Source organism: Malaclemys terrapin, chromosome 22 (genome assembly GCF_027887155.1).
Source record: "Malaclemys terrapin pileata isolate rMalTer1 chromosome 22, rMalTer1.hap1, whole genome shotgun sequence".
NCBI classification, from domain to species: domain Eukaryota; kingdom Metazoa; phylum Chordata; order Testudines; family Emydidae; genus Malaclemys; species Malaclemys terrapin.
Window position 1 is genome coordinate 13,115,424 of NC_071526.1, and position 252,674 is coordinate 13,368,097.

Here is a 252,674-nt window from a genome sequence, read left to right on the forward strand (position 1 = left end):
CATCGAGTGAAACCCAGCTCTCTCCAGATGGCAGGAGTCTGGCTATGTGAGTGGGCATGTGTCTGCATCAGTCCATCAAACCCCAACACAGCTGCCCTTGTGGGGGGAGGAGGGGAGGGGCACACAGCAACAGGAAAATTCCCCTCCTGGCTAGAACAGAGCCCAGCTCCCTCCTCAGCTGGCCTTATTCCACCCACGTCCTGTCACACAGTCACAGCCATCTCTGGCCCCAGCACTCAGCTAAGGCCCGCTGTTCCCAGGCCTACCTGCTTCAGTATCTGCCTGGCTTTCTACCCGCCGGAGGCTGTATCACAGAGACCAAGTCATAGCCTGGGGCATTCTGTAGCCAGTACTGTTTACTGGGGTTTGTGTGACTGGCCCAGAGCAGGGTTTGAACCGGAGACCTTCAGCGCTAAAACCATGAGCCTCTCCTGCAAGACAGTGAAGGCCCAGAGCCTGAGGTGTTTAGGCACCTAACTCCTATTGAAAGAAATGGAAGCTCTATATCGACCCTGACAGCAGCTACTCCCCTCCAGCAGGGTAAAGATTGCCAAGCCCGTTTTTCTTTAACCTCTTGCCTTCTGGTGCTCTCCAACTTCCTGCATCCCTAGAGAAAGCGTTCCTCCCTTGGCTCCTCACCTCTGCTGGCCCAATCACCCAGACTATCCCAGACCCCTTTGCATCTGACTGTGGGTTTCCTCGTTTGCTCTGACCCCAAACCCTTGTACAAATCACAATGTTGGGTAGAGCTTTTAGCACAGATGCCTGTGCTACTTCACCCCACCTCCTTCCCGGCGGAGTTGTCCATCTGGGGCTCCCTTTCGTCTGCTTCTGTTAGAACCAGCTTCCTTTGGGACTGAGCATGCCCAGATGCCTGGGACAGGAGTTTGTCTCACACTGAGTCTTGGGGCTTGCAGTTTGGGGATGCCCTATTGGATGTCTTTGCTGGGTTCCCCAGATAGGCCTGAACTGGCCCGGAGGTTTGCCAGGAGCTCAGTGGTTCCCTTGCTAACCTCTTGTAGGGCTGGTTGGAGACGTGTTGTCCAGCCCTCCTGCTTTGTCTGTCCTAGGAGTCTCAGATTCTTTTTTTTTTTTAGAGCTCCCTTGTTACCCCAACACTCCTCCTCTCTCAGGCCCGGGAAAGCTGATCCCACAGAGAGCCGGTGTGGGGCGGAGGGAGCTCAGGGCCTGGTGAAGGAAAGGACAGCTGAGCAGGAGGCCCCATGGCATTCCAAGGGAAGTGTCTGGTGTCACTTTCCTTTCTGGGCAGTGGCAGCTGGGCTTTGCAGGGGGCGGGGAGGAATGTCAGCAAGGGTGGAGTCGTGCCCCCCACAGTGCCGCTTGCCCCTGGATGAGAGGAAATGCAGCTCAGGATAGAGACCAGCAGCTCTGGGTGCGACAGGGGGACCCTGCCAGCAAAAGAGGGAGGCAGAGACCGCCAAGCTTCCCTTCTCCACCTGGAAGGCAGAAGAGCCACCAGCACAATCTAGGCTCAGCAGTGTTGTTGAAAGCAGGTGTGTGAAGAGGCAGGGAGGTGAGTCTGGACTGGGAGCTCTGGGGTCTCCTTTCTCTCTGCTCTTTGCCTGCATACGCTTCCCACAACCGGGGGAAGGAGATGAATGGAGGAGCCCCAGGAGCCAGGGGGACCTCTCCTGTAATGTCCCATCTCTTCTTCTCTTGTACTGATGAGGTGTTGGGGCTAAAGGAGGGGGAGGGTTAGCTCAGTGGTTTGAGCATTGGCCTGCTAAACCCAGGGTTGTGAGATCAATCCTTGAGGGGGCATTTAGGGATCTGGAGCAAAAGTTTGTCTGGGGATTGGTCCTGCTTTGAGCAGGGGGTTGGACTAGATGACCTCCTGAGGTCCCTTCCAACCCTGATAGTCTATGAAAACACTGGGCCATGTTCAGGGCTGGGGTAACTCTACTGAAGTCATTCTAGTATAACAGGCCCGAGCTGGAACTGGCCTGGCCTCTCTGCCCAAGGAGCTCTGGCTGCATTAGACTCATCCCCATCCCCAAAGCCGGTGCCATAAACATAAAGGGAAATCCCCAGGCAGCTGAAATACCAGAGGAATAAAACCTCTTCCCCAGCATTTCACCTCCACTCCCAATGCCCCCTTGTAGAAGGGGGGGAAGGACCTCTGAGAGCAGTTCTTCTCCAAGGGCTTTGGAAGGGCAGAGATGTCTCCAGCAGCTGGTAGATCAGGGAGCAGCTGTCATGCAGGGACTCCTGGCCAGGCAGCCTGGGCTCTCTGAGTCCTCTAGCTGGAATGAATGAATGAATGAATGAATGAATGGGGACAGTTCTCTCTTGTCAGAGCTCTGTGGAAGCTCATTCTCTTCCAGAGCTAGGTCCTGGTAAGTGTTGATCAAAGCTATGTGCATGTGGATCCATGTGGTGTGTGTGTGTGTATTGTACAGGGTGTGTGGACGTAGGGTGTGTGTGTATACACCGGATGTGCCTGGAAGGGTGTTTATACAGGGTGTGCAAATGTAGGATTGTGGGGGAGGTGTATGTACATAGGATATATGTAGTGTGTAGTGTGGTGGGGGCAGGGTCTGGCTGGTGGGAGCACATGCGGAATAGAGGTGTGTGTGTGTGTGCAGGGTGGGTGTGGCATGCAGTGTGTGTGTGTGTGTGTGTGTGTGTGTAGGGATAGTGTGTGCACGGTGTGTAGTGTGCTGGTTGGGTGTCTGAGCAGAGTGTGCCTGGTGGCTGTGTGTGTGTGTGTGTGTGTGTGTGTGCAGGGTGGGTGTGGCATGCAGAGTGTGTGTGTGTGTGTGTAGGCTGTGGCTGTGCAGACAGTGGGGAGGATGGCTGAAGAGCGGTTCTTTCTTTCTCTGGGCTGTTTGAGTTGGACATTCTACTGAGTCTTTAGGATTAAGTATGACTGAAGGGGAAAAGGCCCAAGTATTTAATTCTCCCTGTGTCAGGCGCCTGTTAATTACTTCTGTTTCTCCTTCCAATTATCATAAAACTGCCAGGAGACGAGTGGGAAGTGCCAGTTGTGTGTATCAGTCCTGTTCACTCCATGGTAGAGGCAGCCTTCAAGTCTCGATTAATTGTGCCTCACTGCATTGTGAGACAGAGCTATCAGTCCTGGGGCTGCAGGCTCCTTGCTCAGTGGTTAGGGAAGGGAGACAGGAGGAGGTGGGGGCGACTGGGCCTGTTGCTGTGTGTTCAGAGCATCTTCTTTCTCTGCAATCTCCCGAGAACAATCGGTCGTGAATTCTCATAAGCCCCCGCAGGCTGAACTCAGCCTTCCCGCAGACGGGGAGGGAACATGTGTGTCTCTGGAAATCATGTTTGTGTCAGCAACCTCCCTGTGCCTGCGCCAGCCAATTGCATAGTTAAGACACGAAGCTAAACCCACTTTCCTTTCGCCAACGTCCCTCCAGGTTTGGTATTTTTCTCACTGGATTTCTGGAGCTGGATTTAGCGCTCACCAAAGTGAAGGGCTACCAGACCTGCGCTGGTTCTAGCCAGGGAGCGCGCAGCTGTTGTGCAAGACTCCTCCAAGTGCTCTGCTAACACAGCTTGGTCCTGACCTGCACGTCCTCCTGCTCTTCTAGTCTTGAACCTCCGACACGTGGCTTGGACAATGCCCCTAAGTCCCAGCCAGCAGCACCCTGTGATATTCCAGCCCCGGGCTCACACCCACAGCTCTGCCAATGCCCATGCATCCCAACCTGCCGCAGCGTCTGCTGTCCCTGTCACTTTGTTTTGTGATGCGGATAAATACCCAGGAGGATGGTTTAGGATGAGGCATTCACCCCCTTTGGGCTAATCAGGATTTGAACGTAGGATCCCAGTGATGAGCAGAGAGAACAGTAACTGTGCCATCTACATGCACTTCATCCATTTCTTTAATGCTCTGCGTGTGAGGCAGCCTGGGCCAAAAAGGCAAGGATCCTAATTGTCTTAGACCATAAAAATGATTTACTCTCGCTTTTTAATGTCATAATGAAGTGGCCTTGGCACTCAAGCGTGCCTGTGATGCTCCCAGCAGATACCGTGCAGCCCAGCCCCCTTGGAGGAGCTGGAGGGAGCAGATCTAGGCTCACCAGCTGCCCGGGGACCAGAGGGAGCCATGCTCTAGGGGACGGTCTGGGATGGCCCTGGTTTACAGAGGTGCTAAGCTCTTACAGCTCCCCACTGGAATTGTGGGTAGGCTGCACCTCTGTAAATCGGGTCCAATGACAAATTCCAGGGAGTTAGGTCTCCAATAGCTTCCACCACCCTTTGGGAGATGTGGTCCCCAAGAATGAGACTGAGAATCAGAAGATCTGGGATCAGGTCCCAGCTCTGCCATGCTGACTCAGGGCATGCCTTCAGACAAGTCATTGTGCCTTTCCATGCCTCAGTTTCCCCATTTGTACAAGGGGGACAATCTAACCCACCTCCAGGGGTGTTCTTGGGGCTGATCCATGGTGTCTGCAAAGCGCGTTAAGACCTTTGGGTGTAGTCTGAGGGAGAAGAACCAAGTATTATTCTTGGTCTCCTGCCCTGTCCTATACACACTCCCATGATTCCTAATGACACAGCCCAGAGCTGTCTGTGCCGTGACGGAGCTGTGGGTCAGCAGATCTGCTTGTTTCCTCTGGAGAAACCCACTGAGATCGATTACAGAATCAGTCCCAAAGGGAGAGGGTTCAGAAGGTTTCCATAAGGAGCTTCCCACACCCCCACAAAACAGGTGACATAGAAGAAGCATAAAGACCACCACGGTTCCCTTGTGATCCCCACACCAGTTGCTGAGAAATTCGTTCCTGCCCGTCAGTAAGTGATCCAGGACTTGGTGGGGTAGGGCAAGGGAAGGGGTGGAGAAAGCCCTGGAGTGGATCAAATTAATCCCTGACTTCAATTAATCACCTTCTGCCCTGAATTTACACCCCGGAGGGTTTCAGTGGAGTTACACCACAGATGAGTTTGACCTATTTTGGCCTCTCTGTTTCTTGATCACTGGGACAAAGGGTGTTCTGCTCCGCGGATCAGAGGCAACAGACTCCAATTGGGGACCAGCAGGGAAAGAGACATTTGACGGAGCCTTTGAGCAGCCAGGGAACAGCTTCTTGGGAGGTGTCTGCCAGACAGAGGGGAACCAGACAGACAGTGGTTGGGCCTTAGGGAGAGCAAATGGGTCATTTTTAACCACACGACAGCTGAGCTGGTTCTCACCAGAAGCCTTAGCAGCTGCCATCTGGAGTCCTTGTTGCCAGACCCACTCATCAGCTGCTCTGCCAGCTCCTCATCTCAGCCCCTTTGCAGCTCTCTGTTAACACAGCCAGGAAGGGCAGGGCTAGATCCCTCCATCTGCCTGAGAAGGCAGATCTGGGCTGCTACCATGTGCATGTGTTGCGAGTTTCCCGCAAACGCATCTGCCCGGAGGATCCCCATCTGTCTGCCTCTCGGAGACTATCCGTGGGAGCCCTGACATGAGCGCTTCTGCTGAGGGCCCCAGCTGTTTCTCCTGGCCGCCTGGCATGGGGCCGGGCTTTGGGCACTGGGCACACCTCCCCACAGAGCCCAGCTCACATACCTGAGGTCCCCAAACATCTACTCTTCTGGGCCACGCAGTTGGAAAGGCTGGACTCCTGATTGCCAAAACGGCCTATGAGACTCCGCTGTACCCTCATCGCTGGGGAATCTAGTAAACTCAGCACATAGACTATATGGCCAGATTCGCCAAGCTTCACTCTCACCGATTGGTGCTTAAGGCCCATATTCAGCAAGGCACTTAAGTCTGTGCCTATCTCTTAAGTGCCTGAACACTCTCATTGACTTCAGTGGGATTACCTGGGCACCTAAAGTTAAGCGCATGCTTAAATACCTTCCTGAACTGGGGCCTAAGGGAGGGCCCATGCTTTCAGTCCCATCCCTATGATCTCAGTGTGGCTTGCAGCGCTGTTACTGACCCTGTGCCTTTACACTATCATCCATGCAAAATGATGTGGATCACAAGGCAGAAGGAGCAGCCTGCGTTTACAAGGTAAGGCCCTTCTTTTGATGATGCAATTTGGGGTTGTTATTTTTCTCCTCCTGACCTGTGGCAATAAGTAGCCACAGCCCTTCCAAACCCCGATGCCAACCTGGCTTGAATCCTCATGAACTCACCTTTTGGAATAAGTCATCGGCCTTCCTGGTCCTACGCACTTGTGAATCTTCCATGCCTGGGTGTGCCTGACTGAGCCCTGCTCACTCGTCACTAGGTAAACACCAGAGTTCTAAGCTTCCATTCGGCTCAGCTGTCATATAAAAGCTTTGTCTGACAATCACAGGAATCCAAAAGATACATCTTGCAATTAATACTGGATTTACAATTCCACCTCAAGAGAGGCAGTGGGCGGGCCACTGAAGGGCTTCTGTCAGAAATATTGGACGTACATTGTGCTGGGTGACCTAAATTGGTTTTAAGTTTTAATTGTCAGCGCTAGTTGGGGGTGGTTTTAATTATGCTTTCAGTCTTTCCTATGACACATTGAAATGCGAGGTAGTAAGTGGCTTGGCTTCGGGCTACTTCTGGGATGGATAATGGAGCTGGGAGCATAAAGAGGTGATCACAAGTAGCACTGGTCTAGGCACTTTTTCTCTAGTCAGGCTGCTGTCCACATGAGCGAGATCTGGGGAGGTGCAAGATTATGAGGCTTACAAAGATCTCGGTAGAATTAGATTTAAATAAACGTGTAGTGTAATGAGTGTGTGTGTGTGTGTGTGTGTGTGTGTGTGTACACCACTAACCACGACTGGACAGATTCCAAACTGTGCAGCTGTGTGTCATAGGCTCTGCACTGCTAACAGAGTGTGGATGTTCTCCTTTAGCTTGTTTGGCAGGTGCCTGTCCTTTCAGTGCAGGGTGAAGGCATTGAGTACTAGTCCTAGCAATCGCCATCAAGTTCCCAGCAGTCGTGGTGCACAGCATCGTGACAATTCTGACATTCCTAAGCAGCTATGGATTTGTTGGGACGTATGTTTAATGTACCATCAGTGATCTTGTCGGGTGCCTTATCTCTAGCAGGGGCAAAGATTGGAGCAGGTGGAATTCAGAGGCCAGTGGTCCTACCAGGGTCACACTGTAATTAATCTATAAGGAGCAGGTAACCTTGGGAACCACTTTGTAATAAAAAATCTCTCTCTTAGAGACTGATCCTGCCAGGGGCTAAGTGCCCTCAACCCCTATTGACTTCAGTAGGGGTTGAAGCCCTCAGAGGCCCTTAAAGAGTAACAATGGACATATAGCACATCCAGACTGAGTGGAGCACCGTCAGAAATTGACCCTCAGGCATGTCTTACATTCATTCACTCTCTTCCGCCATCCCTTCCTTGCTTTCCTTAATGCCTTCTCTTTGTCTGGAGCACTGAACGTTTAATCTGTTATCAGCCAGGAGATGAAAGGCGTAATTGCAGCACAATCAGCCTCAGAGCTTCTGAAAGGCGCCGAGCACCTCTGCACAGCTGTGAATCAGACAGGAGTGTGTGCAGGGAGATACGTTTCCTTGCAGCGATTAAAGGCTCTTCTGGGATATGATCCTTCACAAACCTTCCAGGTGGAGAGAGACTCGCCCATGCAGAACCCAGCTCCCAAAGGAGGAGGGGGTGTGAGTGTTGCTGCTTGTCGGGGTACAGCGCTAGTGAATGAATGCAGACTCAAAGCTTGGAGTAGGCATTGGAAATAATCATTTAAAGTTGAGGAAGGATGGTCCGATGGCCTGGGATAGGAGATCTGGGTTTGTTTCCTGGCTCTGCCAGAGACTTTGTGCAAATCACTTAATCTCTCTGTGCTTTGGTTTCCCATCTGTAGGAAGGGGATAACTTTCCCTTTTCTCTCTGGAGACTGTAAGCTCTTTGAAGCAGGGACTGTCACTTACTAAGTGCACGTATAGTGTCGAGCATACTGTGCCCAATCTAGATGCTATTTCATTACAAATAACAAATACGAATCCAATACGGTGAATTGCAATACAGTGCTATTTGTAGCATCTTTCCCAGACATGTAGTCCCTAGTGCAATTCTCACCTCCAGTCTGAAAGGCTGCAGAGGGAGGAAAGCAGCAGAGACTGTGGCACACTTGCTTTCTTAGGGCCCAGTTTGCTTGTCACTGGGGAACTCCATTGCACGGGTGTAACTGAGAAGAGCTACTGGCCCATAACGTGAACTTTATCTAACAGAGAGGTCTAGACTGACAACTTGCCAGGAGCCTGAGAGCCACATTTAATTTGCAACAGTGTCAAGATATTGTAGTGACTGGTGCTATATATACCTACCTTAGACAGACAGATAGAAAGCCGCTGATTGCAGCTGTCCAGAGATGTGGTCCACAGAACCTGCAAGTCCCAGCATGCAGTGCAGTCTGGCTTCTGCCCAAGATGGAGCATTGCATGGTGGGACCTGTAGTCTCTGCAAGCTGCAACTCTGCACTGAAAATTAATCTGGCCAGAGGGCTACTTTGGGTAACTCCATAAGCAGCATTAGACCATGTGTTGACCACCCCACTTATAACCACTTGCCCACACAGGCATGACAACATTACGCTGGGGTCTGAAAGCCTGCAGGTCCACATGAATATGAACAGAACGTCTGCTCCTCTTTCTAGGATGCCTGCTGCTACAGGCTGTAAATCTTGTCTTCAACTGGGCTCAGCATATGAGATTAACAGAGTCTGAAGGATTCATTTTTGTCAACCTCCTGAGGTTGCTACAGTACCTGCCATAACTGCCAAGCGCTGGATCTGCCTATTCAATGACATATTGCTGACAGGCTCTATACAAGTTTGGAAAATTGCCTCTGCTCCCGTCAACTAGTTACCATAAATCAGAACGCTGCCAGCTTCATTAACCTAAATGCACATTTAATTCTAGTGTCGCATCTAATACTCGTAAGCTGTGAATTTAGAGCCCAGCTAATTGTATTGGCTAAATTAATCTTTGATAATAAAGTGTCACCACCACTGCGCACCAATCGTCACTAGGTGCTAGGGCATCTTATAGCTAACCATTGGGGGCACAGGAGCAAGCCAGAAAATCCCATTGCAACAACTTGTGCCACAATAGGCCAAATGCAATTCTGGTGTAACTCTGCTGGAGTCTGTGGAGTTTCACCAGGAATGGATTTGGAATTCATTATTGTTATTTGGGTTAGAGTAGTGCCCAGAGGCCTGAATCGAGATTGGGGCCCCATTGTGCTAGGTGCTGTACATACACAGAGTAAGAGACATCCCCTGCCCCAAAGGGCTTACTGTCTGAACAGGCAAGAAGACAAAGGGTGGGAGGAGCAACAGAGACACACAGAGAGGGAGTGACTTGCCCAAGTTCATGCAGCAGGTGAATGGCAGAGCTTGAAATAGAAGCTTCCTAGTCCGGTGCCCAGTCCACAGGACCATGGTACATGAAATAAATGATATGTGAAATGAAGCCCGCGAGAAGGACTGGCACAGTCATGCCAGTGTGTGTGTGGTGGTGGGGGGATGGTATCCATTTGATTTACTCAGCTCAGCTCCATAGCTGATTCTGCACCCAGCCATCTCCCCAGTACCCTCACAAACAATCCCCCAAAGCACAAGGAGAAGAGTACGTCGAGCTTACACGCCAGCTGGGAGCTGGCTAAACAATTCTACTTCTTCTGGCCAACAGGGGAGGGAAAGAAAGACCAGCTGGTCCATCTTCACTTGCAGTTCTCAGGTAGATGTTCCACTCCCCTGCTCTGGACCATGGCTTTAGGCATCTGCTGGGGGAAGGTTATGTTTACTTTACAGAGAGTTTGCTGGCGTTATTCTTGATTGTGCTGCAGGATTTTGCTACTGGGATGGCGAGAATAGTCATCATAAAGTTTTCATAAGCCCAGACATTTCTGGTAGAGTCACAGTTTTCTGGGCTAAATTCAGGTGGAGGGGACTCAGCAATTGATTATTTCCCTCATTACAAATTCGGATTGCACCAACTGTCCTCAGAAAAGGGGAAAAGACCAGGAAATAGTAGAGGTAAATCCATAATCATTCTTACTGCATTCCAAACCATAGGCAGGGGTCACCTTACCCACCTCTTAAATGCAACTACCCCTGGGATGAAACACTACATCTGCTTAACTAGGCACAGCAGTTTAAGATGGGAAATGGATATCCCACCTGAATGACACTGCAGGGGAAAGTTTAAGGAGACAGAAGGTAGTGACCCCAAACTGAATTTGGCCAGGACAGCAGGATTAACCCCCCTCTTCTTAGTTAGGACCTTGTTTTTTATATCTCATTAACTGAGGGACCTTGCCAAAGGCTTTCTGAAAGTCCACGTACACTGTATTCATTGGTTCACCCTTGTCCACATGCTTGTTGACCTCCTCAAAGAATTCTAATAGATTGGTGAGGTATGATTTCCCTGTACACAAGCCATGGGAACTTCTCCCCAACATACCATGTTCATCTATGTGTCTGGCCATTCTGTTCCTTATAGTTCCAACCAATTTGCCTGGTAATGAAGTTAGGCTGGTCTGTCATTGTCAGAATCCTCCAGAGGCTTTTTAAAAAAACCCTGTTCCATTAGCTACCCTCCAGTCCTCTGATTAAGCCACACACCACAGTTAGTAGCAGGAGCCTTCCGGAGAATTTTCCAGACCCTCTGAGCACTGACCTTTCTTGGACTGGAGCATCGCGCTGGGCCCCCAGCCCCAGAATTAGGTGCAGCCTGGGGAGGAGACTGGGAAGCAGCCAGCGCCGCGGGGTTAATCCCCGGGTTGTGCAGGGCTGTGATTACACAAGTGATTACTCCGGCTCGCTCCCATCGCATTGCCCTGCGGGGGGCCGGGCTGCGAGTCCGGGGGGCGGCGGGCTGCGAGCCCAAAGGGGGGCCGGGCTGCGAGCCGGGGGGGGGCGGCGGGCTGCGAGCCCAGAGGGGGGCCGGGCTGCGAGCCCGGGGGGTCGGGCTGCAAGCCCAGAGGGGGGCCGGGCTGCGAGCCTGGGGGACGGCGGGCTGCAAGCCCAGAGCGGGGCCAGGCTGCGAGCCCGGGGGACGGCGGGCTGCAAGCCCAGAGGGGGCCCGGGCTGCGAGCCTGGGGGACGGCGGGCTGCAAGCCCAGAGGGGGGCCGGGCTGCGAGCCGGGGGGGGCGGCGGGCTGCGAGCCCAGAGGGGGGCCGGGCTGCGAGCCCGGGGGGGCGGGCTGCAAGCCCAGAGGGGGGCCGGGCTGCGAGCCTGGGGGACGGCGGGCTGCAAGCCCAGAGCGGGGCCAGGCTGCGAGCCCGGGGGACGGCGGGCTGCAAGCCCAGAGGGGGGCCGGGCTGCGAGCCTGGGGAGGGCGGGCTGCGAGCCCAGAGGGGGGCCCGGGCTGCGAGCCCACGGGAGGCCGGGCTGCGAGCCCAGAGGGGGGCCCGGGCTGCGAGCCCACGGGAAGCCAGGCTGCGAGCCCACGGAGGGCCGGGCTGCGAGCTCGGGGGGGGGGCTCTTCATCTTTTGCCCAGGCTGTTTCTGGTTCCTGCCTCCGAGACTGGGGGGGGTGGGGGGGGCGGCTGCGGGGCAGGGGCAGCGGGTCCCCCGGAGCTGGCCGGGGGGTCCGAGCAGCGGCTGGGAGGGGCGGGCAGGTTGCTGATGACGCTCTGACGGGGCTGGGAGCGGGTTGGGGGGGGGGAGCCTTTTCCCATGAATGGAGCTGGCGGCCGGGGCACGTCCCCCCGCTGCAGCAGCGGCTCGCGGCGCGTAGCAGCCCCATGGAGCTCAGCCCCTCCGCTCTTCCCTCCCCGCAGCCCGGCCGCCGCCCCGCCGCCCTGCCCCGGGAGCCGGAGGGCAGGAGCCAGCCCTGAGCGGCGGAGCAGCGAGGCAGCCCCCTCCCGCCCCGGGCGGAGCGATGGATCGTGGAGCCGCAGCGCCGGGGAACTGTCCGCGGTCCTGAGATGCCCGCGCCGGGTCCCTGTCTGCGGGAAGAGGCGCTGGGCTCCCGCTGCCCCCCCTGAACCGGTGCGGCAGGGTCTGTCCCCCCTGCGCGGCCGCTGGAGCCCGGGGCCTGAGCCGTCGGCACAGGGATGCAGGATGCACCCGCTCTGGAGGATGGATCACTTTTTCATCTACATCAACGCAGCCCTGTTGTTTTATTTTAGCTATGCCAGCCTGTTCCTCGTGGAGGCAGGTAAGGAGCAGACAATACCTGGCGGGGAGTCTGGGGGGTTAGCGGGGCTCATCGGAGTCTCCTGCTTTTCTCTGTGCATGCTGGAAATTGCAAAGCCCCCGCGCCCTTTGTAAAGCTCTTCCCCCCCAAGCAGGTGTCATTTCCCGGCAGAGAGATGCTCGTAAACTTCCAGTGGGTGCTGGGTTCTCCAGGGTCCTCCTGGGCGTTAACACATTTGAGAGACACTGTGGTGCCGTGACTCACTGTCCTGGAATGGGAGTTGGGGACAGGTCCAGGTCACTGAAGTGTAACTTCACTGCTTTGCACACACAGCGCAGGCAAGCTAGCAACTCCTGGCCTTCTCCTGCCAACCTGGACAGAGAAAGTGGGGCCTGGGCGGGGGTGGGGGGAAGCGGGTTGGGGCTGGAGGGGAGGGGATGCTGGGTAGACTCACTAAAAAGATGATTTAATAATAACATAGGAGAAAATGAAGCCGTGTCCAGAGTCTGCAGGGGGTGTGTGTGGATCCTGTGTGCGAGGGCAGGAGGTATGCTGTGTGGGCTACTCTGAGCACTAGAGATCAAGGACTATATCTGTGTGAATGGGAAACAGTTTTCATTTATCACTGACTCTGACTTCTCCCCCGCCCCAGCCAAGTAAGGGCTGAGGGCTAGTGATTTTAGAGGCCCAACTTGTGACCCCATAAAGGAGCCTGGTTTTTAGTCACGTGCTGAACACCTGCCTTCTGAAAAGCAGGGCCCTTTAATGTGTCTCAAACTGGGCACCCAAAGTCACTAGTCTCTTGAAAATGTAGGTCAGAGTAATAACCATGTGGCATGAAGCAGTCATAAGAGAAGTGCAGAAAGTCGGACCCATTCTTTGGACACTCACTAGTGAGGACACTGCCACGGCGGAGAGTGTTATCTCCCCTAAGAAAGGTGCCTTCTCCAATTAACAGCCTGAACCACAACCGAAAAGGTAAAACCAGGTCCACCTTGTTCATGTCATGCTCTGTTAACTGTAGCTCCTTCCCCTCTACACCTACCAGCCTATTCAAGGAGCTCTGAAGACACCCCGGTTCCTGGAAGCCGTATGGGCTTTAAGAGAATGAGAAAAGCTGTTTTGGCTACTTGCTGCGGTACATTGTGCCTTGACCACATAATAACCAGGCCCCTATTATCTGAAGTGCTTTTAGTGGCTGTTTTCTTTGGGGTGTGGAGGAAGAAGCTTTCTGAAAGGAAGAGATCACCACATAATTAGTTCTAATTTTTTTAAAAGGGCTGATGTGTCCTCAGATATACCCCCCTTCTCTGCAGAGCTTTCTCTGTGTTTTCACCCCATAAACAGGCCTGTAGGTGTCATTTTGCTCTGGACCCTCATATGTACAGCCCACACACCACACAGTTACATTTTAAAAGAATCGTTACAAGTCCAGACACAATCAAAGGATTCTATTGACTCATACAAAGGACTGTCGCACTCACTCATTACATTGCAGGTAATATGGCATTGGCAAAACAGCTGCCTTGATTTACAAAATGCGGATTGCAAGAAGATCTTGCACTCCAGTATTCTGTACACATTTATTGGTGACGTCCAGTTCCAGGAAGTGAAAATTCCTGTATCCAATCCAGACTGGTTAGTGGCTGTAGTTCTGAGTGTCCTTGTCCTATTTGTGCTGGGACAGAAGTGACCTCAAAAATGTGCCTTTGGTTTTGATACAATTGTCCTTGGCCGTTGTTCATGTTGCCAGAAGACACTGAAATCCTGAAGTTACCACTTTGCAAATTAGAGGCTGAGAGACATGGTGGGATTTATTAAAAATATTCCTAAGAGAATGAAACAATGGGGAAAATACACACAGCACAATGAAGACATTTGCAATTGAAATATCCTTCCCAGTTTCTTGTAAACTGGGACAATCTCCTCTCCTTCTTCTTAGCCGAGAGCCACCTGAGTCAGCCAACTGGGAATAAACAAGGGGTTTTGTCCTGTCGTAATTTTTTTTGGCTTGTTTGTTTTAACTGTGTCTGTTGTTGTCATTGTTTTGTGTATTGTAAAGTGCCTAGGAGTCACTGGAAGAGGGGGTAGGTATATGAAGATAGCAGCATGATCTCGTGGTTAAAGCACAGACCAGGAAAGCAGGAGATCTGGGTTCTATTTTCAGCTTTCTGACCTTGAGCAACTAACTTCACCTCTGTGACATCTATTGATATGGCCCCTGTCCTCACAGTATCTGAGCCCTTCACAGACATTATTGGGTTTGTTCTCACACCATCCTCATTTTGCAGAAATGGAGCCGAGGCCACAAAGAGATGAAGAGATTTACCCAAGGTCACACAGAGAGTCTGTGACAGCTCGGAATTGAACCTCCGTTTCCCAAGCCATAACCACAAGATCATCCTTCCTCCCCAGCCTTGGCTTCTCCATCTGTAAAATGGAGATGATGATATTTCCTTGTCTCACAGGAGACTCCTAAAGATAAACATATTACTGTCTGCAAAGTGCTTTGAGATCCTCAGATGAAAGGTGTGAGAGAAAGGTAGAGGGTTCATATATTTATTAATGGGTTCGGAGTTTACTCGGTCAGGTGAGCCTATGGATTCTAACACTCCTCAGAAAATACATCCCCTGTGAAATCCTATGTGTTCTTCAGCAAAGAGAAAGAGGTGGGTGTGGGTGTGCATGCCTGTGTGAAAAAAGAGAGCCGTTTGTTAAATTACAGGGATTTTGTTTCTCTGAATTAGTATAAATACCTCACCCCCTCACATGGGCAGGAACTGGTTGGCACAATCCTTTGGGAATGGCTTCATGGCAATGCCAATTCCAGGCCCTGCCAATGGATGTGGACACAAAAGCAATCTGTCCTCAGGGTCCAGGTTCATGCAGACAATTTAAAAACACTCTTTCTTGGCAAAGGACTGGAGAGTAGTATTGCAAACATCCCCTGCTAATGTAGCAATCAAGCATAGTGTGTTATGGCCTGGGGCAGGGGCCCTGTAATGCACACATAGGTGTGTCTGTGTAGGGGGTTCTTTGCATGTGGCATTCTGCAAATCAGGTCTATTTTGTTGTATGATCAGAAAGCTACAGCAAGAGGAGAACTGCAGAGATGACTGGAAAAGAGGAATAGTATTGAAAGGAAAAGGTGGATGTGTAAAATAGTCTCTGAACTGTAATGCTGTTGGACAGCTGTCAGGTTCAGGCCAGCAATTGCATTAGCAAAGCCCTCCAACTAATTTCAATAGCTGTCTGCACAGGGGCATCACTGAGAAAATATTTAAGTCATTTAGTGGGTCTGAAATATGCTTTAGCTTCATAACAGCACTCAACTTTGAACCTGAATGGTCTGCTCTGGCTGGCCTGTTAGTCCCTGAGCTGCCATCGGCCCGTTCCTCATCACTCAGAGGTAATGAAAGAGGGAAGTGAGCTGTGCAGAACATGGAGTCATAGGGCTGCCATTATGGACTGCCGGAGCAACAGGGGGACGCTATGCAAAGATGATAAAAGACTTCAAAATAGGCCAAGGCCATTACAACTTCCCAGTGCAAACAGCTCTCCTGCCATCTGCTATACACAGTGCATTTCAAGTCCGGTTTATCCCTAGGAGGCAGAGGGGAAAGATACAGCACTTCCCAGAGGGCTACACAGAGCCACCCTGCAGTGTAACTAAGGGCCTGCTCCTACTGAAGTCAATAGCAAAACTTTCATTGACTTCAATGGGAGCTGGACAGGGCCCCAAGTCCTGTAAATTCAGGGCGTCAGGCTCTCTTTGCCATCCACTTCCCCTGTCAAAGAACATCTGGCTGGATTCTGGGCACTCTTCCTGCTTCAAGGCAGCTCAGTGTCCTCAACATCCCCAGACACTTTTAGCGTCCTTTAGCTATTCCTAAAAGCTTTTGTCTGCCCATGCAGCCCCACTGACTACAAGGGGGCAGAAGAGATGCAACTGAGGGCCGGTGTGGATCTTGGTAACCGGCCCCAATCCTGTGAGGTGCTGAGCACTCCGAACTCCCGCTGAAGCCAATGGGAGCCGAGGGCACGCAGCACCTTGCAGGGTCAGGCCCATTATCAGAACCTGAAGTGAGCAGTGAAAGGAGGAATGCACTAGAAAGCGGTTGGCAGTCTGACATGTCAGATTACAGATGGCAAAGCGACCCACCTGAGCCTGCCCCCATCTCATTGCTGCATTGGCGTTTCCTGGCCAACTGTTGGACTCCATAAGCACTCTATTGATTTCTACATTTGGCATGAATGAGATTTAATTGAAGTGCCGAGATTTCTAACCTCAGCCTCTAAGCAGGGAACATATTATCCGAAGCAGCCAAGGTTTTCATATGTTCCAAGCACCACCTCTTTCTGAGAACATACATGTGACAAATGGGGATTCATTCCACAGACGGACAGGCTCCGTTCACACCCATATTAACCCCTCTTACACACACACACACACACACACACACGATATCACTGCTTGCATAAGCACCTTCAATGGAGTTGCACCCACTTTGGTGCTGAATTTGACCCAGTACTTTTACTACTGGTTCAGGTTGTCAAGTAAAAACCTCCTATTTCATGAAGTACCCAGAAGCCAAATTAATGCCTGACACAAGAATAATTCAGTTAAAAGAATACATTTACTGAGAACTGAAGCATGCAAATTTTATATGCTTAGTGAAGCTCTGAGTGGCTGATAGAGGAACAAACCTGTTTCAGATCTATATAGAAAAGATCCCTATCATGCATCAGATACTGACATCAAGTAGCTGCAGAATAACCATTCATTGTGTAGGTACGAGGGGGGAGGGTCCCAGAGCTTGGGCTTCAGCTCAACCCCGAATGTCTACACTGCAATTTTATAGCCCTGCAGTCCAAGTCCCGTCAGCCCACATGGGCCAGCCGTGGGTGTTTAATTGCAGTATAGACATACCCTGTGTGGTCTTGGGCTAATCATTTAACCCGTGTCTTTATTTCTCCATCTGTCAAACCACAATCGTAAGTCTTACCTACTTCCCAGGGCTGGTTATTGTTCGTACAAGTGATTGGCCAACGGACTGTGCCATTTGCATAACTGCTCAGTGTTGTTGTGATGGAACACTGAATTGTGACGTCATGAAAATGTGCTGAAAAATGCCAGTTGGCTACTTCTTAGCAAATCAAAGCTGAAAGAATAGAAGCCAGAGGCAGAGAAATCCTATGACCGCCCCCCCCAGCCCCAGTCCACAGCTTTGAGGATCAGGGCAGCAATGTTCCCTACAATGCATCTTTTAGTGCCTTGTCCAGTTTAGCTGTAAATGTTAGTTGATTAGGTTAGTTCACTTACAGTGATCTGGGAATTACTATTATTTATTTATTTGGTTGTTTGTTATTTATGATTTGTATTGCAGTAGCACTTAGGAGCCCCGGGCATGGGCCAGGGCCCCATTGTGCTAGTTGCTGGACAAACTCATCTGTATAAGTACTGCATGTGGTGTCCATTTTAGGGCAATTCTGCATGGCTTGCTCACTCGGAACTACTACAAAAATCAAGTTAGGTGCGCAAGGAATGCAGGGTGGGGTCTTTCTTGGGAATTATGCAGATGCTTTGAGAGAATATACCACAAACGGACAACTTGAACCCTGAGGCTGAGGTTTTCAAAGCTGCCTAAGGAATCAGGATTTCCCATTCAAATGAATGAGACCGAATATCCAAATCCCCTAGGTATCTTTGAACACCTCAGCCTTGTAGTACTTCCATTCTTTGTTGTGCAGTAGCAGCACAGAGCGTTTGCTATGCTCGCCGGGTGATTTGTATCTTAAGTGCTAAGATACAAATCTTCTATCACAGGTATATTAAAAAACAAACCAACCAACCTAACTAGCTCTTATGGGGGCAAAAAAGTATGTGAAAGAAGCAACAGTAGCCAAACACTACATTAGAGCACAAGCTTTCATGTTTGTCATGTAAGTCTTTGCCCTTCTATAGTGGATTTCAAATAATCTTTAGGCACAACCCCCTTGGGAGGCCGGTGGATTATCCCCATTTTACAGATGGGGAAACAGAAGCACACAGAAGTTCACAGTCAGAATGTTCCGCAGGGCTCAGCATCCCCACAACTGGGGACAGATTTTCAGAAGAGCTCAGCATATTGGGTGCTGCTCTCTTTGGAAAAACCTGGCCATAAATGGCACAATGTGGGCTGCTGGGAGCTCTGCACAGCTAAAAATCTGGTCTTTATTCAGGTGCCTAAGGAGGAGCAGATCTCTTCTGAAAATCTGGATGCAAACATGGGTGCTGAGCATGTGAAACTCTAGCCCCACGTGGTTTGCCCCAGGACACCATTCTTCAGAGGCAGAGCTAGAATAGAATCCAGATCCTTTTTCTCACGGACTTGTATTCTATCGGGTAACTGTATTAGGCAACACTCCCTGCCTGTCAAATGCTCTTATTTTCAGCTGACAAATCTCCTGGATGCTGAGTTTCCTCTGCAGTGGCAGCTGGTCAGGGAGTTTACACAGGAAGGACAATGGTTTCTCTGGGCAAGGAATAAGAATGGGTGGAGGTTTTTTTCCTGGGTTAGAAAGGAGACCATTCTGATCCCATAAACCACTGCATGTGCTTTGGACTAGCACAGATGTAGACTGTGCAAATTAACCTCTTTTGCCAAATAGCACTGACCTTCTGGAACGGAGAGTTTGAATCATTTAATTGGAAGAAAACACCCAATTTAATATGAAAATGGTTAACGTGGCTGGTAAAAATCTGTCTGGGGATTGGTCCTGCTTTGAGCAGGGGGTTGGACTAGATGACCTCCTGAGGTCCCTTCCAACCCTGATATTCTATGACTCTACTACTAAAAAGGAAAAGGTCTTCAGAGCCAATAACCTGCATCCACCCCAAATAGAAGGACATCATAGACTCATAGAGTTAGAAGGGACAGTAATGGTTGGGTCATCTAGTCTAACCCCCTCACAAGATGCAGGATTTGTTGTGTCTAAACCCTCCAAGACAGATAGCTCCAGCCCCCTTTGGAAAATCTCCAGTGAAGGAGCTTCCACCACCTCCCGAGGCGTCTGTTCCACTGTCCTATTGTTCTTACAGTTAGGAAACTTTTCCTGAGATTTAATCTAAATCTGCTGTGCTGGGGTGGGCAAACTTTTTGGCCTAAGGGCCACATCTGGGTATGGAAATTGTATGGCAGGCCATGAATGCTCACGAAATTACTGAGGTGGGGGGAGGGGGACTCATGGGGTGTGGCATGAGGGGTGGGGCTCTACAGGGGCAGTACCGGGGACTCGTAGGGGCCCTACCAGCAGTGACATCAAGGCAGCCCTACCAGGCAGTGCCAAGGGTGGAGGCACCCTAGCTGGGATGGGTGCGGTCCCGGGCGGTTGAGAGTCTCGAGGGAGGGGGCCATAGGAGACTGGGAGGGTCTGGGCTGTGATGACAGGCTGATGAGGAATGAGGCGAGTCTCTCGGAGGAGCGGTGCCTCAGGAATTGGTCGATGAAGGAGCTCGCGGTTCCGATTAGGGGCTGTATCCTGCAATGCTGCTGGCCTTGATCGTTGGGTGGAGGTTGACGCAAGGATGGGGAAACAGGGGATTGGGAGCACTGCTGCGTAGGGGCGGGGTTCTGATCCCAGAAATAGCGCGGTGAAGTATGGGTAAGCGGTGCCGGTCGCGCCTGCACTGTTGGCTCTGCATGCGGGAAGATGGTGCTCCTCGAGGAACTGTGAGTTGGGGGCCGGGGAGTGCTGGGCAGGCGGAGCGGGGCAAGCCTCTGACCCCACTCCCCGGCAGCAGCTCGAGGGCCGGATTAAAAGATCTGACGGGCCAGACGCGGTTTGCGGGCCATAGGTTGCCCACCCCTGTGCTATTCTGTTGTTTGAACCCACTGCCTCTTCTCCTGCCCTCTGTTGCAAGAGAGAACAACTTTTCTCCATCTTTTTTATGGCAGCCATTCAAGTATTTGAAGACCGTTGTCATGTCCCCCCTTAATCTCCTCTTTTCCAAACTAAACGTACCCAGTTCCTTTAGCCTTTGCTCATATGGCTTGTGTTCCATCCCTCTGATCAGCTTTGTTGCTCGCCTCTGGATCCTTTCCAGTTTCTCTGCATCCTTTCTATACATTGGTGACCAAAATTGGACACAGTCCTCCAGCTGAGGCCTAACCTAATCAAAGAGGAGTTGCTGCAGGTTGGAGTCTAGTGAATCCGGGGCTGGCATCCAACTGCTAAAATATGGAAACTGACCCTGTGCATGTTATTAAAAAAGTGAGATATGGAGTTAATTAGAGACATGCTATTCCTTTCCAACCATGTAAATATTAAAGGGCAGTGGAGTCACTTGTGTATCAGTAAGGGCTGGTAATTCTACCACTATAATCAGCTTGTTCTGTATCAGTGTCTTGGCTCTTGTGATTATTTGTCCCCTGGTCTCTAAATGTAAAAGAGCAAGTAGTTTATTACACTCTCCAGCTTGCTAAGAACATTTCTCTCATGATACATAGCCGCAGACAGAGAGGGGCCATAAACCAGAACTTTTTACCCGAAACATGCTGAGTGTGTGGGCTCTGGATTAAATTGACCCCCGGATCTGGCCCTCGGATTGCAAAACTAAAACCCAGACCATCCCCATTGCTTTCCGTCTCTAGGATTTAATCAGGTTAAACAAATACTGGAGCATAACGATCTGAAACATTAGGCTAGGGCCCAATCCTTCAGTCATTATCAATGCTCACTTCAAAGAAGGATCTGCTTGATTGCACTCTGCAAGCCAGATGCTGGGGAAGAGTGTCTCCTGCGACTGAGCCACTCAGTTCAGGAGATTGGGGGGCATCAGGGACTGGGGGGGGTGTATGGCAGCCCTGCGGTGAGTTACTGCAGCTAAGAAGCTACTTTAACTTATACACCAGCTGAAGATCAGCTCTGCCAGCTCCTCCCACCAGCGCAGTTCTCATCTGGCCAGTTATGGCCAGAATCCAGCTCCTTTGTGCTGCCTGAATGGCACAAAATGACCTAGTCCTAACTGAGAATCTGGTCCAATGCCTTCACATATAATCACGGCTCCCCATGGAGTTGGTGAGGGGGGGCTGTGGAGTTTGGACCATGACTGTAGCATTTTGTCAGGGGGTGGGTGGTTTGCAGGAAATAACTGACTCCTTTCTAGCACTAAAGAATCACCAGTTGGGCTTTTTGTTCTTTGAAACTGTCTGATTTCATTTCTCTCATGTGACTCAGAGCCTGAATGGCTGTGGTGGACGGGTCCATGCTCCCTCCCACGCCCCTGCAGGCTTCCATCATTAAAACACTCGAGAAAGCTGAAGACTGCTTCAGCCCTTGCTAAATACCCCATAAAGTTGACAAGCAATTATACCTGCTGAAGAAAATCCCACTGTGAGAGCAAAGAAAGGGCTCTGAGATGGAACTAAAGCAATTCCTTTCACACACATCTCTCTGCTTTGGAGAGAAAGGACCCCCACTGCCCTCAAAGGGAGAGGGGGTGTGCTTCAGTGCCTTGGAGAGAACATTGTTCAGAAGATTTAACAACAGCTCCTTCCCCTGCAGGTCATGTTCTTATGCCACTTGCTTCTGCCGTAAAGGTCATGGCAGAGGGAACAAAAAGCCAGGGTGATTTAATCCTGACATTTACCGCTTCCCCTAGGAAAGGACATACAGCTGGTAGGTCCTGCTTGGGCTCAAGGATGCAATGAAGGGACCAGGTAGTGATGGGAAAGATTGATCCATTTCAGAGCCTTGGCTGTAGCTTAGGTTCCTGGCGCTCTTGCCGGAGGCCTAAATCTTTCACAGCAGTAAAGGAGCTGCCTGCCGAATAGGAACGAAGCAATTCAGAAATTACCCGTGGTCCCCGTGCAAGCCATGTTAGAGTGGGAAGAGAGTTCACTCTACTCCATCTGCTTTCACGTACAGTCACAGACCTGGTTGCAGCTTCGGAAGGAGCTGAGATCAAAGCAAACAGATTGCTTGGGAGGTTTCTCACCTTTGCACCCCAAACCAGGGGAGACTAAACTTAGAAAGGGGCACCAATACTGTACCCACCTTCTGAACAGATGACTCAGCCAGTGGAAGTGACCTCAAAGGATGTGATAGTACCACAGATCCTCACGTCCATTGTTTAATTACTTCTTCCTGCAGCTTGCATGGCAAGGGGACACGAAATTCGCTTGTACTCTCAACTGCACAGTAAAGGCTCACTGCTAAACAGGGGGCATTGCTAACTGCGAGTGGCTTCCAAAGAAAGATCTGCAACAGCAAGAGTTGTGGTTCAAGCAGAGGAGCCAGGAATTCCTGAGCAAAGTGAGCCCCTAACACTGACTCTCTTTGTGTCCTTGGGCACCTCATTTAATATCTGCCTCAGTTTGTCCATCTGTGCAATGGGAATGAAATACCTACATACTATCCAAGGAACAGTAAGGGACTGATTCGTTTATTAACTGTGTTGGGGCCTATTCCCTTCTTCGGGTGGATCCCATAGGAGCCGGTAAACAGTTTGAACCTGCCTTCCCTTAGAGAGGCTAGTACTGCACAGTGTGTGAACTCTTGGGAATTCACACCGCTTTTGTGACTCTTGTAGGAAGGCTAGGAATTCCCAAAAGCAGACATCCCTATTCCAAAAACTCCCGTTACAGAAAGCAAGTGTGAGCTTTAAGAAATGAACCCCTGTGTCTTCTGGCTAGAGCGCAATTCTTATTTTGTACATTTCTTACCCAGCATCTAAAGAGTCCAACATACCACATCTGATCTTTGGTCAAAAAGTGCTGGTGTCTCCCTTGCAAGGAAGCTAGTGGAAGGTCGGATTTTCAAAAGCAGCGTAGGAATGCAGCTACCATTGATTTACAGTGAGACTTGTGCTTCTAAGTCACTTGGGAACTGTTGGAAACCCCACTCTATGACTTTAGCAGCCAGGGCTCAAGTAGGGTGACCAGTTGTCCTGATTTTATAGAGACAGTCCTGATTTTGGGGTCTTTTTCTTATATAGGCTCCTATTACCCCCCACCCCTGTCCTGATTTTTCACATTTGCTGTCTGGTCACCCTAGGCTCAAGGAAATTTAGCAGGCATTAAGGAGGGGGTGACACTACAGAAAGCTGCCGTTGCATCGCAGTGCATGGGTTGAGATGGAATGGAAACTGATCGAAGCTGAAGACAAAGGGATCAGACTCTGAGGGGGAAATCCTTCAGGAACTTGTGCTGAAGTAGGCATAAGACATCTCCCCGCTTAGGGCAGAGAGAAGACAGAAGAGTGTCTGGGAGACCCGTAGCTGAGGCCAGGCCAGAAGTGGATACCTGATTGAGCTCTCAGCTTACATGGGCAGGCGGCAGCAGGCACAGGGCTTTGGGTGGGTCTGGTACCTTTCTTAAGCAACTATCCAGGGGACCAAGAAAAATCAGTTTGATAGAGCAGAACTACACTCACAGTATCCAAGGCTACTCTAGGCCAGACTCTAAAGGCAAGATGCTGGCTGACAAGGATGGTCTCTTGTATCGGCTCCACTGTATCATTTATAAATAGGGCATTAGGTTCAGTTAAAGTATTAGAGAGCCATAAGCTATTAAGTACAGATTATATACTTTATACTGTACCTAGCACTAAATATACATATTGTATAATATATAGAGATGACATTGAATATAGATCAGATATGCTAGATAGGAGGTATGAGGTAGGCATAAAGCAACAGAGGGTCCTGTGGCACCTTTGAGACTAACAGAAGTATAGGGAGCATACTTCATACTAACATACTTTGTTAGTCTCAAAGGTGCCACAAGACCCTCTGTTGCTTTTTACAGATTCAGACTAACACGGCTCCCCCTCTGATACGAGGTAGGCATAGTCAATCAGACATAGGTCAGGTACTATAATGGGTATACTGTACATAGGGTATTGAATATAGATCCGATAGTGATAATATATAGGGTATTAGGTATAGATCAGATATTGGATAGGCATAGGAGTACCTCTAGGTACAGATCCATAGATAGATATGAGCTAGTAGGCATAGGTTGGGTACCACTCTAGCACTGGGTATGGATTGGCAGGGTACTCTACATACTATTCATGGTGTAGTTTTTATTCAATCTCCCCAACGAATAGATGTGCTGGGTGATTATTGGTTGACACCAGCAAGGGCTGTGATATCAACCCCTGTGCAACAGCAACCTAACAGGCAGGTAGGGAGCTTCCCATCCTACAGGCCTCCTGCTCCTGACACCGGGAGCCGCTGGTGGTAAGATGAGAGGCCAGCGACAAATCAGTCCAAAGCCATAAATGTTTTCTCTCTCTTTAAAGAAAAAAAGCTGCTTAATAATCAACAGAGCATTTAATGAGAGGCAAAGAGCATATTCATGGTAATCTTCACGGCTTGTGCCTCCTTGCTGCGTGGAGAAGGCTATGCCCTGCGTTCTCCAAAAGGGCCCAGAATATGCAGGTGTGAGGTATGGCTATGACACACAGCGCCTGGGGGATGCAGGGCTAGGGTCCACCTTGTGAAAGCTCCCTGCTGGAAGAAACAAAAGAGTGATCATGGTTTGTTTCACAGCAGCCATTGCCTGTGAGAAACCGGCATGATTTTATTTTAACCAAACAAATGGGGCCGTGAGTTCCCCTGCACAAAAAGGAGAACAGCTTTTCATGTGCATGCATGTCGCTAACTCAAACTCCGCCAAACAGATGCTCTTTCAGTTTTGAGAGGAATTTGCTCCGGTGGGGTTATGGTCTATGAGTTGGAATGAAGTTAAATAGCTAAATCACAAACCCTGGAACATATGGTCTATTATTGACTAAAAGGCTGATGCAGCCCTCCCTAGTGCATCGGGAATTAATGTGCCTGGGGAGTGCTGGGTGACTGTTGCATGGAATGTTCCCCAGATATCCTGCCTGCATGTTGCAATCAGTTCAGACGAACATTACCCCCTCTGCCTCTGGGGTCACTTTCTGGTAACGGTTTGAGTTTTACTGACATAAGCATTGTCAGAAAGCAAAATTCAGAGCTGCACGCACGGTATCAGGGAATTCATCATTTAGATGTGTCCACCTAAGCATTTGTGCTGAAAATGCTCACACACAGCCACTCAGAGACCAGAAACTGGATCTCATCTATCTAATCACAACGCAACTGGAATTCCAAAGGAAGTGTGATCGACCCAGAGAGTAAGTTAGTTCACGGAATAAATCCAAACAGCAAATGGATTCCAGGGAGTCCCAATCTCATCCTGGATCTTCCAGGACCTTCGTTGCAAATTATTCACTCAGCTCTGTCCGTGGAGAACTTACTTGCCTCGCTTCACATTTCTGCAAATGCTGGGTCTAATTCTCCTCTCACATCACTCTTATCCTGGATTAACTCCATTGATTTCAGGCGTGCTTCCTGATTTACAGTGGGGTAAAAGGAGAACAGACTCGAGCCCATTGCGTTTGATTTTAGTGCATCTCCCTTTACCATCCGTCTCTTGGGGTTTCTATTGTGCAGCTGGAGGTAGTGAAGTATCCTTAATCCCCTTCCCCACCTGCTCTCTCTCCTGGTCTGTATTGTGACTCCTGCTTTATAGGCTCCCGTCTCTGTGGAAACATTCGGGCTGCAACCTTGCAGTGCACTTCACTATCACGTGTCAATCTCGCAGCCTTATTTAACCTACTAATGTTGAAGGTGTTTGCGCTCCTTCTCCGTATCTGCTGGCTCTTCCCACCTCCCCCACGTTTTATGTCATCAGAAAATTTAGGCATTTTTGATATTATCCTTTCCTCAAGGTCATTAATATCCCTGCTGGATTCAGATGCCAGTGTCGGTGCCGCCCACATATTCCTTCTCCCCATCCTGAATGCTCTTTTACCCACACACTCTGTTTCTCTGTAATTCGATTGTTTCAATAACCTTCCCAATCCCAGGCGGTATAAATCACCCCATGCTGTGGTAGCCTCTCTCAACAACATCTGGGAAAGCACAACGGGCAGGGATTTAGCTGCGTGGCTGTAGTTTAGAAGGGGGTAGACACCTCGCTCAAAGCACCATTACCATGCTGCAATCAGAGCCTGTTTTGTCTGCTGCACCCCCCTTGTCCCCACCTCTCAGCTCAGTCATAGTCTCAATACATTCTAGCACATTCATCAGGCATGACTCACAGACCTTCCCTGTATGAAGCTCTGCAAACTGCCCCTTACTAAAATAAGACCCTACTCTGATTTGCAATTGGGTTTTTAAAGGGGGTTTAAGTAATAGAGGAAAGGGCTGGACTGACATCCCTGGAGACCAAAGTCCTCTCTTGCTGCCTCAGCCGAGTCCAGAAGGGACTGGGCTAGGGGTGAGAAAGGAGCACTGGCCACTGGCCCATCCTGTCCTTGGCCGCTCTGATGAGGCTGCCAACCAGGGGCTCATTTACTGACCATAATGAAAGGGATTTTTGTTTGCTGCTGGGATCACAAATGCGTTTCACCTGGGCCACGGAACAGATGGCAACAATTTCTGATTGATGCTGACCTGATCGAATAAAGGATCTTCCCTCTGCAAACTCTTTGAGCCACCGATCATTAGTTACTGCTCCATTTCAAGCCCCTGCCCAGCCTTTTGTGAGATTCCAACAATCTGGGCCAGGGACTTTCTTATTTGCTTCCTGAAGGACTGTGGTCTGGAACCCATCCAGGCCCGATGCCTTGTCTAGACCCTCCCATTCCTAATTGCCTCGTTACTGATTCCTGGAGCTTTTGGAGCATGATCACACCCGCTGGCAATGGACGCTCCCAGGCTTGACAGACAGTGTTGTTTGGAAGGGGGCACAGGGTCATTGCTTTCCTGTTCGTTCGAAGCCAGAAGGGTTGGTTGGAAGTTCAGCCAGTCCCTCACTTTGAAGAGCTCTGATCAGTCAGCCTGTCAGCTGTCCGCTCATCAGCCTTACAAATGTGGCCATTTAAAATAAATAAATCATAGGAGACCTAACTTCTGCCCACCCTGGCCTTGTGGCACCACCAGGGGGCTTGTAAAGCATCAGCATTTCAAAGCAGCAGGGAAATAACAATAAAAGAAACATCCCCCTCTTCACTGCGTGTGGGTTTCAAATCCCCCAGGGCATTAACTAGGGCACCAGCACCACCCTCGGCGACATGCTGAGTACCCAGGCAGGGTGCTGTTTGCTTTTCACTCTCACTGCAGCCCGGGCAAGCTCTCACGGAGAAAGCAGGGGTGCGTGTGATAGACTAGATGAAGAGCGTGTGATGGCGTTGTGTGGCGTAAAAGCGTTATCAGCATGAGTTTGGGATGCAGTGTCTAAAGGGTTAAATATTTTACATGCAGGTTTAATGCCACTCTAAATCATCCAAGGGGGCTGGAGAATTTAACGGCCCCCAAAACCATGGTGTGTCTATGTCTCAAAGTTCCACACACCTGGAGCCACTACACAGGTGAAAGGCATCTGCAGCCCCCAAACTCCCCTAGCTGAGGGGCAGTGGCTGACCTGGGTTAAATCCTGTTTCCTCTTATTGCAGGAAACCATGTCTGATGCCCTACAGGAATCGACTGCTCCTCCTCTCTAGCTCCTTCCCTGTCTCCTGCCTGCATCAGTGACTTTGCCATAAAGCTTGTGTTTTGTCTCCTTGCAGACAGCCCATCCGCCCCAGTCAATGTCACAGTCAAACATCTGAAGGCCAACTCGGCTGTTGTGACCTGGGATGTTCTGGAGGATGAAGTTGTTATTGGATTTGCAATCTCCCAGCAGGTATCCTCACCATATGGCCCCCCTCCTCTCCACATGTGCTGGGTCCCCCTCAGCTCTACCCCACCTGCTTTGGGCCTTAGGAGCAGGGAAGAAAGGGCAAACTCTGGATTTATAATGGTGCAGCCCGGACTGCCTGCAGCTCTCACCAGGCTCTTGCAGAGCTCTGACACGGAATCAGCCTCTTCCTTCACCTTAACCCATTTCCATGGGTTTGGATTTAGGACATGCCCCAAATGTATAATCCTGGGGACAGAGAAGCGCTACACACTGACAGGGGAGTAGACAAGTTAGCATCAACCAGGGTGATTACCCCCAGGAACAGGGGTGACCGTGCAAAGCAACTCATGGTCTTCACAGCAAAGGGGCTGAGCGGGGGAACTGATCCATCAGCGAAATGCCCTTAGGGGATTCAGTGGTTCAGGAGACTGGAGAAGGGCTAGTTTGAAGGACTCCCCTATCCATCTCCACCTCATGCCCCACCCAGCTCTTAGTTACATCTCATGGCAGGGAAAGCAGTTATAGCTCTGCACACAAATTGGCTCAGGGCCTGAGGCTGCTCCCAGGCATGTCCCTGGGAGTTTTGCTGCTGACTTCAGTGAGAGAAGGAGCAGGCCAGAATGATTTAATATCTTCACGCTTCCAGGGCCCAAAGGTGACTAGGCAGAAAATGCAACCTGACAGGGCTAGCATCAGCCCCAAATGTCAGCAATAGCTCTGCCCAGTGGGTAAGTGCCGACAGGGCTAGAACAATGAGAAGCTTCTCCCTGGGGAAGATGAGAGCACATCTCTTTAAAGCCAGCACTGGGAGGTTGCCATTTCATTCATAGAGGATGAGATTCACCCGTGCGGAGGCCAGCACAAAACATCGGCACCACGACATCTCCGAGGAGCCGGGGACACTAGAAGCCTTGTGCTGGGCTCTGCACAGGATGGATTTCACCCAGAAGCTCCGGATGCTTTGAGTGGAATTTGTGGCTCCGGCTCCGATGTGACGTTGTACAAGCTCAAGCTAGTGAGCGAGCTCCTGGGAGATGGCGCGTGTTACCAGGTGATATGGGCCTTGCACGCCCGTGCCCTTAGGCTACGGATAAATACTAGAGCAATCCAGAGTCTGAACCATTCATCCAACTGGTTCTGAACCTCAGGGGAAATGGAACCAGCCCCCTCCACCAAGCCTTTACCAGGTCACCTGCTACAAGTACTGGGCCAGTATCAATCAGGAGTGTCTCCATTGAAGTCAGTGGAGTTACACTTGTGTCAGTGATGTCAGTGGGCGGAGGGCTGGGCCCATTGTTTCTGGCAAGTTGGATGAGCGAGTGGCTGTCACCTGCACCCGCTTGCATAAAAGCAGCTGTAGCTGCTCTCACTGCTTGAGAAGCCTGTGATCAGATTAGAGTCTTTCCTCCTACGCACGGGCTAGGGGGACTTTAAATGGCAGCACTAAGGTGCTGTCAGGGGCCCTGGGGAGCAGTGGAACGCGTCTATGTAGCAAGGCGTCCGTCACCTCTGAGCTCCTGTGCTTTCCTGCCTTGGGCTTGCAGAAGAAGGATGTGCGGATGCTGCGCTTTATCCAAGAGGTGAACACCACCACCCGCTCGTGCGCCCTCTGGGACCTGGAGGAGGACACCGAGTACATTGTGCACGTCCAGTCCATCAGCATCCAGGGCCAGAGTCCCGCCAGTGAACCCGTCCTCTTCAAGACCCCCAGGGAAGCCGAGAAGCTGGCTTCAAAGAATAAAGGCAAGTGTGGGCGAGTTCTTGCATGGCCCCAGGGGCTGCCCCAGAGGCAGGGCAGTGTTGCCTAGCAAAGTGGGAAACAGTGCCTGTTGCATTCAAAAATCAGACCAGCCGAGCTAAATGCAGGCAGGACTAAATTCGCTTGATGCAGTCCCATTGTAGTCAGTGGGATCAGACCCGTGTAACTACACACAGGACTGGGCATGGGGGATGTGCAGACGTAACACGTCGGCCAAGTGTGTAGTGTCCTGGGACGCTCTTAGCCTGCATGTTACACACAGGTTCTAGAATTCCTGTTTACATTCTCCATGGGTGTTTGTTACTGGCCCATAGAAACGTTTCTGAGACCCAGGCTAAGGCTCAGGCGTTGGGAGTTCTTGGATGGTGGAAATACTGTGACAAGACCTGATCTCTGGTAGGTTCAGCTCCCTGAGGCAAAAATAGAACGTCAGTGAAAAACACCAATACAGAGATGAGATCTCGGCCTAATCCTCAGCCGGTGAACGTTGGTGTGGCTCAGCTAACGTGGAGCTATGCCAGTTTTCACCAGTGGAGGACCTGACCCTCATTGTTTATTCAGACGCTGGGGAACAAACAAAAAAACGAACAATTCACGGGTGCCCGTGTTAGTGAAAGTGCCTGAAGATGACATGATGGGGTCAGCCGCAGAACTGCTCCTGGCCTCAACTGCCCCCTGAAGTCACTGGCAGCTTCTGCTGATCTCTCACTCTCTCCCCATGACTGGGGTGGGGTGTTCTAGAGGAAACTAACAAGGGTCAGATTGGAAACCGGGATGTAGCGGGAAAATCCTCCCTCTTTCATCCCACTGCCTCAGGCCATTCAGTCCCCTATACCTGAAAGGCCAAATTCTGAGGTGAGACTGAGCCTACGGGGAGTGATGGCAATGTTATACCTTCAGATGGCTCCCTAAATGTGCATGTTACACCAATTTATGTTCCTTCAGACTCAGCCCCTCCCACTGGTGTGCAATTCACCCCCCCTTTACATCACCTCTGAGTCAATGCACTGGGTCTACCTGAGTGTGAATGCATCTCAGAGAGGCTAAGCTGGTGTAACTCATGTCAAGAAGCCAGCAGTGAGGTGTGCAGCATGGAAAGCAACTGACAGGGCGGAATAAGGATGTGTAAATTAAAGGAGGCCGTCCCTACTTTCTTATTGCATCTTCCAGCTGCTGGGCAAGCAAGTTCCCTCAGCCTAGACTCCCTTAAACTCACACCAGTAAGTGGGATAAGCAGCACTAAGAGAGTTTAAATGAGTGTAGAGGAATCTAACACATACCAGCTACACATCTCAGACTGCAGTCTGAGACCATACTAGTGTCCAGACTGGGGTACTCCCTAATGGTAAGGACACAAGAATCCTTGCTGGTAATGTGACTTTTGTATATCACATTAACCACAGCAAGCCCAGCCTGTTTCAGTAAACTAATGCCTAGAACCCCAGCCGCTCGTGCTGCCAGCACCTGAATCTCCATTGCTCTTTCCTCAGGGGGCAGCTTAGAGGCAGAGGGAATGAGGACTGTTCTCAGGACTAGTGTCTGGCAGGAGCATGCCAATCAGCCTAGCAAATGAAGAGTGCCTGGGGAAATTCTTGGTCCGACTCTGCACGCAGTTTGGGACAGAACTCCTGGGGATCCATGCCAGGGATGCTGCAGCAGCATTAAGATGAGGCTGTGAGAGACTCACGAAACCTCCCTGCACTTGGATTCTAAGAGACACCAATGGATATCTGCTTTTTTAAAATCTGAAATGTTTCTGCCAAATCAGCTACTGCCAGTCAGGGAAGTGCTTTTTAATTTGTCCCTTCTGAGCAGACATCCAGCCAAAATCAGATGGTGCCAAGGCAAGTCAAAGAGATGTTCTGCAGCAGCAAGGCGCACTAATGAACAGGGGTCAGGGAGGAGCAGGAGTCCAGGTTATAAAGGGTTACTAGATGATTAGGTTAGGCCAGATTGTATTGCAGGGTTCTCATCCACGGTTCCTAGGATGCTGTGAGTTCTTGACTCTTTCTGCTGAAATGATTCGGAGCCTGTCAATAATGAATTGCTGTTCATCTGAAAACACTGAGAAGAGCATTGTCTGCTTCCCGGGAGATCTGAACTGCAATCTTCTTGGTCCTTCGAGGCCAGGGCTGTCCATTATGGCTTGTGAAGAGGTACTACTCATTCCTGCATCCCGCAGCTCTGCTGAAAAAGATTATGCCGACCCTGCATACTACAGGGCATAAATCCTGAGCTGGGCGGGCAGGAATTCTGCCCAGAATAGTGATGCGATGGCTAGAATACACAGTGTGGAGATACTCCAGTGATGGGTGCACAGAAAACTCCAACAGAGAGAGAAAGGAACGGGGATGCTAACAGCTGACTGAGGTGTGATGACTCTGAACAATTCATGCTACTTTTGAACCTTGTGCACTCACCGTCCAAGCTGGGGCACATAGTTCAACGGGTGTCCAGTGAGAGATTTTAATGTGGTCAGTTGGGGGTTTATATTTCCAAATCTTCCAAGGGGTTTTCAGAGCTGCAGCCACCCAGTTTTGCTCACTAAATATCGGTGAGTTTGGGGGGAGGGGAAGGAGCATGTGAAAGGAGCAGGCAGAGTCTGACTGAACTCACTGCACAAATGGAACTCATTGTCTCTCTCTCCCCTGTGCAGATGAGGTGACGATGAAGGAGATGGGGAAGAACCAGCAGCTGCGAGCTGGGGAAATTCTCATCATTGTCGTGGTGTTATTCATGTGGGCAGGTTGGTAGCAGTCCCTATGACGAAGGCATGTAATGTCCCAGAGTCATGTGTGTGGGTGTATGTGTGTGAGAATATACACCCATGATGGCCAGGAAGAGATATGCAGAGTAATCCCTACCCTGGCCCCCTGTATACAGCATTGCACATTTGGATATAAGTGCATTTCACCTTCCTCTGTAGCATCAGGTATTGGCGACTGCTGGAGGCAGGATACCGGACTGGCTGAAGTAGTCTCATTTAGTACAGCAGGAGGTAGTATAATGGATTTAATGAATCAATTGTCTGATCTGCTGAGGCAAATCCTACATTCTCAATCCTTCCAGAAAAAAAATTGATGGTAATCCCCTTAACCCCACACCAGAATCCAGCCCCTTCTGTTTCATTAACATAACGCAGCCCAATTGAAGTGTGCCACTGTCACTATATCTGGCCCATTACATGCCTGCAGGTCACACACAAGCCAATAATTCTTCTGAAGAGGTGTGGCAATATTCTAAAGACAAACATCACAAATCAAGAGTGAGTTACAGCCTCCTGTCTCACTCTCAAGCATCCGTCATTCTATATTTACTAAACCCCACGTTTGAGATCTAGTACAATGATTGAACTGTTAAAAGAACAAATGATCTGGAGCATTCAAACATAAAATATCAGGTCAGGAATGAACCTGAATCCTTTTAAAATCTGGTATAAGAATAAAAAGAATTGTTTACAGGGCAAATTTCCCACACATCTGAGAGCAAAACTGGTCAACTCTGTACTATTATCGATGAGGCTCTGGAAAGGATGAAGACTCTGTGAGCAACCAATCTGCAAAGGTCTATGAGTGGTATAGGATGAAACTGTACAAGGAAGTGCCCCAGTCTGAAGAATTTGTGTGTGGCTGTGTGTGTGTGTGAGAGAGAGAGAGAGTCACACTACAGCGCTCCAGTGACATCAGCCTAAATTAGATGATTTAATGGTCCCTTCTGGTCTTAAAACGTATGAACCCATGGGTGGGAGAGGCCAACGGCAAGGGAGGAAAATGGTAAATTTGTAGCAACGACAAGCGAGCTAAATGCCAAATGTAGCTGCTGAGTGCACAGCACTTTTTAAAGTCCAGCCACGTGTTTTACCTAAACGTGGACTTAGGAACCTAAACCCATTTTTGAAAATCGTGGCTTGATCCTCATGCAACCAAAAATCCCATTGATTCAATGGGAGCTTTGCTGCATCGGGGCTACAGGTTCGGGGCCCATCTGATTTAAACGGTAATACTGGAGGGTCAGACCCACAGCTGTGACTGAAGAGCGCTTGGTGCTGTGGCAGGATGGAGCAAAGATCCCCTCTGCACTTTTTCAATCCTGGAGCACTTTGCAGTAGGATTGCCCACGGGATTTCCTTAGACAATAGTGGCTTGGAAGGGGCCGCTAACAGGTGGGTCAATAAATCATAGAAGATTAGAGTTGGAAGAGACCTCAGGAGGTATCTAGTCCAACCCCCTGCTCAAAGCAGGACCAATCCCCAACTAAATCATCCCAGCCAGGGCTTTGTTAAGCGAGGCCTTAAAAACCTCTAAGGAAGGAGATTCCACCATCTCCCTAGGGAACCCATTCCAGTGCTTCACCACCCTCCTAGTGAAATAGTTTTCCCTAATATCCAACCCAGACCTCCCCCACTGCAACTTGAGACCATTGATCCTTGTTCTGTCATCTGCCACCACTGAGAACAGCTGAGCTCCATCCTCTTTGGAACCCCCTTTCAGGTAGTTGAAGGCTGCTATCAAATCCCCCCTCACTCTTCTCTTCTGCAGACTAAATACGCCCAGTTCCCTCATCCTCTCCTCATAAATCATGTGCCCCAGCCCCCTAATCATTTTCACTGCCCTCCGCTGGACTGTCTCCAATTTGTCCCCACCCTTCCTGTAGTGGAGGGCCCAAAACTGGATGCAATACTCTAGATGTGGCCTCACCAGTGCGAAATAGAGGGGAATAATCACTTCCCTCGATCTGCTGGCAATGCTCCTACTAATGCAGCCCAATATGCCGTTGGCCTTCTTGGCAACAAGTGCACACTCTTGACTCATATCCAGCTTCTCATCCACTGTAATCCTCAGGTCCTTTTCTGCAGAACTGCTGCTTAGCCAGTCGGTCCCCAGCCTGTAGCGTTGCATGGGATTCTTCCGTCCTAAGTGCACGACTCCACACTTGTCCTTGTTGAACCTCATCAGCTTTCTTTCGGCCAAATCCTCCAATTTGTCTAGGTCACTCTGGACCCTGTCCCTTCCCTCCAGCATATCTACCTCTCCCCCCAGCTTAGTGTCATCTGCAAACTCCACCCTGGCATCAAAATCCTTCCATACAATTTTAAAAAAGAAATAAACCACCCAGGGAGCTCAGGAAAGCAAAGAATTCCCCATGATGAGTTTGAGATCAGATCTTCTCCTGGTGTAAACTGGCATCACCCCTTTGAGCTACATCGGTTTATACCAGAGGAGGAGCAGGCCCATCTGTTTTAATCTAGCAAATGTATAAGGAGAGTGCACCCTTACTCCTTTGATCAGCCGCCAGCACTATGGCTTGCCCAGGTTGGGCTCAGGGTGCCATGAGTGAATGGAAAAGAAAGTTTGTGCTCGTTTGTTTTCTGTATAGAGAGCCAGCTTCCTCTGGCCTCCGTTCAGCAGCTGCTTCTGCTGCTGCTACAACATAAAACATTCATGAAACAGCACGATGTTTTACTCGTGAGCCACACAGTCACATTGGTCGGGGGAAGATATTTCAGGTGAAACAAGGGAACTGGCATGCAAGGACATTTACGGTAAAGTAGCTTATATAACCCATGAAGTACAGTTGGTATTTACTCCCATTGTCCTGAGCATAGGAACAGTCTACGTACATTGTGTGTGCAGAAAAACTGCGACGGTTGGAAAGAAGCCAACCAAAGCTAGAGCTGTGTGGTTGAGGGGACAATCCCCAGCTCTCTTTCAAGAACATGCCAGGGGGCTCACAGGAGAGGGTAAAACGTGTCTTCCTTTTGCTCAGGTGTTAGAGCAATGTGTGATAGTTCTGTCCCTTAACTGTTGAAGGCTGGAGACTTTCCCTATGAAATAGGGATTCTGGACAATGGGTTCATTCTTCAGCTGTGCTTGAGCTCCATTCAGTCAGGGATTGTGAGAGCTGAAACCCCTTCCCCCTAGCCATGCCATCAACATGCTCCCTATGCCAGTAGCTGTAAAAGGGGGTGGCATAGTCTGCTATGTCAGTTCTGTGCCACCCTTGGATTTCCTCATGCTGGGGGAATCCTTGACTGATTGCTGACTTTACAGCCCCTTTGCACGACTTGAGCAGGATCCGGGTCATTGCCTGGCTTTTGTAAGACTAACCACCTTAACATTCTTATAATTTTGTGTGCGCGTGTAGTTTCTTATTTATTAATAAAGCCCTGAAGATTGATAGAGTTTGAAGGGTTAAATCGTGTCCTCACGAGACAGTGGGCTTAAATCTCTGCAGTGTAAATTGCTGACTTCAGTGCAGCTGGGTCAAATTTACACCAGCAGAGGATCTGGCCCATTTATGCTAAACTCAGCTGAGATGGGATTCCCCTTCCCCGCCCCCGAGATAGGAGGAGATGAAATCCAGTCACAAATCTGAGATCTGACAACAAATTTTGGTGGTTAATAGTTTAAATAAAAAGGCAGGGGGCTTAAATGGTGTCCTGGCTTGTTCCCCCAGATTCTTTCCAACTGTAAGTGAATCCAGAGGGACTAGCAGCAACCAGATAAGATTCATATATACTTTTTTCCCACTGGAAAAATCTTGAGTTCACCATGCATTGGTACCTGCTTTCCACAGGGTTAGATTGGGTTTCAGTCACTGTCTACAATCCCTGATCCTTTAAAATAGTTAGATAAAGAAGTTACTGTCTCTGCACATGAAGAGCTAAATCTCCTACCCTGTAAAAATCATTTGGGGGGTAAAATAATTAAACAAGGTAGCTAAAAAGGGTTAATCTAGACAAGTAATTAAGCTTCATCTTCCGAAACTCAACTCATAATGTGAGCACAGAATTGTCCAACATCCTGAAAGAGGCTTGTAAATTCCCCTTCTAGACAAACGACTGCCATTTACCAAACGTGGGTGGGTAAAGAAAATCTCACTGGAGCTGATGAACTATTTACAAAGTTTCATTCTGACCATGATTTTTCCGAGCCCTGTGGCAGAGCCATCTGAGACTCAAGTGTGGAATTATTGGTGAATGGGAACTACGGTTCATCTGAATGTACATACATGTTCACTTTCTACACTAAGCTTCTCTGATGACCAGTGCAGGGGGCATGACTTGGTGTCAAGACCCGGGTTCTAGTACTGGCTTTGCTCACTTTGCCTGCATCTCTCATCTGAAATGAGGACGATGATACTTTTATGCAACCGTCTTCCCACGGCTGACAATTTACTTGCATGCAAGAAAGAACTTGTCTAACAGCACTACCTGGCGACAACTCCTATAACAACACCTATCACTGTTAAGTGCTTTGTGACTGACAGATGGAAAACTCTATATACATTCAGAGTATTATTGTTATGTGAGTTGGATCCTTTTCCAGTAGGCAAGAAGCAACGACCTTATCCGTTGCCCTTCCTGCCACCTCTGTTACTTTGCGTTGGAAACCGGCAGGTAGAAAGGTGGTTATTTGGTCAGAACATAACACAAAAGCCGCTGGGAAAGACATGTTCACTCTCTTCATTTGTCATGGCTGCCCCTGCTTTGTTCTCCACACCCCTAAATGTGTGGGAGGACATTTCCGCTGGCAGCTCGTCCTGCTGTAGCTGTCATAAATTTGCAGACGTTGTCCTGCTGAGCAGGAGAGCCTGGTTTGTTTCATCAGCAGGCAGACACAGGTCATTCATCACAACCTCCAGCTCAACTGCACCCCTCTTTGCTTCAGAAAAAGAAAGCTTTGAGGGCGCATTTCCAACTAATGGGAATTCCCAGATGCCCCTGTGCTTGCAAAGCAAAGGTCACCCTAAACCTCCTGCCATGGTCCGTGTAAACGGCGATCCAAATGGGAAGCTTAAAACATTTGTCCTGTTTAATGAAAGGGAAGTGGGAGTACAAGTAATCTCCTGACCTTGTCTGACTGGGTGAGAGTGGAATTTGGCACTGTGAAGGAAGCAGCCAGAGCCCGTCGCGTCGGATTAAAAAAGGATCTTTGGGACTTGGTGTCAATGCTGCTGAGGTCTCTGCCACAAGGAGCACAGCAGCAGGCGAATGGGCTCTGATCACTGCAGGTTCCAAAGCCCTGGCTCATTCATGTGACCTCTAACACTTTTTCCTGTTAGGAGTGATCGCCCTGTTTTGCAGGCAGTATGACATCATCAAAGATAACGAACCAAATAACAACAAGGAGAAAGCCAAGAGTGCGTCTGAGAGCAGCACTCCGGAGCACCAGAGCGGAGGGCTCCTGCGCAGCAAGGTAAGATGCTGTCGGCACACAGTGGGGGATGAGGCAGCCAATCAATTTCCAGCTGGGCTTCCGCCGAATTAACCTGAAAACCAACCTTCTGTTAAGGATCCCAGCTAGAACATTCTCTCTATTGGGCCAATGTGTAGAAGTGGGGCCCCCCTGACAAGGGAAACAGCATGGCTTGAAAGTACAACTGCAAGTCAGGATCCTGGGTTTCATTCCCAACTCTAGCACTCACTAGGTGGCCTTGGCCAAATCACTTAATCTCCGTGCCTCAGTTTCCCCCTCAGTGAAATTAGGGTAATAATATCAACCCGCATTTGTAAAGCATTTTGAGATCTTTGGATGAAAAGTGCTGTATTTGGGTGATGGACTATAATCTGAAAGGGGGAAGCCAAAACTGCTATGTTCCGAACCCCACAGCAGCAATTACAGGTCAGAATGCTAGAGGCAGAGGGGATGTTATGGCTGTTCTCAGATAACAGCTTATCAGCTGTTTAAGAGAAGGAGCTGCTATGAGGTTTAAGATATGTTGTGGCAAATGACATCTATAATGTAACTAGAGCTGGGCAAATAATTTGCACCAAATCATTTATTCAATTAATTTAACTTTTTTTTCCTGTTTCCAAATTGTTCAGGAGCTGATCCTAATGGTCTTTCATTTATTCATTGTTTGAAATTATTCACTAATTCCCATTCCTGCTCATTTTTGAGGAGTTCATTGTGAGCATTCAGAGTTCGAGCTGAGTTAGTTACTTCTGATTAGGCACATGGGTCACATGAGACATTCCCTATTCCCTCATTGAATGGGTGAAACTCTGTAGAAGCAGGTGTGAGATGTGAATATGGATGGTTACGAATTCAAAACTCTGCACAAATCTTCTACAACAGCCATCCCATGAACATTTCTGGCAATAAAGACACTTGCTAGGATGTCGTCAGAAAGTGGATGCAGAAGTGGCTTGAACGCAGCCAACAAGAATTGGAATTTTAAGAGAATTTTAGCACAGCAGGACTGTCTTTTTGTTGTGTTTGTACAGCACCTTGCACAGTGGGGTCCTGATCCATAGCTAAGGCTCGTAGGCACTACCGCAATACAAATAATTCAAAATTTTATTTTTCTTTTAACTATTCACCCAGCTCTAAGCACAACCCTGATTTCCCATGAGATATAATCAAATCTGAAGGCTTATATATTTATATTTATTGGCACCACTGTTGAAAACGAGACTTAGATTTTACATCACAATATGAAGAGGCCTGTGTCAAAAGAAGCTGTTCCTGCTAATTCTTTGAAACAGGTTATGCAGAACCTCACCAGGATCAGTTAAGTATGGCATGGGCAAAGCCTAGAGACTGAGGATAACTCAACAAGCAACAGGTCAAGGCTCTGATCCCGCAACTGACTGTGCGGGGCTCATACAGAGCAATACTGAAATCAGTGGGGTTCTGTGTGGGCAGAGGAATCCCTCCACAGCCAGTAACTTGCAGGATCAGGGCTTAACAAAACATTTGCAAATTTAACACCATGAATCTGGGCTTGAATAGGGACTGGGAGTGGCTGGCTCATTACAGAAGCAGCTTTTCCTCTCCTGGAATTGACACCTCCTCATCTATTATTGGGAGTGGACTACACCCACCCTGCTTGAATTGGCCCTGTCAACACTGGTTCTCCACTTGCGAAGTAACTCCCGGGTCTCCCTGTGTCAGTATATAATGCCTGCATCTGTAACTTTCACTCTATGCATCTGAAGAAGTGAGGTTTTTACCCACGAAAGCTTATGCCCAAATAAATCTGTTAGTCTTTAAGGTGCCACCAGACTCCTTGTTTTTGTAGCTACAGACGAACACGGCTACCCCCTGATACTTAAAACAATAGCAGGGCTCTCTCTGTGAGCTGCCAGTTCAAACATGCCACTTTCTTCCAGATTCAAATGCTTCCCTCCACTTTAATTTCTATAGTCCTGGATCTCCAGGATGATTGGTGGGGATACCCATGGTTTGGAAAGTGAGCAGCAGCTCCGTGTTTAATTCCAGAGAGAGAAGGAAAGGGCTAGGGATGCAACCAAGCTGCTTAACACTTTCTGTCCCCTTGGCTCTACGAATTTTGATGACACTTTGTTTCCAGCTCTGGCAGACTGCCCTTCTTGGTGATGAACTGGTACAGTTTAGGAAAAGGTGCTCAATATTTTGTTAACTCTGCTGTTGTTGGCATTACTCCTGTCACTGTTCCTTCACCCTGCCCAGTGCAGGGGCAATTTACGACAGAGTGACAGCCTTATGTGTCACGATCCTTCTGTAGCCACCCGCAATCCCTTGGGATCAAACATTTGCCCCAGCAACATTGAGCAAGCAGTAGACCCAACTAGCCTGGGTGGATTTTGCAGTTGTGAACCCTTGGCTTTCCCTGGGTGGGTTGTGCACCATAACTGGGCAGCAGGCTGCCCAAAGAACTAGGATAAAATTCTGATCTCCATTTGCTGGAGTAACACTGGCGTAAACTTCATTGATAGCATCTGAATTTGAGGTTCCAGGCAGTTTATGTATTTCAGAAACAATGCTCATGATACTAAGTCACACCATCACCATAACATACCCCTGGATTACTAGGGGCCAGCTTATCATTGTTCTACCCCTTGTGTAATCAATTACCTCTGTGCAAAGTGGGAGGAAATGCCAAGAAAGCAGAATTATAGCATTTTGCACTGGTGTAAACAGTTGCACAAGGTGCAGGCTGATAATAAATTGGGCCTCTAAAATCCAGAGTCAAGTACTCAGAGTGTTTCTTTGCCCAGCAGTTATAGCCAGTGTTAACACCAGCACCACCCCATTTTCATTATGCAGCAGGCAACAGGACCATTTACAAATTCACCACTGCACGGAACACATCTCTGATGGCTTTTCCTTAACAAGCTCTACATTTCTCCCTCTTTTCCCCCCTCTCCTAGTTTCCAAAAAACAAGCCTTCAGTGAATATCATCGAAGCATGACAGCCTGCCATCCGATAGATGGACTCCATTTCTCGCTCTCCCTCTCTGCTTCTGAGCCCTGATGACTGGGGAAGTGAAATACTGTTGGAGAGGTTTGGAGAGACCTACTGGTTGTCAAGTTCTGGCATAAATCTCCTTGCCCTTGCTCTGCAAAAGACAACTGGAGAGAGAGAAAAAATCCTGAAAAAAAAAAAACCCACATAAGCCACTGTCTGAGAAGGAAAAGCTTCTGTGAAACTGATGCCTCAGGCGATTCTGTATCGGACTCACAATTCACCCAGGCTGCAACAAATCCCAACAGACTCATCTTCCACCCTCCCGCCGCCTCTCTCCCCTGGAGCGATTTGCCTCTCTTTGGAGATCACACAATTTCATTGTATTTTGCTTCACTGTCGCCGCGTGTTGACAGCATCAACATGGGCTCAGGCTGCATTTGCCACTTCTCTTCAGAGAACCGAGAAAGAAACAGTAGACAGTGGCATAGAAAAGGATTGTGGCTGCGGTGTACTCTAATCTCACTCCATAGCACTCATGTGTGGCGTGTAATACATTTTGCAGGTGGGATTTTTTTGTATGTTTGTTTTTAACAAAGGCACATTACAGTTTCCATCTGGATGGTCACCACTTTGCCGGCAGCTCTCCAGTTGAGATCTGCAGCACTTGTCTCTATTTTTGCCATCTCTCCTATTCTCCAATGCTGTAATCCACCTTAGGTAAGCAGGGTGGAATTCAAAACACTGTGGGGCACAGACCAACAGAGACAAGAAGCCAACCGTTGTTTTGGTTCCAGGAGAACTTGGACCATTTCTTTATGATATTTACGACTGGGCCTGACTGATTCCACCTGTAGTGTAACAAATGGTCCTTATGTAGCCAGTTAGTGGGGGGAAAAAAACAAAAAACAAAGTCATGATGATAATGGTTGCTATGCAAGGATACTAGGTTTCTAGTGCTGACAGCTATCCCATTCACTTCCAAGGGATCCCTGCCCAATGATGGCCAAGGACACTCCTTAACTAGATACTTCTTTTACTGGGGTTCCAGTGAGTGGATCTGGTTCTTCTTCCACTTCGTGTCTCCACTATTCATCTTGACCCTGTATTGCCAGGTGTTTGTTAAGAGTCCTTCCTAACTCCTCCAGAAATGTGGGGAGGGAAGGGAGGAGTCTCCTCTAGTTTAATAACTGCTTTATGTTCATAAGTTGACAAGTTCCCTGTGACTTGCAATGTTTTGAGGCTGGTAGGTGAGAGGTCATCAAATGGAAGAGATTTACTATCAGAGCTTTGCCAGCAGGCTTTTATATGTATTTGTTTAATTACTCTACAAGACCATTCCATACATGCTGGGGGATAACATGGGATCCTAATCATTCCATCAAATATTAAGATGGGTTGGCCCAAATCGGATTTAAATCCTCCCATTGCAAACAAATTTGCATTCCGGCAAGACAATGATTCAAAAGCCACTGCAAAGAAACAGGCTGGTTGTCACTGAGTTTAGACCTCTTTCCCCTTTGATATCCATTAGCCTTTCTCAAGTAGTCAGTCCAAGAGAAAGGCACTGGGAGGTTTGCATGCAGAGGCATTTTATAAACAAGGGCTTCCCCACTGCCAGTTTCAGGGAGGGGGCCAGCCCCACCCATAGTTTTCTAAATTGGATCCTTAGCCAAAAGCTACTCCCCACCACCACGAGGGAGAGGTCAATACCTCTGATACAGTTGGAGCAATAACCACTTTTTAATGTACAATAAAAGATTCAAGGCACATCTTTCCTTGTAAATACCTGAGTTTAGGGATGATTCCTCTTGGCCTACACTGGGGCAAAATGCATGAAATAGAAGGTGGGGATCTTCTACCCAGATCTGAGGGATCATGAGTTTAGCGGTTTTCTCCCTCTCCCTGGTTGCAGGCAGCAGTAAAGGTTCAATGGGGGGTTAACTTTGATTAGGCTGTGGGCTAAGGTGAGCAAGAAGCTACAACGTAAGTAGAGCCACAGCCCTACTTAGTCAGTAGATGTCTACGGGAATGTCTCAGGCTTAGTACGCATCTTATGAGAAGGATTCTGAATGACGTTTCTATCGCCTACCTATAAAGGAAGACTTAGAACAGATGGTATGGCATGTACAAAATGATAAGAGATGTTCTGTCATAATCTTAGTGCAGACAAGCAAATAAGGCCCTAAACTCTAACCTAGCTGCTGCTGCAGAAATTCAGCCTGGGTAATTTATCAGGGTGATTTTTTTTATACAAAAAATGTTTCTGGGAATGCAGAGAACATTCCCCATTTTTGAAAGTAATTGTTATTGTTTCCTAGTGACAGGTTTTTAAGCTATTTCTATTCCAACAGTGATGCACTTGTTGTTCTTTAAGAGATGGAGAAATTAAAATGTGAGGCATAGATGCTTGTTCACAGTTAAGTATTCAAGCCATGATATGGCAGCTGGCAAAAGGAGTGTATCATTATGCTCCATAACTGCAGGCTTTAAAGGTAAGGTAATAATGCTATTAGCGAGAAAAACAAATGTAGGCTAGGAAGCAAATCCACTCGTACCAGAAAGGAATTCCAAGCTATCAAATGCAGCTGACTCTCTTAATGCAGATGTTTTCAGGAACTATCAACCGAAAGGATTTAATAAGAATATACTTTATCTAAAGAGGTGCTACATAAGGAAGGGAGAGAGAGATAAAGACATATAGGCCCTTTTGAAAATTTTACCCATTTTCAAAAGCAACTTAGGGGCTTAGAAGCCCAAGTCTCATTCAATGTAATTTAGGCTCCTAAGCACTTGTCACTGTTGAAAATGGAATGTAGCCATCTAAGTCACTCAGGCACTATTGAAAATTTTACTCTTAATCAGGAAAGACATTGCATTAAGAAACAAACAAGCATTAAAAAAAAAGAAGTGTATGATCTGCAATCACTTAAAGGATGCCCAGATTTTCCAGTGTGATTTTGCTTGCAAAGTGTTGTTTTTGCGGTATACTAAGGAGCAAGCCGGCGTGCACTAGAGTGAAGGGATTCTAAAGAGCCCCGCAATAAGTGATTTTCCACTAAACATAAAAAACAAAACAAAACAAACATCCAAATGGCTCTGCGGATGGTGTGCAGTCGCTGGAGACTAATTCAACTGATTTCCAGGAACCAACTATGCATAGTCGAAGTGCACAATAAAGGAATAAGAGAAAACTACCTCCGGGCCAGTGTATGTCTAAAGTTAAGCACCACTTGCTTTATTTCGTAAAAGCACAATAACCCTGTGCTTATAGACACTAATTTAGTCAATATATTCCCCCCACATGAGGTTCCATGAAACTGTACCACAGAGGGCGATGTGGAATAAACACTTCAATGCAGGGCGTCCTTCCAATTCACAACCGTAACTGCCATCAACTTCTCAGTGACTTCCCCATACGCTAAGAAACAGCACAAACTCGGTTCCCTCATTCCTTTAAGAAAAATTAGAACATTTATGCATTTTAAACAGACAGTGAATTAGAGGAGAACACACCTACATGCCTGAAAGTGTTTGTAGAATCTCAGCTGGTGGTAACTTCCTGGAGGAGATGTGAATGGGGAGAAACAGATTGTTAATTCTAGTATTTGCCTAAGATATTAAAGGTCAAGTCATTCAAAAGTGTGTATCACAGCAGCACACGCATTTCAGATATATACAATGTGGGCACCGTATGTATCGGCAGATTTCAGTTCCTAGCAGACAAAGAGGGAATGGAGTTTATTCTGCGTGTTGTGCCATAAGTAATTTCCTCCAGATTTGCAATAAGGCTTACTATCACAATGTCCTAAACTATCATCGATTTGCCTGTATAGAGACCACTAACAGACAGGCAAACTATCTACATGTGGTGAATTTTCCTTGTTTGTTAAAGCAACATTCTGATCGACAAAATCACGATATTAAAAAGTCATCTACTTTCTCCATGGCTCTCCCCCTGCTGTGAATTCAGTTATATCCACTGACCATACAGACTAAAATAAGCATTTCCTTACTGTTTAGTTCTCTTAGCCCACCCACCTATGAGAAAGTGAGCTGGACTCCATTCTGGCTCAGGCATCACCATCAGTTCTGTTTAACTAAGTTCCAACTGCAGAACCTTTATAATTCGGGACAGAGCCAGGAAAGGCACAGCTTGAATTTCGGATCCCAGATGGAGTCACAGGGCTGGCAGCTAGAACAGCCATCTTTTTCCTTTCAAGCTGAATGAGTCTGATGTGGAGCCACACAGACACACAATGACGGAACCTCGTGATGCCATTTTACACTTTTCAGCATATCACTGTCCTTTTAAACTGATAAGGAGAAACTCACTTGATGCAACCAATTGTTAAACAATGTATTTATATCAACAATACCCCTTTCTCAGCTGCTGTAACTGACATTACAGTACATGCCCTTAAATCAGATCAGATTCCCTTGACTTTTAAACTATAGGGAAGTGAGTGGTTAAAGGAGGGAGTTTATCAACTTTTACGTCAGGTTCTAGTGCACATTTTATGTCTGTCCTTTTAAAATTACACTGCCACAAAAAGATTTGGCAGGAAGCTCCAATCAACTGCTGAGAGAGAAGAGAACGGCTAGAACTTGTAGTTTGTTAGCTTTTGGGGTCATTATTGTCTTGCTTTTGCTATTAAGAGTGCAACACAATGGTGAATACTCTTACTAGAATTGAAGTTGTAAAACATTTAATCACAGGGCTCAGATCTTTGTGGGGGGGAAGGGGGGGATAGCACAATGGACTACTCCAATCCTCATTGAGGCTACTGGGCACTACCACAGTGGAAATAGACAGTAATAAGGTCCCTACCTATATTCCAGAAGTGAATATGTAATTTGTCCTGCCATGAGCATTACATACACAATCTCTCTTTTTCTGCTCTTGCAGCACCGCTGAGGTACAGTATGTACAGTTATGTTGAAGAATGAAGTCTTTAGCAATAAGACTGTCTGTGAACCTGGAGTCTGTAGAAAATGCAAAGCTGCCCTGTGGCAGCTCCAGTGCACGTGGGAGAAACATTAAGATCACAAAACACAGATTCGGAAGGAAGTCCCCACATCCACCTACTCTTCTCCAGCCCAGCAGAGCCAGCCCTAGACACAGCACATACTGTACAGACACCACCATCTTCTCCAGTGAAAGACCTTGCAGTGTGTTTCTTGTTCAGAGCCATTTCATGTTCTCTGCATGGCTAACTGGTAATAGAATCACTGCTTTAAGAAAAGACCAATATAGTCTCCTGACTGCTGTGTATAGTTTAATAGCCGCTTTACAAGAGAAACATGAACCCTAAGAGGGCTGGCATGAACAATCTTTTTGGAAATCTTTATGCATAAAAGGAGCACAGCATCTAATCATCCACTGTCTAACAGAACGGCTTGTGTCCTTCCCACCCCCTGCCCCAGCTCTGAAGTGCCATGGCTGATAGTCACTAACAATCAATCACTTGTTGAGATGGGGCGGAAGCATCCCAGCTGTGCCAGTCTCAGCCTGACTCCAACAACATCGGCTAACCCAACGCTACTTCTTAGCCTTTTGGGGGAAGTAGTATTAGCGGACGTGCCTTTGCAAAGGGAATGTGCTCTGCAATTTAACCCGTATTACTATGGACACTACTTCCTCTTGCTTTCTTTTCCAAACACCCTAGAAAAAGATTAATCCGAGAGCCCCTGCCCCTTCTTTATTATACAAGTAATAGGAACAGGTAGGCTTTAGCGACAAAATCCTCAGCACAGGGATGTCTTTTAGGACCACGCACAAATAACTCCCTTTCGAGATGCACAGCCAAATAAATACCTGGGACTCGCCGGCTTACAAGACAATGGCCACTGTAAGAATGGTGCTAACAATCTCGCCTCCCCAATCAGTAGCTGCCAAGTGATATTACTTTCCCAGTCTATGCAAGGCTCCCAACAAGTAGGATTTAGAGTGCTAAAATCACAAGAGATGCTATTTTGGTTTTGGGATACTTCTGATTGGAGAGGTTTTCTAAAAGATGCGTGTTTCAGCGGTTGACATAGCCTTAAAAATTGGGCACACTCCCACCTCAGCATTTACAGACTAGTGGCAAATTGACACACCCTTATAATAGCCTTCCTGGGACTCCACGGTGGCAGGCAAAATGTTCTCTTTCATTAACAAATGCAGTATATAGAAGTTAGAGCAGGGGGCTAGGAGTCAGGCAACCCTAGGTCCCATTCCGAGCTCCACTGTTGACTCACGGTGTGACTTAACCTCTCTGTGCCACAGTCACTGCACTTATAAAACAATGATTACTAAGGTGAGTAAACTGTTAAGCTCCTAGAGATCCAAAATTGAAAGGTGCGACACAAGGGTAAAATATAGTACATGAACACAGAGAGAGACACTGAAAGAAAACCTGGGCACAGGGCTATTTTTTAAAATTACATTAGCCAAAGCTGCCACGAGAAAATCTGATAAAAAGGGGAGAGCCCTTGTGAGATTTGCCAAATGGTTCTGACTTGTTCAATGCTTCGCTCTTGTCATTTTTCCTGTCAGCTGCCAGAGAAAATCAGGGCGTGAAGTTGACTCCATGTTGCTATTACTCCATGTACTGTACTCAAGAAACATTTTGTCACCCATTGTTGATGGATTGCTTTGTAAATGCTTTACATAGATCATTTAGGTGAAACAGTTATACAGCCCGTGCTTAATGGTCTTTTAATACAGTAGAAAAGAACTACTGTAACACACAAAGCTACCATGGACTACACTGATACATTTTAAATGAGAAAGTATTAATAAATTCTAGTTTTCATTCAGCATCTTCCATGTAACTAAAAGAAAGAAAACCTGCCTGAAGCAAACACTCATGGCTGGACAAACATTGGTTAAGGGATGTGGAACAGAAGTGTACTCTTGCATATTTGAGGTGATCTCTTCCATTAGGAGTTTTATAAAAGGATGGTCTCCCCACCCACTCACACAACAGTCGAGTTTTTGTTTAGAGGGGTAAGTAACTAGCAAGAACAAGAAGAGCAAGCATAGGTGGAGGTTTAAAGGCAGTTTGAGTATGTGTTTGAGGCTAGAGAGTCCACTGAGAGAATCTAACATTGCAGTGGTTGAGTTGCTCCTTCTCAGGGAAGTTGATTTTAGCTACAAGGAACTACTTTTCCTCCTCCTCCTAGTTAAGCTGCCAAAGCTACAGAGAACTATGGGATGTGCCTAGTGACAATGGGATTCCTATGTATGTACTTACTACCACACAACTGACAAATTATGGAATAAGTCCCATTCCTCAATCCACAGCTACTACAAGACAGGTCTTTTGTGGAGGAATGGCGATAAGTGATGCTAGCTAAGCCCGGGCCTCGTATACCATACTGAGACAACAAATAAGGCAATATGAAGTCCTACTCCTGAGGCACAGAGAGCTGCTCTGCCAGCTGCTCCACATTTGTTTGTTAAGCTTTTTAAAGTCCCTGAAGTAGTTTGTATGAGATACGTGTCACTTTAAATTTCTATAAATACCTAGATGGAAATAATAAATGTATTCAGTTCAATAAATGATCTTCATTTTTCACTTGTCGATTTTACAACGTGGTGGTGTTCTGCCCCAGGGACTAGGTTAGAACTACACCATGCAAAGCAATAAGCAAATCTGCTATTTACACTGAGATAACTGATGAGCCAAGAGCAGGTAAGGAGGTCGTTGTTAATCATTCACTTCGCCTCATCCTACAAGGAAGGGAGGTGCCAGTCCAGCAGCCCTTTGTTCTGGCACTTGCTAGATAGGGTGGTCATGAAAGCTTCAGCTTTCTTCACGGCAGTGACCCAGGCTATCTTGGTTAACTTGCCCTTTAAAAAAAATAAAAAGCCTCCTTGAAGAATTTGTTTATCGTAAGGGGACACGAGACCAGAACACACCCACTTAACTGTTGATAGGGTCCAAGAAAGGCTGTGTGCAGCAGAAGAGCCAATGTGGACTCACCAGAAAATAGGTAAGTGACTAAAGAAGCATTCACATCAAGGCTGCTATTCAGTATATGGCGGAAGCTACAAGTTCTCTCCTTGCTGTTGGTTCCTATCTCTCTACTGTCTTCACTTCAGAGCATCAAACCAGCTCTCCAACTAGAGCACATTGGCTCATTTAGTTACAGTTGCTGTTCTTCCTAAAACATGGGTAGGAAACTACATTGCAAGAAAGGGCAGGGGACAGGAAAGGGTCTGCTCACACACACACACACACACACACACAAGGTAGCATCAAAAACAAGAGACATTTAGAAAGTGCAAATTATTTATAAACACTATCAACAAAGTGCAAATCTACATGTAACGTTTTACAAAGAAAAGCTATAACTGAAGATGACAAACAAGGGAGGCACGTAAATTTGAGGAATGGGGAAAAACAGGCTGTTCTCCAATTGCCTCTTAATTTATGCCAACTTGATGTGTCAACCCAGAACACTGCCTTTGTCAACCTTCATAAAAAGGACACCGACCACACAGGTGATTCCAACATGAATGGTGTCCAAAGGGAACCTAGCAGTTGCTCTAAAAAAACTTAAAAGCTTTGTTCTGAGCTCAGGCTCTGGCAAAAAGATTTCCATTCTAAATTGCATCATCCATCTCCTGTAACTGAACAGTATATCCATTAGATTTCTTGTTAGGTGTGACTTCCTTTTGCAGAGTGGGGATACCTTTGCTTGTCAGCTGCTCTCTGGAAAGCTTGCTTTTATTTCAAAGGAAAATACTGATAAGAAATGCTACAAAGAGTTACCTGTACTGAACAGATCACATATTTAACCTGTATTTAAAAGGAGGTTCTGAAGGTCTCCAAAACAAAGACACGCAAAATCCTCAAACTGGCCTTATTAAAAAACAGAACAATCCATAGATCAAACAATCAAGAGACAAACAGCTAAGCTACAGGACAATTAAAAACTAACTTTAAATGGAGAAAAAACAGAGCACACTCCCTCAGTAACGAGTAGCTCAGACATTGGAGGATGCTGTGACAGAGCTACGCTGGAAGTGGTCAGGAATGTCCCGGAAGCGACGGTGGTGGGCCAAGTTCCGGCTCACCCATTGCTTAAGGCTGCACTTTTGGGTGGGTTTCTTGGAGAACCTTGGGTATTTTCTGCAAGAACAGAAGGGGAATAAAGGTAACAGAATAATTAAGGCAAATATGGTGTGTAGGAACACGCATACAAGAGCAGCAGGAACAGTGGCTAATTTGCAAACGCCTTCCTTTGTCCCATGGCACTTGCAGTCTGCAGACACTTTTCTATTGCCAAAATTTTTAAAAGAAAATTATCTTGCCACGCTGCCATGGTAAATACAGTAGTAGAGTACAAGAAGAGTCCTTCTAGGAGCATTATCTAGTGCTTTCTGTTACCCTCCTTGCTAAGATCTGTCTCTCCATGGCCTGCCAGAGAAGTCTGAAGGTTGCTCAGTTCAGGACAGTTAAATGAGAAGTAAATTCCCACAGAAGGAGCTGTTGTCATGCAAATATTACCATTTCTTGGCTCTAGCATATTCTGAAAAAACTGCTGGCTTTGTTCAAACAAAAACCCTCAAAAATACTTCCTACAATGGCTTAAAATAAAACAAATCAAAAAAATTCCCACAACCCAATTCCATTTTCGTTAACTTGTTTGCAACACACTTGCAGATGCAGGAAAACAAAGCTTTTCCATATTAGCTGTCAGATGCTGCCTTCCCCCTTCTGCACATAGCAGAGTTGGCTTCTCTTGAGTCTTTTCATTTGGTCTGGGCAGATATATCAACATAGCTAGGAAATAATATTTATTAACTGCAGAGCCATCTGGGGAACCATGAGACACTGGGTGGGGGTCACGCTTACAAAAAAATTAACTATCAATATAGTTATTTAGGAGAAGGAGCATCTGTCTGCCTCCGGAAATTCACACCAACAGCTTTTCAGTTCTACAACAGTGGTTCAACACAAGTTATCATGATTAAACAGGCCTAAAACAGCAACGTGGCCTGGCAGTTTCAGTCCTCAAAGACTGGTGTCCATATTACAGGTCACCATCACAACTCGCTCCTGTGTTGGGAGCCTCTCTGAAGAGTTGGAGATGGGGGGTGGGGGAACAAAATTCAAAGTAAGTGTTACACTGGCAAGATAACACAGAAACAGTGTTACCAGACACTTGTGCTGTCACCTTGACTTGGCTTGAAGCTTTGCTTCCAACAGTGTCAGTCAGGCACTTCTGGTGAGCATTACATTCTGAATAGATATTTAGAATCCAGGAGACCTTCCTTCTCAAGTTATAACAATTTCAAACCAAGGTCAGTGTTCAGGCCTTACCTACTTCATATTCTTACAGTGAATTTAAAAAAAAGACAAAACAAAACATCTCCAACAGAAATAAGGTCCTGAACAAGTTATTTTGTATAGTCTGTTTCATTTTCCATTGTAAAAGGGGCTTTCCTCTGCTCCCTTCCCTCCTTACAAACATTTGATACCATACCTCATGGTGAGGTCTGATGGATGTTGCCATCTGCGGTCCTGGGTTCGGTACTCCCTGCTGGCAACCTTATTCATCAGAGCGTACAACTCATTTAATGCATCTGCAATTCAGCAAAGTAAGTAGTTAATGGGAGATCAAGCATGCTACATGAGGCTGGAAAAAAGACAGCAGCAGCAAGGGAACTCTGGCCTCAGCTCTTAATGTTGCTCCTGGTCCTCAAGACAGATCTTACACCAAGGGACAAACAGTCTACCAGAAAGACAAGAGGTCTACACATGTCCATTTTCAGGGACACTTATGCAACATTTCCCTGGAAGCAGACACCTGCTACTGACATGAGTAGGATATTACTTGCTATGATGCTTTCCAAGTAGCGGACTCAGCTCCTCACTGCAGTGACGGCCCACTGCAAGGATCCATTTGCCCATGTCTATAATCAGAGTGTAGCAAAAGACATCCTTGTCCACAATCACTTACATCTGAAAAGGATGTAACATCATCATACAGCAGTGTTACCTACTGCACAGAACAAGCCCTTTCAGTAGATACAGTAGTTCTCCAAAGGCCTCACACCATGAATCCTTGGCAAGAGAATGCGACAGATGGTTTGGCAAGATACATGAGTCTTCATGTCCAGGTCACAAAATAGCTCAGATCATATCTGCAATGCTTATACTCTTGCCCACTCCTCACTTCAGTATCTGGTAATGCAGGCTGAGACTCCATACTGTACACTACTTGTGATGCACACTACAGCAGAAGTCCATTGTTATGATGTTGCTACCAACAGAAAACAGTGCCCCCCCTCAACCAACATGAACGCAGGTATTCTTCCATCTTGCTACTGCAGTCATGTTGCTAACACTAGGAGTGGTTCTACGTGAGACACTTCTTCATTCCACAGGAAGTGACTGTCTACTGAGTGCATCTATGTAGACTGGCCGCACCTCTCCTTCACCCACTGGAGCATCAGCTTCTGTCTGAAGTGACCAGTTCAGAGTCTGACAAGAGGCCATTCAGTTTTACAGCGCACTTCCTAAAGATGACTATTTGAAAGTCCATGGTCTGTGTTCAGCCATTACTGTTTAGGGAGAAACGCAAAGCATCAAGAGGGCTAACAACATGCAGATACCCACCATGAACATGTTGCAGAGCTGTTCAGTCCAGACAGCAACTCATCCTTTCAATCCATTTAGATTAGAAGTCACTGGAAGAGTTGTGGTTTCTTCCAGTTTATCTATCTTTAGCAACTTCCCACAAGTTCTTACTTTTTCTACACCAGGGCACCTGACAATTTCAGTCATGCCAGCTTTATGCCATCCCCCAACCCCAAACCTTGTGCCAGTAGGGCTGATGTAACTTGGATCTGTTTTCTGTTCTCAGCTGCTGGGGACAGAGCGCAGAGGCACTCTGGCCAGATCTCCCTACCCGTCGAAAGCCCTAGTACATTGGGGCAGTAACAGAAGACTGGTGTAGAGCTGTTAAGTCTTCTGCACACCAGCCGCAGATTAGGGGAATGCAATAGTCTGTTCAGCTGGCTTCCCTTCTGCTTTACCCCAGCGTGATGTAAAGCCAGAAGAAAAGGTCAGAATCAGGACCGCAGTTTTATTTATAAGACAGAAATTGGTGATTGATCTTTTCCATAAGGTTCTTCCGTTCATCCCTCACTCTCTCAGGGCCAGTGCAGGGTTTTTCCCTACAGCAGAGCATCTCAAAAGTGTCATAGCGTGGAGCACATTAAGATGTTTTATGGACATTTCTCCCACCCATTTACAAAAACATAAGCTACTCCCCTTTCCATTGGCAACCACAGCAATTGTTTCCCTAGAAGAGTAACATTAAGATTTGTAGCTGCTTTTAGCCGCTGAAAATGAGAGCCAACACCATGTAACTTGCCAATTCTCCAGACTACCAATGGTTCTTAGATCACAGTGGAGAACCAATGCTGTACAGTAGAAATAATCCCTTGCACCTCTTTAGCAGCATCTGGTCTCCTTGGAATGTTTGGACTCTTCAAATACTTGGCGTGTCTAGCACTATTTAATCCAATGAGCTCAACAATAAAAATTGTCATCACTATCTACAGACGGAGAAAGGGGAAGGGAGGCACAGAGATGAAGTGACTTGCCATGGTCAGTCTGCATGAGAGTCAAGAATAAAACTTGGATCTCAACTCCCAGGTCTGTTCCCTGACCATGGAGTTATTTCCCTTCGCCGACAGATATATTCCCATCCCCATCCCCCCAGAATAGCACGACAGGGAGAAGCTATACATTTACTTTCAGATGTTTGTAAGGGCTGAGCTCTCATTTAGATACCAAGAGTCTCCAACTGTTCTCAGTGGGAGCTTCTGGATGTTGAGCTCTTTTGAAAGTCTGGTCACTAGTCTTGAACTTCCCTTTAAAAAAAAAAATATATATATATATATATATATACCACCCCCTTATTTGTTGCATTTGGCTTCCCACTAGAGAAGCCTCTGCTTTCACACTGGCATTGGCTTGGGGGAGGGGAGAGGAGGGATGGAGGTGATGCTACCATTGAACACTGACTCCCAGAAGCTTCCCCTACCCCAAACACCATCTAAGTCTCATTGTCAGCAGGCACTTTTCCCAACCTGCTGTACAAACAGAGCCCATACAAGTCCAAACTCATCCCCCTTCCCAGGATCTGAATTTATTATGGGTTTGGGTGGGGTTTTGTTGTTTGTTTGAAAGAACCAGTTCAAGCCTTCTTCCCAGATGTGGTTGTGATTAGGATTCCTCCCTTCAGGAAAGCTCAGCCCACACCATAGATGCTCTCCCTAGAAGACCACTCCCCCATACTTTATATCCAAGAGCATCAGGGAAATCAGAAGAACCCACTTAACCTCTGCCCTTAGGTCCCTTGGATTACTTAATCCTCCTTGTCTGCAACACTGTATTTAATAAAGATAGCTAACCTTCATAAATTAAAGGTATTAAATAAAATCAGGTCTTCACAGTTCCCTATGGCACTTCACAAGTTGCCTCCTCTCTCTCTGCCCCAGAGGATCCAGCTTCATCACGTCTTTGCCAGGCTGCCAATTGCATGATCGAGCTGGGAAGCATTACAATGCAAATTATGCATTTCTAGAGAGGAGATAAACAGATCACCTCCAAGTGGAGGCAGCCCTGTATATCTAACATGCTGTGTCAATCTGCCCTTGGACAGAACTCCTGGTACAGTTTTATTAGCAGAGGAGCTCTTAAGGAAAGAAGCTATTAGATACCAAATTGGAAGAGCTAGTATTGCTTTCCAGGTACCAAACAGCTCACAAGTCTGAAGAGAGTCCACATGATTCATAGATTCATAGATTCTAGGACTGGAAGGGACCTCGAGAGGTCATCGAGTCCAGTCCCCTGCCCGCATGGCAGGACCAAATACTGCCTAGACCATCCCTAATAGACATTTATCTAACCTACTCTTAAATATCTCCAGAGACGGAGATTCCACAACCTCCCTAGGCAATTTGTTCCAGTGTTTAACCACCCTGACAGTTAGGAACTTTTTCCTAATGTCCAATCTAGACCTCCCTTGCTGCAGTTTAAACCCATTGTTTCTGGTTCTATCCTTAGAGGCTAAGGTGAACAAGTTCTCTCCCTCCTCCTTATGACACCCTTTTATATACCTGAAAACTGCTATCATGTCCCCTCTCAGTCTTCTCTTTTCCAAACTAAACAAACCCAATTCTTTCAGCCTTCCTTCATAGGTCATGTTCTCAAGACCTTTAATCATTCTTGTTGCTCTTCTTTGGACCCTTTCCAGTTTCTCCACATCTTTTTTAAAATGCGGCGCCCAGAACTGGACACAATACTCCAGCTGAGGCCTAACCAGAGCAGAGTAGAGCGGAAGAATGACTTCTCGTGTCTTGCTCACAACACACCTGTTAATGCATCCCAGAATCATGTTTGCTTTTTTTGCAACAGCATCACACTGTTGACTCATATTTAGCTTGTGGTCCACTATAACCCCTAGATCCCTTTCTGCCGTACTCCTTCCTAGACAGTCTTTTCCCATTCTGTATGTGTGAAATTGATTTTTCCTTCCTAAGTGGAGCACTTTGCATTTGTCTTTGTTAAACTTCATCCTGTTTAACTCAGACCATTTCTCCAATTTGTCCAGATCATTTTGAATTATGACCCTGTCCTCCAAAGTAGTTGCAATCCCTCCCAGTTTGGTATCATCCGCAAACTTAATAAGCGTACTTTCTATGCCAATATCTAAGTCGTTGATGAAGATATTGAACAGAGCCGGTCCCAAAACAGACCCCTGCGGTACCCCACTCGTTACGCCTTTCCAGCAGGATTGGGAACCATTAATAACAACTCTCTGAGTACGATTATCCAGCCAGTTATGCACCCACCTTATAGTAGCCCCATCTAATTTGTATTTGCCTAGTTTATCGATAAGAATATCATGCGAGACCGTATCAAATGCCTTACTAAAGTCTAGGTATACCACATCCACCGCTTCACCCTTATCCACAAGGCTCGTTATCCTATCAAAGAAAGCTATCAGATTGGTTTGACATGATTTGTTCTTCACAAATCCATGCTGGCTATTCCCTATCACCTTACCACCTTCCAAGTGTTGGCAGACGATTTCCTTAATTACTTGCTCCATTATCTTCCCTGGCACAGAAGTTAAACTAACTGGTCTGTAGTTACCTGGGTTGTTTTTATTTCCCTTTTTATAGATGGGCACTATATTTGCCCTTTTCCAGTCTTCTGGAATCTCTCCCGTCTCCCATGACTTTCCAAAGATAATAGCTAGAGGCTCAGATACCTCCTCTATTAGCTCCTTGAGTATTCTAGGATGCATTTCATCAGGCCCGGGTGACTTGCAGGCATCTAACTTTTCTAAGTGATGTTTAACTTGTTCTTTTTTTATTTTATCCGCTAAACCTACCCCCTTCCCATTAGCATTCACTATGTTAGGCATTCCTTCAGACTTCTCGGTGAAGACCGAAACAAAGAAGTCATTAAGCATCTCTGCCATTTCCAAGTTTCCTGTTACTGTTTCTCCCTCTTCACTAAGCAGTGGGCCTACCCTGTCTTTGGTCTTCCTCTTGCTTCTAATGTATTGATAAAAAGTCTTCTTGTTTCCTTTTATTCCCGTAGCTAGTTTGAGCTCATTTTGTGCCTTTGCCTTTCTAATCTTGCCCCTGCATTCCTGTGTTGTTTGCCTATATTCATCCTTTGTAATCTGTCCTAGTTTCCATTTTTTATATGACTCCTTTTTATTTTTTAGATCGTGCAAGATCTCGTGGTTAAGCCAAGGTGGTCTTTTGCCACATTTTCTATCTTTCCTAACCAGCGGAATAGCTTGCTTTTGGGCCCTTAATAGTGTCCCTTTGAAAAACTGCCAACTCTCCTCAGTTGTTTTTCCCCTCAGTCTTGATTCCCATGGGACCTTACCTATCAGCTCTCTGAGCTTCCCAAAATCTGCCTTCCTGAAATCCATTGTCTCTATTTTGCTGTTCTCCCTTCTACCCTTCCTTAGAATTGCAAAGTCTATGATTTCATGATCACTTTCACCCAGGCTGCCTTCTACTTTCACATTCTCAACGAGTTCCTCCCTATTTGTTAAAATCAAGTCTAGAACAGCTTCCCCCCTAGTAGCTTTTTCAACCTTCTGAAATAAAAAGTTGTCTCCAATGCAGTCCAAGAATTTGTTGGATAGTCTGTTCCCCGCTGTGTTATTTTCCCAACATATATCCGGATAGTTGAAGTCCCCCATCACCACCAAATCTTGGGCTTTGGATGATTTTGTTAGTTGCTTGAAAAAAGCCTCATCCACCTCTTCCACCTGGTTAGGTGGCCTGTAGTAGACGCCTAGCATGACATCTCCCTTGTTTTTTGCCCCTTATCTCATGATGCCATGAAAGTTGTCTGCGCTGCAGGTGGTGCAAGCACTATTCAATATGCACAATTATGATGTCAATATCCTGCAAAGGCACATTTAGTGAACAATGTTGCAAAAAGCAAGAGAAGGATATATAGAGGGAGAGGAAAAAACTCCCCACTAAATTTGTTCTTCACCTGCCCTTAAAAAAAAAAAAAATAGGGGTTCTCAGCTATTCTGTATTCTCTCTCTCCTAGACCAAGACGAAGTAACAATACTGGGTGAACATTCAATGCCAAGAGCCACAATAATAGTCACTTCCGGTTATGAAAATAGGGAGCCTCATCACTAGTGACAAATGATTCTGGACCAAACAGAATCCACGAGGCTCTCATCAAGAAGGATTTGATTCTATTTATGGTTGAATGAAGAGCAATATGAAGTTTGAATACTAAGCTAGCGGTCAGCTGGCAAATTTCTTTGTGGTCAATTATGGACAGTTTCAACCAGTCATTTGGAAACAGATGTTCAAATCACATCACAATTTTACATCCGCTAGAACACAGCCTCTGCAGCATTTAGATTCATGTGGAAAGCTGGAAACAAATCTATTTCATCGGAAATATTCTATTCCCTAGTTCTTGGAGGATATGCATACACCCAAAGCCACAGGTTTATTCTGCCCTGGGTCAGTTCACTTTGCCAGACAGGGGAAAGTTCGCTCAGAAAATGGACTCCTTCCAAACTATCCAATATCCATAAAGACTGAATGGTTGGCAGTTAGTGCAGCTGTTACCTTTAAGTGGTTTAGCCCACAAAAGCCACCAACACGAGCATAGAAAAGTTGTATTTGTATAATACTCTGCTAGGTGCTATACAGACAGGTAAAAAGACAAAGTCCCTGCCCCAAACTAGCTTACAATCAAAACAGGCAACATACGAATGATACGGGATATGCTACAACAGAGAAGTGTGGGGGAGATTATGCAGAAGAGTGTGAAAATGAAGTTAAATGCTATGCTACCCAAGTGCAAGTGACAGCCTACAATACAAAAAAAAAAGCCTAACCAAAGTGGTGGCATAACGAGGTATTACTTTCAGTCACCTGTTTTGTTACCCCTTCCCAGCAAGAGGCAGTGGACAGGCACAGAGCTGGTGGGCTTCCTGGCCTAGATTCCTGGAAGAATTACTCACAGCTATAATACGTGTCCTGTAGCTCCTTGACAGGGTTGGATTATAAATTCTCACAGGGATAATAGGTGCATGGAGAAAGGCACCACTCAGAATTAAACCCAATCAACTGAGAAGGTTTTTATGTGACCCAACTGGAAAAAACCCTCCTACCTGTCACGCTACATTCCAAGCCTAAAGTTATTGGGAACAATAGACATTTCCACTGAGAAGCAAAAAGATCACACATAACATTCTTCCTCAGTGAAACGGATCTTCCATTTCACCCGCCAGCCTCGTTCACCAGGCCCCTGCCTGATTTGCTCCGACTCAGAACATATGCCTTGCATTTTTAATTTGAAAGGAGGAGAAAACGGGTCGTAATTAGCTTTCCTCGCACAGTCCCCTCTGCATTACTTATGCTATATTCACAGACTGGAAAGCCGCCCCGTGGCTATGCAGCTGTTTGCACGGCCCAGAGAAGCGGCGTCTCCATGTGAGCAGCGGCACAACTGTCAGTTTCTTGAAACTCTCAAGAAAGGACAGTTACCAAACCCCTGAAAAGCCTGACAAATGAACACAGTTGGAGGCCATCTTTGTAAGCCGCTAGGGCCATCTTTAACCTCCGAGTTTCTCAGTTCCACCCACAATTCCTTCAGGTGTGGCTCTTCATCTAATATTATGTTTGCTCTTTATGTGGAGATTCTCCTTTAACCTCTGCCAGCAAGAGCTTTTGTAGGATTGATCTGAGAGGGGCACAGCCTAAGAGGCCTGGAAGGTATTAGCAGGAATTTCAAGTCTTACTACTTGACACGGAAGTTAAAGGTTTCACAATTTTAAGTTCTATGCTGCCGGCTGGAAAGAATGGCCTCCCATCCTAAGCACCACCAGAGACAAGAGCCCAGGTCTCCCTCTCTCATTTTGCATTTTATGGCCAATTTATAAGTGCAATGCCCTCACTGCCCAAAGTGCCAATTTTTGACAGTGTACCTGCATTTACCACACAACTTTCAGCATGTGCCTCAAACTCCTTGTCTATCCCAGACATCACAGGCAGAGAAACTGCTTCTGAGGTAGTCCCAAAGCAGGGGTGGTTACATATTGGACCCTAAGTTCCCTCTAAGCTGTGCGGCCTGCAGTGGCCTATTAAGCACCGTGCAGGAGCTCAGGAGAAGAGATGCCTCTTCCCCAGCCCCAACCTGGATCTGCCACAGCTGTGGGAGAGGTGCCAGGGCTTGAGGCCCCAACCTCGGATCTGCCACGGTGAGGAGGGGCGCCTCTCCCCCCAGCCCAAGTGCTGCTGTGGGGAGAGAGGGCTGGGAGGAGTCTCTCTCCCTACCGTAGCCCCAGGGCAGCCTGCACCCCAAATCCCTCATCCCCAGCCCCACCCCGGAGCCTGCACCCCCAGCTGGACCCCTCCCACACACCCCACACCCCAACCCTCTGCCCCAGCACTGAGCCCCTCCCACACTCCAAACCCCACAGCCCCACCCCCGCCACATGAATTTTGTTATGTGCACCAATATGGAGATGATGTGTCACACATCACCTCCATATCAGTGCACATAAAATTCTGCACATCCGTGGGAAAAATTAGAGGGAACACTGATTGGACCCCATAGTCTCCATAAGTGGAGCAGGCGACATTCTTATTGCTGCCTAAAAAAATTATAATATCTGAAACAACTTTGCTGAATGCAAACTAACAAAATTTGGCCCTTTTGATTTGGTCTGTGCCTTCCCCTCTTCCCAACACCCCATCCCAATCCTTCCTGTATGTTACCTGGTGTAGGATCCGAGGAATTCTTTACATGGGCACGCACACATTGGATATAAATATGCTTCTTTTGCTCAAGTTCTGCTTCAGAAATGCATATCCGTTGTTTTGGTCTTTAAAAAAAGAAAAAGAAAGTTAATTTTTCTGAAGCACCTGTCAAGCAAGGCTCCATGTAACAAACAGCACCATGATTCCCTGTGTGGCGAATACAGACAGAAGTTCCTTATAGCACTATTCTTTTGGACACACTAGTTGTAAGAAGGAGATCTGGCAAGCCACTCCTAGGAGCAGGACAGCTGACGAGTCTGCTCTCAGCCTGTGGGAGGAGGGGATGCTTGTCCATTAGCAGTGAAAATATGGAAAGTTGAGGAATGACAATGGCAGGAATCACCACAAAGTCTGATTGGAGTGAGACTCAGAGCTGAAGCAGGTGGAGGGAAGGGAGTAGCAAATCTAGGAGTAAGAGAAGATCATGTCAGCATCTTTCCCCATCTCACAGACTGCCTGCTTTAAAGAGACAAGGTGGGTGAGGTAATATCTTTTTATTGGACCAACTCTGCTAAATAAAAAAATATTATCTCGCCCACCTTGTCTCTAATATCCTGGGACCGACAGGGCTACAACAGCACTGCATGCTGCCCGCTTTGACAATTAACATGCTTCCCTATCTTTGGTCGGCTGTATTGTTGCTGCCATCTGCTGGAAACCACAGGGATAAAGGGGAACAGTGACCACACCAGGGGTTCTCACACATTCATAATATGAACTACATCCTAATAGTGTCTCAGACATGCCCTCTCAGACTCAGGACAGCTTGGATCACCTCCCCTCCCATTCACAAGTAACCCTTGTGACAACTACAGCAATCGCTTACATGGAAAATGTTACCTAACAGGGCATTACATAAATTTACTTGCAATTTAGCAAGTGGAAATGAGACGTGTATTACCACGTGAGCAGCCAGCTCTCTAGATCCCCAGCAAGTGCTTCACAGTCCGGTGTGAGCACTGCTGAGCTAAAGTATGCAGAACATGTTACCTTTCTTCCACCTGTGGCACAGGAATGACTTTGCCTAGCTTCTTCCCACAGGTACGGTCTTCCCCACAGTTCTGGTCTAACACTACAGAGTTTAACTGGAGAGGAGGAGGAGAAAGAGGATTAGCCTGACAAAAAGACACTCCTGTGTCCATTAAGATGCATTATTTTCCTATAGAAAAGCTTACTTACTGCGCAAGGCTGCAAACCCATGTATGCACCCTGATAGCACTACCGACAACTGAATTATAATGTTTAAATAAAAACATGTCTGACCCATCCACCCTACTGTCCATTTGGTCTGCTTCACACGCTTATGGCTTTGTTGAAAGATTAAAATGTTTAAAAGTGAAATGTTTAACAAAATACTTTTAAAAATACTTAGCCAAGGCTGCTTTATAAGAGTAAAGAGACAGAGGTGTGTGTTGTTACTTTAAGATTGTCTGACGATTCTTCAACAGATGTGGATTGCCTGCTCAAATCTTCCTTTTGGGAGCCAAAGGTCCCTGATAATCCACTGTCTGTTCCTCTGGAAGGGTCCTGATTTAGGACGACATTAGAGGTTTCCGAATGCAGTAGCAGTACAGGTGCTGGATTCTCCACTTTGTCCTTACTTTGACCACAGGCAGGGTCAGGAGAGTACGTAGAAGTTTTAATGTGTGCATCAGAGAAGGGAGATGATTCTTTGATTTCTGATGGCAGCTTTTCCACACTATCCAGGCCCCCACTGTGGTGCTCTTTAGAAGCCAGGCACTCAAGGGACTCTTCAACAACCAAGCTATTAGAACTGATTTCATCATACTCTATACTTTGTTTGCTTGCATTTTGTAGATGGTCATCTCTTATTACTTGTGAAGCTTTTTCACCAGTTTCCTCCAAGACATCATTCCCTTTTGGCGGATCTACTGAATCTGCATCAGTTGGGGAAAGATTTAGAGGCCCCTGAAGATCACAGTCAAGTGTACAAGTGACTTGATTTGATTTCAAGCAGTCCACATTCAAGCATTCTTCACCCTCAGAATTAGCTGTTTCATCCTCAAGAATTTGAAAATATCCAGGATTAACTGAAGAGCCAGTCTGAGATAGAGACTCGTTACTTACTAACTCATCTATGGTCCTGAATGATGTCTCTGTGCCTTCCGGGGGGACTGATGCCAAATTACAGTTGCTACTCACTTCCTTCTCACTTTGTCCCCATACCTCTTGATTCACTAAAGCACTCTCTCCAGTGGAGTTCTGGTCATCTCCTAAGCAATCATCTGCTAACATTTCCCTACACTCTTCCTCAGTGTAATTGAAGGGAGAGTTCCCTTGTTCATCATCTGAGGGTTCCAGCAAAGAGTCATCGGGCTCACTATCATCAAAACATCGGGCTGTATTCACAGAAAGGGCTACCACACGGTCTTCTGGAAGACTAACTCGGATGACAATGTTCTCCAGCTCAGTATCATCCAGACAACCAGAGGAGCCCAGGAAGCAGGCAGAGTCTGGGGAGCACAGTGATAGTTTCTTGGATGGACATGGAGTGCTACAATAATGACTCAAGTGGCGCCGTTTCTTAGCATCTGATTGCAGGGGCTCATCCTCCTCCAGCAAGTCTAAGGGCCTTTTAGTCCTGGGGATTATATCGTTAACAAGTGTCACTTTATGATTATGATATACACCAAGCCCAAAGGAATGCGGAGAGCTGTCTTCCATGAGGCCGTTGGTCTCTATATTTAAGTGACCTCACTGCTTCTGCTTGGCCACTAGAAGCCAGGGCAGAAGAGGTACCAGTGTTTGCTGAGCCTCTAATCAGCCTAGAACGTGCTTCACTCTTCCAGAAAGTGTCAGTCAGTCACAGGATGGATCCCACTTGCCTGCAAAGAGAAAACAACATAAGTGAACTAAAGGAATGTCTCTCAGCTACTTCCTTCTCAGTCCCCTCTGTCCTTCTCTGGAAAGAGAGATGTACACCTCTCCTCCCTGGGCAAGTGAAGTGTTGGATTTTCACTTGGTCCAAGATAGCTTACACTTGTCCTGTGACTGATCCACTTTAGAAATACTAGTCACTTTGAAATCTAGGGCATTCTGCTGCCTAACCTTTAAAGAAAAGTGTCGTACATATTTTGCCTCTGTTGTTTCTCTTAAATTTAGTCCTTCCTGAGGCAGCAGCAAGGGAAGAGCCTATCAGCATCCACCCTTGGAGCAAGTGGCCCAATGTCTGAAGATACCTGGCTTCCATGGCCTTCACTCCTGGCTATTCTGACTTAAATAAACGTTATTAAAGGTTATAACAGAGTGAGTCTGCTCAAGCTACTCAAACGTCAGCTAGAGAATTAGAGCCAGTAAGCCAGACATGCTAATGAGCAATCCCCCACATAGAGAGGGCTCACAAGTCAGAGGTCTAATTTCAACAGCTATATTAGCCAGCACTAATAGAGTGTAAATCATGAACACCGTGACCACTGCATGCTGTCTTCTTTGAAGCTGTTGACATGAATCAGTATAAGACACCCCCCAAAAGACTGCATAAAGAAATATTGTATGTTTTCATAGCTTCTTTCATTCAAGGATCATAGAGCAGTTTGCATATTGAATGAAGCCTCAAACCTTTCCTCCCTCTCCAGTGAGATAGCATTATACCATTTTTAAATAAGAAAACGGACAAACAAAAAGGTTAAAATAATATTATAATGTTACCTGATCCTATTAATAGGTAATAATACTTGTTCAGTTGATCAGAAGTACTAAGGTTCTTGTCCCAGAATCAGGCTACACGGAACTAAAACCAATGAGTTCAATTTCTTGTCAGGAATCTCAAGGGGTATAGCCAAGACACTCACACGGAGGTCAAAGCAAAGCAGTGATTTTTATTAGGATCAGTAATAAAGCCAGAAAAGCTCTGAGCCACGTAATCAAACAGGAATAATCCAGTATGGGGGATATCTGCGATATCATTCTTTGTATATGCTCTTAGATTCGCATACTTACACCCTTCCTTAAGACCTGGTGGTGAAAGACAAAGGACCAACCCTGCCTCTGGCATGCCAAATGAGTCTGATGGTCCAGGTTTCTCAATGCCCAAGATGGATGGCAGACAATGTTGCCTGATTTAAGGAAGTAATATTCTTATTTTAGATAATATGGGTTATAGGCTCACCAATTAATCTGATCAGAAGACAATAAGGTTCTTGTCCCAGAGTCAGGCTACACAGAGTCTGCAAGGACACTTGGGATGTACAACAAAGACGCTCACACTGAGACAAATGTAGCTTTAAAGACTTTTATTGCGATAAATGGAATAGTAATCAAACAGTAATCAAATGGTAAAATAATCAGAGTTACAAAGGCAATGACATTGTTCTAGAGATACATGAGATATTATACACTATAAAGCTTTTGATTATTTTACTCACACCCTTCCTTGATAACCTGGTATGAGACAAAGGACCAGCCTTGCCTCTGGTATGCCAAGAGAGTTCAGGTCCAGGTTCCTCAATTCTTGAGTGGGAGGTGCAGAGCTTAGGAGAAGCTAAAGAGCTAAGAGCTATAGAAGACTAAAGAAGCTAACAGAGTTTAACTCACAGACTTAAAACAGAACAATAAACAAAAGGATAATAAACTAACGAAGAAGCCTCCTTGGCATAGTGGATCACCCCTCTTACCGAGCTTGAGCACTTGAGCCTTCCTTCTATGTCCAAACTTAGTTTCCTCACCCACAAAATGCCAGGGTACACTTGCTCCATAGGCTGGTATGTTTGTACGTACTGATGACATACATATATAATAGGGGTAGGCAACCTATGGCACGCATGCCAAAGGCAGCACGCAAGCTGATTTTCAGTGGCACTCACACTGCCCGAGTCCTGGCCACCGGTCCGGGGGGGGGCTCTGCATTTTAATTTAATTTTAAATGAAACTTCTTAAACATTTTAAAAACCTTATTTACTTTACATACAACAATAGTTTAGTTAGATATTATAGACTTATAGAAAGATACCTTCTAAAAACGTTAAAATGTATTACTGGCACGCGAAACCTTAAATTAGAGTGAATAAATGAAGACTCTGCACACCACTTCTGAAAGGTTGCCGACCCCGGATATATATTAGTGACATTAGCTCATTCTCACATTTGTTATTTCTGTCCTACCCGGTTATTTCCAAGTTCTTTGTGGTGTACCTGTTAAGTTTAAAGAGCGTATGAACTTAGGTAGCTCCCCTATACCAACCTGCTTCAATGCATCCTTTATGTTAAAGGTCGCAACCATATATGGACCTTACGGTTTAGCTTATCACCACCTATTTAGGTGAAAGGTCTCAAACATATGTACAGTAACTTTACCTTAGCTCAGCATACAGGATGTGGCCTGTAGGTCCCTTGCGTTACAGCCAAAAATACTCTAATATAAAAATCTATAAACCTAGTATAATAAAACAAATAATCAAACCCATAAGAAAATAAGAAAACCATAAGAAAAGATATATAGGCAGGTACTACAATTACACCATTCCATCTTTGAATGTGAGTATATGAGCTGATCAGCCTACTGACAACAAAATGAAATATAGCTTTATAATCAGGTAACCTAATTGTATGCTTTTGGTGTTCATTGGAGTTCCCCCAAGTTAGCAAGACTACTCCTTTTGTAACTTATTAAGATACTAATTAACATTAAACCTATTACCATATTCACATTCTGCCTCCTCTTTATTGGCTCTTTACATTACAGAATATTTAAATAAATACCTGCACCAATTTCCTTTCCATGCTATCAGTATAGATAGCATTTTAACAAAACATTCCAGATTCTCAAAAACACCCATTAAGAATGGCTGCTAAAACCAGTTATAACCGCAACATAACCCTAGGTCATGTCCTTGCTACTTTCCATTTTCCCCATCTTACTATCTCCAACTTATCTCTAACTTTTACTCACACTAACAAGCTCTATTTTTCATACTCCTCCATATTTAGCCTAATTTCTACTTATTTTTTAACCTAGCACATTTTATAGACTACATCTTCTCCCTTTTTAGTTTTCCTTTCACCTGAACAGCACCTACTTCGTCATCATTCATTTTTGTTGAGCCTTTCCTCTGACTTCTTCCAATGAAATACCTGGTTTTCCACCTCTCCTTCTGCCAGCTTTATTCTCATTTCTAAAGGCAGCCTCAAGGTATACATATCACATTCATGTTTATTTCCTGTTTCTAGAGTCCACCCAAGGGAACACCTCTCTCTTACATTACCCAATCCATTTCTTACGCAGAAATTCACAAAAAAGGACACCTCCCCCCCACGCACACAACCAGTTTCCACTCACTTCCAGTGCTGGGATAACTAGGCAATTCTTGGCTTGTACATCTCCCACCCCAGCTCCCTCTTCACCTCTTTAAAGGGAAATCTGTATCTCCTACACTAATATCAGGGGATGGGGAAATTCCTCTGCTACTCCATTTTGGGGGCTCTCTCATTAAGCGGGGAATTCAGAAGAATGTTCAGCTCTCTACCCCCCTTCCTCTCTAAGTGTATGTGGCAGTTGGTGCCAGAGGCCGAACCACACTTGATGGATAACACCCCACTGGAGGAGGGCACCAGTGGGTTGATCACTTACCTACTTAGGTGGGCAGTGCTTCCCATCCTCACAGGCAATCTCTGCTGTGATGGGCAACTCCCCACTTACAAGGTAGAGGGAGAGGAGTCTTCCTTCAAGCCAGACCCTAAAGGAATGGGCATTTGAGGGCAATCAGGAAGGGAGAGGGAGTACCAGGAGGCAGTACCGCCCCAGTCAGAGCCCTTTAGAGGTGGGATCTGACTGGGGAGTGGGCGGGGCACCTTGTAGCCTTATTAATGGATTGGTGGTTAATCAATTTATATTAATCAATCACTTAGACCACAATGGTCAATGAAGGTTTGGTCTCCTGAGGGCTACAGCATCAGGAAATATTATCATCAGTATCATTAGAATAAACGATGCTAGAAGCACATAAGAAACAACTGCAATTTATTACAAGTCCCTTCATTAACAAGTCCACTAAGCAAATGAACAATCCCACAAACACTAAAATACAACAGGCAGAGAAAAAGTGTGAAGTGTTTAGCCCTATGACTAGCAACTACTACCACCACCACCAGTGGTTGCCATCCTAGCGTCTCGCCTCTTCTTTGGCACACCTTTTATGCTTACACACACGAAGGCTCATACATATGCATAAGGGTTCCAACCCCTTTTTCCTCATTCATACTTCCACATCCCACTAATTTAGGGGCACCTCATTTCTCATTGGCTATCCCTTAGTTCCCCTTACTCTCATTATGCATCTCTGTAAACTAGTTCCCATGGTAACCTGCAGAATTTCTCATGATGTTACAATTGGGTGCCTCACGGTCTAGACAAGTACACTGTGGTATATTTTCCCTATCACCCCCCACTGGCACATTCTTTACAGTAACCTTGTAATTTCACTGGTACAGGGTTATTCCTGGGTCACCTACTTATGCCAACCCTCCTAAGGCCTGAGGACTAACATGGCTAAGAAAATGTGACAGGCCTCAACTTGTAGGCCCCGTGACCCAACATTAATTAATATTTATATTTCAGTCTATAACTTAAATATACTTAATATGTATTATTCTTGGCTGCACCCTCCCACCCAAAGTTCACCTCAGTAGGGGACAAGAGGTCAGGACCCCTTTCTCCCCCATTACAGCCCATCTGGAGGGGGCAGTTGTGGTAGGGAACCCTCATCACATCCCACCTGGGAGGGCAGGCTGGGGTCGGGGCCCCCCGGTCACAGCCCACTCCTGCAGGAAGCCAGAGGGCCCAGGACCCCAACTCCGCAGTCAGTCGTGACTCTCAGTAGGTAAAACAGAAGGCTTATTAGTCGACAGGAACACAGTGTAGAACAGAACTTGTTAGCACAGAAATCAGTGACATTCAGCCAAGTCCATCTTGGGGGGAGGGGAGCCCAGAGCCAGGGCTCTGGCCCTCCCCCTGTGCCCCAAGCCAGCCCAGAGGAACTCGCTTCCAGCTGCCTGGCCCCTCTCTCTGCACAGCTCTACAATGTCCTTAAGGAGTCAAGTATCAGAGGGGTAGCCATGTTTGTTGCTTTTTACAGATCCAGACTAAGAGTCCTGTGGCACCTTATAGACTAACAGATGTATTGGAACATAAGCTTTCGTGGGTGAATGCCCACTCGTCAGAAGCATGTAATGGAAATTTCCAGAGGCAGGTATAAATATATAAATAAATATGCAGGCAAGAGTCAGTCTGCAGATAATGAGGTTAGTTCAATCAGGGAGGGTGAGGCCCTCTTCTAGCAGTTGAGGTGTGAACACCAAAGTTCACACCCCAACTGCTAGAAGAGGGCCTCACCCTCCCTGATTGAACTAACCTCCAGACTGACTCTTGCCTGCATATTTATACCTGCCTCTGGAAATTTCCATTACATGTGTCTGATGAAGTGGGTATTCACCCACGAAAGCTTATGCTCCAATACATCTGTTAGTCTATAAGGTGCCACCAGACTCTTTGTTGCTTCTTCAGGAGATGGCTATACACCATCTCCACGCTGTTCCCAAGTGGTCCCGGACTCACAGGCCTGTGCTCTCTCAGCTCCCCACGGTCCCTGGGAGGAACTCCTTCAGTGCGACAGCCCTTCTTGGGGGGGTCCACTCTCTTTCAGGGTTAAGCCGTAGGCTCCTCCAACTCCTGGAACCAGTCACAGCCCACCGGGGGGGGGGGGGGGCAGGGGAAGGTAGGCAGTTGGGGGTCAGGGCCCTGCCCAGTCACAGCCCACCCAGAGGGAGGGGCAGTTGGAGTCAGGGCCCCCCGTCTCAGCCCACCGGGGGGGGGGCAGTTGGGGTCACAGCCCACGTGGGAGGGCAGGGGCAGTTGGAGTCAGGGCCCCCCGTCTCAGCCCACGTGGGGGGCAGGGGCAGTTGGGGGCAGGGCCCCCCGTCTCAGCCCACGTGGGGGGCAGGGCCCCCCCCCCGTCAGAACTCGCTCGCTCTCCCCCCACTCGGGGGAGACTCACTCACCCGCCGCCAATCCAGACGCGACCCCGGGGCTCGAGTCGCGACTAACTAACGCGAGCTGCTGCTCGGGGGGATGGGTGGGAAGGGCATCACAGGCTCCGCCCCCGCCCGCCGCGAGGCCACGCCCCCCCAATCGACGCGCTCTGGGCTTGACTCGCCGCCCTGTCCCCGCAGCGGAAGCGGTGTCCGGCCGGGGCGCTTGAGTCGCAGCGCGAAGCTGATGCAACCCGGCGCCGGTGACTGGAGAAGGGCAGCGGGGGCGCCTCGCCGGCGAGCAGCGGGTCGGGTCACGGTAAGGGCGGGGGGAGGGGGAGTTACACCGGGGCTGCCCAAGTCCCCCCCCCCTCCCTAGCACCCCCCCGCCCGTGGGGGGGGGTCTCCCCTCCCCGCCCCCCCGGCCCACCCCTTCCCGCGCGTAGCGGCCTGGCCAGCCCAGCCCCCCCCGTGGGGCCGGCCCTGCTGCTCCTCTCCCGCCAGGCCCTGCCCCGCCGCCGGGGGGGTGGGGGGCTGTGGCCCCTTCTGTGGGGGGAGGGGCTGAGTAGTGGGGACGGGACCAGCCCCCGCGGGGACAGGCTGGCGGGAGCTGTCAGGGGGGCGTTGCGGTAATAGCAGAAGGGGGGTGGAAGTAGGGGGGAAGAGAGGAGCACTCCGCACAGGGTTCAGATGGTGAGAGCAACATTGATCAAGGAGCCACAGGACAGAAGAAATAATGCCCCCCCTCCTCCAATGTTAGGAGCCTGGATAGGGGGACCAGACAGCAAGTGTGAAAAATCAGGACGGGTGGGGGGGGGGGTAATAGGATCCTATATAAGAAAAAGCCCCCAAAATCGGGCCTGTCCCTATAAAATTGGGACATCTGGTCACCCTAAGCCTGGGTGACAAACGTAGGTGGTGTTACTGAACATCTGGAGCGATGATTCAGGTTACTGGCATGTTTGGTTTCCATGGTGGTAACCTATTTAGGAAGGCTGGAAAGGGAGGGGCACTCCCTGTCAAAAATGGCATCAGCTGTTTCCGGGACCCTGGTAACGCGGAAGAAAATGATTTTAAATGCTCATGGATCAGTGTTCTAACAGATAAAGCACGAGGTGGGATATTAGTTGATATTTGCTACAGACCACCAAATAGCCCAAGGGAACAGGAAGACAGCCCATATCTATAATGTGTAGTGGGGGGAAAAGCTGTGTGATCATGGGGGATTTCAGTTTGAGTGACATATGGGCTGGTCTCATGCTACCAGTATTAAAGCATCATTGGAATTTCTAAAAACTATATATGACAGTTTAATAACTGAAGAAGTGTTGAAGCCAATACAGAGGAATTCTTTATTAGATCTTGCTTTACCAGAGGTAGTAGAAACATACGCCCTTGTATCAGAGGCCTGGTGTAAGGCAAGACCGTCTCACAGAATCTGGCAAGAACAGGGCTGATATTGCAGAAATACACATTCCTAAAAAGTGATAGTCACAGAGTACTCAGACAAACACATTCTGATATCAAGCAGTACCAGAACATCCCGATATCAAGGATGGTACAAAAACATTCCCCAAGGATAACAGGAACACACTGACCCCTCCTAAAAGATAAGATCAGGATGACAGTATGTAACCTGTTTATATCAGGGTATAAAGATGTATCTCAGAAGGAGTATCTTTGGCCAGTCGAGGGGGGAATGGAAAGTCCTGCCATTGACTGAGCTGTGTCCATTGTCACGGGCATACATGTCTTAGTATCCTCGTAGTGTCTGCCAGGTGCTATTACTGCGCTTTGTCAACAATAAACCTGGCCTGGCACCTTCGTAAACATTAACAGATCTTATGGTCATTGGGTGGTTCGCTCGAGGTCTGCTGTGCCGGCTGGGGCAGCACACAGAGAGAACACACACGTAGCCAACCATCTGACCACACCAGATAAAGCTGTGAACAGATTTAGTTCTGATCACAGAACTAAAAAGTAATGGTGGCTTAAGTACAAGCAATCTTGACTTGATCACATGTATAATGTGCAAATAGAATAAAGTCCAGACCAGGAATATATATAGTTGGTACTTTATTAGGACCAATATCACAAAGCTGAAAACAATTATGAGCCAAATCAGCTGTAAGGAAGAATTTAATCAGAAAAAAAGTGAACGATAATTGGGAATCATATAAGAAGACCTTCCTAGATGTCCAAAAATCCATAATCTAGAAAGAAGGCCATAGTGGGTTAAAAGCAAAAACCTGGTTTAGAGGGGAAGTAAAGGCAGGTGTAAAAAAAAAAAAAAAAAAAAAAGAAGAAAGGGGAAGTTGATAGTAATGAATATAATTCAGAAGTTGGGAACTGTACAGAATTGATTAGGAAAGTAAAGGGATACAAGGAGAAATCTATGACTAGCCAAGTTAAGGACAATAAGGAGAAGTTTTTAAAATATAGGAACAAAAAGAATCCTGACAATGGTATTGGTCCATTACTGGATGGAAATGGTAGAATTCTCAATAATAATGCAGAAAAGGCAAAAATGTTCAATAAATATTCCTGTTCTGTAGTTGGGGGGGGGAGAAACAGATGCTTATACTCTCATCATCTGGTGATTCTAACACTCTTTGCATTCCATTAGTTTCGGTGGAGGATAGACACTTTTAAATCTGCATGTCCAGATATCTTGCATCCAAGAGCTTCCGGAGGCTCTCCCTGTACTGTTTATGTTGATTTTTAATAAGTCGTGGGGCATTGGGGAAGTTCCAGAAGACAGGAAGAAATCTAATGTTGTGCCAGTTTTTAAAAAGGGTAAATGGGATGACCTGGGTAATTGTAGGCTTGTCAGCCTGACCTTGATTCTGGGCAAGGTAATGGAGTCGCTGACACATTACTCTCCTTTAATTCTTTATTGAGTGAGTCATGTAATTAATGTAAATCAGCAATGGATTTATGGAAAATAGAGCCTGTCAAAGTAACTTGATATCTTTTTTTAATGAGATTACAAGTTTGGTTGACAAAGGTAATAATGTTGACGCAGGATACTTAGACTTCTGTAAGGTGTTTGACTTGGCACCCTACAATATTTTGAATTAAAAAACCTAGAATGATGTAAAGTTAGCGTGGCACACATTAAATGGAGTAAAAACTGGCTATCTGATAGGTTTCAAAATGTAATTATAAACAGGGAATCATCATCAAGGGGGTGTGTTTCCAGTAGGGTCCTTCAGGGATTGGTTCTTGGCCTTATGCTATTTAACATTATCAATGAAACGACACACACATTGGGGGAGCGGTAAATAATGAAGAGGGCAGGTCCCTGATTCAGAGCAATCCGGATCACTTGGTAAACTGGGCACAAGCAAACAATGTGCGTTTTAATGCAGCTAAATGTAAATGTCTATATCTAGGAACAAAGAATGTAGGCCACATTCCAGGATGGGAAACTCTATCCCAGGAAGCAGTGACTCTGAAAGAGATTTGAGGGTCATGATGGATAATCAGCTGGATATGAGCTCCCAGCCTGAAGCTGTGGCCAAAAGAGCTGATGCAATCCTGGGATGCATAAACGGGGGAATCTCAAGTAGGAGTGGAGGGGTTATTTTGCATGTGTATTTGGCACTGGTGTGACCGCTGCTGGAATCCTGCGCCCAGGTCTGGGGTCTGCAATTCAAGAAGGATGTTGATAAATTGGAGAAGGTTCAGAAAAGAGCCACAAGAACAATTAAAGGATTGGAAAATCTGCCTTGTAGTGATAGACTCAAGGAGCTCCATCTACTTCGCTTAACAAAGAGCAGGTTATGGGAAGACTTGATCACAGTCTGTAATTATCTACATGGGGAACAAATGTTTAATAATGGGCTCTTCAGTCTCACATGATCCAATGGCTAGAAGTTGGAGCTAGACAAATTCAGACTGGAAATAAGGTGTAAATTGTTAACAGTGAGAGTCATTAACCATTGGAACATTTCACCCAGGGTCGTGATGGATTCTCCATCGCTGACAAATTTTTGAACCAAGATTGGGGGGGGTTTCTAAAAGCTCTGCTTTAGGTATGATTTTCGGGAAGTTCTATGGCCTGTACTGTACCCGGGGGTCAGACTAGATGACCTTGGAATCTATGGGTTCAAACCGGTGGCTGGGGAGTGAAAGTCTCCGTGCCCCACTACCCAGCCCTGCCTTCCCCCAGTCTGTGAGGGGGGAGAGATGCCTCTCTGCCAGGGTTATAGGGTAGTTATAGATATTTAACAGAGTCTGAACCGCCCCAGGGTGGGTGCCTTGCCCATTGCTTCTAGTGAGCTGTGCCAAGAGACCAGCAAGGGGGGTGAGCCCCACACAGCTTCCCCTCCCACTACACAAGGCCTCTCCCTGTATGCAGGGGCAGTGGGATCTGTGCCCTGGCTGTACTGGAAACCACAACAGGAGTCCTTCCCGTATGACTATCAGGAGGGTTCCCCTCCCTCATGTGACGTGTCTTCTGTTTAATTACAGTTTGTAACGGCTTGACTGGTCAAAGGCTCACGCGATGGGGGGCGAGCTGACCCCGAGAGAGAAATGCCACCTGATCACCCGGAACCTACAGGTACTTGTGGGGTGGGGGCCTTCTCTGCCCAGTTACTGAGACGAGAAATACAAAGGGATACATGCTTTGCTCTACTTATCTAATTAGTATTACTTGTGTTGCGGTAGTGTCTAGGACCCCACTGCACCAGGGGCTGTACAGACACAAAGCCAGTCCCTGCCCCGGAAAGCCCCTGATCTAAGAAGTGTCCTGAGAATTGGGGTGCCCCTTGTGCACCCCTCCCTAGACGGTTGTGGAGTTTCTGTTGTAACCGTGCTTCTGGGCGTGGTTCCTGCCTCTGCCGTTCTGTGATCTTGGGAAGCCTCTTAACCTCTTTGTGCCTCCATTTCCCCAGCCACAGTATAGGGAGAATACTGAGCTGCCTTGCAGAGGTTTTTCTTTGTCTCTTGGCTCTTCCATAATGCTCATCAAGGGCCTCACAGTCACTAATGGATTTATCAACTCAGCAGCTCAGTGAGATCGATAAAGATCATTGTCCCTATTCTGGAGAGGGGAAACTGAGGCACGGAGAAACTGAACAACTCACCCAAGGCTAGAGAGAACCAGGTATAAAACCTAGATCCCCTGATCCAGAGTTCTCACCGGATGACCATTGTCGTGGTCAAAGACACCCACGCATTGATTTTAGTTTACAGACTCAAGCCTGAGGCCAGTTTATTGGCACACATACCAGTGCACTGGGGTGCAGTCCGAAGATTGACACACCTAGCAGCAGCTTGCAGGCTGCTTTATTCCGTCAAACCGCAAGCACAGTGGAAAAATCATACGTCATGGAAAAATTAAAGTTGGGACCTGCCTCCCTATTCCCGGCACCTTCCTTATTATTTTATGAGAATTGGGTGCCTATTAGGTAAGGGCCTTTTGGTGTTTTTTCCGTTGAGGGTGTTACTTGGCACCAGTTTAGGGGTATTTCTCGTCGGGGTACATATTATTTTTTCGGGGTTTTACGGTTATTGGCATAGGGGGTTAACACAGGACGCTCAGGGAAGATCTATAATTGGCTGATTTTGCAGATAGCTGGAACTGCAGGAGAAGCTTGCTTTTTTGCAAAAGCAATTTCTTCACTCATGCAGTTATTATATTTCATAAACATGCGGTTATTACGTGCAGAGGTCTCTTGCATTGTTCACTCCCCCTCCCTCCTCTGGTCACAACCCTTGACCGAGTTTGGCAGGGAATTGTACAGCTTGTTCAGGCCCTGGCCTGTACTGCTCTGTGTAAAGGCAGTCAGCATAACAGACCTCTGTCAGAGGGTCTGAATTTGGGCCTTTAGAATCACTTTGGTTATTAAAAGGAAGGCCCCCCAGTTCTATTTCCCCACAATTTCCCTTCTCTGATGCCATGGCCTCAGAAAAATTCAGGTCTCAGACCAACAAATGTGGTATAGCGCAGCCACATTTGTTGGTCTGAGACCTGAATTTTTCTGAGGCCACGGCCAGACAGATTTGTATGGGAATTGGAGAAGATATGAGGGGGAGTAGCTGGAGAGTGGGGATTATAACGATGGGCTAGGAGGCAGTCATGTTAGAGTAGGGGTATATTGATGATACAGGCTAAATCAGAGGCTACTGATTGGCCAAGATTTAGAAAAATATTACTTTTTCCCTCCCCACCCTAAGTTCGTTAAGGGGGAGAGGCTGAGGAATATTAAAAGTTTTATCTTCAGGTAGTTTTGGCTAGCTTCCGCAAGCTCTTCTTCGAGATTTCGTAGTCTTAGTTCACTTAGCTGTCCGGCAGTGAGGCTGCAAGGGAGGGGTTACTAGCACAATCACCTTGCTTGGTTGGAGGCTTTATTATGGCCTCAGGTGGAGAAGTTGTTTTCTTAGCAAGATCCAAAGGCTTAGTGGATTTGTCAGTGGACAAAGGAGAGGTCACCAGCCTTCCACCCAGAAGTGAAGGACAAAGCAAAAAGCTGGTAACCTTTCACCCTTCCTTCACCTCTGTTGTCCGGAAGGAGGAGAAGGAAAGATAGACCAATCAATTGAAGAGCCATTTCAGTGAGAAACATGGGCGGGTAGTCAATTCTCAGTACTTTACAGCCGTGTTGATAATTAACAGGGCTTGATACCCTGCCGGCTGATAACCCAGTCCCATAGACAACCTGCCCAGGGTCCAGGCATAAATAAGTGCACTGGGGCCCAGGTGCCATTAAGAGGTCCCGAAGCTTGGAAGGAGCATGTTAAGGAGTTACAGGCCCATCCTGATAACGTTCACGTATGCCTCCATTTCCACAGCTCGGGTGGCACTCCTGCAGTAGTGTTAAGGGCTTTGGGCCAACGCTGACTGAGGACATTGCTCCACGTTTTTGCTAAGAGACATTAAAGAAATCCTGCATTTGGCTGCAAGCTGAATCCCAACCAGTGTTTTTTCCTATTAAAACAAGGATGTTTATTAATTTTGTTAAGAGGGTTTGGGTTGTGGTTCCCAGTCCTGACAGGGCATGGAGGGTTTTATATTTGAGTGGGTGCTGGTTAACCCTGCCTTAGCAAGGAGGCCCGATGCCCTTTTCAAATTTTTCAGGCGTTGTTCGTGGTCTTGGGCCTTGTTTATTGTTCAGATAGCGGCTGCTCCAGTTAGACCATGCAAGACCCCTTCTACTACGCCTCTTTTCCCTCGGTGGAAACTTTCCCACTGCACAAGCTGGGCTAACCGAATGGCCACTCCCTGGGTACAATTGGGGTATTGAGTAGTTATTTGGAAGGCAGAGAGGGGAAATGAGAGAGTGATGGTTCCCATAGTAGCATTTAGCTCAATCCATCATTGAAAACGATAATCCCGGGATTGATAAGAGTCCGTTAGCATGGGGCCAGGGCAGTTCTTTGCTGATGGACCTTTATGTAGACCCAGTCTTCTGGTTACAGTGAGTGGCAGGACTGCTGTATATAAAAAGACCTAACACATTTTGTTAGTGCCTGACTATTGTGTAATTTATTACATGACTGTTTATTTGAGCCAGCGCCAGCAGGGCACTGCCGGTAGTTGCATTGGGTGCCCTGGTAAAAATGTTATGAGGGCTGAATCTGGTTTTTTGATTGGGAGTGGCCTTTAAAGGGCATTTGGCCATACTGGATCTGTGGAGCTGCACATAGCTCTTTTATAATCAGTTTAGATATGCCAGACTGTGATACAAAATCCTTAAGCAAAAGTTTTACAACAGTTTTTGCATTTGCCCTTTTTACAAGAAAATACATCACTAAAACTAACACATACTTACAATTATAACATTGAAACGTTTGAATAAAACTAATCCAAATATTTAGAAAAAGTTCCCAAAGAGGGAAAAGTGCTGCCTGCCTAATCATTATGTGGCTGGCAGTAGTGCTGGGCCACAGAGGAAAAGTCCTATTTAACTGCAGCAATCAACAGTGCACGATCATCCGGTGATGCACGCGAGCAAATAGGGCCAGAGCACCTGAAGCGCAACCGTCCAGGGAGCGCCAAAGGTGATCAGGGTATCAGGTGTACCCAGCAACACTTCAAGAACAATTTGTGGCTTTTTAGTTGATATTAGCTTTTATTTGCTATTTGTTACCAAAACAGATTTAAAATCTTCCATTCTCCTGGCTTTGACTACCCTGCTGCAGCCACAACTTTGGTTTATTTAAATTTTGTAAAGCATTAAGTTACTTTAAGGCTTTAAGGATTAAATGCTAAATACCAAAACTAAACAACACTAGTTTACTTTGTTTGGCAAAAGTGTGTTTTTGTTTGTTTGTTTGTTTTATAACCCCAAAACAACATTAATTTATTTTAAACTTATAAAACAAAAATTATACACACCAGGAGTGTTTTTTTTTTTTTTTTTTTTTTTTTTACAAATTCAACTAACTTTTTTATAGTCAAATGATTTTACCTATATAACCTCTTGCCTGGATTATTTACAGACACTCCCAAAGGAATGGCTGCAAAGAAACCAAGAATTTTTCTTTTAACATTTATACATCGTTTCACTGCTTAATTTCCACCAGTAATTACAGAGTTAACTTACTTTCTTTCTTTCTTTTAACTTTCTTAAACTGCGGTTGCCTGCCCGTTTGGGCCCAATCTTTCTTTTTTTTTCTTTTCTTTTCTTTTTTTTCTTTCTCCATGGGCACAGGCATACTTTTACTACCAATTCAGCAAGGAGGGTGGGCTTTTATTGGCTAATCCCCCTTGTAGGAAAGGATTAATTATTTAACAAAGCAATTGCTATTATACACAAAGAATAGTGAAACAACACAACAACACTGCAGTAAGCCCAGGCCTCCTCATTTAGGCGAGGCCAATTCCCAAGCCCCTCTCAATTCTCAGGTGAGGCTAGCTTCTCAACATTCACACCAATGGGGAGGATTTGTAAGGGAGGTCCTTGCACACCCCCCTTCCTGCAAAGAGTACCAGCCCGCCCCGTAAAGGAACAGGGTAGGATACTCTATTGCCTCCGGTACGGCGGGCGATTTTCAGGGATTCCCCCTCTCTCTGAGCAAGGGGAGGGAGCCCACTCCATACGCAAGTCCGGGCTCCAAGAGGAAGATTTGGGGAAAGGTTTCGGCCGCAGGTCAGTCACACAGAAGGTTAGGAAAGGCTTGGTCCCCGCACACCCCTCCTCGGGCAGAGAGCACCGGCCCGCCTTCAAGAGAACGGGATGGGTTACTCTACTGTCCAGGAGTACGTGGGCGGTTTCCCGGGGCCTCCTTGCTCTCTCGGAGCAAGGAGAGACGCAATCGTCACTTAACGGACAGGAAAGGATGGGGACCTCTTACAACCCACAATCACACGCACACCTAATTCGGGATCTTTGCTATAACAGTCCTACCCGGCCACACAGCCTATTGCTGGTGGGAGCCCTGCCAACCCCTTCGGCTGCTCCGGTATTCCCTGGACTCCGCCCTCACGCAGTAGGCTCCAGGGAGTGGATTCCGCCCCCTTACTCACTATGGGGTCCACTTTCCCGGGGTTCCTCAGCAGCCTGTCCTTCACCTTCTGGGGGAACCACTCCCCAAAGGGTGAGAGCCACAAAGCTGACTAAGACAAAGTAGAAAGCTATAAAGGCAAAGCATAGGAGCTTGGTGTACTTCTTGCTCTTATCGAGACCAGAAACCTCAATCTACACTCTCTCACGCTGTCCGTGCACAGCCTCCCCCTTAATAGGATAGTGAGCTATGCCCGGACATAGGGAGAAGGCATCAAATGTCTCCCTTTCAGTTGTTTACCCCTAGTCCTCGAGACACTCAGTTCTGGAGTCAATGATGGTTTCCTTTATGTCCCGGAGAGACCACCCAGCCTATTCAGCTTCTGTTCCTGCCTGAATAATCTCCTGTCATCCGAAACTTGCTTGTATACTGGGCTGGCACTCTAGAAGTGTTTAACTGCCAGACGGATGTCCCAGTAATTTCACCAAAGCTGTTCCAAGGAAACCGTTGGGTCTAACACCCTCGTGTACACACCACAAAACAGACAGTCCCCTACGCCCCCCCCCCAGCTTACAGCCTAAGTAAACAATGATAGAGCGCAGCATGATGCAAGAAATTAAACAGACAAGTTACAGAACGGACACACACAAAACGAACAGGCGTAAGGCAAATGTGTCTAGCCTTAAAAGGTTCAGATCACAGCACGCCCTTACCTGAACCCAGAGCCTATGGGCAGCTCCCCACCGAAGCCCAAATAGAGACAAGGGTCTCTTACCTGGTGCCTGGGATCGGAGTGGAAGCGGTCCACGGTCCTCCGGTCCAGTGGGCGGTCGAGTGATCCCGGACGAGCCCCCAGATTGACCTCGACACCATCCTTCCTCTCCTGGAGATACAAGCCCAGTGTATTGCTTTCCTTCTCCCATGACTGTCGTGGTCTCTGCTCTGTCAGTAGGCATACTGATCTGTTGTGCTGTGTAACATGCAGCCTCTGGTTTCCTTGCAGGAGGTTCTCGGGGAGGATAAGCTGATGCCCATCCTGAAAGAGCGAGATCTGAAGGTGTACTGGGGGACAGCCACGACAGGCAAGCCTCACGTAGCCTACTTCGTACCAATGTCCAAGATTGCAGACTTCTTGAAGGCTGGATGTGAGGTACCTGCTCTACTCTAGATGCTGAGATCTTGGGGAGGCCAAAGGGAGAGAAGGGGAGCTTCAGACCCAAAGAGGTCAGGAGCATGGGATACCTTCAACTCCATGCTGGGTGGCAGAAAGGAACTGTAACGCCTCTTATCTGTGTAACACCCAGCGTGACGTGCCCAACTCCCCCTCCCGTTCTGTGCCAGGTGACGATCCTGTTCGCTGACCTCCACGCGTACCTAGACAACATGAAAGCGCCGTGGGAGCTGCTGGAGCTGCGCACGCAATACTACGAGACCGTGATCAAGGCCATGCTGGAGAGCATCGGCGTGCCTCTCGACAAGCTGAAATTCATCCGGGGCACTGACTACCAGCTCAGCAAGTGAGCTTGCGGGAGCCTGCTCCTCTCACAGGGAGTGTTCCCTCCATTGCCTGGCGGTGGGATTTGATGGCTACTACGAAGGAGAGGGCACAAGTGGCATGGAAGGAGGGAGCCTCGGCTATCTCACGTGCTGACCAGCTCCACAAAGAAATCCGGGGGTGGGGGAGACAAGTGGGATATTGATCCAGCTGGGGGATCTGTCTGTTCTGAGCATGTCATCAGGAAAGGAGGGGAGGGGGGCGGGGTGTAAGATAGCCACACGCCTGATTTCTCTCCGCTCCCACCAGTGTCCCCCTTTGCGTGCGGTGGCTATAGCAGAGGAAGGTTTGAAGCTTCCATTTGTCTGGCTTCAGCAGCAGTATTGACCTGTTCTCTCCCCCCAGGGAATACACGCTGGACGTCTACAGGCTCTCCTCTCTAGTCACCCAGCATGATGCCAAGAAAGCTGGAGCGGAGGTGGTGAAGCAAGTGGAGCATCCCTTGCTGAGCGGTCTGCTCTACCCAGGACTGCAGGTACCTTCGGGGAGGGTGGCAGCCACCCTGCTGGAACACATCCCCATCCCCTGGAAGGCTGCAATGCATGCGCCAGGCTGATCACAATCCCCCTCCCCCTACTGCTGATTAGGGCAGATTTTCTTTCACGCGAATCAGCATGAGTATCTGATGTGCAGCCCAAATCTCGAGGACTTCACCTGGTGTCGGTGCAGTGCATGGATATGGTGGAGGTTTGGTTGGTTGTTTTCACTGGTATTTGTACCAGTTGCACAATATCCCTAGGTAGCCAGGATGGGTGTTGGATTCCCAGCCCTGAGAGCTGGGTGGATTTCTAGGGGGTGAACGCTAAAAGTCTGTTGTCAGCTGGGGTGTGGGAGTCCTCGTGCTGCAGCGTCACGCTCGTGGGTATGTTCTCCCCACAGGCCCTGGATGAGGAGTATTTGAAGGTTGATGCTCAGTTTGGAGGAGTGGATCAGAGGAAGATTTTCACCTTTGCAGAAAAGGTTAGAACTGGGGAGAAATGCAAGAGGCTCCCCCAGGCGGCTGGTTCCAGGTCTCTGTGTTTGAACTCTGCCTGCAGCTGGATGGGCAGCGTTGCCTTACGCAGAGTATCTGTGAGGTCACCCAGACCTCTCTTCAGGTTCCTGCTGCTGCCCGTCGGGGCACTGTGGCTGCTGCTGTAGCTGTTCGCAGGGCTGCACTGCCAGGTCAATGTTTGCTGCTCGGGCCCTGCCCCATGCAGGGGTGACAGTGACACGGCTTTTCCTTCCCCTCTCAGCACCTGGTGGTGGCTGTCGCTCGCTGCCCCCTGCAGTTTGCCCACTGGTGTGTGCTGGGAGTGGGTCTGGGCTGCCTGAAGAATGGAGCCTCCTCCAAGCAGAGGGGCTTGGGATTCAGCAATATGTTTTGAGCCCAGCTTTCTGCACTGGGGGATGCCTTGAGCCCAGATGCCAGGGAGGAAGAAGGCACTGGGGAGTGATGGTGGAAGCTGCTCCTCAGATGAGGATGCTTAAAGACTTTTAACTCCTTTTCCTTCCCTAGTACCTGCCCTCCTTGGGCTATACCAAGCGCCTCCATTTAATGAACCCGATGGTTCCGGGGCTGACCGGCACCAAGATGAGCTCTTCGGAAGAGGTAGGTTGATGAACCACATCAGTCTATGCAGCAATCCTGCAGGGCGAGGAGTCTAACCCTTTGGGGCTGGTAGGCGAAGTCCTGGAACTCCACTGGCTGAGAAAGGAGCCCTCCTCTCTTCTTACTGTTGTTGGTAGCTTGAGAGAGGTGGTCCCAACTCCAGCACACCCTGCCTCTCCTAGGGCGGAGGTAGGGAAAGATGCTGAGAGCCCCAGAACAGAGACAGGCGCCCTCAGTTTCATTGCAGGTAGCTTGGCTACGGAGCGCTGAACCCTACAACTGGGCTAAAGTAAAACTCCTCTGCGTCCAGGGTGATACTAAATTAGTGCAGGATCCCGAGTGGCTGCACTGCCTGCTTCTGGTTTCAGCTCACAGGTCTCCTCTTCTCCTCCCACGTCCTAGGAATCGAAGATCGACCTTCTGGATCGGAAGGAGGACGTAAAGAAGAAACTGAAGAAGGCATTTTGTGAGCCGGGGAACGTGGAGAACAACGGCATTCTGTCGTTCATCAAGCACGTCCTCTTCCCACTGAAGTCAGGTGACTGTCTCCATGCCCTGGAGAGGTTGGCGGGGGGTGTCTTTCATCAGGAGCCTTTGCTGGGCGACGGTTGCTTAAATGTAGGCAAGAGGCAGGAAAGCGAGCATGTGTTTCTCTGCATCCTAATGCAAGGCACCAAGAACCTGGCACTGCCTCCACCTCTCCCAGAGCCAGAAAGGAGACACCGTCCGCTCATAGCAATGACATGCCCTTTTCTGGTCCCTGCTGCGATACCCCTCATCAGTTGTTGGGGGAGGGGGAGGCAGTGGTGGTAGTTTGGAGTGGGGGTTATTAGAGTTGCCAGTGGGGACAGTGCTTCAGCGATTTGTCTTCATCTCGGTTAATCTGACCCTCTAAACCCGGCTTGTGTCACAGAGTTTGTGATATTGAGAGACGCAAAATGGGGAGGAAACAAAACCTACACGACTTACGAAGAGCTGGAAAAGGACTTTGCGACTGAGGTAACGTGGGGCGGGGGTTCGCTGTCCACCTCCCTCATGCCCACACTGCTGTGTGCATGGAAACCCCCCTGGAGCATGCAGAGAGGCCCATGCTGTTGCCTCTGCCACAGGCTTTGAGTAGTCGGGTCAATGTTGATCTCTTGCCCCATGCAACCCTACAGACTTACATGTGGGGCATCAGTAAGGGCAGATTCTGGCCCAGTGAGTGCAGGTGCAGGTGCCATGATGGTGTGAGTCAGATACGCCCAGGAGCAGCCAGACAATCAGTGGCTGGTGCAGTATCCTCGGTCTGTAGATCTAGTTGTTAATGATCTTCCATTTCTGGCCGTGCCTTTCATCTCTATGAACCCTACAAATTTAGCAATACACAGATCACCCCCAGGGAAATGCAGCCATCTCTGGGTGGGAAAACGTTGGCTGTTCAACAGCGCAGAGCAACACTGCCCAAGAATTTAGGATAACAAGTGGAGAAGAATCTGTTTCCGGTTTAAGCCTCAGGGAAGTTTGAGGGAGATGGAATGTCATTAGCAAAGCTGGAATTTGACCAGGGTGATGGGGTAATGTCTCTGCTCTTTGCTAGCAGCGGAGGGGAAAATGCCATGAGATCTCTAACTACAATGGTGAGGACTTCAGTTTTACATTTCCAGTACCACAGCGCCTCCTAGCACCACAAATGAGCATTGGGCGCGGCCCTGACTCACAGGCGAGCATGGCTGAGACACCAACCCATATCCTGCAGCTTCCAGCTATTCCTCGGGGGCGGGTCTCCCATCCAGCTAGTGACCCAGCCTCTCTCAGCATAAGTCACTGTGGCTGCCCCACCTTACAGCTTTCAGTGACGTATTTGTCTAAATGGGCACAGTCATACGAAACTGCTCCTCCCTTCCAGTCCACTTCTCCCCATGCCCCAGAGAAAATCTCCTCCACAAACCCTTTTCTTTATTCACGTGGCAGGTCGTGCACCCGGGGGACCTGAAGAGCTCGGTGGAAGTGGCTCTGAACAAGCTGCTCGACCCCGTCAGAGAGAAGTTCAACACCCCAGAACTTAAGAAATTGACCAGTGCGGCGTATCCTGACCTGTCTAAAGCCAGTAAAGGCATGCCATGAGCTTCCAAGGGAGAGGAATCTTGTTACGAAGGCCTGGGCCAGGGACATGAGTCCTCCCGGTGGGGCTAAGAGCAAACAGACGAAATTCTGGAACTTGAATTCTGCCAGCGATGTCCACGGGTGGCTCAGAGTCTGGGTGATACGGGCCTTGGCCTCGCTGCCTGATGCACCTCTTCTTCCTGCCTCTCTTTGGCCAGCATCTGTCACATCTGACTTGGGTTGCCCCCAGCAACGAGGGCTGATGGGAGGGATAGCTTAGTGGTTTGAGCATTGGCCTGCTAAACCAAGGGTTGAGTTTAATCCTTGAGGGGGCTGTTTAGAGAACTGGTGTAAAAATCTGTCTGAGGATTGGTCCTACTTTGAGCAGGGGGTTGGACTAGATGACCTCCTGAGGTCCCTTCCAACCCTGACATTCTATGATTCTATGAGTGGCCTATGGGCCAGGTGCCTACCCCAGAAACTACAGATCCCAGCATGCAGTGCTCCATTTCTATTGGAGCTGCAGTCAAGCTGGAACAGTGCATGCTGGGATCTGTGGTCTGCACAGGCTGTATTAGAGATGAGGGTGGCTGCAATTTGCTTGATATGTATATGAATTGGTTGCTTCCAGCGACAGTGACCCATGTCTGGACAGAGTTCAGGTTCTCCTAGTCCCTGCACCCCTTCCACAAATGCACCTTCACTCGTGGCTGGGCACGACTCTTCTCAGGGCAGGCTGGTTTCACTCACTCTCTCTTTCTTTTGCAGAGGCTTCAGTGAAAAACTCCACCAAGAATTCAAACGCTGAGGTCGTGGTCCCGTCCCAGCTGGACATCCGTGTTGGCAAAGTGATCAGCGTGGAAAAGGTACTGGTGCTTTAACAAGGATCCTGTGAGGGGAGAGCAGGGATGGCAAAGAAAGGGGGGGACAGACAGTGGTTTGCAAGGAAAGTAAATCCTTCCAAGCTTGTCAGAAAGGGTTGGGTCTCTCTGCATGCTTAGCTCTAGGTTTGCTTTGCAGGAGCAGCACCTTGGAGCAATTCTTCCCTGAGGTTTCTGAGAGTCCTGTACCTGGGAAGTCCCCATACAGGAGGGACTGGGTTTGGGAAGCAATGAAATTAGTAACTGGGTCCTGTCCACCAGGAGCCCTGACCCCAAAATGGCGTCTCTGGGCTGCTTGGTACCAGAATAGGAGGCAGTGGTTTGGTAACATATTAGACAACAGTTTTTCTCCACAGAGCTGTTTGATTATCAAGGCTTAATGAGCTCACCAGGTGCTGGGAAATGGGCCTTACCTTTCGTTAGTGGTGGTCATGCTCTGGACCTCAGCTGAGCGAGGCGGGTGGGGATCTAGAAATGATCACTGCTGTGTCTGAATTGGAGGAGTGTTTGAGCAAAGATGGTGTGGGGGTGAGAGCTGCCACCAGACGGCACACTTTCCCTTAAACAGCTCTGTACTATTAACACAGCAAGGCTAACCTGTGGAACTCACTTCTGCAAGACTTTGAAGCGAATAACTTTAGTTTAAACAAAAAGATCAGATGCTTTAACGAATGAAAACATCACTGCAGTCACACAGCACAGGACTAACCAAAGCAAATTACCAGGGCCAGTGATCATGTTTCAGTACCTCGAGTGATCACCTGCTGGGGTCAGGAAGAAATTCGCTGCTCCCCAAAACTCTTCATTAGTGGGATAGTATTGTAGAGAGGGGACTTATCCCCAAAGGCAGTCAGCGCCAGTCCCTGTTAAGGTCCTGGACTAGATGAGCCAGTTGTTACATTCTCCTGTTAATCTCATTTGATGGTGAGCAGCTATCGAGGAAATTGCCCCAGGGGAAATTCTCCCTCTTGGCACTGTCAGTTGCCTCCTTCTAGCCTGAGATGAGGAGGAGCCAGTGAAGAGCAATGGGGGCAAGGATTTGGATCATCCAGAAGTGGAGGCTGCTCTGGGGGGCTTGTTTCCTCATGGAGTGACTCAAGCACTCGCTTGGAGTGCGTATGTAAATCGCATGGGTGCCTTCCTGCCCGTGTGTGCTCTCAGCCCCCCTTCCCGAGGGATGACCGTTCCCGGCTTCTCAGCTGTACCTGCATTGGCATTTGCATTGGCAGCACCCTGATGCCGACAGCCTGTACCTGGAGAAGATTGACGTGGGTGAGCCCGAGCCCCGGACAGTGATCAGCGGCCTGGTGCAGTTCGTGCCAAAGGAGCAGCTGCAGGACAGGATGGTGGTGCTGCTGTGCAACCTGAAGCCCCAGAAGATGAGGGGAGTGGAGTCCCAGGGCATGCTGCTGTGTGCTTCCAGGTGAGGGCGTGCAGGGGGCAGGGATAGCAGGGGTGATGAGGCTGGATTTCAGCTTCTTTCCCATATGGGGCAGGAGGGGAGAATACAGCCTAGTCCCCCATCACCACTCACAACATCCAGGCTGCCTGTTGATCCCTGGCTTTTTGCTCTCCTACCTGGGGGGGAGGATTAGGACAGGCCCCTTCTTTGAGGTCCTATCTGGTCACTCCCTCCCCCTCTCTCTGTGTTTCTCCGCAGCTTGGGGGAGCCCCGTCAGGTGGAGCCCCTGGACCCGCCGGCAGGCTCCTGCCCAGGGGAGCGTGTCTACGTGGAAGGCTACGAGAGTGGGCAGCCTGACGACGAGCTCAAACCCAAGAAGAGAGTCTTCGAGAAGTTGCAGGTAAGAGGGGGAAGCTTCTTGCCCACGATGGGACTGGCTGTTGCTGGGGACAGGGCCCATCTCTACAGTCAGAGCCTACACCAGCCCTGTCACGGCTTCAGGCTCTCAAAAGTGCTCTATGGCCCCTGTGTGAGATGGGGATGTCGCCCCTCTTTCCAGGTGGGGAGACTGAGGCACACTGCGTGAAAGTGACTCACGTGAGGTCACACAGAGGGCAGAGCAGAGACTAGAACTGGAATTTCCAGTCCTGTGCTCTATCCCCCCTGTCTGGGGAACAGATGAACACAGCTGGCACAACACTGGCTAGCCAGGCATCTGCCAGCTGTCAGTTAACTGGCAGTGGGGCTGGGGTGATTGTACTCCCTGGGTAGGCCAAGAAGGCAGCTATTGGCAGAGACCTGTTTAGACCCAGTCCATCTCAGTGGGGTCTTGTTACCTAGCAGCTGGCAGGCTGTCACCACTTAAGGGCAGTGTCCAGTGGTCAGAGAGGGCGAGTGGGAGTCAGGACTCCTGGGTTCTGTTTTCTGCTCTGCCACTTACTTGCTGCATGGCTTTGGGCAAGTCACATTCCAGCTGTGTACCTCAGTTTCCCCAATGTAAAATGAGGAGCGGGATATCTTGTAGGGAGGTTAGGAGGCTACTCGCATTGCTTGGAAAGCACTCGGGGCTCATCTGGTGAAAAGAGCGGGAGAGCAGTGTTACAGCAGGGTCTGCCTGTGCCCCCACTTTGCTTCACCATTGGTGCCTATAGTGAGGGTTAAGGGCCCCCTTTGCCCTTAATGTGAGTTACATGGCAGCATTCCCTGTTAGACCTTTAGCTGGCAGGCCCCAGGAAGGCCTGCCAGGAGCAGTGTGCCTGTGCCCAGGGATTTGGGAGGGCCTCAAACAAGGATACCAAGCCCCAAGGCCATGTGCTGCAGGTGTGATTATGGTGAACAGGCATTGGCTAGCCAGTCTGACACGTCACCCCACCTGCCTCTCCCCAGGCTGACTTCCGGATCTCAGAGGACTTTGTCGCCCAGTGGAAGCAGAAGAATTTCATGACCAGGCTGGGGAATGTCTCGTGTAAAACACTGAAGGGCGGGAACATCAGTTAACAAGTGCCAGCCCGTCCACCTTGTCCTCTCCTCACCTGTTGCCATCCACTGCTCCATTTTGGGTTCTGTTCCCGCAACCTCCACCACGATCGCCGCAGGGCCACGCTCACCCCACTGCAGCATGCCTCTAAGTGAGGGAGCACCTGGGGCTCGAGGCTGAATGTGCGAAATGCAGTAGATGGTACACACCTTGCAACTGACCTTGGGCAGGTTTGGTGGAGAACCCGCCTCCAGAAGCAGCCTGTTTCCCTTCAAGCTGCCGTTGACCTGTTCCCACCCAGCTGATCTCTGGAGAAGGCCAAGCATGACTCAAGGGGACCAGGTAGCTCCTGAGCCCCCAGCAGGAGCGAGGACTGCAACCTGTTGTCTGTTTCCCGTGAGTCCTCCTACGTGCGGCTCTCCTGAAGGGTCCGAAGCCGGGGTGAAGTTGTGATTTGTACCAGTACAGGCTGTCACCTATTTCCCCTGACTTTCTGTGGGTGGATTCCAGCGGCTTTGAAGGTTGCACTCAAGCCGGCTGGAAGCTGCCGCTGTTGGAAAGCTTTGCTCATTTTAAATGCAAGTATTTCAGGGAAGAATGGTCATTCAAACCTGTGTCGTTCGTAACAGGGACTGCATGACATCCTGTGTAAAGACAGTCACCCTACATCTGCCTCAGCCCCCCCACGTGCTCTGTGAGGGGCTTGAACTGCGAAGCCGAGGGGGCTGGGCCTATGGAGGGCACGCAAGGCTCTCCAGACACTCACGGCTGCTCTGCAAGCCCAGGGACAGGCTCGTGGAGCTCAGCCCATGGAGCTGCAGGTGTTGAATATGAAATCATCCCTCCTTGTTAAAAACCCCAATAAAGTGTGAAACTGACCGAGGCGTGTGTGATTGAGGGATGGGACTGTCTTGCTGGAGCCAACAGCCGGATCTTAGAACGTGCGGGCAGGATTAACTGCGCTGAGCACCCCTGCCAGCCTCACTCCTGCGTGTAGAGCTGGGTGATGGGGCCAGGCCAGGAAGGGGCCTGCCTCTAGAACAGGAGGGGAGTTCTAGCCACTTCTTTCCCTCTGCTGAACCATAGCTCAGCTCAGCTGCAAGGCAGATGTTGCCAGCTGAGCTGGTGTCTTAGTGCTGTAGACACCTGTCCTGTAGCACTCACTGACCTTCCCCAGGCTCCCCTCCCCTGGTACCACCTTTCAGGCCTAGAGCCTGTTACTGAGCCCTGAGTGGGTTTGTTTGTTTGCCTGGGGAGACGCTAGAGCCTTTATCAGCAGTAGAGGCTGCTCCTTCTTCTGCATGGTCACAGCGGCATGACAACCCTTGGATCCTAAGGTCTCTTACCCAGTGCAGAGCAGAAGGGGTAGCCGTGTGAATGGCCGCAACACCTCCCGAATGAGCATGGAGTGGGCAATTTGTCCATCTGTGAACAGGTTTCCGCAGTGAGAGGGTTAACCCCTTGGACAGCTGGGAGGGGCAAGGCAGTTGTCTCCTGCCAGCTGGTTGATCCCTGCCTCAGGTGAGGTTAAACATCCCTCTGATCTCTCTGGGTTTATGCTGCCACGCTTCAGTGGGGTATCTAGGCTCCTTCCATGTAAAAGCAATAGCTGAAGCCCTAGTGGACTCCAGCGAGGTTCTGGCACTTCTCCCTCCTTAGGGTGAAAAACTAAACAGCTTGTGTCTCTCTAGGTGACTCATCTGTTCCAGGCTTTGGGGGGAGTTGTGTAAATAGGGGGCCTCACTGTTATCACTCCAGCCATCCTGGAGGAGGGAAACCCCCAGCTCTTAGCCAAGAAGCAAAGGAGACAGCCAGTTTCAATCATCATCTTTAACCAAAGACACAGAGCTTGTAACGGTTACTCTGCATCTTCTCAAGGCAGACGGTTTTTACAATCAAGGAAATCAAAGCATGACCCCACGTTTAAAGAAAGAGAAATCAAGGTGCCTGGCTCTAGGGACCAGGGATGAATGTAAAACTCAGGCTTTTGGTCTCATTTAATGCTGCATCCAGTGTCATTCCCTGCTACAGGGCATCTGAAAAGCGTCTCACCTCTCCTCCCTCCCACGGGCTGTCTGTGTACACACAGGGCCTGGCTGGGATGAGGGCACAGCTCTGAAATTACAGAGCATGAGGGGAGTGGAATCTCTCAGGGGGGAGGTTATGGAGCTTGGAGCGACCCCTATGGCCGGGCCTCAGAGTCCAGATTCTCCTCCCTGGGATCCAGAAGGCTGCCAAGGTGGGGGGAAGCCCTTCCTCCTGTCCCAGACAGGTCCTGGCTGGTTGCAGCTCAAGGGTAAGCACAGGCAGTGACTGATTCCTGCCTAGCACCCCAGACTCACAGGGCAGCGGCTTGGGGCTTGTGCTTTCAAACAGGCCAAAGAAAAAGGGGCTGAACGCTCACCTCAGGGGCCACTTGTGGCTAATAGCCACTTTGCTGGGCCCTGAGGCAGGGGCACTGCAGGCTGCCGGCCCGATTAACCGCTTGCTTGGCTGCAAATCCCTTTCCAGCTCCTCGGCCAGTAACACTGTAGCTTGGGCCGCAGCAGCATGTAACGTGAGGCAGCGTGAGCCTGACTTGTTCAGCACCCCCAGGACTGGCCGAGGGATCCTCCTAAGCCCTGCTTCTCCCTGCCCTCAAAAAGAACTTCCCCAGGAGCCCTTGCTGGCCTTCCCCTCCCCTGTTCTCAGAGCCCAGCACCACCAAGGGACTGCCCTGCCAGTAGAGCCAGTCAGGCAGGGTCCCAGTACTGCCTTTGGGTAGCTCCTTTGCCCAGCTGCGTCGGGTGGCAGGAGGCTTGTCTGGCAGGGGGCAGTCCCTTGTGGTGCTTACGCACTACCACGGGCCCCAGGGAATGAACACCTCCCCTGCCAGAGCAGTAGAGGTGGGGAGCCCCCACTCCCGAGCACAGGCGGCCTGGCTCACGCAGTGCTTTCCCTCTGGCATCATGGCCTCGCCTGCCCACTGTCCTGTAACAGCCCTAGAGAGAGATGGGACAGCAGGCAGCCTGACGCAGGAGGGGGCTTGGCCTGGGCTACCTGACTTGTCTGCTGTAACAGCTCTGAGGTCTTTAGCAGCCTGGGCCCCATTTCCCCTCCACTCGCAGCCAGGGCCTATTCAGCACAGACTCACGCCCCTGCACATTGTCACTGAAGTGGTCCTTGAACCCGGGGCGGGCACCCAGCAAGACAGAGGCCTTTACCGCACCTAGGCCAAGCTGCTACCAGCCTCCATGTGCCTCAGGCCTGGTGCTGTGCCTTTCCAAAGCCAGTCAGGGGCATATCTAGCACTACACGGTGCGTGTCCTGGAACACAAGAGAAGAGCCCATGCAGCAAAGCCGGCAGAGGAACTCCTTGGCCAGCCAGCTATGCGTCAGCCATGAAGTCCATAGCAGTCGGGACGCGCCTTCAGCTTCTTTTTAAGAAGTGCTTTGATTTTGTGCCGTCTCAAGTGTACAGAATAGAGCCGATCCTCCACGCTGTGGAAAAACAAGCCCACAGCCAGGTCTTCTCCCCACTCATGCTGCCCCCCGTCCTGGCCAAGAGGCCGTGCTTCAGGTGGTGCAGCGTGGTCTTATAAGAACACCGCCCCACATTCCTCGCAGCGGCTTCTCTGCAGCCTTCCCTCCTGCACAAACACAACCGGCAAATCCAACAGGTGAAGGGCAAGGCGCTGGACTCCAGGACTGGGCTTCGGTGGTTTGTTTTTTTTAAATGCAAAATAAAGCTGTATTATTGAAGAAAGTGAAACCAACACCAGTTTTTGCATAAATATCATCAAGGCCATCAGAGGCTAAGGCTGTTTGCTTCCTTTTACTCAGTCAGTCGTGCCAGCTCCACGCTCATCCTTTCACCTGCTCAGGTCCCTGAGAGAGATTTGTATTCCTGTAGGTCGGGGCACAAGCACACAGCTTCATCCTTCAGGCTGTCTCTTCCCGTTTGTCTGCAGGAAAAGGAGAGCGATTCCTGTTAGATTATCCTGAGCCCAGCACGGTAATAGCTGACCCACCAGGCAGTGTGCGTTACAGGCACCCCGTGGCTGAGCCTGTTACAGAGCTGGGGGCACTCGCCCATACTGCTAGCTCTGGAAGGCCCTGGTTCGATCTTGGTGTCAGCCATCACCTGACACTCACTACTGGTTTCTAAAGCTGTAGAGCCTGAACTGATACAGCCTGGACTTGTGCAAACCCTCCAGCCACGGTTTAATGCCCCAAGAGGCGGAGTTACCTCCCAGCACATCAGCCTGTTTCCGAACAGCTTTGAGCCAGGTTGTTTCTGGACTGACTGGTGTTTAGACAGAGGGATGGGGTCAAACTAGGCCAAACAGCCAGCGCTAGTGGGGATCCTAACAGGGCTACGTTTGTTCCTTGTCTCCCTTTGATTCAGGCATCAGGAGACAGGTCAGAGTCACAATTCTCCCTACCATCCCTGCCTAGCACTGAGCTGTTCTTTAGAGGGTTCCATCATCATCCTCTGTCTGTCTTCTAGCCCTGTTCCCGCCGGTAGAGACAGGGCCGGTGCTTCCACTAGGCGACCAGAGGCGGTCGCCTAGGGCGGCAGGATTTGGGGGGCGGCATTTTGCCACCCTCGGCGGAAATTCGGCGGCGGGGGGTCCTTCCACTCCGGATCTTTGGTGGAAATTCGGCGGCAGGTCCTTCACTTGCTCCAGGACCCGCCGCCAAAGTGCCCCGAAGATGCAGAGCGGAAGGACCCCCGCCACCGAAGACCCCAGGCCCCCTGAATGCTTAGAGGAGCAGCGCTGCCGCCTAGGGCGGCAGAAACCCTGGCGCCACTCCTGGGTAGAGACAGGGTGAGTGCAGGGCAGCGGAAGAGTTATGCCCGAGGAGAGCTGCAGTGAGGGGCGGGGGGGCGAAGGGGGAGGCTGCAGGTCAGGATTGGAGTGCATTGGCAGAGCTGCAAGTGGGGGGGCTACAGGTCAGGAGTGGGGTGCACTGGCAGGGCTGCAGTAGGGAAGGGCTGAAGGTCGGGATTGGGGTGCACTGGTGGGGCTGCAGGTCAGGAGTGGGCTGCAGGTCAGGATTGGGGTGCATTGGCAGAGCTGCAAGTGGGGGGGGCTGCAGGTCAGGATTGGGGTGCACTGGCAGGGCTGCAGGTCAGGAGTGGGGTGCACTGGCACCTACAGTACCCTGTTACACCCTGTGTTTTCTATCGGGAACTACCTCCTCCCCTCCATCCCTCTGTACCTTATGCAGGGGGAGTCTCTGGGCCTGCCAGGTGCCCGGCTCTGCTGCTGTCGGCTTGGGGGGCCGCGTTCACAGACAGTTCGCTCTTAATCCTGTTCTCTTCTGCCGAGGGGGCCTTTGCTTTACAGTCTGGTAGGGAACAGTTCAGCACTTCCTCCCCCTGCGGCTTTGGGCTCACAGGTGACAGAGGCTGCCCCATGCCAAGCGAAGGCTTCCTGGCTATGGGAGGTGGGACCTTGCTGGACTTCCTCTGTGCTTGTGGCTTGCCAGGGAGCACCTGGCCCTGCTGGGACATTGTTGGGACTGTGGAGCGCTGCCCAGCAAAATTCATCAGCTCAGCTACCAAGTTCCTCTTCAGGTCGGCCTGGGCCTCTGGGGAAGATGGGGTCTCTATGACCAGCTTCTTGGAGCTCTTGGCGAAGATGAAGCTGGCGGTGGAGGCAGGTGAATTGTGGATGGGGGACACCTGGCCGTCCTTGGCATCCCCAGCGGTGGGCTCCGAGCTAGAGGCTGCGTGGCCTGGGAGAGTCAGCTTGTTGCCGTTGGTCCAGTCCGCCAGTCTGGAGGTCGGGGCGTCTCTGGAGGACAAGGGGGAAGTCTTCATCCGTACGGCATTTTGCAGCTGGTTCGAAGGCACGGTGTCTTTGGAAGAAGGGGACTGCCGCAGGGACAGGGACTTGCGGATGGGTTTCTGGGGGACCTGCTGAGGCTGCTTCCCTACGCCATCGGCGCCCTGTCCGTTCTGGCCAGGCGGCTGCTTGCCCGGGCCGGCCGGCGCATGCCCATCCACGTTGACCGAGCGCAGGCGCACCATCTGCAGCAGGGAGGGAGTGACGATGGGGAGGTTTGCGTCCTCCTTTGGCGTGGGGTTGCTCTTACTGCGAGAGACAGGCTCCTTCTTAGGATCCAGCCGGGAGCCATTCGCTGTCTTCTTAAGGCTTGCTTGAGGATGGAGAGCTGTGGGCGGGGCTGGAGCCGCAGGTGCCGGAGGTGGGGCTGCAGGCACCGCAGGATTGGCCTGGCTAAGCTGCAAGCCAGGCGTTGCTCCGGCTGATGGGGCCATGGCGGGGGGCGTGGGCAACTCCGCGGCGGGAGCTGGCAGTGTTAACCCAGCCAAGGGGCCCTGTTGCTGCTGAGTCCTTGAGGAGACTTTGGCGGAGAATGCGAGCGAGGCTGCCCCTGGACCATCCCCTGTGGGTGCTGCTTTGGGGCTGGCCGGCTCCTCTGAGCCCGCGGGCACTGGCTGGGCTGCAACGGAAGAAGACACTGCGGTTCCGGTGACTGGGAGCGGCTCCGGCAGGGTGGAGAAGCTGGCCTCGTCTGGGGGAGGGAAGTCCGCCATGGACAGATCCTGTTCGTCCAGCGCTGGGGGAGGAGGTGGGGGCCACGAAGGGTCCTGAGGCGCCTCCCGGGTAGTCTCTGAGTGGGGGGCTTCTGGACTTGTCTCAGCCTTTTTCACTGGTGGTGGAGGAGGATGGTAGGGAGGTGGAGGAGATGGAGGGGGTGACCTGCTGCTGGACTTCTGGCTGGCCGTGCTCGGGGCAGGGGAGGAGACAGCGGGGCTGGCAGAAGGCGCTGCCTGCCGGGGCTTGGTGGGCGGGGGGGAGATAGGGGCCGGCACCTTGGGGTGAGGAGGAATAATAAACCTGTCCATTCTACTCTGCCAGGAAAGGGCCGGGCCAGCTGGGGGTGCCACGGTCTCTGCAGGGGCTGGGTCGGAGGTGGAGGAAGATAAGGATGTCAGTGAGGAGGAGATGGACAGCGCAGGAGACTGCAGCGAGCAGACCCTCTCCGGTTTCTTTGGCTGGGGCCTCCTCTTTCCTGGAGATGAGGCGTGAGGGCCAAGCCCTTTGGTGGGGAGGGTGGGGGTGCCGCTCTGACTCGAGTAGCCACTGGAGGGCGACATGGTGCGCTTGAATCCCTCGGGGGAGCTCTGCCTGGGGGTGGCCTGCTGCTCCCTGAGGATGACGGCCACCCCCTCCACCTCCCTCCGGAGCTTCTCCCCCGGCACCGGGCTGCACTGGGACACGTCGGGGGAGCTGGCGTCGGCCGAGTAGGCCAGGCTGTCGGAGCGGATGCTGCTCGTCTCGCTCAGTGAGCAGGGCGAGAAAACCTCGTCCTCGGCCAGGGGGCTCTGGCTCTCCAGGCGCGGTGTCCACGGCTCACGCTGGTGTCTGGGATCTGGCTTAGGGGGCAGGCCCAGCACTTTCTGTCCCCCCTCGCCCACCACCTGCTGCCTCTGCTGAGCCTTTTGGTGCAGGGAGTGGGTCCTCCTGGGGGGCGCCGGCGGCTTCTTCATCTTCCTGAGGGATACGCTGCGTGTGGAAGAGCGGTCGCTCCTCACGCTCACGGTGTCCGAGCCGTCCGCCATGCTGCTGGTGCTGTACGCAGGTGAGGCCCTGCCGCTGCTGCCCCCCGGCCCCACTGCCAGCAGGCCGTGGGCCGTGTAGACAGGCCTGGCCTTGGAACAGGAGTTGGTGCAGCTCACGGCACTGTAGACACTGAGCTGGTCTGTGTCGGACCGGCCTGCCGTATCCGCCTCGCTGGGTGGCCCGGCCTCCCCCTTCCTGCTGTCGGAGCCGCCCTGCGAGGAGATGGTGGAGCTGTCGGACACGATGGTCTCCGTGGACTGGGAGTGGCTCCAGTTGTCGCTGGAGGAGGAGTGCTCCCGGCTGCGGGCACTGGGCTCCGAGAAGCGGGCGAGGGAGCGGACTGAGGCCGGGCTGGAGGAAACCAGGCTGCAGCGGCTCAGCGTCCGCACGCTGCTCCTGCTCAGCGCGATGACATCCACCATGGGGGGCAGGACAGCGTTGGGAATGATCTTGGACATGTAGGTGGCCTGGGGGGAAATGGACATAACAGGGCCCAGCAGCTCCGGGGGAGGGCTGGGGTTGGTGGTCATGCCCGGCACAGCCAGTGACTTCGGCCTCAGCAAGGGAGACAGCTTGGCTGCAGTCCTCCTCCCCAGCAGCGAGTCATCGTAGTAGACACGGTTGATGTGCCTCTGGATGGCTGCGTCTGACTCTGCCTCCTCCAGGGCTTGCAGGGATACACGGGCGCCGCCCTTGGGGGCCGGCGGGGGCTGCAGGTTTCCATTGATGGTGGGGACGTGGATCATGTCACCGTCGGCCTCGCCGCCATTCACCACGGGCAGGGATGCCGGGCTGTGGGGGCTCCCAGCCGGCCTGGGGCCATCTCTGGGGGAAACGCTGCCAGGGCGTTTCCTCGGCTCGTGACTGTTTCTCAGACCTGAGGGTGGATAGGAGCAAAATCCAGTATCATTATAAACCGATCCTGGCGGGCAGGCAGCCCTTGCTGATTGCAGACAGGGGTTACTAGGGGCTGGCAGGGCTCACTTAAATCAACGCTGGCCATGGCCGGGGCCTCAGTGCAGCTCAGTCCTGACTGTTCTCTCCCTGTGACACCCAGTCCATCAGACTCCTGAGGGCTGTAATACCATGGTCTGAGTCTGGTTGTCAGGGTGTGAAGTGGCTGGGTGGGGCGATGGCCTCTGCTACACAGGAGGTCAGACCGGGGGCTCTGGTGGTCCCTTTTGCCTTACGCTCTGACGCCTCCCCACTGCCCCTTGGACACTCCACTGCTAAAGGGGTGGCATGGGGACCTCCAGGAACAAGCCAGCTTCTAGCCTGAGCCCGGAGCCGAAGTCTGAGCAGGGCGAGAACTCTGGCTCACTCGTGCACACGGAGCGGCCGCTGTCCCTGAGCTCTCCCTCCAGCAAGGCCCATCTGCCCTCCTTACCCAGCTCCTTCTGGACATGCTGGGGGATGCCCAGAACCGTTGTCCTCCTCTCCTTCCTCCTCTTCCCTGCCTTCTCCGAGGATTTGGGGAAGGAGTCGTGAGGCCGGAAGGTGGAACCTGAAATGCAGTTAAGATGAAATAAAGTCCCAGGCTGGCAAGCAGGAACCAGCCGCATCAGACCTAAGTAAACAATGGTTTTAAATGGAGGTTGGATTTTTACCGTGAGTGAGAGGCCCCAGACCGAGACCATGAGAAAGGGGAACTGTTTGTGGTAAACTTGTAGCGACCCTGGAAATACCAGTTATCTTATTTAAGGGTTGGGCCAAGCACTAGAAATAAAGAAAACATGGGTAATTGGGCACCAGGTGCACTGAGTAATTGGTAGAAAATGCTTAGTCCAGTAGCTAGGGGAAAACACAGCAAAGTGAGATAAGGAAACCTTGGAGAAAGCAGAGTGCAGCTCTCAGCTGCTACAGTTGAGTTTAGTGAAGGTCCAATAACCAGCAATGCTGTTGCTTGTTTGTTACAGAGCACAAAATGTCCCGTGTTCTAGGGCTGCTTGTCAGAGCTTTCCTTACCCCTCTGGAGCCATGCCATGATGGGAAGGCGTCTCCCAGGTCTGAACCGGCTTTTGGCCAATGCTTACAACTGGACTGTAGCTGGGTATCGAATATAAGGCCGTATATGCTTATATTGATGCTTTGGATGGAATCAACACCCAGTAGCCGTGGGGGCTAACAAAGGAATGCCTGTGGAAACCGAGTCCTGGTAAACCTTGGCAAAGCGACCAGGGAAATGATCTCCCACTGCTTCGCCCACCGTTCCACTGTTACTCTTCCAGGAGTTCTCCCTGCCCCTGCCCTAGAGCACAATCCAGCCCCAGTGCGGGGGAGCCAGGCTCAGGATGACCAGCGGAGCCCTGATAGCTGCGTGAGCGTACTCTGAACATCTGCACCATCTATTGTGAGCGGCAGCTGCCCTGGGCAGAGCTTGGAAGAATACTTACCCCTCCCCGCCCTAACCCCGGAACAGTCCCTCCCCCCATCTCAGCTGCAAGCTCTGGCCCAAAGGACAGGCTTGATGTCCCTTGTGGAATCACCCAGCAGTCCTCAGGCCACCCAAACCCCAGCTCACACAGCTCGGCTGGATTCTCACGCCGTCCAGATGGCTCACCCTCCCCAAAACTCCCATCCCGCCCGCGGCTGGTACCTTTCCTCTGGATCATCTCCGAGCGGATAGAGAGGGCGTCCTCAGAGGCATTATCTGTCGTGCATGACTGGGTCCTGCTTCGGAAGGAAATCTCATCGTCCTCCGCAGAGGTGTGGGAAGACTGCGTGGGGAGGAGAACGGGTTCAAAGAAGTCCCGAGCCCTATAGGGACAGATGCCTCCCTCCTTCTGCAAGCCGCTCCCCAGCGTCAGAGTCCCCCAACAGGGTCCCTTCTCAGCCAGAAAGCAACTCAGCAGCTCCACACTTTGAAGACATAAAACTTCTCAGAGGCCCAGCCCCATCTGCATGCAGGCAGAACCCCCTCAACTAGGAAACGGGGCCGGAGAGTGCAGGCGGGAAAACCCCCTGTCCTAAGGTGTGTTCAGCCAGTCTCTGGGCCCCCTTGACAGAGGAGACCCAGCCAGAGGGAATGAATGCCCAGCAGTGACCTGACCTGGCACCAGATGGCGCTACCTACTTCACGTACCCTTCTCAGCGAGTGGCCAGCTGCAGTTGTCTGACTGAGGATGCACTGATTGCGGCTGAATTTAATCTGGCTCCCAAGCGAGTGCAGCCAAACCGGCGTAACCCTGGTGTGAACCAGCATGAGGGTTCCACGCAGCCCTCTGCACCACTGCATGTGTCTACACATGCCCTGCACTACCAGGATTTCATCTCATTCTCCCCAAGGGAGGGAGCGCCGCTCGAACATGCCCGATGGGAATGAGGGAGCGGCCTGTAGATGATTAGGAAGGGCACTGGGAAGGATGCAAACAATCGCACAGTGGTGGGACTGCGATTTGCTGCAGCGGGACCCCAGAGCCCCCTCCCTGGGTGAAACAGCAGCACAAAATCGTAGCCGACAAATGGGCAGCTGCGTTTGCCAGCAACACCCTGCAGTTTATTTCTGCTGCCTCTCTCTGAAAACCACCACACTGTCCATCTTCCCCACCTCTCCTCTGTGCCTCCTCTCTCCCCCCGTCTACACACTCACAAGCATTAAGGCTGCTCGCTTGTGGCCTGGCGCTGCTCTACTCCTTTGCTAGAGCTTTGGCCAGTCTCATTTTCAACAGCGCCAGCTCTGGGGCTCCCCCATATTCCCTTGAGAGACCGTTTCAAAGCCCATCAGACCCTATCAGTGGGGAATCCATCCTGACATCCAACCTACAGTTTCCTTGCTTGATACTATGGCCACCGAATCAATGGTCTGCAGCTGGGGTGTCTGCAGCCAACATGAATAGTCTTGTGGTTCAAGTACTAGACTGGGAGTCACGAGATCTGGGCTCCATCCCCAGTGACTTGTTGGGTGGCCTTGGCCAAGTCACTTAGCTGCTTTCTGCCTCCGTTTCCCCATTTTGCAAAGCAGAGATGATAATCCCTGTCTCACAAGGCATAGCGAGCATTCGACTGTATCCTCTGCTTAGCCTCAGCCCAGCTGGATACATTTAGATGAACCACGCCAGCCTATGAATCACAGTTGCTGCTCTTCTCTGAATTCTCTAACATTTGATACTGAGGAGTTCAGAACCGGCCCCACAGGGCTCTAGATGAGGTACTGTGTAGGACAGAGGTCTCAGGTCTCAGGTTTGCCTTCCCTGGTGGCTCTGTCTGCCCTACTGAGTTACAGAGGCAAAAAACCAGACAGTTAGCTGTCTGAGCAAATACACCCAGTGAGGCTCTAGGGGAGAGAAGGGCGTGGGCGGAGGAGGGCCAGAGGCCCAGAGACTGGCCGAAACCAAGCTTTGGCTAAAGGGGTCGGCATTTCTTGGCTGTTAGAGACTGGGGAGGGACTGTGGACATGAGCCGAGTAGGTCACAGTTGGGCAGGCCCTCCCCACCGCTCGTTACTGCCAAGATAAACTGAAGGGAATAACTGCAGTGAAGGGTATAGCATGCACCAGGACACCAGCTCCACGCGGCTGCTTGTTTGCAGGGCCTGTCTTTCCCCAGCACAATCAGCAGCACCGGGCTCCGTTCTCCCTGATCCGCCGCAGAACCACCTAAGAACCACATGGCCCTGACTCAGCCCAATCCGCTCCTACGTCCTGCTGCTTCTTAGCGTCACAGCATCTGATTGCATCTCTCAGCTCCTCGTGTTCCCCCAGGGTTTCCCTTCCCCGGCCATCACCCCGGAGATGCTGCTTGCCAGGATACTCCTTTAGATCCAGCGTGAGCGGGAAGGCGCCCAAGAGAGAACGTCTCGGGGATGCCCAGGCCTTCCCCATGATGGGGGCTGGGGAGCAGCCAGGAACATTCACCGCCCAACGCTGTACCTGCCCCACTGCAGGGGCAATGACTGCCATGTGCGTTAGCAGAGAGCGCTGCATGCCAGTCAGCACCCTAGCCCAGAGAGGCAGGCGTGAGGGCAGTCACCCACCTGGATGCTGTTGCTGTCTCCGTGGTCCCAGCCGCTTCTGGTCTGTTTTTGTTTTTCTGGAAGAGGAAAGATGGAAAAAAATCCCTAAGGAAAATGTAAGAGAGGAGGAGTCCCATCAAACTGCGGGCTGGCAGAACCGCTGTGCTTGGAGGCCATGGCCCGGGGGCGCAGGAACGGAGCAACCCAGAGCAGGGCTGGGGGACAGCAGGTGATGCTGGCCCTGTGTGTCCTGCAGATCAATACACTCCCCTCCCCCACACACACCCCACCGCAACCACTCCACCTTCTCTGCCAGCCCCACAGTAACTGGACCTCTGGTCAGACACAAAAACAGCCCACCCACAGCCCCCTGCCTATCCGACCGACGAGCAGGGGCAGCGTGGGTGGGTGCAGGCTGGTGGAACATACATACTGGGCCTGTGTGAGAAAGTGAGATTTGAGGGGGGGGGGAAGAGTGTCAGATTTATGTGACCCCCTCCTGCTTTGGCGTTTCCTCCCCTTCAGTGTGTGGGCTGCACCAGTGCTGCCTCCTCTGACGCTCGCCTCCCACCAAGGCACGTGCCCCGTTTGTATCCTCAGGGAGCACCAGGCCTGCCCCACCCCCTGGGAGACCCTCTCCCCTGGATGCATGCTCCGGGGGAAGCAGGGGCAGAGTACTGGGAATGGACAAGCAGCCCCCTGGGACGATGCGTACCTTGGTGCTGCAGAGATTTGAGTCCTGCCTGAGCCTGGTTGTGCAGCTCTTCCAGGTGCGGCGGGCGGCTGCTGGGGAAGAAGACATTGTCGGGCCGCTCCTCTCCCGCCTTGTACTGGACATTCAGCCTCTTGTTGTTCTCAGCCTTGGCAGAGCCTGGGAAGGCAAAAGGAATCAGCCTAGCACCCCCACATCCCAGCCCCTGCCGTGGGGGCTCCTGGCGCCCTCCAGTGGGATGGGGAGGAGACAGCAAGAGGCAGCTCTAGGCCTGGGCTCCCTCCCTCCCCACCACCAGTTCTGAGCAGCCCTCACACTCACAGCTTCCCGGCCAGCACCGCGAGGGACAAATATTTGCTCCTATCCTCGCTCCGGGCTGACTGACTCTGTCAGCGAGATGGAAGCAGAGCAGTGCAGCCACCTGGCCTGCAGGAATCCTGGTGCCCCGGCACGTGGGGGAGGGGGCACCGGGCCCAGCTGGGTACGGAGGGGGACTGATGCGTTATCGTTTAGGCTGCATGAGGCTCAGAAAGGGTGAAGGGCAGCGCTGGGCGACTGGCTTCCAGCCCTGCTAAAGGCCGTGGGAAATTCCCCTTGGTTGCATGGTTCCCATCAACAGCTTGCACAGATAGCAGGTGTTTGGGGGGTGGGAGGGGAGAGTGCATCACAGAAAGTGGGGGGGAGCCTGAACAGAAGCAGGTGTGCAAATGGGGGGACACCGGAGGACTTCTGGGGAAGCAGCACGCGTGAGTTCCCTGGACTCACTGGCAGCTTTGGCTCTCTCGCTCCCACCTGGTCCTGCTCACACATCCCCCCGGCCACACCAGTGGGATGCCAACGACTCCTGCTCCAGCCCCAGGGCTCTACCCAGTGCCCATCGCACCATGCGAGCCGCAGGTAGGGAGGGGCCATCCCATTCCGTACAGACAGGAGCTGAGGCCCAGGGTGGATCCAGTGCATCATACAGCAACTTGTGGCAGAGCCGGGAACTGACTCCAGCTCTCCCAAGTGCCTGCTCGGTGCCCTGGTCACTGGACCGTCCTTCCCAAGCATTAGGAGGATCTCCATCACCCTCGGGGGGCAGGGCCGGGGTTAACTAGCTTTCCCTGATGAAGCTAGGGGCAAAGCTAGACAGCTGAAGGCCTGGCCCTGCTGGGGAAGGTCAGTGCTCAGGGCAGGTCTACACTTAAAAAGCTGCCGCTGCTGCATGTTAGTGAAGACACTACTATGGTGCAGTAGCTATGCCGACGGGAGAGGCGGTAGCTATGCCGACGGGAGAAGCCCTCCCATCGCCCTTGTGCTGCCCACACAGGGGGTTAGGTCGGTAAAAGGGCGGTGCTTCGGGGGGTGGATTTTTCACACCTCTGAGCGACGTCCTTATGCCGATGTACGTTTATAGTGTAGACCTGGCCGCAGTCTCTGCTCTAGGAACCATCCCCTTGGCGTCCCCTCTGCTGGAGTGTGTATCCCCACGGCCTGGCGTTTCTGACTCTGCGATGCTAGCAGGAATCAACAAGCCAGCTAGGCGAGTCCAGGGCTTTTGCATTTCCTGTCTCCATTGCAGCAGAAGCCTTCCCAGTCAGCTCCTCTTACAGCCCTGCGCTGGCAGAGGTGATCTAATACCTTCCCCTCCAGCCCTGGCTTTGGCAGCGGGAGGCTGCAGGTCTGACTCTGCTCTTTTGGAAGTGGGTCCTGTGCCTTTAAAATGAATGCACTGAATAAGTGAAAGCTCCCCAGGGTGTATCACATGACTGATACCAGAAATATCCGTGCACCTTGCACACAGACCAAATGAGCCAGCAGTTCAGGGCAGCTTAAAGGGACAGGCCACACCAGCCCGGGGGAGAGCCCTCCACAGAGCCCCAACGCCTCCAACTTCACCTCAGGGACTAAGGAGCCAATCCTAACCCAATGGGAGCAGAGGGTGCCCAGTGCCTTGCAGGATGGGACCAGGGGGCTGTTTGGCATAATCTCAGAGCGAGAGGGTAATTGCCGGCTGATTTATTGCTGCCCTAGTGATCAAAATACCTTGAGAAACAGTCAGGCCCTTAAATATATCCCTAATAATAGTACTGACATGCTATTTATAGCCCAACTTCGAGCCAATAAATGACTAATACGTTGTCCTTATTATACAGCCCCTTTCATCGGAGGATCTCAAAGCACATTACAAACACTAATTAAGCATCAGAATTGCCTCTCTTCCCCATGAAGTTGCTATATATTGTAATAAACTAGCTTTTGGGGGCATCATTGTCTTCCACTAGGTGGAATCAGAATAGCTCAACTGAGTCATAGCCCCTATGTGGATAATAACTAAAAGAGAATCTCCTTACATTCAAGTGGCAGGGGCCTGTGGATTTGAAATGAAACAGGAGGACCAATTTTCTATCCCCACGGTCTCTGTGAAGTTCTGAGCAGCTGCAGGGTTTAGCACAGGATTCAAAGTTCTCACTAACTGGCTACAGTGGGATTTATTCCCAGATAATTATCCCCATTTCACAGATGGGGAAACCGAGGCACAAATCACTTGCCCAGAGTCACACAGTGAGTCAGTGGAAGAGCCAGGAACAGAGCCTAGGGGCTTTGAGTCCCAACCCCCTGCTCTAGTCACTGGGCATTACTTGCTTTGCCGGGGCTACACAGATTTTGTACCAGTATAACTGTTGGTTAGGGGTGTGATTTTCTATCAGTAGTTATACCTGTTCAAGCCCAATTTTACCAGTATAGCTATTCCCGTACAGGAAGGGACCGGTACACGGTAAAAGCACCTTTATACCAGTAGATCTGCATCCACCCTAGAGGGCTGGTATTGTTGTAACTATCCCACTATGGCTACAGCAGTACAACTTGCGTGCATAGACAAGGCTTTACTTATCCACACCAGAAATTTGCATTCATTTCTTCTGCCCACAGACCAGCAAGAAGGAGGAAGCACTGGCTTCAGAGTATTCTCCCTGGGCTTCTCACAGCCAGCCGAGATGAAGGAGGGAAAGGGTTGATGACCAGGACAATAACTGGGACCTACCAAACTCTGTGGTTGGAGATCAGATCCCACCCCAGCCACACACCTTCCGAACTGGCTCTCTCCTTCCCATTCCACGAGGCCTTCCTCCCACATTCCCCTTTCTGTCCACGATCTCACACTTTCCCTGAGCTTTGCACCTCTCCTCTCCAGGCAGGTAGCACTTATACCTTCGAACCGTAGTTCACCCTCAGACCCCGTCAGAGGGAGGGGAGGATTATCATCCCAAGCCACAGAGAGGTGAAGGGACTTGCCCCGATGCCATCTTCAGAGCAAAACTCTCTTTTTGGAAGAGATGCTCTGGTCGAACACAGGTTACAAGGCCCAATGCAGGGGGGCCTGGGGGAAGTTCTCTGGCCTGTTCTCCGCAGGGGGTCAGACAACATGATCTCGTGGTCCCTTCTGGCCTTGGAATCAATTCATCTCTGAATGAGGTGTCCCAGCCAATCAGTGGCAGAGCTGGAAAAAGAACCCAGGAGTCCAGGCTGGTTCTTAGCCCAGGCTATTGCCCCACTTCACCCCACTAGTTACTAGTGCACTGAAGCCTTCTACATGCCAACCCCAGGCTGCCCTGGAACAGCTCGCCCCACTTGCCTTCTCTCAGCTTAGCAACGGATCGATACAGTGGAGACAGGTTTCCCAAGCGCTGCCCACACTGCGGAGATTTCATCCTCCCTTGCCTGAGAAGGACAAAGCTGGGGGTGCAGACCCTGGGCCCATCCGTCTACCAGCATCTCTGTCCAGGGAAAGCGAGTTGGTACATTGGACGCAGGTTTGCCACCAGCAAAGGAGATAAGTGGCAGGGGCGGGGGTGGGAGTCTGAAGCGAAACAAGTAAATAAAGCAGAAGATTCTCCTCCCACCTCAGCATTTACACCCCTTACAGCACTCCAACCAGGCGTCTCAAAGCCCCTCAAACACAGGAATTAACTGATCCCCACCATCCCCCTGTGAGGCAGGGAAGTATTTACCCAGTTTTTTAAAATAGGGAAACTGAGGCACAGGGGGAGGCTGCGACTGGCGCACCCAGTCGAGCCAGGAGCAGAACCCAGATCTCCTAACTTCCAGTCCCCTCCTTTATCTATTAGGCATTCCTACCCCATTCCAGTGAAATCATCCCTTTCCTTGTGGTAGCACGCTAGATTCTCAGCTCAGAACAGCCTCCGTGCACACAGCTGCTCAGTGGACGGAGGCATCAGTAGCTGGCTCTCACCAGCTGCCCCGGGGCTCCAGGATCTCCCGGATGAATTCTGTGGGGGGGGGGGGGGTCACACTTCCCACTGTCCACCCTGGGAGATAGGCGGGTGCAGAGTTAGCTCGGCAGGCTCCCCCCCCTTCAGCCTATGTTTCCTGCCCATTACGGCTCATCTCCGTCTAGCTGCCCTGCAGCAGTGGAGAGAAAAACAACTTTGTGCTGAAGCAAGGATGGGAGAGGATGAGTAGCTGACAGAGGCCGTGGAATCACCCCAGAGGCACCGACCGTCCCCCTGCACACACTTCCCAGGGCCTTCTTTGCCAATCGCCCAGTCGGCAGGACACACACACACACACACACAGGGCCTCTAGCCCAAATAGCTAGAGAACCACCCCTCCTCCACAGCATCTCTGCCTCTGTTGCATACACCCCATGGATGCACTCAGATTAAAAGCCAGGCAGATGAAATACCGACGGCTGCAGCAGCTCCAGATCTGCACAATGGGGAAAGGACACAGGACAATAGACAGGATTCCACCCTGCTAAGCCGCACAGAAAAAGAGATTGTCTCCCAGCCAGGCAGCATCTGCAGCCAGCCAGCCGCAGGGTCGGACATGGGCAGAAACAGCAGGGCCAAAGCGTCCAGGATAAGTTGGGGCGGAGACCACAAAGCACACACAACCCAGTTTATGGGACCCAGGAGCTCTCTCTCACACCCCACCAGGGCCAATGCCTTCATCCAGGACCCCGGTCCACCCCCATAGGACCGTGCAAACCCCAACCAAGCCCTTTACTACTGTGAGTTCAACACGATCACTCCCCCAGCCCGGGAACACTCTGCGAGTCATCTTCAGGCAGGAAGCAGCTCGCTGGTTTATTCCATTAACTTCCTAACAAGAGCAGCCGCTGCTGGGGTGACCTTTCCCTACCCGACCCAGAGAGGCAGCCAGCTAGAACGGGATCCTTCTCGCACCACGCCGGGGAGCCAGCCCAGCCCTACAACACAAGGGGGGCAGGGAGGCTTCATGCTTGGAGGTCGCCAGTGGCCAGGGATGCAGAAGGACAAGGGATCGTCCCACCAAGGCTGTACTCACCTTTCTTCTTAAACAGAGTCAGGAGGGAGGGGAGGTTTCTGCCGAGGAAAACCACCATCCCAGCGGCTGGTAGGCTCTGGCGCCAAGGGACCCTCCGGAGATGGGGCTACGCAGCCAAGAACTCCTGCCACACCAGGGTCCCAGCTCAGGCTGTTGCCTTTATCCAGCTGCCCCCCAGCATTCAGCATCCCCAGCGCTTTCTGCTGCCTCTCTCCTTCACGCTCATCTGTGCCTCGGGATCCGGCAGGAAGATGCACAAAACCAGCCGCACAGAGACGCTGCTGGTGCAGCGGCCTCCATACAGAGAGCGGGGCTGGAGAAGTGTGAACTCAAGGACAGGGAGAGGAGCGGGGCGCAGTGGGGGGAGGGATCTCATCTCCCTGGGTCTCTGCATCTCCTTGGAGGCCAGCAGGGGAATGAATACCAGCCCCCAGCTGTTCCAACTGCACAGTCCATTCATTGAAAAAGAAAAGCAGCCCCTCCCCTGCACTCCCCCAGGCCCAGTGTCTGGCCCCGAGCACAGATGCTGCATCCAGAGCGGGAAGAGTTCAGCAAACGCTTCCCACCCGCCCGGCTTCCAGGAAACTAAACCCAGAGCAGCTGCCTGGAGCGATACAGCCTGTATGGGCCGCAGGGCAAAGGCAAGAGGGAGCCAGCTCCCACCTAGAGGGGCCTGGGAAACCCCGGGGAGCCGTCGGCCTGTGCCCGTGGAAATTCCAGTGAGCCCTTTCGCTGGGCCCTGCTGGAGGGAGCAGACCTGTTGCTCTCTCCCAAACCCGAGTTGGCAGCTGTCAGGAGCTAGCAGATTTTCAGCTGGAACTTCCACTCTGGCGTCCGGGGTAGCAGGGGCTTTTCCTGGACTAAGGGCGAGCCTTTGGGACAGACCAGGGCGATGAGGCAGAGACAGTTCAGGAGTAACTATCCCCAGGCTTGGACAGACGGACGGACAGACACACACACGCAGTCAGCAGGGAGATGGACAGTTGTTCCCAGAGCACTAGGCAGTTTCACCCTGGTTGGCACGATCATCCCCACCCCCCAGCTCTCGGATACCGCTGAGAGAGGGGGACCATACAGAAAAGCGACCCCAAAGCAGATCTAACCGACTAGCTCAGGAGGGAGGAGAGTGGCCCAGGCAGCTCCCTCCCCATGTGCCGAGTCTGCAGAGCAACATCCCTTCGGATACGGGGCTGACTTCTCTTTGACTGGGGAGGGGGGTGTGCAAGAGACCTCATCACCCAGCTGAGCAGGACATCCCTCCACCCCCACTCCTGTCACCCGGGGTCTGTCCCACCCAAGTGACCAGCGGTACTCCAGGGAGGGCACGACCCATGAACGCACTGGCCAGGGAGTCTGGAAGGCTCTGGGGGGAGAGGGAGCTGGGGAATTAGCATCAACCAGCTAGCAGCCCGACGGTCTGATAACCATCCCCCCGCCAAACCCCTGTGGGTCGCAGACCCCGTGGGTACTACAGAAACACCTATGCAGGGGGGAGCCTGTTGAGTGACTCGACTATTCCTGGCTCTGCCACTCACTCCCTGGGAGAGCCACAGCCCCACGTTGTGCCTCAGTTTCCCCATCTGGAAATTGATGCTGACCTGTCTCCTCTCAGAACTAATGAAGGCTTGCAAAGTGGTAGGGAAGTGCGAAGGGTCACTAACACAGACACACGTGGCGCTAAGGCCAGGGCTACACTAGAAAGCTTTGCTGGCAGGGTTATACTGGTAAGCTCTCCAAGTGAAGACACAGATTATACCGGCAAAAGAGTGCTTCTGCTGGTATAGTTTATACTGGTTCCCTGAGCGACATAATCTGTATCCACCAAAGCACTTTTGTGCCAGTAGAACTGTGCCTACACTGGGATCTTGGACAGTTTAGAAATGCCATACAAAAACCAGCCACCGCCCAGCTGACACGACTAGATCAGCAAACATTTCTCGTGTGGACCTGGCCTGAGCCTCACAGCCCCCTGAGAGGCAGATCAGGATTATCCTCATTTTCCAGAAGGGGAAACTGAGGCATAGCAAGGGGCTGTAACTTGCCCAGGGGGTGACACGGAGCCTGGCAGAGCCAGGAATAGAACCCAGAGGTCTTGGCAACCAATCCAGACCACACTCCCCACACCTCCCCCCTACAACGGTGCATGCCCCTCACTTGTCAGCATTAATCTCGGTCCCTCTCCAGCACTGGGGTCCCTTCCTCTCAAGCTCTGCTCCCCTCCCATTCCATGGGCATCACAGTTCATTCCTGCTGGCTGGCATGGCCCTCCCCCTACCGCTCCTGCTCTTCTGAAAAAAGAAGAACAGGAGTACTTGTGGCACCTTAGAGACTAACAAATTTATTAGAGCATAAGCTTTCGTGGACTACAGCCCACTTCTTCGGATGCATATAGAATGGAACATATAATGAGGAGATATATATACACACATACAGAGAGCATAAACAGGTGGGAGTTGTCTTACCAACTTATGCTCTAATAAATTTGTTAGTCTCTAAGGTGCCACAAGTACTCCTGTTCTTCTTTTTGCGGATACAGACTAACACGGCTGTTACTCTGAAACTGTTCTTCTGAGGAGCTGAACCTCTGCCTCTCACTGCTGAATATTCATCAGGACTCTGGAGAGAGGATCCCCGGGAAGGGCAGGCCAGCACCATCTGGCATGGGGGGAGGTCCGGGCCGGGTCTGTGGCACAACCCAAGGAAAAGTGCAAGAGGCTGGCTGCAGCTGCAGTGCGGAGAGACAGAAGGGGAGTCTGCTAATTCTCCCTTGCAGTGTCCCTCATCCGGGGGGAAACAATGCCTGGCAGGGTGCGGGGAGGACACCAGGCAGCTGGGATCAGAGAGCGCTGAGGAGGAGGGGGCCGGAGGGCCAGGCACCAGGGATGGGGGACTACGGGGTGGGAGAGGAGCCCAGGGCAGGAAGGGAGCAGAGGGCTCTGTGTGCCCCTTCTCGCCCCCGGGGTACCCCACAGCCCCACCCTGCACAGGCTTCAGCTCCGATCCCACTAGAGTCATCCTCAGTCCCAGTTCGGAGGCTCATTTGGTAAGTCCTGGTACGCAAGTTGTCTCTGCACCCTGGGGTGACCGCTCCCTGCTGCCCCCAGCCCTTAGACACAGGGCTCAGAGGGCCTTCCCTGCAGATCTTACAGACGTGCTCCTGTGGGATTCCTCAGCACTGCCAGATGGGTCAGGCACACGTCCCCGACCGGGAGCACATGGGGCTCTTTGTACACGTCTCACCGATGGCTCCGTCCTGTTCAGTGTTCGGAGGAAGGACAGAGGCTGACCGCATCAGACAAGCTGGATCCTTGCCAGGAGCATGTGTCCTTGAGGTAGCTACATTAACTGCGTGGCTGCTTCACTCTGCCTCGACCCAGCACTATCTTCCAGCCAGAGCCTAGTCTGTGTGATGACCCATATGTCCAACATACAGCTCGTGCTCCAGCAGGATCACACTGTAGGGAGCAAAGGACGTGCTCCAAAGTTATCAGGAGCGGGGGATGGAGCTGAAACTTCACCCAGAAGGCACTGGGCCAAGGTAGGAAGAGACACCTGTTACCCAGGTGGTGGGGATCCCCATTGCCTTAGGGTTAGCTCACATAGCGGGGTAACGAGAGAGGCAGCATTAGCTAGTGGTTTGAGAATGGGGCAGGGAATCAGGGTCAAGTTCCCGAGTCCTACCCCCGGCTCTGCTGTCAACCTGCAGCACGACCTTGGGCAAGTCACCTAACCACTCTGTCCCTTGGTTTCCCATGTGTAAAATGGGAGGTGATGACAGTAATCAGTGACCCCCGGGGCAGTGGGATTGACTGAGGGTCACACAATGTAAAGTGCCAAGTATCAGCAAATTCACGTTCCCTAGGAACGTGTTGTCAATATGGTACACACCATGGCCACTGGGAACCTCATGCCAACGGAAACCAGGCCCCTACAATGAGCTAAAGAATCTCCATCAGCTGTTCACAGTACAGGGCTATGACACACAGCGGAGCACTTTGAATTACATCCACTACTAGAAGACAATGGCATGCGCAAATAAGCCAGCGCATCACACTACTATTACTACAAGGGCTTCACTCCTGTTTACGGGTTTAATTCCCTGTCCTTCCAAGTGAATCTGAATCTAAAGCGCCTCTGAGGCCTAGTGGGACAGGCAATGTATCCTAGTGGATAGAGCTGGGACCCAAGAGACCTGGGTTCTATTCTTGGCTCTGCCACTGGTCTGCATGGCTGACCCTGGGCATGTCACTTCCCCTCTCTGTGCCTTGGTTTCCCCATCAGGAAAGTGGGGATAATGACACTGACCTCCTTTGTAAAGCACTTGGAGATCTGCTGATGAACAGCGCTATAAGAGCTGTGCATTATTGTTATTAACGGCACATCCCCAGAAAATGGAACTCCCTGCGAAACGATAGTTTTAACTGAAAGGTCCATGCCAACACACATTCCAGTTGTCCTCCCTCCCACACACACTCTAGTAAAGCTTGGTTATTTTCAAACATGCAAAAACGCCATTCTGTCTTGGGGACAGCACCTTCTGCGGCACAGCCCTTGTCAGATGCAGGTGGCGGGCAGACAGTGACCGGGGAGGGGAGCGGAGCAGAGCGGGATGATTACAGAGCTCAAGAAAGGGCTGATCCCTTGGAAAGCGTGGGGAATTCTTTTGATTTCCACCCAAGCTGTAATGGGAATGCGGACGGCCAACGAGAACAGAGCACTGGCATCTCCTGCAGAGCATCAGGATGCACTCAGCTCAGTGCATGGGGGGCGGCTGGGTTCTCCCTTGGCAGTGTTCAAAGTGGGGTAGGAGGCATAGATTTCCCTGCCTTTGCTGGGGCTCACCCCTGGCCTCTTTGGATCTTCCTAAACCACCCCAGCCAGAAGGTGTCTGATCTCTGGTTCATGACGATGCTTTGCACCAAGCGGCAGGCAGTTTCCAAATATTTTTTTCTGTGGGAGGAGATTCCCCAAACTCTCACTTCGCTTCCCCTCCAGGGAGAAGACCCTCCAACACCTCCCATTTCCCCACCCCTGCCGGTTCCTGAGTCAAAACACGCTCTCTGGCGTGTGCCATTTAATTACCCCGGTGAGACACCGCTGCAGACTGAAAGGAGTTACCCAAAGCAGATGCGGAGCTTTGCACCGGAATCCATGTGTAGGTGGACAGTGTGAACAGGCAGCTCTCCCCTCCCCCACAGCCCTTAGCTTTGCCGCTCTGTGGGGCAGGGATTGTGTTTCCCTCCCATATGGACAGCACCTTGCACATTGTGCATGCCACCAGCAAACACACAGCCGGAGCTACCCCCAGCCAAGCGGCATCTTGCATAGAAAAACTTCCCCAACTTCTAGGCAGAACCCACGCTGGTGCTGGTACATTGCATTGCGCTCTCCAACAAGTTTCCCTCTCTCTGAGCTCACTATCCCTCCGCCCCGCTCCTGTCAAAGCCAAAAGCCGGACACCCTCGAACGTCAGCGTGTGCAGGATCAGGCCCTGCTAAATGAACACTTACACAAAGGGACGGCATTAGCTGCGGGTTGTTTTCACAGCCCAAGTGGAATGCACTATAATTAAAAGGGCTGATAATGCACAAAGCGAGGAGCCACGTGCGGTGTTGAACGCTGCCCTGCTCCTCTCCTTATGCTGCTGTTGCAACACATCACGAGTCATCACGTCAGCCACGGCGAACAGCGGGCATTGCTGCCAAAGGAGATGCTGCCCCGGGTCCCATCCAGTGCTGCAGGGAAGCAGAAGGGCATCCCTGCTTGGGAAAAGGGCCTCCCGTCCCACTGAGCCACAGTGGAAGAGTTCTGCTCGCCCTGCACTGACTGAACGGGAGAACCAAGCTCACCGGCTAGCTGCCACGCCGGGGAGCAACTTTGACCACCACAGCCCACTGTGTCAGCGGCACAGAGAACACATTCCACTTTAGGGTCCAACCTACTCTCCCTTGCTACGGGAGGAAGGAGCTGCATGACTCACAAACCCATCCCCATGTTTACCACCTCTCGCTCTCCCACATAGGCCCCCAGTCCAGCAAGGCACTTAAGCACATGCTCACCTGAGCAGTTCCGTCTGATTCAGGGGAATGCCCGGAAGTGCTGTGTTGAATCGGGTCTGTAGCTCCTAGAAGGATATTCCTCCATGCACATACACAGACCATGGACATTGATCTTAAGTTTAGGCAGCCCCATGCACGCACAGGGATCCATAGTGCTTTGCAAACGTTACTCGACACACGTCGCAGGAATCCCATCCCTGATCTCGGGAACGCAGCCAACTCTAGAGTGGAGCATGGCAGCTACAGGCAAGTGACCGGCAGCAGCTTAGGGCAGGAAGGGAAGGAGAGGTCTGTAGCCACTTGAAATTGCGCAGGCAGGATATAATTATCCAAATTGTCATGTGGCCAGGACACCGGCGCCAACGCCCCTTTCCTCATACGCAGAGCCATGAGATCGCTAATAACCACAAAAGGTCAGGCCCTTGGGTTGACATCTTATTGGACAGGGGATGCTCAAAGCATGGGTTTCTGGTTCTCTCTCGGTACCTTACGTGGCTGCTAGAGTTTAATACGGCCACGGCTGCCCTTTCTACAACCCCCAGTACTCCATTCCCAGAAAAACAAGGGTTGTAGGCATGGCCCTACCAGCGCCCTGTATTTACGTACAGCACAGCTAGAAATCCTGCAGGGTAGAATCCCCCCTCCGCAATACCCACACGGGCTCGGGTTCACCTAGGAAATGGACCAGCAAGACAGCACAAACTCAGCTGAAAGGGAAGACAGACAGACAGACAGAAGTCTGAGACCTTTAGTGGAAGCTGCTGATTTTCACGGCTGAGGAATTTAATCCAGCTGCAGCCTGTGCTGGTAGCAACATGTCCAGATGTAACTGACATCTCACTCTCCATATGTCCTTGGTGAATTGCCCTGGATTTGCTCATCCCAGCAAGTACACACCGCTGGATACACTAAGTAAGGTCCAGTTCACAGAACCATGTGTCTGGTTCGCATGAGCTCCCAGACTGGAAGCGAAGGAGCAGAAAGAGAAATCCTTCTGGATGAGGAAACCTTGGCCTCCCCATGCTGGGAGGTATCTCGGGCACAGCCTCCTGGAGTGGATCCAGAGGCCATTAGCTCAGGCAAACAACTACAGACTGCAGCAAGAGCTTGGCTTGAGAAGGACTTTGGGATCTGGCCCCACCCCAAAGTAAAGAGATAGAAGCACTCTACACCCTCCCCACGGTGGTTTTCTCCAGAGAAGAGAGCACCAATAAGCTGGTTTTAAAAGCCAACTTTGCAACAACTCTGATAGACCCAGCCACAAACCCTAATATTCCCTCCTAACCTGGGACTTTGGCTCTCGCTTCTCAACCAACGGAAGTGCAGGCCCAAACTTAAAGATTCAAGAGATTCCAACTTCTTGGATCTCAGCTGCCCATACAGGCCCCAAACATCGCCATTCACCCATCCGCAGGCCACAGAGCCCACCGTGCCCATGCACCCACCCGAGCTGCACCTTTACATCTCTAAGGACTCTACTGTGGCAGGCAGCCATTTTGTGTTCAGTCCAGTGCAGATTGTCACAAAGGCGCACACACACATTGGGCTCTCTCCTGAAGGCTTTGCTTTTGTTCTTTCTTGTTCGGGGTTATGCTTCATCTAAAACAAAAGATATTCAGGCTGAAAGTCTGCATTTGGTCTTTGTGTTTGGAAAACGTAACACTCAGGTTAATACATTCTCAACCCTACCTTCGTGTTAACTAAGGCTTTGCCCAGGAGTACAGCATCAGAAAAACTGGGGAAATCTTAAGTATTGTTTTAAAAAAGAGGTTATTTCATAAAATAACCCAAAATATTAAAGGAGGGAAATTTTGCCTAAATCCCCTCAACAGCTGGGAAGAGATCACACAGAAATGATTGGTTTGGACTGCTGACGGGAGAAAGAGAAGAGTCTTCCATTCCTCTAGCTCTTCTCAGACAGAATGCACTTTACTGATTGTACCAACAACAGGAATAATTCCACCCACCCCTGAAATGCAGCTGCTTCTGGGGTGGAGCTTGGCAGCTGGTCCACAGCTCACAGTAACACAACAATACAGTTTAGGGCCTGAAGTAAAGAAGAATCCTGTATCAAGTTGAAATGGTAGGGGGAATTTGATTTTCATAGCTACACAGAATGCACAACGACAGCAGCAGGACAGTACCATGTGCATGTGCCACTCAGGCATCCAAATGCCTGCCAGGAGCCCTGCACTGACTCTAACCCTAAGCAATTCCTGAACGCAAAGTTCACTGAAGAATATAGAGGAAATTCTATTTCCCAGCCATTTCTCCCTTGTGGCACAGGCCTAGGCTAAGAAAGCGCAGATCAGAGGCTGCAGGTTGGTTTGAGAGGCGTCCAGATGGCCCCACTGACGGGGGGTGCCCAACACTACTCAGTGCCATGTTGTCACAATGAGACACAGCCGGATCTGCAGCCGAGTTGCTATTCAGTGCAAATCAATTGGTGCGGACACAGAGCAGACAGCCGCCAGCACCGTGGGGCCTGACCCAAACACATCAACCTCACTCTGCTCTGTTCACTCCGACTGGGGCAGAGGGAGCTGCATTCCAGCTCCCTACCTGCCAGTACCACACAGCACACAGCAGCTACCTACCAGGCATGGAGTGAAGCAAAAGGGTGCCATGGATTCTAGCCACTGCAGCCCCAGGCCAACAGCAGCAGGATTTAGGGGGTGCACCCCACACAGCAGGATGAAGAGACCTCTCCAGGTCTCTGCTGATCACCCCTGGGGACGGAGCATCCCAGCCTTTCACTTCCAGGAGCCTAAGCTCACAAGAGAGAGAGTTGGGGCTTGGCAGGATCTGCTCCAGAGAGACCCAGAACAGACAGGGGCTGCAGGTCAGAACTGAAGCGCCCTGGCAGGGCGCTGTGAGGGGCAGGGCAGGAACAGGAGAAGGTGCTGATCAAAACTGAGGGCCATTGGCAGAGCTGCGGCTGCAGGAGGGATCCAAGACTGAAGTAGGTGCAGGTTAGGAGCCTCTGCAGAACGGTGAGGGGCCAGGTCTGGAGCAGCAACGGGCGCGGAGTCAGGAGCAGGCACTGCTCGGGGAGGGGCTCGCTCCACCCAGTCCCACAGCTGCATGGTGGAAGCCGGCAGTTGCCTGCCCAGAGTTTGCCTATCTTGGGACGGTGCTACTAGCTCAGGACTAACTAAACACAAGGGCTCGCTGGGTGTTTCTCTAGAGGGAGGGGCCCTTCAGCAAGGCAGCCCCACACTCTGCGTTTCAGGCCAGAGCTCTCTGTGCACTCGGCTTTTGGAGGAGCCTGCAAACATCCATTTCAATCATCTCCACAGCAATGCCTCAACTTGCCTGCTCCCTCTGCAAAGGATCCCGCAGCAGGAGGCAGGGAAACACCCAGTTCAGTCAGCCCCCTTCCACCCCCACTGACTCACAGGAGAAAAATGAGAAGCAGGGGTTGTGGGGGAGGCTAGTCAAAGGGGGTGGAGATGGGGAGCAGCAAGGAGCAGAGAGATTAAAGGAGAGGAAAAGCCAGTTTATCTTTCTCTGCAATGCTCAGTCCTGGGAGCCTTGGGGCTCGCCACACACAACCAGGTCTCTCCCTTCAATCTCAGTCCAGGACGTGAGATGCTGCATGCAACCTGCAGGGTCTCCAGATAGGCTGTTGTTCACACACAATCCCTCGTGGGCTTGTTTCTGCAGCATGCATCAGGACACCGACCAAGAGCATGCAGATGTGCTCACATGTACAACCAGCCAGGGTGTGTGCATTTGTCTGTCTGTCTGTCTTCCTCCTGCAGCCTCCTTGCTGCAACTGTATTGGTGATCCCCTTTGGATCCTGCAGAAAACCCAGCTGTAAATCTGAATAAAGCTAGAGAAGTAGAAATCCTCTCCAGAAATGTGCTGTCTAACTGGCCTAGGGGCTACACTGGAGGTGTTTGCTACAAGAGTAAAGGAATAGCTCCAATAAAGAGTGTCTTAGAGCAGGGCTTTCAGCAAAACGCTGCTCCATGCAATTTCCTCTATTTCCAGCTCACATACTGACCTGCCACCTGGTCTTGGAGAAGTCACCCTCTGTACCTCAGTTTCCCCTTCTGTAAAATGGGGATATCATCATTTCCCTCCAGGCATACTGTAGCATCTTTTGAGGATCTTTCACAAGTTACAACAGAGGCAAGGTGAGCAAGTCCCTGTTTAGGGCCTGGAACTTGTGCTGCCACCTGCTCCAGTGCTCCAAGCCGTTTCCTGGCAAAGGGCAAAGCTGGTGCTCCCATCACAACCCAGGTCTCTCTCTCTCAAAATGGTGACCGTCACCATCTGGTCCCAAGCCATGTGCATATACATAGGGTGGCTGGAAAGCTAATTAGCTCAAGTTTGCAAGTGCTTCTCTGAACATCCCCATAGATGTGTATTTTACATTACGAGGGGGATCCCAAAGCCCTTAGCCTATATAGCACACCAAAATGCAGCCACTTCTTGGGTAGAGGAGGCAGCCAGCTGGAGGGCTAGTGGAAAGCATGCTGCGCAGCAGTGGTGGAGGGGGCAGATTTTGGCCATGGATAAACACCATGGGATCTGACCTGAGTTGTTAAATGTCTCAGAGCAAACGGTCTGGGATTCCACCTATTTCTAGCAGGAGAAGGGTGGAGACACCCCTGCTGAGACTTGAAACCGTGCCACCGGGGCATCCGACCCCCCGTGTTTGTCCAAGACCCTGTTTCGAAGCAGCTCAAGCAATCTTGTGTGAAACCCTCTCCTCCCTTCTGCACTGGGCACAGCAGCAAGGCAGGTCCCACTACCAGAAGTGGACCAAAGGCCAGAGGCTCCAAGGAGACTGAGGGGGCTCTGGGAGCTTCATCCTCATGGCTCCTCGCATGGCACTTGCTGGCTAGGAAGGGCCCACACTGCACAAAGATTAAGATCCCAGCATTGTGCCTCTCATTAGAGCTGGTTAAATAACCAGTTAGGTGGCTTAGGCAGAGTTAGCTGCCCTAACAAGCTCCTTCCACACTGGGAATGACGCTGATTCTTTCAGGCAACACACACGCTGAGTCTGCTCACCTCTCACCTGTCCACGTCATCTCCTCTAGGGGTGATCCATTCACCCACGATTCATACTCTGGGATAGCACAGGCCAGCCGCCCCCGAGAGCGCCTCCAATTCCTCACCCGTCACACCTTCGCTTCTCTACCTGCCCCTGCTCACCGCCTCACCCAAACACACCTTCTCCTCTACAGCATACACCGGGCACTCCAAGGCAACCTTCAGAAGGACATCACTTACTTGAAAAGATTTTCATATCCTTATCTAGCAAGGTGGTCTAATGGCTGGAGCACAGGACAGGCCTGGGAGCCAGGACTCCTGGGTTCTATTACCTGCCGCCTCACTTCACTTAGGCCTAAATGTTCAAAAACAACTGCTAATTTTGAGTGTCCACTGGAGACATCTAGGGCCTAATACGCAGAGGCAATGACCGCTCTCAGATCCCATTGGCTGCAATGGGCAGTGAAGGAGGCTATTTTACAATGACCTGTGGCCAGGGTGGATAAAAATCAATACTTTTTTTTTTTTATTTAAATCGGATTTTTTTATAACATTCTTTTTGAGGAAAAAACCTATCTAAAGATAGTTTTAATTAAGATACATTATTAGGGTTACCATACGTCCTCTTTTTCCCGGACATGTCCGGCTTTTCGGCAGTCAAACCCCCGTCCGGGGGGAATTGCCAAAAAGCCGAACATGTCCAGGAAAATGGCAGCTCTGCTCCTCCCCGACTCTTCGGCTCTGTTTAAGAGCTGGGCTGCCCGAGCGCTACCGGCTTCGGGCAGACCCCGTGCCTCCAGACCCTGCGCCCCCAGCCGGGCACTTCCCCTCCTGGGCTCCGGCGGCGCAGGGTCCGGAGGCACGGGGGCTGCCCGAAGCCGGTAGCGCTCGGGCAGCCCAGCTCTTAAACAGAGCCGAAGAGTCGGGGAGGAGCAGAGCCGCCGCGGCTGGAGGCTCTGCTCCTCTTCGGCTCTGTTTAAGAGCCGGGCTGCCCGAGCGCTACGGGCTTCAGGCAGCCCCCGTGCCTCCGGACCCTGCGCTGCTGGAGCCCGGGAGGGGAAGTGCCCGCCTGGGGGCGCAGGGTCCGGAGGCATAGGGGCTGCCCAAAGCCCGAGCGCTACCGGCTTCACGGTTTGCCGGGCAGCCTCCAGACCCTGCGCCCCCGGCTGGACGCTTCCCCTCCTGGGCTCCAGCTGCGCTGGGGAAGCGCCGGCTGGGGGCGCAGGGTCTGGGGGCTGTCTGGCAAACCCTGAAGCCGGTAGCACTGGGGCAGCCCTTTCCCCCTGGCTGGGAACGGGAGGGAGGAGGGGGCGGAGTTAGGACAGGGAAGGGGCAGAACTGGGGCGGGGCTAGGGGTGGGGAAATGGGCGGGGCCAGGGCCCGTGGAGAGTCCTCTTTTTTTATTTATGAGATATGGTAACCCTATACATTATAGCTCAAAGATATCTCATCATGGAATAGGGATTATAAAGTCTAATTCTATAGTATGAGACAATATATTCATGTCATGTTTAAGAAAGTTTTGCAAATGAGTTCCAATAATTCATGGATTAGGGACCCAATTTTATGGGGTTCCACAGGCTTCTGTATAGATTATTTAGGTTAATCTTTCTATCTACCCAATGGGACTCAGTGCTCAGTCTAGAAGATACCATCAGAGATGCTTAGTTTTGCAGTTCTCAAACTGTGGATTTGTGTCTCCAGAGATATAGTGCTTGTTAACAGCAAAAATGTTTTAAAATAAATAAATATATAGAGGTGAGAAATAACAGACGTCAACCCTGTTGTCCCTCTGCAAATTTGTGTACACATAGTCAATCCCTTACCTCTTTCTAAAAGTGCAAAGTTTCAAAAAGTTCAATGAATAGAAGATTGTTGGGGGCGGAATAGATCTGGACAAGGAGAAGAAGTCTTGAAAAAAATGTGAGAAGGGAGGGACAGGCAGTAGAAACAAAAGTGAAACTGTCTGAGCAGCATATTCAACAAGTCTTGAGATCTTTCTGAGTGTAGCCTTCATTGATTTGAGATCTACCATTCCATTCTCTCACTAGAAGGGAAAACCTATAATGGCAGCAGGCGTAAAAGAGACCCAGTTTGGGAATAAGAACCATTCAAGAAATATATGTTTACTGATGATGTTTTAAAGAAAATCACACCAGTGAACTGGTGGAAGTCACTTAAGCACTTGGATTCAGAGACTGTTGAAGTGATAATCTCACTTTAAACAGCAGTAGCTTCTTCTGCCAGTGTAGAAAGAATATTTTCTTCCTTTGGACTAATTCATTCCAAACTGAGAAATCGTTTGGGACCTGAAAAAGCAGGAAAGCTTGTTTTTCTTTTCCAGATTATGAACAAACAGGAAAGTGAAGGTGAAGACGACTGACTTAGCTGCAGAAGCCAATATTTTAAGTTTCTCATGTTGACCTGATGACACAGTCGATTTAATTTTCGGGGTTTTTTTTTTAAATATTTCATTTAACTATTTTAATTAAAACAATTTTAACAAAAACAAACCTGATATTAAAAAACTTGAATGTTTAACTAAATTCAAAAATTCATATGCTTGTTTTGTTAAAATATTATATGTTTGCCGTTAAAGAAAAAAATTCAGAATACATAACGTTGTTGTTTTAGTTAAATAAAACAATTTTAATGTCTGTCTGGTGATGTTCTCCTCCTAATACAGCATGGCAAGAAAATCCTCCAATTAATGATTAACCTGTTGAATTGGAGCTAGTTCACCTCCCAATGAGTTCATAAATATCTGCTTCAATTACCTTGGTAAATGAAATAACCAAACAATCATTCATTTTCTGATATAGCTGTAAAACTAATCTGAAAAGTTTTCAAAATAAATCACTTTTAAAATGTATAGTGTGTACCTTCTAAAAATGAAACCTACATCTATCTCTGAGTTGTGAGGAATACGTATTAAGGTTATAACAACTAACAAGAATGCACTTTTATGTAGAAATCCATCATTAAATCAAGTCTTCCTGACTAGTGATTTAAATCAAATCCACCCTGCCTGTGGCCCAGTCCTGCCATGCTTAGCCAGTTTTTACTCCGTTCCTACTTAGGCTTCAACAAGAGTAAAAACCAAGTAAGGAGCCAGGTTCCTAGGTTAGGAGCACAAGGCTTAGCCCAATATCAGAACTAAGGGGATGAATGACAAACACATTTTTCCCCCTTTTTAAACATTCTCTTCTATTTGCTAAAGGAAGTTGTCTGAAATCCAAGCCCTTGTTCTATGAGTCTTGTATCCGGATGTGCATCCCTCTGGCACACAACAGCAACAGGCTCTTTCAAGGCCAGAGGAAAAGTGCAACAATATTTCTGATGGCATAGCAGCAGCACCCCTTGCAGTTACAGAGACTATTGGCAGTCCCTTTCCAAACCCATTATTTTCCAGGGGTTGCAACCTGTCTGAAACACCTCGCTGGGCTGAGAGGTTCAGAGCCCCACACCTCAGCCCAGGAAATCTTCTAACGAGGAATAAATAATCTAGGTTCCCATTTCTAACCCCAATTAGGATTCAACATGCAGAGGGAAATATAAAGCTATTGCAACACATACACCCGCTCTGGAAACGGCCCCTAAGTGGAAAAACAACCTGGGTATTTTGTTTTCTCCAAGCAGTTCCTCCTGCACACATGGAAAGCTACAGCCTTGGCCCACTAGATTGTAACCAGGCAAAGATCCACAAAGGAATAAGCCTTGATGCAATCCACTATAGGAATTACTATATTGGAAAAGACTGGTGGTCCATCCAGTCTAGCAACCTGCCTCCAGCAATGGCTTGTACTAGCTGCTTTAAAAGAAGGGAACACACCTTTTTGTGCAATACTGGCTCATCAGAGAAAATTCCTTCCTGACCCCAGTTAGTGAGCAACATGTGCCCTGAAGCCTGAGGATTGGTGGCCCCTTGGAATTTCATCCAACTGCAGATGTCATTCTTATCACAATATTTAGCAATTCTCTGCCAGCTCCCCTGGAAGGCTCTAAAAGCACTTTACTAATATTTAGGGATAAATCTTCACAACACATCTGAGAAGTATGTAGTCACATTATTATACCCAATTTACTGAACGAGGTGGAGACAAGAACGGAGATGCTAAGTCACTTGCTCGAAGTGACACAAACGTCAGAACCCTGGTTTCCTGAAGTCCAGTTGCATGCTCTGGCCACTAGACAATGCTGCCCTCCCTGTGAGTATTTCTACATTGTACGGCGAACTTCCACAAATTAATTACATGCTGAATAAAATAAGTCCATGACCACAGCAGCAATAAGCAGTAATGGCTTCTGCCAGCTCTACGGTCTACACATAAGGCCTGGCATCAACGCACATTAAAAGCAGGAAATGTTGAGGCACAGAAGCCTGAGGAGGTTGTGAAGGCTAGGACTATAACAGGGTTTAAAAGAGAACTGGATAAATTCATGGAGGTTAAGTCCATTAATGGCTATTAGCCAGGATGGGTAAGGAATGGTGTCCCTAGCCTCTGTTTGTCAGAGGGTGGAGATGGATGGCAGGAGAGAGATCAATTGATCATTACCTGTTAGATTCACTCCCTCTGGGACACCTGGCATTGGCCACGGTCGGTAGACAGGACTGGGCTGGATGGACCTTTGGTCTGACCCAGTCTGGCCGTTCTTATGTTCTAAGTGTAACTCCAGGGCCTGATCCAACAGTCCTTACTGAGGCAAAGCTCCAGTGGGAGTCGGGATCAGGCCCCAAGGGAAGACGGAGCACCTGCAGTAACACAACGACTCAGCCTTTCAGATTTAGGGCATCACTCCACATTCTTCATCACTCCAGCACTGGGTTTAGAACAGCTGTAAAATCTTTGTCTCTGCTCCCCTGATATAGCTGTTCCATTCCATCAATAACCTCAGCCTCATTCCTCCTCCTCCTAACAATCCCCACCCCTCTGCCCTGGGCCTCTGCCTGCCCTCCTGAGAAAAGCCACCTAACAGGTTTTAAGGTAAATACAGATTTCCTCTGGAGCCAGAACCAAGCAGGAGGAGCCCAGGCCCTGGAGAGCAGAGCGGTGCAGGCATAAGGAGACTGAAGAGGTGGCAATCAGCAAGCAGACCACTTCAGACTGGGATCTTGTCAAGAGCTGTACAGGGTCGGCTCAGGTCAGAGCACAGATGGGGCTGAGACGGTCAAGGAAAACCCAGGGTGTTGTACATGCTGAGTCAGGATTGAACCAAGGCACCAGCATGGTGCCAGAGGATGCTGTGTTGCTGGAGGTGCTGACGAGGTCATGAGCCCCAAAGATAGGAGAGATTCCATAATACTTTTTTCTAGGGGTGAGGTACATGTGGCCAACACACCAAGGCTAATGCCCACTGCCTACCTATATCCCTGTTTCATTTTCAATTGGATGCATTGTTCTTCTTCACTTCCTGTCCTAAACTTCTGAAGTGCTGCAGCGCACTGCTGTGCGCCACCCACAGCTGGCTGCATTTCAGCTCCAGGTGAGACAAGTCATATTCTATTTGGAGGAATTAAAGCTGCTCTGTAAATATCAAATACTAATGTGAAACCTCAGCTATTTGATTTCCTGATCCTGATTCTCACAGGGAGGGAGGGAGGCAGATTACTGACATGAGCACATGACCGAGCACATCCTTCCGTGTGCAGGTACTTTACCATGCAGCCAGCAGCAACCACATGTGCTCCCTATGCATTGAGCCAATATGCAATCAGGACGCCATCACTCACCTCCTTGCACACCCTGCTGCCCCTCACACATGTGCCCGTGCCCACATGCTTATCACATATGTCCTGCCACACAAAAGGCCCTGCTATAGGCACATCAACCCCATCCCACATGTTCTCACACTGGGTCAGATATTGCAGAGTTCGGGGGAGGGGGGGGAGATTGTTATTTGAGGTGGTGGCTCCTGCTCTCTCTTACCCAAGAGGAACAAGACCTATGATGCCAGCTTTACAGCCCTCCTTGGCAGCTTCACCCAGGCTCTAGCCTTCTCCCAGTGGAGAACAAGAACCTTCACCATTGCAGCAGCTGGCTGCTGTCCCTGCCAGCAAGAGAGAGATAGGACAGAGACAGTAGAGAAGTGCAAGAACAGGCTGTCTCTACTAGGGTTGCCAATTTTGGTTGGACATATTCCTGGAGGTTTCATCACATGACATCAGCTTTAATTAAAGATTAATCGTTAATTCCGGGAGACTGCAAGACAATCCCAGAAGGATGGCAACCCTAGTCTCAACCCATTTCTCCTTATGGAACCAGCTGGTGGTAGGACAGGAAGTGGGAGCAAAGCAGAGGGAGGAAGTGAGGGAGGCTAGCAATGGGGAGCTGCCAGGCACAGCGCAGAGGGGCTGCTTCCACCACAGGGCTTCCCACAGGAGAAGCTTTGTGAAGCTGTTAAATGGGGAGTCCCCTCCCACCCCTCTCTGGAAAGAAGGAGGAGGTGCCCCCTGGGCAGGACCCAGCCTGTCAGAGCTAAATCCTGGAGATGGCTCTACTGCGAGAGGAGCCCCATTCAGCATCACCATCTCTGCAGATCTATCCCAAGAGCATGAGTTGGTATGGGGGAGGAGAAGTGGTTTTAGCCAGTGTTGGCCGAGGTCCTGGCCAGCCAGCGCGGCAGGCCAGGCGTCTCCCCAAGGCGAGCCCCAGGACTCTAGTGCCCAGAGGGAGCGCCTGTACCTATCATGACAAACACATTCCCCGGCGGTTGAGGGTTGGGCCCCCTCTTATCGAGCTGTGGTTTATCCACAGACCCAGCCCAGATTCTGCGATTGTCTCTCACTGACTTAGTGCACCTGGCTGTGTGAACACAGCTGGCTAGGCTAGAAAGAATCACTACATCTGGGCTGGCTTCCTCAATAAACCATTCAGAGGCGGGCCCGTAAGCATCTGGCCTTCTAGACCCAGACCATAGGACGGTCCCCTCACCAACATCTGACCCAGGAAGCACCATGCCCTCCCTCTCCAAGGTTAGGAAAGGATCTGACCATAAGCATCACACAGCTCCTCCTTAGTGTGGGCTACCAAAGGGCAACACTGAACAGCCCCCTGGATAACGGAGAAGCTGCTGGCGTGGGCTACTAGGGTCGTGGTGGCAGGAATCCACCTCATTTCTCCAAACCCTGCAGCCTGGGGGATTTTTGAAGGCAGCGTAGCCTCCAGGGAACACAGACCCAGCCACTGGGCTGAGCCATTTTGAAGGTAATTACTTCTGTGCTGATGAAAGGGGTTGGACCGGGCAGCCCTACAGACTGAACTCCTCCAGCCACACAGCGGCTGCAGCTGCATTACCTACCCAGGAGGCGAGGGAGGGAGAGGATGGTTCTGTCTCTGTGACCCATTCAGCCCAGGCCTCTCTACACAGACTGCAGTGCCCAACCTGATGTTGAAAGCAACAGAGGGTCCTGTGGCACCTTTAAGACTAACAGACGTATTGGGAGCATGAGCTTTCGTGGGTGAATGCCCACTTCATCAGACGCTGATGTTGGTTCCCTACGGGAAACAGACTGAACCCACTAAGCTGTGACGGTCAATCTGTTCACTTGCTTTTACAAAGCAGAGTTACTAGCTACCTGCTTCACATGCTCAGCTGTCTCCACCCTGCAGGGTTCAGGACACTGCCCCAAATGTGTGGGGGAAGGGTCACAAGGGGTCACAGACCTGGCAAACAAAATAATGAACCATCGAGCCAGGTCGCTGAGGGGCACACTCCACAGCGCTGTCTGACCAAAGCCGCCCCTCCCAGATGACAACAGATGATCCAGTTCTTTCAGACTATTTTAAACACCGGAGACCCCAACAAGCATCGTGGGGCAATCACTGGCTGCCCTCAGCATTGGGCCGTTCCTCCAGAGTCTGCCGTGCTGTGGGGGGGGAAGGCTCAGCTGTGGATGGTGCCAAGAAGGAAGCGGTGTGAACGCGAACCCAGCGCCGGTGACAGCGGCGACCCAGCGGCAGTTGGCTCCACTGGCCGTCTTGTTTCTGCTGGGTGCAGTTTGGCCAGAGGCCACGTTCCACTACCATGACTCAGTGAGCACCTGGCGTGCCCCTGCTGATAAAGACGAGATAAAGAACTCTGGTCTCCATGGAGTTCAAGGACTGCAAAGGCCCTTCCGGAGGGAGCAAGGGGATAAGGGGCCGCAAACCCTGTGGGGCGAGGAGTGGGATTCATCCCAGTGCAGGGTGGGCAGAGTTTGATCCAGCATGGGCAGGGGAGGGGGGTTGTTTCCAGGGAGACATAAGAGTTTGTAACTTGTTGGGTATGGCCAGCCCGGGGTGGGGCTGGGTTATGAGAACACAGCGTCCAACAACAAACATGGTGTCAGGTGGGGGAGAGAAGGATCAGGTTCCAGGTGACCGGCAGGGCAGGTACAGCCCAAGGAATCAACCCAAAGGGATGCCCTGCCCCCATCTCCTGGGAGGGAGCAGGAGCATTCGGGGCTTCTGATTCAGCCTCATCCTCATCTTGAGTGACCCCAAATCCTGCCCACTTTTCCCTCCGTTGTAGGAATTCCCCTGCGGTTGCCCCTGCCCGTGGGGATCAGAGGGAAATAGATGCCCTGCTGGGGAAGCGTTCATGGCAGCCGCAAATGTACGAGCAGCCTTTGCTGCTTCTGCCCCGGGCTGCACAGCAGGGCCTGAGCTGCCCCTGCCCTGAGCATTGGCACACAGCAAAGTGAAACTGACTAGCTTCTCCCAACAGCTTCCTTCTGGCCCCGGCTTGGCATCACAAGCGCCGTGTCCAGGAGCAGGCAGTGCTGGTATCCATCCAGGGGGAGAGAAGGAAACCAGAAGGGGAGGAGGGAGGAAGGGCGAGGAGGAGAGAGAGAGAGAAATCAGGAGAGGAAAGGTGGTGAAGAGAGAAGAAAATCCATGGAAAGGAGAAGGGATGCACCAAAGTGCAAGAGGGGAGTGGGAGCTGCATTGGTTGGTGCAGCAGCTGCATGGATTGGGGACTGAATTTGGACCCTCTGTCCACAGACTCACAGGGGCTGTGAGCCTTGGGGAGTGAGAACCACTCAGCATTTGCCAGCGCAGCTGAAATATCTGCAGCCGTAACCGTGGAGGGAGCAGTGTCCGGGTCTCCTGCTATGCAGAAGCTATGGGGTGGGGAATGAGAAGAGGGGAAGATGATGGGAATGTCCTGTCCCAAACATCCTGCCCGAAGGAAGGAGAAAAGGCTGAGCCAAAAAGGGAGCGAAGCACAAGGTTGGGGGAGGGGGAAAATGACACAGATACAGGGCTAGCGGAATGGAAGGCCGTTTAGACATTTAATGTTGAGGGGAAGATTCTCTCCAATTTATTCGGCTACTGGTCCAATCTTCAGTGATAATTAGCCAGCCTGGTAACTGAAACCCAGATCCACCTCCCTGCCCACATTGAAAGACCACGAATGGGGCTGGGGGGGAAGGAATTCCCTGACCACACAACAGAGAATGTGTTTAACCCCCTATCCAGGGAAGGGAGGAATCCACCCTCCGCACTCATGTAGTGCCCCACACCGGTGTGTGTCCACTGCTCCTCAACAGGGCAGAATCCCTGGCCCCAGAGACCGCACCCTCCCTCTGCAGAAGGAGAGAGGGTGCCTCAGCAACCTGGCCTGCTCCCTTTGGGTCTTCCTCGTGCCGCTCCCCAAACACACCCTGCCCCCAGCCTATTGATCCCAGCCACACACACTGCAAAATGCTGAAGCAACACAATGCAAATTCTTTCGCTTCGTGGCCTCTGTTCCGTTCCCATGGAGCCGGGGCAGAGAACACACAGAACTCATTCTATGTTTTCTCAGCACCTTCTGCCCAATGCCCTTCCCCCTCTTCTTCCTCTCTCCCTCCCCACCCCCGTTCACTCTCCTTCTCCTCTCATCCCTGCATTTGTAATGTCCCCATCACTGTAACAGCGAGCTCCTCCTTTATGGTGACCCAAAGGGATGCCAGCAGAAAAGCTCGTGTTCACGGTCCTGCTGCACCAGCTAAGTGAAAGCCTGTTCGTGCGCACTTTCCCCCATGCCCAGCAGGATCTTAGCCAGACATTCATGGAGTGCCCATCACCCTAGCACCTAGGCAACAGAAGAGGAGCTGGCTCCCCTAGACGCATCGCACAGAGCCCCCCAGGGGGAGCATATCTGATATTCTCAGCTAGGAAGGTAGCAAGGTGACATCGCCCACCAGACTCATGTTCCGGGCCCAGGGATCCAGCTAGGAAGAACTTGAATCCAATGAGGGAAGGGATCTGCCTGGAAATTGGTCAGCCTTCATATCCTAGGGGAGTGAGGGGGCCAAGGTTGGTGGTGGACGTTCCCATGTGAGTTGGTCTCTCCCCTCACGACTCCCCCAAGACTATTCCGGTCCAGTGCCCCTCCAACAACTGCTGCTCACTTGGAGAGGGGTTGGGTGCACATCACAGCCCTCTGCCCCACACAGTCACCAAGAAATAATGAAGGTCCCAAGCCAGGCAAGAGAGATCCAAGAGGGTCAGAAAGTTTTCTCCCAGGAAGGCCTGACGACCCACCCCATACAGCCAGGTCCAACCGCCCTCCCCATACCCACCCCCAGGCCCCAGACTGCAAGGCCCAGACACCCCTCTCCCTGCCTTCCCCAAGTCTCACACCAGCTGGCCAAGTTCTTGCCTCCACTCCCCTAGACCTGTTTTATGCCTCGCAACTCTGATTTCCAGATCCTCCCATACTAATGGGAAAACTGGAACCCACTCCCCACTCCTGGTACCCATAAACCTGTCCGCACCAGTTGACCAGTCCAGTACCACTCAACTTCACTCTGCATTCACTATTCTGGATGATCCCAGCCAACAGCCCTGGGCAACTCCGCACTGCTGTCTGCACCAGGCACTCCCCCAAGCCAGTTACCTACAGAGACCTAATCATGGGCTAACCCTCACTTCCAACACTGGACGAGGAGGGCAGCCCTGGCACAGAAAGAGTTTGCCACAATCCTTCCTCATTGCAAAGCTTTGTGGGATCATCCCATAGCCAGTCCCAGCCTCCCAGCATTCCCCTTGCAGCCTGCACTGAGGAGTTACAATGGCAAGTGGAAACTGAGATGTGGCAGATCCAGGCAAATTCAGATGGTGCGAGTGACCGATTGGTGAATGGGTCTTAGAGTCAGTGCTGGGGATGTGTTAGTTTGATCCCCAAGTCCCAGAATTCCAATGGATTCTGGTAGTATCCCACAGTGCACTGCGAGGAAAAAAACCCAGAATGCACAGAGCGTAGGGGAGGAACATTACACCATAGGCTCTGTGCAAAATGTTGTGCCGTTATTTCCAAAAATAATCAGGGCTGTGTGGATGCAACGATTCACAGGGGAAATGGCTTAAACCAGCATAAACAAAGTGGCATGGGTGCCCCCTCTTTTGGGAGAGTTACATCTATAAAAGCAGCAGAAAAGCAAATACTGAAAAAAACTTTCTCAGGTAAACAACCCCTTCCACCTTGCGGGGCCAGATGAGAGGGGTGAAGCAGGGAAAGCAGCTCACAGGAGGGACGAAGCTAAAGCACATGAGAGGGGCTGCATTTCAATTGTTAAAAATTTTAATTGATCAGCGAGGGTCATTGAACAACTTCCCAGGGGTCGTGGTGGATTCTCCATCACTGGGAATTTTTAAATCAAGATGGGATGCTCTATTTCAAACTGAAATTAATTCAGGGAAGTCATATGGCCCTTCTGGCTTTACAATCTATGACTTTACACCTACTTCTAGCCACTCAGAATAGAAATCACCCCACAAGATATGTCCCCTTACCAACGGGTAACCCTCCACTTTTGCATGTTACTGCGAGATCTGGCTTGCAGCTTCTCAGAAGAGAAATACAGGACAATGGAAATACAGCCCAGTCAGGCTGAAAACAGACTGACGCAGAAGAGTATCCATACTGTTAATCAGTGTAGTTTAGAGTGGTGCTTCTCAACCTCTTCCATGGTGTAACCCTGTCTTATAACAGAAAATAGTTTTGGGGGTTCCCAAGCAGCCATAAAGAAGGGAAGCTATTTGAGAACTCACAATCTAGAGGACAATGCTCAACACCAGCAACTCCTAGAGTCCAATCCTGGCTCTGCCACTGACTCCCTGTATGACCTTGGGCCACTCACTTGATCTCTCTGTCAGTTTCCCCATCTGCAAGACACCAACTTGTCTCCCCTGTGAGTTTGAGGGTTACTGAGTCACTGCTCTATGATGTGAGCAAGTGCTAAGAACTGTTATTCCTCCGGCCCGCCTTTGCTCCCCCCGGTGGCTCCTGGCCCCTCTCTGCTCTCCTTCAAGGTGAGCTCCAAAGAGAAACAACACTGGGACTTCTGCTCTTTTTTTTGCTTCTTTATGAATGACAGTCGAGGGGGAAGGCATTCCCAAACAGACTCTTTGAGGGTTGTTTGCTTTGGTTAATACCCATTTAACTTCAACAAATAATTAATGGTTTGGATAAAGGCAGCCTTTGTTACAGATTCAACAACCCTCCCCCTTCAATTAAGGAGTTAAGGCTCCAGATTAACATCCCTGAGGCCGCCCAGAGGTGCCCCTGCTAAACCTGACTTGACCTTCCTGATATTTCTAAGGTACAAGCCAAAAACCTCACAAGTCTTCGTTCTCCCCCACAAAGCAGCAGGGAAGGGCACCGCCCCATTCTTTCTGAGCCCTTTGCAGGTCACCTTTAAGCCATGCCCAGTGAGTAGTTTTGCTTTGTTTGGTCACTCCCTAAGCCTGCGCTGAAGATTTTGAATCCGGGCCCAGTGCATGTTTACCTTGCGGACAGTCTGGTTAGCCCATTCCAGCCACACCTGTGCAACATGCTGACAGTAAAGAAAGAACGAAGCAGGGGGATCAAGTGTTGTCAGACAGTGTGTGATTCCAGCAGGGCCTATCAGCAGGAGCCCCCTTGCCATCCGTGTCTCCCCCCAAAGCACACTGTCTGAACCAGCAAAGCATTCAGGTGTGAGCAGGGCAGGGTAACACACCCAGGCACTGGCTAGAAAATTCGCCCACATGGCCAATAGGAGACACACTCCCCTTCTGGATACATCTTGGGGAGTGTTTATGTGCATGGGGGAATCCAAACTCTCTCCCTACAAAGACTTTGTAGGGTACAACTGGTGCTCTCTGAGCAACCAGAGCTGTGCATGGGAGAACCCGATCCTCTGAGAGAAGCAGAGAAATGACAGATGGAAAAGACATATTAGATCCCATCTATGCCCTCTTCCCTCTCCTCAGCCAATACAGGACTGGTCCCAAGAATCACTGCTCTGATGTTTGAACGAATCTAGTTTTAAAATGCCCCAAAGCAGAAGGTTTCTAACCATCAGAAAAGGGAGGTTCTGGAACAACCTCCCAATGGGAGTCGTGGGGGGCAAACAACCTGACTAGTTTTAAAGAGGAGCATGATAAGGTTATGAGCGGGATGACATGATGGAGTTGCTTGAGGTGGCAGGGGACTGGGCTTGAAGGCGTGGGAGGTCCCTCCCAGTCCTATGTTTCTGGGTTTGGCAAAAGCCCCCAGAAGTGGGGCGCTCTTGTCTAATGGATCAGAGTGTGCAGAGAAGTGCACACGCTGAAATGGGGGACCGCTTTGCTCTCACAAAGCACAGAATTTGGGATTCAGGGCAGCTCCCAGAGGGTCCTTCCAAGCCAGGTCTCACTCACTGGCCTCCAGGAGGCTGGGGCTGCACTGGTATATTGCAGGCATTGGATATTATTGCTCATTTGCTTGGATCGTACTTGGGTATGAAATGTAAAAAGCAGCAAGTAGGAGAGCAGCTCAGTTTGTCAGTCCCCACACATAGGTCTGTTCGGGCCAGATGGTCTTTCCTAGTGGGGAGTCTCCCTGTTTCGGTGATCGTCAGAAGGGGGATAAAGCCCAACTCTCAGACTCTGCATGTGCATGGCACTTCTCTATGCAGAGCTCTCACAGCATTGTACCACGACGGGGAAACTCTGGGGCAAAGAGGAGGAGCGAGGTCTCTCACAGCGAGGCAGCGTCAGAAGCAGCACAAGAAGCCAGGTTTCCTGGCTAAACCCACCCTGATCCATTAGACAAGAGGGCCCCACTTCTGGGGGCTTTTGCCAAACCCAGGAACATAAAACTGGCAGGGACCTCCCACACCTTCAGGCTCAGTCCCCTGCCACCTCAAGCAACTCCATCATGTCATCCCGTTCATAACCTTATCATGCTCCTCTTTAAAACTAGTCAAGTTGTTTGCCCCCCACGACTCCCATTGGTTTTCCCCCGATGATTCCCTTTTCTGATGGTTAGAATTCATCTTCTGATTTCCAGCCTAGATTCCTACTCAAGCACAGACTGACCCCCCCCATTTCCCTGTTACTTACACACCCACACACACACACACACACACACGGCTGAGGGAACAATTGCAAATGTAGCAACATCTAAAAGGATGGGCCAGTTTCAGTGGCTGAACCAGGACAAAACTATCACAAGAACTTTAATTTCATAGATTTCCAGCTTGCTCCAGTTCAGCTACTGAACTGATGGGGGAATCTTCATGGGGGAGGGGGTACCCTAGGAGGTCTGGTACCTCTGAAACATGTTCAACTGGCAAGGAATCAAGCCCCTGTCTCCCCTGATACCCAAATCCAGCAAGGAGGGAGATGGCCCATTCACCACCCCTGCCCTCACTTCTGGAGTTCTTAAACTTTTCACACTCTGAATCCACGGAACCAGAGCAGAGAAAGCAGTGGAATTTGTACCCCCCACAGCCAGCCAACAATAACGGGGTATTGTTCAGAGTTTTACTTTCTGCCTTTATATTGCAGCCTCCTGCAGTGAAGGTGTCTTCCCAGCATGGAACGAGGGGGAAAGCATAAATCAAAGGAAAATCCACTCCTTTCCCTCCCCACTCCTCATGGTGTGGGCTGGACAGAGACATCGGGAGAACAAAAATGGAAATCAATATTGTGCTTAACCAGGGAGAATGAAAAGTCCAGGTAAGAACACTGTGCCTGTAAACAGCCCATTCACAGCAAGTCACTTTCATACAAGGATCTCAAGACACTTTGCAGACAGTCATTAAACCCAGTGCAGTTTTACAAATAGGGAAACTGAGGCACAGAGAGAGGAAAGCAACTTGCTCAAGACCACACAGCGAGGTAATGGCAAAGGTGGGAATACAACCCAGGAGTTTTGGCTCCCTACCACCGGCCCTAACCACTGGGGCCATCGACTAGCTGAGAAGAGAGAAAAACAAATCGGTAACTAACTCGGTGGATGTTAATTGCACTGACAATGCTGAAAAGCCCAGGTCTCTGGGAGAGAACACGGTGAGAATTTCACCAGTCCCAAAGCAGATTAGGATCTTTTCAGCTCCAGCGCTCCAAGACCCAGCCCCCAGTAACCGTGGCAGATTGCAGAGCTCCGGGAACCTCAGACCCACCCAGGCTCCTTCCAGCCTTGCTAAAAGAATCCTTGGGTACCTGCACGAAGCCCCCACATCGCACAGCACCAATACAGACACCGCCTCCTACCCACAGCAGCCCAATCTTGGGTACAAGGCCATGGGCACAAACTTTCTGGGCACATAGGAGGGACTGTGCCCAAAGTGCCAGCCCCAGAGCCTGGGCGCCCATCCTGCCAGCAACAGGCTGTGGCTCGTGACTGCAGAATACTGTTGTACTGTGCGTGAGCCATACCAGCCCTGCTGGAGCTGCCATCAACAGAGTCCCGCCCTCTCCCACCCACACCCTGGCTGGGCCCCTGCTTCAGGCTCCTACCTGTCTTCAGCTTCCCTGTGCGGCCAAAATGCCAGAAGGACCTGGCCTTGGCATGCGGGGGGTTCCTCTTGTGGTGCATGTTGCCCATGGTGCCAGCGTGTGCAAGCGGCACTTTCCCTCCCCCTCTCCTGGGTGGAGGAAGCACGGGGTGCTACATGACTGCACCAAACAGGCTTCACCTTGGCCTGCTTCCAGCTCCAGAGAGCCGGCGCTCAGCTCCGGTTCCCATCCCTCCAGCGACCGTCAAGCCCTCAGCTTTCCACAGGCTGTGCTCTCCCTCAGCCCCGGAGCCAATCACGGCTGACACAGAGGAGGGGCCTCCAGGAGAATAGCTGGGATGGGTTGTCCTCTCTCACCCTCCCTCTCTGCCCCTGCAGCTCTGCTGCCTTCTCTCTCTCTGCCCACACCCCGCCCCCTCCCCGTCAGGTTGGTTGTAGAGTCCATGGCTCTGCCAGGGAGTGGGATACAAAGTGGGTGATGGGCAGGATTGGCTTTAGGATTCGGTGGGCCCGCAACGAGGTGGTTCCTGGGGATCCTGCCCCCACCAGTGTGCAGCACAGCCCCCAGCTGGGGACCGTTCCCCATGAATGTCCCCTCACCCCCATCAGCCAGGGTGGGGTCACCGCTCCGGCAATCACACACCCATCCAGCCCACCCTCACCGCTCTAGCAGAAGCAGCAGCAGAGCCAGGTGAGGGCGATAGCGGAAGGGTCCTTGAAAGCAAGTCACTTAGTCTTTCTGTGCCTCAGTTCCCCATCTGTACAATGGGCACACAGGAGGGCTGAGATGATAACTACATTAAAGGCCGTGAGGCACTCAGATACTATGGAGATGGGGACCACATAAGTACCCAAGACAGGCAAACAAGTCTCAATACAGACTCCCAGCTAGGAGAGCACACATACAGCCCACTTGCCCTCCAGAGCCCGCTCTTCACATGAAGCTACGGCAATACAAATCGAGGGGGGATTTGAGACAGATTAAATGGATGTCACTTTGTGCACGGACACTTACATCGCCGCCTGCCTGGCTCGTGTCATCCAGTGGTGCAAATTAAAACAATGTGAACTAGGTTGACAGTGCAATAAGAGTGTCCACACACACAGCTGCACTGGTTTGAATGAACCGATTCAAGAGTTAACCCGGTGTAACCTCTCTGCAGAGAAGCCCCGAGACAGGAGATTGTGAAGGGTACTAATCCAGTAAAGCAGCATGTCAGATTCAAGGCCTGGCTGAAATGTAGCTTTCTCCTCTTCTTTGAATTTGAAAATGAGATGGTGTCAGGGCAGGGAGGGGTCAGCTGGTCAGAGTCATGGGCACACGAGATGCACTCCCTAAGGACAATGTTTACGTGATTAATCAGACATTCTGCTAAGGAGGAAGGGCGGCTTTGTGGCTAAGGCACAGGCCTGGGAATCAGGGGCTGTAGGTTAAATTCCCAAATCTGCCACAGACACTCTGTGCGACCTTGGGAAAATCACCATCTCTGAGCCTTCAGCTCCCCACAGTTCAATGGAGAGGATTCCTCCTCCTTTCTTCCACACACGGCTTAGACTGAAAGTTCTATGGGGCAAGGACCTAGCACCATGGGGCCAGGACCTCTAGGTGTTGCTGCTGTAATACAAATAACTAACAGCAGCTGCACCCAAAATGTCAGTCTGTCTGGTGGCAGTTCTGCCTTGGAAGATGCTGGGGATGTGAGAGGATTGGTGGGCAACAGCTCAGCCTCTGTGATCCCATTGCGCTCTACACCCTAGTTTACAACACAGACTTCTCACCAGATTGCAAGGTCACACCAGCTGGGGAGGGGGCGCTCAGGCTAGAGTCACATGCCTGCACCGCATTCTTGAGTCTCCATGACGAAAGGACGGAAAGGGCTGCCCTGGCCGCAGCCTCTCCCCTGCAGGTTCACAGGATCTGACCCCAGTAAAGGAGGTGTCCTCACGCAGTGGCTTCACTGTGGCAAAAGAAAGGAACCTCTCCACTCCAGACTCCCCGCTCTCCTCCGCATGACAGAGTAGGGCACTCGATAGCAGAGTGCAAAAAGGACGTTGCATGCAACAGATTTTCCACATGACACATTTGCTCCTCTCTTACCATGAAAAGGACCAGCTGGTCTGGATACAGCCTGAATCTTCCCTTCCTGCCCCCAAGACAGAAACCCGTCAGTGCCCAGACCAGGAACATGTGCTCCCCCAGGACCCCGAGCCCTTGGCTCAGACACTCTGCACAGCACCCAGACGTCACTGCTTCTGATCCCAGTGATCAGGGTATGGGCATGGGCATGTCCACGAAGCTCAGGACCTGCACATAAAGCTCTGAGGCACAGAAGGCCCCGCAGGGGTGCGGAAGCCTCGGAGCTGGACTGAGTCTGTGTTTGCTGGGATTAAGGACAGTGGGGCCCCTGGGTTGGCCAGGTTTATATGCCACATACAGACAATCTGCGGAGCCCAGGGAGCTGCTGACCTCACTAATTTCAGACCTTGCTGCCTCTATGGCCCCTTCTATCTCAGTGTATGAGTGTCACTCTTCGTTACAATCCAGATCAACCAGGAGCCCCACCACCTACCTACCCACAGAGAGCAGCTCATTACCCAACTGCTTACTGTTTGCACTGGAACAGACCCTGTCACAAGATCCACGGCAAAGCCCCCAGCACAGTCACGTCGGCACACTAGCTGCCGCTGGCCACGTCCATCTCTGCCTTCTGGACTCCGATTTGACCACATTGCACTCCAGAGTCCTCTCAGAACACACTCCGGCAGCCCGGAAGCATCACAGCCTCTCCCACCATGTCATTCACATCAAGGAAGCACACTCACATTGCTACAAAACCAGGGGATGCAGCGCCAGGGGCCTTTCTGCCTCTAGCATGTGCTGTGGAAGAAACCCCCTAGTTATTCATCAAGGGGACCAAATGGTTCGGGGGTTGGTGGTGAGAGCCTTTCACCACTCGGTGACCAGTTCGAACACAGCTTGGGGCCCTAGTGGCCAGTAGTTCCCTGCTGATGGTAGTTTAGTGGCCTACGTGAGATGAGTTGATGGTCTCAGTCCAGTTCCTGTAAGCGTCCATATCACAGACCTGACACCAACTGGGCACCCTAGAGGATGGCCAAAGGCCTCACGGAGAATCGGAGATTGAGCTGCTCTCTTCACCCCCACAGCTGTTTCCTTCCAGTCAGAACTGAAGCCCACTGATTGGGCAACGAGCAGGAAACTCGCCCCACCAAGCCTAGGCCAGACCTGTTCTGTGGCTAAAGAAACATCTTCAGTTCCCAGGGCTACCAATCTGGCACCTTTCCAGTCCAAAACTCTGCATCAAAGTGCACAATTTGAGGTTTTAGTACTAGTCCCTCAACCTATAGGGCTCTCCTCCTTACTGTGCCGAGAAAGGTTACAATCTCCACAGTCATTGTAGCCTAGCTTTTACCCCATTATACCAATGAGTCAAAGTCCTACAGTGATGGGACCCTTCTCTCGTGGCAGAAGGAGCAGAAAAGCCAGCCCTACAATTTTCTACCCTCGATATGCCAATGAACAGACACAGAGCATGATCTGGGCTACTAGGATGATTTCTTAAAGGGGAAATGGAACTCAGAAGGAAAAAAGGTAACACAAAAAATGTTTAAGATCCCAAACCTTTAACAGAAAAAAATAACCAGAAGGGTTTCCACTCATGTCCTGCAAAGCCTGAATCCAGGCCCCCAGGTTTGTGTGTGTGTGTTGCTATGACTGATGGCAGAACTAGCACCCAAAGAGGTGGGTTCCCCCATGCTCCAGCTGAGGTGTTCAGGTGCTCATCACCTGTAGCAGCAGACACACAAAACCCAACGGCATGAACTCCAGTTTGGCAGGTAGACAGCTTGCTCGGCTCTTCACCTTTCAGAGGTTTCTGTTTCTTTCGGTGCTGGAGTCATAGTCAATGATCATATTGTCTTATGAAATAAAACCGTCCTTATGAAGAGAAACCCGACTCCAGCAAAATAGTTTTATCGGATCTTATGGAACATTATTTGCAAGAGTAATTCTTCCAGTTGTCTCCAGGTGGAATGGCTGTGGCTGGCAGACACACCTCTCTTTGTTTAGCAGAGAAGCTTACAGTTTCCAGCTCAGACCAGCCAGTGGATTCTTGTTGTTCAGATTTTCTGAAATGTCACTCTTTGCTCTCTGCAGATTAACAAGTTCATTACCAAATACACCGAAACAATTCCCCTGAATGAGAGACTCCGAGGCAGCATGCAGGAATGTCCACATGGCTGCAGAACTCTGAACCCTTAGCACTAGGATACAACTGCTGCATCTGCAGAGAACTAGGATGTCTCGATTATATTATAGCAACGGATCTAGGAACCTGCAGCATTCAGACTCAACTTCACTACCTCAGCTATTATCACGAGCAGCATCCATGGACTTTTAGTCCTGACATAGTGCTGTTAAAGCGCAGCACCTAGGAACCTTCAGCACAACTGCATCTTCACTGATATATGGTAGTCTAGCACCCAGGAATCTCCAGCACAGGGATAACAGCATCACTTCTACTATAGCACAACCCTGCACCAGGGATCCTCCAATACAATTAGGTTACATTGGCTCACCATGGCAAACAACAAACCAAATCATATGTAATTTCCAACAAGCTCTCTCTCATTGAGTGTATTTAGTATTTTATTTTTAACAACACAGTGAGGAGTCTATATGCTGTTGGGCCAAATTAATACAAAAAAATGAGTAACTGAAAATGTTTGGAACATCAACTCCTTCATTCTTAAAACCCTTCAGAAGGAATATTGTGAAACCTATATCAACCCCCCAAAAGATGGGGCAAAAGCACTAGGACATCATTCCTCAATGACGTGCTAGTCAAATGGTCCTCCTAAAATGTGGCGCTGGTGCACATGCACTTTCACAGCGGTACTAAAGTGTTAAAGGGACACCTTAACTATTGGGGTGGATTTGCAATCACTTTTTTTTTTTAATGCTTTTCTTCTTTCTCGTCCCCAAGTGAAAACCCCCACACAACCCCTGGAGAAACTGACTACCCACAACCACCAGCAACACCATCACAGGACCTAACCAGATCAGCTACAACATCACCGGCTCATTCACCTGCACGTCCACCAATGTTATATATGCCAGCAATGCCCCTCTGCTATGTACATTGGCCAAACTGGACAGTCACTACGCAAGAGGATAAATGGACACAAGTCAGATATCAGGAATGGCAATATACAAAAACCTGTAGGAGAAAACTTCAACCTCCCTGGCCACACAATAGCAGATGTAAAGGTAGCCATCTTACAGCAAAAAAACTTCAGGACCAGACTCCAAAGAGAAACTGCTGAGCTCCAGTTCATTTGCAAATTTGACACCATCAGATCAGGATTAAACAAAGACTGTGAATGGCTATCCAACTACAGAAGCAGTTTCTCCTCCCTTGGTGTTCACACCTCAACTGCCAGCAGAGCACCTCACCCTCCCTGATTGAACTAACCTTGTTATCTCCATACTGATTTATACCTGCCTCTGGAAATTTCCATTACTTACATCTGAAGAAGTGAGGTTCTTACCCACAAAAGCTTATGCTCCCAATACTTCTGTTAGTCTTAAAGGTGCCACAGGATCCTCTGTTACTGACTACCCACAGGAAACAGTGACTCTGACTACACCCAAAGTACAGTCAAATGCACAAGGGTTCAGTGGTTCGGATACTAGCGTGACACTTGAGAGCAATTCCTTGCTTCATCATAGATATCTTGTCACTTCATTTCTCCATGCTTCAGCTCCCCAGCTCAAAACTGGGGATAACAGCACTGTCCTATCACACAGCAGTGTTGTGCAGATGAACACAGGAAAGACTGAAATGCTCAAACGCCACAGTAACGGAGGCCATATAAGTACCTAAGATAGATAGATTAGATGGGATCAACAAACTGAATAAAAAGAAATATGATTGGTTCGTCTCATTTCCCGTGATCTTAGTCGTTATTTGTAACAACAGTAGGCAAATTATTTTCAGACAGAAGCGTGGTGATGGAGTCCCCTTCACTAGATTGTATCCTTCTAATACTGTAGTAACCCTTACGGGTTAACTAGACTCACTGTACCCTTCCATTCTCCAGGTGCCAACAGAGATTTCAGTGATAAGATTTATTTCTTTGAATAAACAGGAGAGAGGAACTTGGCCAAGCAGCTGTATGGAAGATTTTGCTGTTTAAAAGTAACAGTAGGGGTAATAGTACTTTGTAGGGACAGGGAGGGGCTCCCATAGCACAAGGCCTGAGCTGGTAAAGCAATAAAACAGCAGCAGTCAAAGGAGAATAGGGGAAGAAGGTACCTCAAGCCAGGGAGTCAAACACACCAGGGTTGCAAGTTTCAAACCAGCAGAAGGAAATACCTTTCATGCAACACAGAGTTAGCTTGTGAGCTCCTTGCAACAAGGTATCATAGCAGCCAAGAGCTTAGCAGGATTCTTTCTTTTTTTGGTTAAAGTTTGGACATTTTGATGGATAATTAGAACATCCGGGGATACAAAAGAGAGGATTTAAAAAAAAAAAAAAAAAAAAAAAAAAAAAACACCACTTTTAGAAGGGATCTAATACCCAGCTACTTCAAGGCACAAGGCCACCTCTGACTCATGGGGGGGGAAAGGAAGAAAGTTTCCCCATGGGTCGGTGATCCCAGAACTGCCTACTGCAGAATTAATTTCACCTTTCTCTGACGCAGCTCAGCTGGTACTGGCCAGTCAGAGTCAGAATATTTGACTAGACGCATCACTGAGTTCTCCATTATGGGACTTCCTCCATTTTTACATTCTGGTTATTTCAGTGCTCAGTCACCCAGCCCTTGTTTACACCCAAATCCTGAACAGAGACCAAAGCTCCGGGAAACTGGATCCTGACCCAGCCCTGACCCATGCCTCCCTTGACTTCACTGGAATGATTTGTTCACTCTTCAGACCCTGTACACTCCTGCCCTTTTCTAACACATGTCTGCACCCCCTCCCCAGGGGAGAAGGGCTCTTATCCCAGCGGGAACACAGGAGGAAATGTTTCCACATGCATCCCAGCCACTCCTTCCATAGCCAAATCTAAGTCTTCATAATGGGCAAGGGCATGCGAGGCAAAGATGAAGAGTCACAACCCTGGGTTGCATCTCTGCTGCAGGACATGGTACTTCCCAGGATTCCAGGCTGATCTTTGGAAGGGCCTGAAGTACCTCCCAAAACCAGAGAAATATAAAAAGATCAGCAGACACCACCAGCAACCTGTACAATCAGAGTCCTAGAGGCCAACCCAGACCTGCCTAACTCCAGACTGTTCCTCCAACAGTCCTGGCCTGTTGCCTCCTGCTTGGTAACTGGAAAATTCACAGGCTCAGGCAAAACATATTACTGATAGGTCCACCCCTGTCATCAGCTAAAGGGAGACCTAGCCTCCATACCAGTCAGTATTTCAGGCAGTGGCTGCTGAGTGTTACCTGACTCCAGTGCACATAAGAAACTAATCAATAACTTAGCACTTTGATAGCTGTCACTCTTTCCATCTTCAAAGCGCTGCCCAAACATTATTGAAGAATCTGCACAGCAGCCCCTCAGTGATGTAGGGAAGTGTTTACTCCCCTCATTTTACAGAGGACTACGACATTGAAACACACACCATGACATGCCCAAGGTCACATAAGAAGTCAGTAATGGACCGGGCTTCCCAGCTTGCAGCCCAGTGCTTAGTCCCCTGGTCCATGCTGCCTTCATGGCCACATCATTAGAATGCAAATGGCAAAGCAGCTGGGATAGGAAGGGTTAAACAGGGTGTGGTCCCTTCATGTTTTGCATTTTGGAAGCGAGCATGATATTAGAACAGACAAAGTGATTGAATCAGGCACACAAACTGCAATAATTTCATATGCATGTTGTTTCTACCAATCCACACCTCTCTCCCCGTCACACCAAGAAATGGTTGCACTATGGAAACATGGCAAGGAACTCTAAGCCCGGTGTACATGCTCCATGGCACACACATACACGGCCTGCAGCCTCCCACGCAAAAGGGAGATGGTTTCATACTCACAGCAGAGCAGAGTAAGGCATGCAGCTAGTTTACGGGTCTCGGGAAGTGGGGCATTTAAAGCCGTTTGAGTGGGCACGGAGCAGATATCCAGTTTACACTTGTCAAAGAGCTGACCAGTGATGTTGGAAGCATAATGCTGGACTCCTAGCTGGCATTAACAACACACGGCCAGTGTCCATAAGAAAGGTGCATGTCTAGTAGAATGAGAGCCGGGGTCTCTTATGTTCTGATCCCAACTCTGGCAATGACTGGTTGTATAGGCCCTGTTTTGAAAATTAGGTATGGAATTGATGCCAGTATTGGTGGGGCACCGCAGTGAGGAATATCACACTGGGTGGACTATTATATTCAGGTTCTTATGCTTTGCCCATCAGCGTGGAATCTGAGCCCCTAGCATTAGGGGAAAGCTGCAGCCAGACATGTCTGACGGGACGTGCTGGTAGCATCTTATGCGACTGTTAGGTGAAAACTCAGCCACCTTCCAAAGATCTCTTTGAAAGAGCAACTTGCATTTCCATGGCTGTCCCCTCTTAGCACAGCTCTCGGTGTGCTCTTGAAAGCAATAACTGACAGACCAGTAAAAGAGCAACTGAGTGTTGATAAAAACAGCAACTCCCCACATTATGGATACCTGCAAATTAAACTAATTAATGCCCAGCGAGGGAACCAGGTCACTAATACTGGACAATGAATCATGATGTGAGGCACACCTCTGGATGGATTACCACAGGAAGCTAGATCCCCTTTTCCAAAACGCCAGGCAGAAGAGACTTCATTTTTATGTCCTAACAGGTGGGTGGAGACACTAGCATACATAGGGTCCCTAACACATCCCAGAACTAGCAGAATACCTCCAGATTAGAAGGGACAACACCTCGAGCAGTACTTCGCTCTTACTACATGTATACTGGGCCATATGCAAATGGAGAAAGGCCATGTTAAGAAGAACAGCACCTCCAGCAACACAGCATCACCTAGCAGTGAGGGCTGGAAGAGGGTGTATAATCCTGGGATGAAGGGCTAAGCTCCTCGTAGCATGGCACCACATAACATCACACACAGGAGCAGTAGAGGGTATGAGCATAGCATGGGTTTGGGAGCTGTGCCCTCTCTGAGGGATCGTATCCTGCCCTGCAGAAGGGTGGAGTTGTTGATCTAACAGGCCTTTGCCATTTTCAGCTATGATCTTACATCCAGGCTTTGAAGGCCTGCCTCCAGGAGCAGAGCAGCCCCTACCGCCACCCTGAAGTAGTGGGGAGGAATTACATCCAGGTCACCAAGGCCAGCACCTCGGCCTGGCTGGGGATGTTGGCAGTAGGCCGTAGGCCGCCAGCAAGAGGCCACACCTGGAGCAGCCCAACTCCCGCGAACACCATGCGGAGGAGGAGGAATCTGGATTTGCTCCAGGTTTCTTCCAGTCTATGTGACCTTCTGACTCAGCAGAGAGAGAACATACCCAGTGAACCGGCAACATCCCTTAGGGGAGGAATGAGATTACACAGGGCGCCTGGCATTCCCGATTACAGGGAACCGGAACGGGCCTGCTGCAGTAGCCATAACACGAGCGAGGGCAACGAGCAGTTAGTCCCCTCGCAGGGCTCCTCAAGGCTGGCCACACACCAGCATAGGGGGCAGAGGGGAAAGTCTCGGTGGCATGAAGGGGAGGGAGGAGAGACCCAGCCAGCAAACAGCCCCTCGCCCAGGCACCCACTCCTCCAAGGGCAGCCCCTGCCCTACCTTTGCCCTTCTTGGCTCGCTCCTCCTGCTTCTTTCCCTTAGAGGGCGCCTCCCCCTCCGCTGGGGGCGCCCCATGGTGGGCGTTGGAGCCGCTGCTCTTCTTCTTCTTCCTCTTGCCCCGAAGCCAGCTGAAAGCCCAGCGCAGGCTGGAGGAGCCAGACTTGGGCTTCTTCTTCCTCGGGGGCCCCTGCGCGGAAGGCACGTCCCCTTTTTCCTGTCCGCCGGCGGGGAGCCAGGTGTCCTCACCCGCCGCAGGTGCCTCCTGCGAGCGCCTCCCGGACATCTCCGGGCAGGGGAGGGTGGGTCGCCGAAAGCCCCGCTTCACGGGGAGAGCTCGCCTCGGCTACGCTCCGCCCGGGGGAGCCACCGCAGGACGCGAGCTCCCCATCCGGGGTGGGGTGAAGCGCCTCCCCTCCCAGTCTCCCGTGCCCCACGCCGGAGCCTCCTCTCCCGTGCGCCCCAGCCCGCCACTGCCTCTGGATTCCTGGCAGCCAGGCTCCCGCCTCTCCCCTGCGCCCAGGGCTCCGGGCCCCCCTCACCTGCCCCGGGACACCCCCCGCGCCCCAACCCAGGCTCCCCGTCCCCCCGGGGCTGTTCTGCTCCGGGTCCGCTCTGCGCCCGGCTGCACAAGGCGCCAAGGAAGCAGCCGGGGAAAGTTTCTCCCGGACGGGCGGGCGGGCGTGTGTGGAGCGGGCGGGGCCTGCCGAGCGCGCTGGGGTGTGGAGAGGCTCTGCCCCCGGCCCCTCACTCCGCCTCCCCGGCTGCCCGGCCCCGGCCCGGGGCTCCGCGAACGCTCCGCAGAGTGCGCTCCCCAGCCCGCGCAGGGCGCACCGGAGAGGGGCCCGGGATGAGCTGTCCATCCCGGCCCGCTGCCAGGGAGCGCGGCGGCAGGTAGGAGCCGGCGGCGGCGGCCTAGGCGGAATAGGTCGGTGGGAGGGCCTCGGGGAGATGCTAGCGGAGGAAGGGGCTGACCCCGAGGGTAGGGAGTGTGGGGCTAGGAAGCTGAGCTGCCCCTGAGGAAGGGGAGGTGCGTGGGCCAGAGGAGGGCTGTATTGTGGGGGGCAGCAGGGGGCAGGTTAAAATGGGGGGGGGTTATCTCCTCCTCCAGGCTGGGGAGGGGCACCGTGCTTCCGAGCCAACCACCCCTGGCTCTGCGGAGGCTCCGAGCCCGGGAGCAGGCTGGGGAGAGAAAGGCCCCATTGTGACTGTCTGATTAGAGGGGAGCGGTGGGGCGAGGATTACACCAGCAGGATGCAGTGCCTGGCTCTGGGCAGGATGTAATCTCTCCCCTCCCCCCCCCCCCCCCCAGCTTTCTCCCTTCCCCACTGCCTCCCCCACGCGCTTGCCCTGGTGTGTGTTTGGAGGAGGGGGTGTCTGCATTGAGATTACGGGGTCATCTTTCAACGAAAGAATCATCGCTTTTTATTGAACCTTTCCCTTTGCATTTTATTAAAATTGGCTCCGGAGCCCCATCACATGGGAGCCTGGGGGCATTTCCAGCATCCCTTGTAAAAAACTAATCTCGTATTCTAGCCATGGTGGGTTTGGTCAGTTTTTTAAATCTAAAACCCCAGCAGTCACAGGATTAAAATGGAAGTGAGTGTGGGGTCCATTGGTTAGAGCTGGCACTATGAGCTTACATCTGGAGGACTTGGAGTTAGGACTCCTAGGTTCTACTACTGAGGTCTTGGACAGGAGTATAGTCTAATGGTTAAAGCAAGAGATTGGGAGTTCCATCTAATCTGCTGCCAATCGGGGATATCAGCACTCCTGAATTCTTGTGTGATCATGGGCAAGTCCGAATATCAGTTTCACTATCTGAAAAACGGTAAGTAAAAACATTTTAAGCTTCACCACTCACCTTTCAGGGCTGTATAGGATCTTCAGAAGAGGTGCAAGTTGTATACAATAATATAAAGTCAGTGCAAGGGAATGAGGAGGGAGAGATTACTTCCAATTTCATGACTGTTCTTTTCCCCTTTTATTGCAGGTAGCCTGGTACCACACTGGTGCTTTGAACTGAAGTCCTGAAACTTGATGTACCCTGGAAGCAAAGCACAGTTTTATTGTTTCATGAATGATGACAAAGCTAATCAAGGGGACACTTCCTGAGCATAATTGGGGAACTGATAGCCTGGATGTGACCAGGGTCATTAACCCTCTGTTGGTCATTCATTCGTAGTAAATACCTTGTGTCAAGCTCCGGCTTGTTGTTTATAAGTCTCAATTGGAAAATAAAAAGATATTGGGTCTTCAATTGTTTGATGCAGTTTTATGAGTCTGTATTTATAAAACAAGTAAATGTAAGATACAATTTGAGAAGAAAAGTTCTGCCTCTCAGGTGCAAAAACCCCACACCTAGCAGAGCAGAGTTTAGACTGGGAGTGGATGGGTCATTATACAAACTAAAAACTGACAGGTTTCAGAGTAGCAGCCGTGTCAGTCTGTATCTGCAAAAAGAACAGGAGTACTTGTGGCACCTTAGAGACTAACAAATTTATTATTTCCCCATGCTAATTTTTCCTCTACCGTTATTCACACCTTCTTGTCAAATGTTTGAAATGGGCCATCCTGATTATCACTACAAAAGTTTTTTTTTCTCCTGCTGATAATAGCCCACCTTAATTGATTAGTCTTTTTAGAGTTGGTATGGCAACCCCTATTTTTTCATGGTGTGTGTGTGTGTGTGTGTGTGTGTGTGTGTGTGTATATACACACAATCTTCCTACTGTATTTCCCACTGCATGCATCTGATGAAGTGGGTTTTAGCCCATGAAAGCTTATGCCCAAATAAATTTGTTAGTCTCTAAGGTGCCCCAAGGACTCCTCATTCTTTTTGCTGATACAGACTAACCCGGCTACCACTCTGATACTTTGTGTATGTCTGTCAGAATTATAAGTGGGTGGATCCAAAGCTACTGGAGATAGTGTTTAATCCCAGACGAATTTACAACTCTCATGCATCCACCTATGCATGAGAAACACAAACATTCCCAGACAGACACAGAACCTTTAGGGGAAGGGGAATGTCAAAGCAGGCTGCCAGAATAGCTGCAGTATGAGTGTTGTGTGTGCGAGCCAGGAGGATTGCTTGAATCATCCTCTGCTCTCAAGATTCCATTCATCTCCTAATGATGCATCCTAAAGCCACTGAAGGAGCTGTTATGCATCTTGTCAGAGCTATTAGTTGGCCGATCTTTGACATGATGCATTGTAATGGCTAGCCATACATCCTGTCAGCCTGCAGCTTGCAATATTATTGTGTTAAAACAAAGGGGTGGGCTACAAACCTTGCAAGAAAGCAGAAGCTAATTTTCTGTGTTACAATGCTATGTGACAAACAAGTTACCCATGTTTTAAGTTATTGTGCAGATGTATTTTCTAACTGTGTAGCCTGCCTGATTGCTCTTTAAAATGCAACCTTTCTTAGAGGCTCAAAACGCTCCGCCTAAAGACGGATGACTTTTTGCCAACTTCTAGAAATGGCTAGAAGGATTTTAAACCTCACTCTCTGGAAACTAGCCCCTGTCTCCTATGGGCTTCCTAGTACGTGTTTGTAGAGCCCTGCAAAGCTGTAGATAGCCACGGACCATTTTTGCACATTGCTGATCGGATGTGGACACAAATTTTCTATCCACATATCTGTTTACTGTATCTATTTCATTCACATGGTCCGTTCTTAGGGTGTGTATTCTGTGATTTGTACAATGCTGAGTGTCTTGCTGCTGCTTAACAAATAAACAAAAAGGCTTCTGGACTGGAAATGTGGATACTGTGTATCCTGGATTTCCCCATGAGCAGGGCTCTGATTCCCCAAACTTCAATTTTCTTCCACCCACACCGTCCCTCCTCTTAAACTTCTTTACTTAGATCTAAACTACGACTGAAGTAAACTATATTTTCCGATTACTCCTGGTTTTGGCCCTTTCCTCAGCTTGCCTGTTTACTCCATGGTATGTTTAATGTTATCTAGGGGCTATGGTGTCTTTACCCTCACCCTTCAGTAGGGTCTAATACTGCACCCATCCCCTTTCATCTCTCCTTCCCTTACACCAAAAGGTCTGTGGCCTAGTCACTGACCCCTGCAACAGTTGCAATTTGTTCCACCTTAACTTCGGTGGTATGAGTGGCAACCTTGACATAGTCATCACTATACCCATAGGACTGCACCATGGCTCCAGAAGGATGGATTTCCTGGCTAACCTGGCCCCTCCAAGAGCAGCCCAGTCCCAAAGGAAACAATGATTATATGTGAAATTCACATCTGAGAGAAGCAGCTGTGAGGAACTCAACCTGCAAAGCTTTTGCTGTGGGCCCATGGGAACAAGCTCCACCAACCCCACCTTGCACAGATCTGGGGTATACAAGCAGAACAAACATGGTGTTTGTCAGGAAAAGTGCATGTGACCAATTTAAAAATAACTGAACTTTGCAGGGGAAAAGCTAATCCCTAATTAGGGCTTTTTTTTTATATACTTTGTGCTGCCGGCTGCTAATGAGTCATGAGCCTTCCACAAAGTGATCGTATTTTTCACCTCTTTCCCCTCCTCAAGTGGCAACTGAACCAGTTTGAAAATATCTTTGCACTCAGTTATGGGGCGTTGTCCAAATAATTATGAAGAGAGAGGCAAGAGAATAACCATTAGCCTGCAGCGAAATCTATCCCCTTAGATGTGCTAGGGAGGGAAATGAGGGATGAAAACACCCTTTCTTGGATGATTTCTAGAGGGTGACAAAAATGCCCATGTAGTAACTGCAGCCCTTACGTCAGTCTTATTTTATAGTTATGGCCTGAATCCCATATTATAATAATTGTACCCAGCCCTGTGATTAGTGCTGTTCATTGCTGTGCAAGAGACCAAGTGCTGTAAAGGTGTATTAACTTTGCTCAGGCCTTTCCACAAGGGTCAGCTTGGCTCTCCCCCCTCTCCCCTCCCCCAAGCTAGTCTATTGTTAATGTCCTACTCAACATTCTCCTTTTATAGTCGTGGCACTGGTTAGAGGAGTGAACTATAGGTACTGCTGACCACCTTCTACTGCTGGAGTAGTCAGCACAACACTACAAAAGGACCCAGAGAGTGTGTGTGGGGGGGCAACCGCAGTTCTTCCCCAAAAGCCCTGCCCTGCAGAGTCCCATGAGGATTATCCTGCCTAGTCATTTGCAGTATTTACAAGCGGCGGCTGGAGGGGTGGTGTGATGCTGTGGGTTCCACTGCCAGCAATGCACTCATGATACCCAGCTGTGTAACTCATTTTCTGCAGATGCAGCCAAGACCGTTGCAAGGGTGTCAGAGTGCCTAGAGGAGATCAGTGTCTGGAAAAAAAGAAGCTGGCTCAAACTCAACTCAAGCAAGACCAAAGTGATGCTGGTTGGGAGGGGAAAATGTTTCCTGGCATGAGTCAGGACACTGATCTCCCCTCCCACTAAAGGCATCTGCCCCCTATTTATTACAGCGGTGCAAAGCCTTGAAGTCCTGCTGGACTCATCACTAACCCTGGTTGACCAGGCAGTGACAATGTCAAGGAAAACCTTCCAGTGGCAGCTTGCGGGGACATTGCCCTTTCTCTCAGAGGAGGATCTTCTGGCCTCCCCAGTGATCCAGGCATTTATTACCCCGACTGGATTTCTGTAACTTGCTCTATCTGGGGCTGAAAGTGGAAGCAATGCATAGGCTCCAGTTTGTGCGGAATACAGCAGCCCGACCCCTCAGTGAGACCAGCCCCTGACAGCACATCACCCCTGTGCACCAATCCCCCCTACTGGCTCCCAATCAGTTTCTGCTGACAGTTCAAGGCGATGAGTCTGATTTACAAAACCGTCAGTGGGTCAGAACCCAGCTACGTCAATGACCAAAGTACTTCATCTGGGACAAAGCAGCTGACGAAACCCAGGACAAGGAGTGTGAGGGGAAAAGCTAAAGCATTCTCATCCCTGGGGGCTTGACCATGGATTGAGCTATCGGAGGACATCAAAACACATTGCAGGATCCTCCTCGGTGACACAGGTTTCTCACAACAACAGCAAGTTTTCTTTCTTATTAAAACTCCAGACACACACAAGCCACCTGTCCTTAACCTTGGGACAGGCCAAGAGCAGAATCCTCTGAAGTTTACTATAGTCGTTGCAGTGCAGGTCCAAAAGACCTATGCAGCATTTAAGAAGCTATAGTGATTGGGGGGCAGGGGGCAATAGAAAACCTTAAGACAGATGAAGTTCAGATGCTTTTTGCTGGGTTTTGTTCCCTCATTTCCTCTAACGCTCCTTTCCCCCACTATATTACCTATTTTAGGTACTACTATGGCCCTCATTATCCCAGTCTCTGAGCCCCTCGCAATCTTTAATGGGTTTATCTTCACAAGACCCACAGTATTATTATCCCCATTTTAAAGATGAGGCCCCAAAGCACAGCGAGACTGAGTGATCTGCCCAAGGTTATAGAGAGTAAGGTGGAATAAACACTGAAGCTGGGACTCAACTCCCAGACTCGATCCCCAACCACTGGACCCTATTTCCTTTCCTATCATAGAGCCAGTGCCCCAAAATTAACGCTGATCTTGCCTGCCAATCACTAATCTCATAGCCGCAGAGATTAAGGTTGAGAGGAGATATCTGCTGAGTAAGAATTTCCATGAAACATTTGGACAAAGAGAGGTTTCATTTCTGGATTGTACTTTGAGCCTTATGGTCAATTTTTAAACAGAGAACGTTGCCCTCTGACGTGTTGGCTGATCTGAGATGTTACGTCAGGAATAAGAGACAGGTCTGGTCATTGCAGAAGCTTGAATGCTCCTGTTATTTCCTCCCTCTGGTAAGGATCATCTTCAAATCAAGTAGAGCTTTGCTAGTGAAGAGACAAAAATGAAACGGCAGCAACAGGAATAGGAACAATGGGCAGAATTTGAATGTCTTCATTTTGTGCATGTGCAGCTGAATTTCATACTGGTCTGACAGCTCTGGAACCTCGAAGGGTGAGATTTTTGAAGGTATGTAGGCATCTAAAGATGCAGGTGAGCATCTGCAGGGATTTTAAAATGCACCTCGGTGCCTAACTCACATTAGTTTGCCCAACCTGCTCAGGTGCTTTCATAATTCTCAGTAGCTGCCTATCCGCATCTTCAGGCACTTAGGTACCTTTAAAAATTTGGCCTAAGGCCTCTATCAACAGAACACGTAGAGCACACGCAGGCTCCCTTCGCTTCCCAAACATTATTCAATCAGTGTACTTAGCCCGTGGGGCTTATGCAGTCCTGCCCCTGGCCTCACTTCTGAGACTCCCAACATGGGGAGCCAACTGCCATGGAACAGTTCCCCCCCACACACAAAATTTCCCTGATTAATGCAAAAATAGGAGGCTAAACCAGTGTCCAGGGTGGGGAGTGTGTGCCCTTGGGCCACAGGTCCAGCTGAGCTGTGCTTGGCCAGGATGGGGGTGCAAAAGTGACTATGTCACCTTTATACCCTTTCTCTGACACTGGGGCCAATTCATCCCCCTGTACGAGTTAGAGCAGCCTCGGGGCAGCTCTAACTTATGCCAGCTGGTAATGGCCCCCAATGGGCTGTTAGATCATATGGGAATCACCAGAGAGCAGCAGTGCTCTGACCACTCCCCTCACTGTCCCCTGTCCCCACATTAGCTGGGCAGCTATGGATTTCTCCAGTGTGGCAAAAAGAGGCCATTGCATGAGCCAGATCTGGTCTTGCAGTCCCTCTCCTCCATCTGTCTAGATGCTCCCCCTTTAAATATGTGCTTTTAGAACAGACCACCCTCAAATGAATCCCATTCAGATGCTGAACTCTCTGTGCCTCTGGTTTCCTCCCTCATGTGGACACCAGCGAGGCCATCTTCCCTGGGCCCTGTCTCTCCTCTGTCTATCTCAGCCTCATTAATACCCAGTAACACCTTCTTTGTAACCTGCACTGAGGCTGCATTACAAGGGCCTTGTTGAGATCAGGAGGCACAGTTGTTCTTGCCCTCTGACCTGTGCAGTCACACCTAACTAACCTGCTCAGGACACCTCAGCTTTTCATCTCCTAGGTCACAGCAAACACCTTGCAGCGGTAACTCACAGAGTCCCAGAAGTTGGAAAGAATCCACCCTAAGGTTCCTGTTAATTTTTACCTGTATTTCTCTCTTCACCCAGCTGTGTGTGGAAAGTGTAACTTGATCTGTGTCCTGCCCAGACAGGCGCTAGCTCTGGGCTCCTTCACAGCTGGGTGTGCCGGCTGGAACAAAAGTGACATGGCCACTTCCAGAGCCTGAGAGGTGTTTCTGACACTTCTGTGCCTGCTTTGAGAACAAACTTTTTGCTGAAAGGAACCTGGCAGTGACGGGAGCAGTCCAGTCTGTGCATCTGCTCTAACACAGTGGCCCCAAGAGATGGAAAAACCTAGCCAAGAGCCTTTTAGACAAGCACTAAGGCCCCGCAAAGGCCATGTTAGCTGAGCCCAGACTATCCATGAATCATTGCAACTGTTTGGGAAGGGAAATGTCTAATGGTTAGAGCAAGGGGGCCTGGGTGTCGGATCCCTGGATTCTATTCTCAATTCTGTCCCTGATTTGGACAAGCCACTTACTCGCTCCGTGCCTCAGTTTACCCATTTGTTAAATGGAAACAATAATTCTTCACAGGCGCATGGAAGTTAAATAATTTATGCTAATCAATTAATCAGTATAATTTATTAGGGCCCAAAACTCCATTTTCAGTCGGTCACAGATTAGTTATTAAGTGTACCGCATTAGTGTCAGAACCCCATTGTGCTAGGTGCGGTACAGACACAAAACAAAAAGACGGACCCTCCCCCAAGAACTGACAGTCTAAGCCCGGGGTAGTCAAGAGGTAGGTCGGGAGCCAAATCTAGACTGCCAGATGCTTTTGTACAGACCACAAAATCTTTTTATTTACTTATTATCATCTTTATTGTTACTATTTTTGTATTATTTTCTCTAGAGTCTGGAACTTTGACTATACCTTGACCAAGAAACTTGGACCTTGACAAAAAAAAGAATTGATTGCCCCTGACTAAGCAATCACAGTTGTGTCAGCTTAGTACTACAGAACCACTGTCACCTGGGGCAAGCTTTACAAACTCTGGTGACGATTCTCCATGCTGCAAGGCACAGAGACGCTAACGGGGGCAGGAATGGAATATTCCCAGTGAAAGGGACTCCACACTGCAGTAGGGCCAAACTAGTATCGGGGTTGGGGAGTGGGGACAGGGAGTGCTTAGACCACTGCTGCTCTCTCTGGTGAGCCCCATCTGATCTAACAGCCCTTTGTGAGTCATTAACAGCTGGCACAAATTGGAGCTGCCCCAAGGCCATTCTAACTTCTGATCTGAATGGGTTTTTCCCAAGCATTCCAAAATCATGAGTCAGGCCCCCACCAAAATCATGTGATTAACTTCAAATTCAGGAGGGTTTTTGAGAGCAGGTAAATAATAAACTCTTTTCCTTTTGCCTTCTGGTGTTGGAGCCCTTAGGCCACACTTGGGGTCACTCTTTCAAGCTTTTCTCTGCGACCACAGGGACTAGAAACTTACTGTTTATTTTTTAAATGGAGGCTGCGACTCATGTACTCACCTCACTCCAATAGCAGGGGCCTTAAGGCAACCATCAAATTGCGTGAGATTCATGGTGGCAACGCTGCCACCAGCATGGAACATCTGGAGCAGCTGTTTGCTAGCCCAGCTCCCACCCCCAAGGGGTGTCAGGAAGGGCGGAGGTAAGTGGAGCACACTGCGCAACAGCTATTCTCGACTTCCCAAGGCCCATAGGACCCTAAATACAGAGGAAGATGCATGGTCCCCAAGTGGCTCCACAGCGTTGTGAGTTCAGTCCTTGAGGGGGCCACCTTGGGGGGAGGGATAGCTCAGTGGTTTGAGCATTGGCCTGCTAAACCCAGGGTTGTGAGTTCAATCCTTGAGGGGGCCACTTAGGGATCTGGGGCAAAATCAGTACTTAGTCCTGCTAGTGAAGGCAGGGGGCTGGACTCGATGACCTTTCAAGGTCCCTTCCAGTTCTAGGAGATGGGATATCTCCATTAATTTATTTATTTATTTATTTATTTATTTTATTTATTTAGGGATCTGGGGAAAAATCAGTACTTGGTCCTGCTAGTGAAGGCAGGGGGCTGGACTCGATGACCTTTCAAGGTCCCTTCCAGTTCTAGGAGATGGATATCTCCATTATAAAAATAAAAAATAAAAAACACAGGGATTGTAAAGGAGAGTTAAAGCCCCCTTTGCCTCACCCACCCCCACTTTCTATTCCTGTGCTCAGCTCAGGGACAGACTAACGAAGAATCGTGGCCTCTCGTTCTTGTTTCAGGAAAGTTGTATGTGGTCTATGCGAGACATAAGGCCCTTATGGCAGGGACAGTGTCTTTCATTGGGTTTTGTACAGCACCAGGCACACTAGCCGAGATCCCTACGTAATCACGCTAAGCGCAGAACAGGTTTTTCCATTACAATGCTCAAAAAGCAAACACACTGTAACTCGTGATGAACATACAGGGAGGGGTTCGGAATGATAGATAAAAGTTTGCAATTTAGAAAGATGTTTTAGAAAAGAACATTTGAAAAACATCTCATTCAACTGCCATGTGCATTGTCTGTGCTCCTTTGTAAAATAGGGATAATGACATGGCCCCTCTCTGGTAAGGTGCTTTGGGAGCTCTGGATGAGAAGCACCATATCAATGTGCTCAATGTTATTTCCTTCCCCATCTCTAGTGATTGCACCAGGATGTAAGTGCGTAAACAGCAGCCTTTTCCTTTCTAATCAGACTGCTCCATTCAGTGATATGCGGGCCAGGGCTGCTGATGCCCCACTTTATAGCCGGGTAAGTGATTGTATTGTCACAGCTGCTGAATAGCATCATCGCTGCATGAATCGTTCAGGCCAAGGGAGCAGATTAGAGAGGACACAGCTTCTGTTTACACACAAATAGCTTGTAAGTCAGTAAAGAGGGGGCAGGAAACACAGAAAAGTACGTGACATTTTAGTAGGGCTGTCTGTCCGTCTAAGGCAGTGGTTTTCAACCTTTTTTCATTTGCAGAACCCTTTGGAAATCTCAGACATAGCCTGTGGACCCCAGGTTGAAAACCACTGTTCTATGGTAACGATATCCTTTCGCAGACCCCTTAAACATAGTCTGTGGACTCTCAGGGGTCTGCAGACCACAGGTTGAAAACCACTGCTCTAAGGCATTTCCTGTGTGCCCGTCACTATAGTATCTAGATGCTATAGGATCTGATGGGCATGGGATTTGATAACACGCTATTGTTGACACATCACTTTGTAAAGTTTGCTGCAGCCTAATCGTGAGAGTTTGAATTAGGTGAAGGTGCATCTCCCGAACGACGGACAAAGCAGCAGGGCTGCCTAGCACCTGCCCCCGGCTTGCTGTCATTCAGCCCACGTGGACATCCGTGCAGCCTGGCCCCGATGCAGGAACACATGCCTATCCAGGATAGCACCTAAGCATTGAAGACATATGCCCCGGTGTCTTCAATGGAACTTAGTTGCATGCTTAAAGTTAAGAATGCAATGACGTGCCTTCCTGAATCAGGACTGGGGTGTGTTGATCAGGCAGCACTTGGTTTCAGCCAGGAGCTGGTCAGCCATTGGGACATGGCTTATGCAAATGACCCTCCCATGAGCCCTTGGAAGGAACTGTGAGCGTGTCCGAAACTCTTGCAAACCACAAGTTGCAATACAAAAGACAGGCAGCTGCAGTGATGAGGAGGGCTCAGAAAGCTTTGGGAAATGTGTCTGTGAATATTAATACTGAATGGCAATTAGGAGGACATTGTCAAAAGACAGCTCATAATTGTAGAATCAGCGCATTGTTGTTACAAACCTCCCCTCAGCAGCATGACCCGGAAAGCTCTTTGCTAGCTCCATCCATGCACACGTCTCATGAGCACAGTGGGTTGTCAATAATGTGGGGTTAACATCAAGGGCTGGGCTCTGTCTTCAGCAGTTTGTTCATGTAGGGTTGCTCATGCGTGCTGAGCTGCACGCACACACGTGTTTATGAGTGTAGGGGTGTACATGATTGCTGGGCTACACACACACATGCTCACATTCATTATTGTAGGGCTGGTCTTGGGGTTGTAGTACTACAGATTGCACTGAGGTTTTGGCTGCTTTAGACAAAAGAGCACTGACAAACGTTTTGCAAAAGGATCTGAACATGACACAGACTCTGCAGGGAGAAATAAAGGGAAAAAAAACCCATCCTTTTGATTTTGGACCTACCAGCTTTAATGTCATCCACTGAATAGAAGTTCAACTCGTGTGCATGGCCGTAGCTGATTTTTGGACATCCCAGCTTTGAAGCAAAACTGTAAGAATTAAAACAGGAGGTAAGTTTCTCTCCCACGTGTTTGGGGGTCAAACATTGCCAATTCCCAGCCTCCTGCAGCCTCTTCTTTCTGCAGGGTGGGAGCATCCTCACAACACAGCTTGGCTTTCACTGTTTGGTGCCTGAACCTGCTTCTGAGAAGTGTGTGGAGCCATCAGGACAAGGAAGCAGTGGGAAGTCGGAGCATCAGTGCCACCGACATGAGCAAAGGGATTGTCTGGAGGCTACTTTGTGGCACAAGGGAAAGGAAAGGGGCTTGCTCTGCCCAGACTCAGCCTGAGCAGACCCCCACCCAGAAGACACAGGAGTTCTGTGGTGTAGCCACGATGGCTTTATCATTATTTGTATAACAGTAGCACTGAGAGGCCCCCAGCTGAGATCAGCATCCCATTGTGTTCGGTGCTGTGTAGACAGCGAGGGAGAGAGAGTCTATACCTCAAAGAGCTTAGAGCATAAATAGACAAAGGATGGGAGAAGAGACTTGCCACAGGGTTACCCAGCAGGTCAATAGCAGAGTTAGGAACAGAACCCAGGTCTCCTAAGTCCCAACCCAGTGTCCTACCCAATGGACCATGCTGCCGCTCTAGCACCAGTCGGGAGTCAGCCTCTCCCTGCTGCAGCTTTTTTGCCTTTCTTGGAGAAAAACCTGGCTCCAACCCTTCACGCCAGATTTCGCTCCTCCACTTTGCCGAGACGGAGCTAGAACAGGCTAGAGGAGCTGCAAAGTGGGCTCCCACCTAGCCCTAGCCCCAGTGCTCTTAGGGTTCCCCCCTGGAGTCTTCTCATAGCTCGCTCTCTCCGTCAGCCACTAACTTGGAAAGAGCTTCCCAGTCCAGCCACGTGGAGGTGGGGGTGATTCCCAGTACAGCTCGCTGCAGGTGGAGGGTGATTTGGCTGAAGGAAGGCTGGGCAAATGCAGCAATAGGAAATTTTATTTACTCCTCCAAGGAGGGAGGGGGCTGGCTCTGCTCCTCTCAACCCCAGATCCCCCTGTTTTACTTTGGGAAGGGGCTGATGCTGTGATTCTCACTCCCGAGCCCTCCTGTCTCACCCAGGCAGGGGGCTGTCTCTGCCCCTTTAAACCCCAGAGCCCCCTTTATCCTCCTCTGAAGCTCTCCCCGTAACCCTAACCTTGAGCCCCCACTCTCCCACGGGGCAGCTCTCCCACGGGGCAACTGCTGTCATGAGAAAGCCGCTTTTCTCTTTTTCTCCCTTCCCTTTAAGCCAGTAGGGCCGACAGAAAGGGCCTAGGCAACTGGGAGAAGCTAAAAACTGCCAGCGATTGTAACCACCCTGCGGGCCCCAGCTCCGGGTGCCTCATTCCCCACAGTCACTCTATTGTCTGCACAAAGACAAGTTCCAAGCTCCTTCAGGAACATGGGAAATAGTGGGTGGTTGGCAGCCTTGGCCTCTTCCCTTTCATCTTTCACCCCCCACCACCACGGCCAGATGAGTTTTTAGTCTATTTTCTCCTCTTCTCCTTCCTCCTCCTCCTCCCCCCAGTCTCACTAGCTTTCTCCTGGTGTCTCCATCCGCTCGGTCTCTCCGTCCAGGCGCCTGCCTGAGAGCTCTTGATCTGATTCCCACATCGCACAAACAGCCCTGGATGTTTTGAACAGGGTTGCAAGTCTCTTTAGTGAAGGGTTGAATGCCAGACCCCCAGGACAGGAGAGGAAGCCTCCTGCAGACCCGCTACAAACAACTCGCCCAGCCAGTGGCAACAGGACTCCTCTGGATTTTTGGCATAATTCAGAACAGCTGCTGGGAATGAATTCTATGATTAAATGTGGAGCGCGAGCTCCTCTGGGGGGTGGCAGCTCCAAGCCACTGGAGCAGCACCACAGTGGGGGAGCCAGAGCGTGGTCCCTTAATATCCACATCAGGCTACATTGCCACAGGGGTGTGGAGATGCCCATGAATGAACATGGACACAACTTTCCTCCCAGCCTGCTATAGAGGGTGCAGACACAAGGACCATTGGTGCAGCCCTCACCACAATTAATCCTATTTACCCCTTTCAGTTGGGGGGGTCCCAAAGTCTATTACTGGCATTACAGATTTAATCCCAAACAACCCCTCCAGTGAGGGAGGCAAGCATCACCCTTATTCACAGATGGGGAAACTGAGGCACGGAGCTGGGAAATGACTTGCCCAGGGTCATGCAGTGAGCGAGGGGCAGAGCTGGGAACAGAACCTCTGTTCCCGCTTCCCAAGCCGAGGCTGTAACCACAAGGCCCACTCCTCACAAAGGAGTCCCGGGGTGAAAGAACAGGGGAGCTGCGCAGCCTTCTCACTCAGTCTAGGACAAGGCGTTCCCCTCAGCCCTGGGCTACACTGACTGAGCAGCGTGGAAACAACACACTCCCTTGTCTCCTAGAACATAACCACTGCCCTGCTCAATGAATTAACCTCAGCTGGTTCTAAGCTTCCTGGGAAAGGGTTTGCTCTGCTCAGAGGTGCCCAAATACCTTCCTATCTTAGTCTGGTTAGCCCGCCCCGGCCCCTTTCTAGAGCAATCAGGGAGGGCTGCAGCTCCTGTGATTAGCTCCCATCATCCCAACACTGCATTTACATTCCCTTCCTGCAAATCGCATGAAATTAAAGCAAATCAACAACACGATGATGCCCATCGCATGCACAGAGGGATGGGATGACACCCATGAGATAAGGATGAGGCTGTGACATGAAGCAACAAATCCAGGCAAGGTGATGCTTCAGACAAACCCTCCATCCCCAGCAAGGGCCCCCCGAGGGTTCATTTTGGTGCATTAGGTAAGGAGCCAGTGTGCTGCCTCCTCACGGCACAGCCTTAATATATTGGACTCAATTCATCCCTGATGTAACAATGAAGGCAATGGAATTACACCAGGAATCAGCCTGGCCCATATTGCTTTGTACAGGGATTGCCTGGGGGGGTTAAAGAGTTGAAACGAATTAACTAGTTCTAGTATGTACGAGTTCTACATGTGCAAACTGCCTCCTTTCGAATCGTGCCTATCCGTCCGTGTTCGTTCACAGCGCACCCATCAGTGCCGGAACTCAGCATCAACGGGTACTTACATGTTGGAACATGTACAAAAGGTGTCTTTAAAGATTCATGCCTACCACAAGCTCACACAAGGTTGGCCACACCCTCTCACTAGAATCCCTGGGGAAGGGGTGATGGGAGTGATGGGAACAAACCCTACGGATTTTCTAAAATGGAGACTTTTACAAAAACTTTCTCCTGAACCCTTGGACTTTCCTCTCCTGCAGATCAGTGAGCGGAAGTGTAGCCTCTAGATAGGTGAGATACTGAGAGCCATGGGCAGAGGGTGTCACAGGTAGAGTGACCAGATGTCCCGATTTTATAGGGACAGTCCTGATTTTTGGGTCTTTTTCTTATATAGGCTCCTATTACCCCCACCCCCGTCCCAATTTGTCACCCTAGTCGCAGGCCAGGGGAGGCTAAGCCTCCCCAAACAGCCATGCGTGGCCCCACCCACACTCCGCCCCAAGGCCCCCTCCTGCCTCCAGGGGCACTCTTCCCCTGTGGCCTGGGCTGGGGGGGTGGCTGGTGCCATGCCACTCACCTGACCGATGCTCCGGGGCTCGGTGCTGGGGTGGGGGGACTAGTGGCCGGAGGGGATGGGAACTCTGGGCTCCAGTGGGGGATGGGGGTGGGGCCTCAGGCAAAAGGGGCAGGGCTGGGACAGGCTGCCCACGCTGAGAGCTGTAGCAATCGTAAGGGTTTGTTTTAAACACAGGAGGTAATGTCTGGGCCAACCAGAAGAAGGCAACACTGGTACAGGGGTAGGGGTCATAGATCATATAGGTCAATCTCTGCAAATCAGGATGATGCAGGCAACAGGAGAGAGTGTCATATGTGGGGATGGGAATGGGGCTGTAACAACAGGGGAGAGAAGGCGGGTACCAGACAAGAGTCTGGAACAGAGCAGTGAGCAGCTAAGGCTTTGCTGGGACTGTTCCATTCCTCTTTGCTTCCTCGCCAGCAGAGCGGATGTTGCGATATTGCATTGCACTGGGAGAGCAAAGTCACTCTCATGCCAAGAGAAATACACACAGAATGAGAACAAAGGAGCAAATGAGGGCCACACCCTGGAATTAAGAACAAGGGCTGCACTATTTGAGTCATATCACTCAGCTACTCCCCCAGGAGATCTTGGGAGACCTCGGGTATCAGTGCAGGAAAAGAGGCGGCCACACACACAGCCAGAGCTAGGGAAACGCCCAGATGCACACACACAGTCAGAGACGCACAAACAGTCATGGAAACACAGGCTGAGTGTCATGGAAACACACACACACACAGAGGCAGGGAGACACATAGGGACGGGTCACAGAGAAGCAAGAAAGATACAGTCAGGGAGACACACATACACAGTCAAGGAGATGCACAGAATCAGTCAGGAAAGCACACGGCGAACCAAGGAAACACACTGAACTAGAAGTAGGAAACAGACACTCACACAGAGTCAGGGAGGTGCACAGGGAAACACACAGAGATGGCCAAGGAGATCCACAGCGACACACAAAGGGCGCACACAAGGCAAGGAGACACACAGACAGGGCCTCCCACCTACAGTGTCAATATCACACACTGAGTCTGTGCCAGACAAACACAAGGAGACCCAAAGTCAAGGCACCCCAGGCAGAGTCAGGGGGGCTCGCTCTCTCTCACACACAAACAGACACACAGTAATGGAGGACACGGGCTCACACATCCATACACACAAGTGTCCAGCACTGGAGCTGTCATGCACTCAGGCATGCTGATACCAAGTGCCGAGTTGTTATTCCCGGGGGGAAGCCATTTAGCTGACTGGTCTTTTCTCAGCATTGAGTCAGGATTGGCAAAAGGATCTTTCTCCCCTCTCAGCGTCAGAGCAAATCTCAGCAAAGCGAGAGCTGCTGCAGAAGACAAAGTCCAGGGGTGCCCCGTTCCTGAAATCTCTCTCCACTAGCAGCCTGGTCCCAAAAACTGCCCTGACAGCAGTTTAGCTTTACATGATGTCCATGGGCATCCGGAGAAGAAGCTGCAGTGTGAGAATGATTGTAAGCTCCTTGGGGTAGTAATGTTCCCTTCTTGCGTGTCACAAAGCACAAGGTGCACCGCAAATATGGCACAGACTATGCAGGGCACTGGAGAGAGGCTGGATCAGACCCCTGACATCCTGTTCTCAGGTTGCGACAAGCCTTCCTGTAGTACCAGCTGCCTGGCTGACAGTCATGGACAAGCCAGGAGCAGAAATGAGTTTCCTGCAAGCAAAGGACTCCACTCTGCTTCCCCAGCTTCCCCTCATCCCATAAGCACTGCTATGCAGGAGCCCTTTAAAATTAAAACCACCCTGCCGAGGTGCTGGGATGTCCCAGGGTCCGGGGAAAGGCCTGTGTTTTCAAGTACTGTCTGAGGACATGTCCCGGCTGCTAATGACAGAAAGTATTTGCAAGCAAAGGGCTCACACTCCGCTGTGTCAGAGCTGCAGCGTCTGCCCCAAATGGACACTTCATTGAAGAGCCCTCGGAAGCACCTCATCTGTTTTCTTTTCTGCGCAGTAGAAGGAGAGGACACTCTCTCCCCCCCCCCCCCACGTCTCTTTTCTTGGTCTTTGTTGGATGCTTCCCACTCCCACCAACGGCCATAGTCTGTGGAGCCCACCACACTCTGCCTGCACCATTTCCTAGAGGGATCCTGCTGCTAGGACGGGAGCCACTGCCCGCTCTCCAATAGCTCGAGCTCCTACACCATCCCCCTACAGTGCCTCCTTCTGGAAAGTGATGAGATCGGTGTAGCAGTGAGCACCTCCCACCAGTATTCAAATACCATCCTCTGACAGCTCCACCTGCTGGAAGAGGTCTTTAGTGTAGCAGTTCTAAACCCATCCGGCATGTTGCGTTACAGACAGTGTCCAGCCCAATGGGAAATCCTGCAGAGCACTATTCAAACAACAAGAGCTCACTGGGGAAGAAGAAGGCCTGGTTAAAGGAGAGCTTCCCTGTAGAAGGAGGAGCAGACTGCCTCATTCCCTCTCTAAAGGCCCGGGCCTGCACCCCCATCTCCTTTCTCACAGGTCAGAGCCATAAAGCACTAGTAGGGGGACAGAATGAGGCGGTTATGGTGGGATTGAATGGGAAGGGAGGTGAAGGCCAGGTGATGGCAAATGGGAGCAGAGGTAGGAGCAGGCAATAACGAATGGCAAGGGAGGATGTGAGATGCTGAACGGAGGGGGGCAGGACTTGCATGATCACAAATAGGGAAGAGAGGTGGGGGGCTGGTGATCATGACAGGAAGGAAAGCCAGGCACTGGCAAATAGGAAGGGTCCAGATGATTGAGAATGAATCTCTTATAAAGCAGTTCCCATCTATTACAAGGGGATAGCTCAGTGGTTTGAGCATTGGCCTGCTAAACCCAGGGTTGGGAGTTCAATCCTTGAGGGGGCCACCCAGGGATCTGGGGTAAAATCAGTACTTGGTCCTGCCTAGTGAAGGCAGGGGGCTGGACTTGATGACCTTTCAAGGTCCCTTCCAGTTCTAGGAGATAGGATATCTCCATTAATTAATAAATAAGAACAGCCATACTGGGTCAGACCAATGGTTCATCTAGGCCAGTATCCTGTCTCTGACAGTGGCTGGTGCCAGATGCTTCAGAGGGAATGAACAGAATAGGGCAATTTATCCAGTGATCCATCCCCTGTCATCCAGGCCCGGCTTCTGGCAGTCACATGTTACGGGGCAGTCAGAACATGGCGTTACTTCCCTGACCAGCTTGGCTAATAGCCATTGATGGTGTCCTCCATGAGCTTATCTAGTTCTTTACTTAACCCAGTTATACATCGATCCCAACATGCTTGAAAAAGGAAGTCAGCATAATTACCCCCTTTTACAGATGAGGAAACTGAGGCACAGGGAAGGAAACTGACTTGCCCAAGTTTACCCCACAGACCAGAGAGTCTGAGACTCCCTGCAATAACCAAATGGAGCATGGGGACCCATATACAGTCATTGCCAGTTTAGTGCTACAGTGATTTCCCCGGTTACAAGAGCCCTGCAGGGACAGTGTCAGTCTGTGGCAAGAGAATTATGGCTCCCTGTTCCAGAATAAACTAGCCAACCTAGGTTGACGGTTTGATGCCTCTGTATCCAGCTGCTGCCTCTCTGCCAGGTGGCTGAGCTCTGCCAGACTCCTCCCCGGACTGCTCCCGGTTTCCCGCCGGGTCGGTGCCAGCATGCGCTCTCTCTGGCCTTGAAAGATTCCAAACGAATAGCTATCACTTCACGCACTTCCTCCTCCAACCGCTCGCTCATCCAGCTGCCGGAAACCTTCATGCCTACCAGGCTGCCTTCTTCTGGAGGGATTTTAGGACAGGTTTGAAAGCAAGTGCAGGGAAGGTAGAATTCCAGCTGCCACCCCCACCCCAAAAGGAACAGGGAATGTTCAGCCTGCCCACGTGGCAACACTTGGCCAGGTGTTTCTTAACTCTGAGCGTGACGTGCCCTGGATGGAGCCTGAAATGAACTGAAAATGCAAGAGCCGTCTGTGTAGGGAGGCTGATGTGACATGCCAGGCCAAGGAGTCAGGAGGGCAGAGCTTGGGATGCTTGTCTGTTATTCAAGAGTAGCAGAGCCTAAAGATTCATGCTGCTGTTAAAGGGAACCTGCTGTGCAGAGGAGACCGCTGCCTCTAGCTGCTTATTTGAACTGGCTGGTTATGCTCCAGCACTGCCTGCTTTCTAACAGTTCCAGCCAACACACCAGCTTCCGCCCAGCAGTGCCAGGCAGGACATCTGGGCTGCAAGCTTCCTGGCAGTAGTGCCCTGGCAGTGCCAGGCAGGAAGATATGAAAAGCAAATATCCCAGAGCAGTGGAAGCTGCATTCCTGCAGTGTCCACAAGCAGCAACAGGGACTGTCTCTTTGTTCTGTGTTTGTACAGCACAGTGGGGTCCTAGCCCACGACTAAGGCTCCAGAAGTGACCATAATACATAAAATAATAAATAATAATAAGGCTGAAAGTAATGTTTGGAAGCTGGTGAAATTGTAAGTTTCTCCTTCCTCTCCAGAGCCCCACCCCAGCTGTCTTCAAAGAGGAGAGTGTCTTGATCCTGATCTGCTCTCAGAAAGCTTTTCCCCTTTGGACCTGGCCAGGCCCTGCCAACAGCCACAGCCCATCCTCTCTGGGATATTTGCTTTGCCTATCGTATAAATCTTTCCCCAGCTTAACCCGTTCCTTGCTTTCTCACAGATTATGTTCAAGCCTTCTCTCTCCATTACTACTTCATCTGGGTTTAGGATGACATTTCAGTGGAGACAGATCAATCCTAATCAAGAGGGATAGAGCAGAGGCTGGGAATGTGTTCTCCCCACAGCCAGCACCTTTGACAGTACTCCCTACATTAACTCCGGCAGGGAGAAGCGGAGTCTGAGGTAGCTAGAGCCCCCCCAGCCTGCATTCCTGCATAGATCTATATAGTGACAGCTGCCACAGAAGGCTGGGGTGGGATTAGCTGGGGGCACCTTTGCTCTTGCAGCTTCTTGCTGCGAGAAGCGACACCATTTTGCAGTGACTCCTCCTGGGGGAGCTGGGAACCCCCTACAGCCAGAACTTTTGATGTAGAAGAATAGAATCGGAAGCGCGGTGACATCCCTTACGCTCTATCTGCAGTAAAAGATGGACTGCTTTAACTACACTGGTAGAGGTAAAGTGGCAAACCCCACCTAGTGTGGATGCAGTTATACCGATCTAGCTTATTTCAATTCCGGAGGCAGAATAAGTTATACCAGCATAACTTTTATACCAGTATAATTGTGTCTACACTAGGGATTTTACTGGTATAACTAAATAGGTAAAAATCACCCGCCAACTGACAAAGTTATTCTGGCATAATTTACAAGTGTAGACATACCTTAGAGCCAGTGCTCTGGCCCCTCCCTGTCGTGCCTCTAACTAGCTAAAGTACTTTTCTGGCATCTGTCACCATAGTATCTGAGCACCTCACACTCTTTGATGTATTTATCCTCCCCACACTCCTGTGAGGTAGGGCAGTGCTGTTATCGCCATTGTACAGATGGGAAAGGGAGACCCAAAAAGACTACACTAGAAATGCTACAGTGGTGCAGTTTTAGCGCTGTAGTATAGGGGTTCCTCCATCGCTGTAATAAATCCGCCTTGAGAGAAGGTATCTAGGTTGAGGAAGACTTCTTCTGTCAACCTAGTGGTGTCTGTACCAGGGATTAGGTCATTTTAATTACATCACAGAGGGCATGACATTGTTTGCAAACTTTGTAATGCAGACCAGCCTAGGGCACAGATCCTTGAAGGTATTTAGGTGACTAACTTGGGACCTAAATGCCTAAATACCTTTGAAGATCTGGCCCTAAATTACTTGCCCAAGGTCATGAGGGTCTTCTGAGTCCCAGGCTAGTATCCTAACCACTGAGCCATCCTTTCTCTCTCCAGCTGAGAGACGCTATTACTGGAGTATAAAGCCTTGAGTACAACATACTCACAAACTTTTTTACTCAGGGAATTGATGAGATGTGACAGCTTTCAATGTACTCTGTCCTCAGAAACCCTGCTTCGCCCGTGAACCTATAAAAATGCCTCTTTGCCCCATGTGACATTTTGGGGATCATCCAGACCAGTAAGGGGTTCTGCAACCGCCTGCTTTGTAACTTTGGGTGCCTTAATGTTATGGTGCTATGGCTCAGAGCCCTGACACCAGTAGCAAGCCAACAGGCCCACCCTGGCTTCCACCAGCCTCGTCACTCCGGGTAGGGTGATCCTAACAGCCTTTCCACTCCAGAGTCTCCCCCAATCCATCTACCCCAAGTTCATAACCACAGTCTGTATACATAACTCATAACGATCAGATCCCCTCTTCTCCCCTTGGGGTGTCTGACGTCAGGAATCATAACATTCAAAAACCAGTAGGAGAACACTTCAATCTTTCTGGTCACTCAATAACAGACCTAAAAGTGACAATTCTTCAACAACAAAACTTCAAAAACAGACTCCATCCTGAAGCTGCACAACTGGAATTAATTTGCAAACTAGATACCATCAGATTAGGCCTGAATAAAGACTGGCAGTGGTTGGGTCATTACAAAACCTAAACCTAATTTCCCCAATACTAATTTCTCCCTACTGTTACTCACACCTTCTTGTCAACTGTCTGTAATGGGCCACTCTCTTATCACTTAAGAAGTTATTTTTCCTCCCTTGGTATCCTGCTGTCAAGTGATTTATCTCGTTAGACTGACCTCACACTTGGTAAAGCAACCCCCATCCTTTCATATATTTATACCTGCTCCTGTATTTTCCACTCCATGCATCTGATGAAGTGAGTTCTAGCCCACGAAAGCTTATGCCCAAATAAATGTGTTAGTCTCTAAGGTGCCACAAGGACTCCTCGTTGTTTCTGCTGATACAGACTAACACGAATACCCCTCTGAAACCTAGATCCTGATCGTCACATCTGCCACCCTGCTCCCATCCTCTCTCCCCTTCCAGCTAGGATGTGGGTGTCAATGCCTAAGCTGGAACTGTTGGTTTTCTGTGGCTAACCCTCCAGTTACACTAACTCTGTGGGCAGGAACCAACAGAAAGCAGAAGGTGGAGGGGTGACAAAAAATCACCAAAGCAGGGTAATAATGCCAGCCCTTCCAGACTCCCGATCAGAGCTCGCCAGACAGCACCACGGCACAGCATTTGGATACCTCAGGCACGTGCTGCTGCAGCCCAACTGCTTGTTGTAATTTGGTTGTTTACAGACATCTGCTCTGATCAAATCTCAGCCAGATTCCCCCCCTCCTCACCACCCTCCCCTACCCCCCCGCAGGACTGAGGAGATGCAACAAAGCAGTTGTGTCACTGCAGGAGTCAGTGAAGAAGAAAGCGGGTGGGAGGAGAGTAGCTGTCTGAGCCAAGCCATGGCTGCTGTAGGTAATTCAGTAGATGGGGCACTCTCTCCTAGTAATAATGCCGCATTGCACATCGACAGCACCTTGCATCCAAGGATACCAAGCACTTGCAGTTCAACCATCTCTGTGTTATATACGGGAAAACCGAGGCACAGAGAGCAGAAGTAACTCACCCAAGGTCACACAGCAGTTCAGTGGCCAAGCTGGATGGATACTATGGCGATGAATGCTGTAGAAACCCATAAGGTAGATAGCTAGAACCCAGTAGTCCTGATTCTAGAATATGCATTACACCACACTGCACCCCCCAAGAATCCCACTTAGTACCTAGCAGTGCCTGTTTGTCCGAGGGGTGGGAAGTAGGGAATCTAGTTCTACGGTTCCTTACTCCTATTGACTCCTGTAGATGGCCAGAGGGCGGGATAAGGCCCATTGGTTTGGAAAATCCCTGCCACAACTGCTAGGCACTTGGAATGTAACACCGTCAGGACTGAAAGGGAGTCCGGACGATGTCTGGTAGCACTTAGGGATTTATGGCTGTGTTGAGCCCAGTGGTCTGGAACAGGTGGGAGCAGTACAGTGCGTGTCACTCAGCGGGAGCAGAGCTGCAGGGGAAACTGAAGTTAATTTATCAGTGATTAGCTCAAACCTATGTAATTTTTAACTGGAAAATAAGACGGCTCAAGGCCCAGCACTGCCCCTCCCCCTTGGAAGTCTGAGTAATATTTAATCCTGCCTCCTGTCCAGGCAAATCACAAATGTAACTCGCATTCAGGGCGGCCTCTGGCGGCCAAAGGGATGAACTTAAACTGCTGCAGAACATCCCAGTACAGTAAATCAATTCACTCCTGTCCCCCTGCATCGCCATGACACACTACATCAAGCATTGCCAAGGCAGAAAGATCTACCTGTGGAGGGCCTTTTTGTTCAGGGACATAGAAGGGGAAATCCCCATGGAGAAAGATGCAGGAGCCTGGATATCATGCAAAAGAGCCTTTTAGCAATCCTTCCCACGGAGTGTTGCCTTCCGTGGAAATATACGCAGGGCTGGAGCAAAGATTCACATTTTCCCCACAGAATCAGATTAAAAATCCTAAGTGCTCGATTCCAGCCCAGCCCAGCCCAGGAACTACTAGCAATGTGAATGAGGAGTCAGTGACAATCCACAGGCCCAGTGTTGCCAACCTCAAGAGATCAAAAATCATGAGTCACACCTCAAAAAACTCAATTTAAAAAAATATAGATATACTGTTTCTTTTCAGTCTTTTGATTTTGGAATCCCCCCACCCTCCCCGCACCTGATGTCTATGTGTGACAATCAGTGTTGCCAACACTTCCAAATGTATTGGTTAAGATACTTTGGCCACTGCTACAAGAACTCTCTCCCCTATGTCTGTCTGTCCCCTGCCCAGCAATCAATCCTGTCCCCCAGGCCCCACCCAGCAGATCAGCCCCTCCACCCCCCCAGATTCATCTCTGCTCCTCCTGGATTCCTCACCCCACCCTCTGGCCTAGGGGGGTTGCAGTGGGGTGGGGTAAGTCTAGGGGCTCCTCACCTCCCTTTGCCCCTGTGCTCAGCACTTCTCTCTGGAGGGGAAGAAGGAATGAAGAGCTGTAGCACAGGGCCAGGGGCAGAGGGAGGTGAAGACCCCCTAGAGCTGGCCCCCTTCCAGCCTGGAAGTGGGGAGAGGACCCCACTGCAGCCTTTCCAAGCCAGGGTGAGAAAGAGTGCACTGCCCACAGCAGCTTTTATTGGTTGTTCTTCCTCCGCAAGGTAGGCAAGTGGGGTTACAGCCAAAAAGAGGGCTCCAATTTGCTAGGAGGGTTGCATCACCAGGTAACTGGCTCCTGCCCCGGACAAAATTCTGCCAGGATGCCCCGGAGATGGCAATGCTGCAGGCCTAAGCAATGAAGTTAGGCCGTCTAAAGTCTGGGGAACACAAACATGAGCAAACTGCAGCAGAGACTGTGAGCTGTGTCTCAAGTTGCAGTGCGGGAGGTTTAGGTTGGATCTTAGGAAAAACTTTTTCATAGGAGGATGGTGAAGCACTGGGATGGGTTACCTAGGGAGGTGGTGGAATCTCCTTAGTGGTTTTTAAGATCAGGCTTGACAAAGCCCTGGCTGGGATGATTTAGTTGGGGATTGGTCCTGCTTTGAGCAGGGGGTTGGACTAGATACCTCCTGAGGTCCCGTCCAACCCTGAGATTCTATGATTCTGTGTGGGGCAGGGAGTATGGATTTGAGTGTCAGTTACACTGTCCCCAGTTTAGGAATGCTGTAGCTGAGAATCATGCCCTGGATATTCCTGTGCAAGTGAACAGCACCTAGCACATGGTGGTTTCAGCCAGAATGCAATAAATAATAATAGTGAGGAATGCAGGATGTGCTGAAGATAGCGAGAGGAAGCAATGGAAGGAAAGACACAGAGGAGAATCGGAAAGTTTTCACAGACAGAATTGCTACGTCCAAAGGATGGTGGGTCCCAGCTAGCAATAAAAGCGTCAAGAGCTTTTAAAGAGTCTCTTTGTGAGATCTAGAGGAGGATTGGACAGGGTGGAATTAAGGAAGTGGAAGGAAAATGCACAAAAGTGAAAAGTGAATTTGAGTTCAGCAAATGGCATGACAAGGAAAGGACTAATAGGATAAGAACAGGCCACATTAATTCAGAAAGTGAGATCCGAGAGTGAGGTCTGAAAAGGAAGGTGGAAGAGTTGAGAGGAGGAAGCCGTGGACATCTTTTCCCTGAATGTTTAGGCCATTTCTGGAGACAGCACCTTGCAAAAGACTAATTCATACAGTTAGTTAATGAGCATCTCTGCTTGAGATCATTAGGAACAGGTTTAGCTATCAAACACATACAGCTGAAGCACAGGGAAGCAGTTGGGAATGGAGGCAGCTAGCTAGTGCAGAGCCACAGAGATCAGTAAATAAGGATCAATTTTTTTTAACGACCTGGAAGAAGGAAAGTGCAGTTGGCTGGTGGAATTTGCTGATGTTAAGGCTGGGAGGGAGGAAGGGAGCTTTCAGTAGAAAGGCAGAGTTCAGTAAAATTCAGAATGGTCTGGACACTACGGATGATCTTATTCAATATAGAAACAAACACGGCAACGGTGCTAGGGACATACAATGGAAGGAAGGGAATAAACCGATCCTCAAGATGATATGCTAGAAAACACTGAGGAGCAGAAGAATCAGGAGTGGCGGCACATGCAATCTTAAAACCTTTGACACAGGCTGTGAATGCAGTAAAAGAACGAAAGAAATGCTAGGTTACATACAGGGATGGGGAAATGATCCTATCCCTGCTTGAGGGATTACCCAGGCCTCTCATGTAAAACTCTCTGCCCCTCTGGATACACTGGGGAAAGCAGAGCATTGAAATTGAGACAATTCAGAGAGAAGGGCAATGGCTGACAGGGGATCTTTAAAGCTCTGCATTCTTTGTGAAAGAAAGCCATCCTGCTCCCATTTAAATCCATGGGGAAACTCCAATGAGAGCAGGATAGGCCATTAGAGGAGAACTCACTGAGGAGTATGAAATTCTGTGGGGACTAGACAGGCTATGTGCTGCAAAATTGTTCAAGTTAGTTAGGGTTACCATTCGTCCGGATTTACCCGGACATGTCCTCCTTTTCGCGCTAAAAATAGCGTCCGGGGGGAATTTGTAAAGCACTCACAATGTCCGGGATTTCCCCCTCCCCCGGCAGAGCGAGCGGCTGGGAGGGCTGCAGAAAAATCCCGGGCTGGACTCCTGAGCAGCTGTAGAGGAGCCGGAGCCGCCCTGCATTCTGAGTTGGCCTCTCCTGCAACCCGGTCCGGCAGCACTGTGCAGGGCCAGGGACCGTGTTTTGTTGTGCAGGGCCAGGGACCGGGTTTTGTTGTGCTGGGGAGCGCAGCCACGTGTCCGGCTCGGCTCGCACAGAGCCCAACACCCTGTTCTGAGCAGCAGGGTAAGGGGGACCGGGGGCAGGAAGGTTCTGGAGGGGGCAGTCAAGAAACGGGGGGGGGCTTTTGGGGGGGGGTGGAGAAAGTTTTGGGCAGTCAGGGTACAGGTAGGGGGTAGGGTCCTGGGGGGCAGTTGGGGGGGGGTCTTAGGAGGGGGCAGTTAGGGGACAAGGAACAGGGAGGCTTAGGGGTGGGGTTCTGGAGGGCAGTTAGGAGCAGGGGTCCCAGGAGGGGGCAGTCAGGGGACAAGGAACGGGGGGAGGGTTGGGGGGGCGGGAAGTGGGAGGGGCAGGGGCGGGGCTAGGGCGGGGCTCCTCCCGTCCTCTTTTTTGCTTGCTGAAATATGGTAACCCTAAAGTTAGTGTCAGAGACAAGAAGCAGACAGAGGACATGAACTTAAGCTAAGAAAGGAGGACAATGGAAAAGAACTTAGGCAGAATGTCTTTATATGGATAGTATTTACCATGTGAGATAAATGGTCCCACCAGGGAGAAAAGAGGAGACACTGATTAAACCTCTTAACACTTCTGTGGGGTAAGTATTATCCCCATTACAAAGATGGGTAAAAACTGAGATACAGACAGCTAAATGCTTTACTCAAGATCTTTCAGTGAGTCAGTAGCAAAGCTGGGTCCAGAACCCAGGAGCCTAGAACCATGTTCCTCTATTCTAACATTTATTAAACCCACTACCCAGATATTGGATTTGGAGAAGATGTGAAATATTTGAAGAGGGTGAGGGGGGAAAAAAGGCATAATTCAAAGGAAAAAACGTGAACCCCAGCAAAGCGGGAGGGGGACAGACAGAGAGAGAGTGAACTAAGTATTACTTTTGTGCTCTGTGGTGCTTAGCTATTTTTAGTAGGTCAACAGGTTCAAAGCAGAAAAATCTGTAACCCCAAGAGAACAAGAGGGACAATCAGGGACGTTGCAGTTTTTAAAAAAAGCAGGAACATTTAGTTTTTGCAATATGCTCCTACATTTTCTTTTCTCCTTCATGGTTTTAGCAGTGTTCCTGATAAGCCTTCACTGGTGCTGTTTACAGGAGCAAAGTACAGACTATTTTAGTTCACACACACACACACATTTTTTCAGATTGCCCCATACAAACAGGAATCCATCCAACCTTCAGACCTGAATTAACCAAAGAGAAGCAGATGTGGGGAGTCGTGCTTAACCAAATCCAAAAAGGGATATCATTTCTCTGCAGCTATGAGGGGTCACAATGTTGCCGAGCTCTCTTCTCTGGACTTGCTGTAACAAGCTGCATTGTATTAGCAGCCCTGGGCCTATCAGATGTAATGCCCCTTCCTCTCCTGATGACACCCTAGCTGACTGTTGCCTAGCTGTACTCACAAACAGATCCCCAACAGGAGACGAGCTGCAAACTCACCCAGTCCAGAAGGAAAGCACAGCTGAACTTTTTCACATTCCTCCCTCCCCTGAAATATTTAATGGATAAATCAGAAAGAGGTGTAAAGCTGGCACTTCAGAAGTAACCTTTTTTTAATTTCATCCCATACAAGGCTTTTTCTACCCAGCGCACATGACCCACAGGTTTTGTCCCCCTGGCAGCTTTGGACAGTTATATATTTATACTCACACACACACACAACTTGTTCAAGTTAATAGCATTCCTATGCTATTGAGTCAAAAGGCACTCCACAAATAGGGGAGCTGGGGGGGAGGGAGAGGAGAAGAGGAGGAGGAGTGTGGACTGTACTGAAAAAAGTATCTTTTTTAACAAAAATATTTGTCACTGAAAGCTGAGTTTCCTTCAGTGCTTATATTGGCAAGCCCGATTTAGCCCTGATTTCACTGGAACTTAGAAACCTGAAGGCAAACAAGGGATGGGTAACCTGATCCTTGCACTAGTGTTTGGCCCAGGGAGGATTAGCAAGACTGGGGAAGCTGACGTTTGGGACTACATTGACATTTATGAATGTTTCAAGAGAGTGGTGGGTGTTGCTTGGCAATCCGTAGGTAGATAAGCAGAGCCAGTTTGTAACTGCCTGGGAGGATGCCGAGGACCGGGCACGAACAGGGCTGCTACAGCAAAGGTAAAATCTAGTTTAATTCCCACCAGAGATTATTGCTGGATTGACAGATTATTTGTATTTTTTGAATGTAAAGGCGCGCAGATCGCAGGGCCTATCAGTACAATAGGAACGCAGGGTTGTCAAGACCTGACAATCTCAGTGAAGGAGGTGTCGAGAAGTCATTTGTGAGGCTGTGAACATCTCACTGAAACACAACAAAGCCCTTCATTGCAAGAGGGAGAGTCTTTAAAAAGGTCTTAAAATTAATCCAAAAAAGCAGAAACTCCGAGACTTGTCGGGTCTGCAAATGCAAAGGATAAACTCCGGCCTCTGATAGACTTGACTGTATGATAGATCTTCTTCCTGGGGTTACTTCTACCTTGTGACAATCTTTATACATCTATAGTTTTATGTCTTTCCACTCCTTTGTTGATGGTTTTATACAGCAGTCCTTTATGCTGGGAAGATCATCATCACAGGGTTATGTAATCACCGTTAGCAAGTAACTGGCATCTTCTTCCATTTCTGAACTTTCTGCAGCTGGTATATAGTGAACAAGGCGAAGGCTGCCCTGAGAACTTGGAGGGGGAGAGAGACAGCTGCCAGGTTAGGGACTGAGGCTAAGATTTACCACCACTGGAAAGGAAAGGGCATGGCAGCAGCAGAACCTGGTGGGCACAGCTTGGCTCATCTCCCCTCTGCACTCTCTGCATTACACTCACAATAGCCACATTTCAGAGGAGACGAAGCATGAGTGGAGCACATTTGTATATCGGTATTAAATGTTAATAAATGGGAATATATTTGAAAGGGTGCAGTCTTGAAACAACACAGCCCCATCTCATTCCAAAGGACAGGGAGAATGTTACTGTCAGAGCAGCACTGCAGGGGTGGGCAGGTTTATTAGTGAAGCTCAACTGAGCTCCGTCTTGTGCCAGCTGAGAGGGGAAGACTGAAGTGCAGTGGCAAAAGAGAGATAATTTAATTATTCCTAATAATAAGAGCACCTGGCACTTATATATTCACTTTTCAACTGCAGATCTCAAAGTGCTTTACCAAGGTCATTATTCTAATTCCGTTTACACATGGGGACAGAGGCACACAAAGGTAAAGGATAGAAATTTCAGAAGTGTATAAGTGACTTAGGAGCTTAAGATTATGTCTAGACTAGGAGCACTTTACCAGTATAGGAATACAAGTATACTATACCAGCAAAGCTATCCCAGCGAAGACCTAGTGTGGACACAGCTCTACTGTGCTTTGTACCAGTGTGGTAAATCCACTCGCCCATGAGCAAAACAAGCTAACCCAATAAAAGTATCATTTTACTAGTATAGCTGCATGCACACTACAAACTTTTGCCAACACAGCTCAGTCAGTCAGGGAATCTCAGACTCCTGACCAACAGAGCTATGCTGGCAGAAGTCTGTAGTGAAGACACAGGCTATGTCTTCACTAGGAACACTGCAGCTGCACCACTGTAGCACTTTGATGCAGACACCACCACAGCAACAGGAGGGGATCTCCATTGCCGTAGTTAATCCCCGTCTCGTAGAGGCAGTAGCTAGGTTGATGGAAGAATTCTTCTGTCGATGTAATGCTGTCTGCACCTGGTGTTAGGTCGGCTTAACTACGTTGCTCAGAGGTATAAATTTTTCACATCCTCGAGTGACGTAGCTGGGTCAACCTAACTTTTAATTCTAACACCTGGCTACAGTCTAAGTCTAAGACCTGGTCTAGGCCTAAAACTTAGATCAACTAGATACATCGGTCAGGGGTGTGAAAAATTCACACTCAGAGATGTAGTTAACCCAGCCTAAGCCCCGGTGTAAAAACCGCCTAGCTACCACCTCTTGAGGGGCTGGATTAACGACACTCCTTCCATCCCTCCTTCTAGACTACTGTGCCACAGTGGCAGAGCGGCAGTGCCGTAGCTGTGCCTGTAGTGTAGACATAGCCTCATTGTCACAAGGAATTTAGGGACCTACATCTCACTGAACGTCAGTGGAATTTAGGCTCCTAAATCATTTAGGTGCTTTTGAAAATTTTACCCAAAGTGATTAGCTCTAGCTCAACTAGTGAGTCTGGGGCAGACGGAGGAGTAGAAGCCAGGAGCCTGACTCACAGATCGGTATCCTAGCCACAGCAGCGGGCAGTGCCCCATCTCTAAAGTCCATTTAATCTCAAGTATTTTTAAGTGATCTGCTGGGTTTTTTGGTTTTTTTTGTAAATTCTGTAGTATTTTCTATTTCAATTAACTAAAGGTAATCACAGGCCAAGAACTCAGAACGAACATTGCAAACCCTTACGCCCCACCCTCCAACTGATCCCACCCATTCCACTCCGTCTGCTTTCCCATGGACGGCTCACCAGACAGCTGCCTCTCTGTGCAAGTATCCCCATGGCTGGACCGGGAATGGTAAGGGCATTGTGCCAGTCAGGGAAGAGGGCCCAATAAGGGCAGGGAAGGGGCGGGCTTAAGGCTGCACAAAGAAAACCATCCCTTCAAAATCCTTCTAAAAATCAAAGGAGCACAGCAACCCAGAGCTTGTGCTCAGTCTCGAACAGGGTAACTCCAGCCACCACCTTCCCTGGCAAATGCCTCCCAGGATGGGCATGTTTTAGATCCAGGCTCCCGAGTCCAGGCCCATAACCTGCCTTCGACTTCCGGAAGGACCCAACCTCATTTACTGTAACTTGCCGCCTGCTAAAAATGATCTGGAGCAAGGAGCCAGTTTTCCCTTTCTCCGCCCTCCTCCTCCTCCCTGACCACGCTGGGAGGGATCCAGTGTCAGCCTGCAGCTGGCATTGCAGCTGGCTACCAGGCAAAGAAAGGGAGATTGCTGCTTGGAGGCCAGGGGGCTCTGGTTTCTAACACTTTATTAATAGCAAATACACACTCCCATGCTACACCCACGTCCAGTCCAGAACACGAGGAACTGGGCTCCTGGAGAGAAAGGTGAGAGCTAACAATTGCAAATTGGGGCTGTGCTTTTTCCCCTCATCGGGGACCAGATGGGGTAAAGGGGGCAAAAGTGGAGGGGTCTTCCCTGAGCAGAGCCACTTTCACCCTTCTTGCTGGGATTAACCCAGAAAGTCCAGCAGCTCTGCTCAGAATGTAGGGCAGCAGGGCTCCTGCAGGCAGCAGCTTCATTCATTTGAAAAGGTTACAAGATCTGCCAGGAGTTTGCCTTAGTCGATTCATGCAGGTCAGACTACCAGCCATTCTAGTCTGTGCTGAAGAATGTATTGTACTTCAGCACGGGACCATAAGGAAGGGATGTTACGTGCCAGGTAAGAGATTCCTTGTGTGAACTGGAAAAAAAAGTAAGTGTGTGAGAGAGAGAAGAGGGGTGGCATGGTGAGTGGGTGTGAATCTCTAAACCCAGATCTGGAAGGGTGGGACTGCAGTGTGTGGTTTTAGGCAGTTGATCAGTTTCAGGATTAAATCCTGTAACAGCAGGACAGGTGTGGCAGGGGTTATTTCCTGATTTTAGTCCCACACATGCAGATGAGCACCAAGAGGTTCAATTAGCCAAAAAGTTGATGGTACCAGCTGAAAAGGGGCTCTGCTTTTGTCCTCACCTTTTCATGATCTTTCCCCTTCTCCCTTAGGAAATAAGAGACACTCGCCCTGCTTCTGAGGCTAGGGATGTGTCATGATTTCAGAAAACTGCCTTATTTGGAAAGAGGGAGCGTATCCGTGAAAATAATCTGTTCTCTCTCATCTTAGAACTGTTTTAGCGAACAGAGGGGAGCGCTGTTATTGTGCCAGCCTACGCAAATTTATTTCTAGGTGACTAGACGTTAGCTCAGATCCATGCTGGCAGCGAGCATGCTTTCTTCCTCTCTAACTCTACTACAAATTGGGTGTGGTTGCAGCTTCCCCACTGAACCTATTCTAGGGTGTATTTAAAAAAAAAAAGACAATGTAACCGCCTTTTTGCAATAGATCATTCTCTCCTCAGGACCCCAAAGCACATGTTTAGACCAGTTATGACTGAAGCATTTTGTAACAATAACATGTATTAGGGACTTACATAGATTGTAGTGGATGAATGATCAGCTCACAGCTGCGGAGGCGAGTTAAGAATCCCACCTGGGAAAGCTGAAGCTTCTCTACTCTGTGTTAAATGTTGTATTCCATCCTCAGCCATCTTGGAGAGCCTGGATGTACTCGATCAGCACATTCCCTCCCTCGGAGGCTGTGTCAGCATGGCAGAAAACCAGGCAGGTTTTAATGAAAAAAAAATCTATAACTTGGCAGTATGAATTGCTGTCTGCCTGACATTTTGTAGACAAGCTCTCGGTGCAACAGCACCTAGTAAAAGCCTTTCATTTGACTTTCTATCATTCGGAGTAGTAAATTCTCTCCTAAAAATAAAAGAGATACAGACTTAGCACATATATTCCAGTCACAGCACATGGGAGAGGCAGGAAGACGCATCTATTATTATTATTTTGTATTACTGCAGCACCTCAGCGTCCTAACCAAGGCTTGTCTACACTTACATTGTATAGCACGCTAACTTGCTGGCTCGGGGGGGTGAAAAATCACCCCCCTGAGCGCAGCAAGTTTGAGCGCTTTAAAATGCTCGTGTGGACAGGCTCTGAGCACTGGGAGCCATGCTCCCAGAGCTCGGAGTTATTCCCCTCATGGAGGTGGATTACCAGGAGTGCTGGGAGAGCTCACGCTCACACTTCAAAGCGCTGCCGTGGGAGCGCTCCCGCAGCAGCCCTTCGAAGTTTCTAGTGTAGACGTAGCCTGACAGAAATACAGTTTGACAAGCAAGAATATGAATCTAGGCATGTTTAATGCACCCATCCCTACAGCATCTAGCTACCAGCTCACGTACCAACTACAGCAGAAAAATAGAGATGTGTTTCCACACCCAACCTCTAGCAGCAAACACCTTCACTCATGCAAACAAAAAAGTTTAGCCGAGTGTTGGTCTCGGGGTACATATGCCCACAGACATTCCAGTAGGATCCTCTGTGCTTGTGGCGCAAGACAGTGTGAAGAAACAATGAGTAACTAGATCAGGACCATTTGGTCTATTTCCTATGAGGCAACAAGGAGTGATCAGAAACAGTCTTACTACCAGCAGCCAGGAAACAAAAGGATACATCTACCCTGGTATTTACAATGCAACAGTCCCCATAGTGTCTATGTGCCAGGGTTTCAGCAGAGTCACTCACTGGTCACATCCTGCCATGGGATAACGGTTTGCATCATTAGTGAAGTTTTACTACCTGACCAATCATGGTAGTGCAACTTCGCAATGTATTGTCCTGGGCTGTTTATTCTGTAACTCCCTGCAGTTCCACTGGATGAAGTGGCTCTACAGTTCTGGGAGGCTGGGTACCACTGGGTATCTCTTCTTCCCCGTCCATCCGAGCCAATGGCACTTCTTATTTTATTTGTTAAACCTCTTCGATTTTTTTAAGGGCAAACTTGGTGTAAGACCATGCACAATGCATCAATTCCAACCAATACTGTAGCCTTCATGCTTGAAGCGGCTTGTGCGTTTGAGAGCATGGTCTCTTGTAAAGGACAGGAAGGGTGTCTTACTTGTGCAAAGGCAGCTAAGAGCAGCAGAGATGGGGCCCTGCAGCAGAAGCAGGCACTAGCTTGACACACCATTAATGTTCCTGGTTCAGGGGAACCCGCTTGAGGAACCATTCCTTAACACTTCGGCGCGGGAAAGGGAAGGTGGAAACTCTCAGTGAGTGCTGTTCTGATTCACGCTTCATCTCTCATTTCCAGGGACCTGATGGCAGATTCAGAACCCCCTTTGGAGCTGCACGTGGACGATGCAGGTACATGCTTAGAGCTCGAGGGAGACGCTACAGATGCCCTGTTGGAGCCTGAAGGTGCACATGCCCCCTTGGAGCTACGTATGGATGTCACAAATGCCCCTCTGGAGCTGAACAACGCAGGCGCACCCTTGGAGCAGCATGTGGATGGCGCAGATGCTCCCTTGGACTTAGATGTTGCAGAGCCCCAGACTCTGAGCATTGAGGAGCTGGGAGAGCATTTCCAGGAATGCATTGAAGCAGTGGAGCAGCTGGAGGAGGAGAGGGATAGCCTCATCCAGGAACTCACGCTGCTCCGGGAACCTGCCCTTCAAGAAATCAGACAAGCTCATGAGGAGATACTGGCAGCCTACAGACTGCAGGCCAAGGTGGAGCTGGAGCGGGACAATCTGAGAAATGAGATCCGACAAGTCAAGCAGAAGCTATTCAAGGTGACCAGAGAGTGTGTGGCTTGCCAGTACCAGCTGGAAACCAGACGGCGTGACATGGCCCAGTATGCGGTCTATCGGGCTGAACTGGAAACCAGGGTCAGCCAGCTTTCCGAGGAAATATCGCAGCTGAGAGAGACTTGTGAAAAGCAGAAGGAACAGTTCAGGCAGCGTCTGGAGATGCCCCAGTACCGGGGGGATAGCCATTACTTGCAGGAGAGCCGAAGGCTTTCCATGGAGTTCGAGAGCTTTGTGGCAGAGAACCGCCAGGGCCTGGAGAAACACTATGAGCCGCAGCTCGTGTGCCTTTTAGAAAGGAGAGAAGCCAGTGCTAAGGCTTTGCAACAAACACAGGGAGAGATTCAGGGGCTGAAGGAGACACTGAGACCCCTGCAGGGAGAGGCCGGCAGGCTGCGGCTGCAGAACAGAAATCTGGAAGAACAGATCAGGCTCATTAAGCAAAAACGGGACGAAGAAGTTCTCCAGTACAGGGTACGTTTTACGGGCCTATAAAATAGCTTAAACACCATTCTAGTCTAGGCCTAGTCTCTGCTGCTTCCCTGTAGGTGGTCTGGCTCCTGGATTCAGCAACAGCATACTACAGTGATTGGTGCTAGACAAGTACCTTACACACAAGAGTTGGGAATCTTACTCTGAAACCTGTGGAAACTAGGCTATAGAAGACACTGCACTCAGAACCCAGGGAAAAGATGGCAGGGAATAACAGGGGTAATAGGAAGTCAGACATCTTCTACTTGCTGATACATTTAGTAGCCCAGAAACGACAGATGTCCCTCTCCTTGATGGAGGCAAGGCAAAGCAATGGGAGCTGCTAGGTAGGCAGAAAAGAGAGGTTAGAAATAAAGAGGACACTAGGCGATATTGCTAGAGATTCACCACCATGGACAGCCAAAGGAAATATTCTTCTAGGTTAACCAGATCGGTTACTGATCTCCTCTTCAAACGTGAGGCACCTAGATAACCGCTCCAAATAACAAAGCCAGTCCCTACCTCGCACACTGTGTGAAACACAGTGGAGCAGCAATAACTTTAGCTTTGTTACTTTCAAAGCAAATCTTAATTAAGGGCCTAAAGCGCAACACCATGAGCTTATCACCTGCATGTTCATTGTCAAGGCGTTAGTTTAAAGCCTGTGAAGCAGTGTAGTGCCAACGTTGTTGATTTTTATACCTGCAGCAGTTGTCTTATGTATTTGCATTTAAATCGGATGTCAAATACAAGTCCTGCTAAAAGGTTTTTGTTTTTTGAAAAGCCTCTAAGCTTTGACTGACCTATGAGACACAATGAAACAGATCCTCTGTATAATTCAGTGAACCTCCATTGACTTCAATGAAGCGACACCAATTAGCACCACCGGAGGATCTGGCCCTCTCTCTATTTAGATTTGTCCCAGGAGAACATGTCTCTGTATACTGGATACACAGGCGTAAAAGTGGGACCAACAGGACTACAACAACACTGCATATCCAATATACAGACACATTAGCTTAACAGGTATGTAATACACACACCTCTGCAGATTTATTTCTGCCTTAGAGACATGCATGTTCAAATACCACAGAGATAAGCACCTCATAAACAAAGAGAGAGAGAGAAGGAGAGATGTATCCAAAGAGTCCAACTTGCAGCACATCACATTTCTGCTTGGGGCTACCCGAGAAGCACCTAATAGCTTCACTTTGTGCTGAATACAGCAGCTTCTCTTATACCGAGCGAGCTTCTGCGACGACACTAGTGTTCAGAGTACTGTCTGCTTCTGGGATTAGTTCCAGGTGCTGGTTAGTTTATAAAGTCTTAAATGGTTTATGCCTGTTATTTATCTTGTCACCTTGTTGGCAGGACACTGGGCTGCTAACTTGGGGAGCTTCAGACTGCTGTGTAAGACACATTGGAATTGTCCTCTCTGGTGCATCATTGGCAAAGCCAGGGAGTGGATGTCAAATATTATCTTGAAAATTTAAGTCTTTACTAGCAGCTGATTTGAGTAACACAAAGCACCAGTTGTGGAAATGTTTGGCACCATTACAAATGCCTAAACCAAATACACTGTTATTACCAAACTACTGATGTTGATGGGAAGAGCTGTAGACCTTCCTCTATTGTTTCAAGTAGGGCTATTTTCCCCCCTAGAAAGAGAAATGATTTTCCTACAAATTCCCATACTGCATTAGACCAATGGTCCATCCAGTCTGGTATCCTGTGTCCTCCACTGGCCAACATCAGAAGCTTCAAAGAAAGATTTAAACCTTCATCATGGCTACTTATGCCATAGCCTGCTCAGAGGATAGAAAGGAGAGGGAATTTCTTTCTAAGCAAGTGCAGATAGTGGTTGGTTTATGCCCTGAAACGTGAAGGTTTAGACCTCTTATACATTTTTTTATCCCAGTTGGTGTAATGGCAGATATTACTCAGATAAATGAGTACTCCTTCTCTGAATCTTTGCCACGTTCTCTTTTAGCAGCGAGTTCTACAGTTCAAGGAGTTGTGTAAGTTTCCTTTTCCATTTTAAAATCTGCTACATTTCCTTTGTCTTGTTCTTGTATTATGACAGAGGATAAACAGAAGCCCCCTAGCGGACCCTTTTTCTATACCTCTATCACATTCACCTCCTCTCTAAAACATAATAGTCCAGCTCTAATCTCTCTTCCTATAGAAATTCTTTCCCTGTCTTTAAACACTTTCCCTAGTTTTTTTCTATTTCTAGAATATGCTTTTTGAGACCAAACCTGAACCCACAAAATTCAAAGGGGAGAATGTACAGTCAAGGCCTATAATGGCAGACTGTTTTCAGTAATTGTTCTCTCTGCTTTTCTTAACACAGCTATTAATAGAGTCTATGCTATCTAGTCAATGAAGTTGGTGCTCCTTTAAAAGTAAAAGCCTTTCTGAATGCCCTGGTTCAGCTGTTTCCCTAACACTTTGGGTCCCAGTGAAAGCACTGCCTGGCTGACTTCCTCCTGCATTAATAGTAACAGTCTCTCATACTCTGCCACAGGGTTGGGCTTCCTCCCTTGCCAGAGGTTATCTATAAAGACAAGAGAAATGTTCAATGTTAAGCATTTCTCCCCCATTTTGTAGGGAAAGGGAAAGCAATTAACTACCTACAGAGTGCATTTAGGTGAAGATGATCCACCACATTTATCCCCATTTCACTCCACAGCTTTTCAGCTAAGTTAAAGCAAGCCAAGGCAGTCAGTGGCTTCTAAAACTGGACTTGGATTTCAATCCCTATACCCTTTCCGAACGCTACTGTTGAAAAGCTTTTGGCAAGTTCCCCTGATCATGCAGGAAGGTAACAGATGCAGCAGGCGCTGTATGAAGAGGTCAAGCCATCTATGTCCAGATCAGCTTATGGTCTTACATCAACTTTTCATTTTAGATTTCTCTTCCCATTCAGCGCTCTGAATGGACAGGGCTTGCTGAAAATTGATTCAGATCTCCCCCCTATTTCCACAGCACACAAGAACTCAGGGTGTACTTTCCCCATTAATTTCCTCTTTACCTCCTGGCAATTTTACATGAAGATAAAAATATAGATTAGATCTCTCTGAAACACAATTTTCCTGTTTGTATTACACTTCAGTTATCGCTTCTTGAGGCACTAGGAGCTGAGAAACATCCCATACGTACAGATGAGCCAACCGAGCATGCATTCGCACATTCAGCCAAGAGCAGAACTTCCTCCCTTGGCAAACTAGGTTCCTTATCTATACCAGGGAATTAATCAATGGGTGGGGCTAGCCACCAGTATAGCTGCAATGGTGCAAACCCATAATGTAAACAGGCAGATCTGCTATACTGATGGCTGCAAGCAGGGCAAATCGTCTTCCTCCCACTCCTCCCCATTTAGACAACACTAAGAGCTGGTTAACCTTCGTCTCCCAGGCACTGTTTCAGAGTTACACATCAGCCATTTTCTTTGTCCACAGGAACAGGTGGAAGAGATGGAAGAGAGGCTACGGGAACTGAAAAACGAGGTCCAACTTCAGCAACGTAAGAACCAAGAATTGGAAGAGCTGAGGACCAGCCTGCACCAGGTGCTATCTATTTACAAGTCAGTTTATTTCTCTTGTTTTCAGTAGTTTTCAAGGGCAGCCTTAGACGTTGGTTGAGTAGGAGCCTAAGGCTCCTAGTTCCTATACAAGCAGGGGGCCAGAGCAGTACTATTTTGATGGAAAGCACTTACCGTGCAAACTAGGCACAATTCCATTAGTGTCAGCCAGAAAAGGGTGGGATTGGCACTCATAAGTATTTACCAGAGAGCAGGATGAGACGGATAGAAATTAAAATGGATAGACCTTTAGCAACACAGAAGGATTGAAGTGGGGGCACAATTTTCTTGAAGGCGGCCCCAGTTTTGGAAAAGTTTGGGAAATGCACCTGTGGATATTCTCCATCACCACAAGCAAAGGGGAAAATTCCCCTTCTAGCCAAGATACCACTACTGCTAATTTTTCCTGGGGACGCCTCATCATGATATGGGAATGCTCCACAACGCCGAGAATTTCAAACAAAAATACATTGAGAAGCGAGACCGATGATTGGTCTGATGCAAATCAAAGTTTGCACTTCAGGGCATCTTACCCCTTCCTTGGGCTGTACAGGCTCTGGAGGTGTTTAGTAATTTTTCTTTTTACTGTAGCATTCATTTCCCCTCACTTTTTCCTTTTGTACAGTTTCAGAAAATAGTCCCTCACTCCAGAGAGAGAGGATATGTTTCCCTCAAAACCATTAGTAGGGAATCGCCCCTTCCTTAAGAGGGAGAAATTCAGTCTCCTAGCCCATTTCATCTCTAGTCCCTCTCCCAAGACTGCCAAAGAGTTAGTTTTATCCACCCTTCTGAATGGGTATCAGGTAGCAAAGACTTTAGGACAGGGTTTCTCAAACTGGGGGTTGGGAGCCCTCAGGGGGTCATGGGGTTATTATATGGGGGGGGGTCGCAAGCTGTCAGCCTCCACCCCAAACCCTGCTTTGGCTCCAGCATTTATAATGGTGTTAAATATATAAAAAAGTGTTTTAATGTATAAAGGGGGGGGTCATACTCAGAGACTTGCTGTGTGAAAGGGGTCACCAGTACAAAAGTCTGAGAACCCCTGCTTCAGGACACTACAGATGTAGGCCAGATTATTCTAAATCACAGGTTTCAAAGGCCAACATTTTCAAATGTGAATGGTCAGTTTTGGACTCTAAAATCGGTATTTGCACCTAAATAAAAGTTCTCCAATAGTCAGAATTCCTGGATACTTACACATGCCGCAGGTGTTCACCACTAAAAGTTAAGCCACTTAATATGGCTTGAGTCATCTAAATAAGAAACCTAAAGTGGGTACCCAAATTTGAAAGTGTGTGTTGTTTACTCCTTTGTCTGTGGCCTGCATGTCAACACCCTTCCTCTCTCTGCCATAGCAGTAGTTCTTCATTTGTCAAACTCCGTGCTAAGGATAAGTTGATCTGCATTCTAGAGGCAAATTTCACAGTTCTACATGCTTAGTCAGCCAACCTGGTTGCTATCCAGTGCTATTCCTGCACATCTTGCAGCACTAGGATGTTCTTCATAAATAAAGTCCGCCTCCCGTAACTCTCCAGATCATTATTTCATAGAATTGGTGGCCTAAATTTACTTTATTCCCTTGCAGGGGCTGCTTAGAAATCTATGGTCATCTTTGCAACTCAGAAAAAGTCGATCAAGACTGACTTATGGACTTTCCTTATTCTGTCAAAAAATAAATGCAGAGGCGCTCACTGTGAAGGACTGAGGTATCTGCAGTGGACACTTGCATTTCCCTCTCCCTGCTCACCCCCTCCTAAATAATGCATAGCAGCTATTTAAAATCAGGACTACTAGACAATCATTTGCTTGTTTATATTTCTTGGAGGTGCTGCTGTTGATCTTCTAGCATGGTAGAAAGAATGAAGCTGCTGTCCTCTAGGAGAGCATAGAAGAGTACACTTGCACTAAACAACGAATCTATAAAGAGGAACGATAGATGTAGGTTTTGCTGTGTGGTTGGAAAGCATATCTGATCTTGCTTTGCAGGTAGATCGTATAAGCCTGCACAGAAAGGATCATATAGAAAGCCATTTTTTTGTTTGTTTCAAACAACATACTTCAAAGGACTACTGTTGTTGCACGGTAAACAGGATTGTTTCTTTTGTAACCCAAAAGATGACTGCTGTATTGTGACATGTTCTAGTAGGGTCCATAAACTGAGTTCCCATAGAAGTGGTTTCCACTTTATATAAAAATTTCACCTTGAAAATAAGGATTCAGGTTTTAAAGGCTGCTTGTATATCCCAAAGCACCTTCTGCCTCATAGAAAGTGCAACATGCTCATGTGATCAAATCAAATTTACAGCTGTTTTGTTCACACCTTAATGTTCATCATAGGTCTACATGCTAACAGCCTATTAACAATCGGTAGGGGGTTTAAGACCCAGGCCTGGTCTACACCTAAAATTTAGGCTGACCTATGTTGTGCAATGGTGTGAAACATTCACTCCTAAAGGTGGCTCAACTACACTTCTAAGCCCCACGGTAGACACAGTTTGGTCAACAGAAGAATTATTCTATCAACCTAGTTACTGCCTGTTGGAGGGGTGAATTAACTACAGCCATAGAGAACCCCCTTCCATCACTGTAGCAAGTATCTACACCATGGCACTGCAGCAGCACCACAGCATCTGTAGTGTAAACACAGCCCCACTCAAAGCACCTGGCGAGATTCAGACTCTACAGTAACCCCTTTTCAGAATTACACCTCAGTCTGCTCAACTTCTTGAAAGCCAAACTTTACCTTATGTTGAATGAATCAGAGCCACAAAGCCTTATATAGAAAGGCAATCCATGCTACGTAACCTTGAATTGTATTTTTTGACCTCACGGATATCAAGATTTTGGACTCTCCCCGCCCACCGCTGCCACGCCATTAGAACTTTGTCCTTGAGAGGGTGTGAACAGAACTTTCTAAAGGCTAAATTATGGATAGCTCTGTACATATACTCTAGAAGGAATGGGCAAGAGAGCACCCTTCATTCCTCTCCTATCACCACAGCCACGTTTTGGCTGAAGGGGTCACAGAAGATACTATGTGGTACTGCTGCCAATGCTAATAGCCCCAGAGGTTGATGTGGAGGAGAAGCCATGGTCCTGCCTCCTACACACCAGCATTCTCCTGGCAGCATTTGCGCGTCACCTTTTAAAGCACCTCCTAGAGGGTATACCTCCACACACTACTGCTCAGAAAGCACCTCTGTTCTAAGAGGTACAGTTTTGCCTTGAGAATGCACTTTTCCTGAAGATAAGCTTCGCCAAAAAATCAAAGCAGTACACCATTTATGTAGAAAAACAATTTATTCCATTTGAAGCACTTACACATAATTAGTCATGGAGAGTAACAGCCTACTGGTGGAACAGGTCACCCTAGTGGGAGATGTGCAGAAGTTAGTGGTCAAGGACTAACTCCTAAAAAAAAGTAGGTCATCCACATTTAGTTAATATTTTGTTTTACATATACCAGCTATCAATGGTGTTTTCAGATTACTGGGCATGCCATCTGTGGTACATCAGTCAGGTAAAAACATACAACTTTACAACTTGGTGGTCCCAAGTTTTAAAAACCATTTCACAGAAAGGAAAGAAAATATAATATGAAAACACAGCTCAAGAACACACAATAGAGCAAACTACATGGGTGGTGAATAGTGATCTGCAGGAATAGCTACTGTATCCAAAATTCTGCGTTGCCCACCAGAAGGGGAGGGATGGGGGAAGAGAAAGTGAAAACCCAGAATTAAGGAAAGAACTCTAGTTCTGGTTGAAGTCAGAATCTGCACTTGAAAATACTGGCACACAGACTAAAAGGATCCCGATAGTCTGAGTTTTACCAAAAAGAGGACAAGAGATTCCACTCTCCACTTAACTGCTCACAGATTAAAACCCCTTGCAACATCTGAACCGCATCATCTCAGGCACACACTTAGGTGGCTCCAAACCTTGGTTAAAGTTAGCCAGAAAACTTGCAGCTTTAGCATTTAAGCAGAATGGGGAAAAAAAAAAAAAGTGAGGTTTTTTCCACTTCATGAAGGCATCTTAGGCCCCCTCGATACACACAAAGCCTCTGTAGGAAATTTAAACAAGGAGCTATAGCACAGTACCAGCTCAGTTGGGCCAAGCCCTTAAGTTAGAGTCCTCACTGTTGGAGTTAAAAGCATTGTTGATGGTATCCACATAAGGAAGGCTGAACACAAAGTCTATGTGTGTCTCAAAACCAGTGTTAAATCAATATCAGGGCTGGAAGGGAAGAGAGGGAAAGAGGACTAAAAACAGTAAAAGGTCAGTCATCTAGGACCCTTGACCTTCTGGATCCACACTTCCTTCAGGGTCTTCATCATTATATATGTTCTCAGCCTGCAAGACAGATATAGGGGATGGAGAATTGGAGAAACACTTAACAGGACAACATTCATCCAAGTTAAAGGGATTCAATCGGAACACTCCCAAGGACTGCAGTTTTAGCAGTTGCTCATCTCCACATACTGAGCTCTCATCCTAGATCCCTCAAGGCCATTTAGCATTTACAGAAGTGTTACTATAAATACAACTGAACTGTCTCATAATGGTCATGTTTTCCACAGTATTTCCTTAAAGGTTCATTATAAAGACTGTAGTTTGTACATAAGGAGGCAGGTCCCGAATTGTGTATTAACTGTAAGTGAAGATCACGGAGAATCCCACTGTATTTTAAAGAAAATTAAACATATGGAAACTTTTTTTTTTTTTTTTTTTTTTTTTTTAAAGCACACATACTCTACACTCAGTAAGTGCCTTTCAGAAGATCTCAAAGCACTTCAACACTATCATACCAAAGCCCCTGCAAAGTGGATATTCCACCCATTTGTGGGTAGATAAACAGGAGGTAAAAAAAGTAACTGTCAGCGTATAAGTCACTTAAACACCAGTTTCTTTTCCTATGCTTCTAACTGGTGTTATGTAAAACAATATAAAATTAATTTCCCCAGCCCCATTTATTCTATTTTACCATCTGTAAGCATTTCACTCACTTTGGACAATGACCAATCAGTTTTCAACTTCTCCTTTGGCTCTCACACACTAATATAATGTGTGGGTTACAAATACTGGAAGGGAATGTTTATTTTTGGAATTGAGAGACATGAAGTAGTTTCTTTAATGTTTGTAAAAACAAACAAAACCTAAACCAACAACTTCAGTATTTCCGTGCGGCCTTGGCCAAGGCTGCACAACAAGTCTGTATCAGAGCAGGGAATTCTACTTTGCTCAATAGATCTGAGATAGTGTCATTTCCCCACACAGCCACCAAACACACACCCCTGCACACACAAACCACAAAGAAACTTACCATTTGCCAGACTTGCATAATATTGTCTTCTGATACAGAACAAATTACCCAGGGTTCATTGGGATTCCAGGAGAAATCAGATATCTTTGCAGTGTGACCACCATGAATAAACTAGTATTGGGGAAAAAACAAAAGAGAGAGCATTCAGATCTACAGTGCAGAGATGGAGAGCATGTCAGATCCAGTGTTATGGTTTGGGAAACTTACCAACAGCTCCGGTGGGCCATCCTCTGCATCTTCAGGGGACTGTTCTTCTCCAATTTTACTGTAGTAGAAACAAGAGCAAAATGTAAACAGATTTTTCACAGGACACAAGGGAATTGATTCAGGAAAGGCAATAGCAGATAACATTGTCAGTTTAGGACTTACCTCAAGTCCCAGACATTTAGCCTGCGGTCAGTACCACTGGAGGCCAAAATAGTTTCATTATGAGGAGACCACTGAACCTGCACAAATAGAAGCACACCAGAAAGGAGATGAATCTTAAGAAGCGATGCGTGAGACAGTTAGTGGAGCGACATCTGCTTTATCTCATGAATGCAGTTTTCCAGCTTCGAGATGTAAATGCATCAATTCAAAATATGAATTTTCCATTGATAATGCTTTTACATGGAAGAGAGGCTCATGACTGCATGCCTAAAGCATGAATGAGGTGATGTGCTCAGACTCCAGGGAGCTGCAACATCCAATCTTCCGTCTCATGTGGGATGCTTACTGAAAAGCACTGCATCCTCCAAGGGTTACACTTACACAATAAACCATGCCACTCGTGAAATAAGAGGCAAGATTACATGGAGCACAAAAAAAAAAGCAGAACAGAGGGAAAAGGAATAAATCCCACAATCCTGTTTATACCAGCCCAAATACTAGAGTTACTGCCTCCAACTGGAAAACAAACTATTCCTGGGAATACTACTGAATCCGGCAGCTGGGCCAGAGATCGAGGGAAGAGAGTAGGGTTCTAAGCACATAACTTCCAACAATGCATGTAAAAGCCATCAAGTGTTCTATTTAGAAGCAGTTATAGTTCTCAATGATAATCATCTTACCCAACAAACCCCTGCATATTCTTTTCTTTCAAACAAGTCTTCCATTTTGCTGCTCTTGGACAATTAGCTTCACCTGCCATCTCTTCTGATGCTGAAGACGTTAGCCTGTCTAAAAAGGGGTCCTGCTTTCCCAATTGCTCCCTGTCTCTAGCTGATCCTGAAGATCCCCATTATTGGTCACCAGTTTGTACTCTATGAAGGTGCAGCTTTCCTTGAGGGACAAATCCAGATGATGAACATGCTGCAGCCATTTCAGCACACCGCCTTGTTTCTGTCTACCACCATGAATAATTTAATTTCACTCTTCTAGTGATAAAGAGGAATGGCCATTAAAGCTACCTCTCATCTAACCTGTTCCATTCTCCCAATCATTTTATTAACTCCCTTAAGGGTTTGGTATTCTCCCACATTTAGAGGGCTCACTATTATGGAGCTCCTCACTGCAACTAGTTACTGTGGGGAGAATCACAAAGATGAGCTAAAAACCACCACGAGTTTTTAATGCAAATATTCTTAGTATAAAAACAGTGGAAGGAAAGGAATTAAATGGACTAATTTTAACATTGTGCAGGGTGTCAGTGTCTCAGAGGCCTCAACTGCAGGAAACAAAAATCAAAGAAATTCCATAAAAAAATACCATTTTACTGTACCTGAAATATTTCATCTTTATGAGATTCAAAGGAGTGCAGCTTCAGTTTTAGGTTTCTCAGATCCCATAAGGCAACCGTCTATTCAGGAAGATGGAAAAATAAAATTAAGGCAAGAGTTACTTTTAGCAGAGTTAGCAATATATAGTTGTGTGAACATGAGCTTAAGGGATGTCATCTGTCCACATTCAAGACAGACCATACCTTATCAGCTGATCCTGTAGCCAGAATAAACTCACTATATGGATTGAAAGAGAGGCAGTTCACTTCAGCTGTGTGAGCATCCACAGAGTGACTAGGTTTGGAGGTGTTGTTTGACCGGGTGTCCCAACTACAAAGAGAGGGACCGTGATGGGATATAAATTTTTCTTGTCCAATGTCACAAGAAAGGGGGAACGTCCCCAACTTTACAAATAAAGATACTACCCACTTACATCATGAGCTTCTGATCATCAGCAACAGATCCAAAAAGAGATTCGTGGAGCAGGTGCCAAGATACATCTTCCACTACTGCTGTATGCCCTGTAAAGATGGTCTTTGCATCCACCACTTTACCTTCCTTCGGAACAGCACTAATATCCCACAAGCAGATGGTCTTAAAGAAAAAGTGTATCTTTAAGATAGAGGAACTCTCCTCACCTCCCCCCACCCACCCCCAAAAAAGCGATAGTTAATCAACTAAAGCGCAGCCGGCATTTTACATATATTTACAATACTCACATGATCATCAGAAGCACTAAGCAAATGCCCACTCAGATTTGGATTCCATGATAGTCCATAGCCTTCCTTTTGGTGTCCACGAAGACGCAGATCAGGGTTACACTCTCCAGAAGGGTCTGCAAAGGTAATGTCAGAAAACTTCAGTTCCTAACAACTCCACTAATGCAAGCCCATCATGAAGCACGATGACAAGAGTTCTATGGTGCTTTCCCAAGCTTTGCTTTCACATTTTAAACAGGATTCCCACAGGAGATTTACTATTCTGATAATTCTCCTTACTGCATTAGTAGGGTCTGTTTTCAATTAAGTTCCCAAAACCCACTCATTTTGTAATTAGCAATGATCTTCTTCTGCTTCTCCTAAGAGAGCCCCAAACTAGTTTTTAAGGCGACTCCTCCCCACTTTGCCTAGGCTGTTTGCTGATAATTTTACATTGCTGTTAGCCAGGACAGCAGCTCAGCCACCTAGCAAACAAAACTGGCCACTGAGCATCTTCCATTACCACAACAGGTGAATTCCCAATACTGCCTTATAGTGAGGAACTGCTAGTGGTGCCCCACTCAGCCAATACATAAATATTTAAAAATTAAATTCTAAACAAGGCATGACAGAGAATGCAATGAGGCAGCCACTGGTGGCACACATCAACTAGTTCCTTGGAGAAATCTTCTACACAAGAAACAAAAGTAGTTTTTAAACTTAGAATTAAAACTAAGATGTATTCCACAAAAACCCTTAAGCTTCTATTGGGCTGTTTCCCCACCCCAAAAAAAGACTCATAAGGCCTATCCACTAGAATTTTGCTCAACTTTGCTCAGCTATGGTAAGAGACAGAGCTACAGACACCTGGTTTAGAGGGGTGTTTGGTGTAGTCAAAGACCAGGACATCGCTGGATGGAGTCTTTGTGGCAATGATGCATGGATTTTGGGGCATGTAGCGTGCTCTGTTCACTTCTCCTTCATGATTGATCTTTATTTCAATTTCGATTTTCCCACTAACAGATCCAAAGCCTCCAAACTCTGGAAATAAGGAACAGACAGCGGTTAATAGTGAACTGAGCATGTCATTCAAATCAGAATACAAGAACTCAACAAGGCCAGAGAAATATCCACATGGATTACAGGACAATACATCGTTCTGAAGCAATATTCACAAAAAATAAGCCAGGAGAAGCTGATTTTCAAATACTGCATTTTGAAATATATTTGTTGTTGTTACATCCACACATCAGGGCTCTAACTAGCTCCCAAACCCTCCCCCTCCCCCCCCCAAGACAGTTTATTACTAAAACCTTCTGCTAATTATTTCAGCTAAGAAACTCACAACAAACGTATTACTGGTAAAGATGCAAAACTAAGTTTTAAAAGAGCCTCTCTGTTCTACAAATAGGTCATGTATGTTGGGAGATCGATTAGAACACATCTGTTCCTAAACACAACACAGTTTGAGTCTTGCCCAGTTAGATGGTACCAAACTTTGTTTAACAAAAGCATAATACTGTCCTTTAAGGCCTGGAGCTACAGCACAATTTTGTTCAACAGTTCAGCCTGCCTCTGCAGCCAGGACCAATACAGCCTTCAGCCTATCCCCAAGGCTCCCTGAAGATGATACAGGACCTTGTAGGAAAAATCTGGCAGGCAACCCAAGTCTAGGAAAGAGAATAGAACCTACCACCATTGATCTGGCAGCAGGGACCAGAGATGAGAAAGGTGTCAGAGTGACAGAATCCCTGGACAGAGTTCCTGACCTCTCTTCCACAGTGTTGGCATCAATCTACCTACTCCTATGAGTGGATTCACAGTAGATTTCTCTTCCATTTCTGAATGATAATGAAACCACATTGGAATCTGGCCCATGAATGTAAGAAATGAGACTTTCAGAGAAATTTAAAATTTTTAGATAGGAAACTATCAATTCACTAAAACTTATCAACTGAACTCTCAGTAAAATGGCAAGGTTTTCTTTTGTGATGAATGTACTTTACAGTACTGGGACATTAAAAATAACTAAAAAAGTTCACATTCCTTGTCAATGTTCTTGTAATCAATTAAACAAAGTTCTTGTTCATGCTCCTCATTTACAACTAATAAAAATATGCTTAAAATAGAAGATAAATGGACAATAATAGAAAACAGATTTCTGTTTTACAGAGTGGAACTGAGGTAGAAAGGTTATATTAAGCAACCTGCCCAAGGCCACAAAATGAGGCCTTGCCATGGGCCTTTAGACAAGGCATTCATTACTGCCACAGCTAGGATTAGGTCAATCGTTCTTGGCTTCTAGTCTAGTGCTCACAGTTCAATAGACCATACTGCCTCATGTGGAAGAATGAGAAGTAGCAAGTATATCAGGGTTATAGAAAAAGTCAGATGACTAAAAAAAATTCAATGATAGCCTTTTTGAAGCTGTGTTTAGCATCTGAATATGAAATTGAGAGCAAGTATTGTGCGGTATATTCCTTGAAAGAGGCACTAATGTGAAAGTCATTACATTAAAATAAAAACCATTCTGGGACCATGATTAAAGGTTTTGGGGTGAAGAGATTTCTACAGACTTCCCATCCCAATTATTTGAATACTTCTTGCAATTTTATTGTGATTCACCCCCCATCATGAAAAACAAGAAGTATTAAGATACCAAGGAGAAAAGCAGCAGCATTACTGAGATTTAACATTTCTGGAAAACAAAGTCTAATTTAAAGTATTTTATTAGATAGAATCCTGTTCATGATCAATACTGAGAAGTCCAAAGATCAAAATGCCAATTGCACAATCCTGGCTTCTAGCAAGAAAGTGCACAGCAAACAACTGGATTGGGAATTTTCTATGTCATGTAGAACAATTGATTAAACTGACTAAAATAGCCATTCCTTATAACAAGTAGGCACACTGGCAGCCAAACAAGGCTGCAGAAAACAAGGGATCCAAACCCAAAGTATTTGACTATTTAACTGGACAAAATACAATCATCCTTTTTATTCTGAAGGGGCTGGCACAAATATTGACAGCAGGATTCAAACTGAAGAGAACATTTGAAACATTACACCCCCTCTGGGCAGGGGAAAAGGACCCTTTCACCAGGTTAAGAAAACAGTCACTACAAAGGAATACTTTATGCACTGTAAAAGACAACCTGTAGAATTCAGTCATCTCATAATGGATAGACAGTTGTACCCCACCATTTTGCAGTAAACCTTTCCCCCTTTCTTTTCATCACATTTTACTAACAGTAACCCTTTTTTCTTGTAAGTAAAAATTAAATTTCATTCAGTGTAGCATATGGATTACAGAGGTACTGCGTAGAAATCCATGAAAGAGAAGCTGAATCCTTTCCTGATGATTAAATAGTGTAAGAGTTTTTAATTTTATATCTGTACTTTACAAACCCAAAGCTAAGAAAAGGCCAAGAGCTAGTGAGAAAAATGTTAGAACTCCACTTTGTTCATCTCATTTGTCTCTTACCTCCTTTCTCACTATCATAGTGTGAAGCATCAAACTGTGCATCATCATTGGGCAGCTGAACACTGGCTATCACAAGATGGTTTTGTTCATCTGAAGTGTGGGTCCCCAGGACTAGTCGGTGAATACTGAAATCTTTGCCTTCGGGTCTACAACAAAATCAAATTACATGAGGAATCAAGGGAGAGAGATCCAGCTGTAACCAGTTAATCAGAATGAGCCATTGCCTGGAAGTTATCCCTTACAAAACAAAATAAAAAACAAACAACACAACCACCCACTCATTTTAGCATTGTCCCTGCCCTCCTACTCAGATAGGAAATCCCCTCACTCCAAACAAGGTTGCTTCCAGATCCTATACTGGAGTCCTCACAGCACCAAAGCCTACTAGTTTTCTTTGCCCCTCTATAGTGTCCCTGATATACCCCCAAGGAGCTTCTAGTGGAATAAAAACCTTGAGGCTCATTAGCACTTTCTGCAGGCAGCAGACGGAAAATAAATTGGCTCAGAAATTTAGGGGATGACAGTGGTTGTGTGCAGACAAGGAAGCAGGCAATGGACATATGTAAACTGTTTACTTTTACTCTGAAGCTTTTGTCTGGTGTAGGGGGGAGGGGGAAGAGCAGAAAACAGAATATTTTGAATATAGGCAAAAAAATGTCAGACAGAAGCTTGTTTCTAACTCAAACGAGGAGCAGAGGTATTAGTAACATTCTGCACGCCATAACAGTCCTCAACTCACTACTGATAAGGCAAGAGCACAAACAGCTGGTCATGGAAGACAGCAATTATACAGTCTCACAGCAATATGAGAGGTGACAGCAAATTTGTTCTTCTGTTGCCTTCTCCCTCCTCATTCAAAATAAGAGGCTCAATTTACCTTGTTACATCAGGAAGCCACTGAGCAGTCAAGCTGGGCCACTCCAGAGCATGGGTCATTACCAGATCATACAGGAAAGGAGTGTTCTTTTTCCAAATTTTATATTCCTCATTGATCACACGCTCCTCCACCGCATCATCAAAGGCTGCTAAAGTTTTTTTTAAAAATGCACAAAATTAATATGGACAAGTACATTTATAAGCTGGCAACAAGACAATGAGGGGGCATTTAACAACTAGCTGTCTGCCTTAAACTGTCACGCTACCGATACATAGACTGTACTTCTACTGAAAAGACAACTATTGGATTAAAAATCCCCTGCAGCACATGCAATCACCTCTCTTCAGATAAAGAAGGCTAACCCAGAACCAATACATAAAGATTCATCATCTCACAGATGTAGAAAGCAATAAAAATTAAATATGCCTGGAATAGGAAGAAGCAGTGCCTAGGCTCAGTTCATACTAGAAATATCCCCAATAAGGCTATGTAGCCCTAAGTCAGCCAATAGATTCCTGTGCATCTCCTTGTGTGACAGGTGAGTTGAATCTTGGCTTACCAACTCACCCTTCGCTAAAAATTGCTTTAAAGATAACGCATAAAGTTTTCTGCCATTTAGAATGGCATTTTTCTCTCATGTTTTCATTGAGCATTAAAAACAAGATCTCCCTCCTTTCATACTAGCTAGGTTTGAGCAACCCAGGAATCTTATGAAAATGCAGCAATAAAGACGGGGTTAGAATCCAGACTGAGCAAAGGTATTTCCAGGTGTGTAGAAGAGGAGTTTGGGGAGGGGGGGGGGGGGGCCTTGAGGGTTAAACGAGTAGATAAGGGCGATTTGGGGAATCACACATGATAAACCCCTGTAAGCAGATGGCAGGAAGTTCTTCAATGGACCAACACGCCCCAGAGAATCAGCTCCCACGCGGGCAGAAAGCAGGAGCAGGCGGCTAGGGCAGAAATCCCTCCCACCCCTGGACACCCCCAGCCCCTGGGAAGCAGTGGAGGGAGGGCAGGGTGCCGAGCGTGCGGAAGGGCCTGACATCCCCGGGGACAGGACCTCGGCCGTGACCGTACGAGGGCGGCGGCGAACCCCAGACGGGCACCCCCCAGAGCCCCCTGGCACGGCGCCCCCCCAGCGGACACGCCCGCAGCCTGACCCCCCCCCCCGGGACAGACCCCGCCCCCCAGACCCAGGGGCCGCCTCCACAGCAGCCAGCCTGGGAGCGGGGCCCCACCCCCAGCCCTTCCGGGGAGGGCGGCCTCGCACCAGGGACCGGCTCCGTGGAAGACACGGCGGGCGGGGTGCGGGGGGGGGGGGGGACCGGGAGCAGGGCCCCTCCCCCCCGGCGCAGGCTCGCCACAGGCCGGGGAAGGGGCCGAGCGGCCTCCGCCCCAGAGAGGCGGGAAGGGCCCCAGGCCGGCCGGGGCCTGGGCGTCGGCTCCGCGCTCTCGCCTACCCTCCTTGTCCGCCATGGCGTCGGTGCAGGCGGTGCGGCCAGCCGGCTCCTCGCCTCCCTCCGTCCCCGCCAGCCGCCGCTCTATTGTTTCCTGCCCCCTGCGTGCGGCTCCAGCGCCGCGCGCCCTTCGCGCCATCAGCCGCCAATCACAACCCGCTGCCGGGCCCCCGCTGCCAATCATAGCGCCGAGGCGACCTCGGGTGGGCGGGCCCAGAGGGCGGCGAGCGCGCTCTCCGATCACGTGGGTGGCGAAGGTGCTGCTGAAGTTCCCCTGGGAGCCGCCATTTTCCAACGTAGGGCGGCATGGACCCTGTTCCTCGCCCAGGTCTTCTTAAAGGGCCAGTAACCAGTCAGTGGCCACTTGCATGCAGGCACCACAGACTCCACAAAGCCCTGGCTGGGATGATTTAGTTGGGAATTGGTTCTGCTTTGAGCAGGGGGTTGGACTAGATGACCTCCTGAGGTCCATTCCCACCCTGATAGTCTATGATTCTATGACTGTCAGGTTCTAGCCCCATGTGCATGCATTAGTTGGGGTCATCCTGGATAGTGGGATCAGCGATTGCACCCCATCCCGCAGGTGATATTGTGGAGGCCATGGAGGAAAAGGACTGTGTTTGCTCTCAGGGAAGGCTAAGGCTATGGCTACACTAGAGAGCTTACAGCTGCACCCATGCCACTGTAAGCCAATGGGAGACAGCTCTCCCATCAACTTAATCCACCCACAACGAGCTGCAGTAGCTATGTTGGTCGGAGAAGCTCTTCTGCTGACATAGCCCTGTCTACACCGGCGCTTATGTCAGTGTAACTTATGTTGCTTGGGGGGTGGCTTATTCACACCCATGAGCGATATAAATTATACCAACAGAAATGATAGTGTAGACATAGCCTAAGACATAGCTGTGTCTGTGTGTGTGTCACACAGTGGACTAGATGAATGTCATTAAAAAGGACTGGCAGAGAATGGAAAATCCAGGAAACAATGGAAAGCCCACGCACCAGGACATTGACACCGAGCAACGAATGACCCAGATGGAGGAGGATGTCCCTGCCTCTCAGCAGAGAAACTGAGCAGAGACCCAAACTGGAGAACAAAGGGCTGGGAGGTGTGAGGTGGGGACATAAGAGTTGGCTCCTGGAAGAAGCTTGGAGCGCTATTACCTGGGAACTGAGGAATGAAGTCAGAGAGAGAGTCTGAAAATGGGGTTCACTACTGCTTGACTGGTGCTCTGGGCTGACCAGAATGTTTTAATCTTAATTTCTGTATACTAACCTAAGGACTTCCTATGCTGTGTTCTAGCTGACTAATAAACCCTACTGTATTGAAAATGCTGTTAGTGTCAGTGTAATTACTTGGTAAAGTGCACTAATCCCTGAAGAGTGTACAAGTCTGTATCAGGACCCTGTCTCAGTGGGACTTGCTGAACAGAGCTCAGTGTGTAGCAGGAGTGATGAAGCCCCAGAAGTTCAGTCTCAGGAGATGGTAAGGATGCATGGCCTACCCTGGGAAACAAGTGGGACCCCTTGGGGTCTGACAGATCACGGATTCCTCCAAGACGCTCTTCCAAAACTGGGAGTGTAGCACTGATCCTGTGGATCCATGATAAGGAGTAATATTGTATTATGTATTGGCTAAGGTGCACCAAGGAGGAATATGCAATGAACAACCACTCATCTATAATAGGTTTCAGAGTAGCAGCCGTGTTAGTCTGTATCCTCAAAAAGAACAGGAGTACTTGTGGCACTTTAGAGACTAACAAATTTATTTGAGCATAGGCTTTCGTGGGCTACAGCCCACTTCATCGGATGCATAGAATGGAACATATAATAAGGAGATATATATATACACATATAGAGAACATGAAAAGGTGGGAATTGCCCTACCAACTCTAATAGGCTAATTAATTAAGATAAGCTATTATCAGCAGGAGAAAAAAAACTTTTGTAGTGATGATCAAGATGGCCCATTTCAGACAGTTTGACAAGAAGGTGGGTGTGAGGATACTTAACATGGGGAAATAGATTCAATGTGTGTAATGGCTCATATAATACAGGCAATGCTGCATGTTAGTCCAAGCAGTTTTTAAATAGTGCAGCACTATACTGCAGAGACTAGAGGCCCCACCATGCAGTGCTCCAAGATGTTCTTTAATGAGGTGCTGCATCAGACATTTGAGGTCTCCATACTGCATCTAGGAGAGAGCCGAAAAACTGTTAGCGGCTCCACTTTATGCAAATTATCCATAAGCCTCCGTTTTTTTAAAGTTTGTGTGTCCCTACATACTACATCTGAGGGAAGTAAATACACCTAGGAATAAATTTTTTTTGTCTACAAGTCAGAGCAATCTATTATCAGATAAAATTTTGGGGGGGAGGGATAGCTCAGTGGTTTGAACAGTGGCCTGCTAAATCCAGCATTGTGAGCTCAATCCTTGAGAGGCCATTTAGGGAACTGGGGTAAAAATCTGTCTGGGGATTGGTCCTGCTTTGAGCAGGGGGGGTTGGACTAGATGACCTCCTGAGGTCCCTTCCAACCCTGATAATCTATGAATAGTATGGAACACCCTAAAATCCAAACAATTACAGAATTTGAGAAATAAGGTTCAAATTGAGACTTTAATCTGATTCCTAAATCTTGGATGTTTCCTGTCTCCTGATTATTTTCTTAGTTCTCTCTATGGCAGCAAGACATAAATGGACTATATCCAACCCTAGTCAATACTTTCCCCGTTCCACTTAGATGTGACAGAGATGGACATTATAGAAAACACTACGTTGGATAGACACAGACTATACTCTGCCCTTAATCCCAATTTTAAAAAGCAGACTAGCTGCAGCTAAAAACATGTGGTCTAGAGGTGTACACACTAGACTAGCACTCAGGAAATGCAGAGGTTCTATTTCTGACTCTACTAGGAGACTTTAGATAAGTCACTTGTACATCTCTGAGCTTCCATTTCCTCATTTTTAAAGTGGAAATAATGATACTGACCTCCTTTAAAATCTCCTGATAAAAAGCACTATGAGAGCTTTTTATTTAGTCCTTCCAAAAAGTCCTTCCCTTCTACTGAAATTAAAAAGATATACCCTTATTTCACTTCACATATGCCTTATTTATAGATTTCCCCTCTTATGTTTTTATTATGAGCCCTGTGTTGTCAACCCCAAATATTGAAAAAATAATTAACTTGGCCCATAAAAAATTGAGAGATTGTTTTCAAAATCATGAGGTTTTTATATATATATATATATATATATATATATATATATATATATATATATTAAATGTTAGGTCCTTTTTCTTGCCTTTTGGCTCTTTAGGGATCCCTTGCTTCACGTTTTCAAGCTTTTCTCTGCAAGCACGAGGGCTAGAAATGTACTTTAAAAATTAAAGTTGAAATTATCATGCAATAGCATGATTCCAGAACCTGGGCCTTTAAGAAGACACTACACATTGTGAGACCTTCATGATAAAATCACAAGAGCTGGCAATACTGTTTTGAATCAGTACAATTTCCATCAGCTGTTGAGGATGCTACTTGGATTTAGATCCTTCCACATGCAAACAATTTAAGGAAAGAGCAAGGCTTGCCACTCTGTGGGGAAGGGGAAGATATAGGAAGGTCCAGTTCGGGGATAAATATTTTATTACAGAACCTGCAGTTGATATGTGTTTTATGGTCCTGACGTTTATTTCCATTTACCTTTCAAATTATAAACCTGGCATGAAAGTCTGAAGGAACTGCAAAGAGGCTGATTTTAGGAAACATACTCTTCACTGGGATCTGACAACCTTGTTCGCTAGGGACCAGATCCTATGCAGAGCCCCATTGACTTAAGCATTTGTGTGTGTTTTCAGGATTGGGGACTAACAAACAGTCACTGCCCTTAAGAACAGATTTCACTTTTATCTGCTGTAGTAACATGGTTGAGAGCCACAGAGTCTGCATTTGTGCCAGCTGTTGTGGTTTTGGTGGGCTTTATAGGGGCTTGTTTTGTAACACGTCTGTGTTTAGATTACCATATGTGCACTGGACAGCGTTCTGTAAAGTGCTGAATACCCTCAGATGCCATTAACTTCAGGGGGACTGGAAAGCATTTGACACTTGTAAGCTCAGGCAGGCCTCCTATACAACTGGCTTGTTACTTTGGTTTTAATATCATTCTATTATTTATGGAGCATTGACAGCATGCTTGGGGCATAAAGGAAGACATTATTCCTGCTCCAAGGAGTTTACAATTTGTGGCCCCAAACCTGCAAAGACTTATGCACATGCTTAACTTTACCCACTGTGCATGTTCACTATTTGCAGTGCATACATTTAAACGCACATGTAAAATCTTGGCAGAATCAAGGTCTAAAGTTCCCCCATGAACAAAGGATTTGGTGGCATGGGAATTCAAAGAGGCACATTTAAAAAGAGGCATATCACCGTTCCATAGCCTCCTACAATTGTGGTGCTAGCTACTTTTAGTAATAATAAAACAATAAAAGAGCTCTTCCAAAATTGCTATTGATTCTCCTCAGAGACTGGCCTGATAAAAAGAGAACTCTCTCTTTAAGCACCAGCATCACGTGTGGAAACTTCCCTGACAGTAGCCTGGAAGGGGGTGGCCATTTTTATAAAGCAGGAAGTGAGTGGTGTACACCAAAGTGATCATGGCAGACAACTACAGGGACTATAATCTGACAGCAGACCAGCAGGCCATTAAAGCCAAGTATCCGCCCCTCAATAAGAAATATGAGTGTGAGTATTCCTAGCCTTGTCTAGGCATAGTCTATGGGGTGCTGGGTGTGGGGGGACTATGGAAAGGTGAGTGCTGTATGCTGTTTTTACTTTCAGATTGTGGGTGTGTCTGTAGTTTAACTGTAGGGGTTGTTTATGTTTCTTAATTTGTTGAATTATTTTGTGCCTTTCTGTGATCTAAATAACTAGACAATGACTTATTCATAAAAAGCAAACCGAGAAACTCTCCTTCTAAGCTGTTTCTTGTCTCTAAACAAATGCTTAAGATCTTAGCTGGAGAATATATTTTTTCCATTTCCTTCTCCACTCGTTTTTCTATTTGTTTTGTTTTTGCATTATGTGCTTTAATTTGCTGCTTTGAGACTTTTGCCTGGGCTTTTCCCTCCCTTCCCTCCCCAGGAATTCCTTCCTGCCTTGATTTAATAGCTTTAGGCACTTACAGGAAGGGCCTCCTGTGTCTAACTGCAGTTTTATTTGGGTAGTGCCCATTTGGGAGAGTAGTTTGTGTAATTCATTAACATATATTCCAGGACTTGTTCAGCTCTTAAGCCTAGTATAGGTCTAATGACAGCAGCATATTCCACCAGTCAAAATGGAACCAATCTTCCTTAGGTAATCAGAAAAGATTTTTATTCTCTGGTTGAAATGAGTTGTTGTCATCGTGTTTGTTGTTTGTTAGAGACAGTTGGTAGGGAAACTAGTCACAAATCATAATCAGGTAAGTGATTATGGAACCAAGAGGATGGTTTTCAGCTGTGATGATCTATGGTCTGTTACTTATTTTAGATCTGTCTCCAACAAATGTGGTTATTTCGCACACTTTTTTTTTTATTACTGTGAGTTGACTTAAATTCTAGATCCCTAAATTGTGGTTGTATAAAATTTTATGTGTTAAAGAAATTAATATTACATAATTTAAGATTAATTTTATAGTGTGGGTCCCTGTCCTCCTCATTTTGTAATTCTTAATAGTTTAAAAGCCAATGCCACATATTAGGGTGGTGTTCATGTATAGCTTAAAAGCTATAAATGAACAAAAAAAGGCTTGTGCACTGAGCCTGCAGAATATACCAGACACATGACACTTCTCAGCCTTGAGGGAAAAGAAGAAATTGTCACAGACATCTAGTCCTCATCACTTGTTTGCTGTGTTGGTGCAGTAAACACTTTTAATATCTCATAAGAGCTGGCAGAAATCTGTTTTAGCTAGAGATAGGAGATATACACTGTGTTCATCTTTGCTTTGAAATTCTGTTCTATAACTTATGTTGTTTGACAATGCAACAACACTGATACACCATTTCTAGGTTTCCCCTATTGATTTTAATAACTATCATTTTCATTCAATCACTAGCTCACTTACTTTTGTCCCTTAACTTTGCTCTCAATTAGATTTTGTCACTTAGGGTCATCATACTCTTTATTTGTTAAGTGCACTGTCCTCTCTTAAAACCCTTACTGACACACACATCCCCAAACCCAGCTGTAAAAGCCTTTTTTATGAAAGAGCGGTTTTGCTTAAAATTGACTTTCATCATCTTAAGGAGTAATGATCCGGATTTGGAGCATACTGCCCTGGCAATAATAAAATGGAGAAACTGTGCCATCTTGGGTGTGATCACACAAGCACTTAGCACTTGGCATAAGTCAATGGGACTTAAAGGTAGTAAGCATTATTGGTCAGATTTTCAAGAGTGCTCTTCACTCAGCAGCTGTCCCCACTTCTGGCAGCTGATGGGCAGTATTTGTAGGATCGGGCCTAATGCCTGCATCTTGCACTGTAGGTGCGCAGAGCCGGACTCTTTAGTCCTTTCACTGGACTACTCTTAACATGACTCTGTACAAAGATATCTATCTGCAGTGGATTGTACAGTCCATGTATACGCTTTTTTGGATCCGTTAGTGGCTGATGACCAATGTTTTGACTGTTCATGTATCTGCTTTAACGGCACAAGTTTGGAAACTATTTTTTAAAGACCGTTTTAAACATAAACCTAATGCTTTACAGAGTGCAGCTATACTGGGGAGCCCTTATGTAACTGAAGGCATTTAGGGTCTGATCCTCTGAGTTACTGGTTTCAGTGGGAATCAAGTGCTCAAGTGTTGGGAAAGAGTCAACATCTATTTTTTTTTTTTTTTTTTTTTTTTTTTTTGTATAAAGAGAAATCATGCCTCACCAATCTACTAGAATTCTTGAAGGGATCAACAAACGTGGACAAGGGGGATCCAGTGGATATAGTGTACTTAGATTTTTCAGAAAGCCTTTGACAAGGTCCCTCACCACAGGCTCTTAAGCAAAGTAAGCTGTCTTGGGATAAGAGGAAGGTCCTCTCATGGATTGGTAACTGGTTAAAAGATAGGAAACGAAGGGTAGGAATAAATGGTCAGCTCTCAGAATGGAGAGAGGTAAATAGTGGTGTTCCCCAGGCGTTGCTACTGGGACCAGTCCTATTCAACATATTAATAAATTATCTGGAAAAAGGGGTAAACAGTGAGGTGGCAAATTTGCAGATGATACAAAACTACTCAAAATAGTTAAGTCCCAGGCAGATTGCAAAGAGCTACAAAAGGATCTCTCAAAATTAGGTGACTGAGCAACAAAATGGCAGATGAAATTCAATGTTGATAAATGCAAAGTAATGCACATTGGAAAACCTAATCCCAACTATACGTATAAAATGATGGGGTCAAAATTAGCTCTTACCACTCAAGAAAGAGATCTTGGAGTCATTGTGGAGAGTTCTCTGAAAACATCCACTCAATGTGCAGCAGCAGTCAAAAAAGCAAACAGAATGTTGGGCATCATTAAGAATGATAATGTGACAGAAAATATCATACTGCCTCTATATAAATCCATGGTACTCCCACATCTTGAATACTGCGTGCAGATGTGGTTGGTCCATCTCAAAAAAGATGTATTGGAATTGGAAAACATTCAGAAAAGGGCAACAAAATGATTAGGGGGATGGAACAGCTTCCATATGAGGAGAGATTAATAAGACTGGGACTTTGCAGCTTGGAAAAGAGATGATTAAGCAGGGGATATGATTGAGGTCTATAAAATCATGACTGATGTGGAGAAAGTAAATCAGGAAGTGTTATTTACTCCTTCTCATAAAACAAGAATTAGGGGTCACCAAATGAAATTAATAGGCAGCAGGTTTAAAACAAACAAAAGGAAGTATTTCTTCACACAAAGCACAGTCAACCTGTGGAACTCTTTGCCAGAGGATGTTTTGAAGGTCAAGACTATAACAGGGTTCAAAAGAGAACTAGATAGGTCCATCAATGGCTATTAGCCGGAATGGGCAGACATGGTGTCCCTAGCCTCTGTTTGCCAGAAGCTGGGAATGGGCAACAGGGGATGGATCACTTGCTGATTACCTGTTCTGTTCATTCCCTCCGGGGCACCTGGCATTGGCCACTGTTGGAAGACAGGATACTAGGCTAGATGGACCTTTGGTCTGACCCAGTATGGCTGTTCTTATGTTCTCCCCAACTTCCTGTATCTGGTCCTGATCCATCAACATTATGCTTCAAAATTATGGTGCAGAATACTGTTATCAATTACAACACCACACCTTGTTGTATGCAAGCAGCAAAATACATTCTGTACCACCTGCTTCTTTTTTCTTCTTCAGCTCAGTCCCCTCTGGGGTATTGTGCCTACAATGGAGGTGGGAGTACATTTACATTGTAAAATTAACTTGGTTACATTGTCTGTGCTTGACTCCTACAAGCAGAAGCACAGGGAGGGGCTGAATGTTGACGAGCTGACCCGAAGAATAGATTAATGGAAGGCGGATAAAAGCTGGAATGGTCTAGAATAGCATTTTAACAAATAAAACTGATTTTAAAAGCAGTGGATGCAGTTAGACAACCTGGCTGCATAAAGAAAAGACTAACCTATGCATGGGTGGGCTTGTGCTGAGCAGAAGCTGTTAGGAACTTGTAACCACGAAATCTTTTGCAGGTTTGAAGGACTACCTCCTACCAGAGCCCCTGTCAGAAAATAACTGTGGGCAATTAAGCTGGCTATAGCTTCTGGGAGGAGAGCAAATCAGACTCTGGTCTATTTAGGCAGGGAATTGTGCCACCTGGAAAAAACCCACTCAGGAGCAGGAGAGAGATGTGGGTCTCTCCCCAAGAGAGGTGATGGCTGGGAGCTGGAAGCCTAAGAGTGGGTGCCCTTGGTGGACCACAAAAGGGGAACACTGTTGCAGCCTGCCCTGAATTGTACCATGTTATCGGTGGCTTCACTAGCAACAAGTTGGCTTTTGGTGGCTTTCTTTTAAAACCTGCTCTGTGGACATGTGTTGATGACCCTGAATTAAATATTTTCCAATGTCCTTGTTTATTAATAGATTAACACACTAACTGGAACTTCAGTGTCAAAACAACCACAAACAATTATCTTGTTATTAACAGAACCTGACTTTTTTTCTTCCATATTATTGCTTATTTTTAAACCACCATGATGATCTCATGATAACTATTCTTTTTCTACTCCCTCAGATCTGGATCACACAGCTGATGTGCAGTGAGTATTTACAGCTGCAATTTCTACTCCTGGGGGAATTCTTTGCCAAAAAAATTAAATTCTGTGCACAATATTTTAAAATTCTGCAAATGTTATTTGTCAAAATATCAGTATAATCATGCCAGTTTCAATTATTTTGGTAATTTATTTCAAAATATCTGTCAGCAAGTTTGTCTGTAACAATACAGACCAAAAAAAGATTCTGGTAATTTTTTTTGACAAACAGATTCCTTACTAGGGATATTAACATAGAACTTTGAGTAATTAATTTTAAATTACAATACAGAACTGTATTTCCTGCACCTGTCAGAAGCAGTGCAAAGGCTTGGGGGAGTCAGGGGCAACGGAGGAGCTGAGGGAGAGGGAAGGAGCCTGGAGTGAACCCGGAGGGTTGTTGGATGTGGCTGGGAGAAGTATGGAACAGGTTGTTTGTTTGTTGGGGTGGGGCTGGATTGTTAGGGAATTCGGAAGCCTTCCGCATGCAGACCCTTGGTGACCCAAAGCCTGTCCCATTCAGTCAGGCCCATCTGCCCCTCTCCCCACACCTCCCATCCCCATGGGCACAGTGCCAACTTTCTAATGTGCCAGGGGGTGCACGACCCTAGCTCCAGTGCCAGAGCATCCATGGAGTCAGCACCTATGCCCATGGGTCTCTGCAGCTTCCTTCCCCATCCGAATATGTCCCTGCAGCCATTCTCCCCCATCCCCATGTGGCCTTGCATCCCAACTCCCATTTAGCCCCTGGTTCAACACTGTCACCACACCATCTCCTGGGCCCATGCCCCAGTCTGCCCTCCCCCCCCCAGCTATTCTGAACCCCAATCTGTGACATACACACACACGCACCCAGCAGCCGTGTGTGCCCCACTCTCTGTCCTAACCTGGCTCTGGAGGCAGGGTGCAGTGATGAACTTCTCCTGGGGGAATTCTGCGCCACTGTGCATGCACAGAATTTTTTTCCCCAACAGAAAATACATTCTGCCCCAGAAGTGCTGCAGTTCGGCCTTTCGCACACCAGAGGCTGCTGTGGTGCCAACGCGTCCTCTGGTGGGCAAAAGGAAGAACTGCAGCACTTCCAGGGCAGAATGTATTTTCTGTTGGGGGGGATTCTGTGCATGCACAGTGGCGCAGAATTCCCCCAGGAGTAAATTTTTGTGTGTAACCTCACTAAGATTAATTCTTCTATTACATTTGATGTAAATCAGGAGTAACTGTGAAGTCAGCAGGGTTGCATCTATGTAAACTGTTGTGAGAGGAGAATTGGGCCAAATATATCCCCTTTGAGCTTACGGAATGCATATCTAAGCATGCTGAGATGCAGAGGTGCTGGAACTAGGGGTCTGGGGGTGCAGCAGCACCCTCTTGCTTGAAATAGTTTCTATCATGTACAGGGTTTACAGTCTTGTTCAATGGCTTTCAGCACCCCCACTATAAAAGTGGTTCCAACACCACTGCTGGGATGCTAGATATTCTTTGTTTCATTTCAACGATATGGTTTCTCTTGGGAGGACATGGGGGGGTGGGGGGGGAAATATAGTCATCTATTTCTCTTTTTTATTAAGGTTGTGATGGATTCCCTGGGGTGCAGCCTGGGACCATGGGACCGCTGTGCCCCCTAAACTCTGCAACCTGGGCTGTCTGTCATAATGCCTTTCTAGTGACCAGCAGCAAACCCCTCCAGGAGCTGTTATCACTCAGCACAACCACATGTGGAGCCCCAGAGCCAGCTAGATTGCATGAATGCTCCCAGAGCCACTCATGAATCACACCGGGAAAGGCACCAGCCAAATCCTCCCAGCACTGGACTTCAGGAATATATTCAAGATGGGCAGTGCAGATTTATTAATTGGTTCACTACTTCATTAATGGAAAGTAGACATACTCCAGCCTTTGCAAAACCTGAGCAGATTTACCACACACTTCAGGCAAATTCACTGGTAAAGATAAACCGTAAAACACATGTATTGACTACAAAAGATGGATTTTTAAGTGATGGGCAAAAAGTCAGTTAGTTACCAATAGAAATAAAATATAAGCCTGCAGTCTTAATTCTCAACACTATTAGACTGGGCAACAACTAGATTAGATTAAGCCGTTTTTCTCACTCCACTGGATATTGCAGTTCATAGTACACCGATTTCACCCTAGACATCTGGGCCAGTCCCCTCAGTGGGAGTCTTCAGAGTGTCCTTGTTGCTTGCAGTGTAGTTGGGTGAAGGAGAAAGGCCAAGCCTGGGCCCCTGTGTTCAGTTTTGTACCCTGCTTGTAGAACACAAGTCCAGGAATGTCTCAGGGCATTGCTGAGTCTCCAGGCAAGGTTGAGCAATTCCCTTGGTGTGGCCTCATGCAAGTGAATCATTGAATTGTAGTGCCCTTGCTAGACAGTGGTGGTTGATGGGTTGACACCCTGCCCGAGCGTTGGTTACTTTCCTTGCTGTTGCCTCTGGGGAGCTAATATCTGCTGATTCCCCAACTTACAGCATGTTTTAGTGACAACCATACAACACAATTCTCATAACGTCACATACATTAATGATCTACATACAGACTCTCCCCGACTTACGCAAGCATTCTGTTCTGGAACTCTTTGCGTAAGTTGGGAACGCATCTCCAACAATTACGTGCGCCAAAAGACAAAAACTTACAGAGAAAGTTCTGTACGTGGATTTCTGTAAGTCAGGTTTGTGTAACCCGGGGAATTTCTGTATATGGATAGAGAAATGACTTTCAGCAGATAATAACCTTTCCCCTGGTACTTTACAAGGCATGCTTTATATGTAATATCACAATTCTATACAGATGAGTATGCGGGGGTTACAGGGTGCTCCCCCAAGGTACAGAATGTCACAGAGGTATGCCTAGAGTACTCCTGAAATAAGTCTAAGCTACATGGAGGTGTTTTAATTCTTCATCTCTTTGTCTCTTCGCTTCAAACTCAAATTTTCATGCTACTTCTTATTTCCAAGTGGTCTATTTCCATGCCTGCCAACTGTCCATATTTAGGAAGGACATCACTACTTTTAATAAAATATTTACTACTTTCCCACTGTCCCTCCAAAAGGAAGCCCCTTTCCTCTTGCAATTTTTAAGCAGTGCTTCCCTAATCTTGGGTAATGGCAGGCCTGCACTTCTCGGCATTCACTTCCTTTCCCACTTATACTAGCACCCCAATCTTTCATCTGCATCCCCCCCACTTTCTTTGTTACTGTTGTATGATGGAGTAATGCTGATGTCTGTAGGTTACATGCCTGGGGAGATACTTTGGAAGAGACATTTGAGCAATGTGCTATGGCCATGTTTGGCTACATGACGGATACAGAGACTGTTGAACCCTTGGATACTATAGAAGTGGAGGCAGAAGGTAAGAAGGCAATGGACCTATTCTATTAACTCGTTGAAAGAGAAGTGCATTGAAATTAAAAGGTCAGTACTACATCTAAGGAGCCAATCTCAGTTGGCTCCTTAGATGTGGTACTGGTGCAGATTTATTAAATCCAGATTTATACACAGGTAATCTGAACCTTCTAGTGCTTTGTCATCAGGAAACTGCCCCTTTGATATGGACTCAAAGAATGTTTGGGAAGTTCTTGACCGGGCTCCCAGTTGAGTCACTTTCTCTCTGCTTCTATCCTGCAGGACATGACCTCCCTTCTCTTCTCTATAACTTCTTGAATGAGTGGCTGTATAAATTCAGTGCTGACCAGTTCTTCATACCCAGGGTAAGTCTCTTCCATCTTACAGGACAGGAATATTCCCTACCAACACCTGCCCTATGTACAGCAGTATCTGGGGCAGTAAAGGTGGAACCAACAAACCACTTAGACCCACCAACACATGGGAGGATTGTAGACACAAGGATAGGGAGAGGCAAGAAATATACTCTTAGTGTAGCTGTTATAAATGCTAATGAATAGGTGCCATTCTACTGTAATAACTGTTCTATGTACATCTGAATTCTGAACACCAGTGTGTCTCTCTAAGGCTGCTCAAATGTTGGCTTTAGGTTCTGATGATTATGTGAATATTGGCTTTGTATGAGGGCATGTTCACTGGGAGTCTTCATCTGGTGGTATAAATCATTCTGAGAAGTCCTCTTAATGGCAAATTTTCCCCCCTGTTTCTTTTTTCCTTGCAGGAGGTGAAAGTGCTTTACATTGACCGAATGAGGTACAAAATAAGGTCCATTGGGTGAGTGATCAACACTATTTCATTAAAAGCAAAATTCTGAAAACCAGTGAATAAGGACTAGGAAGGAGTGTGGGGGCCTTGGGCAAGTCCCTCTATCTCTGTCTGTCTTGTATATAAAATTTAAGTATCTACCATGCTCTGTCATGAAGATTAACCAGCCAATGTTTGTAAAACTGTATAAATACTACTTATTATTCTGATGCGTTTCAACCAGTCACTATCAAAGACGTGGAAGCAGACCGGAAATAAAAATAATCTGAGCCCAGAACTTCAGGGAATTACTTGAGACCATGCAGGGACTGTAGGCAAATCAACGTCTCTCCACTTCCTTCTCCCTGTTTTGTCGGCCTTCTCTAGACTAGGATTTAAAGGTGTGATGATAGATTGAGCTAGCTCAATCTAACTAACCTCATCTAAGGGTACGTCTATACTTACCCGCTGGTTCGGCGGCAAGCAATCTATCTTCTGGGATCGATTTATTGCATCTTGTTTAGACGCAATGAATCGATCCCGGAAGTGCTCGCCGTCGACGCCAATAATCCTGCTCCACGAGAGGAGTAGGCAGAGTCGACGGGGGAGCCTGCCTGCCACGTGTGGACCCATGGTAAGTACCTTTAAGTTCGAACTAAGATACGCAACTTCAGCTACATTAATAACGTAGCTGAAGTCGAAGTATCTTAGTTTGAACTGGGGGCTTAGTGTGGACCAGCCCTAAAAGTCTAATTGATACAAAGCAATTGTACTTCAGAACATGTTAACCTGATGGAGTTAAACCTACGCTCCCCGCTAGGTTTTATCTTGACCAGTTTAAAATGTTTGAACTATAGCAGCCTTATTAAGACTAGGCTGTTAGCACATGGTTAGTTAATACATTTTCCTGGTGTGGATGTGGCCATAGTCTAGACAAGGCCATAGATGCCTAGTTTCACTCCCACTGGAGAATTTCTATAGCATTTACATTCTGAAGGGGTTGTTGATTCGGTGAATTTATTGGGGGATTAGCTTTTCAATTTTGTAGCTGACCGTACACTGCGTGTATTGTACTTGCATGAGGAGACTTGGAAGGACCAGAATAACTTGAATCCTTTTTAATAGGAGGATTGTATAGGGGAACTGTGTAAGAGTGAATCTCTAATGCATAAGTGAAAGGAAAAGGGGCTTTGTTTGTTCTCCTCTTCCTCCTATCTATTTTAAGTACTTCTCTGGGCCCCTTTATTTTTAGTGCCTCACAGGCTTTAACATATTTATCCTCCCAAAACCCCTGTGAGGTGTGGAAGTGCTATCATCCCCATTTTACAGGTGGGGGAACTGAAACCATGGGAGGCTAAGGGTACGTCTATACCCAGCCGCTATTTCGGCGGCTGGCAATGGAACTTCTGGGTTCGACTTATCGCGTCTTGTCTGGACGTGATAAGTCGAACCCGGAAGTGCTCGCCGTCGACTGCGGTACTCCAGCTCGGCGAGAGGAGTACCGCGGAGTCGACGGGGGAGCCTGCCTGCCGCGTGTGGACCGAGGTAAGATCGAACTAAGGTACTTCGAACTTCAGCTACGTTATTCAAGTAGCTGAAGTTGTGTACCTTAGTTCGATTTGGGGGGTTAGTGTAGAGCAAGCCTAAGTGACTTTCCCAAGGTCACACAGGAATTCTGTAGTAGAGTCCCACCCCAGTTCTTTTATATCATGGGTTGTGGCCTAACCACTGGCTCATGCTTCCTCTCTTCCACCCACATCTTTCCTAGCAACCCTGGCTTATGGGAGTGACCTTTCCAGCAATTAGTTGGAAAAGGCAAATTCCCCTCCATGGGGCACACAGACTCCATCAAGGGATGGTGTGCCATTCTCTCCCCTACAGTGGGAGTTGCATGTTTTAACTACTAGAGAGGGTGTAGTATGTTGTTCCCTGAGTTACTTACATTTTTTTTTTGTTGTTAATAGCTTGTAAAATTGTCCAAGAGGCTAGAGCCTGGAACAGGAGGCTTTTAATATATTTAAACAAGCATGATACAAATAACTAGCATCTATGCTGGGATGGCTCAGCTCTCTATCCCCACACCACCTCAATTGTTATGCTAGGAGAGAACTACTGAGGAGAGTTAATCTGTCGTTTACCATAAAGTGGATTTCTGCTAAGTGTCTCTCTTGCACTAGTGATTCCAGCAATGGTAGTTGCTGAATTAAACCAAAGCTTCATCAATCTCTTCATACTTATTTGTGGGTTTGTTTGTTTTTGTTTGTTCCCTAAGGTGGGGGGAAGAGTTCTCTTTACCCAAACACCCTCAGGTATGTAACAATTGCTCTGCGTCTTACAGTCTCATGGGTATGACAAAGGCTTTTCTCCCAAATTAAGAGAGCCAGTTACAGACTTTTCTGTGTAATTCGATGTCAGTATTGCCTCTGATACCAAAGCCCTGGCTCACTAACTGCCATTTGTGAAGGCAGCAATTAGCACTCCTGAAACTGTTCTGAGTAATCACCCAGACACTCCAGCTAGCAACAATGAGAAGTCAGTTGTCTTGTGGAGCCAATGAAATGCAAAGCAATCCAAAGTCAGGGGGCTTACACTGGCATTAGTTATTAGGGTGCTCTTTTGTATATTCTCTAGAGAGTCCGTAATAAACTAATATAATCCTTCCTGTTTACCTCTCACATCACCCAAACTGTGGTGTTCTGTTGTGGCTAGGAGATGGGAGATCATGCTATGCAGGAAGTAACTTTGTTCTGCTACTTTCCCATCAGTCACTGACCTAGACCAGTTACTACATGGTGATGTCCCAACCTTTGCACTCATAACAAGTGTAGCACAGCTGTGCTTCTGGGGAAGGAGATAGATATATTTATTTTTTTTAAACTAAGCAGTTTTCAAACTTTTTAGGCTTTGTACCCCTTTCAAAATAATGTAGTCTACTGCATGCCCCCATCTGACATAGGTGGGGGAGGGTGTGTGGTATCATGTGCCCCTCCCCAATTTCTTCCTTCCATTTAGCAACAGCTTCTAGAAGTTTTCACAGAGGTCAGTCAGGGGGTGGAGGTGGCACTCCCTCCTTGAGCTGCCTGGCATCACTGGCCCAAGCCACCTGGTGTCCCCACTCACTCCCGAACGTTCTTCCACACACCCCTAGGGGGCACCCCCACACACACACAGTTTGAAAATCTCTAGACTAAATAAAATGTTTGCCATTACAGGATTTTTCTTATGTACCCCCTGACGAGAGCTCACGTACCCCTAGGGGTACACATACCCCAGTTTGAAAACGACTGTAAACTGAATAGCATTCCCAGGAGGTCTGTGAATATTCATGTATTGCTGTGATTCATGCAGAGCCACTGCTGGGGCTCATGGTCTACACACTCTAATTTCCTGTGCCTATTCCCTCCAGGGTACTGAGGTCAAGGCAATAACTTATTCAGCAATGCAGATCTATGAAGAAGAGACTCCAGAAGTGTTTGTCATCATTGATATATAAAACAAGAAGAGAACTGCTGAAAGGAGTGAATGCTTGTCAGTGTTGGCAAAGGTCCCACACAGACTCTGACATCTGTCAGGAAATAATGGAAAAATTGGCTATAAATGTATTGTAATACTTGGAACCAATAAGATGCTCCCTCAGCTGGGAGGAGGAACCACAGGGAATAGCCACCTATGATTTTACTCTGAGGATGGTGAACCAGGCTGGGAACTGCGTATCTAGAAAGGAGAGCTAGATTTCTCTGGTGAGAAGAAAAGGGATTTGTAGGGAGTCTCTCGGTAGCACTGATACTTTATATTGATTTTTAAAGGCCAGCATTGGTACTGGGTTCTTTTTGAATGTAGGTGTGGGAAATCAAAAGGAGGTTATTTTTATTAGCCAAAATATATATTTTATTGAGATAGCAGGAGGGGGAGAAGACGAGATGGTAATAGCTCTGCACACTTTTGCCTGCTTTTAGAGAAACTACCTCTCCTCTGTTTTTGTGCTGCTATGATATAGATTTTAATTTGCTCGTTCCAAAGTGGCATCTCTGTTTCACTTTATTGAAAGCCTCTGAGGGTATGTCTACACAACAAAGTAAAACCCAGGGCTGGGCTGTGTCAGCTGACTCAGGCTCTGGGTGCGGGGCTGTTTCACTGCTGTGTAGACTTTCAGGCTGGCGCCCAGGCTCTGGGACCCTCCTGCCTCACAGGGTCCCAGAGCTTGGGCCCCAGCCCAAGCCTGGAAGTCTACACAGCAGTGAAACAGCCCCACGAGCCTGAGTTGGCTGGCATGGGTCAGCCACAAGTGTCTAGTTGGGGTGTAGACTTACCCTGAGATCTCTGCTGCTAGTCTGGTCTAATGAATGACTTTTAACATGGTAAATCCTTTTCCACATGTCTGTGTTAAAATGAAAAGATGCCACTAGGTGGTGCTGGATCTCTATAGAATACTGGTGTAATGACGCGTGTGTCCCTGTGAGTGTGTAGTTCAGTACTAATGTTTCCTCTTGCCCTTCCCACAAGTAGAGGCTGCATTCAGAGAGCCTACCAGGATCTGCATGTCCCAGAATAATTAGATTTTGGAATACAACGGTCACTTCTCTCCTGTTCCAGTGATGGCAGTCAATAAACTGGCTGCTGCTTCTTTCATAAGACAAGACCGTAGAAACAGTACAGAACGTTCCTCCACTGTCGGACAATGCATTATAATGCAGGAGGCAAACTCTGACTACACACCCTTCTCTGCAGGAAAGGTGTTCAAACTTCACCTTTCTTCATTGTGTTACACAGTTCTGAGCCCTTGCATGTAAACAGTGCGGAAGGTTCTTTTGCCTTTCTTTAAATGCTAAGATATATTTTGAGTTGGCCTTTACCAGCAAGGGATGGCTGTGAGTATGGTAGTGGGGAGGAGAAAAAGAATAACTACAGCACATGGCGTTTTTTGAAGGGCAGGTGTGAGTAAATTTTATTTGCAGCAACTCTGCCAGAGCTGTGTGAAAGGAGCTTTAGGGCAAACTAGAATTGGGACCTATATCTTTCACAGTAATATACAAGTTAACTGTGCGAGTGATGGTCCTTTGCTGTTTGAACATTACTGCATATAGGGATCCATACGAGACAATTAACATTTTTTTTAAATGACCGCTTATGAGCACTCCTTTATTATCAGCATAAGGGCTGGGACCTTTGAAAAGGGAAGGAGCAAATCACAGGCTGGTATCAGTAACATCTCTTCTGCAGCTGTCTCTTAAGTTTGGCTCAGTATAGCATGTTCAGAACTAGGGTAACCAGACCGCAAATGTGAAAAATTGGAACAGGGGTTGGCGGTAATAGTTGCCTAGATAAGACAAAGCCCCAACCATCGGGACTGTCCCTATAAAATTGGGACATTGTCACCCTAACGAACCCCACTGCCCACTACCTCAAAAAGGAAGCATCTATCGTACTATAACTAGGAAAGGTTTAATATTGTGTTCAGTACCCTCCATTCTTCCATTGTATTTTGAGAAAACAATTACAAAGTGTAGAAAGGGCTGCCCACTTTAAGCAGCTTTCTTTTAAAATCTTTCACTTAAGACTGACTTAAAGAAAGGAATGGGTTTTCTTGCAATCATGTTACTGTGCATGTGTCCATTTAAAAATCTCTTCAATTTAGTTGTATGTATAGTGCAAAATAAAGTTGACCTAATTGTGCAGGTGTTATAACAATCTGAGAGCAGCATCTCCTGGAGGTGAGACAGACTGGTAGGGTTAGTTTTGTAGGTGGAGTAGGGAAAATACCACCACCAATTTTCTTCCCTCTCTCTCCAATTGACCCTCTGCAACTGTTACATGTGGGCAATGACCTATTGGCTAAACTGCCCCTCTCTCAGGCTGTTGCAAGGTGTACAGTTGTGTTGGCTGTCTGCTGCTGTCCTTCACCCCAGAGCTGGCTGCAGTGGGGTGATGTCCTGTTTGTCTGGGAGGGGTGGAGGGGCTAAACACATGTGAGACTGACAACTAGTTGAACTGATGATCATGAGTGGGGTGGGTGTGTAATACAGAGTACAATGCAGGGGGGGAGGGAAGGGGAAACTAGCCTGGGCTGAGGGAAGCTGGGCCTCAGTTGGACACTGCTAGGCCAATGCTGGCTGGTGGGGTGGAGCCAGAGCGCGGGTTGGTCGGGAGGGTTTATAGCGTAAGAGTGGAACCAAAAGACACACCTGTCTGAGGGCCAGGGCGTGAATGGGGACAATCTCCCGCCCAAGCCAGCCCCTGTCCCTCCCTCGTGGCAACTCCTCACCCCATTGGGCAAAAATGGTCCGCCGATTTGTTCAGCCAGTAGCAGCGTGGAGTTGACATGGGGCCAGCGGGAAGCTCTGTGAAGCTTTGTTTACGCCACAGAGCTGTTTGAGTGCTGGGTCAGGTCCTGCCCACTCAAGGCCTCTCATCAGGAAGGAGTTCTATTGGACCAAGTGGCTGTCAATCAGTCAGATTAATCTAGTTAGCCCAACTTCCCATTGGCTGTCAGGGGGCTGTATTCAGCCAATGGTGCTTCAAGTTGGATTCTGTCACAAGAGCAACCTCGGGCAGGTCAGGTTCAGTTCCCGTTGGCGCGTGAAGGAGTTTCAGGTGGGGCTGGCTGTGGCATGTGGGGTCGATTTTTTTTGCATGAGGGGGGTAGCGTGGTGCCGAAAGCTAAAGGGGCAGCAGCAGTGGAAGTGTGAGCGGAAGGGGAGGTTGGGGAGGTTGGGGGGGCCCCTCCTGAGGGGATAGAGGGGGCAGGATGGCAAGGGCTGGCCTGTGATGGGGCTAGAGGTGAGAATGAGGGAGGTTGGGGGTGAGGCCAGTGCTGCTGGAACAACTTGTATAGTGTGTGGTGGTGGGATGGGGTTGGGGTGTGTGGGGGTTGGGGTGGAAAGTGCTGACTTCATTGCTGCATATGTGGCTCCTCTGCAGATGAAGGGGTTGTGCTTGTGGGTGAAATTTGACATTTGTTTTATCTTTTTCCCCATTTATATTTCACTCATAATGCCATATTTATTAAAATACATTTGAAAGGAATTCAAATATGTATACAGTACAATATAGCAATATTTTTTTTAAATAATCTTGTCTGTATTATCTGTAAAGAATTGAAAGCTATGAAAAGTCACTATTTTAAAATAAAAGTAGTTCATTTTATTAATGACAAATGACTACACATGTTTCATTTTGTTAGATACATATTTACATCTACAATCTGGTAACTAAAAATGTGAGTAAACTTTTAAAAAATAGTTTAGATGCAAAAGGAATGCTCTATTTGAGGAGGGGAAGGGGGAAATAGAAGTTTCCTGCTCAGACTGGAGAAACCTATTTATGTTTGTAGGCACATTATGCTGTCTCTTTTTTTTTTTTTTATTTTGGGGCATGCTTTTAATTGTATTCCATATTTATTTTTAAATATATCCATTACCTTTTGGGAAGGCTGCATCTTTGAAAAGAGCATGGTTCATGCATTTACAGATACTATAGGTTTGATTAATTAGATTTCAGCTTGTGCAGAATGCTTCTGTCTACTTTCTCATACATTAAAACAAGTGTAATTCCATACTCCTCACAGATACTACTAGATCATCTGTTTCAGTGCATAATGGGAAAAAATGTCCTCTGAGGCCCCACTCATCCATGAAGTAACTCCATCTACTAACTGCAATGAAATTACCCCATTGACTAATTTGGATCCTGATTTCAAAGCCTTCTACTGATTTACTCTGAACCTCACATGCTTTCTCTTTCTCTCCCCTTTATTCACTTATCTTAGCACTGGTCTCCTCTGCCCCTCCATAAAATCTAGCCACTTTGGTATCTGATGATACAGATTTTTTAAAAGTATGCATACATGTGGACTATATTGCACTATGCACTGGTAGCACAGGGGCAGCTGCACCCTTGCTGAACAAGGGATAAGAAATTTGCTAATGTAGGTAAACACATTTGCAGCTCCTTGGGTTCAGAACAGCCTTGTGTCTTTTTTCACCTCAACTTCAGATATTTTCAAGTCTCTTCTGGAAGTGTAACATACACTCAAAACACTTTTACAGTTAAATGAAAGTTACAAAGAGAAATTATTTTTAATTTTAACAAGTATCAACAATGGAGAAAAAGATACTATATAAAATTATTGTAGTAATGGAAAAAAATGCTTTGCTTTTAGGAGGTGTGACACTTGCTGGGTAAAACTTTGGACTTTGGTAGGTAAGAAACAAACCAATTTATATTTTAAATACTTGTTTGAAGTATGTAGGCCTTAATGAATGGACATGCCAAAAACAAGTTTAAATTCTACGTGCACTCGTATTCTAAGGGCTTGTCTATGCTACAGGTTATGTGGGTATAACTTATGTTGCTCAGGGGTGTGAATAAGCCCTCCTACCCCAAGAGTGATGTAAGTTACACTGACTTAAGTGCCAGTGTGGACAGTGCTATGTTGGTGGGAGCAGCTCTCCCCTGTTGGCATAGTGTCTTCACCAGATGCACTACAGTGGCGCAGCTGCAGCACTTCTAGTGTAGACTAGTTCTTAAACTCTCTGAAGGCCTGTTCAGCCCCTGTTGAAACTTAGCAATCTCATATCTATTGCAGCTGGAGGCTGAGAATAGTCATGCCCCATAGGGGCAATTCACTGCCTGATGATAACCACAGCACAAATAGGCTCTGGCTACACTCCATCTTTGTCCTGACACTTCCTACACTCGGGGCTATAAGGAAATAGTGGCAGAGCTGTTCTGGGGCAGGCAGGGCGTAATTCTCTAAAGCAGGGGTAGGCAACCTATGGCACGGGTGCCAAAGGTGGCACATGAGCTGATTTTCAGTGGCACTGACACTGTCCAGGTCCTGGCGATTGGTCTGGGGGTCTGAATTTTAAATGAAGCTTCTTAAACATTTTAAAAACCTTCTTTACTTTACAAACAACAATAGTTTAGTTATATATTAGACTTGTAGAAAGAGACCTTCTAAAAAGGTTAAAATGTATTACTGGCATGGGAAACCTTAAATTAGAGTGAATAAATGAAGACTCAGCACATCACTTCTGAAAGGCTGCTGACCCCTGCTCTAAAGGCTATTTCTGCCAGGTTTGCTGTCACTTTAGGTCACTGGAGCAGTGTGAAGGGGGCAGGGATACAGGAGAGAATCAGGCCCATTATTGCTACTTCGTCTATAGCCTTCTATTTCAAAGAATGTTCAAGAACCTTTTGTTTACCTTTTAATAACTCATGAAAGTCATTTGTTCTCCTGCAGTTATGTTGGGAGAAAAGAGAAAACTAGAAACTGGGTATGGGAGAAAGCTGTGGCTTCTCTTCATAAGGCTGACCTTCTCCATTCATTAGTGCCCCCCCCCCCCCCCCATTCGCCACTGCCAGTGTTTCTTTTTTGCATTTCCCCTTTGAAGTGTTGTAGCAGTTAGCACTAAGAATTCAGTGTTTCTAGGATCTAAAGGTTTTGCTGAGACCACATGATTGAGCATTCTACAAAGATGGTTCTTAAGGATGAAAAAGACAGATCCAGGAACAGGGAAAGTTGCCTTTCACGCAGCTCAGCAATGTAGATTAGGGGCTCAATTCTGTACTGCCATTCACCTTGTGTAGTCAAATCAAATTCTTGAAGTATGATCTGTATTTGTTTACAAAATTTTTAAAATTAGTTAAATTGTATTTTAAATTTGTATGTTTTAGCCCTCAGTCTCACTTGTCCCTATACTTAATATACTGTGGTTTTTTTCAGAGTAGAAGCCATATTAGTCTGTATCCGCAGAAAGAACAGGAGTACTTGTGGCACCTTAGAGACTAACAAATTTATTAGAGCATAAGCTTTCGTGGACTACAGCCCACTTCTTCGGATGCATCCGAAGAAGTGGGCTGTAGTCCACGAAAGCTTATGCTCTAATAAATTTGTTAGTCTCTAAGGTGCCACAAGTACTCCTATTTTGTGTGTTTTTTTTTTTTGTTTGTTTGTTTTTGTTACACTGAACACAGTAAAGACTTCCAAATATGCATGAAGGATTTATGTCAAGTCCAGTTGAAAATAGGACTTGTTCCTAAATCGTGATGCCTGAAAATCTCCCCTATCATACCTAACCAATCCCCTTTAGCAGTTTAATGCAAGTCCTGAACACTTTGTTTAAAAAAATAAAAAACCCTTTGTAAAGATTTGTGACGTTATTGATATAATCTGGGACCATATAGATCATTGTTGCAACCAAGGTCCTGTAGTGGCACGCAAATCTTGTATAAAGGGGGTCAAATGGGGTGTCTAAGACAAGGTTATGGTTTACTAGTTATGATTATGCTGTCTATATGTATGTATCACTTTTGTAGTTGAAGTTATAAATATTGGCTCTATACTGTCTGTATTTCAAACTTATGCTATGCTGCTGGGTGACATCCCAGACAAACTGGTGTTAGCTCTGCCTAGCCTGCTTGATGGCCCATTAAGGAACATCAGCTATACAATGGACCCATTGAGAGAAGGCAGATACGCCTTGTAACTCAGCAAAGTATGCAGGAACTGGCCCATGTGACTCCAGACTCCATTTTGCTGTAATTTTCCACAGTAAGAACAAAGAGGTGTTCTTACACCTGGAAAAGACTATATAAGGCTGATGCCTCATCTCCATCTGGTCTTCAATCCTGCTTCATACCTCTGGAGGAACTTTGCTACAAGCTGAAGCTTTGAACAAAGGACTGAGGACCCATCCCAGCGGGGGATGTATTCCAGAGACTTGATTTGAACCTGCAGTTTATTCCATCGCTGCTGCAAGCCTGAACCAAGAACTTTGCCATTACTGTATGTAATTGATTCCATTTAACCAATTCTAACTCTCATCTCTATCTTTTTCTTTTTATGAATAAACCTTTAGATTTTAGATTCTAAAGGATTGGCAACAGCGTGATTTGTGGGTAAGATCTGATTTGTATATTGACCTGGGTCTGGGGCTTGGTCCTTTGGGATCAGGAGAACCTTTTTCTTTTACTGGGGTATTGGTTTTCATAACCATTTGTCCCCATAACGAGTGGTACTGGTGGTAATACTGGGAAACTGGAGTGTCTAAGGAGATTGCTTGTGAGACTTGCAGTTAGCCAGTGGGGTGAGACTGAAGTCCTCTTAGTCTGGCTGGTTTGGTTTGCCTTAGAGCTGGAAAAAACCCCAGCCTTGGGCTGTAACTGCCCTATTTGAGCAATTTGTCCTGAGTTGGCACTCTCAGTTGGGTTCCGCCAGAACCGCATTGTCACAAGATTGCACTAATATTCTTATTTCAAAGCAACTCTGTTTATTCAGATTCATGCCAGTCACCCCAATCGGGGTATGGGCCGCCAACCACAGATCTCCAGAGTCCTCTATCCTGGGCCATTTGCTCTAGCTGGTTCCAGATATATAGTCTAAATTAAAAACCCTCAGTAATGTGAATCATGTTGTTCATTTTGAGGATGCAAACTCATTCCATCCAAATGTATCTGTTCAGTAACCTACTCTATATAGATATTCTTTGAAATGCTTTTTTCTTGTAACTAGCAAAGGGTAGCATTTGAGAAAATGCTACTCTAAAACAGATTAGTCAGATTCTAATTAGTTGTAAGTTTTATTACAAGTATCAAATGTAAATTTTTCATAAGTGTACATAGGTTAAATACAGTATTTACAGAAAATATGTATTATGTTAACTATTGGCTTTAGTAAGTGTTTTCATAGTAACTGATTCAGTAGTTCTTTGATGCAGCTGGCAAAACATTAAACCTATGAAGAAATACCTTTAGATTACTGGAACATCTTAAACAACTTTGTTCTAACAAAGGCTTTGAAATAAAGGAAGAAAAATGGTTCACGCTTTCATTCAAACAGGAACTTTGAGGTGGTCTTTGGTTTACCATAAAATAAGTCCTGTTAATAGCTCTCTAGATATTCAGTTGTTTCTGGCCAATTTTCAGGGATCTTTACATTGTAGCAAAAAATGTAGAAGAGCCTATGGACACAAAGGAATGTCCGAAACTGTGCACATTAGATTGTAGGCCTTATTTTGCTCCCATACAGCATTGTTAAAAAGGATCTATTAATTAAGTAGATCATTGTCTCAACTGGCAAGACTACGTAAGTCAGTGATGAGATGAGCACTAGTAGATTTCACTCCAAATACAACTATCTAGGATTTGGTCTCAGTTTTTCTTCAGTCTCATCTGTGCTATCATCATTAACTTGTTGGATGACAAATTTATCAGGTTCATCCTCCACCATCTCTACATCTGATCTGTGCTCTTCATCCAAGTGCCACCCAGAAATGTTGTCTCCTAGAGAGATAGTAAGAGGATGTTCTGCATCTAAGTCATCACGAATGCTGTCAATACCTGCTTCAACTAGACATTCCTTACATAGTCTGTAGCGCCTTGTTCCTTGTTGAACCACGTGTCCTGTTAGGTCGGTGACATGATTCTTACATTTCCTGCAGATTAATTTGCCAGCTTGATGTATCTAGAGATTTAAAATGGAAAATGTCAGCTTTCATCTAAAGAAGGGTTAATAGAATGGTTTTTTTTTTTGAGAAAACATCTACAATAATATTTTTATAAACTGAGAAATGCATTAGATCACCCTAAAATAAGTAAAGGGGATTATAAGCATGAGACTTCTAGAGCAAGAACCAACACATCTGTACTGATTTATTTAATAGTCTCTAGTACAAGTACACTGGATCATTATCTATCTTTGATTAATTTTCATCTTGTAGTTTCTTAGTCTTATACTTTATTAGTTGTGTATTTGCTTATCATAAGGGGAAAACTTTTTTTCTACCCAGAGGTGTTTATGCAACAAAAGGCACAACTTGGACAGAATGCACTGCTTCTGTGGTACACCTCTACCCCAATATAATGCAACCCGATATAACACTAATTTGGATATAACGCAATAAAGCAGTGCTCCAGGGGGGAGCAGGGCTGTGGATCAAAGCAAGTTCGATATAATGTGGTTTTACCTATAACGCGGTAAGTTGTTTTTTTGGCTCCCGAGGACAGCGTTGTATCGAGGTAGAGGTGTACAATCATCTTTTTATTTAAACTGGAAACCAAGTTACTAACTGGTTCCAGGTATTCAGAGGCATGGTGTATCTGTGCACCAAGACAAACAAAGATGGGATACTTTAAAAAAAAGTAATAGAAATGCCATGCTATTATTTCAGCACTTCAAGCCTGATTCTCCAACTCTTAAGTAGCAAAAAACAAACAAAAAAAAGCTTTTAAATCTATCTGCTACCAATTTGTGGCTACTTTGTTCTCCAACACAACTCAATCTCAGTCATTTGAAGACCATTTTTTCTAAACTGTACCTGTTGTGCTTTTTATTATGGCCCTTTCTTTTAAGTACTGCTTAAGGTTTTTTTTAGAAAATGCTATGTTATAGCGTTAGTTGTTTTGAAATCCTATTACTTTACATGTAAAAGGCACTTGTCTTCACTGAAGAATAAGTCCATAAGTTGTGAGACCAAAGTCCTATTTGTGCACATAACAGATGCAGCACATGGAGCTACAGTGCAAATGTATTTTCACTGTTCCAAAAGACCTCCTCCAGCTTAACGTTTAGGGACAAGAGAAGTTCAGGCTCTATGGTCTCTTTACCACAAAAGCCATGGTTATGCTACCATCAAAGTTGCTAATTTTAATGGTAAATTTGATGGCTAGTGTTGTGATGTAGACACTTGCCCAGTTCCTCAACTGAGACTACTAAATTATTTTATACAGGCCACTGAAGAGCAGTAAGATGAGTGACTCTCTGGGGCTGGTTCTGGATAATAAACTGCTGTTGCCAACATAAATTTCATTTTTTGAGAAAACCAGTCTTTAGGCAAATGACATACTGTTTGGAAATGGCTACGTAGGTGCTCTAATCTTGTGAACTTTTTCCCACATGCCTCTCACGGATAAGGTCGTTCCCCTGTGTGACATCGCAGATGCCGCTTCATGTCTGCTCTCCGTTTCACTGTATGGGTGCAGAAGGGGCACTTGAATCTCATCTTAAGTAGATCATCTGTTAGAGAAAATCCTATTTGTTAGGTAAACATCAATAGTCTCTTCCCTAGACACAAATTTGTTGAAGCAAAGTTAGCTTTTCCTATAATCTGTCACTTGAGAGAAAAGAACCCAAACCACAACTGCAACCCTCCTCCTCTCCCACTGCATAATTTTTCCAACTTAATAAAAAGTCAAATACTTGGTGAACTGATTTAGATATTGGATTCTGTCCTAGACAGACTGACCCTAAACTAGGTTATTTACATCCATACAGAAGGTGTCTTAACATGCATAAGTTTTCAGATGCCTACATATTGGATTCTTGCTTCAGATAATGTTTTAGAAACCAGATGAATATTTGTTTAATTTAAAATAAAGACATCATTCCAAGACTCAAGGTGCCTTTGTGTAATGTATACAAAAAATACAATTAGATCTCAGCAGCATTAAAATAAATTCCACAGAATTCTGCCAGCCATCTATTCCATTCCTCAAGAAAGCACATTCTAAGCCTTTCCAAAAATCCTCTTAAACAGAGGTCTTTTGCAGTATATCCAGAAAGGCATCAAATTCAGACTATTTTGGACCAAGGGTGGGGAAGCAAGTTAAGTCTGAGCCCTCACAGAGACCACATTTCTTCTCTTTTATAATGGGGGGGGGGGAGAGGGGGTGTAGCCAAAGCACCTTTGATGACCACAGCAGTTGCAGTATGGCATGGAGAGAGAGGGGCAATCCCTCAGGTAGTAAGTAGGCTGCTACCAGTTAGAGCTGACTGAATTTTTTTCATATGAGTAGTTTGTCAAAAAATGTAGTTTGTCAACCTGAAATTATTCACATATTTGACATGAATTCCCCAAATAGTTCCTGGGGGTGGGAGGAAAGATAACTGTCATAACTTTTACCCCAGGGGCAAGAGCACTCGTGAGATGTGGGAGACTCACATTCAATTCCCTCTCTGCCTTACATGGCGAGGGGATCTGCCTGACATTCAAGACTGAAGCAGCTAAATGGCTAATGTGGGGCTTGGAGTAATGGCAATCCATGCCAATTCAGGAAAAGGCTAAACCCAAGACTACAGTCTGGTTCTTACTTGTGATGGTGCACCATGCTACTACTAAACTATACTAAGCAGTTTTCTAAATTTCCTTTAGGCACCGCTGTGTCTCAGATTTAAGTCTGTCACAGCGATCTTACAGCCACAGCAGTTAATATGGACTTTTAGTCATAAGGACCCCATTGTTTAAACCAACTTGTTTTGTTTCCCCTTAAAAAATCTGTGAATATTTTCAGTATTGTACACATGAATATCCAGAACTCTTCTCTTCCCTCTCCCATTGAGTACTCCTTATTTTACTAATGTTTAAGACATTTCCTGCAGTGTAACTCATTGAGGAACACTTCTGAACCTTCAACGGTTTCAGTAGCTTTTGCCGTCAGAATGATTGAAAAGCAAATTATTGTGAATTGCAAAATTTCTTAAATATATGCAATATGAATGAATAGACTTCAAATGTTTAATAGTAAGTATTTCATTTGGCAGAGCGTGGATCATCAATAATGCAATTCTAGCTTAGTGCAAATTGCTGTTAATTTCTTTGGTCACACTGATTGCTTTCTTATACTGTACTTAATATCTCTACCATTGATTGCATAAAGTAAACCTCCTTGAACCCAATCCTGCAAACACTTATGCACCTGAACAGTATCACTGCAGTCAATAAGATTACTCATGTGTAAGTATATGAAGGATCTAGGTCTAATAACTTAAATGCACAGCTATTACTGTAGCACCTAGTGGTACCGAGGTTGGGACTCCATTGTGCTGTAGGGACATTAGCATGAAAGACTGCAAGCTTTTTGGGGCAGGAACTATCTAAATAAACAAGACAGATAAAGCCGGGAAGGACAGAGAGATGAAGTAACTTACCTGAGGTGTCACAGCAGATCAGTGGTAGAACCAGGAGTAGAAACTAGAGTTCAGATCCTCAGCCTGGTGTAAAATGTCTCAGAGCTCCATGGAAGTCACACCAGCTGAGGACCTAGCTCAAGTCTTCTGGCTCGGAGTCTAGATGCCCACCCACTAGACTATATTGCTTCTCTCTCCTTATTCCTTAGGTGTTATACTGAATTAAGAAAGTGTAATGAAGCTTAAAGTTTGGGCATATACACACGATTGTGTCTTTCCAAGGTTTTGCAGACACCCAGGATCTTTTCCAAGAGAACCCTGAGAAAAGTCTGAAGACAAACACCTTATAAAATTATATCTTCTCTTACCTTCATTCCAACCACCCATTACACCTAGAATCGTGGGCACAGAGGTATACAGTTCATCTGCTTTTAAATCCATATATACAGGGGAAGTTCTTGAAAGTTCTTGTTCCAGCTGAGCAACAGACCATTTCTTTGGTATCACCTTTGATTCTTGATCACATCGGTACCCAGTATGAGCAGTGGTGTTCTCCGTGTCAAACTGAATTTGCTCTTTGGATTGAGAAATGTGGTTAGTCTCTGAAGCACTGCAACTTCCACTGGCCTCATCAGGTTTGTTTGATTTATATTTCAGAAAGTCATGGGACTGTGACAGTCCTAGATGCCTTTGGCGCTTTTTCACTGAACCAAGCTTTTGGCCTCTTTTGGATAATTGTGTTTCTTGCAGTTGGACATTCATTTGTGAAGATGAGTGGTTCCTGTTATTGGTCCAGGAATTTTCATTCACCATACCTGCCTTTTGATCTGGAATTAAGTGAGAACTGATGGGGTTGCTTTTAACTTTCCTTCTTGATCTATAAAAAGGGGGGCAGTCAAATCTACTGTTGACCCTTTTGGCTGAGAGGGTGAAGTAGTGATCCTTCTCTTTTTCATTAATCTCCAGTGAGGATTTAATGAAGGTCTTACATACACTAAGAATATCTGTCATCTGCAGATAACTAGCAGCTGACATTACTTCAATCACATTTTGACCAGTGAGAGACAGTTTTCCTGAATATACAAAGTCCAGAATAACTGTGAAGGTAGCAGGAGAGAAGACCTCAAAAGTAGCTGTGGTTGGCTGACTAGTCTCTTTTGAGCTTTGGGAAAGGAGCATTTTGAAATAACCACTACTGGCAAACAGCACATTTCTGTGTGCTTTGAAGACTTTCCCCTCAACTAGGATACAGCAGTCACAGAATAAGTCTTGCTTGCGCTGCTCATTCAGTTGCTGAAGGAGATGAAATTGATGGGAAGAAATCTCCATTCCAAAAAGAAGGTAAAGAGGAAGCGTTGCTCTACAATAAAGAATAATTACAATCTTGACAGGCGACATGTAAACCAAAGTTGCTGAACAATTTCAAAAACATTTTTCTTTAATAAAAGGATACAGTGAGACTATATAGTCTCCCCCCCCCCCCAAGGATCAGCCCGCATTAGCATAAGGGAGAGAGAAGCGAGACTATTTTGATAGAGCAGATGAGATGCCTCAGTTGGATGCTCCAGCTCAGTGCATTTATATCCTAAAACGGAGCAAAACTCAGTGAAAACTTTCAAAAACCCGTGACAGAGTCAGCAACGGGAAAGAAGAACCATCCTTTTAACAGCTATGAGGGGTACGGTTCAGGAGTGGTCCTGCCTGAGATCCGGTCACCGGGTACCTTGGGGCACGATTGCATCCTCTGCCCAGAAGGACCAGGACGGCAGAGGGAAGCCAGTGCCTCCTGCACAAATCTCAGCGGGCACAGAAACTACCGCCCCTGCGCCAACGCGACGGCATTGGGGACGGGCGCTGTCCATCACCCGCACGCCCAGTCTGAAGTGGCCCTTCCAGCCCGGGGAGCCAGGGCCGCCCGACGGCGCGAGGCACACCCGCTCGGAGATCGGTGCGGGCGGGCGCCGGATACGAGAAATCCCAGCTCACGGCAGCAGCTGTCGCCCGGCTGTCTCCTAAGTGGGCCAAGCATCAGTGCCCGGGATCGGGCCACCGCGCCAGGCGGCTTGGCACGGGGCTGCCCCATCCCCGCAGCTCCGGCGCCGCTGTCCGCAGCCTCCCGTGTGCGGCTCCGCCCGGGACCGGTGTATCTGCACGAAACACAACCCTCCCCTTTGGCAACTGGGTGCAGTGTCTCCTTCCCCCTTCGCCGCCGCGCTCCCGCTCCCCACCAGCCCTTTGTTGCCAGTCCCGGCCCTTTCCAGCAGCGCCCGGGCTACAAATGGCGCCCGCTCGGGTCCCCCTGCGAGCGCGGCTCGCTAGGGGCTGAAGCTCGGCTCCGGAGAGCGCCCGGGGCTGGGAGCGCCCGCCCGCCCGCTTCGGGTCCGCAGAGCCAGCCGCTGTCCGGGCGGGGGCCCGTTCAGCGCCCAGCGCCCAGTCCGCCCGGCTGCGGAGCCGCCACTTACCGGCTGGGTTCCGCGGGAGGCGGGTGCGGGATCCCCGGAGTCGAGGCTGGGGCTCTTGGTCACTTTAACGCAATTTTGCGGGTCCCGCCCGCAAGGCCGAACGCGACAGAAACAAAAGGTATTTGCTGACGTGGGCGTTGGACAGAGACGCCCGAGGGCTGGGGACACAATTAAAGGGGCAACGCACCGATTGCAGCAGGCACACAACCCAGCAACTTCCTCTGTTGTCTCAGGTGGAGCTCACCTTGCTCTGCGCTGTTTCCCGCTCCCCGCACCCGCAATCCCCCCAAGAAGCCTAGTTCACTGTTTCCCGCAATAAAGTGAGCACGGTCATGGTTTAACAGGGTGAACATTTCAAATATCCAGGGGTTTCTTGGGTTGGGAGAGTGTACGGGTCGGATACAGGTTTCTCTAGTTCTCATTTTTGTAAAGGAGGAAGCCTTACATTCAACGAGGGGCATGTGAAACCAGTAGCAGAACTAAAGCGGAAGTAGGAGGTCGCTTCTCCCTCTTCCTCCCAAAAGCATTTAGCTTAATTGTCAAGTCAAGCCATGGGTGTGGGGTGTCCCCTATCCATCAGCTAACAAGATCGTGGCGGAAGGCTGCTGTCAACTCCCTTTCAGTATTAGCATTTTTAGTGCAACAAGATGGATCGAGACGGACGTTATACGGTTTGTGTCTTTGTCCTCCCACTCCCTTACAGCGTTCTTCGTGGCTCAGAAAGGGCTCCCGCATCCGAAGAAGTGGGCTGTAGTCCACGAAAGCTTATGCTCTAATAAATTTGTTAGTCTCTAAGGTGCCACAAGTACTCCTGTTCTTCTTTTTGCTGACCCATCTTGTCCCCCATTAAAAAAAAAAAACACAAAAACAGTGATGTGAGAATAAGCCTTCTTCCTTTGTATTTCATGTGTCACTATTTGCATAGTAAAAGATAGTGCTCGTTTGATTTTGGGTATTTCTTTTCTTAAAAAAAAAATACTGGAAACAGTTCTTAGACACATAATATGGTATAAAAGCCTCTACTTATTAGCATAACAATTAGTTCTGGCATAACTATGGACAATCGACATGCGTGCACTGTATAAAATAATGACCTAAATAGTCTTAATGGAAATACAGGAGGAGGGAAGAGAGTGTATTGAAACACAATTTAGTAGATGAGATTTGGAAGTTTCAGGTTCACAGCTATACACTTCTTGCTAGAATTATGAAAAGGTCATTTTCATTCTGTCCATAATTTTGGTTTAGCAAATGGGTACTCAGATCATGTGGCCCTTTTTTTGTAGTGTTCCAGTAGTAGAAGTACTTCTCTGCCCATCTTCCTTGATCATTCCTGAGATATTCTATACACATTAAGAAATTGACACCTGATTTTCTTTTTAATGCTTCATCTCAGCTGGAATCCTATCATGTTATAGTTTGTTTTGAAAAGTATTTAAGTACTGTACTGACAACTGTCTTTTAGATCATTTGTTTATAAACAATGAAAGACACACAAAATAAACTGGGCACTCGATGTATAATTTACATTTCTTTTTAAAATGGTCAAATCACACATCTGCCTCCTACTGTATGTAGAACAAAATCATGCAATGTGTTACTGTTGTCTGACCCCAGTAGTCCACTGAAGCCAAATGGTTTTAGTTACCTTATTTTGTTGTACCCCGATTTAGTCATCAAACTCATTACACATATTAAATAAACCCCACAGTCCATCATTTAACTTCTCTGATGCTTATTTGTGACCTTGTCTGGATTAGGAGAAAAAGGTACCCCCACCCCCTGGAATTAAGTTAGCTTAATTGAGCGAGTTTAAATCAATTGAAAACCCCACTTAATACCAACATAGATACAGTCTGACACCTTTATAGTGATTTTTTGCAGGTCAAGATAGAGCCTAAATATTAAAACCTATATTCATATTATGCTGAAAGGTGCTAATGGCTACCCGTGGAGGAGTTTTGGGTCCATAGACCATCTCAGACCTCCCTGAAGCTAATGGGTGTGCCAAGCATTTTCAAGCTCAAAAGGAGGATGGGACAATCAAGCCCCTTTATGTCGTAAGAATAGCTACAGGATTTGGGGCTAATTTGTATAGAGTGCTAACCCTGGTTGCAAATGCAGGATCTACGTGAGGATATCAGCTGCAGGTAGTGTGTGTGTTGGAGACAAAAAGCCAGACCGGACAAGGAGTTGCAAGTATGACCCTGAATGGAAGCAGAGGGACATGGTTTCTTGGGGACAGTACTCACTGGAATGGCAGACTTGGGGATTTCTGAGAAAAGAAACCGCCTGCTGTGGTTTGTTAGTGTGTTCAGGGAAACAAGACATAGTGTAATATTATTTTGCAAAAAAAGTACATAAAGGCTTGTATCTGACTCGTATCACCAATTTCTGATCCTAAAACAACTCTGCAAGTCCCTGAAATTTGGCTCAGTGCAAAGGGAAAACAGTATTAAGTGGGGTTTGCAATAGAATTAAGATAGCTTGTCTGAGCTAACTTGATTGAAAAAGCACCTTTTTCTCCTAGTCTGGAAAAGGCCTCTCTTTTAGTGAACTTGTATAGCAGGTATAATAGATGTTTTCACCCCTCAGCTCATTGTAGAAGAGAAGGAATAATAATATGCATTCAAAATAACTTTGCTGAACATTCCTCTTATCCTTAGTATGTAAGGAATTCAGCATATCACTATATTCAGTTAGTGTCAGGGTTTGTTTTTTTGCAACTCCTCTTTAAAAGTCAATTTAAGTAAGTTACCCTTTGTGGAACTATTAATCTGATTGGAATCGAAGGATGTTAGTTACATCATAATTCCTGAAACACGCTGTTGAAAGGTTGTGTAAGTCAAAGTATGTTCATTACTTAGAATGATGACAGTTTCTTGTTGATAAGAAAAATCAAGAACAAACATCTCTTCTGAGGCTAGGTGAAAAAAATTATTATGAAGGCTCTATTCTGCATTTGCTTTCTAACATATTTTGTAAGTGGTGTCCTGGAAACAATGAAGCTGAGATCTTCATACTAGATCTTCAGATGTTGAGACTGTTATAGATTTAACATCCAGCCTGCTTGTGACCCATAGCTACTGTACAAATAGCATGATCCTGCTCAGTGCATACTGCAAGATGCTCCAAATTAGTACTCCTGTGTGACCGTGGTTGTGATCATGCCAAGAAAGGAGAGATGTGGAGAAATAGGGAGACAGAGGAAAATAGGAATTAGCATACTGACTCTCACCAATAGATAATCCGTTGTGACGGGGCAAGGCCAGATGACTATAGAAAAGTAGTGGGAGACAGATATATTAGCTCCAGGTTAAACAAATTCCTGGTACCAGGATAAGTAAATGGCAGCTGCTCCAGGTCAATTAAGACACCTGGGGCCAATTAAGAGCTTTCCAGAAGGCAGGGAGGATGCTAGATTGATTGGGACACCTGAAGCCAATCAGGGGCTGGCTGAAACTCAGTTAAAAGCCTCCTAGTTAGTCAGGTGCACACACATGCCAGGCGGTTGTGCTGTTGGAGAGACTGAGCTGTGTGTGGGGAAATAACCCAGGGAATTGTATGTGTCCTGTTCCTAAAAGGTCAGCTACCATAGCTGATACTATTAGGGTACCTAGGCTGGAGCCTAGGATGGGCCCAGGCTCCCCCCCGTTTGCCCCCCTCATTAATCACCAGACTGGGAGACAGAGACTGTGCAAGGGAGGATAGCTTCTTCTCACCTCCCTTGCTGGCTTATGATGAAAATGGCTCAGTAGACTGTGACCCTTGTCTCTAGAGAGAGAAGGGTTAAGGGGAGGGTCACAGTGAGCCTCTCAGGCTAGTGAAATCCATCAGGAAAACGCAGGACCTATGGAGACAAGGACAGAGCTTTGTCACACCGTCTAGTCACTCAAAGTGAGCAGCATCACCAAATGCTTCAGAGGATGGAGCAAGAAACCCTGTAGTGAACAATTATGAAATAAAATGCTCAAAGCTGAAGCTTCTTCCTAACTAATCATTTAGCAATCGGGGCATGCCCTGAAACATGGTGTGTGTCTAGCCTTTAGAAAAAGTGATAGGATATATAGAGGACAATGGGATGTGTGAGAAAACAGTAGGTTTGTAGTCTTACCATTGGTCTTACTTACAATTTTTTCCACTGAGAATTATGTGGAAAGTGTCCATTAACCTACTAAATCATTCATTGCATTGATTTCTATATGTCTCACTCTTTAAGTAGGATACACTTTTAAGAAGTCAGAGGGAGGCTCACTGTCTCTAGTTCCTCCTGTGGTTGGTGTTCATGTTCCCCAATCTTTTCTTCAAATTCTAGGGCATGGACAAGTGATTTGGCTGCTGAGATAGGAAAGACAGAATTTTAGTGACAGACTTGGCTATGGACTGTATGTGCAGGGAGAAAGACGGTGAAAAAAAAAATCAAAGGTGACCTGGAGATTGCAGATTAGGTGACAGGAAGAATTGAGGTATTGCTCAGGAATGGAATGGGGCTGGAGTGGGGGGTGGAGAAAAGGTTTAGAATTCAGTTTTGGCAATGAAGTTTGAAAGGAGTGCAGGCCACCTACAATGAAATGCCAGTGAGTGATGAGAGATTGAACAGAGGAAGAAGAGTTTATTTCTCCACACTAGAACAGAGTAATCCACATACAGAAGAATAGATGAGGTCTCCCAATGACAAGGTGTAGGTGAAAAAGAAGAGGGGGCTCAGGACAAAGCCATGGGGGTCCTCCATAGAGGGCAGTAGGGGGAAGGAAGAGGATCTGCTGAAACAGATGCTGAAGGATTGGTCAAAAAGTAGAAAGAAAACCAGGGGAGGATGGTATTATGAAAACCAGTGGAGGATAGAACGTCCATGAGAAGGAAGCGATTAACAGTATCAAAAGGGAGCGGAAAAGATCAAGTTGAAACAAGATGAAATAGCGTCCAGGAGAATTGCTCAGGATGAGGTCAATGGAGACTTTGGTGAAAGCAGTTTGAGTGAAGAGGACAGAAACCCAACTGGAGTGGGTGTAGGAGTTAGTAGTAGGGAGCCAGCTGCAGTCCTGGCAGTCTCCTAGTAACATACTAGACACAGCTGATCCTGACAGGGGCTGCCTGATTGATAGAACTTCTTGACTGATGGAGGGGCAGACTTACCTATTGTTTAACTCAGTGACAGCCAGCGCTCACTGGCTGCTCAATGCATTCCCTGCCTGCAGTGCTTCCTGTACCTGCTCCTGCCTCACCTGCTCTTGTGCCCAGTTCAGCCCCTACCCTTCTTCATCCTTGACACCTGTGGTTCTGACCTCTGGCTTCGCTTCCTGACCAAGTCTCCAGCTCACCCATTGGCTCTGGCATTTGGCATCTGATCCCTGGTTCTGACCCTCTGCTTTCAACTCTGCACCCACATGTCCCATGGCCCCAATTCTTGACTCCAGCTCAGCTTTGCTCTAAACTCCAGACTAGCTTCCCCCATGGCTCTGACTATTAGGCCTGACCACCCATGTCCCAGCTGTGTCCTTGAGAGAGTTTGAGAAGCCCAAAAGAGAGAGACCAAAGACTGGGCTCAGCTTGGTTGAACTCCATTAGGGCCTCCCTCTTCCTGACAGAGGTAATGGACACCTTGCAGAGGTTGTAGACTAAGATCATGGCCATGCAGGCACAGATCTTGCTACCTGGGGCCCAGGTGCCTTGTGAACCAAAGATTTCCGCTGGTGACCGCATTAATTTTTGAAGCTTCCTGAGTCAATGCTGGCTCCTGATTCAATGCTATGACCCCTGTCATTTCCCACTGACCAGGTACGAGTGGGGCTTATCACCCTGTTAATCAGGGAGGCCCTGGCTTGGGCATCCTCCCCCTCTGGAGACTTCCAGCACCTTGCTGAAGCAACTTGAGGAATTTATCCAAGCCCTGGTGATTGTTTTCGATGACCTGTATTGTCCCTGCTCTTCCGAAAGCGTGCTTCAGAACCTACGCCAAGTCAATAGGCCAGCCACCAGGTTTGCTGTGGAATTCTGGCGCTTGGTGGCCAATGCTAGATGGAAGACCGCATTCCACACTTAATATGGACATTTTGAGAACTTAGATATGCCATTTGGGCTGTGTAACACACTTGCTACATTTCAGCATTTTGTGAACAAAATTTTCTGGGGCGTGCTGGTTCGATTATTTTTTTTTTTTTTTTGTTCTCTTCTCCAAAAACCAGAAGCTACATGAGCAACACATTTGCCTTGTCCTTGTCAGACTTCACCAGAATGACTTCTATGCCAAACTGAAGAAATGTGAATTTGACAAGGACACTAACAAGTTCCTCAGTTACATAATTTCTCCAGGGGGCCTAACAATGGAAAGTGTCTGCCATCACTATGTGGAATGCCTCAAAAGGATGTCAAGGAAGTTTAGCAATTTCTTGGATTTGCCAATTTTTGTTGGCTCTTCATGAAAGGCTTCTCCCAGCTAGCGTCAATGGTAACTGCACTCCTCCAAAAACGGTTTTGTCTGGTTGGCAGAGAGATGATCAGCCTTCAATCAGCTAAATAAAGGTTTCACTTCAGCTCCTGTTCTTGTGTTCAGACTCTGCCAAACCTTTTACTGTGGAAGCAGATACCTCAAACTTTGTAATCAGGGCTGTACTTCTGCAAAATGCAGGCCCACATAACAGTCTCCATCCTTGTGTATATCATTCCTGTAAACTAACCACTGCTGAGAAAGCTATGGTATCTGGAACAATTTACTGCTCACAATCAAAACCGCATTTGAAGAATGGAGATATCTTTTGGAGCAGGGTTGGTACCCAGTCCAGGTCCTTACTCTAAGTTCTTTGAATGGCCCATAATCTTAATCAATGGCAGATCCGTTGGCCACTTTTCTTTACCAGGTTTGATTTCCTCATTACCTACCACCCTGGGTCACAAAATGGGAAAGCAGATGCCTTTTCCCGCAAGGACAAATATGCCGAACTGAACACTGCTTCCTGAGCCACTGTGCAACAATCAGCTAATTTTATGGAACCACAGCCTAGGATTTGCTGTCCCTTATTCAGACACTACTCCCAAAAGACCAGCAAGTGGCCAAAATCTGTCAGAGGCTTGATACCTCTGACACCCTGCTCAACTAAGATTTCCACTTGCACGATGGTCTATCATGCGAAGTGCTTTTACATTCCACGTCAACCCAGACTTGAAGTATTGAGAATTTGCCAGGATACACCAGTGGCTGGGCATTTTGGCTTCCATAAGTCTCCAAACTTGGTGGTACGAAGTTTCTGATGGCCGGGGTGAGTTGTGATGTTGGGGGGGTGGGGGGGAAGCCAGCTCCTTCAACCTGTGCTTTCCGAGCAAGTGCCCACATGCTAAATTGCTTGTTCTACTCTTGCTTCTGCCCACCCCACCTCAGCCCTGGTGTGTGGTCTTGTTGAACTTCATTGTAGAACAACCTCGCTCCCAAGGTTACACAGTCATCCTGGTTGTAGTTTATCTTTTCACTAAGATGGCACACTTCCTTTTCACTCTCTCCACCACTGAGGAAACAGCCTCCCTTTTCCTAAACCATGTTTTTCATCTCCACAGATTGCCAACTAGAATAGTGTCTGATCAGGGTCCACAATTTACTTGCTGGTTCTAGTGCAAACTCTAAACTCCTGGAATTGAACTCTTCATCTACTCAGCCTACCACCTGCAGACCAACAGGCAGATGGAGCAGGTAAATCAAATCCTCAAGCAATACTGTTGATGCTTCCTTAACGACCGCCAAGAAGACTGGGTCACTTTCCTGCCATATGCCAAATTCGCTGTAACTCCATCTGTACCTCCATCAAACACAGTCAATTTTATACCCATTAGTTTTCACCTTCATCTCAATCTAGTCACCCCTGCAGACTCAAGTTCCCACTGCAACAGATCTCATTATCCACTTTCACCAAGTTCTCCAGGAACTTACAAAACATCTGGAAGCTGCCAAGGAAACATATAAAAGTCATGCTAACCAAAGCCACCAAGTTGCACCAACACTTACTGTGGGGAAATCAAATCTGTCCACTAAAATCTCAAATCCTCCTGCCCATATGCCAAATTAGACTGTCAATACGTGGGTCTATTCAAGATTGCTGAACAAATCAACTGGGTAGCATGCCGAAGCCAGCTGCCCAAATCTCTGAAAGTCCACCCAGTTTTTCACATGACCCCCTGAAACCTTACACAGAAAATCTTTTCCCTGGCTGCTCCACTCCACTACCCTCTCCCATGGAGGTTCAGGGTCAGGCTGAATACAAAGTCTGAAAAATCCTGGATTCTAAGCGAATCTGAGGTTGACTTTACTACCTGGTGGAGTGGGAAGATTATGGCCACAAGGAACAATCTTAGGAACCAGAAGGGAATGTCCATGCTCCGGAACTCATACTCCCGGTGAAAGGCGAGTAGCCAGAAAGACCAGGCCCTCAGACTGTTGGAAGGCACCTTGGGTAGGGGGGGGAAGTACTGTCAGGGAGACTGTCCCTGCTGAAACTGGCTCCTACCACCACACAGCCGATCCTAACAGACTACCTAATTGATGGAGGGGTAGAGCTAATTACTATTTAACCCAGCAACAGCCAGAGCCTGCTGACTGCTCAGCGCATTCCCTAACTGCAGCTGCGCTTGGTCCTGTTTCCTGTGCCTGCTCTTTTCTATCCTTGACAAGTCTGGGTCCGCTTCCTGACCAAGTCTCCGGCTCACCCATTGGCTCTGCCCTTGCCCCTTTCCCCCTACATGTCCCGTGGCCCTGAGTCTTGACTCCAACTTGGCTCCATTCTAACCTCTAGGCCTGGCTACCCCCATAGCTCTGACCATTAGGCACGACCGCCCACGTCCCAGTCATGTCCTTGACAGGAAAGGAAGCTAATTCAACAATTATGAGCAGCCTTCTCAAGGAGTTTAGAGGTGCAGGAAGTCAGCTGACTTATCTGTGGTCTGGCAGAGTACCAAGAAGAGAGTATTACAATCAAATTTTTTTTTTTTGCCAGACAGCTTACTTTTTGTATTGTACGGTCCTATGAAGCCAGCAGGATATCCGCCCCATTTCCATTAAAATTCCCTCAGCCCAGGGCTATGTTTTTTTTTCCCCCCTGGACATAAAGAGAGGGGGCTTCTGGAGAAGAGTTGTATGACATTCCTACTTAACATGCAAAGAAAGTGATTAGAAGCAAAAGGTTTTCATGAGAGGAGATGTTTAAAAAAATTAGGACCATTTACATTTAGAAAAGGAACAGGGGGAACATGATAAAGTATGTAAAATGATGAATGATAAAGAATGTCAGGCACTTCTGTATACCCTGTTTTGCAGTACAAAAATATGAACAATAAATCAAATTAAAAAGGCAAGTATAAAACTGATACTTTAAAATACAAAACATGTTTACCTGTTGAAATCACTGCCTCAAGATAGTCTCATAGCTTAATAAAATTTTCAAAATGGATTAAAAATGACTAATAAAAACCATCTGGTTACATTAGCTAGGATAAATGTATAAAACTGTAGAAACCATTGTGCATCAGGACATAGCCAGCCACTAACTGCCTAGTCTTGGGAAGAAATTTCCCTCATGTGAGAGCAGGTTGTTCCATAACTGTCCATTACAGGGGTTTTGTACCTTCTTCTGAAGCATCTGCTATTGACAACTCTTGGAGATAGATAAATCTCCTCCTAATCAAATATCCTGACTCCGACCAGCATTTCTATGCTCTAAAAAGAAAAACCCCACATACCCCATAGACTAGTGGCTTTCAAACTTTTTTCTGGCGACCCAGTTGAAGAAAATTGTTGATGCCCATGACCCAACAGAGCTGGGGATGAGGGGCTCAGGGTTGGGGCAGGGGTGCGGGAGGGGGTCAGGGCTCTGGGGTGGGGCGGCTCAGGGCGGGGATTGGGGCATGTGGTTACCTCAGGCGGCTCCTGGTCAGCGACGGCGCTAAGGCAGGCTTCCTGCCTATCCTGGTACTGCGGACTGCACTGCGCCTCAGAAGCGGCCAGCAGCAGGTCAGGGTCCTAGGCAGAGGCGCGCAAGCAGCTCCACGTGGCTCTCGCCTGCAGGCACCACCCCTCCCCCCCAGCTCCCATTGGCCAGGCCGGTGCTCAGGGCAGAGCCACGTGGCCCCCCTGCCTATAAGCTGGACCTGCTTCTGGGGCGCAGTGTCAAAACGGGTAGGGACTTTTAACGGCCAGGTCGGCGGTGCTGAATAGAGCCACTGCGACCCCGTACTGGGTTGCGACCTGCAGTTTGAAAACCATTGCAATAGGCTACACAATAGATGTCGTTATCCTCAGCAGATGTAGCCCAGATTATATGCGTGATCCTAAAGCCCTCTTCCCCCTCACCTGCTGTGATCGCTCAATAGTCTGGCACAGTGGAATTTATTACTACCTGGAATTTATTGTGGCGGACTACTGATTGAATAGGCATTTTCCCTCTTACCTGTAAATCAGGTTTCTGTTAGCAAATTACTAAATGAACTGCACTCTGAAGCTATTCAGTCTCTCTATACACATTCCTTTGTTAGGTCTGAAAGTTAGTTCAGGTTGGTCATAGAATGTTTTACGAAGTTTTAATTGTAGTGTATTATGAGTTCTGGCAGAAATGGAAGAACTCTGCTTGGATTTCTTGCCTCTGCCAGCCACTACAGGAGTTTTGTCAAGGTGAAAAACTTCGAGTTTTCTGTGCAGTTTCAGAGCAAACCCATTGTGCAAATTTCTGCGTGAAAAGGAACATAAAATTTGACAGGTGATAGCAGGGGGAAATCTGGAATAATTAAAATCTGCTATTGGAGCCCCTAAGCAATCTCCTTTCACTTCCCTGTTTTATCAGAGCCCACCTCTGGTCATCCCATTCTGCCATACGAAAAAGAATGGACAAGACTTTCTCTGCAGACAGTTAACACTGTTTTTGAGGCAGACAAAGGTAAAAGAGGGTATATTCCTCTCTCTAGAAGATGAACATGCTACTTCTGGACTGCTCTCAGCTTCTGCCAGTGTAGAAATTTAGGACCCAGACTATGATCTCCAACAAGGCATTGCCCAGGTTTTCATTTAACATTCCTGATAGCCATCAACATCCCAAAAAGAAAATGCTGCTCTCTCAGGTAATGCAGATATTAAATTAAGATTATGCATCTTTACATAAGTGGATTTCAAGTAGTGCTTTTTAAAGATATAAATAGGTAGAGAGGTTACAATCGTACACTTTTGTAATGTTGCTGTAGTTAATCCAGATGTCAGGCAAGCATGCTTATTGACATAGTGCAAAGAGATAAAACCTGCAATTTACTATCAGAGAAAAATTCAGACCAGGCAGATTTATGGAAAACAGAAATTTAAGGCATAATCCTGCATCCATTGAAATAAAGGATAACACCAGTAATTTCCATGAGGGCAGGATGAAGCTTTTAATAATTATGTCCAATTATCTTTAAATTATCCAACTCCAAATTATTTCTGTCCAAGAGGAGATTGTAGAAAAGCACACTAGTAGCATGCATGTGTTTGTTTCATGTTTGCAGTGCTGGTTAACTCACTTTATCAGAGAGTAAAAGTGGCTTATTTTGTCTCAGCAGCATTCTCTGGTTGGCACTAATGACCTCTTGTATTCTAATTGTAGACAAAGTAACCAATTGTATATATGGTTTTCAGTGTATACTGTTCACTGAGATAGCTTAGAAAAAGAAGATTACAAGGTTCTCCTGGTGACAATGACTTTGGGAACAGTAAGTATGTGGGGACCCTTTTACCTTAAACTCACCAGTTCAAATTGAGTACAGACCACTATGGACCAAAATATTCAGTGGCTTAGATTAAAATTAGTTGGTATTAGTTCAGTTTCTAATTACCAGGTGTACAGGTTAGTTAGCGGGGACACCATTGTTGATAATGTAATGAGTGGACAAGGAAGGAACTAGCATGAAGGCTAAAACAACCCTTTTCACCCCCTGAAGGTGTTTCCTTTACAGTAGTTTTGAGAAGCCTGAACGGTCATTGATTGTGCTGTACCTGTTCTAATTAACAAATCTGAGTCATGGTGAGTGAGGTAATATCTTTTTATTGGACAAATTTCTGTTGGTGAGAGCGACAAGTTTTTGAACAACACAGGGCTCTTCTTCAGGTCAGAGCTCTACGTGGCTTGAAAGATTGTCTCTCTCACCAACATAAGTTGGTCCAATAAAAGATATTACTTCACCCACCTTGTCTCTCACATATCCTGGGACTGACACAGCTACAACTACACTACATACAATTCTCAGTCATGTCAGTTTGGCACTTTTGAGAAGTACAAAAATTCATTATTTAAAAAAATTGCTTTCCTTCGGTAATTAACAAAAGACTGAGTGGATTTTGATGGGAAGAATGAGTATTCCCGATTTTCAGAGTGAATAAGACATTTAGCGGTATCAATGATTGATTTCTCTCAGACATCACTTGATCTGTGATGCATTGACTAGAAGTTATATCCATTTGTTTATTTTCTGGGAAAATTTTCCTGAATGAATGGTCTGCTGCTGTTTTTTTTTTTTTTCTTAGAAGAAGTTTTACAAAAAAGTGCTTTTCCAGATATGTGCTATCACATCTAAAACATTTTATATACAATATTTCTGAAAACTTTTCCTGGCTTCTCTAAACTTGATATCAAGAAATTATTAAATTCCATGGACGGGCACCCTCATTTCTGGATTTTAAAGAAGATTTTGTTTATGTTCTATACTGGGCTACCTTTTATATTTAGCTGTCACCAGGTGATACTGGATATAAACTCCACTCTCCCCCACCCCCCGCCACCTATAAAAGTTTTAAAATAGGGTAATTTACAGTGAAATGTGAAATTTTAAAGTGTTTTTACCCCCCCACACACAATGGAAAAAGGTTTGAGAGGGGAACCACTGTCTGCTATAAAGTTATCGTAGTAGTTCAGTCTCATTGTTCATTCATTATTCCATCTCAGGATGGATTCTTTCTAATGAAGCAAAATATTGATACTTTGAGTAACAAAATTCAAAATGGACTCAATGGCATGTCCATAAATGCATGCAAGTTTAGACAAGTTCATAAGAAGCCAATATAGTAGATCTTTGTATATTAACAACAGGCTGGTTGGGGGCTAATGGTCGAGACACTGTAAGTCAATGTAAGAGGGGAGATTTACTAATTCTCAGTTCACTCACAACTACCTAATATTTGGCTTGACTTCCTGTTCTTCTGCTTCATCTTCACTATCATCAACCTGTTGGATGACCAAGTCAGTAGACCCATCCTCCACAATCTCCACATCAGATCTGTTGTCTTCATTGTAGTGCCACCTGGAATCCTTATCCCCTTCTTGTGGAAATTCAAGCTGTGGTTCAGCCTCCAAGTCAATGCGGATGCTGTCTATGCCAGCTTCAGCCAGACACTCATTACAGAGTCTGTAACGTCTTGTCCCCTCTTGGACCACTTGCCCTGTTAGCTCAGTCACGTGGCGCTTACACTTTCTGCAGATTGGCTTACAGGCCTGATGAATCTGTGAAAATTGAAATGGATAAAAGCTGATATTTTCCTCCAAAAGAGTAGGAAAGCCAAACAATTTTTTGTTTTGTGAAGAGGCAGTCAGATATCATTTGACAACTTTGTGCTTCACAGGTTTATAAAGAAAAATTAATTTAGGCTGATTTAAACAAACCTACTGCGCAGCCCAAAAGATTTCACAAGGGAGCTGAAAACCCTATGTTGTGATCTCAACAGTACAGAGCACTTGCCTTTTTTGAAAAGTTCGGTCTCAGTTTAAAGTTTATAATTCTGTCCTCAAGGACAGGCCTGGTTGGGAAATTAAACTTTTAATGTTAAAAATCCAGGCAGCATAGCAAAATTCTAACTACCCCAGTGAACTGAGTTCTGGCTTCATTATTTCATAACTGGGAATTAAAAAAAAAAAAAATCTGCAACAAAAAATTGTGATTTGTTAATGAAGTAGTATGACAGAACTGTGCTCATTCAACAATTTGTTATTTCAAATACAAAATTTACCAAATAAAAATAAGAGGGAGAGCATACAGGCTTGTCTGTATACCAGAGTTTTCGGTAACAGATCACCTAATTTCATCTTTCTGTAATTGGCCTACAGACTATATATTACTGACACACAATTTTCAACCTCTCAGGGTCCAAAAACATGAACCTAATATGTGACACAAAGTAATTATTCATTCATTAAGATGGATGTAGGATTAATTCCTTAAATGTAAATAGCAAGTTTAATTATTATTTTTCTGATACAACTTTTTGACAATATAAATGAGAAGATAGCAAATGCGTGTGGAAAACAGTTAGCTTTGGGCCTGAATTGAGGTAAGTGGACAGTTAATGAAATCCTCTGGTTTGAGTGGTAGTCTTTTTTTGGGGGGAGAGGGGGGCAGGGAAAGGAGTAGAAAGAAGGTCACTGTCTAGTCCTCAGTGCCACCTTTATGATTTGCTAATACTCACTGTACATATATGCATATAAGCATGGATAACCATGTTAAAAAAAAGAGTCTAATACACAGCTATTTCAGTCTTAAATAAACTGTGATGTATGTACATTAAAATGTACACCATATACTGTAGTAAGGCTTTTTAATCTATGGTAAAGGCCTACAGGACAATTGTGAAAAGGAAACAAGTACATGATTTTAATTTTCATTATGAAACCATTAAAATGATAGCGCAGAATAGCTTAAAATATCAAAAGGATTATAATGCTTTCACAGCATGGTATATCCCTCTCTAAAGAGCGTGCTCTTCTGGGATAACTTTTAAGCTATTCCCCTCACTGTGTGTCTTCACTCCTACTTTTCCCACCTGTTACCACATGCAGCTCCTCCTCTCAGCCAGTGGCGCAGCTGCAGTTGCTCTAGGTCCTCCATCCACCCTGCCAGATCCTTCTTCTACTTCTCTGTTGACATACATCCCTTTTCAAATATTACAGCTTATCTCCCCAGTACCACCAGTTTTACTTTAATCCTGAACTTATTTTTAAAAAACAATTAAATAGGTATTAAAGGAACAAAACCAAAATTTAAAAGAGCTACACTTGTGTGCAAGACTACCTACTATGGTACTAATACCTAAACTGAAAATACAGAATTTTTCTTTACTTTATGTATAGTCAAATTGGTTATTCGGTTTGTTTCCTCATTTATATGAGTCTTTCACAGAGCAATAGGGAAGAGGGAGAAGTGATTAAGACAAAGAAATTGATGGGGCAAGAGTAGTGCCAAAAACTACTTTCAACTCCTTTTGAGCAACATTCACCCACCTCCAAAGGGCTCACACAAGGCCTATGACTATTCTGAGGTCGTGAATTGTACATAGCCCTTTTGCAGGTCCTCTAAACAAGGATGAAATTCATCCCTTTTCAAGAGGATTAAATTTCAAGTCGACATGTTTTTAAACCACTAGAGTGCCGTTTTATATTAACCTTGCTTTAAGAAAACTGGCATAATCATGCCAAGCAGATTGAGTAACTTAAAAATATTCAGCCATACTACATTATATTCCAAGACATACACTTGTACACACATTAAATGAAACCATGCAGTCTGTGTCTAAAATACATACTGTTCGAAAATGGCTACTTAGGTGGTCTAGCCTGCTAAATCTTTTTCCACATGCCTCACATGGATAAGGTCGTTCTCCTGTATGGCAACGAAGGTGGCGCTTTAGGTCTGCTTTTCGCTTCACCACATGAGTGCAGAATGGGCACTTGAATCTCATCCTGGGCAGATCATCTGTTACAAAACAATCCTATTAAATATCTGAAAAAGTCATAACAGGTCCAATAATGTGACAAATTCTAAAAGATACTTTTTCTAATTTATAAATTATGTTGACTATGAAAATCGGTAGAACTGCATGTTGTTTTCATTCTGAAAGAGTGAATTAACATCACAAATCTTTCAAAGTCAACCCTTCAGTTCCACAGGATGTCATTGTTTTTTCATGTTAAATATATAGCAGTGGAATAAAAGAAAAGGACTTGACAATTGGCTATACTAAAATGGATAAGAATAAAAATAAAGGATATTGACCTAACTTGCAGGATGAAACTAGGGAGTCACTGAAGTTTATTTTGCAGGGTTAGTGTTTAGAAGCCAGCCTGGACAAACACTTTGATTATAGTAACAACAGTTTGATAAGATAGCTATTTCAGCCATTCAAAATTACTACCTTTGTAACGTTAATGTCTGAAAGATTAGCGTTTCTACTAGTTATACCGTACAGCTCCACTGCCAGCAGATCGAGGCAGAAGAATTGAGGCGTAAATATACAAAGTTGTTTCATGCCTCAAAAATAAAATAAGTTGAAATGCCAAAGCAGTAACTAACAAGAAATGTCAGGGAGTTAACCTAAAAATTGGGGGCGGGGGAGATTAACAATGGCAAACTACATAGCACTTTCATAATGGTTTTCACCAGTAAATAAACATTATTATCCCCCATTACAGATAAACCGCTTTAGGCCGCAATCCTTTAAAAAGATTTTTTTTTTTATACTGAATTAACTGTAAGCATGTGGATAGTCCTATTGACTTCAGTATTTACAGGATTGGGACCTAAATGTTTTGCCCAAGATCATACAGCAGGTCAGCAGGACATCTGGAAATAGAACACAGGTATCTTTTCTCCTATTGCTATGCCCTTCCACCACATTATAAATGTTGTCATCACCATGACCTTCCTCTCTTCCTTCACAGGCTATTTAAAAAAAAAAAAAAAGCATGATGGGGCAGGGGGAGTGTTCCTTGACTGGTGATGTGCAATTAACAGTAAAATAGTTTTGAGGAACAAGATTCCCTACTATTGGCATAGATCTTGCTGGGCATGAGTAAACTTGCATATAGCTTGATTTGAGTGCAAGGTTAAACTGTAAACAAGGGTGTGACAAGCTATGTGCTGGAGATGGTGTTTTTGGCTAGTTGCGATAAGTGGGAACATGCTGAACTGATAAGCTTGAAATGTAAATCAGGTGAGGACATAAGTGATTGGTCTTTACACAATCTGCAGTATGATTGGTCCTTACTCGATCTGTACACTGTGTAAACCAATTAGATTCAAGAAGCATAAATGTTAATAGCTAGGAAACTGTGTACTGTGTGATATGACGTAGAATCGCGGTATAATCCTGTACCTAAAACCCCTGCATCTGGGCCTGGCTAGTGTGGGCATAGAGCTGTTACATCCTAATAAAGTAACTTGAGTGACCAGCTAGAGTCAAACTGAGTTTTTGGATCCCGGAAAACTGGATGAAGTTTTCTTCTAGAATTGGATGAGTTTTTCTGGATAAGTCAAGTGGAAGAGGTCTCAGAAGGAATCCCAACACCTACTTCTGCTCTGTTACATGAATCTTAGGAACAAAGCAGCCAGTGCCTTCCCAGAATGTGAAGCAGGATAAAATAAACTGCATTCTGATGCCCTTCACTTCCACATGAATCTTTGGTTGGTAAATCTTAAGTGATCATATATCTGATCTCTAGTGTTTGGTTGTCTGCTACTTAAAACTTGAATTTTGTAAAGATAATATATTATCTGGAAGACTTTACCTGTATTGCCCAATAGTTGGCAGAACATTATAATTATTGCGCATTACTAATTGTGACCAAAGGAAGAGGTGATAAAGCAAAAACCTCACAAGAGAGTCCAATTATTAGAGTATAATTTCAAAAGATATTTTGGGAACATGGACGCAGGAGAAGTTTTAATCAACAGAATTAAATTTTTAAAAATTAATAAAATAATCACAGAAAGTTTGAGACCTGAAAAGGCTGGACTGATTTAGCTGCCACTCTCTGCCAAAATTTTAATACTTCTATAAGAACTTAAGACTTTGATCCTACATACCTTTCTTAGGGAAAAAAAACCACCCACTTTGGTTCCAGCTCGAACTAGTAGTCTCTGTGATATTCTCTCCACTAAAAAGAGAACTTTGGCTAAAATCAACTACTGAGAGTGCGCTTTCACAAACAGCTCATAGTTCAGGAGTTGGAACTATGTATACACCTTACAGTGCTCTACATTAACTGTAAAACCTCAGGAAAGAGAGACCTGGGTATCATTGTGGACTGCTCAGCAATGCTGCATACTGAACAGAAGTCAATATTAAAGCAACAAGTATTAGAATGTAAAAGGAATGGATTGAAAACTAATGTAAAAAGATCATACTGTCAGGTGGTACACCCTCACTGGGAAATATTGTGTTCAGTTCTGGTCACCATATCTCAAAAAAGATTAGCAAAAATAAAGGGAATATGAAAGTCAACGGCGCTACAGATTTACCCTAGCTGAGAACCTATCCCAAGGTCCCTAATAGTTTGCTGCATACCTTTGATGCATGACTTGTTTCTGTGTCTACCTAAGGGCACATGGGTTAATGCAACACAATTATAGTGGGAAAGGAAAAGAAGTGAGAGCTCTGATTCTGTGAAACTCACCCCATTTTGGAATCCTTCCAAAGCTTGAGAAACCAATTCAAAAGTTAGTGACTGAAAGTAGAAAGATACTGTACATAGCCATAACAGAGTTGTACCACAGAGGGAATATTACTTTCCAATCTTGCATTTCTAGGCAATGCAGCTGAATGTATTCCCTCCCCCCTGCCTTTTGGGTGCAATCATACATATTTCCCCATTGATGGAGCTGGTGATATAATAGATTGTTATATAAATTTTCCATTGTAACTTTCATACAGTAAAGATTCAACAACATTTTTGAAAGAAACTGAGGAGAGAGGTACAAATGACCAACTCTTACCTTCAGCCCAGCTCCCCATTACACCTAAAATTGAGGGCATGTTGCCATATTGCTCATCTGCTTTTGAGGACTTTGACTTGCTAGAAGAATGGGGTGATTCATGCTCTTGCTGTGACACACCCAAGCTCCTTGGCATCACATCGGACCCCTGACCATATTGGTACCCAGCATGGGCAGAGTCAATTTCTGTGTCAATTTGGACTTCCTCCTCAGATTGAGAAATGTGGCTAGTGGGGTCTGAGGATCGGTCTTCAAGCTTGCTTGATTTATAATGGGGAATATCAGAGGATTGTTGCAATCCTAAGTGTCTAGTTTTTTTAATGGAATCCTGCCTTTGGTCATGTTTGGCCAACTGCTGCGCATTTCTTTGAGAAGTTGGATAGTAGCTGAAATTGCTCCAAGCATTGCCACTCATCACACAAGTCCCTTGATCAGGATTTAAGTGAGAATGAGGGGGACTGTTCTCTGTTCTCCAATCAGCACCATACACGCATGAGCGTTCCACACCATTGGAATTTACATCTTTGTCTGACAGGCTGAAATATCTATCCTTCTCCTTCTCACTGATGTCCAGTGATGACTTAATGAAGGTCTTACAAACACTAATAACATCAGTCATCTGAAGATAACTAGCCGCTGACATGACCTCAATGACATTCTGGCCAGTGAGACAGAGTTTGCCAGAATACACAAAATCCAGAATAACGGTGAATGTGTCAGGAGAAAAGGCCTGGAAGGTAGCTGTGGTTGGCTGACAGGTCTCCTTTGAGCTCTGGGAAAGGAGCATTTTGAAATAACCACTACTGGCAAACAGCACATTTCTGTGTGCTTTGAAAACCTTCCCCTCAACCAGAATACAGCAGTCACAGAATAAGTCTTGCTTGCGCTGCTCATTCAGTTGCTGCAGGAGATGGAATTGATGGGAAGAAATCTCCATTCCAAAAACAGGGGAACAGGAAGCGTTGCTCTACAATAAAGAAGAAGGACACTCTTGACAGGCTACGTGTAAACCGGAGTTGCTGAACCCAATTCTAAAAGCAGCGGGTTTTTGGGGGTGTGTTTGAAAGCGAAGGAGACAGTATGATGCCCCCAGACCATTCGTTCTTTGCCCCAGGGAACAGCCCACCTCAGCCCAGCGAGGAGAGGCGCGCAACCGACACAGCCCCGCTCACCGCCTCTGGACGGAGGGGACCGGAGCGGCAGCGAGAAGCCGCCGGCCCCAGGACATTGGCGGAGGGCGCTGTCACTCACCCGCGCGGCCCGTCCGCATTGGTCCTTCACCCATCGGGAGTCAGGGACGCCCGACGGCGCGAGACGCGCCCGCCCAGCGAGCAGGGGCAGCAGCGCCTAGCGACTAGAGCCCGCAGTCGCCTCGGCCGCGGCGGGCGGGCGGTGCCGGGGCCCTAGTGGCTGCGGCGCCAGTGCCCGGCAGGAGCCTGTAGTCCCCACCGCGCCGTGGGGCCCCAGCCCGGCAGGAGCCTGCGGGCTGCCCGGGCGGCTGGAGCTCCCGCACCCGCTCGCTCCGGGGCAGCTCTCCGCAGGCTCACGCCTCTCCCTTTGTGCGGCTCCCCCACCAGCCCGCCCGCCCGCCCGCCCGGCCGGCGTTGCCCGCGCCGCCCCTGCCCAGATGGCGTCCCAGCCGCCGGCGTGTGACCCCTTCTCCCCGTCCGCCGCCTCTCGCCCCGCGCCCGCCGCCGCGCTCCCGCTTCCCACCAGCCCTTTGTTGCCCCCCCCCCCCCCCCGCCTCGCAGCCGCGCCTGGGGCTGCAAATGGCGCCCGCTTGGGTCTCTCTGCAAACGCGGCTGGCTCGGGGCTAAAGCTCGGCCCCGGAGGGCGCCCGGGCCCGGGAGCGTCCACACAAGGGCCCCGGCCCCCTTCGGGTCCGAGAGCCAGCGGGAGCCGCTCGCTGCCCCTTGCATTCGGCTCGCCCTGGGGCCGCTTCAGCCCCCCAAACCCCAGCGCCCAGTCCGGCCTGCCGGCGTGTTGCGGAGCCGCCACTTACCGGCTGGGTTCCGCGGGCTGCGGCGGCTGAGCCGGGGAGAGCGGGAGGTGGGTGCGGGATCCCCCAACCCCCGGGCTGGGGCTCTTGGTCGCCTTAATGCAATTTGCGGGTCCCGCCGCCCCAAACCCTGGAAGCCCGAACGTGAGAGAAACAAAAGGTATTTGCTGACGTGGGCGTTGGACAGAGACGCCCGAGGGCTGGGGACACAATTAAAGGGGCAACGCACCGATTGCAGGCACAACCCAGCAGCTTCCGCTGCTCGAGCTTCCCTTCCAGTGTGGCGCTTTCCTCTTCTCACACCCGCAGTCCCACATGCTCCCCAGGAGGGAACGTGATGTCCTAGAGGCTTCCTTCTCACACCTTTGTGTAGGATAGGGGGGTTGATGCCCAAGATGCATCTGCCACACACCCACATGTTCCCCTGAGGGAATGTGATGCCCCTGTCCTGCCTCACACCCACTTTCCCCTCAAGGCACCAGAATGCCTCAAATTGTTCTTAACCCCCCTCAAGCTTTATGATTTAGGCCCTGATGTCCCATTTCTTTCTCGTCATTCAGTAAAGTTTTGAGGCCCTGTCCTTTCTCACCTCCTGCGTGCTCTACTTTACATCCTTCCCGTACTCCAGACACTTTAAGTGATGCTCGGTTCCTTATTTTTCACTCTTAGTTGAGCCCCCAGGGTTGGCAGGAATCTGCCCCAGTTCCTGCCACAATAAAAGTTTAATATGATTTTGTACATGAGATGAAAGCACTATCTGCCAGCAGAAGGGCCAGATTTTATATCATTTTGTTTGGCAAAGAAAAGACACACAAACTGTACATATGTTAAATTTATTGGACATATCCGTGTAATCCTTGTATACAAAATCACATACCTAGTTCTACAGAGCACATTCTCTCTGTGAAGTATCAGGGGGTAGCCGTGTTAGTCTGTATCTACAAAAACAACAAGGAGTCTGGTGGCACCTTAAAGACTAACAGATTTATTTGGGCATAAGCTTTCGTGAGTAAAAACCTCACTTCTTCGGATGCATAGAGTGAAAGTTACAGATGCAGGCATTATATACTGACACATGCCTGTATCTGTAACTTTCACTCTATGCATCCGAAGAAGTGAGGTTTTTACTCACGAAAGCTTATGCCCAAATAAATCTGTTAGTCTTTAAGGTGCCACCAGACTCCTCATTCTCTCTGTATCTGTTTAAAAAAACACAACTTGCAGTTGCTGACTCAACCCTTAGGGGTACTGCTTTGTGAGTCCCCCTATATGTATGTGAAAATGACAGGCAGCTGGTGACAAAAGGAGAAATAATTCTTTCTTTGTGGTAAAGTAAATTAACACCAAGTTAGTATCGTCTTCACAAATTTCTCTTTGTGTTTTTTGCACTGCTTCAAACTGAATTACTGACTAACTACATATGGTCAAATCCTACAATCCTTAGTCAAAACAACTCACATTTATTCAAATGGGGGGTTTTACCGAATGAAGACTGCAGAATATGGATCTGCCCTGTAAGGTCAAAAATCATCTGCAAGTGCCAAAAAAATCAATCTGCAAGTGCCAAAAAAAAAAAAAAAAAAAGATAGACCCAAGAAAACAGTAGTATTGGAAGCTTTAACAGAACTACTGTTCACCACAACTTCAATTTCCTGATTCTGTAGTGTAACATCATAAATATTTTTATAATACAAATGAAGTATTAGTATGGGGCATGGTTAAATGAAGGTCTACAAAAGAATGGCATATAATAATGAGTGGAAACTACATGGGGGAAATGTTTTATCTAATGACTTTGTTTCATAGATGGCAATGGCATAGGTATGTGACTGATATGTAATAGATTATAATATTTTCTCCTTTGATGTTTAATTTTGTATTACTTGCAACTTTATGCATTCTTAAATGCAACATACATTAACAGTATATCTATTTTATTAGGCAATAATCTTATGAATAAATTATTGCAAAATTAATAAGTATTTTTATTTTCTAACTAAAGGCCTGATTCTACAAAGACTTGAACACATGCTTAATATGACTTCAGCAGGTCTTGAAGTTAAGCATATGCATAAGTTTTTGCAGAACCAAGGCCTATGGTTGGCCTAGTAGTCAGACATTCCTGTGAAGCAATGGCAATAGAGGACATAATCAATGTTCTGGAAGATAATATCCCATCATTTTACTTTGGATAAAATTACAAGAGTGTTACCCTACATGTAGAATCATAGATTATTAGGGTTGGAAGGGACCTTGGGAGATCATCTAGTCCAACCCCCTGCTCAAAGCAGGATCAATCCCCAACTAAATCCCCAAATGGCCCCTCAAGGATTGAGCTCACAACCGTGGGTTTAGCAGGGCAATGCTCAAACCACTGAGCTAGCCCTCCCCCCATGTGTGAATGAGAAGACCCATTTGTATTATAGCAGGAGATTTATTGGATATGTGTAGTTATCGCATTGTTTAACATAGAACATGCAAGTGAAAAAATAAAGTCCAAGGGGGAATTCCCAGTACCATTTAAGTCAAGGCAAAATTTCCATTGACTTCAATAGGGTCACAATTTCCCTCTTTATTTCTTGCAAAAAGTAACATATTCATTTCTTTAAATGACAAAAGATGTTACTCAAAAATAATGTTTTTATTGCTATTAGAAAATACAGTACCTTAGTGTGTGACTAAAGACAAATCTTTGGCAATTGTTGCTTTTTAAATTAAAGATTTCTGTATATTTATTTTTACTTAAAGATATTGGCTGAAATCCTGCTGCGTTAAAATCAATGGCAAAAATCCATTGATTTCAATGTGGCCAAGATTACACCCATATGGTCAAGTATTTTAATCCTAAATTTGGATAGTAAGGCTAGCTAGAGAATATGTAATGAATTCTGATATCAGAAAGAAAAAACATAAGTCATTACTTCATTGTTAGATTGTTTTTAAACCATTACAAGGCCAATAAAAACCAAAACCTGCAACAGTTAAGAGTATTCCTAGATCTCTATTAAGAGTGCTGACAGTATCATCAATTATTGCTTAATAAACAAAGTAATTAATTTAAAAGTTACTAGCTTTCAAGTCCTTTACCAATAAGGTTAAATTGTTTTTTCCAAATAAAAAAGATCAAAATTGAAAGGAAAGCTTGTTTTATAACTTTACAATAAATAGAAACAATATAAAGCCTAAAAAATAATGGGTAGTGTTCTATTAAAGATGTTACCTAACCATTTAAATTTAAATATTTATACTTTATTATGAGCATTGACTATTCCAATGTATACTTTAAGTTGAAAAGTATCAAGTATAAATTGGAACAATCAATGCTCATAATATCCACCTTTTAAAAGCACTTTGATCTTAAAAGGGATATACATATGTGCAAGTATTAAATTTACCAGCTTAGTTTTAGTTAGTACATGACATGGGTATGTTTCTGGCATCATCCCAGTGTTCATGCCTGTTTCATTTCTGGGAGCAGACAGGATAGGTACAAGAAACCTGGTATCAGAAGATATTAGCAAATTTGAATATCCTACTGATAGAGCAGAAGAGGCAGGAGATAGCACAGCTTATGCCTGCAATCACAAAAATCCCACACCCTTGATTTCTTGCTGGTGGGTTTTCTAATATAGAAGTTAGGATTTAACAGTATTGTAATCTTTGTTTTGAAGGGCTGATAGACTTTTCAAGATCAGGAAGAAAATTTCTTAAAAGTTGATTGTTAGGGTAGGTTACATTTTGAGACTGTCAAACCAAGTAATCTCCCTTTAAGGAAAACAATATTTTTGAATCAGATATGTCCTCATTTGATTGCTAATTTTTAAAATATTAGTGAGCAGGCATACAAATTTTCTTCCTAACATTTGCTTTATTTCATTGTTCTCTACAGTTGCGCCTGTATCCTCCAAGTTGTGCTGTGCATGTAGACCCCTTGCACCCATCAGGAGCCTCCTGATTTTTGCAGGGCTTTGTGCAGGCCTAGAGCAGTTTGCAGGATTGGGGCCTTGGACCATAAGTCTCAACTGTACTTGCAACAAAAGAACCATTGTTCTTTTGAAAATAGAGCAGAAACCAAGTAATGTCATAGAACAGGAAGAATAAGCTCTCTCTTTCCACAAAAACTGGGGCACCTTGTGATAGCGTTAAAGGTTACTCAACATGTTAAACATAATGTAATCCTTTAGAATCTTTCATTCCTATCCATTCAAAATTTTTAACCATTTTATTTGTTTCCTCAGATTTTTGTAGCATGTGAGTTCATTTTTCTACAGTTTAATTTTGTCTGTATACTTCCCTCTGAAAACAATTGTTTGTACACTCAATATTTTTCTATA

At 47.9% G+C, this 252,674-nt stretch overlaps 9 protein-coding genes and 1 long non-coding RNA gene across 28 annotated transcripts; 5 read left to right on the top strand and 5 right to left on the bottom strand.

The window, feature by feature from the left end:
- The first annotated feature begins 1,353 nt into the window (after window positions 1–1,353).
- FNDC5 (fibronectin type III domain containing 5) lies at window positions 1,354–41,368 on the top strand. Of its 2 annotated transcripts, none has more exons than XM_054011925.1 (7): window positions 1,354–1,534; window positions 11,723–12,102; window positions 27,670–27,785; window positions 29,327–29,525; window positions 32,198–32,287; window positions 37,606–37,739; window positions 40,679–41,368. In XM_054011925.1, the coding sequence occupies exons 2-7, from the start codon at window positions 12,006–12,008 to the stop codon at window positions 40,718–40,720; spliced, it is 678 nt and encodes a 225-aa protein (XP_053867900.1). In that variant the 5' UTR covers window positions 1,354–1,534; window positions 11,723–12,005; the 3' UTR covers window positions 40,721–41,368. The 2 variants fall into 2 exon arrangements, with proteins under 2 accessions (XP_053867900.1, XP_053867901.1); XM_054011926.1 differs by lacking the exon at window positions 1,354–1,534 and adding an exon at window positions 10,588–10,663.
- Window positions 41,369–44,077: 2,709 nt separating this feature from the next.
- Window positions 44,078–69,144, bottom strand: S100PBP (S100P binding protein). 4 transcript variants are annotated; one of them, XM_054011921.1, is made up of 8 exons: window positions 69,068–69,123; window positions 66,642–66,747; window positions 61,475–62,901; window positions 61,046–61,140; window positions 60,014–60,120; window positions 51,196–51,295; window positions 49,648–49,838; window positions 44,246–44,275 (listed from the first exon to the last, which is right to left on the bottom strand). In XM_054011921.1, the coding sequence occupies exons 3-7, from the start codon at window positions 62,738–62,740 to the stop codon at window positions 49,694–49,696; spliced, it is 1,713 nt and encodes a 570-aa protein (XP_053867896.1). In that variant the 5' UTR covers window positions 62,741–62,901; window positions 66,642–66,747; window positions 69,068–69,123; the 3' UTR covers window positions 44,246–44,275; window positions 49,648–49,693. The 4 variants fall into 4 exon arrangements, with proteins under 4 accessions (XP_053867898.1, XP_053867899.1, XP_053867896.1 ...); XM_054011923.1 differs by lacking the exons at window positions 44,246–44,275; window positions 66,642–66,747 and adding an exon at window positions 44,078–44,167 and having other exon boundaries at window positions 69,068–69,144; XM_054011924.1 differs by lacking the exons at window positions 44,246–44,275; window positions 49,648–49,838; window positions 66,642–66,747 and adding an exon at window positions 44,079–44,167 and having other exon boundaries at window positions 69,068–69,144.
- Window positions 69,145–69,227: 83 nt separating this feature from the next.
- Window positions 69,228–88,362, top strand: YARS1 (tyrosyl-tRNA synthetase 1). Its single transcript, XM_054011938.1, has 14 exons — window positions 69,228–69,356; window positions 73,514–73,604; window positions 79,497–79,643; window positions 79,835–80,010; window positions 80,394–80,523; window positions 80,928–81,008; window positions 81,547–81,639; window positions 82,042–82,177; window positions 82,553–82,638; window positions 83,593–83,728; window positions 84,493–84,590; window positions 85,835–86,028; window positions 86,266–86,407; window positions 87,394–88,362. Exons 2-14 carry the CDS (start codon window positions 73,548–73,550, stop codon window positions 87,502–87,504), a joined length of 1,587 nt encoding a protein of 528 aa, XP_053867913.1. The 5' UTR covers window positions 69,228–69,356; window positions 73,514–73,547; the 3' UTR covers window positions 87,505–88,362.
- Window positions 88,363–89,299: 937 nt separating this feature from the next.
- Window positions 89,300–143,294, bottom strand: KIAA1522 (KIAA1522 ortholog). Of its 3 annotated transcripts, none has more exons than XM_054011594.1 (7): window positions 142,644–143,294; window positions 100,727–100,882; window positions 100,033–100,088; window positions 97,658–97,778; window positions 96,449–96,565; window positions 92,690–95,938; window positions 89,300–91,428 (listed from the first exon to the last, which is right to left on the bottom strand). In XM_054011594.1, exons 1-6 carry the CDS (start codon window positions 142,924–142,926, stop codon window positions 92,691–92,693), a joined length of 3,981 nt encoding a protein of 1,326 aa, XP_053867569.1. In that variant the 5' UTR covers window positions 142,927–143,294; the 3' UTR covers window positions 89,300–91,428; window position 92,690. The 3 variants fall into 3 exon arrangements, with proteins under 3 accessions (XP_053867569.1, XP_053867570.1, XP_053867571.1); XM_054011595.1 differs by lacking the exon at window positions 142,644–143,294 and adding an exon at window positions 132,841–133,126; XM_054011596.1 differs by lacking the exon at window positions 142,644–143,294 and adding an exon at window positions 106,037–106,381.
- Window positions 143,295–143,401: 107 nt separating this feature from the next.
- Window positions 143,402–144,900, top strand: LOC128827642 (uncharacterized). Its single transcript, XR_008443033.1, has 2 exons — window positions 143,402–143,534; window positions 144,634–144,900. It is a non-coding gene; the product is annotated as an uncharacterized LOC128827642 (long non-coding RNA).
- Window positions 144,901–169,783: 24,883 nt separating this feature from the next.
- On the top strand, window positions 169,784–186,105 carry SYNC (syncoilin, intermediate filament protein). Of its 6 annotated transcripts, XM_054011770.1 has the most exons (5): window positions 171,647–171,936; window positions 174,180–174,334; window positions 177,683–178,652; window positions 182,111–182,235; window positions 183,818–186,105. In XM_054011770.1, the coding sequence occupies exons 2-5, from the start codon at window positions 174,273–174,275 to the stop codon at window positions 183,873–183,875; spliced, it is 1,215 nt and encodes a 404-aa protein (XP_053867745.1). In that variant the 5' UTR covers window positions 171,647–171,936; window positions 174,180–174,272; the 3' UTR covers window positions 183,876–186,105. The 6 variants fall into 6 exon arrangements, with proteins under 6 accessions (XP_053867750.1, XP_053867746.1, XP_053867745.1 ...); XM_054011775.1 differs by lacking the exons at window positions 171,647–171,936; window positions 174,180–174,334 and adding an exon at window positions 169,784–169,882; XM_054011771.1 differs by lacking the exons at window positions 171,647–171,936; window positions 174,180–174,334 and adding an exon at window positions 170,235–170,411.
- RBBP4 (RB binding protein 4, chromatin remodeling factor) lies at window positions 185,514–195,937 on the bottom strand. Of its 4 annotated transcripts, none has more exons than XM_054011767.1 (12): window positions 195,774–195,937; window positions 194,314–194,458; window positions 193,437–193,582; window positions 190,821–190,994; window positions 189,975–190,090; window positions 189,689–189,867; window positions 189,459–189,585; window positions 189,258–189,335; window positions 187,928–188,004; window positions 187,766–187,823; window positions 187,559–187,669; window positions 185,514–186,588 (listed from the first exon to the last, which is right to left on the bottom strand). In XM_054011767.1, exons 1-12 carry the CDS (start codon window positions 195,907–195,909, stop codon window positions 186,523–186,525), a joined length of 1,413 nt encoding a protein of 470 aa, XP_053867742.1. In that variant the 5' UTR covers window positions 195,910–195,937; the 3' UTR covers window positions 185,514–186,522. The 4 variants fall into 4 exon arrangements, with proteins under 4 accessions (XP_053867742.1, XP_053867741.1, XP_053867744.1 ...); XM_054011766.1 differs by having other exon boundaries at window positions 194,314–194,461; window positions 195,774–195,936; XM_054011769.1 differs by having other exon boundaries at window positions 189,689–189,849; window positions 195,774–195,933.
- A 4,460-nt stretch (window positions 195,938–200,397) lies between these two features.
- ZBTB8OS (zinc finger and BTB domain containing 8 opposite strand) lies at window positions 200,398–216,373 on the top strand. 2 transcript variants are annotated; one of them, XM_054011518.1, is made up of 7 exons: window positions 200,398–200,521; window positions 205,037–205,061; window positions 208,301–208,422; window positions 208,698–208,780; window positions 209,197–209,249; window positions 211,492–211,528; window positions 212,626–216,373. In XM_054011518.1, the coding sequence occupies exons 1-7, from the start codon at window positions 200,434–200,436 to the stop codon at window positions 212,710–212,712; spliced, it is 495 nt and encodes a 164-aa protein (XP_053867493.1). In that variant the 5' UTR covers window positions 200,398–200,433; the 3' UTR covers window positions 212,713–216,373. The 2 variants fall into 2 exon arrangements, with proteins under 2 accessions (XP_053867493.1, XP_053867494.1); XM_054011519.1 differs by lacking the exons at window positions 200,398–200,521; window positions 205,037–205,061 and adding an exon at window positions 206,626–206,998.
- A 3,959-nt stretch (window positions 216,374–220,332) lies between these two features.
- LOC128827598 (zinc finger and BTB domain-containing protein 8A-like) lies at window positions 220,333–227,958 on the bottom strand. 3 transcript variants are annotated; one of them, XM_054011517.1, is made up of 4 exons: window positions 227,586–227,958; window positions 225,492–226,483; window positions 221,583–221,682; window positions 220,333–221,501 (listed from the first exon to the last, which is right to left on the bottom strand). In XM_054011517.1, the coding sequence occupies exons 2-3, from the start codon at window positions 226,450–226,452 to the stop codon at window positions 221,645–221,647; spliced, it is 999 nt and encodes a 332-aa protein (XP_053867492.1). In that variant the 5' UTR covers window positions 226,453–226,483; window positions 227,586–227,958; the 3' UTR covers window positions 220,333–221,501; window positions 221,583–221,644. The 3 variants fall into 3 exon arrangements, with proteins under 3 accessions (XP_053867492.1, XP_053867491.1, XP_053867490.1); XM_054011515.1 differs by adding an exon at window positions 223,064–223,233 and having other exon boundaries at window positions 220,336–221,682; window positions 227,586–227,954; XM_054011516.1 differs by having other exon boundaries at window positions 220,335–221,682.
- An 8,888-nt stretch (window positions 227,959–236,846) lies between these two features.
- On the bottom strand, window positions 236,847–248,544 carry LOC128827597 (zinc finger and BTB domain-containing protein 8A-like). 2 transcript variants are annotated; one of them, XR_008443006.1, is made up of 5 exons: window positions 248,344–248,544; window positions 246,342–247,308; window positions 243,154–243,323; window positions 242,395–242,488; window positions 241,004–241,081 (listed from the first exon to the last, which is right to left on the bottom strand). XR_008443006.1 is itself a non-coding variant. In XM_054011514.1 (4 exons), exons 2-4 carry the CDS (start codon window positions 247,276–247,278, stop codon window positions 240,749–240,751), a joined length of 1,440 nt encoding a protein of 479 aa, XP_053867489.1. In that variant the 5' UTR covers window positions 247,279–247,308; window positions 248,344–248,543; the 3' UTR covers window positions 236,847–240,748. The 2 variants fall into 2 exon arrangements, 1 of the variants encoding a protein (XP_053867489.1); XM_054011514.1 differs by lacking the exon at window positions 242,395–242,488 and having other exon boundaries at window positions 236,847–241,081; window positions 248,344–248,543.
- Between the last annotated feature and the right edge of the window lie 4,130 nt (window positions 248,545–252,674).

Bases quoted from the DNA above. Each gene is read 5' to 3' on its own strand.
- FNDC5 (XM_054011925.1), top strand. From the start codon at position 12,006: ATGCACCCGCTCTGGAGGATGGATCACTTTTTCATCTACATCAACGCA. The intron at 12,103-27,669 runs GTAAGGAGCAGA...GTCTCCTTGCAG, and splicing joins CCTGTTCCTCGTGGAGGCAG to ACAGCCCATCCGCCCCAGTC. The intron at 32,288-37,605 runs GTTGGTAGCAGT...TTTTCCTGTTAG, and splicing joins GGTGTTATTCATGTGGGCAG to GAGTGATCGCCCTGTTTTGC.
- S100PBP (XM_054011923.1), bottom strand. From the start codon at position 62,740: ATGGAAGACAGCTCTCCGCATTCCTTTGGGCTTGGTGTATATCATAAT. The intron at 60,121-61,045 runs GTAACATGTTCT...CTTTTTTTAAAG, and splicing joins GTGCCACAGGTGGAAGAAAG to ACCAAAACAACGGATATGCA. The intron at 49,839-51,195 runs GTATGGTATCAA...CTGTTCTTGCAG, and splicing joins CCATCAGACCTCACCATGAG to AAAATACCCAAGGTTCTCCA.
- YARS1 (XM_054011938.1), top strand. From the start codon at position 73,548: ATGGGGGGCGAGCTGACCCCGAGAGAGAAATGCCACCTGATCACCCGG. The intron at 73,605-79,496 runs GTACTTGTGGGG...GTTTCCTTGCAG, and splicing joins TGATCACCCGGAACCTACAG to GAGGTTCTCGGGGAGGATAA. The intron at 80,011-80,393 runs GTGAGCTTGCGG...CTCTCCCCCCAG, and splicing joins ACTGACTACCAGCTCAGCAA to GGAATACACGCTGGACGTCT.
- KIAA1522 (XM_054011594.1), bottom strand. From the start codon at position 142,926: ATGTCCGGGAGGCGCTCGCAGGAGGCACCTGCGGCGGGTGAGGACACC. The intron at 100,883-142,643 runs GTAGGGCAGGGG...TTGCCTTCCCAG, and splicing joins GCGAGCCAAGAAGGGCAAAG to GCTCTGCCAAGGCTGAGAAC. The intron at 96,566-97,657 runs GTACCAGCCGCG...ACTGCATTTCAG, and splicing joins GGAGATGATCCAGAGGAAAG to GTTCCACCTTCCGGCCTCAC.
- SYNC (XM_054011770.1), top strand. From the start codon at position 174,273: ATGGACGGCTCACCAGACAGCTGCCTCTCTGTGCAAGTATCCCCATGG. The intron at 174,335-177,682 runs GTAAGGGCATTG...TCTCATTTCCAG, and splicing joins CCATGGCTGGACCGGGAATG to GGACCTGATGGCAGATTCAG. The intron at 178,653-182,110 runs GTACGTTTTACG...CTTTGTCCACAG, and splicing joins AAGAAGTTCTCCAGTACAGG to GAACAGGTGGAAGAGATGGA.
- RBBP4 (XM_054011766.1), bottom strand. From the start codon at position 195,909: ATGGCGCGAAGGGCGCGCGGCGCTGGAGCCGCACGCAGGGGGCAGGAA. The intron at 190,995-193,436 runs GTAAGAGACAAA...CCTTATTTCCAG, and splicing joins CTATGATAGTGAGAAAGGAG to AGTTTGGAGGCTTTGGATCT. The intron at 188,005-189,257 runs GTACAGTAAAAT...CTATTTGTGCAG, and splicing joins ATAAAGATGAAATATTTCAG to GTTCAGTGGTCTCCTCATAA.
- ZBTB8OS (XM_054011518.1), top strand. From the start codon at position 200,434: ATGGCAGACAACTACAGGGACTATAATCTGACAGCAGACCAGCAGGCC. The intron at 208,423-208,697 runs GTAAGAAGGCAA...TCTATCCTGCAG, and splicing joins TATAGAAGTGGAGGCAGAAG to GACATGACCTCCCTTCTCTT. The intron at 211,529-212,625 runs GTATGTAACAAT...TATTCCCTCCAG, and splicing joins CTTTACCCAAACACCCTCAG to GGTACTGAGGTCAAGGCAAT.
- LOC128827598 (XM_054011515.1), bottom strand. From the start codon at position 226,452: ATGGAGATTTCTTCCCATCAATTTCATCTCCTTCAGCAACTGAATGAG. The intron at 223,234-225,491 runs GTAAGAGAAGAT...TTTCTCTAACAG, and splicing joins AATGGGTGGTTGGAATGAAG to ATGATCTACTTAAGATGAGA.
- LOC128827597 (XM_054011514.1), bottom strand. From the start codon at position 247,278: ATGGAGATTTCTTCCCATCAATTCCATCTCCTGCAGCAACTGAATGAG. The intron at 243,324-246,341 runs GTAAGAGTTGGT...GTTTTGTAACAG, and splicing joins AATGGGGAGCTGGGCTGAAG to ATGATCTGCCCAGGATGAGA. The intron at 241,082-243,153 runs GTATGTATTTTA...CAATTTTCACAG, and splicing joins TAAGTAGCCATTTTCGAACA to ATTCATCAGGCCTGTAAGCC.